This window comes from Pristis pectinata, chromosome 18, assembly GCF_009764475.1.
Source record: "Pristis pectinata isolate sPriPec2 chromosome 18, sPriPec2.1.pri, whole genome shotgun sequence".
In the NCBI taxonomy this organism is placed as follows: domain Eukaryota; kingdom Metazoa; phylum Chordata; class Chondrichthyes; order Rhinopristiformes; family Pristidae; genus Pristis; species Pristis pectinata.
Genome location: NC_067422.1, coordinates 7,277,279 through 7,520,862, shown reverse-complemented (window position 1 = coordinate 7,520,862; position 243,584 = coordinate 7,277,279). Strand labels below are relative to the sequence as shown.

General features: G+C 40.7%; 1 protein-coding gene across 2 annotated transcripts; it reads left to right on the top strand.

Moving 5' to 3' along the window:
• Window positions 1–48,244: 48,244 nt before the first annotated feature.
• aspscr1 (ASPSCR1 tether for SLC2A4, UBX domain containing) lies at window positions 48,245–241,715 on the top strand. Of its 2 annotated transcripts, XM_052033268.1 has the most exons (17): window positions 48,245–48,423; window positions 51,362–51,417; window positions 54,323–54,437; window positions 93,600–93,700; window positions 116,553–116,610; window positions 125,214–125,287; window positions 132,867–133,455; window positions 164,114–164,182; window positions 166,757–166,905; window positions 173,213–173,294; window positions 175,341–175,407; window positions 182,575–182,637; window positions 185,273–185,325; window positions 229,270–229,321; window positions 234,071–234,140; window positions 237,876–238,054; window positions 241,509–241,715. In XM_052033268.1, the coding sequence occupies exons 1-17, from the start codon at window positions 48,331–48,333 to the stop codon at window positions 241,517–241,519; spliced, it is 1,881 nt and encodes a 626-aa protein (XP_051889228.1). In that variant the 5' UTR covers window positions 48,245–48,330; the 3' UTR covers window positions 241,520–241,715. The 2 variants fall into 2 exon arrangements, with proteins under 2 accessions (XP_051889228.1, XP_051889229.1); XM_052033269.1 differs by lacking the exon at window positions 182,575–182,637 and having other exon boundaries at window positions 48,276–48,423.
• Window positions 241,716–243,584: the final 1,869 nt, after the last annotated feature.

Genomic DNA, 243,584 nt, shown 5'->3' with positions numbered 1-243,584 from the left:
TCAATTGTAACATTTAAGAGGAGTTTGGATAGCTACATGAATGAGAGAGGTATAGAGGGCTATGGCCTGGGTGCAGGTAGATGGGACTAGGCAGAAAATCAGGCCGGCGTAGACTAGATGGGCCGAAGGGCCTGTTTCTGTGCTGCAGAGCTCTATGACTCTCTGAGTTTCACCATCTTCAGCACTGCATGCAAAATCTTCTAACTATTCCATCTTAAAACTTCTTCGTACATGTTTCAATGATGCCACTGTCAGCTGCAAAATTAATGCAGGACTACTAATACTTAAATCTTATAAGTAGTGAGCACAGCTGTAATACATAAGGCTTGTGTAACACAAGAATCTTCTGCAAGCATGTCAAGTGTTCACCATACAGTCAGGCTGCAGCCATTGGATGTCTGAGTCACATGATACTATATGCAATATGTTTTATGGCCAGTCTGCCAAGACTAGAGGGTAACATACACCAGGCATTCCCTCTTGATGTTGGTTGGCAAAATTACAATGTTACGGCACCAAAGCATTTCTTGCAAGTCTTTGCACTGTAAAAGAACTGGGTGCAATTTGACAGCCATGGTTTGGTCACCCCTGTCATTAATTACCAAAGTAAAAACCATTTGATGTGCATACGTTCTGTTTTGGTTTTGTTTGGTTGGAAAAACTCTTCTCTCTGAGTCAGAAGGTTGAGAGTTCAAACCCTATTACAAGATCCAAGTTCATAATCAGGACTCGCGCACTAGTATTAGGCAGGGTTACTCTAGTGTTAAGAGAATGTTGCATTCAGTTGAAATATAAATTGAGGTCCTGTCTGCTTGATTAGTTGGATGTAAAAACAAAATCACACAGCACTCTTTGAAGATGAATGGAATTTTCCTGGAATTTGGATTTCTTCCTGAAACAATGGATAGCATATGGGAAAAATGGACCAGGCATGACTTGCATTGTGGAAGTTGATCTGTAAATCATGACTGTTTGGAGATCAGTTGCTAGGTGTAACTTGAAATTAACATTCTAATGTTTTATACTTCACTGTCAAGGAGCAATTCAGTCGATCCTTATCTTCTCAGTTTACTTGCAGCAGGATAAGCATGTCTCCTTTGGCAGCCGGATAAAGCAGAACTTTAGTTGAAGCAATGATTCTGTGGACCTACTGGCCAAAGTCTAAAGAATAGTGATTAATATCGGGGGAAACATGATTCATTGTGCATTTTAAACCAGACATTTCAATTAATGCAGCTAAATAAGTTATGAGAGGTTAAAATGAACTTACTTTTACTTGTCATTGGGTCATTAACTGGAGGAGACAAAATCGGGATTAGGACCAAGTTAACACAGTATTGGCTAATTGTTTCCACACAGGGAAACGTTAGGCCATGAAATTCCCTCCCACAAGCACAATCAACAATAGCTGTTAAATGAGATATTTGATTTAAAAAAACATTAAATTTAATAGAGAGTTGGAATGTAGATAGTTTTTTTATTGAAATGCACTTACATGAGTTGTCAAATGGATTCCTGCTGTGTCTTTGTCCATATGATCCACAAAAGTTGCCTGTGCCAAATACAATGTGATAGATCCAAACCAGAATTACTCCTTCACTTTCTCCAACTCATTATACACATGGCAGACATGCATCTGCCTATTGAGGAACTGAAAACTGGTCGATTAATTTGTAGCACTTTCAAATATTCTACTTTTATCTGAATCTTCAAGGCATCTCAATGATTCTGATGTGATAAGTGCTATTCAATTATGTGGCCTGAGAAACTTCAATGGAAATGTGGGGCTCACTTGAACCATGGGATATGGTAATGTGTCATCCACACTTCTATTAAATCAGTAAAAATCCCAAAGTCGTTTCCTAACCTGTATAAAATAATCACCTCTGAGTGAATGTGAACTTCACAAACAACACACCAATGTGACTTCCTCAGTCTTATTTAAGTCAAGTGGTTGGTGACTTCCTGTGGCGCATTCTGTGAATTTCTACATTCATGTGCAATGCTATTTGGTGTCCCAGTAACACTATTTTTATAGTACAAAAGCTCCAATGTCATCGTAAATTAGATCAATGACAAATCATTGTATAAATCATTGGTATATATCATAAGCTGCACCTTCTACATAGAGTGAAGTATGCATTGTGCTTTGAGTATATCTGCTTTGTTCAGTTTTATATATTTAGATCGATTTTTTTTATTTGTTGCTAATTTGAATGATCATTAATTCAGAAGGAGTAAACTGGCTTAGGTCAAAGTTTGTGATGATGCTGGACCTGTGGGAAATCCCAGCAGAGATAATCCATAGCTTTGTTGAGGAGTAAGTGTTGGTTTTTCAGTACTTTTACATCGATAGGTTATACTCTCAGAACTCTTGGTTAAAGACAGCATGTTATAAACAAAACCAGAAAATGCTGGCAAAACTCAGTAAATTAGGCTTTTCTCAGCATTTTTTAGTTCAGATTTCCAGCATCTACAGTTTTTTTGTTTGATTTTCATGTTATTTTCCAGTTTTTTTCACTGTATCCCAGAAGGTGAAAGCTCTGTGCTTGTCTAGGCAACCATCAAGTCCCTCATCCCAATGACAATTCCTTATTCAATGGCAATAGTATTAATGTGTTCTGTTCGGAAATAAAGATCATTGACCTGAAATGTTAACTCTGTTTCTTTCTCCACAGATACTGTCTGACCTGCTGAACATCCCCAGTAACTTTTATTTTTAACCTCAGCCATTCATTAAACTTGTCCCTGGAAATTTTCCATGAAGGTCACACTCAGTCAGTTTTCATCCATGTCTGTGCAAGAGGACAGGGGAATTGATAGGCCTTGTGCCCACTTTTTGAGAGTTGAAGAAGCAGGATACATGCACTCAGATTCAAGAGTGTACCCATCGAGGCACAGCAGATATTCAGCAATAAAGCCTTTTACTTTTTTCCCTTCCATCCTCCTACCACCCTTGAACATTTTTCCATTCTCCCATCTCAACTATTCAATAATGTCCTACTGCCCTTCCTCTGTCCTCTCTGACTGCGACCTACCGCATATTTGATATTTTCAACTCATATCTAACCTTATTCTCCATGCTATTTCTGACAACATCTCTAGAATCTGAAACCTCCACTAACCAGGTCAAGGGTAGCGTGCAGACGAGTACACCACTGCCTGCAAGTCAAGCACATTTCTGATTTGCAGATCACTGGGTAAAATGCATGATCTTCATCTCTAACAGCATCGTTGGGGCACCTTCACCCCATAGGCTGCAGAGGTTCCAGAAGGCAGCTCACTGCCATCCCCAAGGACAATTGGGGATTGGCAGTAAATGTTGGCCTTGTTCGTAGCACCTACTTACATGAACATGACAAATCCCCCATCTATGAGGCTTAGGACAGGAGTGTGATTGAACAGTCTCCACTTGCCTGGAGGAGGGCAGCTTCAACAACATTCAAGGAGCTCAACACCAAGCAGGACATAGCAGCCCGCCATTCACTCACTCCACCACTGACGCACCGTAGCAGCAGTTTGTACCATCTACAGGATGCACTGCAGCAACTCACCGGGCCTCCTTAAACAGCACCTTCCAAACCCACCACCTCTACCAGCTAGAAGGGCAAGGGCAGCAAAAACATGGAGACACCACTCCAAGCCGCACATCATTCTGACTTGGAAATATATCATTGTTCCTTCACCATCACTGGGTCAAAATCCTGGAACTTTCTCTCTAATAGCTCTGGGGGTGTGCCCCACCCCTCAAGGACTGCAGCGGTTCAGGAAAGCAGCTCACTACCGCCTTCTCAAGGGCAACTAGGGACGGGCAATTAAATGCTGGCTTAGCCTGCGAAGCCCACATCCCTGAATGAATATATATATAAAAAAAAGAGCCAGCTGAATGAATGGGTTCATTTCGGTGACAAGAAGTCCAGGCATTCTTCAAACGTTGGATGTGTGGCTGTAAAGGGCATGGGAAGGAATCAGTCAGATCTGTTGATTGTGGCTAAACCACTTCAGAAGTTAATAAACTAAGGAAATGAAGGGACATGGGGTTAGTACAGGAAAGTGATGCTGAGGCTAAAGATCTGCCATTGAATGCTGGACCCACTATGAGGGGCTGAATGGCCTACTCTTGCTTCTGTTTCTTATGTCCTTATGTTAGGTTAACAAATATTGAAAAAAAAAGGTCTCATTACTAGAGAAACAAAGGACTGCAGATGCTGGAATCTGGATGAAAAACACTTTGATGCTGGAGGAACTCAGCAGGCCAAGCAGCATCCGTGGAGAAAAGCAGCCGGTCAACGTTTCAGGTCAGGACCCTTCCTCACCTGACCTGAACTGTTCAGGTCCTGAACTGAAACGTTGACTGCCTGCTTTTCTCCACGGATGCTGCCTGGCCTGCTGAGTTCCTCCAGCGTCGTAGTGTTTTTCATCTAGGTCTCACTACTGCTGGGCTGCAAGAGCGGGAAGCAAATAGTGCACATCTTGGAGACACAAGAGACTGCAGATGTTGGGATCTGGAGCAAAAACAAAGCAAACTGCTAGAGGAATTCATTGGGTCAGGCAGCATCTGTGGAGGTGGAGGGATAGGTCGATGTTTTGGGTCAGGACTCTGCATCGGACTGAGGGTGTAGAGGGGAGGTAGACAGTATAAAGAGGTGAGAGGGAGGGGTGAGGCAGGGGCTGGCAAGTGATAGGTGGACCCAGGATGATCAGATGGAGCCAGGTGGGAGAAGGAAGGGTTGGGGTAGCGACAGGGAATGGGAGGTAATTGTGGAGGCAACAAGGGGCTGCACATTGTAGAATCTGATAGGAAAGGAAGGTGGTGAGTGCAACCAGATAAGGGATACCTTGGCTTGATTCCTTACTGGAGAAAGCATGCACATGGATATTGAGCGACTGCAGCATCAGTCTCAGTGGTAATGCCTCCTGCAGTTCAACAGCCTACCAACAATCACCTTTTGTGATGAAGACACAAGAGACCGCGGACGCTGCAATCTGGAGCAACACACAAGACACCGGAGGAACTCAACAGGTCAGGCAGGATCTGTGGACGGGAATGGAAATCCAAGAGAAATTCTTGCTCTACCCCTTCGCTCCACCATCTTATATTGGCTACCTCCCCTCTATCTTTCGGTCCAGGTGAAGGGTCCCGATCCGCAATGTCGGCTGTCCGTTTCCTTCCACAGATGCTGCCCGACCCGCTGAGTTCCTCCTGCGCTTTGTGCATTACCGTTTGTGCTGACACTTGAGCAAGGTGCAGAGGATTTGCCCGGTCACATCATCTGAGCCAGTGACATCAGCAGAGCGTCAGAGGAAACTGGAAGAAGGACAAATTAGATATCACCAATGTCTGTTTAGCAAGCTGTATGATTTAGCAATCAGGTCAGCAGGCAAGAGAAAAAAGTTGGTGGGTTACAAAAACCACAAAAGGGAGTCTATCCCCAGCTTTAACCCTTGCCCTGAAACTGTAGCCTTTGGTTTGTTTGAATTTAATCCAGCACTGTAATTAAACAAATATGGAGCTCAGTCTCCAGGCTACAGTTAATAACTTCTAGCCTTGAGGAGATCACAGGAGACACCTGGAGGGCACACAGCTGACCTTAACCTTTGACTTCAGGCCTTATATTGCATTTTCTGTCGTTTCTGTGATCCCAGGGCAACAGCTTACAGCTACGGTCTTCAAAACCAGCGCAGTGCCTATATATCAACTGTCAGGTGTACCTTGCAACTCAGAGCTGTTCAGCACATTTGCAGGAACAGGATAATGTGTAAGTGTGGGGTGAAGGCCCCTGGCTAGCATACACAAAGGTTGCGGGAAGGAGCGGGTGAATGTGGACCTAACCCATCCAGCGGGAAACGTGACAGTTACATTGAGAAGGGGTGGGTGATGGGACAGGTGCTTGACCAAATCTGAACAGATTCTCACCAAGAAGTTGGCGTTAAAGTGATCCACAGTTTACTAATTCATTCACAACTGTTGTCATATATACTAACGCACAGGTAGTCTGCTAGGCTGGCCAGTGGGATATTGAGTTATATAGACCTGGGAGGTTATAATTCGATTACACGTTGGCTGATCCCAGTTTGCAGCAGTGATGTTGATGCACAGTTGACTTCTGTGCTTTTGAGAGTGAGCCTGGATCCACTTAAAGGCCGAGGCTCTGAGTTTTGTAGTGGGACACAGCTGGCAGCTGGAGCCCTTGATACAAACCATCCCTGACGGCCAGCAGTCTGAGGCGGGGAGGAGATTTCCCCCCCCCCCCCATCCTCGAACCATGACCACTGCAGCCACAATTTGCTCACTGATGCGGGGTCTTGACCCAAAGCATAAGCCATCCCTCTGCCTCCACAGCTGCTGCCTGACCCACTGAATTCCTCCAGCAGTTTGAAACAGCCACTGTTTTCCAAAGCCCTGGCATTCATTTTGTTGCAAGGAACACCACCTCGCCCTTTAACTCTCCACAGTTCACCACACAACACAACGAAAGTGTGCTTACCCGCACTTCACTAACCGGACCGCTCCGGTAACCGGCACTTCGTGCAGGGGAGCTCCCAAGGCAATATTGGGTTAACCGGCACATTTCATTAAACTGGACTGATTCAGGTCCGACAGGTGGTATTGGTATTGGTTTATTATTGTCACTTGTACCGAGGTACAGTGAAAAACTTGTCTTGCATACCGATCGTACAGGTCAATTCATTACACAGTGCAGTTACATTTAGTACGGAGTGCATTGAGGTAGTACAGGGTAAAAACAATAACAGAATACAGAGTAAAGTGTCACAGCTACAGGAAAGTGCATTGCAGGTAGACAATAAGGTGCAAGGTCAAACAAGGTCAAGAGTCCATCTCATCGTATAAGGGAACCGTTCAATAGTCTTATCACAGTGGGGTAGAAGCTGTCCTTAAGCCTGGTGGTACATGCCCTAAGGCTCATATATCTTCTCTCAGGCTCCTGTGCCTGAGGACCACGAATTTGCTGTAAACTGGGCAATAAACTGGAAACTCAAGAGTCTGCAGATGCTGGAATCCGGAGCAACAAATAACTCGCTGGAGGAATTCAGTGGGTCGGGCAGCATCTGTGGAGGGAAATGGACAGTCGAAGTTTTGGGTCAGGACCCTTCATTTGGACTGGCCACAGTGCAGTACACGCCAGCATTAACCACCTTTAGCAGATCATTAGGTATTCCCAATCAATCCTCTGACCAGGGAGCATACAAAATTGTGGAACCTCCGATTTTTAGCCTGTGAATTGTTTTAGAACATTTTAAACATGTTAGAACTTAAATACAGAGTTTTATTTTGCTTTTGTTTGCTCTTTCCTTCATTCTTTTCCTCTTTTTTTGCATCTTATCGAACCACCTGTTCCTCCTTTCCTGCTCTTCCTCTGTTTACTTTTCAAGTCTTTTTTCAATTTAGTTAACGAGTTACTCTGGGATAACACTGGAATGCTCAGTGGGGCAGGCAGCATCTGTGGAGAGAAACCGTTCTTTGATGATGTCCGGGACAGGGGAAAGAGGAACCAATAGGGGTAATGTACTTGGTCCTGAAGGTGTTCAGTAAAGTACCACAGAAAAGGTTTCTGTTGGAAGGATCCAATACCCCTACTACTTTTCAATGGTTCTCTCAAACTATATCATGCTTAAACTTGGAAAAAATTAGGAGTGGTACTGTTGATCCTTCGCTTAAATTTGAGGAAGTTTGGAGTCCATTTATTCAATATTTTCACATGATATAGATCCCCTTATAATAACCTTTCAATTTAGAGGAACAGAGTTGACAACATAATATTGCTCTGTTTCTATTGAGAAATTTTAGTCCAGCTTTTTTAAAATTTTTTTTCTCTTTAACTTAGTTTGGTTTGATGTATTGTTTATAATTTTTCTTATTGTTTTGGGGATTTTTTTTCTTTCTTTTATATGTTATAATAAATCTTTTTCTTTTATATTATATTCATTCACTAACAGATCATTGGATCTACAGTTTTTTTTTATACTTTATTGTTCTTTATGATTATCCCTGTCATGATTGTTCTCCTGATCTCTTTGTATTACATGTATAAACATTAATATTTTCATCTGTATTAATTTGACAACTAATAAAAAGATTGAAAAAGAAAGAAAAGGTTTCTGCAGGAGAGTGCACAGAGACGGTGTAATTTATTGGCAGGGACAGGAGAGTGGCTACCCAGCAGATAACACAGAGTAAGAATAAATGGGTCATTCTGTAACCAGTGGAAGCCACAGGGATGGATGCAGGGGACTCAATGTTTTACGATCTATATTAATGACTGGGTTGAAGGGACTGAGTCCACTAGAGACAAATTTGCTGTGCCCCCTTTGACACTCACTAACTTTTATCAATGCACCATAGAAAGCATCCTATCTGGATGCATCACAGCTTGGTATGGCAACTGCTCTGCCCAGGACCACAAGAAACTGCAGAGAGTTGTGGACACAGCCCAGCACGTCACGGAAACCAGCCTCCCCTCCATGGACTCTGTCTATACCTCTTGCTGCCTTGGTGAAGCAGCCAGCATAATCAAAGACCCCACCCTCCGGGGTCATTCTCTCTTCTCTCCTCTCCCATCAGGCAGGAGATACAGGAGCCTGAGGGCACATACTACCAGGCTCAAGGAAAGCCTCTATCCCACTGTGATAAGGCTATTGAATGGTTCCCTTACACGTTGAGGTGGACTCTTGACCTCACAATCTACCTTATTGTGACCTTGCACCTTATTGTCTGCCTACAATGCACTTCCCTGTAGCTGTGACACTTTACTCTGTACTCTGTTATTGTTCTTTTACCTGTATGACCTCAATGCACTCTGTACTAACTCAATGTATCTGCACTGTGTAAGGAATTGATCTGTACAAATGGTATGCAAGACAAGTTTTTTACTGTACCTCAGTACGAGTGACAATAATAAACCAATACCAATATCACATCCTTTATGATGGATTCCAGCACTTTCCTAACTACCAATGTTCGGCTAACAGGTTGTTAGTTCACTGTTTTCTCTCTCCCCTCTTTTCTACCTTCCAATCTGCAGGAACAATTCCAGAATCTAGTGAATTTTGGAAGATGATAACCAGATTTATTACTATCTCTACAGCCACCTCTTTCAAAACTCTGGCATGTAGATCAGTTGGGACCTAATCAGTTTTCAGACTCATTAACTTCTCTGGTAATATGTTTTACCACTGAGTTTTAGGAGTTGGGACATTATGTTGCAGTTGTATAAGTCGTTGGTGAGGCCGCACTTGGAGTACTGTGTACAGTTTTGGTCACCTTATTATGGGAAAGACATGATTAAGCTGGAAAGAGTGCAGAAGAGATTTATGAGGATGTTGCCTGAATTATAGGGAGAGGTTGGCCAGGCTAGGTCTTTATTCCTTGGGATGTAGGAGAATGAGGGGCTATCCTATAGAAATGTTTAAAATTATGAGAAGCATAGATGAGGTGGATGGTAACAGTCTTTTCCCCAGGGTAGGGGAGTCCAAAACTAGGGGGCATAGATTTAGGGTGAGAGGGCAAAGATTTAAAATGGACCTGACGGGCAATTTTTTCACGCAGAGGGTGCTGAGTGTATGGAACAAGCTGCCAGAGGAAGTGGGTGAGGCAGGTACAACTATCATTTAAGAAGCACTTGGATAGGTACATGGAGGGGCAGGGCTTAGAGGGATAGGGGCTGAGCGCAGGAAATTGGGACCAGCTGGGCGGGCACCGTGGTCGGCATGGACTGGTTGGGCCGAAGGGCCCCTATGACCAATATTAATTTCTTTTACTTTGTCATTTGCACTGGACCCTTGGTTTTACAATATTTCTAGGATTTTTTTTTTGTATCTTCTTTGAAAACAGATAAAAAGCATTTGTTTAAATCTTCTCCCCTTTCCTTATTCCCTTTATAAATTCACCCATTGCTGTCGGTAAGTGACCCATATTTGCCTTACAGAACTCATTATACCTCTTCAGTCTGCTTTTATGTTTCTTGATAGTTTATTCTCATTTTGCATTTTCTCACTCAATCAGATTCCCAGTCATGGAGAATTCAAAACACATGTCACTCCTCCGGTCTATTGTTTTCTCTGGCATTTTTCAAGCCTTTTTCCTCAGAATTACTGCTATCTTTAATTTCTCCTGTATTCCCTGCCTGAACCACTATTCGAGTCGTGTCTTAAAGAAATGTATATTTGTTGCAAATCATGTATCATTCCTTTACATGCTTGCGATACTCTTCAATATACTTTCTTAATCTAGTGCAGCCAACCTGCCCCTCCTTCCTTTATGGTTCTCCTTGCTTGGATTGAAAACCCTGGTTTCAGATTGAACTACGTCACTTTCAAATGTAATGTTATATTCTATCATATGATGCCCGCTCTCTACTAGGGACCCCTTTAAAACAAGATTATTAATTAACCGTGGAAACATAAGAGACCAGATGCTGGAATCTGGAGCAAAGAATAAACTGCTGGAAGAATGCAGCGGGTCAAGCAGAGTGTAGCCAATGTATGGAAGTGAAAGGGAGGGTGAGATAGGGGCTGGGAGGTGATAGGTGGAACAAGATGGGGGGGGGGGTGATAGGCAGATGGATCCAGGTGGGGGAGGGGACGGGAAGGTAGAGACAAAGGCTGGTAGTTGATAGGTGGAATCAGATAAGGGAGGTTGATGGATAAATGGAACCGGGTGGGGAAGGGGTTAGGAAAGGTGAACCAAGGGAGAGGAAAGGGTGATGAGTCTTGATAGTGAAGGGAAGGATGGTTGGAAAAGCTGAACAAAGGGAGAGAGTATCTGGGTGAATTATGGGAACGGGAAAAGAACATGAGAGTGGGTTACCTAAAACTGGAAAATTCAACGTTCATACCACTGGGCTGGAGGCTACCCAAGTGGAATATGAGGCGTTGTTCATCTAGTTTGTGTTCGGCATTGGAGAAGGCAAAAAACAGGCAGGTTGGTGTGGGAATGGGAAGGGGAGTTGAAAAGAATTGCAACTGGGAGCTCAAGATGGCTTTATCTTCCCCCATCTGATTCCACTACCGTGCTGTCCCCATCTCCTTTTCTTTTTTCCTACCTTCCCTAAATGTGGAATACCCTGGAATATTTAGTTCCCAGATTTGGTCACTCTGCAGCCACATGGAAATGAGATCCTATCCATTTCCAACAATGTGTGCTGTTAATAAATCCATCTTGTTGCAGATAAAGTGTCTTTAAATGTGGCCTTCTAACATTTTTCTGCACTCTGACCCTATTTACTGCTTGTATTTGTTTCTGCCAGCAACATATTTTGCTTACTACATTTCTAATTCCCACTTCCAGTTTAGTTTCTCTCCCTCCTGACTCATCGCTCACGTTGCCACCACTCTGCTGAGTTAGTTTCCTTAAATATTCCACTCCATCCACTTTAGAGACCAATTCAATGGCATCTGAAAGAAATAACACCCTTTGACAGTGCAGCAACCCCTCTGAACACTGCTTTAATCACAGTGCATCAATAATGCTCCCAGCATTGGAGGATTGACCACAAGCCTTTGGGATGGGGGAGGAAACCCACAGGTTTTTGGAACGAGCTCTAATCTTGCAACTTTCTGACTCAGTGGTAAGAGTGGTATATTTGAGAGAATGCATAGCCAAAAGTTTTGGAATAAATTGCTTCTTGAAATATAGGAAAATATGCAATTCCCTTAAGCAATTTGGGGTAAACTCTAACAAGAATAAGAATTTGGCTGAAGGAATGGAAACGTTAGTACCACTATGTCAGAGTGTAAGGGAATATGGGGACTTAGTGCTGGGACAGTTCCTTCAACTAATTTACATAAGTCTTCTTCCTCTGTGTAGCCAGGCCAATTCTATAAATTGACATTTGGGTTCATAAGCCCCAATGTATGGTCTTTCTGAAAGCAAAGTTTACCTCACTGCCCATTGAATGTGAGATGTACTGATAAGGACCATTGTTGGATCTGGTTTACCACATTCACAGAAAATGGAGGGCTTAATCTGCCACTTGTGCATTAAATGGCCTCACTTCTTGTCTCCCCTCCGATCCTGTTTAGAACCTTCCATATCCTTCAACCCAAGGAGCCTTGTTATTCATGTGCAGGATGCCAGCTTTAATGCAGCCTTCTCCCACCATCCCCCCATGAGTAGAATGCCACAACCAAAGTCATCATATCTGTGACTGAATGTCAAGGCATCAAGTCAAAGTCAAAGCCGAGTTTACTGTCACAAGCACAAGTACATGTGTGCACAGGTACAATGAAAAGCTTACTTGCAGCAGCATCACAGGCACATAGCATCAAGTAAGCAGCATTCACAAGAAAAGCATAAATTAAACATAAATTATACACAATTTTTACGAGAAATAACACAAATAGAAAAAACAACAAGGTCCATTTTAGTGCAAAGTGATCAGAGTGGTCATGGTGTTGCTAAACTGTAATGATTAGGGTTTTGCCCATTGGTTCAAGAACCGAATGGTTGAAGGGAAGAAGCTGTTCTTGAACCTGGTGGTGTGGGACTTCAGGCTTCTGTACCTCCTGCCCGATGGCAGCTGCGAGAAGATGGCATGGCCCAGATGGTGGGGATCTTTGATGATGGATGTTGCCTTCTTGAGGCAGCGCCTCCTGTAGATATTTCCGATGGTGGCGAGGGATGTGCCTGTGCTGTATTGGGCAGAGTCCACTACTAATAGTTTATAATTCCTGTGCTAACATAAAATACATCGCATCATGTCACCTCCCTGTAGAGCAAATAGACAGACTTACAACAGTCTTATAAATAGGAATCCAGGAAAAAGAGAAGACTGTTTCACCCCACGAACCTGTTTGTTTAGCTTATGACTGACATGTATCCTAAATGTTCATTCTCTCCATCATCAGCATACAGCAACAGCACCATGTACCACATACAAAACGCATTACAGTAAGCACCCAGGCTATTCTGACAGTACCTCCGTCCTCAGCCACCAAGAAGGACAAGGGCAGCTGGTGCATGGCGACACCACCGCTTTCAGGTTCCACTTCCAAATCACACACAGACTTGGCAATATATCGCTGTTCTTTCACCACCACCGGGTCTAAATCCTGCTAAACCTACCTCGATGGCACAGTGGGAGCACCTTCACCAGAGGGAATGCAATGGGTCAAGAAGGCAGCTCAACACCACCTTCTCAAGGGCAATTAGGGATAGACAACAAATATGGCCTTGCCAGTGGAATCAAGTCCCATAGATGAATATAAAAGAAACTATAATTAGCTGGGCAACTATTAGAGACCAATCAGAAATTCAGTAATTACTACATTCAAAAAGTGTTGTTAATAAAACAAATATTTGAACGAATCAAAAGAACCTTACTGTTGGCTCTGAATGACTTGTCCAAATCCTGATCTATGGCTTTAAAAGAACTGACAAATTATTATAACTTGAGAGGGAGATTTAAGTTGTATCAGTAAAATTGAATCTTAATCTCTTATTTATTTTGGTGCAATTAATCATGCTTTGTAAGCTATCTCTTAAATTAAATTACCTAAATGTTGTCAGAACCAATATAAAGAGCTACTCTAATCCCTGGAAGATTGTGGTTTATGGATTTGTTTTAATATTTCCAATTTTAGTGTCACACATTGTGGAAAGATATCTTCAGCAGTGTATTTATCATGGATTAACTGGGACTGTCAGTGAATGGTCCGGATGGAAAGGCTGTCACAGGCAACCCTGGGGATTTAGCAGTGTAAATGATGACTGGGAGGGTGTCTAGTCGTAGTTAACTGGAAAGATATATTTTGTTTACATATTGATGACTTGCTGGAAATACTTTGGAAATGTTTCAGATAGTTCTCTGGATACATGGCACATTTGAACCAGTTTTGAAGGATGATATCTGTCTGCAGCCGAGGATGTTTTTTATATCTGGTCAGGAAGTTGATATATTTGGATCTCTTGTAGTAACTTCTCTAAGTACTCGGGTTATTGTTTGATCTCGCGGCAAATTATTGCTTAATGTCATAAGGGCAGTGATTTAAGCATCATTCCTATGCCTCATTCTGGATTTCATTCAGTGAGCTTCACAGCTTAGCAACTTTGACAAAGCAATAAAACGTCTTGTGACCAACACTAAGCTACTAGGTTAAACTTCCTTCTTAAAGACAGATTCTGATTAACCAGCTAACTTGAAAACTAACTCCACAATTAATTTTAATATCCTTTTGCTTTTCTCAGCTCACATTTGGAATACTTCAGAGATTTTCAATTGACTTGGAGCAAAGGAGGTTGAGAGGAGATTTGATAAAGGTGCAGCAGATCGTGACAGATGTACAGAGAGTAGAAAGGGGAAGCTGTGCAATTAGTGGATGGTTTAAGGGCTGTGGACTGGGGTCATGAACTTAAAATTTTGAGCAAAAGATACAGGGCTAATGTGAGAAAAATCTTTTGTTTTATGCAGAGAGTGATTACGAACTGTAGTTGACTGCTTGTAAATGTAGCAGAAACTGTACCACTCAGTGCCTTCAAAGTAGATTGGAAAAGCACTTCCCATTGGTCGATAGGAAAAGAATGGGTGAAAAGCTGTTACAAGTTTGATGAAATGAATGGCCTCTTCCTATGCAGTTACATTTCTGTGATCATTCACACTGCATTGCACAAATCAGGACATTTCCCCCTTAAATGATGGGAGGTAGAGGAGTATGATTTTTCAAACCATAGAACCATAGAATCATAGAACAATACAGCACAATACAGGCCCTTCAGCCCACCATGTCGTGCCACCCTTCAAACCACACCTAAGACTATCTAACCCCTTCCTCCCACATATCCCTCTATCTTAAATTCCTCCATATGCTTATCTAACAATCTCTTGAACTTGACCAATGTATCAACCTCCACCACCACCCCAGGCAGCGCATTCCATGCACCAACCACTTTCTGGGTGAAAAACCTCCCTCTGACATGTCCCTTGAACTTCCCACCCATTATCTTAAAGCCACGTCCTCTCGTTTTGAGCATTGGTGCCCTGGGACCATAAGAAGGTAAGAAATTTAAGCAGGATCAGGCCATTCAGCCCCAACGTTCAAGACTGATTTTTTTGCCTCAGCACCATTTAACTGATTTATACTATGCCCTGCAGTACCATTACTGTTTGGGGGCCTGTAGCAAATCCCACCAATGTTTTCTGGCCCCTTGCTCGTTCTTGTCTCCACCCAAACTGATTCTGCTTCTTGTTTTTCAGAACTAAGATCCTTTCCTTTCACTGCCTTCTCCCCATCCTTTATCATCAAGGCCAGCCCAGACGTCCAGACTCAAGGACAGCTTCTTCTCCACTCCTATCAGACTCCTGAACTGAGCACATCCCCTTCCCGGTGCTGCTGCCACATACTTGGACTCTTAACTCTCTCCCCCTCTCTCTCTCTCTCACTCTCGGTTATTCCATTACTGTCATCTTAGCATTTCTTTTTGTACTACTTCAGATTGCACTATAATATTTGCATCATTCCGCCGTTAGGTACTCGTCATTATATTTATTGTTGTATTTGTATTGATTATTACCAAGTATACTGTTTACTCTGTGATCTTCATGTAAACAAGGAATTTCATTGCACCTTGATGTATTTGACAATAAACTAATTATTTTCCATTATGTCTATCTGGAATAGTTGTAAAAGTAGTATCTTGGAATGTTTAATTCCCAAACTTGGTCCCCTGTCAACCATATCTCTATAATGGCCATTCAATCTTACCAATTTATTTCTATTTGTGCCATTAATATACCCATTTTGTTATGAATGCTGTGTGCATTCAGGTAAAGAACTTTCAGTTTTGTCTATTTACCCTATTTGACTTGAATTGGAAGTATGTGTTTATGCTAGAAATGCACTACCTCTTCTTGACACATTCGTTTATCAACACTCATTTTGCTACCCTGCATTACCACTTGGTCCTTTCGCCATAACTTTCTTAATTTCCGCTCAACTGAGTCCTTGCCTGCTGCCCTCCCCCACTTGACCATTAAAGCCCTGGAAGTCTGTACAAGTCAGACATATTGTAGGGCTCCATCATCAAAAGAAAATGATTTGCAGTAAGTAAACTTGTCAGGAGAAAATCTTCACAACGGTGTCCAGAAAATCCTGAGATTTACCCGATAAACTGTAACAAGTTAAATACAGTCTGAATAATGTGATAGGTTAAAAGTTATGCTTCCAGCTGAGTGTCTGGGGTTTCGATCCAAACCACATTGCAGGATGGAATTGTTCTACCCCTTCTGAATGTGGATTGCAGGAGCCAGAGTGAGAGGTGGAGCCATCAGTCTTCAAGGTTGGCAATTACTCAACATCTACAAGACCAAGGTGCTCCACCAAGTTGCCCCTACTGAACCAGACTGCCCTCTGACAATAGAGATTCGCATTCAGCTGCTAGAAAACATGGACCACTTCCCAAATCACAGGAACCATCTCTTGACGAAGGCAAACATCAATAATGAAACTCATCACCACCTATAATGTACCAGCACAGCCTTTAGTCAATTGAGGAGAAGGTTCTTTGAAGATCCAGACCTCAGACCTTGACACAAAACTCATGGTGTATTGGGCAGCAGTGATCCCTGCCCTCTGAGACCTGGAGCACCTACAGAAGTCACCTCAGAGAAGTGAACCAACGTTCCTTCCCAGGCAAGCATCGCCAGTATTGAGGCCCAGTTACAAGTCAAGTCAAGTCAGGTTAAGTTTATTGTCATATGCACAAGTACAGTGAGGTACAGGTACAATGAGAAACCTGCTTGCAGCAGCATTGCAGGCACATAGGTACAGACAACACACAGCTGGCTACACTGAGCAGGCCAAGTTATTCACATGCCAAACCGTAGACTCCTGAAACAGACACTCTGTTCCAAGTTCTGTCATGGGAAGAGATTACCAAAGTGGACAAAGGAAGAGATTCAAGGATGTGCTCAAAGCCTCCTTGAAGTAATACAATATCTCCACTGACTTCTGGGAATTTCTAGCACAAGACTGTGCAAAGTGGAGACGGAGCGTGTGGGATGGTACTGAGAACCTCAAGTCCGTGCATTGGGAGCACACAGAACCCCTGCATAAGCAGCGGAAGGAATGGAACACCTCACAATCATTCAGCTCTCAGCCTTGTCAGGACCACCTGCCCCATCCGTGGAAGAGTCTGCCATTCCCACCTTGGACTCATTTGCCACCCCAGGACCTACAAAACCAAGGTGAAGTAAGTCATCCTCAATTCCAAAATACTGCCCAAGAAGGGTGGCTTTGGTATATTGCTCCCATTTGTCCTCTAGGAGTCTCTGTCACCCATCCTCAGCTTCACTCTATACTCTATACTCCACTCTATACTTCCCAAGTTCCCTCCTACATTGGTCTAATCTCAGCCTCAATCTCCACTCCAGCCCTGGCTGTAAGAGTACAACATGAAATTAATGTCATGATCCAGTTACTAGTGAGTGTTTATATTCTGTAAAAAATGGCCACCTTTTGAACAATATAGAGTTAAAATGAGTGCAATAGCTAGTAATGGTAGTAATGTTTTAGTTTGGTATTGCGCCACACAAACCAAAGGATTTAATATATTTGACCACTCCATCTATGTCCAGTGGCTCTGCATTGTTGTTCAGCTCAGTGGATCCTATTTTTTAAACTGTCTGATCATTGCCAGAGTGTCACAAGCTATGGCTAAGTTACTTCTGGTGGCTTCAATGATCAGTCCTTGCCCCTTCATGTTTAGATCACTGGCAGCATTGACCAAAGCCTCAGCAACATTTTCCAAATGGTGACATCACCCAGCTTTGAGTCACCCCCAACTCTCTTCAGCCCTGCCATCTATCTCTTACCTGCCACAGAGTATTGGATAAGCAGAAGTTTCCGCCATCTAAATATTGGGTAGTCCAACACCATTGTCTTTGATCCCCACCACAGACTCTGCTCCCCAAAATCAATTCCATTCCTCTCCCTGGCAATTCACTGAGACTGATACAGACTGCTCACAACCTTTGGATCATATTTGACTCCAAGCTGAGTTTCCAGGCAAGCACTAAAGACAACCTCAATAACATTGTCCAGCCCTTTTCCTGCCTTAGCACATCCACTTCTGAGACCTTAATCCATTTGTTAACATTACACTCGACTATTCCAGTGCACTCCATGCCTATCTCCGTTGTTATACGCTTCATAAATTTAAGTTCATGCAAAACCCTGCTGCCTGCATCTTAACACATATCAAGTCCTGTTCACCAATCCCCTCCGTACTTGTTTCCCAATACCAGCTCCCAGACAAATAATGGAGGAATTCAGTGGGTCAGGGAGCATCTATGGGGGGGGTGGGGGGAGGATGGACAGTCGATGTTTCGGGTCGAGACATTCAGATGAAGGGTCTCAACCCAAAACGTCAACTGTCCATTTCCCTCCACAGATGCTGCTGAGTTCCTCCAGGGTTTTGTGTGTTGCTCCAGATTCCAGCATCTGCAGTCTCTTGTATCCCCAGACAAGTGATGGCTCAGTTATAAAATTTGTACCCTTGTTTTCAAATTCCTCACGGTTTTGCCCCTATTTTTACTACATCCTCCAGCCTATTGTAGTTAAGATGTTGTTGCTTCTTTAACTTTGGTCTCTGAATTCAATCATTGGCGGCTCGTGCGGCAGCTGCAAAGCCCTATACCTCTCTCCCTCTACACCTCTGACAACATTGATGTGAAGCACCTATTGCTACATTAACAGTGCTATAGAAATGGTAGTTGTGGTTAGTCAGAGACTAATAATGTGGGTGGTACAATTGACCATTGTGCAAAGGCAGTGTTACAATTGGCCTGTGTTTTCACACTCAATCACCTCTGGCAATCCAGCTTGCTGGGAAGTGTGGAGAGCAGTGAGAATATGATTAGGGTGAGCTATGATATAGTGCACTGTTGAAAAGTGAGCTGTTCCATGTTGTCTAAGTTCACATATGAAATATAGCCCCCGGCGCTGGCATGAAAGGTATTGACTTCATAAAAGGAAGGGAAAGTTTGAAGAAACATGCTGCACAATTGTGTCTTTTTTAATCTTGTTGGCTTCTCTTTTCCCAGTGTAAACATCATTAAGTAGTCCTATTTAAGGACTAATATTGCAGCATTGAAGAATCCAAATTAAAACTGGTAGCTATGTACGACAGGTCAGTTCGGGGATTAGACAGAAGGTTTCAAGAACGTAAAGCACAGCTGTTGGAAAATACTATTAGACTACAATAGCCACTTCAAAAGCCATCCGACAGAGCCTGTCTTCAACACAACTGACCTCAAAGTGGTACAGTAGAGCTCTGATAAGACCAACTCCGTTTTTTCATGGGAACGTTTATTTAACATGTATTTGATCTTGTCAGAGCACATCTTAAATGGGATCTGTTATATTAGATCAAAGTGGTCCAACTATAAGCAGGATTTAAACAGAATAATCCAAAGATTCATCAGATAAATATGCTTGATATTTTAAATGGGTACAATGCACCCCTTCCCTAAAATGGTTTACCTAGTGCTAGTCAGGATATTTACGGACTTTCAATAAGTTGTGAAGACCTCAGTGTTTTTGGATGCAAATGTGAAATCCTTTTACGAAAGATTACTTAACCGGCTGCAGATTCTGTTTTAAGGAATACATTCACTTCTTTACAACCATAATTTTGAAGTACTGATGTTACAGGAAATTAACAATGACTCATTGGTAGGCCCACGAAAGTGAGGTATACATTACAGATAGATTCTTAAAAGTGGCTGCAACCACATATTGTGGGACAGGTAACACCATTAATATAGCATTACAGTCCCAGTCAGAAATGATTTTGATCTGAAATTATGAAGATGGTGATTGTTCTAACTGGAAACTTTGGAAAGTGATATGAAGTGGCTTGGCATGTCATGTTATTAATTGGAAACTTCAAACAGATGTTTAAATGGGTTTGGACATGTGGTAACCCCAGGAGCCGAGACCTGTCACTCATTTATTACAGTCTCCTCCAGTTCTGCTTCTGTTTCATCACACACAAGAATCCATCCCGAAGTACTCTGGCTAAATCATTCACAGATGGAAACAAAATGGAATCACTGACAGCGTGACACACATGGCCAATCCTGGAAAGCAGCACCGTTGCCTTACTCAGGAGCAAGCTGTTCCTTGGATGCTTTGTTGATGCAGATAAGCATTGCCTCCAGTTAGTTGTCCAAACCAAGGAAGAATGATAAGACTTTCGTCTCTCTGGTGTCTTTCACCTCCACAGGAACCCCCAAGGTACTAAGTAACCAACAATGTGCTTGTGTGATGTCGTAGTTACAATTCAAATATAGAAAATACCATTAGCCAATTTGCACATGGCAAAATCCCTCAAAAAACAATGAAACAATATTTTAGCAATAGACAATCTGCTGGAGGAACTATGTGGGTCAAGCAGCATCTGTTGGGGGGGGGAGGGGGGGAAGAATTGTCAACATTTCAGGTCGAAACCCTGCATCAGGACCCATTCCTATTTTAGCAATGCTGGTTAAGGGAAATATATTGCCCAGGAAACACTTATCTTTAAGCTAGTGCTGTAGGATCTTTTACATCCAGGTAAGAAGTTACATGGCTGTTTGGGAGTAGGTTTGAAAGATGGGACCACCAGTTGTGCAATGCTCTCTCTGCACTGGCACTGAGGTTATGTGCTTAGGTCTCCAGAGAGAGCCCTGAACTCACAACCTTCCTCCTCTGAGGTGAGAACTGGCCACAGAATTAGTGTGGCTACAAGTGTAGAAAAGAGTATCCTGTGGTGAGTGACTCACCTCCCAACTTCCCAAACGCTTTTCACGATGCGCAAGGCACAAGTGTGGGATTTGGTGGAAAAATCTCTATTTGCCTGGCTCAACACCACTCAGGACACAGCAACCCACTTGTTTGGCATCCTACTGACCTCTCTAAACAGCCATTCCCTGCATACACTGTGCACTGCAGTTTCTCCTTAGAAGTACTTTGATAGCATCTTTGCACCATTTTGCAGTGTTGTTCTTGTATTTATTGCTGTAGTTATTATTACCATGTATACTATTTACTCAGTGAGCTTCATGCAAACAAGACATTTCATTGCACTCTGGTGTATATGACAATAAACTAATCTAATCTAATCTAACCTGATAACCAGATCATCTGTTTCAGTGATGGTGGTTGAGGGGTGAATATTAGAATTGTTCACCTGAAATGTTCACCAGGGCACGAATGCTCAATACAAGAGGGCATGGCTTTAAAGTAATGGGTGGGAAGTTCAAGGGAGATATCAGAGGGAAGTTTTTTACCCAGAGAGTGGTTGGGGCATGGAATGCACTGCCTGGGGTGGTGGTGGAGGCAGGTACATTGGTCAAATTCAAGAGATTGTTAGATAAGCATATAGAGGAATTTAAAATAGGGGGATATGTGGGAGGAAGGGGTTAGATAGTCTTAGGCGAGGTTTAAAGGTCGGCACAACATTGTGGGCCGAAGGGCCTGTATTGTGCGGTACTGTTCTATGGTTCTATGGTTCTAAAAGATCAAGGGCACTAGTGCACAGGAACACCGCCAATTAAAAGCTTCCCCAAGTCACACTTCATTTTGATTTGGAAACATGTTGTCATTCCTTGATTATCACTGGGTCAAAATGCAGGAAGTCCCCACCAAACAATACTGTGGGAGTACTTACACATGAAGGACTGCAACATCCCAAGATAGCAGTGCACTATTACCTTCCCAAAGGCAATTAGGGATGGGCAATAAATGCTGGCCTTGCCTTTGGCACATATATCTCATGAATGAGTAAAAAAAGGCAAAAGACTTGACCCTGCCAGAGGATCCTAATGGATGAGAACGTAAGAAAAATATTACAGATACTGCAAATCTGAAATAAAAACTGAAAATGCTGGAAAAATTCAGGAGGTCAGGCAGTGTCTGTGGAGAGGGAAACAGTCAATGCTTCCGGTCTGTGACCCTGCTAGTGGCTTCCAACTGCTTTGTTTCCAAAATTCCTCATGCACTTTCATTGAACGAACATATTAATAAATGAGCAACTGAAGCTACTATTATCTTCACATTTAATGTCAATGTATTTTTTTAAAACTCACATCTTACATTCAACTGATATTTTTCACCACCCGGGCTCATTGCAGAAATAAAAGCACAATTTCAAGATTGATTTCAATTCTTCTTGCACATCTGACAATGGGATCTGTTTAAATAAGGAAGGGAAATATGGCTGCTGACATTTAATGGGATTTCTGCCTCACGTTTTTCCCATCCTCTCCTGAGGGTGTTGAATTTTGCTTGCAATTGCTTACATCCTTCTGATATCTCATGAAATGGTAGTTCTTCATAAGTGAGACCAGACACCAAACTGCAGCTGTTGTGTCCGCAGTGGCAACAAAATGTGGTTAGAATTATTTGGGGTTTTGTGTCTGTCATTATGCTTCAGAAACTCCCCACAGAACTTTATCTACATAGCTCTCCAAGACTAATGATGCTCTTTTAGTTGTAGCTCTATAGTTGTTGGGCATCTCAGAATGCAATAGCACTGCGAAGCATCAAGAAAAGTTGCTGATGTGGCTGAGTGCAATTGCAGGTAAAGAGGGATTTGCCTTTGGATATTGCCTTTCATGGCCACAGAGCCTCCTGGTTAAGGAAGACAGCAAACTTCCCCGAAGAGCAGTGCAATAGAATCATCAAGGATGCCTGCCACCCTGGTCATTCCCTTTCCTCTCTTCTACCTTCTGGGAGAAGATACAGGAGCCTGAAAGCTCAGACATCCAGACTCAAGAACAACTTCTTCCCCACTGCTGTCAGACTTCTGAACTAATCACCTCTTTCACATCCCCTTCCCAGTGGTGTTGAAACATATTTGTACACATAATTCTACCTCTCTCGGTTATTCCATTACTGTCACTTTAGCATTTCTTTTTGCACTACTTCAGATTGCACTAGAATCTTTGCACCGTTTTGCTGTTTTGTGCTCGTTGCTGTATTTATTATTACCATGTATACTGTTTACTTTGTGAGCTTTACATGAACAAGAAATTTCATTGCACTCTGGTGTACATGACAATAATCTAATCTAATCTAATCTAATCTGATAACCAGATGATCTGTTTCTGAGATGGTGGTTGAGGGGTGAATACTAGCCAGGATTGCAGGTTGGTGGGTTAAATTGCCACTCTCAATTGCCCCTACTGGCAAAATACGGGAGGAAGTTGATGGGAATGTGGTGAGTATAGGTTACAGGGAAAATTGGTGGGGGAATGGGATTGCTCGGTGAGTCAGTGTAAACTCGATGAGTAGAAATGGTGTCATATGTGATAAGGAAATAAATGGAAAAATGCACATGCGATCAAGGAATAAATCACAATTTCCTTTTCAAAATGGTTCTGTAGGATCTCTCATGTCTACCTTAGAAAGTAATGTCTGATCAGAATGAGTCATAGAGTCATCTAGCATGGAAACAGGCCCTCTGGCACATTGAGTTTGTGCTATCAAGCATTCACTTATATTAATCCATTTTTATTTCTCCCCTCATTCCCATCAACTCCCCCCAGACTCTACCACTCACCTACACACTACAGGAACTTACAGCGGCCAATTAATCTATGAACCCGCCTGTCCTTGAGATGTGGGAGGAAACTGGAGAACCTGGAGGAAACCCATGCAGTCACAGGGAGAATGTGTAAACACTGCAAAGGCAGTACTGGAGGTCAAGATTGAACCCAGGTCACTGGAGCAGGGCGGCAGCAGCTCTACAAGCTGTGCCACTGTGCTGCTGGAGGAGGGAGCTCCCAACAAGGCAGAACGTCCTACCCCCCCCCCCCCCCCGCACTTGAGCAAATGCGTACCTCACAGATTGTCTCTGGTGATCTGTGAACCCACAAAAACTCATGTTGGTTCATCACAATGTACTAAATCCTGAATAACAAGATATCTCGTGATAATTTAAGCTCTTTGCCATTTTCTATTCTGCTGTCTCTCTGCACTGTCTTCAGCAAACTGTATTGATAAGGAATTTGTGACATGCTTGTTCAGATATCACAAAAATCCCGGTCCAGCAAGATCACTACAACCCGTAGGCAAAACAAAAACTCAATAGTTAGTGAAACTGAACTGATGCTCAAAGATTAATTGTGGTAAATCACAATATGAATAATAGTCAGGAATGAAGATCAGTGTCAATAATATTCCAACTCTCAGGCAGATTGGAAACTATTTATTCTCCTTATTCTTTTTAAACTGTGTTCCACATATTTCTATTATATAGGATTGTGACCAATGCACGGTGCTGAATGGTAATCATTTTCTACGCTTCACTCTTTCAGCACTTCCATTGTTGTGGTTTAAATCTGCTCATTACTGTACATATTTTGCATATGCAATTGCAAATGCGACCTTTCTCCTTCCAGCAACCTCCTTCTCCGGTTATTTTTGATTTGCACGTGCTTCAAATGTGGTTTTATAAGCCTCAAATCCCATAATATGGAAACGTGGAGATCAGGTTACATCAAAGAGAATAGGCAAGAAATGCAGTCATTAGACGCAGACGGGCTCATCATCAGAAACAGGTGCAGGGTGCCACTGGCTAGCTTCCAAACCCAATGCACAAAGGGAAACAATGCAGCTTTAATACCATAGACTGGAGTGAATAGGCACTTGATTTACAAAAACTCACTGACCAGACGGAAGCTATCGTATAGGATACAAAATGTGGTGTCACTGATATGACAGTGTTTTAGATTGATCTCTGCCCTGACTGAACTGGTAAAACTGTGAAAACAAAATGATACGGAAGGCACGAGTTTTCATTCTCTCTCTCTTATCCCACTGTAACCTCAAGGTTACATCATTAATTGTTCAGATATGGAATGCCTGACTGGAAATATTATTGGCAGCAGGGTTTGCAATTGATTCATAGGAGGTGATTGGCAAAGAGCTGGAAAAGAAAGCATTGTAATCTTAAATGGCAATGGGAGTGCGTAGGTAGCTCCTTTTGAGGCTATGGACAGAGGCAGTGGGTGAATGCCCTCCACCGGTGCTGTACAATTTCATGAATCAATGGCTCCTGTAGGATTTGCTGTGAAATGTGATATTTCAAAATGACGGGCAAAAAAAAGTTCAGCTGGTCCAACAAACCTACTTCCAAACAGCTATGATGCTTAAATCATGATTGGACACCCCAAGCCACCAGAGGTTATATCATCTTATGGGGGAAAAACACAAAAATCCTTTGGGCTGCATCAATAATATTTGGTTTATTCTGTCATTTCACCAACCTTTTATATATTGCTGTGAGTGCAGTTAAAGGGTTAACTCACTGGTGAGGAAGCTGAACAATTCTGACTTCAGGACTGGATTTCCTCAGTGACCTTGTGGTGTGGCCATCCTTCCTAAACATACCTGCATAATGAATGCCAGCAGGCTAATTGACTCTCAAGAACATCGTTGCCAAGCCAGAACTTGACCTAAACTGAAGTCCATACCTGTTATACTTTTCAGTATTTGGATGACAATTAAGCTTGGTAATTTTAGTGGATGCACACATCATCTATTTTCATATTATATTTCCTCAAAACATAGGAGGCCATTTGGCCCATCAATTCTCTGCCAGCTCTCAGAGCAATCCCATTCTCCCATTTACTTTGCTGCAACCTATTCTCTCACACACGTCCATTTATACCCCCGGATCCTTCCACCAACCAGCTCCACTTCAGTTAATTTACAGCGGCCAATTAGCTTAACAACTAGCACGTCCTTGGGATGTGGGAGGAAACCGGAACATCCGGAGGAAACACATGCAATTACGGGGAGAACATGCAAACTCCACACAAACAGCACCACAGGTCAGAATTGAACGCAGGCAACTGGTGCTATGAAAATGTTGCACAAATGGTGGCACCACTGCTGCTGCTCTAGATCAGTGGTCTCCAGTTAGTTGTGGCACACTTACTTTTATCCCGGCTGGGACTAATTAACTCAACAAAGAATCAGGGTCAAAGCTGTAATTGTCTTGGCTTGTATAATCAGTTTCAATGTTTGCATGAGATGATTTAAAGTACTTTACTCCTGATTACTTTGTAGTTTTCACTAATCTTAATCTCCATGTTTAGTACCATCTCTGATTTATCTACTGGACAAATCCATAGCTCTGCATGGGGATACGTGAGACTGCAGATGCTGTAATCTGGAGCAAAAAACAAACTGCTGGAGAAACTCAGTGGGTCGATCAGAATGTGTGGAGGTGCAAGGAATTATTCTGATGCAGGGTCTTGACCTGAAACATCGACAACTCCTTTCATCTCCACAGATGCTGCTCAACCCGCTGACTTCATCAGCAGTTTACTTTTTGCTCCATAGCTATGAGTATTCTTCATACACTTAGCCTTTGGAAATTAAATATTTTGCAATTGAAACTATTATGTAATTGAATCTCTTTTGGTTATTGATCATTCTTTTTGACATCCTTTGAATTATGACATATATACCACATATTTAAAATGTTACTTCTATTTAATCTTCAATCTTCTGTGCACATGTAATTCTCTAAGCTGCTCCTTATTTAACGCATTTTACAAATGTTTGCAGGGAGGATTATGTTAATTGGGGATATCAGAAATAAATTCCAGCTATTGAAGGAACCCTGCTGCCTCAGTGAGTAAATGCACCATAGAACATTACAGCACAGTAAAGGCCCTTCGGCCCACGATGTTGTGCCGACATTTTATCCTGCTCTAAGATCTATCTAACCCTTCCCTCCCACATAGCCCTCCATTTTTCCATCATTCATGTGACTATCTAAGAGTCTCTTAAATGTCCCTAATGTAGCTGCCCCCACAACCTCTGCCGGCAGTGCGTTCCACACACCCACCACTCTCTGTGTAAAAAAGTTACCTCTGACATCCCCCTTATACCTTCCTCCAATCACCTTAAAATTATGCCCCGTCATGTTAGCCACCATGTACCAGAAGATTGAGCTGAGTGGCCAAGGATCTGTCCAGACATGAATGGTGAATTTGGTTAAACTCACTGGGAGAGGTGATACTGGCGGCACATGCCTCTACTTCCTCAGAAGGCTAAGGAAATTCGACATGTCCCGGATAACCCTTACCAATTTTTATAGATGCACCATAGAAAGCATCCTATCCGGATGTGTCACGGCTTAGTATGGTAACCACTCTGCCAAGGACCATGAGAAACTGCAGAGAGTTGTGAACATAGCCCAGTACATCAGGCAAACCAGCCTCCCTTCCATTGACTCTGTCTATACTTCCCGCTGCCTTGGGAGAGCAGACAACATAATCAAGGACCCCTCCCACCCTGACCATTCTCTCCTCTCCCCTTTCCCATTGGGCAGAAGATACAAAAGCTTGAGAGCACGTACCACCAGATTCAAGGAGAACTTCTATCCCACTGTAATCAGACCTCTCATATGCTAAAAGATGAACTCTTGATCTCCCAATCTACCTCATCATGGACCTTGCATTTTATTTGTTTACCTGCACTGCACTTTCTCTGTAACTGCAACACTATATTCTGCATTTTGTTTTCTTTTTACGACCTCAATGTACTTATGTACGGCATGATCTGTCTGGATGGTATGCAAGACAAAAGCTTTGAACTGTATCTCGGAACGTGACAATAATAAACCAATACCAGTTTTTTTTTCATGAAGAGGAAGAATTGCTCAGAATTCTCACTACTGACCATTAGTAATTTGAGGCAAGGACACATAATGTGACAAAGTACACGTCAAGACCTGTTGAGTTCTTTCAGCAGTTTATTTTTTGTTCTATCCCTTTGCCTTCACGGATGCTGCCTGACCTGCTGAGTTCTTCCAGCAGTTTGTTTGGTGTTCAAGTCTCTAAGTGCACAGAACAAGCTGAACGTAGAACATAGAACAGTACAGCTCAGGAAAAGGACTTTTGGCCCACGATGTCCGTGTCGACTATGATGCCAATTAAAACTAAACATGGTCCATATCCCTCCATTCCCTGGCTGTTCATGTGCTTGTCTAAATGCCTCTTAAACATTGCTATAAATGTTCCAAATTGTTTGAGAAACTGTTGTATTGTTTGAGAAGCACATACACCACAAGAGTCTGCTGTCCAATAGGATCACAAAAATAGACACACACATCGACATGAAGCAAATGACAAATTCCATCCCCTACACACTTTATGTGCAGCAATCTGAAACCTATTGCATCTTATTGGTTACCAAACTGTTCCTGCTACCCTGGTCCTTCACATCACCAATATCAACTGCCAGTCTTGTAACCACGTCTGCCCATGCTTCAACTCATCTGCTACTGAAGCCCTTATCCACCCCTTTGTCACCACCAGTGAAACTACTTGACCTTCATCTTAATGTACTTTAGCTCAACTAAAATTCTATTGCCCACATCTGATTCCACAAATCCCACTTGACCATCCGCAAGTCTCTCAGTGATCTGAATTAGCTCCCAGTCTTCTCCACGGGTGCTGCCTGGCCTGCTGAGTTCCTCCAGCATCATAGTGTTTTTCATCTAGATTCCAGAATCTGCAGTCCTTTGTTTCTCTTCACAGTATCCATTTGCCGTCAACCTCTCAGAACATGTCTGGCAGCTGCACCCTCACTCATCCAAGTCCTATACTCTGAGATTCTCTTCTAAACCCTTCCATTTTGTCACTTCTTTTGACTCCTTTATGATCCACCCTGACATCCATGTCTTGAGCTTGCCTGCAATTATATCTCTAATATGTACCTTGCACCTTTTTGTTCCAAACTAAGTGCATTACATAAAGACAACTGCAACTTTCTGATAGGTATTGACGTTCATCTGTAATGTATATTGAAACAGGATGCTGATCAGTAATGACTAATTTTACATGAATTAAAGCTAAATTTCTTAGATAAACTATATTTCCTGGTTTGACTTCATATAAGAAGTGCAGTTAATCAATGAATATAGAAATCATCAAAAGCCAAAATATGACAACAGCAATTAGTTTGGAAGGCATGGTTTGCATGGTTAATTTGGATATCTAATCATGTCTTTCACTTTCTGTTCATTGCCTTGACACCTTGAGGTGTAATATACATTTTAATAGATACTTGTTTATGTCACTTGGTTTGTTCCTGCAATCCGACAAAGCCTTCTTAGATTATTGGCCAGTTTATCAGTGTACTTTCCAATTGATTGAGAACTCATGCAATGTATTTAATGTGCTAACAATGAACGTTTGTATTTCCTGTACTTAATTTGATTGCTTTACTTGTCATCAAACAGACCATAAAAATACTGATAAGAGCTGTTTTGCCTTGAACAAACAATAAAGTAGCTTCATACTACAAACACTGAAGTTTGCTGATATCTTTGAAGTCCTTGTCCCCAGTAACACTGCCACTCTCCACTTCTTTGGCCATTGCCTCTAGATTACAACAGTGACCACGCTTCAAAAGAATTCATTGACTGCAAAGTGCTTTAGGACATCCGATCCAGCGTCCGTTCTGTGGCGTAGGATGATACGTGTTCACACTACTTCTTCCGAAAAGTTCACAGGGGGAGGTCTGTGATGCACATCTTTGAGGAAGAGAATGGCTCAGTAACATCCTCAGAACGGGACATATTGAGGATCTGCAAATCCTTCTGTGTCGGTCTGTGTGACAGAAAGGCCACAGACAGCACAGCCTCTCAGAACTGCCTGTCGTCTATCACGGAGGTTTTAGATGACAGTGAGCAGGAGAGTCTGAGAGAGCTACTGACCCTGGAGGAGCTGACAAATTCCATCCATTCCCTTGAGATGAATGAACTTGAGGAAGTGACAGCTTACTGGCCAAGGTGTACTTGGGCTCTGTGGGACTGGGTGGGCCCAGACCTGCTGGAAGTGTACAGCACTATGCTTCTGGCTGGCAGCAGGTCATAATCCATAAGGAAGGGCATCATCATCATTCTCAGGCAGAAGGCCAAGAGGGAGGACATCAGGAATTGGCAACCCATTTTCTGATGAATGAGGATTACAAGATTCTGCCCAAGGTCATCATCATCTATTGAGACACAGGAGTCTGCAGATGCTGGAATCTGGAGCAACAAACGATCCGCTGGAGGAACTCATCGGGTCGAGTAGCATCTGTGGGAGGAAAGGAATTGTCGACGTTTCAGGTCAACGATCCCTTTTCCCCCACAGATGCTGCTCGGTAGTGTAGCGGTTAGTGTAACACTTTACAGCGCCAGCGACCTGGGTTCAATTCTGGCCACTGTCTGTAAGGAGTTTGTACATCCTCCCTGTGTCTGTGTGGGTTTCCTCCGGGTCCTCTGTTCTCCTCCCACATTCCAAAGACGTACAGGTTAGGAAGTTGTGGGCGTGCTATGTTGGCGCCGGATGCATGGTGACACTTGTGGGCTGCCCCCAGAACACTACACAAAAGATGCATTTCACAGTGTGTTTCGACGTACATGTGACTAATAAAGATATCTGATCTTATCTTATCTTATCGACCCGCTGAGTTCCTCCTGCAGATTGTTTGTTGCTCATCACCTATTGAGTCAAGTCTGGACTGGTTCAGATGATCCACCTATACCATACCTACACCACACCCGGCAGGAAGTCTCTGACAGCATTGTGCTGCTCAGGGATACCGTCACCTACACACGGTACAAGGGGGGTGGATACACGTCTGACCAGCTTGGACCAGGTGAAGGACTTTGACAGGATATTGCACATGTACCTGATGGATGTGCTCTCTAAAATGGGCTTTAAGGAGGGAAGCAGTAATTGGATACAATTACTCTACACAGACATCAATAGTGCAGTCCAGATTAATGGGTGGGAAACAGGCACTCAGACCAAAGCTTCGATGTACAGGGATGGCTTTACAATCTTTTGCTTGGACCCATGGTTGGTTTGTAGATTGATCAGGAGCTGCGAGCAGTTTGAACTGGCCACAGAGGCTGGAGTCAATCACAGCAAAGGTGAGGCCAAGTCCTTTGTCAACTGGTCCAAGTGATACTCTGTTCCCTTCACTACCATGTCCAACTACCTGAAGATGCTGGGAATTTGGTTCAAAGGAGCTGGGGGATGCAGCAAGAATTGGCTGGAGTAGATAGCCAAGGTAAAGCAAAAACTGCGAATGTGGGAGTGGCACTGCTGATAGATGGCAGGCAAGAACCCAGTCATCAGGTGTGAGGTGTTCCTGGTGTTGCTGTACATAATGCATTGTGGCAGTCACCTGAGCCATCTTCTGTTTAATCTGGAGATTCAGAATGGATCGGGTTTGTAAGGTCATGACGTACTGGTCTCCAGAAAAAGAGGGGAAAGATGTACCCAATGTTGCCCTCATCCCAATGGTCACCTTTGTGTGTGGCTGCATTAAGCTGTGCATAGAGCTCAACTATGCAGACATCAAGTGTGACAATGTGCCAAGCTTCTACCTGTCCCCGGTTTTGGAAAGGATGGGTCTGGCCTTGTTGCCACACAATGTTCCACTCAGTTGTATCTTGCTGCACTACCGAGAAGGGTTCTGCAGAAAAACACCACAAGTCCATCAGGCAGTGGTCAGGACCCTGCAGGAGGAGAGGATGGATCCTGTGGGATGGTTTCCAGAGGAGACTGTCAAGGTCATTTGGCAGAATACCTCATCACCAAAGCTCACCATCAAGCACCAAGACCTCACTTGGCTGGCAGAGAAAGGGGTCCATGCCATTAGATCCTCCCTGCTGAGCCAGAGTCTCACTTCCACCACCTACTGTCCTCAAAATGGCTGCAGTGTGGATGAGATGATCATCCACCTTCTTGTGGAGTGTGCATTTGCCAAGAACATCTGGAAAGCAATGCAATGTCCCTTTTGTCGAGGTCCATAACAAAGGACTCAGTGCTTCACAGGTTGTTCCCAGAGATGCATATTGAGAAAAACATCAAATGCCGCTTGAAGATCATCAACTAGGTAAAAGATACAGTTTGGTCTGTCCAAAACTTGTTGGTCTTCCAATGTAAGAATGGATAGCCAGGATTTTTGCATGCTGCCACAGCAAGATGACAGAGGTTAGGTGCACTGATACCACACAACTATGTCTCTCTAACACTTCTCTCCAGACTCATCTCCAATAGACCCTGAATGAGCTGTAGTTCCCACCAGCTAAGACTGAAGTTACAAACTTGATTTCCCATTCCACTCCTCTTCCCAGCTACATTCTTGGGTTCAACCTGACAACACTCAAACCTGATGCTCTATTTGATCCAGATCGGAACTTCCTGTCAAAAAGAGTGACTGCTGCCTCTTTGTTGGGACTGCTCGAACCTGCTTGCATTTCTGTCACTTCCCATATTGCAGCCACCACTCATTCCTCTGCTCCAAGATGTTTTGCTCTTCCATCACCCCTTGGCTCGCTAACCTACATTTGTGATTGACCTCACAATCTACCTCGTTATGACCTTGCACCTTACTATCTGCCTGCACTGCACTTTCTCTGTAACTGTAACACTTTATTTGCATTCTGTTATTGTTTTCCCTTGTACTACCTCAAGGCACTGTTGTAATAAAATGATCTGTATGGATGGCATACAAAACAAAGTTTTTCACTGAACCTTGGTACATGTGACAATAATAAACCAATTTACTTTAATTTAATCTATCTCCTGGTCTCCCAATATCTCCCTATTAAATTCCCATAACCTTTTTCAGGACACCCCATGAACTTTTCTCTCTCTACCCCTATAACCTTTAGCCCTACAAATCTCCAATATTTCTTATGGATCTCCTATAACTTCATTTCACAAACTGGAATTCCACATTCCTTGATACTCTGGAATTCCCTCCTTATACCTTGGGACTCTCCACATCCTTTCATTAAAACTATTCTTTAATCCCACGGTTGAGTGAGTAGCAATTACAATATAGAACAGTACAGCGTAGGAACAGGCTCTTCAGCCCATGATGTCTGTGCTGACCATGATGCAAATCTAAACCAATCCCACCTGCCTACACATGGTCCATATCCATTCATTCACTGCCTGATCATATGCCTGTCTAATTCAACACATCATTGGCGTCATTGTACAATGAATCCCTCTTAGACATTGCTATTGCACCTGCCCTGGCAGCACATTCTAGGCACCCAGCACTCTCTGTTTAAAAAAACTTGCCTTGTAAATCTCCTCCAAACTTTCCCCCTCTCACTTTAAACCCTTGGCTTGTAGTATTTGATATTTTCACGCCGTGAAAAAGATTCTGACCATTTATGCTGTCTTTTCCTCTCATAATTTTATATACTTTTATCAGGTCGTCCCTCAGCCTCTGATGCTCCAGAGAAAACAATCAAGTCTCTCCTTATAGCTAATACTCTCTAATCCAGGCAACATCCTGGTGTACCTCTTCTGCACCCTCTCCAAAGCCTCCATATCCTTCCCGTAATGTGTCTACCAGAACTGCACGCAGTACTCCAAATGTGGACTAACCAAAGTCTGATACAATTACAAACCATAGACTCACAGAGAGATACAACACAGAAACAAGCCCTTCAGCCTATCGAGTCTGCACTGACTATCAATCATCCACATGCACTAATCCTATATTAATACCATTTTTTATTGCCCCTACGTTCTCATTAATCCCCTTCAGATTCTACCACTCACGTACACACTAGTGGCAATTTACAATGTCCAATTAACCTACCGACCTGCACGTCTCTAGAGGAATCGGAGCACATTGAGGAAACCCAAGCGGTCACAGGGAGAACATGAAAACTCCACACAGACAGCGTTAAGATCAAGACTGAATCAGTTCTCTGGAGCTGTGAGGTGGCACCTCGCCTAGCTGTACCACTGTGCCATCCGAATGGTGCCCTGTGGTAGTGAGTTCCACATTCTCAGTATTCTTTGGGAAAAAGTTTTGTAATTCCTTGACACAGCAAATTCTGCAGATGCTGGAATCTGGAGCAATACACAAAAAGTGCTGGAGGAACTCAGCAGGTCAGGCAGCATCCATGGAGGGGAATAAATGGTCAATGTTTCAGGTTGAGACCCTTCATCTGGACTGGAAAAGAAGAGGGCAGAAGCCAGAATAAGAAGGTGGGGGGAGGGGGATGAGCACACGCAGGCAGGGGAGAGATGAGTTCAGGTGAGGGGGGAAGGGAGGTTGGTGGGGGAGGGCGAGAAGATGTAATAAATTGAGAGGTGATAGGTAGGAGATGCAAAGGGCTGAAGAAGAAGGAATCCGGTAGGAGAGGGCCGTAGACCATGGAATAAACGATGGAGGAGGGGAGGAGAGGAGATGGGTTGGTCATCGAGGCAGGGGAAGGGAGCCATAGGAATAAAGGAAGACAGAGGAGTTGGGGGGGGGGGAAGAAAAAGAAAGGGAGGAGTTACCAGAAGTTGGACAAATCGATGTTGAGGCCATCAGGTTGGAGACCTCCAACCTGCGTCTGGCCTCAACGTGGCAGTAGAGGAGGCCGTGGATGGACACGTCAGTATGGGAGTGGGATGTGGAATTGAAGTGGGTAGCCACAGTCCTGGCTGTCGTGGTGGACGGAGAGAAGGTGCTCGGTTTGTAGGAAAACGTTTTAAATTGATGGCCTCTAGTTATGCTCTTCCTCACAATTTGAAACATTCTCTGTGTTTTCAATCTATCAAAATCTTACATCCTTTTACAGATCTGTCTTAACTCACCCCTCAGCCTTCTTTTCTCAACAGAAAGGTGACCAGGTCTGTTCATCCTTTCCTCATTTATGTAGCCTGACATTTGTGGCATCATCAATGCAAATCTTCTCTGTACTCACTCCAATACTGCTTGCCTCCTTTTTATAATATGGCAAACAGAACTGTACTCAGTACTTTTAACTGTGGTCTAACCAATGTTTGATACATGTCGGCATGACTTCCCTACTTTTCAGTTTTATCCCTCTGGAAGTAAAGAAGCTTTACTAGTCTAAACCTTTCGCTAACTTTGATGTCTTCTCCAGAGTTTGGTATCTATTACATCTCCATTAAATATTCTGGGACACTTTCTATGTAGTGGTGGCACAGCAGTTAAGTTATTGGAGTACAGTGGTAATCCAGAGGTCTGGACTAATGATCCATGACAGTTGTGGAATTTAAATTTACTTGATAATTTGGATTTTGTAAAAAATTAGTAATTAGTAATAATGAAACTAACAGATTGTGGTAAAATCCCAGGTGTCTCATTAATGTCCTTCAAGGGAGGAAATCTGCCATCTTTACCCTGTCTGTCTGTATGTGCTTCCAGATCCAGCAATGTCGATAACTCTGAAATGCCCAAAGAGATGACCTTGCAAACCATTCAGTTCAATGGAAATTGGTGATGAGCAACAAATGCTGGTCTTACCAGTGATGCCCAGATCCTGAAAAAATAAGTAAATGAAGAGAAGCTCAAGATGCTTTAAAAAGTTGTTTTACATTATGTAAGTTTGTAACAATAAGTTTACAAGTTTCCTAGGCTCCAAAGTGCTTTGAGGTTATGAAAGGCATTAAACAAGCTCTTCATAAACAACCCGCCCACCAGCCCTGTCAGCCACTTCCTGCTCCCAATTGCGAAAGAATCTATGGTTCCAACATTGACCTCATCAGGCGCCCTAGAACCCACAGAAGTGAAAACCTCATCCTCATTTCTGAGGGATTACCTCAGAAGAATGAAGATATAAATGCACAACTGCTTTTCCAAACATAATACATTTCTAATTTCAAATTAATGACTTGTGTTGAATAAAGCCACATTATTGGTAGGAATAGTTAAATTTGACAGCCAACTCTTTTATAAATTGAGTGACGTGGACACTAATTAGTCTATGAACTTTGAGTGTAATTGCTTCTTATAATATCCATTTAATCAGATCTTAAAGGAACAGAAACTGTCACCTATTGAGATTCCTGTTAGTGATAACAACCATGAGTAATCATGTCTGCCACCTTCGGCTCATTATGTTAATGTCTTGAGATGCAATGTGGATTTCAATACATAATTGTTTGCTGAAACACTCTTAGGAATCTCACAAAGCTTTCTTCAGATCACCTTTTTTCCCTATTCACTCATGCAATACATTTAATATAGGGCGGTGTGGTGTGGTGAACTTGACAAATGGAGTTTAATGTAGGAAAGTATAAGGCCACATACTTCAGAAGGAGAAATCTAACGGCAGGCTATTATCTAAATGGAGAAAGACTACAGATGACCCAAGAACAAAAGGATATTGGTTTTCATGTGCGCAGATCACGAAAGGTTAGCAGGTAGGTGCAGCAAGTGTTCAGGAAGGCAAATAGCATATTGGCCTTAAACAAAATGCTGGAGAAACTCTGTTTGATCCGCTGAGTTTCTCCTGCAGTTTGTTTTTTTGCTCCAGATTCCAGCATCTCTTTTATCAGCATATTGGCTTCTATTGCAAGAGGGGTGGAGTTCAAAAATAGGGAAGTATTCTTGAAATTGTACAGGATACTGGTGAGGCCGCACCTAGAGTACTCTGTGGAGACACAGGAGACTGCAGATGCTGGAAATCTGGAGCAACACACAAAGGAACTGGAGAAACTCAGCGGGTCAGGCATCATCTGTGGAGGGAAATGGACAGTTGACATTTCAGGTCAAGACCCTTCATCAACCCACACAATCAATGTGCAAACTCAATGCAGACAGCAGTTGAAGTTGGGATTGAACCAAGGTCTCTGGAGCTGTGAGGCAGCACGTCTACAAACTGTGCCCTTTGACACCCTTGTCCCCTGCAAGCACTCCTACTCTCTGTTGTTAGTACAGCCCTCCTGTTGAAAGAATGCTGCCACAAACAGATTTAATGCAAATGTATTTTACTCACCCATTGTTAGATATGGCTGAATAACATTAATTTGCTCCTTCTATCTTCCACCAAAATTTCTGCAGGATCCTCCTGGAATACCATGGGCTTCTGATCCCAACTAACAATTGTTTCCTGAACAGCTTGTTCCCTGCTCTTGCCACATTCATATCCAACAACAACTGGGAGGAGCTTATGGCCAATTCTGTCACTGTGATGCAGCCTCTGCCAGCTCCCTCACCTTCCCCCAGGCCAGACGTTCTCAACAAGCTGCCCTCAGGCAAATTTTGCAAAGAGGCACATTCCCTTGTATTTGACTACATGCTGAGGGATGCACTGGAGCTTGGATACAGGGAAGCAAGTGGGGAATGGGACTGATGGGAATGCTCTGAGAACTGGCATAGACTCAATGGGCCAAATGGCCACCATCTGTGTCATTATAAAATTTAGTGCAGCCTCTGCAAGGATTCAGTGGGGAAGGGCCACTGTTTTGTGCTGTATGGTTCTATGGTTTGGTTTCAGATCCTCCCGCCAGCCTCTGTATTAAAAACCTCTCAAACTAAAAAACAATTGAGTGTTTGTGAAAGAAAATTTGATATAATGTTAAAAAATGCAAATGCGGTAAACAAATGCAATGATTTACTAGGCCTGGTAAGTGACAACAAGTGAATGTTGCTTTGTGTATTATCGTAAATTTTATAAATAAGGTATATTTTTGGGTATAAACTAATATCCTGACAGCTGTGATCTCATGTCTTTATCAATTCTATTTATCTCTGTGCTCTCACTTTGTCCATGAGTCCCACCTCCTGTTCCCTCTAACCTAATTTCACTAAACTGCTGATCACCAATCTCTTCCCTACCATTGTAATTGGTTTCTACATATCAGGTACTGTTCTGGCTTCCTTTTAAAATTCTCTTCATCATCCCAACTTCCTCCACCCCACACGCTCTGAAAAAGCATTCCTTGCCCAATCTGACTCTGCCCAATGCAAATCCATTTTCTCACCCAAGTCCATGCTTGAATTTCTTCTTTGTCTAGTCGATTTCCTCAGAGACACAGAAAGGTTTCAGATCAGAAACCTCTTCATAAATGTTCTCTCCTTGTAAACTTTTCCAGCCCTATAAACCCCTGTGTTTTTCTCTATCTCTGGCCTTTTACACATCTCCCAGCTTTCTGAGTCTAAAGAGTCAGCCGCTATCTCCTTCCTTCACTGATCTAAAACTTTGATGCCTGCGTCCCAACTTGTACCAATCATCGCTATGCTCACTGTCAGCAATCAGTCCCGCAATTCCTTAACTTTAGAATTCTTGATCCAATGTTTGAAGTCTTTGAAGTATTCCTGCCATTATAATATTCCAATTTTTATATCTTGTTCACCTCCAAATTTATTATTGGGAACAATGGCTTCAGACACCTTGGCCCTGAGGTCTGTAATTCCAACTCAAAGCACTTTCATCTCTCTCTCTCACTTTTTCTCTCTCTTTTCTGTTCTCCTTAATATCTAGCTCCACAACTAAGCTTTTGTTCACCTCTCCTAATTTCTCCATGTATTGGCTCAGAGTCAAGTTTTGGTTATTGCACCAATGTTTTGTTATGCTAAAGGTGCCATGTGATTGAAAGTTGTATTGTTCAATGATTGCATTGATTTGATACGTTTGATTAATTGCAGTGATTGCCTTATTGGTTACGTAGATTTGATTGGCTGCACTCAGTTTATCACCTGGATTGGTTGTCCCAATTCTCTTGCTTTGATTGGTTATGCTGGGTTGGTCATCTTGTTTAATTGTGCTTGGCCCATTGTTATTTGGCCGTGCTCTGGTAATGGACTGACCGTTGCCTAATCCATACTGTCACTTCCGTCAGTCTAGCCCCAAACAACAGAAACACTGCTGCAAGAAAATCAATATCAAGTGTCTCAAAGACCCTGTAAAGGAAGCTCTTCTCAAGTCAGCGGCTCTCAAACAAGCTGACAATTCCCAGCCAAAAGGAGGTGAAGAATGTTTATAGTGCCTGGTCCACCATAATGAGCTCCTGTGGAGAGACTGAATGTCTGTACCAGGTCTGCTTTGACAAGAACAATAGGAGATCCAGGACTAATTAACCACAAACGCGATGTTCTTTTATTGCAAACCACATTGCACCTCAAGTGAAAAACCAGCTCCATAGCCACCTGAAGAACAAAGTCTAAAAAAACAATCTTGTGGCTTCATGAACAGATGGTGAGTGGGAAAGAGCAGAGAACCATGAATAGGATTTTGAAGGACTCCTCAGCCATCTTTGATGCTAGTGTCCTTGACTCCATCCAACAACTCAGTATCTAGTCCTACATCACCACTATCTCTGCCCATGAGGCTGAAAAAGCCAGATGCCAACTGCAAAACAACAAGGCCCCTACTGCAGAAATTATCCCTGTCAAACTTACTGAAGTGAAATTTCTGGCACAAATTCACAGCTTCATCTCCCTCATCTGGGAAGGAAAATCTATAACAGTGGATCTTAGTGACATTGTAATTGTGACCATCTTCAAGAAGGACAAGTCAGATTGCTATCATTACAGATGTTTCTTCACAATGTTTGCTGCAGGGAAAGTCGTTACAAAAATCCACCTCAGTGCCTCCTCCCAGTGGCTGAGAAGCTAATCCCTGAGGTACAGTGCAAATTCCATCCATCAAGAGTTACAGTGGACATTATCTTTAGCATGCAACAACTCCAGAAAGACCACAGAGACAGCATCAACCACTATACAAGGCCTTCTTTGACCTCACAAAAGCTGTTAACTCTGTCAACAAAGAGGGTTTGTGGGGCATCTGTCCCAAATTTGGCTGCCCTCAGAAATTCATCTTGATTCTATTCCTGCTTTATGATGACATGCAAGTCACAATTTTAACCAATGGGTCCACAACTGAGCTAATCCTAGAGTCAAGTGAGGAAATATTACTATTCCAAACATCTTTTTAATCTTCCTTATGGCAACATTGGATTTATCCTCTCACAGGATCCCACCAGAGTAGATCCAACCTACAGGATGAATGGGAAACTATTCAACCTTCAACACCTTAATTCCAGAGTCAGGGTCTCTGCAATCCCAGTAGTCAAGCTGCAGGACACAGACAATATTTGTACATATGCATATTTGGAGGCTGAACTATGAATTATTTTTGATTCCTTATGTTACGGACTCAGTGAAAGTCCCTTTAAGATAGAGAGTGTGTGTGTATGTGTGTGTGGGGCGTGCTTACGTCAATAGAAGATAAAGGACGTAATGACGTTGTTGAAGAAGTTAGAAGAAGAAGGAGAGAGAGAGAGAAGGGAGAGAGACACCAGCCTGCTTGTTTTCTCTATCGATGGATGAGAAACAATAACTGTGTTTGCCACTGAAATCCATGTATGGAAGTTGGAAGTAATCCGGTGGAGTTCACTTTGTTGCTGACCTGTAGAAGGAAACAGGTATTTGTGTGTGGACGACCACGGTTCGGATGCTTTTCGGGGTGAGGAAGTCACTACTGAGTAAACACTGAAGTGTCGTTTGGGTTCCATCGTGGAACATTTGAATTTCGTATGTACTCTCTCTATGTTTTTCTACATCTACATCTTATCTTCAGACAACGGTGGTTGTTGAAGAAGCCCTTGCTCATGTTTCACCTTATGGCTTGTGGAACTGAACTTTAAGAACCATTCAGGAACTGGGAGTTTTGGACTTTGTCACACACACACACACGAAGAGTTTAGTTTTGGGGTTAACGTTCAAGGTTTCACATTTTTGAATTCTAACATACTAACATTTTTTTTAAACTTTTATTTTACGTATTATCATAAGTAGTGATTAATAAAATAGTTTTTAACACTGAATCATGCTCAGTGTGTTTCTTTTGTTGCTGGTTCATGACAAAATTGGGGGCTCGTCCGGGATTAGTTCCCAAGGTTAACGAGATTCGTCCGGGATAGTTCCCAAGGTTAACGAGTGTCGTCTGGGATTGTACCCCAGATTGACGAGATTTGTTCGGGATTCAATCCAAAGATTTTTGAGGGAGGTCTGATAAATTCTTTTTAATTGGCTTGTGTGTGTGGAAACCAGCAGCAATGGATATTAAGGCATTTTTGGAGTCACCAACCCAAAAGGGATTGGAGGTGGCGAAAAAGGATGATTTGATAAAGATTGCTACAAGGCTAAACCTTACAGAAGTAAAGCAGTCTATGAGAAAGGCAGATATTCAGAGACTGATAGCTGGCCATTATGTGGAAAAGAAGGTGTTTGAGAAGGAAGTGTTAAAACAGTTTCCTGGCAGTGAAATAGCAATTTCTGAGGCACAGGTGCAGCTGGCAAAGATAGAGGCTGAACGAGAGCAAAATAAATTAGAAGCTGAACGAGAACAAAAGAGATTAGAGGCTGAACGAGAGCAAACTCAGTTAAAGATAGAGGCTGAACGAGAACAAACCCAGTTAAAGATAGAGGCTGAACGAGAACAAAAGAAATTAGAAGCTGAACGAGAGCGAGAGAAATTAGAGGCCGAACAAAAGCTAACTCAGATGAAGATAGAGGCTGATCTAGCAATGAAGCAGATGGAATTGAAGAGGATGGAGCTGGATAGTGAGGAAAAGGAGAAACAGAGGCAGCATGAGTTACAAATGAAGCGTAGGAGTTCGGAATCTGATTCTGATGATGGTTTTTCAGCCAGTAGGGAGGTTCGATTAGTCCCTCCGTTTGAAGAAGATCAGGTTGATCAGTATTTCCAACATTTTGAAAAGGTTGCTGTGAGTTCAAACTGGCCAAGGAAAGGATGGGCTCTTATGGTACAGAGTGTGATTAAAGGTAAAGCTCAAAAAGCTTATTCTGCTTTGTTTGCTGAGGATGCAGCTGATTATACCAAGGTAAAACAAGCTATTTTGAAGGCCTATGAATTGGTCCCTGAGGCTTATAGACAAAAATTCAGAGACTTGAGGAAATCTGCAGATCAGACTTATATGGAATTTGCCAATGGAAAGAGAATATGTTTTGAACGATGGTGCCTGGCTAAAAATGTAGATGGGGATTATGATAAATTGACAGAATTGATACTAGTGGAAGACTTTAAAAGATGTGTTCCAGCTGAATTAACAACATATTTAAATGAAAAGGCAGTGGAAACTTTACAAGAAACTGCTAGGTTGGCAGATGATTATGCTTTAACCCATAAATCCAAATGGGGACAACCTAAAACCTTTCAAAAGAGTTACAAAGACAATCCAGGTAAACCAGAGATTAAATTGGGAGGTAATCAAAAAGGAAAAGATGAAAAGAAGCCAGGGCTGGAGAAACCTGTTGAGCGTACTTGTTATTACTGTAGGAAACCTGCCACGTGATATCTAATTGTGCCCTTTTGAAGAAAAAGAAGGAAGCTGGGCCCAATGCTTGCTTTCAGGCAATTAAAAATCAAAAAGGTTTAGGAGATGCTGTTAAAGATCAGTCCTTGAAAGAGGGAAAAGCGGAAAAGTTGGAGGAGGTGAGAAAAGAATTCCGTTCGTATGTATCAGAGGGTTTTGTTTCACTGAATGATGAGTCACCCCAGGTGCCAGTGAAAATTCTTAGAGATACTGGGGCTAGTCAATCTCTCTTGCTGGACAGTGTTTTAAATTTTGGTGAAGAAAGTGACACTGGTGAGGTAAATCTAGTATGAGGCGTTACAGGTGAGACCATGTCTGTCCCTTTTCACAGGGTGATTTTAAAGTCAAAGTTCGTAGAAGGACAAGTCGAGATAGGGATAAGACCTAGTTTGCCAGTGGAAGGAGTTTCTTTGTTATTGGGAAATGACCTTGCAGATGGAGAAAGTGATCCTGTGGTACGGTTAACAACCAAACCAAGGATTGATGAGTCTGAGAATGATCCAGATGTTTACCCATCATGTGCGGTGACTCGAGCTAGAGCTAAAGAATTAGCCAAGACAGAGAGTCCGATGCAGTCTGATGTGGTTCCTTGTGACAGTCCTAAACAGGAAGAAAATTATGATGCCTTATCTGAGACTTTTCTGTTTTCACTGGAGGATCAACATCCTTATGGTGAGCCTGAATTTAAAGATTTGTCTTTGTCGAGGAAGGATTTTATGGTGGAACAGACAAGGGACCCTGAATTGACAGAATTGAAAGAAAAAGCTCTCTCATGTGAGGAGATTGAAAAAGTGCCAACTGGATACTATGTCAAAAATGGAGTGTTAATGAGGAAATGGAGACCTCCTCATGTTCCTGTTAATGAGGAATGGGAAGTTATTCATCAGGTTGTTGTTCCAAAAGTTTATAGGGATGAGATTTTAAACCTGGCCCATAGTATGCCTTTGGGTGGTCATTTTGGGGTGAATAAAACTGTAGGGAAGATCTTGAAACAATTCTATTGGCCTGGTTTGAGAAAAGATGTGGTGATGTTTTGTCGAACCTGCCACACATGTCAGATGGTAGGTAAACCAAATCAAAAACCCCCTGTGGCTCCTTTGAAGCCAATTCCTGCTTTTGGTGAACCCTTTTCGAAGGTGATTGTGGACTGTGTTGGCCCCTTACCAAAGTCTAAGACTGGAAATCAGTATTTGTTAACCATCATGTGTGCCACTTCTAGATTTCCAGAGGCAATACCCCTTAGAAATATTAAGGCCAAGACGGTGTCAAAGGCTCTTGTAAAATTTTTTACCTTGTTTGGTTTGCCAAAAGAAATCCAATCTGATCAAGGTAGTAATTTTATGTCAAAAATTTTTCAACAAATAGTCTATGAGCTGGGAGCAAAGCAGATTGTATCATCTGCATATCACCCAGAATCTCAAGGAGCTCTGGAGAGATATCATTCTACTCTCAAAAATATGCTGAAGACTTATTGCTTTGAAAACACCAAGGATTGGGACGAAGGTATCCATTTACTTTTGTTTGCCGTTAGAGAATCGATCCAGGAGTCAATAGGATTTGGTCCGTTTGAGCTTGTGTTTGGACATAGGGTGAGAGGACCTTTGGAGTTGTTAAGAGAGCAATGGGTTAATGAGGAAGTGCACTTGAGTCTGTTGGACTATGTCCAAAAATTTAAAACTCAGTTGGAGAGAGTCTACCAGCTAGCGAGAGAGAATTTGAAAACAAGCCAGATAAGAATGAAGACATATTTTGATAGACGTGCTCGGCCTAGGACATTCGCAGTGGGGCAAAAGGTGTTGGTATTTTTCCCTAGCCAAAATAATCCCTTGCAATCTCGTTTTTCTGGACCCTATGTTATTGAATCTCGAGTGACTGATCTAACATATATAATCAAAACACCAGATAGACGCAAGAAAACACAACTCTGTCATGTAAACATGCTAAAACCTTATTATGAGAGGGATTCAGTTGTGGCCTTGGTGGATGGTGTAAAGGTTGTTTCTAGAATGCCTGATGTTGATGTTGAGGAAGGCCAATTTAGACCAAATATTGTTCCATCGAAACTAAAAAACCAAGATATCATGGAGAACCTTGAAACGAAGTTGGACCATTTACAAGTTTCACAAAAACAACAGATGAGAGAATTAATTTTAAAATTTAAAAATTTGTTCCCAGATGTTCCAAACAGAACATCGATTATTACCCATGATGTTGATGTTGGGGATGCAAAACCAATCAAACAACACCCATATCGAATGAATGTAGAAAAAAGTAAACTTGTTGATCAGGAAATAAAGTACATGTTGGAAAATGATATTATTAGACATTCAACTTCAAATTGGAGTTCGCCCTGTGTTATTGTACCTAAACCTGATGGAACTGTTAGATTTTGCACAGATTACAGGAAAGTGAATGCTGTAACAAAGTCAGATGCTTACCCTATTCCTAGGGTGGATGATTGCATAGACAGAGTGGGAAAGGCAAAATTTCTTACAAAGATTGACCTATTAAAAGGGTACTGGTGTGTTCCATTAACAGATAGAGGAAGGGAGATTTCAGCCTTCGTAACCCCTTCTGGATTGTATGAATACAATGTTTTGCCATTTGGAATGAAAAATGCTCCGGCAACATTTCAAAGAATGATTAATTCAGTGATTCATGGGTTAAAACATACAGATGCCTACATTGATGACTTAGTGACTGGGAATGATACATGGGAGGATCACATCTCTGCGTTAGAAAGGTTGTTTGAAAGACTTTCCAAGGCTAACCTTACAGTTAACTTGGCTAAAAGTGAATTTGGCCGTGCCACTGTGACGTATCTTGGTTATGTTGTAGGTCAAGGCAAGCAAGCTCCTGTTCAGGCAAAAGTTCAAGCAATATCTGAGTTCCCTATTCCCACAGGTACGAGGACTGTTAGAAGATTTTTGGGAATGGTTGGATATTATCGAAAATTTTGTAAAAACTTTGCTGATATTGCTCTTCCCCTAACTAATCTTCTGAAGAAGGGAGTAAAGTTTGTTTGGACAGATTCTTGTCAAGAAGCATTTGAGAAGCTGAAAGCCATTTTATGCTACCATCCTGTGCTCAAAACACCTGACTTTGAAAAGCCATTTTCATTAGCAGTAGATGCCAGTGATGAAGCTGCAGGAGCTGTGTTGTTGCAGAAGGGTGACCTTGATGATATTGACCATCCTGTAGCTTACTTTTCAAAGAAATTTAATGAGCATCAAAAGAATTATTCCACCATAGAGAAAGAATTACTGTCGCTTGTTTTAGCCTTGCAACATTTCAGTGTATATGTTTGCACCGCTCAGAAACCATTGACTGTGTATACAGATCATAACCCATTGGTGTTTCTGAGCTGAGTCAAAAACAAGAACAGAAGGCTGTTAAACTGGAGTTTAATTTTGCAAGAGTTTGATCTCATGATAACTCACATTAAAGGCAAAGATAATGTGATTGCTGATTGTCTTTCTCGATGTTAAATGGGAAACATGTATCTGTACTAATCTGATAGTCTGTAGTTGTGTAGCATGATAATTATTAACATTACTAACTGTATGCGCGGTTAAAATTTTCTTGGGAAAATTTTTTTTTTAGGTGGGAGGTGTTACGGACTCAGTGAAAGTCCCTTTAAGATAGAGAGTGTGTGTGTATGTGTGTGTGGGGCGTGCTTACGTCAATAGAAGATAAAGGACGTAATGACGTTGTTGAAGAAGTTAGAAGAAGAAGGAGAGAGAGAGAGAAGGGAGAGAGACACCAGCCTGCTTGTTTTCTCTATCGATGGATGAGAAACAATAACTGTGTTTGCCACTGAAATCCATGTATGGAAGTTGGAAGTAATCCGGTGGAGTTCACTTTGTTGCTGACCTGTAGAAGGAAACAGGTATTTGTGTGTGGACGACCACGGTTCGGATGCTTTTCGGGGTGAGGAAGTCACTACCGAGTAAACACTGAAGTGTCGTTTGGGTTCCATCGTGGAACATTTGGATTTCGTATGTACTCTCTCTATGTTTTTCTACATCTACATCTTATCTTCAGACAACAGTGGTTGTTGAAGAAGCCCTTGCTCATGTTTCACCTTATGGCTTGCGGAACTGAACTTTAAGAACCATTCAGGAACTGGGAGTTTTGGACTTTGTCACACACACACACACACGAAGAGTTTAGTTTTGGGGTTAACGTTCAAGGTTTAACATTTTTGAATTCTAACATACTAACTTTTTTTTTAACTTTTATTTTACGTATTATCATAAGTAGTGATTAATAAAATAGTTTTTAACACTGAATCATGCTCAGTGTGTTTCTTTTGTTGCTGGTTCATGACACTTAACCAAAGTTTATGAGAATGGACCTCCTAAGAAACATAAGACAAATGTTCTCTACCAATCAATCTCTGGTGCATAACACCACTTCCCTGATAATAAAGCTCCACGATCCCAGAAAACATGGATCACTGTGCACATCACAGGAGCCACCTCACAGTGAAGGCAGACATTGATGATGATATTCACTAGTGCCTCCAGTATGCCAGCACAACCTTTGACTGTCTGAGTATATGAGTGTTTGAAGATCAAGACCTCAGACCCCAGGTTAAGTTCATGGTCTACCAGGCAGCTGAGAATCCGAGTCCTCCTCTGTGCTTCAGAGTCTTGAAACATCTCCCATAGTCACTCGAAAGCACTGGAAATGTACCACTATTTTTCAAAAATTTTATCTACAGTGTGGTTACAGGCTATGTTACTCTATGTCCTCAAATTTCTCAAATACATTGGCAGGGTAAGAAAACTGATCTCAGTGTGCTCCCCCAACCAACATTCCCAGCATATATGCTTCCCAGCTTGATGTATGGGTCAGATTGTCCATCAGATTCTCTAAATGTACAGTCTACTCTGAGCTCATGGCATGAGATTGCTGGAAGGACAGAAAAAGTGCTCTAAGGATGTTCTCAAAATCTCTCAGTATAATTTGACATCCTCATTGACATGCGAGTTCCTGGTCTGTGACCATTCAAAATGGAAAAGGAACATCCAGGAAGGCACTGAACACACAAAAAAAAGGAGCACAGATAGGCATAGTCTTCAGCCTCCTCCAATGCCAGGAGAATCCCAAGTGCAAACTGGAGGAACAGCACCTCATTTTCCATCTTGGAACCTTGGAGCCTAACGGCATTAACATTGAATTCTCCCACTTTAAGTAACCCCCACCCACCATGCCTCTTCTTTTCTTCCCGTGACTAGCCTCTCTTTTTTCTTCCCTTTTTTCCTCTGACCCATCCCCCGGTGGATCTGCTCTCCCCCGCACCTGCCTATCACTATCTCTTACCTGCATCTACCTATCACCACCTTATGCCCACCCCGCCTCCCCTCTTTTGTCCACCTATCACTGCTCTGCTTTTTCCTCCCACATATTGGGCTTCCCCTTTTCCTATCTTCAGTCCTGAACCGAAACGTTGACCGCCTGCTTTTCTCCATGGATGCTGCCTGGCCTGCTGAGTTCCTCCAGCATCACAGTGTTATTTAGCACAAGTAGGCAACTTGGCCCCTCAAGCCTGCACTACACTCGGTATCATCATGGTTGATCTATGCTGGCCTCAACTCTTATTCTGTGCCAGTTCCCCATGAGCCTTAATTTCTCGAACAAGACACTTCAATGGGGGACCAAGTTCAAACCATGGAGGGAGCAGAGCATCACACTCACCTACCCCTAACAAGCTCTTCCTGCCCCACTGTTGCAAAGTCTGGACCCTGCATAGGCCCCACAGATGGAGCAGAAGCAAGTCATCCTCAATCCCCAAGGACTAAGTAGGAAGAGAAACAGTTGATTGGCTTTGCTGGGTTGGTTCCTTCTAGATTCAGGTATGCATAAATTAATGTTATTATGCATAAATAAAATATATAATACATTGACTTGCTGTGACAGTTGTTTTGTGTCTCATAGTTGCTTTGATTGGCTGGATTGAGTCTGCTGCATTGATTGGTTGCCCTGGAGTTATTGCATTGATCGCCTATTGATTTGATTGGCTGCGCTTCTGTGATTGGAGGGTTGGACTGCAGCGCGTGCGCAGTTGTTGCTGCGCCGGCCCCCCCCACCCCTCCCCACCCACCGCGCCTGCGCACATCGGCTCGCCACGGCGCCCTGCCATTTGCCGGGCGAATAAAGTTGGTTGCGTTTGAACGCGCCGAGGTGCGTCACTGCGATGGCGGCGAGCGGGGTGACCACGGTGACGGTGCTGGCCCCGAATGGGAGGCGGCAGCAGGTGAGGGTGGCGGCCGGCACCCCGCTGCTACAGGTGAGCGATGAGGAGAAGGTCCAGCCTCTGCCCCTGACACCCGTGAATTGTGCGGCCGCCTCCACTGAAGCCGGGCCCGCCAGCTGGAGCTGATTCAACTGAGGCAGTGCCCCTCACACATGGGGGCAGCACTGTCAGTGCGGGGACGCTTCACTTTGCCACTAACTCTTCCCTATTTGTCATTAGAGTGCACATCTTGTTCCAGGTGTGCGTGTCCTTGGCAAAAATACAATGATATAAACCTTCTGACTGAATAAACCCAGGCAGCTGCGCCTCAATATTACAGTAAATGGGGTTTCCAGCTGCGTTATTTGGATTGTCACCCCTTGTCAAGTACAACTAATCTGCACAGAGATCGCCGCAGACAGGATTGATCAATTAAATCTCTTGGAATTACCAGAGGACGAAATATTGCTTCATTCACTGAGCACTCCCTGATACGTTTCCTGTCAAACTATTCATCAAACAAATAGAAACAGTAGGCCCATGCAGCCCCTTAAACCTACTCTACCAGTCATGGAGGACATGGTTAATTTCTTTATCAATTCCACCTTTCCACTCCATTCCCATATTGTGTGATTCCTTAAGAAGCCAAGCATCTGTTGGCATAGATAGGGTAGATGTTAGGGTAAATCTTTTTCCCATGGTAAAGGTATCAGGTAAGAGGGCATGGTTTTAAGGTTGGACATAGGAGATTTTAACAGTAAGTTTTTTTACTCTGAGAATGATTAACAACTGGAATGAGCTGCCAGAGGAACTGGTGGAATCAGATACAACGACATTTAGGAGGCATTTAGACAAACACTTAAATAGGCAAGGCTTAGAAAGATGTGCTTCTAATATGGGCAAATGGGTTTAGTGTAGGTGGGCAAAAAGATTGGCCTGTTTCTGTGCTGTACAACTCAATGATCCTCAAGACTTTTCTGCCATTTAATTGGTATATTATCACGGGATATAATTGGTATATAATCTATATCTTGACTTAACCTACCTGTTTTTGTTCTATAACTCTCAACCCTTTGCCAACCATTTATCAATCAGTTTTGACATTTACAATTAATTGGGTGTCAGTGGTATTTTAGGGAAGAATGCTCATACTTGCATTACCTATTGTGAAGAAATGCTTTCTGACTTCAAACCCAAATAATGTCTGCTTTTTGTTTGATCTTCTTCCACCTGAGGGTGTAGTTTCTTTCTGAATACTTTATCAAGTCAAGCATTTCAGTTAGATGGCCCCTTAATTTCTGTAATGAAAGTTGTGTGGGCTGGAGCTTGAATCCATGTCACTTGGTTCATGAGAGGTGAGAGTGCTACTATTGCTTGAAGCAGACATGTTTAAGAATCTATTTATTATGGTTAGTACTGCTGTGCCCAGTCTTGCAGTTTGTCATACGTTAGATCATTCTATCTGTTGGATCAAATGTTCCAATGTGTCCTCAAATCCACCGCTGCAGTTGGAGATTGACAGATTTTGTTCTCTGTTGGCTCTTATCTAGTTGTTAAGACTGAAATAATGACTTGCTCTCATACAGCACTTCTCATAACCACCTCATGTCCATAAATTCCCTGCAGCCAATTAAGTACTTTTGTAGTGTAGTCACTGTATAGAACCTGCTACAATTGAAGAAAATTACGATAACTAACTCGCATCTAAGTAGCTTGATCTGCCAGTTTATAGTTAGGTTTCCTGGATAAGCTTCTCAGAAAACAAGACTACCTAGTACAAAATTACTGCTTGACTAAAAATGTGTAAAGGTTCACAGTCCCATGATTACTAAACATATTACTACTTGGTATTAGTCATAGATTTATATAGCATAGAAACAGGCCCTCCAGTCCAACTGGTCCATGTGGACCAAGATTCCCAACTAAGCTAGTCCCATTTGCCCATGTTTGGCCCATATCCCTCTAAACCTTTCCTATCCATGTACCTGTCCAAGTACCTTTTAAATGTTTTTAATGTACCTGCCTCAGCCACTTCCTTTGGCAGCTCATTCCATATACTGACTACCTTCTGGGTGAAAAAGTTCCTCCTCAGGTTCCTATTTAATCTCCCCTCTCACCCTAAACCTATGTCCTCTAGTTCTTGATTCCTAATCCTGGGAAAAAGACAGTATGCATTTACCATATCCATGCCCCTCATGATTTTATACACCTCTGTAATATCACCCCATTCTCCTATGCTCCAGTGAATAAAGTTCCAACCTGCTCAACCTCTCTCCATAACTCAGTCCCTTGAGTCCCAGCAACATTGTCTTAAATCTCCTCTGCAGTCTTTCCAGCTTAATGGCATCTTTCCTGTGGCAGGGTGACCATTTTGTCAGTTATTTGGATCAGGTTGAAACAAGTGCTGCTAAAGGTATGCTTTAAATTTTCTCATAAAGAGAAACAATATTTCCGGAATAATAATCCTTTGGGCTGCTGTTACTGTATTGAATATTTTAAAGCAGTTTTATTAAGTACTTCTCTAATTTCAGGGGGTGGCGGGGGGGGGGGGGAAGAAATTCCCTTCATAAAGCAAGACAATGTAAACTTCCCAAAGGAAAGGGAAAAAAAGCAATTTAGAATGTACAGAAGTAGAAATAATTCTGTAAACGTAAGAAATAAAAATTGGATACGGCATTGTTGAATCATTATGGTTGTTGTATCTGTTGTATTGAGCCTAGCGTGGCAAAAATCCATGGAATTTTTGTTGCAATCCTGAGAGTTGTGATTTGGCTAAGTTTAAACAATGTTGGCTATTTAGCACCTCTTGTATATTAATGCTATTCATTATCGTAATCTGATTCCTCAGTTAAAATAAATGACTAAAAAGGGAATTTTTCCTAGTTTTTCATCATAGCGGTTGATGAGGTTTCTTAATTTTATTTAATAGCCAGATGGTTTATCTCTCCAAGGTTAAATGTAATTTATTTGTCATTTTGTTTCTGTGTTTTAGGTTTTAGAAGAGGTGTGTAGAAAGCAAAATTTGGATCCTGAAGAATATGCTCTCAAGTAAGAATTTTTTTTAAAATAGTCTATGTTTTTGTTTTAAGTCCTTTCACTTCATTGTAGAGTAGGCAGTAATCTTTTATATTTCTACGTGGTCATACATTTGCTTTGTAATACTTTATGTTAAAATATTTAAACTCATGAGATTCCCAGAGTTTCTAGGTCCGGGTCAATATTGTGTAGCAAGAATTAAATTAATTAACCTCAGGATCAAGCTCATTTTCAGTGATATTTAATCCTTTAGTATAAATTATCTTTTCACATGAAATTTTTTATTTTTGGATGTCCGTTAAATGTCAGTGTACTGTCAGAAATTTTACATGTAGGGCTACATCTGTTTCAGTGTAATGTTTTGGAATAGTTGGGAGCTGTGCTAGAGGTTCTGCAAGTATGATGTTAAAAATCGTACATCTGTGTGTCCAGACCTTGCTTTTCATTGCAGATGCGAAGCAATCTTTTAATAATTTACAGCACAGACCAATATGGTCAAATAATGTATTTCAATGAGCTCCATTCAACATAGTTTCTTTATAGGTACTTGGAGCTGTGACTTGGATTTGCTGAACATGTGCTAAACTCAACAATTGCTAATCAAATGCAGTTTAATTCTCCCTCACTTGAGGCCTTTATTACTTGATGATTAGATCTTTTGGTCTTAGAGGCTCTGATTATGTTAAGCAGAGAATTCCCTTTGTGCTGGAATATTTTGTTTTACTTGGTACTCTGTTGTCTTCAAACATTATTATCCTTTGTAAATCCTCACAAGATATGCTGTGTCTGTTCAGTATATGCATTTGTTTGCATGCTTAAGTCAATTTTCCATCCCTTGTTTCATTACTGAGGTATTCTGATACATTCAATAATACAGAATTACAGTACGGAAATAAGATATTCAGTCCAATTCATCCAAGTTGTTGCTCATGCTCACATGAGACTCCTTTTATTTATATGCTGGTTTTATTACATAGTTCTCCCTTGTACTGTATTTATCCAGCTTCACTTTGAATGTCCCTCAGCTCTTCAACTGCTGCTTGTGGTAGAGATTTTCACATTCTTATAAAACGTTCTTTTGAATTCCCTGACGGATCTGGTAATTACCTTGTGCATCTTAAAGCTTTGGGTGTGATCGCTGTGCTCTGAATTCATACTCCTTGTATCTGTCCCTGTTTTACATGTTTGCCTTTGTCCAACCACCTTCATCAACCCTATTTTACAGTTTGAATTCTCTGCATTTCTGATTCTGAGGGGTTAGCTCTTTGGTTATCCTTTTGGTGTTCTTTATCACATTTTCGTTAGTGAAGCACAGGTGGCATAAACATTTAAATTGTCATAAATCAAAAGAAAAAGAACTGCAAATGCTGGAAATCTGAAATAAAAACACAAAATGCTGCAAATATTCAATGTGTCAGTGTGAAAGAGATAGTGCTTCCGATCAATGATCAGAACTAGGATATTCATCACCAACTGCTGAAATGACATTGGCCATTTTGATTTTAATCCTGCCCTTGCTCACTCTAAACCTGCTCTCTCTTACCCCCCTTCCCATTCACAAACTCTGCTCAGCTTGACCAGCCTCAACCTCCACATTGTCATCAAACCTCCTGGCAAGGGCGGTGCTTTTGTTGTGTGGTGAACTGACCTCCACAAGAGTTCGCCAGCTGTCTGATGTCTCCTCATATTTTCCTTTGGACCATGACTCCATCACTGAACATCAGGCATTTGTCTCCCAGACAGACAGTCGCATTCCTTCACAATCTCCCGCCATGTAGTTTGCCATCCACTCGTAGTACACTTTTACTTCCTCCCCAAGTTTCACAAGCAGGTCAATGGTACACCCATTGTTGCAACCTGTCATGTTCCCAAGTTGTAATGAAATGTTATCACCCTGAAACATTATCTCTGTTTCTCCCCCCACCCCCTCCCCATACATGGCACTTGATGTGCTGAATAAATTCAGCATTCTGTTTCTTTTGAATTGTCATAAAGTCCATTAGAATCCAAGTTTTCACTGGCTGAACTTGGGATAAAATAAGTTTTATTTGTGCCATTGTGGTGATCTTGCTCTCGGCTATTTGGGTTTGATAGTAAGTTTTATTTTAGTGTACAAGATTTTTAAAAAAAGAAACATTATTAAAATAGATCTTTTCTCTGGTTTTGCATGTATTGATTATGGTTTAATGAAATCCTTCTTTCAGATTGACATGATTCACTGATGGACTTTTTTCATTAATCATTGCTTTGTGAATAAAAACCATTCAAAGAGCATTGTATCTGTGGACTAAACCTGGCAAGCAGAGGCAGCAGCTGTATTTTTCAAGACTCTTTCGCCCTGTCTCTCACAATAATGATGCATCTGCTACATGCAATACGAATATATTTTTACTCTTCATGAAATTATCCTTCCACCCTTCTGGGAAATCTTTTCCCACTGCTCAAGTTATTTGGAATTGTATAGACATTAGGGTGGTACATTTTTCCATTTCTCCATAACATTGAAATTCAAAATTAGACAATTTTATATCTCCTAAAAAAAACCCTTTGATAGATCACTTGATATTAAGGTTTTTCCAAATTTAAAAATAAGATGCCAGTAAATAATGAGGGCTATGGATTGTTAGGATAAATATTGCATTCCCTGTGACCATGAATCCGGGAACTATTCTCCTGAATTATGTGGGGCTTGAAAAAATTGAAAGATATTTACTGAAATGTGCCAGAAGTAGAATGTTTGTAAGCAGAAAATGATGGAAATACTGAACATATCCTTTTGTGGAGGATCATCTGAGGAAAGGCGATTGATATGAAATGTCAACTCTGTTTCACATGACCTGTTAACTAACCTGCATATTTCCAGTGTTCACTATATTTTGCTTTTGAAGAACATTGAAGATTGATTGTTCGATTTTAGGTTCCAAAGAACAGTTTTGGATTTGTCACAGCAGTGGAGATTTGCCAATGTACCTAACAATGCTAAATTGGAGATGGTTGCAGCTACACGTCAACGTGTTGGAACAGAGAGCAAGGTAGGGTTCGTAATTTTGGTTACTGAATCAAAAAACAAATTTCATGCTCGGACTTTCACAAATGGCAGTTTTAACTGTAGTTAGGTTATTTTTGTTTCTTGGAAGTCAATAAAAGCTACAGATGCCAGAAATCTGAAATAAAAACAGAAAAATTATGGATATTCCCAGTATGTCAGGATATATCTGTGGCCAGTGGAAGTGATGTTTCTTTTGATAACCTTTCATCACAACCTTTCTGATAAAAAGTTATTGAGCCTAAACATAACTCTGCTTCTTTCTTCATGGATGCTGCCTGACCAACTGAGTACTTTCACCATTTTCTGTTTTTAGTTTTTGTTTCTTTTAGCTGTTGAAATATTTGCTATTGCTCCATTGAACTTTGTTGGCCTTGGGCCTGACTTGCTCAATTTTATAAATTTAATCCTTACGTTAAATGGATAATTTAAGAAACTACTTTGGTGAAGTAATGCTCTCATTAAGATGTTGATGCCAAGGAACAACCATAAGTTCTCAGATACACAATTCTTTGATAGAAAGTGAAACTGTGTCACTCTCTTGACAAGTGTCTTAATACCAGCTTCACCAAATTCTGGTGTGGTACCCTCTTGTGTATCCTTGGTCATCTCCTGTTGGTTGGTGCTTAATTGCCGTACTTTTTTTGTCTTTAACATTTAACAACAGCAGACTAAAGCCACTATTGATAGATCCTCATATTATCAGGAATTGAACTTGGAAGACAAGATCTATGATATACTTTTTAGAAAAAGTCAGTTTTAGAATCTTATGCATAAATATTATCCTTCACATGTCTTGTGTGGTAAGATGTACTTCAGGAGCAATTGTTTCTACGATGCATTATTTTTCCCAGTATTTGTACTTTTATAATAAGTATCAGAACAATATCTTGGCATATATGGACTTGCAGGCAAGTCAAGCTAGTTTCTGAATGTGCAGTACGTAAGTCATGGTTACATGTCCTCAGAAACATGTTAATTTATTTAAGATGAAATTTCAATGCTGCCTTGAGAGAATTTTTTAGTGTCTCAAATATAGACAATATCTTGAATGGTACTTTTTTTCAGATACTGCTTTTTTCAGATACTTTTCTTCAGGAGCTGCTTAGTCACCATTTAAGCAGGAGTAAATTTCAATTGCTTGCATTGCAAGCTATACTTGAATGTTGCCTTTGTATTTGTGACTGATGTGTTAAAGCTGCAGAACTTTTTTCAGGTTGTGGGAGGGTAGTTGTTGTTGTGCTAGTTCTCAACTAATAGGAACAGGACCATTTAAACCATCAAACCAGTTTCATTAGCTTTTGTTTCATATCTCTTGATACTTTGAACTAGTAAAAATCTTCTCAATCTTGTTTTGATTGATGCAGAGTTGATAGCTCTTTGGATAGACAGAATTCCAGATTTCCATTACAGTTCAAGTAGAGAATGTGCTTCCTGATTTCACTACTAAATGGTGGGTTATCGCATTATGGTTATGCTTTTGGGATTTCCTGTTTCTATCCTATTATCCTATTAGTTCCCTTTATCATTTTAAACACTAATAATCTGGCATTGCAGCACCTTGGGGACAAGTAGATGTTGGTCCTTGTTTTATGATATGGTGATTAACTTTCAATAGTAATTGAGGCCTGATGTAGATTGACCCACAAAACACCTATGAACCTAATATAACTTGAATGCATTTGATGAGTTCCTGTCCCACAGACATAGAGCAGTGAGTAACTCCAATTGTTGTTTAGAGTTGCCTCTTCTAGGTTTTCACTATTGTATATGACGAATTTTACATGTATAGAATCATAGTCTTACAGCATGGAAACTTACAGTATACTTTAACAATTCACAGGAAACTGCGACTCATGCATTGAATTAATGAATTATCATTGCATCTCAATTGGAGGAGGTTTAAAAGGTGGAATATCTATCTGAGGCTGCAAGAAGTCAACTTGCGTAGAAGCCTGTGAACACAGTGGGCCATATTAAATGGCCTGAAGTTTGCTCACAAAATATGTTGAAAGCAGGTGGTGTACAAATATAGTTTCCCAGTACTTGTTTGTGAGATTGAGAGGTTCAAAGGGAGGATGGACAAGTTTGTAAAGAATGAGGTTTCACTGCCATGGAAGGATTAGAGAGAAATGCTGGGGATTTAATTTTTCACAGCTCTTTTTGTACAGTGAAAATTAACCACAGAAATAGAGGAAAGGAAAATTGTGGTTACTACCACATCAGTGCTGGTGTAGAGATGCTAGATATTGGACATGCTCCAAAACCAGATGAATTCCACAACTGAAGTGCATTGCTTGATGACACATCCCTGAGTAAACCTTTGTTTCATGTACAAAACCAAAAAAGATGGTTGCATCCAATGGCTGGAAACTGTGGTGGGGCTGTTTTGTTGTGTCATATTCCTTTCTTGGAAGGTATGTTTCCAGGAAAAAACAATTTTTGCCAAAACACTTAAATCAGGACATTTAACTGTGGTAGTTTCAAGGAGTTTAACAAATATTGCTTGCAAGAAAAAACAGCAGCTTGGTTCCAATTACTATCAAGACATCAGTTGTGATCTGCTTATACTAATGTCGAATTGATGTAAGAGTGCCAGTTGATATCTGCCATGTGTATTATTAGATAGATCAAGCCCAGTTGAATGTTTTATCAGTTGTTGGGTTTTTCTTAGGGGGTCTCCATTACCGATGTTCATACCTTGATGCACATTGGTATTTCCGGCTTGAGAACTTTGGTCACAACTGATCATTTTCAAAACTCCCACTGTCCGCTAAGTTTGTTCAGGGTAGCTAGACCCAGCCTTTCTAAAATGTTAAATAGATAGAACCTGACACGTAACAATATTGACATTGTGTGCAGCTTCTGAAGCAGTTTATAAGAAATGGCCATCAGGATCAACACTGCTTTGGGGGTTCTCTTTTTCCCTAACCTAACCAGCCATATTTGGAATATATTGTGTCCTTTGAACACACTTAGTCCTGGATTGCTGAACACAAAGATAAAATCTTTATTAGTCACATGTACATCGAAACACACAGTGAAATGCATCTTTTTGTGTTGAGTGTTCTGGGGGCAGCCCCCAAGTGTTGCCACGCTTCCGGTGCCAACATAGCATGCCCACAACTTCCTAACCCATACATCTTTCGAATGTGGGAGGAGACCGGAGCACCCGGAGGAAACCCATGCAGACACGGAGAACATACAAACTCCTTACAGACAGTGGCCAGAATTGAACCCGGGTTGCTGGCGCTGTGAAATGTTACGCTAACCGCTACACTACTGTACTGCTACACAATTGTGGCAGTTTTGTTATGGGGATTTGAACCTCTTGGAGTAAAACGATGAGCATCTAATACCCAGTCATCAGGTTCTTTCCAGTTATGGAAATCCTTTAATCAGCTTTTGTTTGGGTTTGGCACTTGTTCCTCCCAACTTTGGAGTAGGCCTGGGGCATTTGAACCAGGTCCATAGTATCTTCAAGTAATTGGACTTGATAGTGAAGGGGACAAAGGCTCAAATGTTCTAATTAAGAGAAGCTATTCAGGTTCACTGTGCAGGCCATTTATAAGTGGTCATGAGCATCTGGATCTCGTTAGAGCCAAGTATGTTTCAGTGTTCAGTGAGTCCTTAACCTGAGTTCTTCTGCTGTCTGGAATTGTCACCCCCTGATTTGGGTGGAAATGGCAAATGGCTGATTATTGAGACCAATGATTTTATTATTATAGAATCAAAAAGCTTATCTCATAAATATAAACCAACTAGATGAATGAGAGGTGATAATATTTAAAATGAAAATTTTCTCAATCTCTTCTCATAAGACAATTCCATCATATATTAAATACAAGCTACTGAAAAAGAGGGACACCCATGTACTTCTGCAGAATGAGAGAGAAGGGCACTAAATACACCCAGGAATCTAAGGAAAGAACAATGGTAAATGGGTGCAGTGTCTGTGCAGTAAAATATTTGAGCAGTAGAAGTGAACAGCACTATAATTTACAAGCGCTGTTGCCTCCCCCCCGCCCCCCCGCCCGGCAGGTTTGAACTGCAACTGTGTTCTAAAGCAATTGTAGGAGAGAAGCTGGAACCCTAGCTGGTGTTCCAGAATCTTTTATGGGTGGGCAATTCAAAATGCAACCAATCAGATTTTCCAACTATGACACCATTTCCTTGACTAGCCAATCCAAATGGGTTGGTGACTTTTTCAAGCAGAGTGGACCATGAATATTTTTCTATGGCGGGATATTTTGTGCTAAATGTGGCTTGTAAAACTTGATTTTGGTCAGTCCACTGGATATTAAAAGGCAGCATTTCCAACCTGGAAATTGTTCAAGTCTGCAGCCAGAATTGAGTAAAGCACTTGCAAGCAGAGTTCAAAGGATTGTAGTGCCTTTGTTTCATCCAGCAGTTCTTGGAAGGTGGAAACGGTAATCAACCACAATTGCTGATTTGATGCCAGGTAAAATCTGATAGTTAGATCAGGATTTTGCAGTCAGCAGTGAAAAAACAGCATTCTCCCTTGACCTCAGATAAAGATGACCATAAAGATCTAGCAAGCTCTGTGCCAGGCTTTTTAATGATGCCTGATGCTGTCAGTCATCAGGTGTAAAGGGTAAAAGATGTCTGGCATCAGTGATTGTTATCAAACTGGCTTAGCACTTTGAAGAGTTCTTACAGACTACAAAGAGGAAAGTTAAAAAGCACAGTTTTAAAATAAAATTTTAAACATTTTACAGAGCAGAAAATAATGATCGGAGCATAGAGCAAAGATCACTATAGAGGCTGAAATATCCTCAAAAAGAACCAAATATTTTGTTTTAATGTTAGTTATATTTTGAAATAATTGGGAGGAAATTGCAATCTACATACATAAAGTTAGTTTTTAAGAGCCAGAGAGTTTGCTGAGATGGAATTACTTCATTTGAAAAGAGAATGAAGGAAAAAACCTTCAGGGTTTTCCAGAAGAACTAATGCCATTTAAATATAGTTGCATTTGTACTATTGGAAATGTGACAGAGAATGTACACAGCAAGCTCATGTAAACAGCAATATGATAAAGTGAAGGTGATCTATTTTAGTGATGTTTATCGAGGGATAAGTATTGGCCAGGCACCCAGGGTGGGTACCCTCTGACTGTGTTATGGTATCATTTTCACCCATCTGGAAGTAGCTAGGGCCTTGTTTAATGTTTTACCTGAGAGGTGGCATCTCCTACAATGCAGTACTTCAGTATTGTACTGTGTTAGCTTGGAGTTTTGGCATCAATGTATCAGTTGTGGGTCTTGAATCTACAACCTTTTGACTCAGGCACATTTTGCCTCAACACATTTCTCAATTTTTTTTCTGGCCACATTATTTGCATCCCACCTGGAAAAAGCTTTTTACTGGAGTGGAGCTAACGTACAGGACAAATGGGAAACTGTTCAATCTATGTTGCCACTACTGCAGAACCATGGTCATGCCATCCTCAATCATTGAGTCAGAATATGCAAACCATGCTTGCATATGCTCATGCTTGGAAGCTGAGCTCCAAGTCATTGACTTGTTTGTTAAAGCATATAAAAGGATTGACCTTCGACTAACTGTCCCCAAAACAATGTTCCTCTATCATCCTGTCCCTGCTGCCCAATATCTTTGGGGCCACATCTCATCAAAGGCTGATATCAGTGACAAATTTCACCATAGTATCTGGCTATCTGAGGAATAGACTGTCTGAAGATAAAGAAAACATCACAAGATCACAAGACAAGGGAGCAGAAGCAGGCCATTCGGCCCATCGAGTCTGCTCCAAGGAAAAGGGAAAAAGAAATGGGGTGGGGGAAAAAAAACTATTCTAATCCCATTTTCCAGCCTTATCCCCATATCCCTTGATACCCTGACTATTGAGATATCTGTCTATCTCCTCCTTGAACACCCCCACTGATCTGGCCTCCACTGCTGTGCGTGGCAAGGAGTTCCACAATTTCACCACCCTCTGGGTAAAGAAATTTCTCCTCATCTCTGTCTTGAAACTGTACCCTCTAATTCTAAGATTGTGCCCTCTGGTCCTGGACTCGCCCACCAAGGGAAACAGCCTAGCCACATCTACTCTATCCTTACCTGTCAACATTTTAAATGTCGCTACGAGGTCCCCTCTCATCCTTCTGTACTCCAGTGAGTACAGTCCAAGAGCCGACAAACGCTCATCATACTTAAGCCCTTTCATTCCCGGAATCATTCTCGTAAATCTCCTCTGAACCCTCTCCAACGTCAGCACATCCTTCCTAAGATGTGGGGCCCAAAACTGCGCACAGTATTCCAAATGAGGCCTCACTAGTGCCCCGTAGAGCCTCATCAACACTTCCTTACTTTTATACACTATACCTCTCGAGATGAATGCCAACATAGCATTCACTTTCTTAACCACCGATCCAACCTGGTGGTTAACTTTTAAGGTATCCTGTACGAGTACCCCCAAGTCCCTTTGTACTACCGTACTATCAATCTTCTCTCCTTCTAGATAATAATCTACCCGCTTATTTCTGCTTCCAAAGTGTACAACTGCACATTTCTCAACATTGAATCTCATCTGCCATTTCCTTGCCCATTCTCCTAAACTATCTAGGTCCCTCTGCATCCTTTCTATTTCCTCCATGCTCCCTACTCCTCCACTTATCTTGGTGTCATCCGCAAACTTAGCCACACAACCATTTATTCCATCATCCAAATCATTGATGTACAAGGTAAAAAGGAGCGGCCCCAACACCGACCCCTGCGGCACACCACTAGTAACCGGTAACCAACCAGAACGAGATCCTTTTATTTCCACCCTTTGCTTCCTGCCAACCAGCCAATGCTCCACCCATTTTGCTACCCTACCCATAATTCCATGACCTCTCATCTTATTAATCAGTCTCTTGTGAGGCACCTTATCGAAGGCCTTTTGAAAGTCTAAATACACAACGTCTACCGCCTCTCCCTTATCCACCCTACCTGTGATTTCTTCAAAAAACTCCAATAGGTTGGTCAGACAGGACCTCCCCTTCACAAAACCATGTTGACTAGGTCCAATCTTGCCTTGCGCCTCTAGGTATTCGGTAACCTCCTCCTTGAGGATAGATTCCAATAATTTTCCCGCCACTGACGTCAGACTAATAGGTCTGTAATTGCCTTTGTGCTGCCTCCCACCTTTCTTATACAATGGAACTACATTCGCTACCCTCCAGTCCTCCGGAACCATGCCAGTTATGGTCTACTGGGCAGCAAAGATTCTCGCTCTCTAGTATGTTGTTTAGACCTGGACTACATATAGCAGGCACCTCAGGATTCAATGATATTTCTGCAATCCACTGGCAGGAAAAGCTTGCCAACATCTGTATCTTCTCAGAGTCCAACATCCCAAGGATCAATACACTAATTATGCTCGGCTAGCTCCATTGGGCTTGCCCCATTGAGATGCCTAACACCTTAATTCCAAAGCAGGCAATCTAGTCTGAGCACTGTCATAGGAAGAGTAGATGGACAGAAGAAGCAAATGAAGGATGTTCTGAAATCTTCTTTGGAAGATGTGTAACAATCACTGATTTGTGAGAATCTGCGGCTCATGAGAAATAAAGAAGGAGCACTCAGTATGGCACTGAAAACCTTGGGATCTTTCAGGAGCATGCGGAAGCCAAGCAAAAATGGCAGAAGACACACACTACCTCCCATACCAGTCCAGATGAAAGATCTTGACTCGAAACATTGACTGTCCATTTCTCTCCACAGATGCAGTCTGACCCGCTGAGTTCCTCCAGCAGCTCATTTTTTACTCCAGATTCCCACATCTGCAGTCTCTTGTGTCTCCCATACAACATACCTGCTGTTGCATTAAGCACCTTCTGCCCCACTGTCTCATTTGCAGCAAAGTCTGCTGTTTACATATTGGCCTTACAAGCCACAAAACTGGAGCAAAAGCAGTTCATCATTGACTCTGAGGAATTATGCTACAGCTTAGAACAGAAAGAATTAAATAGTAGCCTCTTGGTACCAAGAACAAACAGAAATATTAATGTAAAATACTTTATCTCTTATATTCATAAATAAGATGCCCATTTTCCAGTTTTCATTGGATTTGCCACGTTTATGTTATAGATTTTATAAGCATCATTGAGCTATAAAATTAGCATTGAATTAGGTTATTTTAGTTGAATAATGTGTATTGGTTGTAACAATAAGTGAAATCTTTCACTGAAGTATAGTGATTAAATATAGCATTTCTTAGAGTGTTCCACTGAAGTTTCTGCAAAGGATTTTAGACTCATAATTCAATTCCTGGAATAGTTTTCTGTATGCTCTTTGAAATTTAAAATTTTTTCATTGGGATTCGTGAATTGAAAGGAAATAAAACAGAATAAACTGAAAGGTTATCACGCTTTAAATGAGGTAATCGAGGTGTAAAATTCCAAGGCAGCTTAAAAGCAAATGAAGTGCACTCCTGCGATTAAATCTTCTTGTGCACGCAGCATGTGTGAATGACTTAACAGCATGATTTATCACATGTACATATTCAACACTCAGATCTTGGTTCAAATGTACCCAAAACCAATGAGATGAAAGTCTCTCTGTAGTCATTTTTATATGTTCTTTAATTTGAATTCCAGGAGTCTGGAAACCTCCTTTGCATTTATGTTGTTAAGTCTAGCTTTCATGGATCTGTGGAGCTGCCAGTAGTATAGACAGAATGAAGTAAGCAGCATAAATATCCTGGGCGATAGTCTACAGATTCCTGGATCTTGATGTTTGCTGGGGAAATGCAGGAGGTTCCAAAAATGGCCAAAGAGCTTGGCAAGGTCAGAGTTGTGGAAGTCCTGTGGAACTTACTGGCAGGACCTCGTTAACATTCCCTTTGTAACAACAGATGCAAGGAATTACAGGTGGCATGAAGCTACAGCTGGGGCCTGTAGGGAAGTCGCTGGCAACTGGGGGATCAGAGGGATCTAAAATTGTGGGTGTGAGTATAGCTTAAGAACCAGTGCAGCAACACTTGATTTTAAATTAGGTTTCCAATTGCACTGTGAACCCAGGTTAACTGGTTTGCCTTTGTTGGGGGTCATATTTCTCATATTTTAATTTATTCTTCTGCTAAGTCTTCACGACCTGTTATGGGAAGTAAGTGTGCAAGAATGGGTTAATAATCAGATTCTAGAATCTGACCTTAAAAACTGTTTTCTAACCAGTGTGCTTGGCTACTGACTGCATCCTATATCCTTGATACTGCTTGTCAACAATATTATATCTTTTATAACAATATTTAGTGAGGGATAATTGAGTTAATTTAGAGAAATGGTACAGTGCTGTACATAGTTACCTTGGAACTAAAGTATGTTGGGAGACACAGCAGCAACATAGAATAAGTTTGAAATTGGATGCAGTTCAGTATCTACCTGCTTAGTGTCAAAAAAGTTCATTTTTAAGTGCAGGCAATGCCAAAATGTAGGTCATAATCCAGGGATGTAGACTTTGAAGTTTATAATTTCTGTGTATCAATGCCAACTACGTATAAAAACCTTATTGGATTGGACACTTTTGCTTAAAAGAAAACAAGTTGCTTTTAATGTTTGGAAGTCGCTACATTCTGTTCTTTTATTTTCTTGGTGGTGGGCAGCAGTGCTGTTAATGGGAATGCAAGAATATGGACAGGGACTGAACTACATTGAAATTTTGTTAATTTAATCCCATGTTATTTATAGGTGGCAAAATATGGATGTTGAACATTGATGTAATTTTGATCTTTTTGTATGTAAAGTTTTAATGGTGTTTCTTGAGAATATGAAGTTTTACCAGATTTGAGCTTATTCCAAATTATAAAAAATGTATGGTAATTCAATACTGTACAACACAATAGGGATACACAGGTAATTAAAGTGAGAGACAACAACATTCTTCAAATCCTGTCTGAAGTACACCTTTAGAAGAATGTGAAGCAATAGAGAAACATTCAGCTGCAAAAATCATCGGTCAAACTTCTTAAAATTTTACTTTTGATGTGGGCATCTCCAGCAAGTTCAGTTGGGACTCAGTAGTGCTTTCATGTAAGACAGAAGGTTATGGGTGCAAGTACCATTTCAGAGACTTGAACACACAAATTCAGCTTGACACTCCTGTATAGTTTTAATGTTGCATTGTTAGAGGTCCTATTCTTTATTTTTTAGTTGAGATGTTAAGTCAAGGGTTCATTTCTTTCTCTGCATGGTGAGATCCCATGGTTCTATTTTGAGGAAGGCTAGGGAGTTCTTCCCAATACATGGATAGCATACAGGAGTGAGATGGGTCAGCTGGTTGAGTAGTGTCATAACAACAACCTTGCACTCAATATCAGCAAGAGCAAGAAACTGATCGTGGATTTTAGTAAGGGGAAGTCAGGTGAACATGCACCAATCCCCATTGAAGGGTCTGGGGTGAGCAGCTTCAAGTTCCTGGGAGTCAACAACTTAGAAGAACTATTCTGGGCCCAGCACATAATTGTAACCATGAAGAAGGCACACCAGTGTCTCTACTTTCTTCGAAGTTTAAAGAGATTTGGCATATCATTGAAGACTCTGACAAACTTCTACAGATGTACAGTGGAAAGCATTCTGACTGGTTACATCATGGCCTGGGATGGGAACTCCATTGCACAGGAACGCAAGAGACTACAGAGAGTGGTGGACTCGGCCAGTTCCATCACGGGTACAGCTCTCCCCACCATCGAGGACATCAACAAGAGGCAATGTCTCAGGAAGGCGACATCCATCATCAGGGACCCCCACCATCCAGGCTGTGCCCTCTTCTTGATGCTGCCATCAGGCAAGAGGTACAGGAGCCTGAAGATCCACACCTCAAGGTTCAACAACAGCTTCTTCACCATTGCCACCAGGTTCTTGAACCCACCTGAAAGACCTTAACACTACCTCAGACTATATTTTTTGTTCTTTCACTATTCTCACTTGCAGTAGTGTCATTATGTTTATTTTGCACGTTATGTATAATTTATGTTAACTTCTTGTCTTCATCTTGTAATGTACTGTGCTGTTGCTGCAAAAAACTAATTTTCATGGCATTTATGCCCTGTGTATGTATGCCTATGACAACAATAAACTTGAACTTGAACAATGTGCTGACCAGTGATTTATCCTTCAATTAACGTTACTAAGACAGATTGTGGGAACTTGCTGTGGAGAAATTGGCCATCACATTTCCTACATTACAGTCATCAAAAGCACTAAATTGGCTAAAATGCATTTTGGAATGTCATGAGATCATCCAAGACCAGGTATGAATGAAAATATTTCTTTTAAGGCATTTTGTGCAGAATGCATTTAAAATCACCTACAAATTTTGTGATTAGAACTTCATATATACCTGGCTGGGTGGGAGTGTTAGGCTCCTTTCTCTGAAGAGCGTCAAGGAGCCAGTTAATTTTTCATAACATTCCAGCAGCTTTTGTGGCCAACTCCTGTTGTTAGACCATGAAATACCAGCATTTAATATCTTCCACAGTTGATAATGTGATCCAAATGCGTAGAGATTTGTCCCGAAAGAAGCCCTAGTATCATTTCCTGTGTTAAGATCTTGGGCAATGGGCACACCTTCTTCACCCACAGCTTCTCATTTCCATTTTTATGATCAAAACTGCCATTATCAGCCTTTTGCACTTAAATTACAGCATCCAGCTAAGCTGGTGCCATTGTTGGCAGAAGGGAATAATTACAGCATTATAAATTTACATATGGGCACAGGGTTTTATGACTTTATCATTATTCCTGTATGTGAAATGGGAAATTTAAAGTGGGAACTGACTTGTATCTGTGTGCTTTGACCCAATATTTTCTGTACTGTCATTCTACTTTATCTAAAGGTTAACCTGATCTTTGATTGTAGATGGGCTTGTACAGAAGTAGTAACAATTATTTCAGCAATAAACTTATTTGAGTGAGAGGAAAAGAATAGTGCTGTAACAAGATAAATACACTAATATTCTACATTCTTTGAGAATTACTTTTTATGTTTTTCCCTGTTCCCATGTCCCAACACTGTATTTGGTAATAGCATCTACATAGAAAAGAAACATCTGTAAGGTTAGTATTTTAGAGGTGCGAGAAGTTCTGCAGATGCTGGAATCTGGAGCAATACACAAAAAGTGCTGGAAGAACTCAGCATCCATGGAGGGAAGTAAACAGTTGACATTTTGGGCTGAGACCTTTCATCAGGACTGAAAAGGAAGAGGGCAGAAGCCAGAATAAGAAGGTGGGGGGAGGGGGAGGAACACACGCAGGCATTTTAGTATTTTAGTTCTCCACGTGGAAATTTAGCACTCTGAAGATTGTCACAGCCAAAGAACCACAGTCTTACCAAGTCTAATTATGAAAGGTAGTGGACTATTAAACAGCTAATGGGAGGATTCTCCAAAAATAACCCCATCCTCAACGACGGTGAGGTCCAGCACGTGAGTGCTCAAGACAAGGCTGAAGCATTCATAGTCCTGTTCATTCAGAAGCATAGAATGGATAATCCAATCGCTTCTTTCTGAGATATCCACTATCACAGGAGACAGTTTTCAGCCAATTTGATTGAATCCACGTGATATCAAAGAATTACTGGTGCCGTGGATACCACAAAGACTACAGATCAGACAACAACCTAGCTGTAGTGTAGAAGACCTGTGCTTTAGAATTACCTATGTCTCTAGCCAAGCTGTTGCAATGGTTACAACACTGATATCCATTCATCAGTGAGGAAAGTTGCCCAAGTACGTCCTGATCACAAAAAGTGGCACAAATCCAAACTGGCAATTTAACAGTCAGTCTGCTCTCAATATCAGCAAAGTGATGGAAAATATCATTGCCAGTGCTATCAAGCAGCACTTACTTACTCATCAATGACCTACTTACCGATGCCCACTGAGTTTTGCCAGCACCACTCGGTTCCAGGGCTCATTACAGTCTTGCTCTAAATATGTGCCAAAAAGCTGAACTCCAGAGGTAAGGTGAAAGTCTTTGGTCTTATATCAAGACAGTAGTTGACCATTTGACATCAAAGTTAAACTGAAGTCGATGGGAAGTCATTCCAGTGGTTCCACAAAGGAGGATGTTTGTCATTGTCAAAGGTCAATCATCTCAGCCCCAGAAAAATGCTGCAGAAGTTTCTCAGGGCAGTGTCGTAGTCCCAACTATTTTCAACTCCTTCACCAATAACCACTATTTCCATCAAGTGGTCAGAAGTGGGATGTTTGCTGATGATAACACAATGCTCAATTGCATTTGCAACCCTTCTGCAAATCAAGCAGTCCATGCCTGCATGCAGTAAGACCGAGACAACATTCAGGCATGGGCTGATAAGTGGCCAGCAATATTTACACCACAAAAGTGCCAGACAGTGACCTTGTTTAAAGAGACTGTCTAACCATCTACCATTGAAATCCAATGACATTACTGTTGTTAGCATCAATACCATGGCTACAAAAGCTTGGTACCTTGTAGTGAGTGCCTCTTGGGTCTTGACATCCCAAAGCCTTTCCACAGTCCACAAAGAATAAGTCAGAAGTGTGTTGGAGTAGTCTGCTATTGCCTGGCTAAATACAGCTCCAGCAATACTCAAGAAGCTCAATAGTATAAAGGATAAAGCAGCCCCCTTGCTTGCGACTTCATCCATCACCCTAAACATTCATTCCCTCCACCATCAGCACCTGATGGCTTCATTCTGTACCATCTACAAAATGCATTGCAGTTACTTGCCCGGGGCTACTTTGACAGCACCTCCCAAATCCACAAACTCCGCCACCAAGGACAAGGGCAGCAGGTGCATGACACCACCCACTTGCAGGTTCCTTCCAAGTTGGCACACAATTCTAATTTGAAAATGGATCACTGGTTTATCATTGCTGCTGGATCAAATTCCTGAAACTCTTTGCCCAATAGCACTGAAAGATAGCAGTGTTCAAGAAAGCAGTTCATCACTACCTTCTCAAGGGCAGTTATGTCGGGGAAACAATTACCAACAAAGTCCAGATCCCAGAAGATGAAAACATAAAAAAAATGAATCAAAAACACTATAAAGTCATCTTGTAAAATGAGAATTGACCATGCGGCAGCACCAAGATCACACAGTACTACTTAATTTTGTGAGAATTTATATTTAAAATGTTTTTTGATAGATGTGTCTGGCAGTAGTTATGAAGGATCCTGCAGTTTTCCTGCTGTTATTATTTTGTGAAGGAGACGCTGTGGGATTGGTTAGTCAATCGCTGTTGGTTTTCTGAGTTTGCGTGTAGTCCATGATGTTTGTTGTCCCATTGTTTCCATTATTTCATTATGTCTGTTGTATTGTAGTTTCCAAATATATAATTTAATTTTCTTTTAAAACATGAGGTTATAAATAGCTGACAACAACAGACAATGTCATCCTTGCTATACAGCTTGGCAAAGGTTTCAATAGTAAGAATCAGATTTATTATCACTGACATATGATGTGAAATTTGTTGTTTTGCGGCAGCAGTACAGTACAAAGACACAAAATCTATAAGTTACAAAAATAAATATATAGTGCAAAAAAAAAGGAATAATGAGGTAGTATTCATTGGATCATTCAGAAATCTGATGGTGGAGGGGAAGAAGCTGTTCCTGCATCGTTAAGTTTGGGTCTTCAGGCTCCTGTACCTCCTCCCTGATGGTAGTAATGAGAAGATGGCATGTCCCGGATGGTGAGGGTCCTTAATGAAAGATGCTGCCTTCTTGAGGCACCATCTCTTGAAGATGTCATTGATGGTGGGGAGGGTTGTGTCCATGATGGTGCTGGCTGAGTCGATAACCCTCTGCAGCCACTTGCAATCCTGTACATTATAGGCTCCATACTAGGCTGTGATGCAACCAGTTAGTCAGGATGCTCTCCACTGTACATCTATAGAAATTTGCAAGAGTCTTTGGTGACATAACAAATCTCCTCAAATTCCTAATGAAGTAGAGCAACTGGCGTGCCTTCTTCATGATTGCCTTCCTTGTCATTGTCTTTAATGAGGGTTTGGGTATAACTAATGAGTGAATTGCTCATCTTTGGAGATCGGGCTGAAATCAAAATGTCACAACACAAACATTAAGAATCACTTAGGACTTCTGTTGTACCTAAACTGGGAATTCCCTACAAGTGCCTTTGAGCTGAGGAATGAATGGAATATTGCCCCAGACTTCAGGGGTCGGTGTAGAACAGGTGGCTATTACACTTAATGCATAACTAGTTCCTACAGAATTTCATAAGAATACAAGGCATATAAGCAATAATAGGCCATTTGGCCCCTCATGCTTACTCCACCATTCATTAACATCATGCTGATTTTAAGGACACCTTTCCTTCACCATAACCTTTGATTTCTAACTTTTTCCTAATTCTGATAGAAGGTCATCGACCTGAAACATGAACTTTTTACGTCTAATCTAATTAGTATCTTTGGCATTTTCTGTTTTTTTTTGTTGTTGTTTTAATTTCTTATCAGTTCAAATGTTTGGAAGCTCTAGAAGCTCAGTATCTTCAAAGCAGAGAATGATAGGTTTTTAGCTCTTAAGGGAATCAAGGAAATAGTGTTTAGTGCACGAAAGCAGCGTTCAGTTAAAAGAGGAGCTATGATCTTATCGAATTCCAGATCAGGAATAGGGGCTGAATAGCCTAATCCTATTTCTGTTTATGTTATTATAACTTATATATTTTTTTAAAGTTTGTTGCGCTAAATTGTTTGGGTAGAATATTGCAGCAAGGAGTGCCGGCCTAGATTATGCAGAAATGGTGGCACGATTGGTATTCATTAGAATGTTAATGGACTAGAACATGGCATCCACGTTTGTCCAGTTCAATTCTGAAATCAAGAGGTTGCTGTCATATTTTCTCTGTTCTTCCACAAGCTTCACTCCACTGGTAGCTCACTAAATGGCCTAAAATTATTCATAAGAAATAGGAGCAGGAGCAGGCCATTCTGCCCTTCAAGCCTGCTCTGCCATCATCAAAATCATAACTGATCTTTTATCTCAACACCATCCTAATATCCCTTGATTCCCTGACTGTTCAGAAATCTACTGGTCTGTGTTTTGAACAAATGAAATGGCTGAGCCTCCTCAGCTCTCTTGGGTAGGGAATTCCAAACGTTCACCACCCTCTGAGTGAAGAAATTTCTTCTCATCTCAATGCTAAATGGCCTAACGTTCTGGGACTTAGACATCCCAGCCAGAAAGAAATATTTCTTTGCACCAAGCCTGTAAAGCCCTGTAAAATCTCCTCTAAGACCCTGTATGATCCTCCTACACGCCAGAGAATACAGTTCCAGTTGACTCTCTTATATGGCAAACTCACCATCTGTGGAACCATTGTAATGAATCTGCACGGCATTCCCTCCACGACAAATATGTCCCTTCTTGGGTAAGGAGACCAAAGCTGTATGCAGTAAACCACATGCAGTCTCATTAAGGCTCTTTGCAATTGCAGTAAGACCTCTTGCAATATGCTTATTAGCTAGAATCTTCCAAACTAGAAAAAGATTAGGATTGAGATTTCTTCATTTAAGTCTAAATGAATTTTGAAATAGTGTGTTAATTTGAAAGCGTTTCCAACATTATATATATTCCATTATAATCTGTAAACTCCTGACCTGACATTTACTCACTCCAGAATTGCGAACCTTGATTCAATGAATATAGAAGAGCACACCAGGAATGAGCCATTCCTGATGTATGTCCTGATGTAGGGTCTTGACTTGAAACATCAACACATTCCATTTATCTCCAAAGATGCTGCTTGACCCACTAAGTTCTTCCAGCAGTTTATTTTTTGCTCCAGATTCCAGCATCTGCAGTCTCTTGTGTCTCCATATGTAAAAGTAAGTTGTTAATTTGGTGAAGCTATAACAGAGGTCTACATCCATTCTAAATGACAGAGACACCATGCTGAAGAAAGAGCTAAGTAATAACACAATCAGCAGATTATATTACAAAGCTAGTTATAGTCATAAGAAATTTAAGAGTCACCATGCTAAAACTACACCCCTTCATCTATCTGCACTTTTTTTTGCTTTTTGATGAAATGAATATTGGCTATTTACAGAGCAGTCCTACTGTATATCCTAAAAATCTTGCGTTTTGCTGCAAAGGGTCCAAGTTAATTTTCAATGGTTTACTAAATCATATTTTGCTAAGCAGTAAGCCGTAATTATCTGAGCTTAATAAGAAAAAATAAGTATTATTAATTCATCAGATAAACATTTGAAGAGTTTTAAAATATAGATTCTAATGTTTAAGGTTTTGTCTTCTACCTTAATCAGTTGTTATTTTCCAGTCATTGTTTAGTACTATGTAATATCTGAAGTTAATTAAAATGAATTTCTGCTTCATGGTTTTTCGAACATGAGAATTCTTTTAAGGCTGCTCAGCTAGCTAGCTGGTATTAGTTAATGTACAATACTGTAGATGCTGTAGATCTGAAATCAAAATATACAATACTGGAAATGCTTAGCAGGTCTGGCAGCATCTGTTGACAGATGAATAATTAAAGTTTCGGGTTGGAAATTGAGAAAAGTTGGGGAGAAACACATTTTAGGATCCGGAGAATGGGGGAAAGGAAGGAAGAAAAAGAAATCTCTGAGATAGCATGAAAGTCAGGAAAAGGTTAATGGTAACAAAAGTCTTTTTGAGTTGTAAATGCAGGATCACCAAGGATATATGGAAGTGTAGCGGTTGCTACCGCGGAATAAAACAAGACTCTACTCGGAGGATTGCCAAACAGAACTGGTTTATTTTCCCGCCTTGTGCGGGCCCTTTAAGGGAGAAAAACTCCCGCCCAAAAAACCGGCAATGACGTAAGTCCTACGTCATCAGGACTTACCCGCGCGCGGGTTCTCCCCGTCGCTCGGAAAGACGAGGCCCGCCGCCATCTTGGGCCTCGTCGCTCCAACGCCGCGCGACCCGACTGCCAAGCCGGTTTGCCCGACTAGACGGTGAGTCGCCACACAACCCCCCCCCCAGAACCGGCGAGACAGTCCCCAAGGTCCGTGGGCTGTGCCAGCTGCCGCTTAGGGGGGCGGCCTCTGCGTCGTGGCGTGGCAACCTCGACAGGCTGTTGCAGATCCAAATGGGCCGGTTTGAGGCAGTCCGCCGTGAAAACCTGTTCCCTGCCTCCAATGTCCAAAATAAAAGTGGATCCGTTATTCCGTATGACTCGGAACGGTCCCTCATATGGTCGTTGCAATGGCGCCCGAGGTGTGCCCTTGCGAACGAAAACAAACTTACAGTCCCGTAGTTCCTTGGGCTGGCAGGATGGGGCTTGACCGTGCCATGAGGTGGGAATCGGGGCCAAGGCGCCGAGCTTCTCGCGCAGTCTTCGTAGAACTGCTGGGGGTTGTTCCCCTTGGTCCTGAAGGGCAGGTATAAAATCCCCGGGGACAACTAGTGGCGCCCCGTATACAAGCTCAGCTGACGAAGTGCGGAGGTCGTCTTTGGGGGCAGTGCATATGCCGAGCAGGACCCAAGGCAGCTCGTCAACCCAGTTAGGACCCTTCAGGCGGGCCATCAAGGCCGATTTTAGATGGCGGTGAAAACGTTCCACCAACCCGTTTGATTGAGGATGGTAGGCCGTGGTGGTGTGCAGCTGCGTCCCTAGCAGGTTCGCTAATGCAGCCCAGAGACTGGAAGTGAATTGGGTGCCTCTGTCTGAAGTGATGTGGGCCGGAACGCCAAAACGTGAGACCCAAGTTGTGAGCAGCGCTCGGGCGCAGGAATCAGTTGTGATGTCAGTCAGGAGGGTTGCCTCAGGCCACCTCGTGAACCGGTCCACGATGGTAAGGAGGTACCGGGCTCCTCTTGAAACCGGCAGAGGGCCCACGAGGTCGACGTGTATGTGGTCGAACCTCCTACGGGTAGGCTCGAACTGCTGTGGTGGGACCTTGGTGTGTCGCTGGATTTTTGACGTCTGGCAGTGCAGACAAGTCCTGGCCCACTCACTGACCTGTTTGCGCAGGCCATGCCAGACAAACTTGCTGGCGACCAGTCGGACAGTAGATCTGATGGATGGGTGCGCCAACCCATGTACCGAGTCAAAAACGCGTCTCTGCCAGGCTGCAGGGACAATAGGGCGGGGCTGACCAGTCGCAACGTCGCAAAGTAGGGTCCGCTGACCTGGACCAACCAAGAAATCTCGGAGCTGCAGACCCGAGACTGCGGTTCTGTAGCTGGGCAGTTCGTCGTCGGCTTGCTGTGCGTCAGCCAGGGCCGTGTAGTCGACACCCAAGGATAGGTTGTGGATGGTTGGTCTGGAAAGTGCATCAGCAACGACATTATCCTTTCCGGAGACATGTTGGATGTCAGTTGTGAACTCGGAAATGTAGGATAAATGTCTCTGCTGACGAGCTGACCAGGGATCGGAGACTTTGGAGAAGGCAAAGGACAGAGGCTTATGATCGGTGAAAGCGGTGAAAGGCCTGCCTTCTAGAAAGTATCGGAAATGCCGGACCGCCAGATACAGCGCTAGAAGTTCCCGATCAAAAGCGCTGTACTTCAGTTCGGGCGGTCTAAGGTGTTTGCTGAAAAATGCCAAGGGTTGCCAGCGGCCTTCGAGTAGCTGTTCCAGTACCCCACCCACCGCGGTGTTGGACGCGTCTACCGTGAGGGCAGTCGGGACGTCAGTCCTAGGGTGTACCAGCATCGTGGCGTCTGCCAGGGCGTCTTTGGCCTTAACGAAAGCAGCCGCAGCCTCGTCAGTCCAGGTGATGTCCTTGCCCTTACCAGCCAGCAGCGAGAACAGAGGGCGCATGATACGGGCTGCTGCAGGGATGAAACGATGGTAAAAGTTGACCATCCCAAGGAATTCCTGTAGGCCTTTGACTGTGTCGGGGCGGGCAAAATGGCGGATAGCATCCACCTTGGCGGGTAGGGGTGTTGCCCCGTCGCTGGTGATTTTGTGGCCGAGGAAATCGATAGAGTCAAGTCCGAATTGGCACTTGGACGGGTTAATCGTGAGGCCGAAATCGCGGAGGCGGGAATACAGTTGGCGGAGGTGGGAAAGGTGTTCCTGGCGGTTACGGCTGGCGATCAGTATGTCGTCCAAGTAAATGAACACGAAGTCCAGGTCTCGGCCTACCGCGTCCATCAGCCGCTGGAAGGTCTGCGCGGCGTTCTTAAGGCCGAACGGCATCCGAAGGAATTCGAACAGGCCGAATGGGGTGATAATCGCAGTTTTGGGGACGTCATCCGGATGGACCGGGATTTGGTGGTATCCCCTAACGAGGTCCACTTTGGAAAAGATGCGGGCCCCGTGTAAGTTCGCTGCGAAGTTCTGGATGTGAGGGATGGGATAGTGGTCCGGGGTGGTGGCGTCATTCAGCCTGCGGTAGTCGCCGCAGGGCCTCCACCCTCCGGTGGCTTTGGGGACCATGTGCAGGGGGGAGGCCCAGAGGCTGTCTGACCTGTGAACAATCCCCAGCTCCTCCATGTGATGGAACTCTTCCTTTGCCAGGCGGAGCTTGTCTGGAGGTAATCGTCGTGCTCGGGCATGAAGGGGTGGCCCTGTGGTAATGATGTGGTGTCGTACCCCATGTGCGGGCCGAGAATTTGTAAACGAAGGTGCCAAAATCGATGGGAATTCGGCTAGGAGCTTGGCGAAATCGTCGCCAGAAAGGGTAATGGAGTCCAGGCGCGGGGCTGGTGGGCTGATTTCTCCCAGGGGATAGGTCCGGAGAGTGCTAGAGTGGACTAACCGCTTCCTTCGCAGGTCGACTAACAGGTTGTGGGCCCGAAGGAAATCGGCGCCTAGGAGTGGTCGGGCGACGGTGGCAAGGGTAAAGGTTCAGGTAAAACGGCTGCCGCCAAAGTGTAATTGAAGCGTACGGGTGCCGAAAGACCGTATCGTTGTACCGTTGGCGGCATTGAGTAGAGGACCTGGTGGCCTGTCACGAGTGTCGCGGCCTGTCGGGGGCAAAATACTGACCTCCGCTCCAGTATCAACGAGGAAATGCCGTCCAGATTTCTTGTCCTGAACGAAGAGGAGGCTCTGTCGGCGGCCAGCCGCCGTAGCCATCAGCGGCGGCTGGCCCTGGCGTTTCCCTGAAACTTGCAGGGTGGGCGGCATCGACGGGCCTCCGCACCCCACCTCTGATGGTAGAAGCACAGCTGGTCACCCGTGTCGTCGTCTGCGTTCCTGGGGCGTGGCTGCTCGGTTGCTGGGGCCGGGCGAGGCAGGCGTTGGGCTCGCGGCCTGGTGATTTGACTGACGGACGAACCGCTCTCGCGCTTGGCCTTCCACAGGACATCTGCCCGGGCGGCCACCTCACGGGGGTTGCTGAAGTCGGCATCAGCTAACAACAAGTGGATGTCATCGGGGAGCTGTTCGAGGAAGGCCTGTTCGAACATCAGGCATGGCTTGTGTCCCTCGGCCAATGCCAGCATCTCATTCATTAGGGCGGATGGGGATCTGTCCCCCAGGCCATCCAGATGAAGCAGGCGGGCGGCGCGCTCACGACGGGAGAGGCCGAAGGTCCGGATCAAAAGATCTTTGAAAGCCGGGTACTTATCTTCCTCCGGAGGCGACTGGATGAAGTCTCCAACCTGGGCGGCTGTCTCCTGGTCCAGAGAGCTAACCACATGGTAGTACTTCGTGGAGTCGGAGGTGATCTGCCGAAGGTGGAATTGCGCTTCAGCCTGGTCAAACCAGACGCTGAGCCGAAGTGTCCAAAAGGTGGGCAGCTTGAGGGCCACTGCGTTGGCTGCTGCGCTGTCGTCCATTTCGCGGGTCCAAAAGCCGTTTGGACCGTCGGGGTCACCAATGTAGCGGTTGCTACCGCGGAATAAAACAAGACTCTACTCGGAGGATTGCCAAACAGAACTGGTTTATTTTCCCGCCTTGTGCGGGCCCTTTAAGGGAGAAAAACTCCCGCCCAAAAAACCGGCAATGACGTAAGTCCTACGTCATCAGGACTTTCCCGCGCGCGGGTTCTCCCCGTCGCTCAGAAAGACGAGGCCCGCCGCCATCTTGGGCCTCGTCGCTCCGACGCCGCGCGACCCGACTGCCAAGCCGGTTCGCCCGACTAGACGGTGAGTCGCCACAGAAGGAACAATTAAATAAAAATGCTGGTTTTGTTAAAAATGCCAAATTTTTAACTCCTGAGTCCAATAGGGACACTGAGTCTAGTAATGTGCCTTGTTGGACAATGTGTTCTGGGAACATTCTTGGAATGGTAAATGAAGCTCAGGATAGAGAATGGAGTGGGAGAGAGAGAGAGAATTAAAGAGGCAACTGGAAGCCAAGGGTCACGGTTGCAGAGTGAGTAGAGATGTGCTACTAAACAATTACCTGATCCGTCAGCAGTCAGTCACCACTGTGTACAATTCTGAGACCTCATTCGATTCTGGAACCATTCTGTGCATTGACCTCACCACTGAAAATCGTCATCATTTCCTAGTTGGTCTCTACCTCACTTCCTTTGGAAACTTTCCTTCCCTTCTTCACATGGTCCATTTCTGACTCTTGTTTTCCTTAATTTTTCTTTCTCTCCATTTCAGAGGATAAACCAGTGTCCACTGCAAGCTTACTGACTTCTGCCTTGATTACAGTTCCTCTAACCCTGCTTTCTGTAAGGACTCATTGCATTCTCTCTGTTTCTCCATCTCTGTTGGTTTTGCTCTGATGATGATACCTACCATTCCACTGTTTCCAATATGTTTTCCTTCTTTCTCTGCCATTGATTCCCCTTAGTGGTTGAAAATGAGATGAAATTAAGCTTTTGTTTTTGAATATTTGGTTTAATGCAGACAAAATAAATTGTTCTAGTCAGAATTGTCTGTTGAAAGGTGGTTGCTGATGTTTCATTTAGGTCTTTCCACTTCCTGTATGTATAGTTCTTCTGGAAGGATTGTCCTAATGCCCTTATGAAGATCTTCTTAGTATGTCTTGTTTGTGTTCATTGTTAGATGATGATTGAGAGGGTACTTGAAGTTTAACAGTCAAGCAAATGCTTGGAAATTTGTTTAATTTCACTAAAATTGACTTCTTGATAGCCTAACATTGAATGTGTTAAAAAAATATTAGGTTTTTCTAGAACCTAAATATAATTTACTGGCTGTTTCTATTGTGGGCACTTAGTTTCAAAGCGTGGAGAAACAGGTAATTCCTATTCACTTTGCAAATACTATTGAATATTGTAGAGCACATTTTGGTTAGACTTTTTCATATTTACATCTGTTTAACCACAACCTCCCACTTGTCGATATTAAATGTAACCATTGACAATTGTTTTATGGTGTAAAACCTCACTTCCATATGGTTTTCATATTATGAAATAAAAAGAATCTGTAAATGCTGTTACGCCTGGATTATGTCAAAAAGTGCATCTAATATACATTTTGTGAGAGAATATTAATGCAAGACATCTGCCCAACACTGTTTCAAGAATGGGATAAGATTGTTTTCAGATGAGATCCCTGCAAATTAGGTTGAACAACATAGACTATGAATGTAAAATCTTGAGTAGGAAGTAGGCCATTGAATCCGTACCATATTACTCTTACTTTCTTTTTTCATTTGGTTTACATGGCAATGTAGTGTGGGATCACTGAATAATACTGCATGGTTTGATTTATGTCACATCTTCTGGCAACTCAGTATGTGTTTTACAAGTTTATCAGACTCTGTTTCCCTTTTTTCCACCACAATCACTGAGGGAAGACAGTATTCCAAGTTGTACTCATTTTACTTATCAGCACATTTAGTGAGAACAGTTTGCTTTCTGTTATTTTAGCTGTGAGTTGAAGGTAAGGGAAGGCATTTTTTTTATAAAGCGTGATGCATTTGACTTGTCCACACTGTAACTTAATGATCTTAAAGAACTTACTTCTTTAAATTCTAACCTATTTGAATGATCTCACCTGTATGGTTCAGGCACATGTGAGGATCCAGAGACTCCGTTATTAAGTAGGGATTAGCATTTGGAGAAGGATTCAGTGCTGAGTAATTCTTGTACACATGGTCTGTGCTGTTGTATATTGGTGTGTTTTATCACCTGGAGGAATTTGGAATTAGTAGTTGGAAAGCTCCTGAGTTTCTGTGAAACTGAAAAAACTTGTGTTGCATTAAGATTTCTTACTGGACTCTTGTCCTGGACCATTAGGACTATATTTAAATAAATGACTGATTTGTTCAGTAACTGTTAATAAACCAACTACCACTTAATTTTCTGAGATGTACTGTATATCTGTGTATGCATGTTTGAGGCAAAGCTTTAAACTGACTACTCAATGGCCCCCTCTCATTTTTGGGCTGGAACTTACTGGGAAAGTGGCAGTTCTGCACGAAACAATGTTTTCCTGACTTCATTGGAGTATTGCTGACCGCACTTTGATGTTAGACTTGTGCATTAGGCACATGCATTTAGCCTTCACCAAATGAATTCTTTTTGCAATTGTTGTGTTCACTTGATCAACCTTTTTATACTGTCCAGCAAGGAACAACTTTCTTCCTTGCTATAGATCATATTGCAAATTTTTGCACCATCTGCATATTTCTTAATTACTTAAATTCCAATCGTGTAAATCATTTTATTTCAAATTATATATCACCAGGGTATCTAGGCTGAGCTCTGTGGAACCCCACTGTCGTCATGGAGTTAATCTTTAATGTGGTTTGTCATTTTCCAGCGAACAAGACTTTGTCAAACACCTTGTTCAAATTCACACAGGCAACATCAAATGCATTACCCTGTAGCGGCTGCTACCATGATGTAAAACAAGACACTAGTCGAAGGGTTTCAGAACAAGAACTGTTTATTTTCCCGCCTTGCGCGGGCCTTTTAAGAGACTCAGTTCCCGCCCACTCAAGACGGCAATGACGTATACGCCACGTCATCAAACCTTTCCTGCGCGTGGGTTCTCCCTGTCGTTTGGGGAAAACAAAGGCCCACCGCCATCTTGGGCCTTGCCGCTCCAGCGACGCGCGACCCGACCGCCGAGCCGGTTCGCTTGCTCGGACGGTGAGTCGCTACACAACCCCGCCCCCAGAATCAGCGATACGGTCCCTAAGGTCCGTGGGCTGTGTTAGCCGCCGCTTAGGAGGTCGGCCTCTGTGTCGCGGTGCTGGAACCTCGACTGGTTGTTGTAGATCTAGATGGGCCGGTTTGAGGCGGTCCGTCGTGAAGACCTGCTTCTTGCCCCCAATGTTCAAAATAAAGGTGGATCCATTATTCCTGATGACTCGGAACGGCCCCTAATATGGTTGTTGCAACGGTGCCCGGGGTGTGCCCCTGCGAACGAAAACAAACTTACAGTCTTGTAGTTCTTTGGGCTGACAGGATGGGGCTTGACCATGCTGCAAAGTGGGAATCGGGGCCAAGTTGCCGAGCCTCTCGCGCAGTCTTTGCAGGACTGCCGTGGGTTGTTCCCCTTGGTCCCAAAGGGCGGGTATGAAATCCCCTGGGACGACCAGTGGCGCACCGTACACAAGTTCAGCTGACGAAGCATGGAGGTCTTCCTTGGGGGCAGTGATTATGCCAAGCAGGACCCAAGGCAGTTTGTCGACCCAGTTAGGACCCTTCAGTTGGGCCATCAAGGCTGATTTTAGATGGCGGTGGAAACGTTCCACTAATCCGTTTGATTGAGGGTGGTAGGCCGTGGTGGTGTGCAGCTGCGTCCCCAGCATGGTCGCTAATGCAGACCAGAGGCTGGAGGTAAATTGGGTGCCTCTGTCTGAAGTGATGTGGGCTGGAACACCAAAATGTGAGATCCAAGTTGTGAGCAGCGCCCGGGCGCAGGAATCAGTCGTGATGTCAGATAGGGGGGTTGCCTCTGGCCACCTTGTGAACCGGTCCACGATGGTAAGGAGGTACCGGGCTCCTCTTGAAACTGGCAGAGGACCAATGAGGTCGACGTGGATGTGGTTGAACCTTCTACGGGTAGGCCCGAACCGCTGTGGTGGGACCTTGGTGTGTTGTTGGATTTTCGATGTCTGGCAGTGCAGACAAGTCCTGGCCCACTCACTGACCTGTTTGCGCAGGCCATGCCAGACGAACTTGCTGGCGACCAGTCGGACAGTTGATCTGATGGACGGGTGCGCCAACCCATGTATCGAGTCAAAAACGCGTTTCCGCCAGGCTGCGGGAACTATAGGGTGGGGTTGACCTGTTGCGATGTCACAAAGGAGGGTTTGCCGACCTGGACCGACCAAGAAATCTTGGAGCTGCAGGCCCGAGACTGCAGTTCTGTAGCTGAGCAGCTCGTCGTCGGTTTGCTGTGCATCAGCCAGGGCCGTGTAGTCGACACCCAGGGACAGGTTGTGAATGGTCGGTCTGGAAAGTGCGTCAGCAACGACATTGTGCTTTCCGGAGACATGTTGGACATCCGTTGTGAATTCGGAGATGTAGGACAAATGTCCCTGTCGATGAGCTGACCAGGGATCGGAGACTTTGGAGAAGGCGAAGGACAAAGGCTTATGGTCAGTGAAAGCGGTGAAAGGTCTGCCTTCTAGAAAATACCAGAAATGCCGGACCGCCAGATACAGCGCTAGATGTTTCCGATCAAAAGCACTGTATTTCAGTTCGGGTGGTCTAAGGTGCTTGCTGAAAAATGCCAAGGGTTGCCAACGGCCTTTGATTAGTTGTTCCAGTACCCCACCAACTGCGGTGTTGGATGCGTCCACCGTGAGGGCGGTTGGGACGTCTGTCCTAGGGTGTACAAGCATCGTGGTGTCTGCCAGGGCGTCCTTGGCCCTAACGAAGGCAGCCGCAGCCTCGTCGTTCCAGGTGATGTCCTTGCCCTTACCAGCCATCAGCGAGAACAAAGGGCGCATGATACGGGCTACTGCCGGGATGAACCGATGGTAAAAGTTGACCATCCCCAGGAATTCCTGTAGGCCTTTGACCGTGTCGGGGCGGGTAAAATGGCGGATAGCGTCTACCTTGGCAGGTAGGAGTGTTGCCCCGTCGCTGGTGATTTTGTGGCCGAGGAAATCGATAGAGTCAAGTCCGAATTGGCACTTGGCCGGGTTGATCATGAGGCTGAAATCACGGAGACGGGAATACAGTTGGCGGAGGTGGGAAAGGTGTTCTTGGCGGTCACAGCTGGCGATTAGGATGTCATCTAAGTAAATGAACACAAAGTCCAGGTCTCGGCCTGCCATGTCCATCAGCTGCTGGAAAGTCTGCGCGGCGTCCTTAAGGCCAAACAGCATTCGAAGAGGCCGAATGGGGTGATAATCGCAGTTTTGGGGACGTCATCCGGATGGACCGGGATTTAGTGGTATCCCTGAATGAGGTCAACTTTGGAGAAGATGCGGGCCCCATTGTAGGTTCGCTGCGAAGTCCTGGATGTGAGGGATGGGGTAGCGGTCTGGGGTGGTGGCGTCATTCAGCCTGCGGTAGTCGCTGCAGGGCCTCCACCCGCCGGTGGCTTTGAGGACCATGTGCAGGGGGGAGGCCCAGAGGCTGTCTGACCTGTGAACGATCCCCAGCTCCTCCATGCGACGGAACTCTTCCTTTGCCAGGCGGAGCTTGTCTGGAGGTAGTCGCCGTGCTCGGGCATGAAGGGGTGGCCCTGTGGTAATGATGTGGTGTCGCACCCCGTGTTTGGGCCTAGAATTTGTAAACTGAGGTGCCAAAACTGATGGGAATTCGGCTAGGAGCTTGGTGAACTCATTGCCAGGCAGGGAAATGGAGTCCAGGCGTTGTGCCGTTTGCGGCATTGAGTACAGGACCTTGTTGCCTGTTATGAGTGTCGCAGCTGGTCGGGGGCAAAATACTGACCTCTGCTCCAGTATCGATGAGGAAACGCCGTCCAGACTGCTTGTCCTGAACGAATAGGAGGCTTTGTCGGCGGCCAGCCGCCGTAGCCATCAGCGGCGGCTGGCCCTGGCGTTTGCCTGAAACTTGCAGGGTGGGCGGCATCGACGGGCCTCCGTGCCCCACCTCTGATGGTAGAAACACATAGCTGGTCGCCAGTGTCGTCGTCTGTGTTTCTGGGGTGTGGCCGTTCAGTTGCTGGGACTGGTTTAGGCAGGCGTTGGGCTCGCGGCCTGGCGATTTGGCCGACGGACGAACCGCTCTCGCGTTTGGCCTTCCACAGGACATCTGCCCAGGCAGCTACCTCCCATGGGTTGCTGAAGTCGGCGTCGGCCAACAGCAGGTGAATGTCATCGGGAAGTTGTTCGAGGAAGGCCTGTTCGAACATTAGGCAGGGCTTGTGTCCCTCGGCCAATGCCAGCATCTCATTCATTAGGGCGGATGGGGATCTGTCCCCTAGGCCGTCGAGATGAAGCAGGCGGGTGGCGCGCTCACGACGGGAGAGGCCGAAGGTCCGAATCAGAAGGTCTTTGAAAGCTGGGTACTTATCCTCCTCCGGAGGAGACTGGATGAAGTTTCCAACCTGGGCAGCTGTCTCCTGGTCCAGAGAGCTGACCACATGGTAGTACTTTGTGGAGTCGGAGGTGATCTGCCGAAGGTGGAATTGTGCTTTGGCCTGGTCGAACCAGACGCTGGGACGAAGCGTCCAAAAGGTGGGCAGCTTGAGTGCCACTGCGTTGGCTGCTGCGTTGTCATCCATTATGCGGGTCCAAGATCCGTTTGGACTGTCGGGGTCATCAATGTAGCGGCTGCTACCGCGATGTAAAACAAGACACTAGTCGAAGGGTTTCAGAACAAGAACTGTTTATTTTCCCGCCTTGTGCGGGCCTTTTAAGAGACTCAGTTCCCGCCCACTCAAAACGGCAATGACGTATACGCCACGTCATCAAACCTTTCCCACACGTGGGTTCCCCCTGTCGTTTGGGGAAGACGAAGGCCCACTGCCATCTTGGGCCTCGCCACTCCAATGACGTGCGACCCGACCGCCGAGCCGGTTCGCTTGCTCGGACGGTGAGTCGCTACAACCCTCAATATTTTAATTTTTAATAATTTTATAATTGTTTTAATTGTTTCATTGAATTTTAATATTTTAGACTATCAAGATATTGAGAAGAATTCAAACGCATAGGAAGCTTTGATTATTGGCTAAATCTTGGGTATGCTTTTGTGAGCTCTCAGGTATTTTTTCAGCTATTTCTTGGACAGATTTTGTTCATATTTACCTGTGTAGTGGTGTTACTACACTAATGTAGTGGTAGTAGTAATATAAGCCTCTGTCAGCATGTGGCCCTTGTCATTTAGGTTTGGGAAGGCTTTGGGCAGCATTTGACGCAGGTGAATCTGGAGTATGGAAGCCTGAATGCTTAATGTCGGTTGTGGTGAGATGGAGCCACTCACCACTGGCACCAAGTTCTGGCCCATTATTTATGTATGATGCAGAAAGGCAGTTGTGGGGTGGTGCAGAGGAGAGTGGGGGAAGGAGTTGAGAATTATTTTGCTTTCAACTTTGTCAGAAACAATTGGATGCTCCTTTGCTGTAAAATGCAAATAAATACAAGCATCTCATTTCTGAAATTGCAAGAAGTTTATACTTGTTGAGTCAGAGAGTAATATAGCATGGCAACAGGCCATTGGGCCCATCACATCCACGCTGACCATTAGGCACCTATTCGTGTTAATCCTATCTTCCAGCACTTGGCCCATTACTATCCATGCCTCGGTAATTTAAGTGCTTGTCTAGACATTTCTTAACTGCTGTCAGCTGACTCTGCTTCCACCACTCTCTCAGGCAGTCTATTTCAGGTACACCCCACTCTGTGGGTGGAAAAAGGCCCCCGTCAGATCCCCTCTACATCTCTTGCCTCTTATCCTAACTCTATGTCCTCCAGTTTTATCTACCTCTGATATAGGGAAAAGTTTCTTCCAGTCTCCCATGTCTATACCCCTTGTAATTTTATATAGCTCGATCATCTCTCCTGTTAACCTCCTCTGCTCCAGGGAAATCTGACCCGGCCTCTCCAGTCTCTCATCGTGACTGAAATGCTCCAACTCAGGCAACATCCTGGTTAATATCCTCTGCACCCTCTCCAGCACCATCACGTTTTTTTCTATAGTGTGATGAGCAGAACTGCATGCAGTCTCAAGCTGAGGTCTCACCAATGTTTCATAAAGTTGGAACATAACTTCCCTGCTCTTGTATTCAGTGTCCTGACTGATGAAGGTCAGTATCCCATATGCCGCCTTAAGCATGTTATCTCCCTGCACTACCACCTTCAAGGACCTATGGACTTGCACACCAAAGTCCCTCTGTTTTTCAGTGCTCCCTAGGACCTTGCCATTCATGGTGTATGTCCTAGCTTCATTGTTACTCCCAAAATGCATAATCTCACATTTATCAGGATTAAACTTCATCTAACCTTTTTCAGCCCACTTCTCCAACAGATTGTTGTGTTTCTAGATATTTTAATGGGTCTCTGGTATGTATTATCTTGCTAATTAAGTTTCAAATCCTTATTTACCTGGCATCCAAGTTATAAAATATGTAGTTCTAACAGGCCAAGAGTGACAATTTTTCTTCAAAAAATTCAAGGTTTAATGTGAAGTTTAAATAAAAGGAGACAGAGGAGTCTGATAAAGTAACATCAAGTAAAACATGTAAAAAAAATTACATTGCAGTGACTGTGTGGCATAATTGAATTGAGAATTGCAAGTTATCTACAGTTGCTGGTTTTGCAAGGATTTGAATTGTGCTTTATGATCGGATGGTACATCGCTGCAGAAGTAAAATAGGGTGTCAGGGTTGGATTTAGGGCTTCATATGTGCCTTCAAATCTTAAACCTGTCTAGTGTGAGCTAAGCTCTGGAGCATTGTTACAACCACATGAAAGAACTCCCAAGCCTAATGGTCTTTGATATATTAGGGGTATTTTGTGGGAGACTGGTGACTGGTTAAGAACATCCTTTATTGTTGTTGCATGAATCATTCTTTTCCATAAATACTGTTTTTTTCAAAAACAACTTGGTATTAATAGCCCAGGACAAACTGTAATTTCTGGTTTCCGTAAACATACATTTTTCCCCCCACATCTGTTTGTAGTAGACCATCTGCAGTGTTCAGGGTATGTTGTAGATACCCATGGTAGGAAATGTAATCGTGAGACAGCAAGCTTCTAAGAACAAGCGGTATTTGTTTCAAAATAGTTCTCATCAAATTTAATTCAAATATGGTTTAATAGTTTTAATTAGGAATAGTTGGCTTCACTGCCCTTAACTTATCATTGGGAAGTTGTTTGGATAAAGGTTCTATTTTAACAAATAGATAAAATATCTGTTTTTAAAGCTGAACTTTACAAATAACTGTATTTAGTTTTTGGAATGTGGGTGTCAATGGCAAGGCTAATATTATTTGCTTATTTCAATAAATTACATGCTTAACCTGCTGAAGTCTTGCTGAAGGTAATAGGATTTAGACCCAATGATGGTGAAAGAATGGTGATATTTTCCAGGTCAGGATGACTTGAAGGGGGACTGGCACATAATATTCTTAGTGGTAGAGGATGAACAAATGCTGTTGAATATTTTGTTGTGCTGTATCTTTTTTATCTGTTAGCATCAATGTTATAACAAACAACATTGATTTCCAAGCATCATGTGCTTAAAGTCATGTGTATTTGTCATCGTGAGCAATTGTTCCCAGCTCTGGAACTTCAGGTTTTGTTGTTCCAAATGCTTATTCCGGAAACTTCCTGACTGACTGTACAGAAATTAAAATTGTGTTGTTCAGGACATTGATGTATCCAGCACAGAAACAGGCCCTTCGGCCCACTGAATCTGCCCCTCCCATCAAGCAGCAATTTATGCCATTCCTACACTAATCCCAAGGTATTCTTCCCACATTCCCATCAACTCCAACCCTCTCCCCAACCTAATAGGAGCAACTCGTAGTGGCCAATTAATCTACCAACCACACAACTTTGGGATGTGTGTGGAAGCTGGAGCACACAAAGGACCCATGCAGTCACAAAATGTGTAAACTCCACATGGACAACGTTGGAGGTGAGGATTGAATGAGGGTCACTGGGGTAGTGAGGCAGCAGCTCTGCTAGCTGTGTCACTATGCTGACTGAGCATGACACAACAGAGTCCTGAAAAGCTAATAGAATGTAAAGAGAAGTCGTGTGGAAGTATTTTCCCCTTATTGCATTCTGCTGTGTGACGTCTCTAGTGATTACATTAGTGCTGACGCGTTGATATGCTGTGACCTACAATATATGTTCTCGCATACAATGCATGTTTACATTTGCCATTTTCCCCATTTAATAGCTTCCAAGATTACAGCCAGGCAAAATAATCATTAACATGAGTCTATGAAGTACTTTTGAAGTGTAATCATTAAAACAAAATATGGAAATGGCCAGATGAATTTGGTTTGTTGGTGTTGGCTGAGTGATAAATACCAGCCAGAATATCGGGAGCACTGCACGATTTTTCCTAAATATTGCCACAGATAAATTTACAGGAGACTGAGGTTGTAGATGGAGCACTCCCTTAGAACTTTATCTCAGTGTCAGTTCAAATTTTGGGAGGTTGCTGGATTGGGCTTCAATTGGGTCCAAGCGGGAGACCGCAAGGCTATCAATAGGACCTATGACACAAGAGATACCCATACCTATTGAACTGACCGTGCCTAATAAGCTCTGTTTTTACTATCAGCCTGGCCCTAAAACAATGGCAATAAAAATGAAGCTGTTAGAAAATAAATATTAAAGGTCTGTTCCATGCAAGATAGCTCTTCTCAGATGTAGCTGCACAGACAAGTTGTTGAATCCAACCAATTGGAGTTTTGGAGTGTCCATAGTGTCTAGACTCCACATAATTACAATTTACCTACTTCTCTACCAGGTAACATCAGGACAAGTTTGATGAAAGTAATCAGTAAACCTGGGAGAAAATTAACAGATAACACAAGGTTTAGATTGGAAACTCCATGTCTCAGAAAGGGGAGGGGGAAAAGGAAGCTCTACCAGGACTGGAAGGCTGAGACACAAGATACTGGAATCTGGAGCAACAAACAATCTGTTGGAGGAACTCAGTGGGTTGAGCAGCATCTGTGTGGTGGCGGGGGTGCGGGTGGTGGGGGCGGGGAAGGAATTTCTTCTCTGTCCTTAATGAACTCTCCTCCATTCTTGATCCACAATGGAGTGGGCCTTTGTGTTTAGATCATAGATAACCTTGACTGCATTAAGAAAGCTAGGCTCATTATAGTTATCAATGAGGCTGGGTCTGCTGCTCTCCTTCTACTGCCCTTCTTAAGATCATGGGTTTTCAGCTGGATCTCAGCCCTCAGCAGCAACAAAGAATCTGCTGGAGGAGCTCAGAGGGTCAAACAGCATCTGTGGTGGGGGAAGGAATTGTTGCCATTTCGATTCGAGTCCATGCATCAAGACATTTGGCTGCGATGTTATTTCTCCTACTAGGTGGCATGCAAGCCAAGATGTTCACCAACCCAACCTCAATGCAGATTGGTGTCAAGTGAGGTTGCATCTTTGTCCCAACTCTCTGATCTTTCATTTGGCAATGGTACATCTCTTCTCCTACAACCTGTCTGTTGGAGTGGAGCTAATCTGCAGAACAAATGTCCAACTTTGCAGCCTATATTGTCTCCAATCCAGAACCAAAGTCATTGCAACCCCAGCACTATACAAATAATTTTTTCTTGTGTGCATATTTGGAGGCTAAGCACCATATCATCAACTCCTTCACTCTATGAACATCTGCAACACAAAGTTTCTCTGCCAGCCTATCCCTACTGCACATCACCGCCCCTGACAGTGGAGGTCCACGATGAGACCCTGGAAAACATGGACCACTTCCCACAACTTGGATGACACAAGATCACAAGACAAGGGAACAGAAGCAGGCCATTCGGCCCATCGAGTATGCTCCAAGGAAAAGGGAAAAAGAATTGGGGAATGGGGGAAAAAAACCTATTCTAATCCCAATTTCCGGCCTTATCCCCATATCCCTTGATACCCTGACTATTTAGATATCTATCTATCTCTTCCTTGAACGCCCCCACTGATCTGGCCTCCACTGCTGTACGTGGCAAGGAGTTCCACAAATTCACCACCCTCTGGCTAAAGAAATTTCTCCACATCTCTGTTTTGAAACTGTACCCTCTAATTCTAAGATTGTGCCTTCTGGTCCTGGACTCACTCACCAAGGGAAACAGCCTAGCCACATCTACTCTGTCCTTTCCTATCAACATTTTAAATGTCGCTATGAGGTCCCCTCTCATTCTTCTGTACTCCAGCGAGTACAGTCCAAGAGCCGACAAATGCTCATCATACGTAAGCCCTTTCATTCCTGGAATCATCTTCATAAATCTCCTCTGAACCCTCTCCAACGTCAGCACATCCTTCCTAAGATGTGGGACCCAAAACTGCGCACAATATTCCAAATGAGGCCTCACTAGTGCCCCGTAGAGCCTCATCAACACTTCCTTACTTTTATATACTATACCTCTCGAAATGAATGCCAACATAGCATTCGCTTTCTTTACCACCGATCCGACCTGGTGGTTAACCTTTAAGGTATCCTGCACAAGTACCCCCAAGTCCCTTTGTACTTCCGTACTTTGAATTTTCTCTCCTAGATAATAATCTGCCCGCTTATTTCTGCTTCCAAAGTGTACAACTGCACATTTCTCAACATTGAATCTCATCTGCCATTTCCTTGCCCATTCTCCTAAACTGTCTAGGTCCCTCTGCAACCTTCCTATCTCCTTAATACTCCCTACTCCTCCATCTATCTTGGTGTCATCTGCAAACTTAGCCACGAAACCATTTATTCCATTATCCAAATCATTGACGTACAAGGTAAGAAGGAGCGGTCCCAACACCAACCCCTGCGGCACACCACTAGTAGCCGGTAACCAACCAGAACGAGATCCTTTTATTTCCACTCTTTGCTTCCTGCCAACCAGCCAATGCTCCACCCATTCTGCTATCCTACCCGTAATTCCATGACCTCTCATCTTATTAATCAGTCTCTTGTGAGGCACCTTATCGAAGGACTTTTGAAAGTCTAAATACACAACATCTACCGCCTCTCCCTTATCCACCCTACCTGTGATTTCTTCAAAAAACTCCAATAGGTTGGTCAGGCAGGATCTTCCCTTCACAAAACCATGTTGGCTAGGACCTATCTTGCCTTGCGCCTCTAGGTATTCCGTAACCCCATCCTTGAGGATAGATTCCAATAATTTTCCCACCACTGACGTCAGACTAATAAGTCTGTAATTTCCTTTATGCTGCCTCCTACCTTTCTTATACAACGGAACTACATTTGCGACCCTCCAGTCCTCCGGAACCATGCCGGAATCTATCGATTCCTGGAAAATTATCGCCAATGCCTCTGCTATCTCTAAAGCCACCTCCTTCAGAACCCGGGGATGCATCTCATCCAGTCTGGGAGATTTATCAGTCTTTAGCCCATTTAGTTTTCCTAGCACCTTCTCCCTAGTAATCTTAACTGAACTCAGTTCCATTTCGTGAGACTCCTGACTAACTGGCACATTGCTGATGTCCTCCACGGTGAAGACCGATGCAAAATATTCATTCAATTCCTCTGCCATCTCTCTGTCGTCCATTACAATACCTCCTGCACCGTTATCAATTGGTCCTATATCAACCCGTGTCTCTCTTTTACTCCTTATGTATTTAAAAAAACTCTTAGTATCCTTTCGAATGTTATCCACCAATTTCCTTTAATAATTCATCTTTTCTTTCCTAATGACCTTCTTAGTTTCTCTCTGCAGGTTTTTAAAAGCTTCCCAGTCTTTTGTTTTCCCACTAATTTTTGCTTCTTTGTACGCCGCCCCTTTGGCTTTTATTTTAGCCTTCACCTCTCTCGTTATCCACATTTGTGCCTTTTTTCCATTCAAAACCTTTTTTCTTGGAATATATCTATCCTGCATTTTCCTTATTTCCTGTAGAAATTCCTTCCATTTCTCCTCCGCCGTCCCTCCAGCTAGCTTACTCTTCCAATCAATTTGGGCCAACTCTTCTCTCATACCATTGTAATTTCCTTTGTTCCACTGAAATATCGATACACCAGTTATCAGCTTTTCCTTCTCAAACTTGAAACTGAACTCAATCATATTGTGATCACTGGTTCCCAGTGGTTCCTTTACCTTTAGTTCCCTAATCACCTCCGGTTCATTACACAGCACCCAATCCAAAACAGCCGATCCCCTGGCGGGCTCTTCAACAAGTTGCTCCAGAAAAACGTCCCTTAGACATTCCGCAAACTCACTCTCCTGAGTTCTACTGCCTTGCTGGATTTCCCAGTCCACCTTCATGTTAAAATCCCCCATAATTATCTTCACATTGTCAATCTGGCATGCTTTTTCTATCTCAAACTGCAACTTATCGTCCACTTCCTGACCGCTTTTAGGGGGCCTATATATGACTGCTACTATTGTCCTTTTACCCTTGCTATTTCTTAGCTCCACCCATAAGGATTCCGCCTCCTCTGACCCAATGTCTTTCCTTTCTATTGATTTTATATCACTACTAACCATCATGGCCACACCTCCCCCTCTGCCTACCCGCCTATCCTTCCTATACTCTGTGTACCCCTGGACATTCAGTTCCCAATCACATCCATCATAAAGCCATGACTCGGTGATTGCCACAATGTCGTATTTATTAACCTGTAGTTGTGCCACTAGGTCATCTACTTTATTCCTAGTGCTATGGGCATTTAAATATAGTATGTTTAGTCCGGTATCTGCTGTTGATTTTATTGTACTTCTATTGTTCAGCAGATTATCCTGACTTTCCACCTGTCTATCCTTCTTACCATCTTCACTACATACTATACCTCATCCCTTATCCTAACATTCTGTATCCTAACATCCTGATTTGTTGTACTTCTATTATTCAGCAAATTATCCTGACTTTTCACCTGCCTGTCCTTCTTGCCATCCTCATTGGACTTGTTTCTATAAACTTCCTCCCTTACCTTAGCATCTTGTAACCTAACATCCTGGTTTCCATCCCCCTGCCAGATCAGTTTAAACCCTCCCCTACAACTAAATTAAACATTCCCGCCAGGATATTGGACCCTTTGGAGTTTAGGTGCAACCCATCCTTAGCGAATAGGTCATGCCTCCCCCAAAAAAGGTCCCAATTATCCAAAAATCTGAAGCCCTGCCCCCTGCACCAGTCATTCAGCTACGCATTCATCTGCCAGAGCTTTCTATTCTTCCTATCATTGACACGTGGCACAGGTAGTAATCCTGAGATTATTACCCTTGAGGTCCTACTTCTCATCCTTCTCCCTAATGCCTTGTATTCCTCCTTCAGGACCTCTTCTCTTTTTCTACCTATGTCATTGGTACCTACATGTACCAAGACTTCTGGTTGCTCTCCCTCTCCCCTCAGAATATTCTGGACCCGGTCCGTGATATCCCGTACCCTGGCACCAGGGAGGCAACACACCATCCGAGACTCATTGTCGGTATTGCAGAATCTGCTATCTGTACCCCTTACTATAGAATCCCCAATAACCACTGCATTTCGCTTCCTCCACTGGACCACAGTACCAGGCATGGTGCCAAGGTCCCGGTTGCTGAGGTCTTCCTCTATCAGGTCATCCTCTCCAACCGAATCTAAAATGAGATATCGGTTTTTGAGGGGGACCGCCACTGAGGTGCTGTCTACAAACTCTTTATAACTCCTGTCTATCTCCTGCTCGCTCTCCCTAACCAACCGAAGGTCATTGAGCTGCAGTTCCAGACTCTCAATCCGTTCCTTGAGGAGCTGCATCTCGGTGCACTTTGCGCAGATGTAGTTATCGGGGAGTCTGGTAGTTTCCCAGGGTCCCCACATCTGACACTCCAAATATCTGACACCTTGGTGCAGGCAGATCTTTAGTGCTCCAGCACAACCTTTGGCCATCTGAGGAAAATGGAGTTTGAAGGAGAAGACCTGAAACCCAGCACAGAACTCTTGGTTTCATATTTTCTTGTTCATATTGTCAGTGATCACTCCTCCTACTCACTTCTGGGACGAGGACTATGTACAGCAGGATTCTCAAAACACTGGAGAGGCACGATCAGTGCTGTATCTGCTACACCATCAAATTCACTGGAAGGCTAAACAAACTGAGGTCAGTGTCATCTCCTCGGCCAAAGCCCCCAGCATTAAAGTTCTAGTGACTCTCAGTTGGCTCCAGTGAGTCACCTGTGTTGTCACATGACTCCCCAAACAGATGATCTGTTCCATGCTCAATCATGGCAAGAGATTACCAGGTGGACCAAGGAAAAGATTCAAGGATATTTTCACAGTCAGTTTGGGGGGAAAAAAGTGTAACATCCCCACTCACATGGGAATCTCTGCCTCATTACTACTCAAAGTGGACTGAGAAGATCATTTGGGTTGGCACTGATAATCTTCACTTCCTTTGTCAGGAACACAAAGAAGCCCAGCATAAAAGATGGAATGAGTGCACTACTTACCAAGCTACCTACCCAAACAACCACTGCCTTCACCCCTCCCACCCTCCTACCACCCCCCACCCCCGCACGACCCTACGACCCGACAGAGTGTTTAGGAATAAAAGGGTATGGACCCAGGACCTTCTGCAATAAGCACCGATACCTCACATCTTTTCAATAATTTGGTCTATACCTTTTCATCTTGTCCAAACAATGATACTACATTAGTAGCCTTGTTGTCCTGCAGCATATTCTCTGTAGCCATTCTCTCAATAGCCTGGAACACACTTGATCTAAGCCTGGCAACTAATCTGCTTTCAAAGATATCATCCCTCTTATTCCTTTGAAGTAACTTGGCATATATGATGTTGGAACTGTGGCAAAAGATTTCACAAATAGCAATGAGAAGAGCAGTTGATCTGTTCTAAGTTGTTGGTTTGGGGAGAAATGTTGGCTGGAGCATAGGAAGAGTTGCCTTTTGTTTTAATGGTGACCTGTAAATTTTTTACAATGTAGCTGCACAAATTGACAAAGTCTTTACCTAATAGCTCCACACTGTGTAACCCTTTTTCATCACTGCACTGTAGTATTTGCTCATGTGCTCATAGGTGAATTCTCTACCAATTGAACCAAACATTTTATATATGTAAATTTTTAACAGAATTGAGAAAGGAGAAAAAAATGTCCCCCATATTCTATAATTCTCAATATAATGTTTTAATCAAAATCATAATAAACTTATTTGTATGTTCTGATCTAATTTAGTATTTGACATTTTTGTTACTGATTTTTCTTAGGTTCGTATTGCTTTGCAGCTGGAAGATGGATCCAGACTTCAACATCTCTTTCCATCTAGTTTGACGCTGTGGGATCTTCTTCATCACTTTCCTCCGACCAGGTGAATCCTGTTTATTTTACCCACGTTCAACTTGGAGCAGAACAGTTTTCCTGTTCCTTTACATTTGCTGTAAAAGTTTAATAGTTTTTATTTTGATTTGTGATTCATTCCTTCCTCATTCCAGGGTTCCTTGTCATAATTGAGAAAATAATTTGTTGTTTCAAGTCATTGTGCACATGATTAAAAACGTATTCCTGTATTTGAACTACTCAATTCTTTCATAGGACAATAAACATAATGGTGAAAATACAAATTTTTGTTCAGAATTCGAAGCTGAATTTCAAACTTGGCAAATATTAATTTCCTTGCCACATTATCTTTCAATGTTTTACTGACCATTAGTCTTTAAGTATCTTGGAGAGTTTCTTTTAGAGACAGAATGTAATTGTATAGATGATAATTATGTAGTTCAAATGGAGTCGTATCCACCAAACAGTAGGATTAGTATGCGTTTTTGACCTCTCCTGCAAGCTGCTTCACTTGTAAGCAACAGTTAACAAGTTTCTTGCAAGTAACTTAGAAGTTTCCTCACTTGTAAGCAATAGTTTTCTGTTTGACTTGGATGCTACCATTTTGTTTTTTCCTCTTTGATGATGCAAAGTGGGATGGCCGTGTGTGCTGTGAGAAGCATGCAGAGAAGCTTCAGGGAGATGTACATAGCTTCAGTGAGTGGGCAAAGGCATTGCAGATGGAATATAATTTGGAAAAATATGAGGTCATCCACTTTGGTAGAAAAAAATAGAAAGACAAAGTACTTTTTAAATGATGGGAGATTGAAAGGTGTTGGTGTTCTGAAGGACTCAAGTATCGTAAATGAATCACTGAAAGTTAACATGTTGGTGAAGCAAGCAATTGGGAAGGCAAACTCATGCTAATTAATCTTTATTAGCATGCAGATTGCACTATTATTATTTTTGCCTTGGATCGTGCATCGAGAAAGTTCATGCAACCTGGACTGATCAGTTTTTTAAAATTTCTCAACACAAACATTGAAAAAGTTTTTATCTTTTAAAAAAAAATTAAAAGCACAAGGTAATTTTGTCTTCCTTTACACAGTGGGTGCCTGACCCGAATGCTTCTAGCATTTACCGTTTTTATTTTAGAACAACAGTATGTTGCCCTTCGTTGCAAGAGGATTTGAGTAGTTTAATTGTGTTGCTTAAATATGTCAGACCTTAGCAAGGCTACCCCTGGAATATTGTATAGAGATCTGGTCTTCCGCTCTAAGGAAGGATATATGTCATGGAGAGAGTTTCACAAATAATTCCTAGGATGGAGGAATTAGTGTATGAGGAGAGATTAAGCAGACTGGGGCTAAATTCTAATGTAAATGAAGGAGAGGTGACCTCATTGAAACACACAAAATTCTTACAGGGCAGAATGCAGGGATGATGTTTCCCTTGTCTGTGGTGTCTAGTACCAGGAATCACTTTAATGAGTCAGTGATTCATGTCAGAGATGAGAAAAAATTCTTCACGCAGAGGGTGGTGAATCTTTGGAATTCTTCCCCTAAGAGGCACGTGGTGATTCAGTTGTTGAGTTTATTCAGGAAAGAGAACGAGAGATTTACAGATAGTAAACAAATTGAGGAGTTTGGGTTTAGTGCAGGAAAGTGGTGCTGAAGTCAAAGATCAGCCACTATTTATCGGATGGCTGAGGAGGCACACAGCTGAATGACCAGCTCCTGCATCAGTTTCTTATGTTTTTATGCTGTGTTGATCAGTTCAAATTTGGCATCATTTTTCAAAACTGCTTTTATCTGCAAAAGTGAAAGCAGAAAGTGCTGTAAGTGCTCAGATGAGGACGTTAACTTAAACTCTGTTTCTCTCTCTGTTGGTGCTGCCCGACCTGAGTATTTCCAGCAATTCTTGTTATTCCAGAGTTCCAGCGTCTTTGTTGTTAATCCACAAAAGTCTTTTGCAGTTTAAAAATTAACCCCCTGTGTTATTCATTTGAAATGTTCTGGTATAAAATGCTCCAATATTGCCGATTTTTCTTCCATCTTAGACTCTGCTTCCCTACCCCCTCCCCTCCCCTCCCAAAAGCATGTTCCATCATTTCATCCAAATCGGTGGTGTTTTTTATTTAGCCTTGAGAATGAATTGCGTCATTGTGTTTAAATTTGGGGGCCATCATAATTGAAGTGCGCACTGAAGTATTTCCCTCAGTTGGAAGGATAAAACCTGACCAATTTTATCTCTGGTTAATCCCAGAAGTGGTGAAGCCAATTCCAACCACAGTGGCTGACATTGCTGAACGTAGACTGGTGATTAAACATTGGAATGTTTTGGTCTGTAAGGCTCAACTTATCATTGCATAAATCAGATGAAACATTGGAAAACTAAATTTTAAAAATACTATTGTTAATTTTTTAGAAATCTGATATCTGCGATTCTAAATTTTTAAAACTTTTCCAGTGCTTGATTTGCAAAATTAAAAAAAGAACAGTTCAAACTGCATGAACTTTTTCTTGATGTATAATCTAAGATAAGAAAGAATAGTACAGCCTATCTTAAAGTTAATCAGAATGAGTGTCATGTTTTTCTAAATGTTTTATCCTCTCAGTGTTGAAAAATCAAATTGATTTGCCCTCACATATTATGTAAATATAGCTTGAGGTTGGCACAAAATGATTTTACTGTGATTTGTCAATGTCCTGGATTGGAATTCCTGGTATTGAGAACCATAAGTTTCCATTCCAAGGATGAGCATGCTTTAGGTAGGAACTCTGATGCTTTGTTTTTGTGACTGAAGTTTTCTCTTTTCTGGTTTCCTACCAATGTTAGAGGGATATGGGCCAAATGCGGGTAAAGGGCACTCACTTGGATGGGCGTCTTGGTTGGCGTGGACAAGTTGGGCCAAAGGGTCTGTTTCCATGCTGTATTATTCTATGACTCTATAACAGTGTTTGAATATTGGGACGAGTGCTTACTTTAGCAATGCATGCATCTAGTATTCTAATTCTGGATAACTGAGGGACTTCTATATTATTGCCAAGGTACCTATGTTATTCCACTTTATATTTATATTTTTATATTGGATATTGATTTTCTAGAAGTCAGTTTTGAGCAGTGTCTTGCTGCAGCTCAGTTGACCCTGTAATGGATTTTTATGGAGGCCTGCCACTCACAGCCCCGTCACTGTATTAACGAGCTGGGTTGTTCAATATCACCAGTGTCATTGACATTTTAGTCCCTATATCATGCAGATACCTTTGCTAAAATCTTGGAATCCTTTCTTCCTTTGCTTGGAAATCATAAACTTTGTGCAGATATTGATACAGATACATATGAGTTGATGTACCGCCACTTTTGCTTGGTTGTGGGTGCTTTGTAGCAAATTTGGCATATGAGATGAAAAAAGTAGTCTTGGAAGATCTTCGGAATATGATAGAGAAGCTGCAAAAGTGGAATGTCGAGTAATCTTCTATATGACTTAAAAAAATTGGGATGCAGAATAATTAATTGTACTTTTCAGAGGAGAAAGTTAGATCATACACTTAAAAGTAGGAGTTGCAGGAAGTATTCAAGGCCTAAAAGGCTGATTAGAAATTATTGAAAAGGAAGTCTTCAAAACCTTTTGGTACTTAACCACATCCTTATCATTAACTTCAAGGGGGCTTAGTGTGGTTAAGGAGTGATGAAAGATTTGCAGCAAAAAAATCCATACCTTGTCCTTTATCTGCTAGGGCAGGTAGAAGACTGTTCATTGAAAACATTAAATAGAAAACAGGTGCAAACTAACATTTTTGACATGTATCTTCCTTTACTAAATGAAAAAATAGACAAAGTGCACCTATAGTACACACTAATACTTTTCTGTTTTCAGCAATACTTTGTGAAGTAGATGTTATTGTGTGTGTGCATGTGTGTATCTACCTTCACCTAGTGGTTCAGCCGATGAAACTTACCATACAATGGTTCTACAGAGCTTTTGGTGGAAGTTATTTTAACTGCTTTGTTAGCAGAAGCATAAATATTAAAGTGTGGTTATAATAGGTCCAAATTACTTGTATTTTCATTTTTCTGTTTGGAGGGAAAAAAGCTTAAATTTTCAATGCAAAGATTTCAATTTTTTGTTCTTTAGACTGAATTATATTGTTAACTCAATTTGCTTGGGTGTGCCACTAAAATAACTTGTGCAGTTAAATGGAAACTTGTCTGGATCCTGAAAAGATTCCCTTTCTCATGTAGAAATTAATGAATACTATTGGAGTTAAGAGTAGAAAGCATTTTTTTTCAGCGTATTCTATGCCAAAGGCTTTTTCTGCATTCAGGATCAGTATAAAGTGTTTCATTTCCTTATGCTGCCATCTGATCTTGGCAAGTTTCATCATCTCAAATGAACAAGAGAAGTACAGAATTGTGCAGAGAGAAGGAAAAAAAGTACTATTTTATAGATTCTATTTTGGGTTTTATATGAAAAGTGTAATTTGAATTTGATGATGGTGGCGTGGCTTTTGACGGAGGTTACTGTTGATTAATTGTAGCTGTGAGCCTGCAGTTTAAGAATATGCTTGTTATGGATGTATGCAGCATTGTGACTTAGGGTAACTTTCTTGCTTTGCGATGGCCAGAGGCACATTTATCATGTTTATTCAGGACATTGGATTTTGGAGGATCGAGTGGGCCAAGAAGATGGCAAGCATGCTTAAAAATTATATTCCAACCACAGGAAAGCTGCAGATTAAAGAAATCAATGGAGCTAAGTTTCTTGTTAATATTATATTTACTATAGGTGTATTGCGCCTATTTTTCCATTCAGTAAAGGAAGATATATGTCAAAAATGTTAGTTTGCACCTGTTTTCTATTTAATGCTTTATGAACAGGGTTTCAAGAATGCAGTAATATGGCATTGCCAGCTGTCTAATTCTTTCTGGGTTTGGATATCCTTTTAAAATTCCTTTATTTTGAATCAAAATAATGAACTGTGTACAGTATTAAAGATTTAAGAATCCATGCACTCCATGAAGTTCTTCTATAGAAGGCATAATGAAAAGGCAGATGATTTTTATAACCAGTGGAACTAAGCTAGTAAAATGCTGTACATTTTTGTCTTTAATCATTGACTAGGTTCACTTGCATTAGATTACTACCGCTGTGGGTAGACTGCTAGATAACTGAACTCTGATCTGATTTGCTAATTTTCTTTGGAACCCAATATGCAACAGCATGCAGAAGAACTCTGAAAATTATATTTTTATGTGAATGGCAAGAACCATTTCAATGTACATCATGGTGTTGATATGATATTGACACTGGTCTTGAATAGCATTCATTTTAAAATGTCAACAGCTTGGTGTCTTTGTGTTGCACAATGGAGCAAAATACCATCCTGAAAATAACACTATGCTTGGCGGCTTAAATTTAAAACTGCAAAAGAATTGCAAAAGTAAGCATAAACCTACTAAAAGCAAAAAGACTGCCTTAGTTGTCTACACCTGTACAGATGAAGAAATTATGTGGTGTCAAAATGAGCACAGGTGTACCTTTAACTTGAGTTTCTACAAAAAGCATATTGGTAATGTAGACTGTCTTGGGTTTGCTTTCTGGTCCAAGATGAGTTAGTTGCAATGGTGTTTGTGTTGTTAGACTTTCCTGCTTGTGATTTAGAAAGGCCTGTTGGAAATCGTGTGGTAGCTTGTGTGAAGCAACTACTCCATGTTAAAAGAATTCACTCACAGCCATTTTCCACTCCCGAGAACTGAGATGGGAGCAAGTCATCCTTGATCCTGAGTAACTGCCAAGGAAGAAGATGTATACCTTACAGCTATGGATAAGATCTGATTCTGCTGTTTTGTAGGGTGCCAAGCACCCTGCTAATACTTGGTATTAAGATTCTAAAAGTAAAAAATAGCTATGGAGAGTTCAATGTGTTGGTGGTGCTGCATAACAACAAGGAGTAAAAACTTCTGAAAGCAAAGGATAAAAAGTTTAGTAAAAAGAAAATAAATGGTGCAATTGGTTCAGGAAGAGACCAGTGCGAGTATCAAATGGGTCTTATTTTTGGAGCAAGTATTGATGTATCCAGTATTTGCATCAGAAGCAGCCATTGGGTACATTGCAATGAACTAGAAATAGAGGACGAGAAGTGTCTGAAATCAAGGATTTGGTGGATTGTATGTATGGTCTGAAGGCCAATGTTGAAGAAGTACAGTATTGAAGCATAGCGGTTAGCATATAATGCTATTACAGCTCCAGCGATCGGGGTTCAATTCCTGCCGCTGCCTGTAAGGAGTTTGCATGTTCTCCCCGTGACTGCGTGGTTTCCTCTGGGTGCTCTAGTTTCCTCTCGCATTCCAAAGATGTATGGGTTATTAGGTTAACGTGTGTGTAATTTGGGTGGCACGGGCTCGTTGGGCTGGGAGGGCCTGTTACTCTGCTGCATAAATAAAGTTTTGAAGTCTTAAACAGCACTCTTCTAATTTTCTTTTTTATCCAATTGTGTCTAGAAAATCATCAGAAATAGTTTTGCTTTCCATGTCTGGACAGTTACCTCTGTTTCCCAAGGATCTAACCTTGCCTCCTTGAATTCCCCACTTACATGCTATTCATCTGAAAGCAATTCATAAGTTTCCACAGACAAGCCTATCTCTATCTTGCCACCTTCCTCAACCCTTCCACTATCTGTAAATTTTGACACCGCTCGTTTGACACCCAATATTGGTTGAGTAGAATTTTTTAATTAAGTATTACAAAGACCGAAGCCTTTGTCTCCTGGTCCCAACACAGAGATGTTTCCCCAGGCATCAACTTCTGTTTTCCTGGAAGTGATCTGAAGGTGACCTGGACTGCTGGCAACCTTGTGTCCTTGTTGACCTTAAAGCCAATGTGTGACCATGTAAGCTATTTAAACAATGCAATAGAAAGCAAAGTATCCAAGTTTGCCTCCGATGCAGAAAGGAATTACTAAGTGCAGTTCATGTGAAAGCTTTAAATTACATGGAGAAAATTCATGAAAAGGGCAAAACAGCACCAAATGTACTATGTATGCAAATGTGGTATCAGCCACTTTGGATCTAAAAAGGATAAAGTGTATTACTGGATCAAAATCTAGAAACAGTGGAGGTCCAGAATTTCTGATTCAAGTATTTGATCATTTGAATGTCTTAGCTGGCCTCTTTATATCCAGAGGAAAACAAAGCGGTCAGTGTACCTCAAACAGTTTTGGTCACCAAGCATTGGAAAAGATGTAATGGCCAGGCAGGTAGTACATCATGTCATTTAGCAAAACAAAATCTGGACACAAAATATGGGAGAGGGTTGCACAAACTAGGGTTGTATTTCTGGGAATTCAATTTCTGTCTACCCTATTTCTGCTGGTTGGTCATCTATGTAGCATGGAAATTGTGTGGTATAAATCTATGGCCCCGTGTATTCCCACACATGGAGTGTGCACCACTCCTCATGGCGAGAGACAGGTTAGTAAATCGAAGACACCCTTCTCAGGGACACTAAATCCAACATTTGTAGAGTCCGAGTCCAGTCACCCAAAAGATATAGGAGCAGAATTAGACCATTTAGCCCATCGAGTCTGCTTCGCCATTCAATCATGGCTGAATTTTTTTTTCTCCCAATCCGATTTTCCTGCCTTCTCCCCGTAAGCCTTAACCCCCTTACCAATCAAGAATTTATCAATCTCTGCCTTAAATAAGCCAAATAACTTGGCTTCCACAGCCCTCTGTGGCAACACATTCCAGAGATTCCTCCTCATCTCAATTTTAAAGGGATGTCCCTTTATTCTGAGGCTGTGCCCTTGGATCCCAGACTGTCCTACGACTGGAAACATCCTCACCACGTCCACTTTATCCAGGACTTATTAAATGGTGGGGCAGGCTTGAGAGGCTGAGTGGCCTGCTTCTGCTCCTATTTTATGTTCTGATGAATGCAGTGTTACACGTTCAGAGAGGGGTAAGTCAGAGTGGGTAGAAAGAATAGAGAAAAAAAATTTCATGAACGGTTCATGATGGAAAGATCTTGGGATGGTAAGAGAGCAGAGGTAGGGATCCAGATAAACTGAGACTTCTGGAGGCAGGAAACGGATCCAATGCACAAGGTGACTTCCAGCAAAAGCAGTGGTCTTGGAAATGAAGAGTGCAGAAGAAGGCCTCATTGTCATGTTGAGCTCAAAATTCGGTTGGAACTTGGTGGAATGAAACTGTGGCCCCTTCTGAGTGATTGCACATACTCAATGAGGAGAAGATCAGAATGAAAAGTGAAAATATGGCAAAATATTAGAATTGGTTTATTATTGTCACTTGTACTGAAGTACAGTGAAAAACTCGTCTTGCATACCATTCATACAGATCAATTCATTACACAGTGCACCGAGGTAGTACAAAGTAAAACAATACAGAATGCAGAATAAAGTATCACAGCTACAGAGAAAGTGCAGTGCAGGTAGACAGTAAGGTGCAAGGTCATAACAAGGTAGATTGTGAGGTCAAGGATCTATCTTATCATATTAGGGAACCATTCAATAGTCTTATTGCAGTGGGATAGAAGCTGTCCTTGAACCTGGTGGTATGTGCTTTAGGGCTTTTGTATCTTCTGCCCGATGGGAGAGAGAAGAGAGAATGCTTGGGGCTGGGTGGGGTCTTTGATTATGTTGGTAGTTTTTCTGAGACAGCAAGATGTGTAAGCAGAATCCATGGGGAGGAGGCTGGTTTTCGTGATGTGCTGAGTTGTGTCCACAACTCTCTGTAGTGTCTTGTGGTCCTGGGCAGAGCAGTTGCTATACCAAGCCGTGATGCATCCAGATAGGATGCTTTCTATGGTGCATCAATTTAAAAATTGGTGAGTGTCAAAGGGGACGTGACAAATTTCTTTAGTCCTTAGAGGCGCTGGTGAGCTTTCTTGGCTGCGGTGTCAACGTGGTTGGACTAGGACAGGCTATTGGTAATGTTCACTCCTAGGAACTTGAAGCTCTCAATGCTCTCGACCTCAGCACCATTAATGTAGACAGAAGCATGTGCACTGTCCCACTTCTTGAAGTCAATGACCAGCTCTTTTGTTTTGCTGACATTGAGGGAAAGGTTATTGTCATGACACCATGCCACTAAGCTCTCTATCTTCTTCCTGTACTCTGACTCGTCGTTATTTGAGATATGGCCCATTATGGTGGTATCATCTGCAAACTTGTAGATGGAGTTGGAGCAGAGTCGGGCCACGAAGTCATGAGTGTACAGGGAACAGAGTAAGGGGCTGAGGACGCAGCCTTGTGGGGCACCAGTGTAGAGAATAATTGTGCCGGAGGTATTGCTGCCTATCCTCACTGATTGCAGTCTGTTGGTCAGGAAGTCAAGGATCCAGTTGCAAAGGGAGGTGTTGAGTCCCAGGTCTCGGAGTTTGGTGATGAGTTTGCTTGGAATTATAGTATTGAAGGCGGAGCTGTGGTCAATAAACAATAGTTTAATGTAGGTATCTTTACTGTCCAGATGCTCCAGAGAAGAGTGTAGGGCCAGGGAGATGGTGTCTGCTATAGACCCGTTTTGGCAGTAGGCAAATTGCACTGGGTCAAGGTTTTCTGGGAGGCTGGAGTTAATGTGTGCCATGACCAGCCTCTCAAAGCGCTTTATGATGGTGGATGTCAGAGCCACTGGGGCAGTAGTCATTAAGGCACGTTACCTTGTTTTTCTTAGGTACCTGGATGATAGTGGTCTTCTTGAAGCAGGGAGAGGTTAAAAATGTCTGCAAATACCCCTGCCAGCTGATCTGCACAGGATCTAAAGACACAGCTAGGGACACCATCCGGGCCAGATGCTTTCCGCAGGTTCACGCTCCGGAAGACTGATCATATGTCCTCGATGGTGACTATAAGTTCAGGTGCATTGGAGGCTGTTGGGGTGGGTGGTGCCATACCAATTCCCTTCTGTTCAAAACATGCATAGAATGCATTAAGCTCATTGGGAAAGAATGCGCTGTTGTCCATGATGCTGCCCGACTTCATTTTGTAGTCCATGTAAGCCCTGCCACAACTGATGGCTTGTCTGGGACTCGATTTTGGACCGGTATTGTCTCTTGGCATCTCTGATAGCTTTACAGAGGTTGTATCTCGATTTCTTGTGAAGGACAGGGTCACCTGATATGAATGCTATAGTCCCAGACTTCACGAAGGAGTGGATCTTCTGGTTCATCCATAGTTTCCGGTTTGGGAATACCTGCATCGACCTAACACACTTGCTGATAAAGTCTGTGATGGTGGTGACATACTCACTTAGGCTGGTAAGTGAGTCTTTGAACGTGGACCAGTCTACATGGACCAATATAAGATTGGAAGAGAAAATGGTCTCTGAGATCAGGGAACCAGGCAGTTGAGATGAGAGAGAGTACTTTAGAAATCAATAGCGACTTCTGCTTTCTGTTGTCTTGTTGTCCAGAGAAGTGGTAGCCTGTTAACATGGAATTTGCTGGAGAAGATCTAGTGTCAATTGTACAAGAGATTTGATGTGTAATGCAAAAAATCCCTATGTTAGTCTTCCAAAACATCCCAGCAGCTTGCCCAGTTTTCTTTCCTGGGGTATAGAGGAGGAACAATTTTATTGCTTGTTTTTTTCTCTACTTTGTTCCTTCTGTGAATTTTCACTAAATTGTTGCTCCTTTGGGATGTTGATTTCATTTTAGTTTTGGACATTATCTTGATAGAAATGAAAATGATAAAGAAATAATAAAGAAAAATATGCAAACTTGTTTTTTCTAAATTTCTCAATTTAGTATAACAGTTTAATATCTCTTTTTGTTGTATTATGGTATCAAACAACAGGATTTCAACATCTTTAATAGTGTTGGTGCGATGTGAATATTCAGTGTTAATCCCCATTGTTATGGAGAATCCTTATAGACATTCCACTTTTAAATTGTTTTTTGATTTTTATCTATGCACCTTCTCTTTATTGAGAAGGGGTCAGTTTAATAACCATAAGCAACACTGTGGAATTGAGGCTTAAGTTGCTTTTTTGACGCATTGATTTTTAAAAATTTGTCTTAATGTAATATGCAAGAAAAATATCAGTTGTGTTGTTTCTTGGTTAAAAAAGCCTTTGTGGGAAATGTGTAATGCAGATAATTAATATCCACTGCCATTTTATGATTCTTTACTTACCAGTTTTTTCCATAACATTGATGTTTACTCCATTTCCTTCAGATACCTGATACTCTACTCTTCTGAAAGATTAAGCAGTATCTGCTTTTAATTATACTCAATTTGTAAAGAGTGAGAGCAGATGAAATGGTGGCTCTTTCACCCAAGAGTATCTTCTTGTCTGTCCTTCAAAATGTGGTTTAAAGTATTCAAGAAGTGCAACATAGCCAAGACAGAATTAATCATTGAATTCTCTTTAATAAAGCTGAGAGCCAGCGAACATCACACGATAGTCTGAAAATGAAAAGAAATACAGATGCTGGATTCTGACGAGGAATCACAGACTCAATGTTGTCTGTTTCTCTTTCCACAGATGCTGCTTGACTTGCTGAGGTTTTCTAAATTTTCTGTTTTTGAAGCACAATAGTCTGTTCTTTCAAAAATCTTTTCAAGATTGAGTGAGATCTGCTATTCTGTAGCTAGAGTGTATCTGTACTTAAAAATATGTTGTGTAACAATTAAAGATGTGCAGTTACTTCAGTTCTTGATTGCCAGTATATTTTGCTCAATCTGGAATATCAGAGACAAACATAGTAGGAAATGTGCATTGTTACAATGTGTTAATTTTTTTCTCTATCAAGAGGCAATGTATTGATTTTAATTTGATTAATCAATATTCACATTTTTGTTTAAATTTAGATTTCTTTGAGTTCAATAAAAAGAATACCACAGGAAGTTTAATGTAGTATTTTGGAGCATTTTCAAATTCAGGTATAGAATTTTAATCTTCTCACACATTTCCAAACAATTTCACATAAAATTTTGGTTATGCTGCACTTGGAGTATTGTATGTAATTCTGGTCACCCCATTACGGGAAGGAGGTGGAGGCTTTGGAAAGGGTACAGAAGAGGTTTACCAGGATGCTGCCAAGATTAGAGGGTATGAGCCATAAGGAGAGGTTGGACAAACTTGGGTTGTTTTCTCTGGAGTGCTGGAGGCTGATAAAGCTTTATAAAATTATGAGAGGCATAGATATGGTAGACGACCAGAATCTTTCTCCCAGGGTAGGAATGTCAAGGATTAGAGAATGTGCATTTAAGGTGAGAGGGGAAAAGTTTAAAGGAGATGTATGGGGCAAGTTTTTTTTACATAGAAAACCATAGGTGCTTAGAACAGGCTGCTGGGGGTGGTGGTGGAAGCAGATATGATAGAGGCGTTTAAGAAGCTGTTAGATGGTCACATGAATATGCAGGGAATGAAGGGATATGGATCATGCACAGGCGGAATAGATTTAGTTTAATTCAGCATTGTGTTCGGTGCAGAAATCATGGGCCGAAGGGCCTATTCGTGTACAGTGATGTTCTATGTTCATTAAAGCCTGCAATTCACGAGCTTAAATTCTTCTTTGTATGTCAAGTAGAAATGACTTGAGAATTTAAATGGACTGGATGTACACTATAGTCGACAATGTTGTTGTGACTGTCAGTTTTATTGTATTTGGGGTGCACTTGGCAACAAAAATAACTATATTCTCCCTTGTACTACATTGGTGAAACACCAGATGTTGGACAGTTCATTTTATTCCATTCAGTCAATGCACTCTGGGCTTTTAAATGTGATTTTTTTTTAAAAAGAAAACTTGTTTTCTAAATCAGGCTTATTGTCCTGGTATTATTCTAGAACATGCAAAATGAAACCGATCGCCTGCTGAAAACTTAGTAACAAGTTGTTAATTTGTTTTTTGGACCCTGCAAATTGACTCCTTCCATTATATTATCAGTGTTTTAGTCAAAATGGTTTCTGGTATAACAACTGATATAGTGTATTTGACATTGTAAATCATCCCAAGGCAGTCAAGGTTTGTCACCAAGGTGCATGTGATGTTGATCCTTGCGGTTAAAGGCACCGCCACCCATGATGAAAGGATGCCTGTCAAAAATGCACATTTGGGCCAGGATTTGGTGATCTAGGGCCGAAGGAGCTTGAAGAGATGGGGTGAGGCTGTACAAGGATTTGAGCTCAACAAGTGTTATTGGACTGGAGCCAGTGTTGGCTAGGCAAGCACTATGGTGAAGAATGTGAGGAACTAAGTGTGAGCGTATTCGCTTAAGTTTACAGAGAGGGTAAAGCAAGAGGACAACTGGGAGACTATGGGAGTGGTTGATTCTGTGGGTAATAAAAGAATTTAAGCAACAGTTGGAATGAGATAGGGTGAGGTGGGTATATGTTAGCCATCCTGCTGTTCAGGAAGTAAAGTTGGAAGCTCAGCTTAAATCTTCATCAAATTGTGGTTTGGTTTGAACCAGCCTGGGAAGAGGGATTGAGTTGACAGCTAAGGAACTGTATTAGCTTTTGTAGATTTGTGCAACAGTTAGAAAATGCTTTTTGCGTTACTTTATCACAGCTATGTTACAGGTTCTGTTGTCCCTTAAATTTGCTTTAGTGATAGCACTTAAGTGGTACCAGATAATTTTCGTTGTCAGAATTTGAGGTCTGCTTTTTTTTGCAAAATGAATAATGAGCTGCAGCCAAGTTGTCACCAAAAATCTTCTGCTGAGTTTCCTTAAAGGCAACCAAATTTCATTCTTGGATATTTAAGTTTTTAGAATTAAATAATGTTACGCACTTTGTAAATGTGTGGACAGTGCATCTCTGCCTGGAAACTAATCATGTTTGTTCACTACCTCAATTGAAACTGTGGCTACAGTTTTAGCAAACCAAATGCCATGTTCTTATTAAATTATTCCAAAAAACATAACCTGGAACTGGTAGGGATTTGCATAAATATTTCAATATACTAGTTCTGCAAGTTAAAGTTAGTACTGAACTAGTTATCTACAAAATTAGAGGTGTGAAAAGCAAGATTAAAATTAAAGTGGGACTGTGGTAAGTAAACTCAAATTATTACTGGGAAATGGTGAAGTGGCATGGGACAGGCTTCAAAGCCAGATTATTTTAGTATCGGAGCCAGGTGGAAGAAATTAAACTTTGAAGCTTTATTTCTTCAAAGAAATATGGCATTGCTACACCCCTAGGTAAAGCATTAGCATTGAATCGGAAGAACCTTTACTTTGTGGACCTCTAATTAAGCAGATCGCCGGTAGGGAAATCCGGTGCCTTTAGTATTTATTCTCTAAAGTACTGTGGATTAGAATTATTCAAGTATATTTGCCAAAATGTGAATTTTGGATCTAGTCAAGCAATTTGTCTTTCTTGGATCTTTGGTCTGAATAAGATAACCTTTGGCCTTGTCTCTATAATTGGCTACCCAGATGTTCAGAAGGACAGGCCTGCCTTTCTCTAGTTAATACAACAACCAGCCCTAAAAAACAGAAATGTACTTGTTTCCAGTTTCAAAAACTTCCACATCTTGTGCAGAGGATTCATTTGAAAGAAAAACACCTATTCTGTAATAATGTTTGTTTTATTCTTGAGTCTTTAAATTTATTGAACATATTGTTGATATGAACAAGGAATGGGGAAGAAATATAAAGGGAACTGGATTCCTGATGCAAACAAACATTGGTTTAGCCCTGGAAATGGATAGGGTTTGAGAGTACATATTAAACAATAATTCTTGAGATGGCTACTTTCATTCTTAGTTTTGTCGTTACATGGACCCTCTAGCAGTCAATGGGTAGATGAACCTTGGGTCTAAAGTAAAACTGATAGAAAGGTGTTGAATGCAATACCCCTTCACTTTTTTAAAAAAATTGAAGATTTCCTGTTCTTCATTAACTCCTTACGCTTACCTGTTTTGTATAAAGAAACCTCCTTTCCTGTGTTTGATGTCAGAAGAAAAGTTTCCATATGTTAGTAGACACTACATTTTTTTCCTATTCATTTTGCATAAATCGGTGACCAATCTATTCCTCGGAAAGAAAATGTCAGTGACAATTCAGGAGAACTGAGGAGAAAATTCTCTAATGGTTGGAGTTGTATGTACCATAAAGGAAATAAGTTATGGTTGTTGCAGGTCATTCAGCTCAACTTCAGGAATTTCTGAGGACATTGTCATCTGCCTCTTCAACAACCTTCCCTGCATAGTGAGGCTAGAATTGGGTACATTTGTTCATGATTGCACAATGTTTATTCCATTTGAAACTTCTGAGATAATGAAGCAGCCCATATTTGCATACAGTGAAACCTGTACAGTATTCATGCATAGGAAAGCACGGCAAGTAACATTTGGCCTCATAGTGCCAAAAAAATAGCCACCTCCTCTGACATTCAAGAGAATTAGATTCACTGAGTATCATTGTTTGCAATTCTAATAGCCCCATTGCAGGAAGGATGGGGAGGCTTTGGAAAGGGTGCAGAAGAGGCTTACCAGGATGTTGCCTGGATTAGAGGGTATGAGCTATAAGGAGAGGTTGGACAAATTTGGGGTGTCAGTGGCTGGGTGCCTTGCCTCCTGACTCACCAAAGATTGAAAGATTTTGGTGTTCAGAGGGACTTGGGTATCCTTATACACGTATTACTGGGAATTAACATGTAGGTTCAGAAGGTAATTAACAAGGCAAACAGTATGTTGTTTTCTATTGCAAATAGATGTGAGTACAAGAATAGAGACATCTTGCTCTGAATGTATAGAGCCCTAGTGATGCTGTGTACAGGATTAGTTGCTTTACCAAAGCAAGCATATACTTGCAATAGAGAGAGTGCATTGAAGGTTCATCAGATTGACTTCTGGGGTAGTGGGTTTGTTGGATGAGGAGTTATTAAGCACACTAGGCCTGCCATCTTTGTAGAATAAAAAGTGATCCCATTGAAACAAACAAAATACTTACAGGACATAAAATGCTGGGATGATATTTCCCCAGGCTCAGGTGTCCAGAGGCAGGGGCTTCGGATCAAAGGCTACTTTCACAGAACCTCCAAAATCTGGGTACTTCAGTGTCTCATCTCCTGATTTCCCCAAAGCCTTTCTACCGTCTGCAGGCACAAGTCCAGAGTGTGATGGAATACTCTCCAGCTGCAGCTCCAACAACTCTCAAGAAGTTTTCAACCAGTCACAACAATCCACTACCCCAACCAGAAGCCCTGGATGAACCAGGAGATTCATAATCTGCTGAGGGCTGGATCTGTGACGTTTAGGGCTGGCGACCCAGAGTTATGTGTGAAGTCCGGGTATGACCCCTGGAAGGCCATTGTGAGTGCAAAGAGGCAATTTTGGACTAAGCTGGAATCACGAATGGACGCTTGACAGCTGTGGCAGGGCTTGCACAATATTACTTCTTCCAAGGTGACATCAGGTAGCATAAGTGGCGACGACCCATCACTCCCAGATGAGCTCAATGCCTTTTATGCACACTTTGATCGGGAGAACTATGACACACCCACACAAGCCCCCACATCTCCGGATGACCCTATAATCTCAGTCTCTGAGGCTGACATCTGGGCATCCTTCAAGAAGGTGAACCCACGAAAGCCATCTGGTCCAGACGGTGTACCTGGCTGAGTACTAAAGATTTGTGCAAACCAACTGGCTGGATTGTTTATAGACATATTCAACCTCTCACTTCCACAGTCTGTGGTTCCCACCTGCTTCAAAAAGGCAGCTATTGTACCAGTGCTCAAGAAGAGCATGGTGAGCTGCCTCAATGACTACCGTCCAGTAGCACTCACATCAATAGTAATGAAGTGCTTTGAGAGGTTGGTTTTGGCATGACTCAACTCCTGTCTCAGAGATGACCTGGATCCACTTCAGTTTGCCTACTGCCACAACAAGTCAATAGCAGATGTGAATTCTCTGGCTCTTCACTCTGCTCTGGACCATCTGGACAACAGGAACACATATGTCATTGGCTGCAGCTCGGCATTCAACACAGTCATCCCATCCAAACTTACCGTCAAGCTTCAGGACTCTGTACCTCCCTCTGCAACTGGATCCTCGCCTTCTTCATTGGCAGACCTTAGTGAGGATTAGTAACAACTCCCCCTTGCTGACCATCAACACAAGTGCACCTCAAGGCTTTGTGCTTAGCCCCCTGCTCTACTCACTATGCACACATGACTGTGTGGCTAAGCACAGCTCCAATGCCATATACAAATTTGCTGACGACACCACTGTTGTTGAACAAATCACAGATGGTGATGAGTCAACGTATAGGAGTGAGATAGGACACCTAGCCGTGTAATGCTGCAACAACAACCTCTCACTCAACGTCAGTAAAATTAAAGAACTGATTGTTAAGGGGAAGGAGGGCGAACATGCACCAGTCTACATTGGTGGATCAGAGGTGGAGAGGGTCAGCAGCTTTAAATTCCTGGGCATCAATATATCAGATGACCTGTCCTGGGCCCAGCGCATATATGTAATCACAAGGAAGGCGCGCCAGCATCTTTACTCTTTTAAAAGGTCAAGAGGGTTCGGCATGTCACTGAAAATAACAAACTTCTACAGATGTATTGTTGAAAGTATCCTGACTGGTTGCATAATGGTCTGGGACGGCAATTCGAATGCGCAAAAACAAAAGAAGCTGCAGAAAGTAGTGGACTCAGCCTAATACATCACGGGCACATCCCTCCCCACCATCAGTAGTATCCACATGAGGAGCTGCCTCAAGAAGGCAGCACCTATCATCAAAGATCCCCACCATCCAGGCCGTGCCATCTTCTTGCAGCTACAATCGAGCAGGAGGTACAGAAACCTGAAGTCCCATACCACCAGGTTCAGGAACAGTTACTTTCCTTCAACCATTCGGTTCTTGAACCAACCTGAACGGCTCTAATCACTACCTCGTTATAGCAACACTATGACTTTTTTGTTCTAATTGTGTTCTTTCTTGTATTATTTTGTATAATTTGTTTAATTTATATCTTTCTTGTGAATGTTGTGTCTGTATTTTGTGCCTGTGATGCTGCTGCAAGTAGTTTTCATTGCACATGTGCATACATGTACTTGTGCATATGACAGTAAACTCAACGTTGACTTTAAACATTCACCACCAGCATACAATAGCTGCAGTATGTACCAGTTACAAAATACACTCCAGATTACTCCAACAATGCCTCCCAAATTCACAAATGGTAAGCAGGAACTGAGGGATATGGGATGAGTGCAAGAAATTAATATTAGTAGATGACATTACACAATCTCATTTTAGTTGCTCTGAAAGTATTTTAGTTTTTAATTTTACATGGAGGAATAATGTAGAAGTATTTACTCCCACTTTCAACTTTTATATTTCTGTGTATTTTGTCATTTGTGTACCTTTTTTTGCATAAGTTGGCCTGTCGATGCTGTCTTGTAGGTGCCTGTCTGTTTCTTCAGCAGCCAGAGATACCTTGTCACTTTTGCTTTGCTTTCTTTTCAAGTACGAAAGCTCGTGCCTCCATTCTTTCCCTTTGGGCGAATATGGGAACTGAGAGCACACGCACCAAATGCCAACCAGGACTTTGGTTGTGTGGCACGAATTTCTGACGTTCTCATGCATTGTGCTAGAGTATTGCTTCCCTTCCATAACAGAAGGCGTATGAATGTCCCTCCATTTGACGAGAATTTACCATTATTGTAGCTCATGAATATTCAGTGAATAAACCTGCAAAATATCAGTCTGAGTAATCAATTAAAATGTAGATTTGTAAATGGCAAATAGTATGTTGATGTTTCAAAATTGTTGAGGTCCACATTATAAATAATGTGCTTTCTTTGTTACACAAATGTATTCAAAAGTTAGTTAGACATTTGTAAAATTCTATCCTTTGCCCACAATTTTCCTGTTATGCAGAAACTTGTGGGGATTCCAATATTTATACAGGTGAAATTAATGTTTTTCAAATTAACTCTAAGAAATGGTACTATTTATATAATTTAGTATTGACACATTATATTGTGGTCTTGCAGAATGTGTCATGTTTCAGGTTTTTGATCTTGCGTGTGTGTGTTGGTTATTAAGATTCCTGTAGCACTGTGTGATACCACTTTTTGTGGCTTGCTCAAAGGTTTAGCAGTCATTTTTCACCATATGCTGAATGTTTCGTCTTATTGATGTGATGAAACTCTTTGGAAACAATGTGTTCACAGACGTACAGGGCTGTCCACTTGAAGGTGTGGTACTGTTTATCTAATTGAACTTATATAATAGGCACTCTTTTGAAGTGTGGGCAATTTAAATGGATTTAATTTTACATAATATTGCTTTTTTTAAAAAAAAATACAAAAATAGAACTCCATTAATTGCATCTAGTGCTGTGCTGATTTACAAGTGTCTGGGGATGAGTCCTGCATGCTAACAAGTCAACATGTTGAGCATTGACCCTTGCTTTACCAAAGGAGCTGGGCCAGGTTACAGTAAAGCAAGTATTCATGAAGCATTCTTGGTGGTAGAAGGCCAAGATAGACAGCCTGACAAAGGAGGAATGTCCCCATGTGCTGTTCCTCAGTCTTTGGAAAAGAAAGCATCTGATGTACCTTTTGGAGTAGATTTGTGTGCATTTTATTTCCATTAAGTTTTATTTCTCAAGGTGATGGATTGTTTAAGTCCTTAATGAGGGAGGCAAATGTTTACACCTTAGTCTATTATATAAGCAGCTTTTAAATTTACTATTTTTGACTAGCAAGAATCAGATGTCAAAAATTCTCGGGTTAAAACTTCGTAATAGTTTTCTCTTCCTATCCTCCTATCTATTATGATGCATAGGGCTGATACAGCATGTTCCCTTGTTCTTGTTTCAGCTACTTTTACCAGGATGAGAAAATCTGCATTATATCTAAATGTGACAAATATTTTCTCTAAGTGTAACTTACTCATGAGTTTTTTTTCAGCAGACAATTCTCATGCTTATTGCATGCAAAGCAATTCTGATTATCTAAAATGACCTCTTCACTTAGTACAAAATGGTCCTCACAAGTTGTTTTCAGTGAAATGTGTTGATCAGCTGGAACTCATGAAAACCTGCTGACTGGAAAAATGCTAATTAATACGCATTAAAATTACTCAGGAACAAGAAACCAATGATATTCCTCAAGTGTTTTTTATAAAATAGGTTTAGTTAGTTTCCCTTGTCTTATCCATGTGTGTAACCTGTACTCAAAAGTTGCCTATGCCCGTAGCTATATAGTTCGCATTTTAGAAAGGCCTATTTCAAATGCATTTATCCTTTTATGATCTTGTTTTTGACTTTTTTTTTCCACTACAATCAAGGCAAATTCACCGGTTATGCATCTTTAGAGAAAGGAGCTTGCAGTCCATTTTAATTATTTTAAATTAAATTATTTTAAATGGGAAAAATTGTGGAGTTTCCTTCATAAGGTAATGTGTTGTCTACTTTTCTAGAACATTATTATGAAAGATTCTCAGTTGCTTTTTTAGATTCTATTATCCAGGTTTTTTTGGACTGTAGTTTTGGAATCCGTCTGTTTTCTGTTTGTCTTTTTGGTACTTTGATAATGTTTCAGCTGCTGGAAATTTAAAATCAGTGGTGGGGATCATGCCATGCACTCATTTTTGGCAAAAGTAATGAAAGGCATTGACATTGAATAATTTTTAATCAAATGTTGAAGAGGCATTGTCTTGACAGAAACCATGAGCAAAGTTTATTTAAGTGTTTACACAAATAGTCACCACATTTTATGCTCGTATCCTTTGATGTACTTGATATGCAACCAAATAGAATTTGTACATCAAGCAAGCTTTCAGGAAGAATTTTACTCAGTTTTTGTCTCCAACTCTGGAGAGGAGTTGCATGTATTAATTCTAGCATTTTGCACACCCCTGCAGCATAGTGGGGTGGGATGAATGTGTCTTTCTGAAGGTGTCTATGAACACTGTGTCTAGTAGGTGGCCTTCTAAGTAAACTTGATAAATAGGGACTTAGACCATAACCATAAGACACAGGAGCAGAATTAGGCCATTTGGCCCATCGGGTCTGCTCCGCCATTCGATCATGGCTGATTTATTTCTCCCTCTCAAGCCCTTTCTCCTGCGTTCTCCCCATAACCATTGACACCCTTACTAATCAAGAACCTATCAACCTCCGCTTTAAATATACCCAATGACTTGGCCTCCACAGACATCTGTGGCAATGAATTCCACAGATTAACCACCCTCTGGCTAAAGAAATTCCTCCACATTTCAGTTCTAAATGGATGTCCTTTTATTCTGAGGCTGTGCCCTCTGGTCCTATACTCTCCCTCTACAGGAAACATCCTCTCTACGTCCACTCTATCCAAGCCTTTCAATATTCAGTTGGTTTCAATGAGATTCCCCTCATCCTTCTAAACTTCAGTGAGTACAGGCCCAGAGCCATCAAACACACCTCATACATTAACCCTTTCACCCTCGAGATCTTTCTCGTAAACCTCCTCTGGACCCTCTCCAATGCCAGCACATCCTTTCTTGGATATGGGACCCAAAACTGTTCACAAGACTCCAAATGTGGTCTGACCAATGCCTTATAAAGCCTCAGCATTACATCCTTGCTTTTATATTCTAGTCCTCTCAAAAAAAATGTTAACATTGCATTTGTCTTCCTTACTACCAACTCAACCTGCAAGTTAACCTTTAGGGAATCCTGCACTTAGGACTTCCAAGTCCCTTTGCACCTCCTATTTCTGAATTTGCTTCCCGTTTAGAAAATAGTCTACGCCTTTATTCCTTCTACCAAAGTGCATGACCATACACTTCCATATGCTGTTTTCTATCTCCCACTTGTTTGCCCATTCTCCCAACCGGTCCAAGTTCTTCTGCAGACTCCCTGCTTCCTCAACACTACCTGCCCCTCCACCTATCTTTGTATCATCAGCAAACTTGGCCACAATGCCATCAATTCTGTCATCCAGAGTTGGACTGTGAGTACTGCAGAATCAGTAGACTAGTTATTCCCAGGTGAAATGTATAGGTTGTGTTGGGTATACAATGTTTGATAGGTTAATGTGTGTTACAACTTTTGAAATGATGCCATCAGAAAGTACAAAAATCGTGTATTGTTTATATTTCACCTCTTATCTCATTTTGTTCTTGTGATCTTCAGTTTTTCTGTTGTGTTGCCTGTTACTTTGTTTTGAGTAAGTGCATCATCTGTATACTTTGGAAAGTTAGCATATTTCCTTATTATTCAAAGCCTTCAATATACATTTGGTCTACCAGATTTGGAGAAAATGTGCTGTTGCCAAGTAATCATGTACCGTTAATAAATTAAGAATTTTTTAAAAGGTTTGGTATGCTGCTTTGATAGGCATTTACAGCCTCCTTGATTTTCTTACAGTTAACAGAGATGCAGATGAAAGTGAAAACCACTGAATAGCCCAGTCTTTAAAAGCTTGTTGGATTTGCATAGCACTTAATTAAAAATCAGTGTTGTCAACAATTTTCAACCAGATTCTTTGGCCACAGATGGTGCTAAAATGATCAAACAGAGCACCTTATTCAAAGCCAGGTGAGGTTCGATTCACTTTCATGTTGGCACTGAGAGTGACACCACAGAGTGCTACAGCCTCCATCTATGCTATGTTTACTGTCAACACCTTTTAGCTTGTGGCAGATGGATAAGCATCTGGAGTGTGCCTTGAGTGTGGAGATGTTGACAGCTGTTTATAGTTACATGTTAGCAGTTGCAACTGGATTACCCAAGGTATTCCTTCGTGGATCAAATTAAAATCTGTGTGGTATTGACCTCTGCAAAAAGCAGTCAAAGGACTTAAGGGTTCATGATATTTTTATTGCCCTTGCTTCACATTTTGATCATGAGTGCTCCCTGCACCTAGGTGATAAATATTTTTGCTCTGTACAAGATCAAATGTTGACAGTTTTTTCCTGTTTTGTTAGGGTTACTGAACAGCAGCTGTTGGAAGCTATTCCAGTCTGTGTTTATATGAGAGATGAGGTAAGTAAAGAGAAGGAAATCCTACTCCTTAATAATCAGCTACTGTCTACAAATTATCATCATATCATCAAATTATTGTGACATTTTTGTCCAGCTTGACCTTGCCCTACCTTTACAACTGGTCCATTTGCCTTAGACTTTTTCTGATTCAATATTTGCTGTTACAATTTTTCTGATGGAAGGAGCAAGGAATATGATGCAGTCACTTGTATTGTCATGAAATCATACAGCACAGAAATGGGCTCTTCAGACCTCCATGTCCGTGCTGACTGTCGAGTACATGTCTAACTTCATCTCATTTAACTGCACTTCTGTGCCTTTGTGATTCAAGTGCTCAAATAGATAGTTAATAAATGTTGAGAGTCTGTGCCCCACCACCCCTTGGGCAACTTGAATTTGTTCCATAATATTTTAGGACTCAAGGTACTCCAAGGTCTTTAGCTTTTGCACCAACGGCCATTTGAATGAGTTCTGAAAATCCAGGCAAGCTAATGTGAAGAAACATGAGCATTCCACCAAAATGTTCTAGTCTTGGTATCTTTGTTAAGAATGTGGAGTTGGACTGAAGATTCTAGGCATGCTTGATCCAACCCTTGGAAATTTTTTTATTAAAAGACTGTCCGTGCATTATAAATAGACATATGAAAATGTATTGAAATTGTTATTCAAGTGACTGTAATCTGCTCTTTTCCAGAGCGATAGAAGAATGTTGCTATAGCTCTTGAATGTTCAAAGCATGGAAAGTACTTCGATAGATGTGATTTTTTTTTGCTGCAAAAATGTTAGAATAAAATTAGTGCAAAAACATTTCATATGTGTTTTAAAGCAGTTTGAGTTGATCTGTACCAAGTTATACCTTACAGGTGCAGAGGGATCAACCCGAGTGCCACTCGATGAGTCATATATTTCCTACCATCTTCCCGGTGGTGATTTGCATCTGCAGTGTGCATTGAGCTGTTAAAGTTTGTTTTAAGAGCAAATTATTGCTGGATAATTAGACGTGTAAAGGAGTTTTGCCAGCCTCAAGCTGTCACTTTCAGTTCTGATGAAGGATCCCAGACCTGAAAAGTTATCGAAACTAAAAACAGAAATTGCTGGAAATATTCAGCAGGCTGGGATGCATCAGGGGGAAGAGAAACAGAATTCACATTTCAGGTCGAAGACCCGTTGACCTCTGATGACCTGCTGAACATTTCCAGCAATTTCTGTTTTTATTTTAGATTTCTAGCATCTGCAGATTTTTTGATTTTTACTGCAAAGTTAACTGCTTCTCTTTCCACAGATGCTGCCTGACCTGCTGAGTTTTTCCAGCATTTTGTTTTTCTTCAGATTTCCAATATCTGCATATTTATTTTTGATTTTCAAGCTGTCACTATCTTTATCTCAAAATATTTCATTAAAAAGAACAAAAGTTCAAACAATGTGACAGTGAAGAAAGAAAATGTAGGTAAACCTACCTTCACTCAGACGTAAGTATTCACTTTGCAACAATGACAGGTTCATTTTTGGTATGTCATGTGTCAAGGAAAACTTTTATGTAGTGTATGATTAGAAACTGGAATATATTGCCTGCAGATATGGTGGAGCTTTATTAATTTAAAGTCACAGTCAGACAGCACCGAAACAGGCCCTTCTGCCTAACTGGTCCATGCCGACCAAGATTCCCATCTAATCTAGTCCCATTTGCCAGCATTTGGCCTATATTCCTCTAAACTCTTCCTATCCATGTACCTGTCCAAGTACCTTTTAAATGTTGTTAATGTACCTACCCCAACCACTTCCTCTAGCAGCTCGTTCCATATACTGACCACCCTCTGGGTGAAAAAGTTGTCCCTCAGGTTCCTATTAAATCTCTCGTCTCTCACCTTAAACCTATGCTCTCTACTTCTTGCTTCCCCAACCCTGGGAAACAGACTGTGTGCATTCACCCTATCTATGCCCCTCATGATCTTATACACATCTATGAGATCACCCCTCATTGTCCTGCGCTCCAATGAAAATGTCCCAACCTGCTCAACCTCTCTCCGTAACTCAGTCCCTAAAGTCCCGGCAATATCTTCGTAAATCTCCTCTGCACTTTTTCCAGTTTAATGGCATCTGTACTCGCAATGCTGGGGACCCGGCTCATCGCCGTCCTGCTCCACGGAATCATAGTCCTCACACAGCCTAGAGCGAGCGCCTTACTCAGATCCAAAATGTCCATTGATCAATTGATTTTGAAGCAATTTATGGAACTGAACAAACTAGTCATTGGTAGAACAGTGAAATTGGTCCCAGAATATGGTGGAATATAGATCTGTGAGAAGGGAGAACCTCAGCTTAGAACACAAAATACTTAAAACGCTGGGACATCCTAGTGTTGAACTGTAGCTAGCATGGAAGATGCTGCCCCAGCTTTGAAGTTCCTGCTTCATATCTTGCAATGGTTCTGAGGGAGAAAGACTTGCGTTTGTATTTGCCTTTCATGTTCTGTCCTAAGGCATTTCGGAGTCAGTGAACTTGTTGATTTTCAGCCAAATGGAGAAAACAGTTTGAAGACAGCAAAATCCCAAATAATGCAAATAAGATAAAAGATTAAAGATTTTTTGGTTGTGTTGCTTGAGGGATGAATTTTGGCTGGGTTTGATTGTTACAGAATCTGTTCTTCCTTCATCCCTCTTGAGCTCAAATTAAAAAGGTTCAAGGCCAAACAACTCAAAGGTTTCAGCCAATGTAAACAATTCTCTGTCTGGAGCTGTTCTACACAGCTCCTGTGGCTCATTCAATAGACCTGTATTAGGTGCAATTCTGGCACCTCAAAGCATCTGTCCAGGATTTAAACCCTATTCTTCCAACAAAGAAATATTACTCTGGAGTTCTATTCCATGTGCAGAATCTGCTTATCTGTCTTGTCTGTCAGTTGAATATTGAACTCACCATTAATGCTGTATGCTAAGGCAGGAATCTAATGGCCAATGCCGAGGCAACCGAAAGATTTCAAAGGATTTCCTTTCAGCCAAGGTGGACATGACTCTTCCATTATCAATGAACAGATGTAAACCTGTTATGTTGAAGTGAATGTTTAAGTCTGAGTGAAGGTAGGCTTACCCATCTTTCTTCACTGTCACATTGTTTGAACTTTTGTTTCTTCTTAATTTATTCTGTTGTAGCATTGCTGCCAAGGCCAGTATTTTTTGCTCTTCCAGTATTTTGGGCAGATGAGATTTACTAAAGTGATTCCATGGATGAAGGACTTGAGTTATGTGGATAATGGAAAAGCAGGAGTTGTTTTCCTTGGAACAGAGGTGATTGTGAGGGGAGCTGATGGAAGTGTCCATGTGTCCCATTTCTCCGCCAGATTAGTTTAAACCCTCCCCAACAACACCTCCCCTCAAGGATGTTGAAATGGAATAGGTAATTGTGGGGAGGTTTGCTGGAGCTGTTGGGGAAGGTTTAAATTGGTTTGGCAGGGGTCTGAGACACAGTAGATGCACAGTTGGTGGGAGGGACTTCAGTGAAATATAGAAGGAAAACTAAGTCAGTCCAGTAAGCAGAGCAGACACAGGCGTGATAAGGCACATGGGAGTAAAGGAAAGCTAAATTATATTTAATGCAAGTTGTAAGGCAGATAAACTTGAACATTGATTAGCACTTGGGAATGTGATATTGGGAATGTGATATATCACAGAGACATGGTTGACAAAGAGTCTGGATTGAAAACTCAACATTCTGGGGTACAAAATCTTCAGGTGTGATGGGGAGGGTGTTTGTGGGTATAAAAGAAGAGGTGGCATTGCAATATTGATTAAGGAGTCCATTACTGCAAGAATGGAGGCTATCCTAGAAGAATCTTTAAATGAGGCCATATGGGTAGAGTTTGGGAGTAAGAGGGTGATCACTTTGTTGTGGATATAATACAGGCCTCCTAACAATCAGCAGGGGATAGAGGAGTAGAAATGTAGACAAATCCTAGAGAAATGTTAGAGTTATAGTAGTACGGGATTTCAACTTTCCCAGTATTAACTGGTATCATCTTAGTGTGAAAGGTGTAGAGGAGGTGGAATTTTTAAAGTTGTCCAGGAGAACTTTTTGAGGCAGTATCTAGATAGACCTACTACGGAAGGGGTAATGTTGGAACTTTTCATGGGGAATGTAGTTGGGTAAGTGACTGGAGTACCGGTGGGAGAGCATTTTGGACATAGTAACTGCAACTCTTAAGTTTCAGGATAGTTGTGGAAAAGGATAAGGATGGTCCAGACATTTGGGCAGCCCAGTGGGCACAGTTAAATGAGCTGCTGCTTCATAGTGCCAGAGACTGGGTTCAATCCTGACTTTGGGTGCCATCTGTGTGGAACTTGCTCATCCTCCCTGTGACTGTGTGGGCTTCCTCCAGGTTATCCGGTTTTCTCCCACATCCCAACGACATAGGTTGGTAGATTGGAGATACAAGAGAGACTGCAGATGCTGGAAATCTGGAGCAACACACAAAATGCTGGAGGAACTCAGCGGGTCAGGCAGCATCTATAGAGGGAAATGGACAGTCGACATCCTTCATCAGGACTAGAAAGAAAGAGGGGAGGTAGCTGTATAAAAAGATGGAGGGAAGGGCTGGAGCAAGAGCTGGCGGGTGATAGATGGATCCAGGTGAGGGAGGGGGAAGGGAGGAATTCCCATACATAAGAATGAAACGTAAGGACAGCAAGTCCAAGGAACAATGGATGTTAAGTGATATTGAGTGTTGGATTAAAAAAAGGAAACATATATGTCAGGTATAGAGAACTGAGAGCTGGCAAGGCATTTCAGGAGTATAGAAAGTGCAGGGGTTACTTAGGTGGGTAAAAAGGGGGCACAAAGTATCACTGATGGATAAGACTAAGGACAATCCCAATGTATTGTATATTATGGGGAAGAGCTTAATCAGGGAAGGAGAAGGGACCAAAGGGGTAAACTATATGTGGAGTCAGACGATGTAGGTGAGGTCTTCAGTGAATTCTTCTCATCTGTATTGTCATCCTAGAAAGGCATTGTAGTTGGAGAATTCAGGGAGGGGGATGATGAAATTCTGGAACTTGTTATCTGATTGATAAGGAGGAGGTATTAGATGTCTTAGTGGGCTTAAAAGTGGATAAATTCCCAGGCCTGATGCTGCATATCCCAGGCTGCTGGGGGATGCAAGGGAGGAGATGAGTAAAGCAATGCAAATGAAGCTGAAAGCTAATAAGTGTGAGATATTGCCCTTTGGGAGAATTAATACGGGAAGGATCTACACAGTGAATGATAGGGTCCTAGATAGTATTAAGGAACAGAGGGACTTTGGTATACGTGTCCAAGGATCCAGGAAGGTGGTAGCACAGGTGGTTAAGGTGATGAAGAAGGCATACTGGATATTTGCCTTCATTAGCTGGGAGGTTATGGTACAAATTTATATTGCACTGGTTAGGGCACATTGGATTATTCATCTGGCTTGGAGCATTTGAGTTATGAGGAGAGGCTGGATGGACTGGGTTTGTTTTCCTCGGAGTGAAAGAGGAAAAGGAGGGACCTGACTGAACTATGTAAAGTTATGAGGAGCAGAGGTGAAGTGCAGATTAGAAGACGGCTGCAGGTGGTGCTGCTTTCATGCACCCAGTTCTGTTTTCCTTCAGGGTTATTGACATTGAGGGTTTGGAGGGTGCTTCTAGGAAGCCTTAGCAAACTGCTGCAGTGCATTTTGTAGATGGTGTGAACTGTCAGTATGGTGTTCTGGTGCTGAAAGAAATGAATGTTCAGGCTATCAGATTGGGTGCCAGTCAAATGAGCTGCTTTGTCTTGGCTGGTGATGAACTTCTTAGTGCTGTGAAACTACTTGCCCATACGCATGCCAAGTATTAACCACCCCTGGTAGATGGTGGAAGACTATGGGGAGTATGAAGGTGAATCATTTACTGCCAGAGTGTCTAATCTTTGACCTGCTTTTGTCGCCACAGTATTTTTGAGGCAGGTCATCCTTGTTCAACTCATTCCTACTCATCTACACTGCAAATATTTTTTTGCCCGTTTCAAGTTCTGATTAAAAGTTCAAGGAACAGTTTTTGGCAAGGCAATAGCTAATATAGGCAAGTTCGGAAAAAGTCCACTTGCCAAGTAAAATATTTTTCTAGCACTGGTTTAATTCTAAAATTTTTGCTGCTCTTGACACATCTTTTTAAAATTGCTTCCTATTAACCAATGCTTTGAACTACTTGAGAAGTGTTTTGTTTTGAATTGGATACGTCAGCTTGAGTAATTTTGTAAGCAAATACTGCATGAGAAATGCTTAAATAATTTACACATGGAAGAACAAGCAATCAAGTCTACAGGTACAAGCAAATTAATATTTTGACATTACTTTACAGTTCAATAACATTACTCTGACTGTGTTGGTGGTACTTTCTCAAATACACAAACAGTTTCACCGAGTCTTTAGGCAGTTTGTGGCTGCTACTTGCAATCCCTGGATGTTCCAACACCTTAACCTGTTGCTATTAGTGTAGCAGAAGTGATCCAATTGATCTACAAAGTAAAGATAATGGAAATAATGATCAACATAACATTAAATTCCTGTCAAAGTGTACTTAGAAGTAATAACTCGAGCCATAAGGAAATGATTTACAGGAAAGAAATATTTCATGCTACATTTCTAAGCTTGGGTTTGCAGGCTTTATAATTGGATTCTTTCTAGGACCTCTGAGACATGGCTGTTAAAATTATAGGTGGTCAAGGTGATGGTGTGTTGATTCATCAAATGGTGCTGAACCTTTGCTTATATATGACTGTTAAACATTATATGTTTGACACAACAGCATAGAAAGAAAAATTCCTTTCCTATGAAGCTGGATGGAATCAATTCCATTTCCATTCTTGGCCATTGAGCCTAAATGTGCAGCCTCCCATTCTGACTCAGACTCTGGCTCTGACCGGAATTTTACTATAATGTTGATTGTTATTTCTGTTACAATTAACTTGCTCATTAGTTGGATCAGATCTGCTTCAGTTTTACTCTGTAAGAAGTTCATCATTCAGCCCTTCAAGTCTGTTGTGCTCTTGATGTTATTCTATTAGACCATGACTCAACTGTATCTCAATTTAATTTGCCTGTTTCAGTTCCACAATAACCTTTCCCTACGAAAAAATAATCTGTTGGCCCTATGTAGGCTACCATTTTGAGAGTCAAGTCCCAGATTTCCCCTATCCTGTCTTGGAAAAGTACTTAAAGTCAAAATGCTGTGTAAATCTGAAATATAAAGAGAAAATGTTGGAAACACTCATGGAAACAGCATCCACGAAAAGAGAAACAGCGTTAATGTTTTCAGTCCAAAGGTCCAGCATTTTCTGTTTTTATTTAGGAAAAGTACTTCTTGATTTCACCTATACACAGTTCACATTGTAAGATCATGCTTTCTCGTTCTGGATTCCCTTTACCAAAGGAAATAATTTTTCTGTATCAAAGCTTTTAAGTCAATTATCAATGAATGTCTTTATTAGATTGCCCTATTATCTAAATGCAAGTCCTATAATTGGGCAAGGCTAATTTTAATGGCATTAGACAGGAACTTGCAAAGAACAGAAGAGGCTATTCGTAGGTAAAGGGATGTCTGGCAAGTGGAAGGCCTTTAAAAGTGAAATGGGGAGAGTTCAGGGCTACTGTGTTCCTGTTAGAGTGGAGGGCAAGGCTGGCAGGATTAGGGAACCCCAGCTGATGAGAGATATTGAAGGTCTGCTCAGGAAAATGAAGGAGCCATTTGTCAGGTATAGGCAGCTGGGATAAAGCAAATCCCTTGAGGAGTGTTGAGGATGTAGGAGGATACTTAAGAAGGAAATGAGGAGGGTAAAAGGGGAACATGAGATATCCTTGGCAGTTAAGGTAAAGGAGAATCCTAGGAGATTCTATGTATATTAAGAGGAAAAGGGTAATTACGGCGAAAATAAGGATCAATGTGGTCATCTATGTGTGGAGCCACAGGGGATGGGCAAGGTCTTAAATGAATACTTCTTGTCTGTATTTACCATGGAGAGGTCATGGAAGCTAGGGAATTCAGGGAAGAGAATAACGTTGTCCTAAAACAGGTTGATATTATGAAAAAGGAGGTGTTGGCAGTCTTGAGTCACATAAACATGGACAAATCCCTGAGGCATGACCAAGGACATTGTGGGAAGAAATTACTGGGGCCCTGGCAGAGATATTTGTATCATCATCAGACACAGGTGAGGTACCAGAAGATCTGGGGAGCAGATTGGCATATGTAAATGGAGTTGTCATTCCAGACCATTCCCCAGTGATAATCAGTCAAATTTGCACCTGAATGTCTGGGTTTGGCTGTGCAGGCCTTGTATTTCAATAACCTGCCACCACATCCTCAAGCAGAGTGGAGAATAAGGAACAGTGTTTTCAATCAGTGTTCCGGGTATGCTAGCTGATGGCTAATGCCTGTAGGAGAGATGGTATGCAAGGAATGAGGAGAGAGAATGGTGGCCTTCAGCTTAAACTTTATGCAAAGTCTGTAACAGTTTTATAGAAGTTATGTTGAATGGGACAGTTAATATCAGAAATAAATAATTTTTACATTTTTTTGAGTATATATCCTTTCATTCTGTGTCTGTTTCAGATAGCTGGAGAATCTGCACTAAAGAAAACCACCCTAAAATCAATTGGACTCACTGGCGGTAGTGCCATAATTAGGTAAGACAAGTGTACTTGAACAATTACATTTTAGCGAATGTAGTATTAAATCTGCGATCTTTAGGTTTGTGATTAAGAGAAAATAGCCAAGACACTATTTATAACTAAAATGCAAAGGTCAGGGTGTTTTCTGTTGACTACAAGAACCTTAAAACCCATGGGGAGGAATGTGCTTGGGGCAGGGAAGGAGCACAAGTATTAAGAACATATAGAACAATACAGCACAGGAATAGGCCCATGCCGACCATGATGCCAATTTAAACTTCATATCTACCTGCATGCAGTCCATGTCTCTCAAGCCTGATGACCCATACTCAACATATCAGGACAGCTTGTTCCCCTACGCCATCAAATTTCTGAACGGCCCATCAACCCTCTTCATTATTCCTCTTTTGCATGACTTATTTATTTTTGTAACTTATAGTAATTTTTATGTCTTTGTCTTGCACTGTCCTGCTGCCACAAAACAACAAATTTCATGACATACGTCAGTGATAATAAACCTGATTCTGAAGTTAAATGAGAAAATCCTGCAAATACCCAGCAGACTTGCTTGAAATGAGAACAGATAATGTTTCAGGTGGAGATACTTAAATGGCATCATTCTGATTTGGGTCTCCCGTTATTTATTTCTCCTTTCAGGCAGATGTACATGTTCCCAACAGTTTCTTTCATTAGAAAGCCTATTTGCCAGGTGGTGGTCAATGGGCTGAATTGGTGAATTTTGAAACTGTACACCTTAATGCTGGAACAATTTTCTAACTAGTATTAAAATGCTTCATTTAACACTGTACATAAGGCTTATTTTTGAGAAGCTACTGGGAAAAATTGTACTATGTAAGTAAAGTTGTCAAGACAGTTGGTTTTAAAAACTTGGGTAAATCTTAAATTCTTGAAATGAAATGACCCAAATTACCTTTTAACAGAACATGTTATGAGCAGTTTGGTTTTTGTGCAACCAAGGGCAACTGTGTTAATCGCCTGCAATAAAGGATAAAATAATGCAAAACCATTTTTGATTACTGAAGGGTGTTGTGTAACTGGAAGTAAAGCATGTTTATAAGTGAAATAGCATACATCTAACAGAAGACTAGTGCTGTCTCAATCAATAAGGTGTGAGGAAGCAGGACTTGCTTTTAAATGAAACTTGCTCTCATGATGTGCTTTCAAGTAAACTAATCTGTTTTGAAAAGTAGTAATTGTCTACATATGTTTTTGTGTAATCCTCATTTTACTGTTTCATATCTTCATATGGTATGTATTAAAGGAAAATCCTGATACTTGACAGTCTTGGAATGGATTATATACTTCAAATGGCAGGTGGAATGCAATTAACGTTCAGTACAAATTCTTGAAAGCATCGTATTTTACTTTGTGCTATAATTTCATAGTTGAATGTAATTTCTGAACTAGTAATAATTTTTTAAGTTCTAACACAGACCAAATCAAATATTGTAAAAAATTTAATTTGTTCTCATGATGTGAGGTAGCTGGAATGGGTGCATTTACTCTGCTGGTTGTGCCAGAAAGTGGTGATAAGCCACCTTATTAGACTGAACGTTTCATGGCACTTTTGTTTTAAGAATTGAGTAGCTTGCAAAGTCACTTCAGATCAACAGATGCAGTGTGAACTAGTGATGAATGCGGCAGGCTAGCTCGATTTATTTAGATTTATTCAGGCAGCTTATTTTTTTCCAAGCAATAGACTTTGAATTACTAGATTAATTGAATTCATTTGTATGAATTGCAAAGTTAGCATTTGATCACTGGGTTGTGTAACCAGTAATCAAACCCTGAAATGTAACCACTACTCAGTGGACATTCATAATTGATGTGTAGCAACAAAATCAAATTTTGTAGTTGTGGCTTAAAAAAAGCTTTGCAGCAATGAATTCAGCAGATCGTCTGGTCCTTCAGTGTAAGAGATCGTATTGAATTGATGGTGCAATGAATGTAGAAAAAGACGTCCTGATTATTATGAATATTATGAATAAAATATATTTTTGAAATATAAAAATATGGATTGTTTGGTCCTTCATGTGATTTCTAATAAATATAAGCTTTTTCAAAAAAGTTGAATTATATATCTTGGACAGAAATCAAACTCCTAGTTTGCTGCAGGGTGTTGACAATTCTACCTTGCGCTCCACAGGAATGATTCGTTACTCTTTGCAAGGTTTCCTTTTCCTTCTCGTCCACGCTCAATCTGTTGACCACCTTTTTTCATTCAGCCAAGAATTTAATTTCTCTGTATTTTTATATTATTCAGTTGTTTCTTGCAGTTGGGTGTGGATATCTATTTATTTGTTTCATTTCTTCCCAGATGAAGATTTGAACTCCTTTTGTAAATGTAATATTGCATGAAGCAAGGACTTCAGTATTTAAATTGTTTCTTCAGAACTCTGTTTGTCCAGTGCAGCCTGAATTGTGTTTCTTGCCTTGTAATAAAATATCACTTGCTTGCTTTGATCAACTTGGTTCTGCAATTTGCTGGGTTGTTTCTTGCTTTTCATTGGTTAGATATGTTTTCAGTCATTTCTGATGAAAACTGCTTCATCTTCAAGTATTAATAAACTTGAGCCATTGCAGATTGATCTTGTTTTTTATTTCATAGTCATTCAGACGGTTGTGGTTCATGAATATTGTCACTGAATGTGACATCCTAATTTACATTTGAGGCTTAATTCTTATAAAGTGATTGAGATGAGCATTCTGAAATTTTGATCTCTTTTGCTATTTTATTTACTTTTTTCTCTTGTGCTTACAAAATGGATGATACCTTTGTATTATAATTCCTTGGGTAGTTCATATGCTTTTGGGTTGGAAACCATGTGCACGCAAGCACCACAGCTGGAACAGAAATTTCAAACAAGGGCACTGAAGATCTGCATTTTTCACATTTATCTTCATGGACTCTTCATATTTTGTCCTCTCGGGTAGACTGCTTTACCCAGGGAGTTACCTGGGCGCTGTGTCTCAGGAGGCAGTCACACCCATTAGATTAACTACTTCAAATTTGGTCTGTGGGCAGGGACTGGAGGGTGTGACTGTGAGTGAGGCAGGTAGGGGTATCCAAGAGAGAGTGCTGGAGGAGTCTCAGTGCTTGAGCTTGTCCAACATCTCTGAGATTCTTGCTCCCTTTACCGATTAGAGTGAGGGCTGTAGGAAGGATGAGCAACCGAACCGTGGCACTGTAGTTCAGGGAGCCATTCAAGAGGGGGTAGAGAAGAGAAATGTGGTTGTGATAGAGGATAGTATAGTCAGGGGAATGGACACAATTCTCAGTCGCAGGGATCGAGAGACCCGAAGGTTGTGTTGCCTGCCTGATGCCTGGGTTCGGGACATCTCATCTGACCTGCAGAGGAATTTGGAATGGGAGGAGAAAGATCCAGTTGTTGTTGCCCTATGAGTACCAATGATGTTGGTGGAACAAGGAAAGAGTTTCTGCTGAGGGAATTTGAGCAGCTAGGGACTAAATTAAAAAGCAGAACCAAGAAGGTAATAATCTCTGGATTGTTACCTGAGCCACGTGTAAATTGGCACGGGGTCAATAAGATCAGAGAGTTAAATGTGTGGCTTAAAGATTGGTGTGGGAGAAGTGGGTTTGAGTTCCTGGGACATTGGCACCAGTATTGGGGAAGGAGGGAGCTGTTCTGATGGGACGGGCTCCACCTGAACCATGCTGGGATCAGGGTCCTGGCGACTCACATAACTACGGCTGTAGATAGGGCTTTAAACTAAATAGTAGGGGGTAGGTTCAACAGATTGGAAAAGTATGGATAAAGTTAAAGGGAAGGAGAGTGCAGGAGAGGTTACTGAAGTCTCCAGAATAAAGAATAAGACAGAAAGTTTAGAAAGGGATAAGAATCTAACTTCAGGCAACATGGAGACAAATTTGAGAAGCAGGGTGGTGAATATAGGACTGAAGATGTTGTATTTGAATGCACACAGTATATGAAATAAGGTAGATGAGCTCAAAGCTCAGTTAGAAATTTGGCAGGTATGACGTTGTGGGCATCAGAGTCGTGGTTGAAAGAAGATCGCAGCTGGGAGCTAAACATCCAAGGATACACATCCTATTGAAAAGACAGGCAGGTGGGCAGAGGGGGTGGGGTGGCTCTGTTGGTAAAAATTGAAATCAAATCCTTAGCAAGAAATGACATAGGATCAGAAGATGTAGAATCGTTGTGGTAGAGTTAAGAAACAGCAAGGGTAAAAAGTCCCTGATGGGAATTATATACAGGCCTCCAAATAATAGCCAGGATGTGGGGTACAAATTTCAACAGGAGATTTCTATGCATTTAAAAACGGCAATGTTATGGTGGTCATGGGGGATTTCAAAATGCAGGTAGATTGAGAAAATCAGGTTGATACTGGATCCCAAGGGAAGGAATTTGTAGAATGCCTACGAAATAGCTTTTCAGAGCAGCTTGAAATATAAAACCAGGAAAATATTTCTGTTACTCGATATGGAACTTGTGAGATCACACTTAAAGTACTGCAAACAGTTGGGGGTCCCCTATTTAAGGAAAGATATTATTTCATTTGAGGTAGTTCAGAGAAAGTTCACTGGGATGATCCCAGGCATGCATGGATTGTCCTACAAGGAGAGATTAACCAATGGGTCTCTACTTATTAGTGATTATAGTCACAGAGCAAGGAAAGAGGTCCTTGAGCCCACCAAGTCTGCATCAACCATCATGCACCCATTTACAATTATCCCACACTAATCAATCCCCTTTTTATTCTCTCCACATTCCCATCAACTTCCCCCAGATTCTGCCACCCTACCAACTGCACATCTTTGGAGTATGGGAGGCAACTGGAATGCCCAGAGGAACTCTGTTGTCACATAGAAAACATGCAAACGCCAGACTCTGCATTGAAGGTCAGGATTGAACCCGGGTTGCGAGAGCTTTTTGGCAGGAACTCTACTAGCTATGCCAATGAGAGGCAATGTTATTGAAATATAATTCTTATGTTGCTATACAGGGTAAATGCTGGAAGATGTTTCCTCTCATGGATGAATCCAGAACCAGAGGGCTTGGTCTGAGAATAGTGGTGGTTGTAGGGGACCCATTTAAGGTTGAGACAAGGAAGAATTTTTTCTCGGAGGCAAAAATCTATTGGAGGATCTCAGCGGGTCAAGCAACATCTGTGGGGTGGAAGGAATTGTCAAGTCTTTGGGTCGAAATCCTACATCATCCCAGAACATCAACAATCCCCCCCCCCCCCACCACCACCCCAGATGCTGCTTGACCCACTGAGTTCCTCCAGCAGATTGTTTGTTGCTCCAGATTCCAGCACCTGCAGTCTTTTTTGTATTCACCTCAGTCATGTGTAATAATTGGGGATAAGCACTGTAAATAAATTTATTTTGTAAGCACTGTTTGCACTATTTAGTTAATTTACAAAAGGAAATTTGTGCAACATTGTGAATGAAAATCAACATCAGATGCTGGAAATCTGAAATAAAAACAGAAAATACTGGAAACACTCTGCAGGTCAGTCAGCATCTGTGGAAGATGAAATAGATAATATTTCAGGTCCAGGATCCTTTCAGTAGGAGAGAAAGTGGAGGAAGGGTAGGTAGAACAAAGAGAATATCTCTAATAGACTGAATCCAAATGAGTTCATGGGGACAGTTAGAAGTACATTGGGTTGCTTTGTCTGTGTACAGGGTTGTTAATAGTGAGGCTGTGGAACATACCTAGCAGAGCAGACTAGATGAATGGAATTGAGCTGAGATGATACCAGGCAGAAGGAAAGATCAAGTTACTTAAACTTGGGGAATTCTATATTGAGCCCAGAAGGCTGCAACTTGCCCAGATGGAAGATGAAGTTTTTCCCGTGAAGCATGCATTGGGACTTATCCTACTATCCAGGGACCCAAACAGTCCTTTCAGCTTGGTGCTCAGTAACTGGGCCCATTAACCTATTTGGACTCGCATGATTAGAGATATTCCCTTTGTCCTCCCCCATCTCTTCTACTGAAAACTAACTTGCTTTTCTCTCTTTTCCATTTCTCTTGAAGGATCCTGAACTGGAAACGTTAACTGTTTCTCTTTTCGCTGATGCTGCCTGACATGCTCAATTTGTCCAGGATTTCCTGTTTTTATTAGTACAACACCGTGCTTCTTTTTTATAGTGATTTGTGTTCAACATATTGTTTTCTTTTTCTAGCATATAATCTACATTCAAGTTTTGAGAAGCCCCTTGCCCTGTGTTCAGAGGTGCAAAGTACTGCCTGCTGGGCTTGAGGAATTCTTGGCAAGAAAGTAGTATGTGATTTACAGGCCAGCAGTTTCGACCACAGGAAAATAAATATTCTTTCACAATGTCCATCTAACGTCCTGGAGGATGCTTGGTGGAGCTCATTTGGGCTTGTTATAATGAGCCCAATTGTGCTCAAGCCAGATTCATTGTTTGAGCATTATTGAACTGTGGATGTTGATAAACGTTTTCAGTGGTCTGTTGAAGCAGTTGCAGAAGACTTCTGGGATGGCCAACATCAGCAATGCCTTCCAGAAAAAACATCATAAATAGTCAGTACAGCCAGCGGTTTAGACTCTTGTTCCTGAAAACCATTTGTTGTTACCATGCTTGACTTTTCTGAGGTGGACGTTCTTTAACAAGCAATGTCTGCTAAACCTGGACTCAAAAGAAATGCCTACACTTTTTGAGAGCTTTCTAACATCTTTTGATGTATTTATTCATTGCCTGAGCAATTGTCTTTTTTCTGACACTCATTTGAGGTCATTGGAAAAGTTGTGTCAATGGTATGAAGAAAAGGACAATAGGCATTCTTTTTAGAAATTTATCAACTACTTTGAAATGGTGACTGTTATTCTGGAGAAGCATGGCTACAATTTTAAACACAGGAAGATGCCACAAATAGCAGTGTACTGAATGGCCTGTTCATCTATTTTTCACAATGTTGGTTACGGCAAGAATGCTGGCCAGTATGTTGAGAGAACTTGCTGCTCATTGAGCAGTGCCTGGAGGAGTTTAAAACCCAAGTTTAACATTTCATCCAGAACTTCTGGCTGCATGTCACTCTATCAGAATTACACTGAAGATTCACTTTAGATCATGTGCTGAGTGATTATGCGTGAGTTTTTCATCCCACAGACTTTTGATTTGGGGGCTCCAATTGCATTGAGCCACTTGGTGGCTGCTTGAGCTTGATGGAAGAAATTCTGTGCTGGAAAGGTGTTCTGTTTGAGGAATTCTTTAAATAAAATAAATAAATGCTTTTAAAAAGCATGATTGCCTTTGGACTTTTGATTTTGGTCTCCAGTTACTGCCTCACTTTTATTAGCAAAGGTTAATTATCCTGTTTATGTTTATTAATGGGAAATAGTGTTGTTTTAATGTAGCATTGGTATCTTTAATAAATAGCTTTCTCGGCTGAGCAGAACTGCTTCAAATGCCTTAATGTCCAGCTTTTTGAAAAATGTTTCTCTTTTCCCTGCAACATTAGTTAATTCAGAGCATATATCATGAAATAAGCAGTTCATATGATTACCAGTGCTATATATGTGATTGGATTTTAAGTCTATGTTATCCTTTCATGAAGGTATGTTTTGAAGAAATTCAGTGTGGATGGACAAAATGAACTTACGGATTTGGCAGCAGTACCTGACGAGCAGCCAGTGAATAAATCCAACACCGTGTTGATTGAGGTTGTTGATGGATCTCTAGCTGAGTCAGACTCCACTCATTCTATGGATGACTCTGGCCCCAATGGGTTGATCACAGAGATTAACTCAAATGGAACTGTGGCAGTATTTGCAGAACAAAAAGAACCAAGTAAGGAGGTTGAAGAAACTCTGCAAAGGAAAGAAGGGGGAAAGGAATTGCCAGCTGAAGAGATCAGATCAGAGCCATCAGAAAAGCCAAGTCATGGTAGAGAAGAGCCTGCTGATTCTGAGCCAGCTCCCCCACCAAAGTGCCCTGAAGAGTCAGACTCCAGTGTCTTGTCCAAAGAACAAAGTCAAGGTGCTGTCCTTACTGCAACTCCACTGGCTGGTCTGCAGCTGGGCCAACCAGAAATATATAGACATCAGTTTACCTCCGATGAACCATCAAAGGCGGCAACACCCTTTTCTAGTTTGGCTGGTCCACCACATCCAAAGAAATCGAAAACTATTCAGTCATCCCCAAAGGTAGGAAATCAGATATTTTATTTGAAAACTTCTGTCCACAGCAGGTGTAACAATGCCCAGTTTCTTCTGGTTCCTTAATTTGGAGTAACAAGCCAAGTTGTAAAACTCAAATGTACTTCAATTATACCAGAGCCTTTGATTCTTGCAGTTAGTATATAAGTCCAAACATCTTCAGTTCCAACAGAAATCTTTTTCTTTGCAGATATCATCTTTTTCTAACAAGTGTGGTGTGATAGTTATGTTTGTTTTTGGCATCTCCAGCTTTTCCTTCCTCTTTGAACCTCGGGCTTTTTAAACTAGTGTTTAGTTTCAGTCATTTCCTTTCTACTTGCCTTGTCTCTGAAATCGTCCTAATGCCGAATTCTGATTAAATGTTTTTGCATCAGTGTTTATTCCAAATGTTGGTTTGCTGTCCAGCTAACCCTGCTTTAAGGAATCAAGCTGTCTTCAGTTACAATCATGAACTGCTTCCATTTATGTAGTACCTTTAACCTAACACAACATCCCAACATGCTTTCCAGGAGCAATATTAAATAATAGCGCTGGGAAGAAAACCTGGATTTCAGATGCCTCAGCAAAAAAGTAAGCTTTTAGGAAGGTCATATTTAGGCCAAGGAGAATAAAAAAGATCACAATATTTCAATGGATTCTAGGGCACATAAGGAAATTTTAGGGCAGCTGGCAAAAAGTTCGGTCTAAGAGGTAAGCTAAAGAAGGAAATAAATTAAGCAAAGAGATTTATGGAGAAAATTCCAGAGCAAAGGACATTAGCACCTGAAGGTACAGATACTATTCATGGACTGATTGACACCAGGGATGCTTAAGGCTGTACTTTGGAGGAGTGCAGTTATGTTGCAGTCATACAGCAGGGAAGCAGGCCTTACGGCCCATCGTGTCTGTGCTGGCCACCAGGGGACCATCACATCTTATGCTATATACTAATGTCATTTTCTACCACTTGCTCCATAACCTTCTGCGCCGTGATATCTCGATACTCGTCTAAAATATTCCTTAAATGTTGTGAGAGTCTCTGCCTTCACAGCGTCTTCAGGCAATATGTTCCAGCTTTCAACCACCCTCTGACTGAAAAAGGTTCTTCCTCAAATCCCTTTTGAATCTCAGACCACTTACCTATAAACATTGCCCTCTGTTTATTGACACCTCTGCTATGAGGAAATGTTTTCTATATGTACCCAATCTTTACCTCTTATAATCGTGTCCCCCTTCAGCCTTCTCTACTCCAAGGAAAACAAACCCAGCCTATCCAGTCTCTCCTCTTAGCTGATATGCTCCATCTCAGGCAACATCCAGATGAAACTTCTCTGCACCCACTCCAGTGATTCACATCCGATAGTGTGGTGACCAGAACTGTTACAGAGTGTTCCAGCTGTGGACTAACTAATGATTTATGGAATAGTAGCATAAATGAAGACAAGTATTTAAGTATCTTATGCCTGCTTAACCACCACCTCTGCCTTATCTTGGAGGATATTAGGGCTGGAGAAAATTACAGCGATGTGGAGGGGAAGGAACATTATGAAGGGATTGAAAATAAGGCCAAGAATTTTAAAATTGGCTCAGCTGAGTATCATGGTAGGTCAGCAAGGACAGGTGATGGATAAACAGGACTTGTTCTGAGTTATGATGTAGGTGGTAGAGTTTTTGAATAAGTTCATTGGGAGTAGAACAAGTGAAGCCAGCCAGGAGTACAAGTCTAGGAATAACAAGGGAAAGGTTTGAGATTTAGAAACAGCAGATGGGCAGAGGTCTGGCATAACATTCAGTTCCTTGACATGTTAATCGTGTCTTTACTACATGTGGCAAACAAATGATGGTGACGGGTAGAAGCTTATAATAGCACTGCAGTTAAATGAAAAAACAAGATGCTGGAGGAACTCAGCAGGTCCTGCTTCCATACCCTTGACCCTAATGGATCTGCTCTCCCCTCCTCCCCTGCATCTGCCTATTACTATCTCTTACCTGCATCTACCTATCACCACCTTGTGCCCACCCCTCCTCCCCTCTTTTGTCCATCTATCACTGCTCTGTTTCCCCTCTATATATTGGTCTTCCCCTTTTCCTATACTCAGTCCTGAAGAAGGGTCCTGACCCAAAATGTTGACAGTCTGTTTTCCTCCACAGATGCTGCCTGGCTTGCTGAGTTCCTCCAGCATCTTGTTTTTTCATCTAGATTCCAGCATCTGTAGTCCTTTGTTTCTCTGGCATTGCAATTAAGTTGTATGATTAGTACCCAGAAGCTTGGCTGCTTGAACTGGTGATATGAATTTGAATCATGGCATCTGGGGAATTTAAATTTGAGTAATTAAATTAAATATTCATCAAGAAGCTAGTAGTGGATGGTCACTTAGAAATTCCACTGGTTCACAAATGTACTTCATGGAGGAAATCTGTCATTGTTACATGGTTGGGCCTATATGTGACTCCAGGCCATGTGTGACTGACTTAAGTGCCCTCTGAAATGGCCAGCAGGCTGCTCATTCAAGGATATCTGTTGACCATTGACATTAGTTTGACCATTAGAGGATTATTATACCTGCTTAACAAGCTCCAAAACAGACATTTTGCTTCTAGGCAATATACTCCAGGGGGATGGGAACATCAGACTTGACGAGGATCACCTTTTTTATGTTCAAATTGCTCTTCAAAATGGCATTTAATAGCAGTTAATACAAAATCAGGATTGAATGAGCATGCTTGTAGTTGCTGATGTTATAGTGAGATCTCCACAGAGAATTATCTGTGCTACTTTTAACATCCAAATTAATTCAAAATACTTCTGCAGAAAGCCAGGAGGAGCCCTTCATGCCCAACTGTTACCGCCATTGGGGCATGCTTTCTTGAAATATGGTTTCTAGAACATGCCTTCAGTTTCAGAAAATCTCTGACTGGATTGTACAATCTTTGGTAATTAATAAGCGAATGGGCCTAAACTTAGACCATGGAAATAGAAGTGGTGCATTGGGGTAATATTCTGAGGTTGGAGGCAGAGTTAGGAATTTTACTATCTGATGAACAAGAAAGAAAGGTGTTTATTCTAATGCTATGACTGAATGGGAATTATTCCATTTCCCAGCACAGTTTTCTTTTAAGAAAACAGACTTGCCTGTTTGTTTTTTTACTGGCACATTTGTCTATCTCTTTTTGTGTAAAGGGGATGAAAGCCTATTATTCGTCTGAATTATTTTTTTCTGCATCTGCAGATGACAATTAGAAGCAGCTATCCAGATGTCAGTCAGTCTTAACCATTCCCTTGGAGATATGAGAACACCCTTAATCCAACATCTTGCATTTTTTGTTTACCAGTCTTCCTGTGGGCATCTCCCAGAATCTTTGATGGTGGTGGGGGGGAAGGGAATGGGTGGGCAGTCAGAAACTGAGCCAGGATCTTATGGTAGGGCATGTGGTTGGGTATCTTCAGATTAAAAATAGTAAAACTGGATAAATTCTACCAGAACTATATAAAGTGAGTTGAGTTTTCTTAAAATGCATAAGCAAACACCTTGCGCACTTCAGTTAGCATTTAGAGGCACCAATATATTTTAGAAGATAGTAAATGAAATGTGGTGACACAAGAGACTGCAGATGCTGGAATCTGGAGCAGAAAATATATTGTTGGAAGAACTCAGTGGATCAAACAGCATCTGTGGAGGCAAAGGGATGGTTGAGATTTCTGGTTAAGATGCTGCATCAGACTGAGAGTGTAGAGGGAAGAAAGCCAGAACATAGAAGTGAGAGGGATGGGTGTGACAGAGGCTGGTAGGTGACGGGTAGAACCAGATGAGGGAGAGGAAATGATGGGCAGATGGAGCTAGACGGCAGAGATACGAAAGGTGAACCAAGGGAGAGGAAACCCAAGGATAGGTATGTGGGTGATGGGCAGATGAAACCAGGTGGGAGAGAGTGAAGGGTCTAGGTAGCAAGGAGGCTGGAAATGGTGAACAAAGGAGGAGAGGCCCTGGTGGAACTGGAAAATTGATCACAAGAATAGGGAGGTTGTGTATGCATGAGTTACGTAAGGCAGAGCTGAGACCACATCTGGAGTGCTGTGTACCGTATTGGTTGTCTAAATAAGAACAAATACAAATATGTTGGAAGTAGTTCAGAGAGGTTATGAGACTAATACCTGGAATGGCTTGGTTGTTTAAAGAGGAATGGTTGGACAGGCTAGGTTTGTATCTGCTGGAGTTTAGATGAGCGAGGGAAGATTTGATTGAAGCATTCACAATCCTGAGGAGTTATGATCAGATGGATAATGAGAGGGTTTCCTCCTGTGGGAGAATCTCAGAAACTAGGGTTATTGTTCATAAATAGGTGGTCGGAAATGTATTTCAGACATGAGGTGAAATTTAGTCTGAGGGTCATGAATCCTTAGAACTCTGCTTCCACTGCCTTTGAGGAAGAAAGTCATTGAATCTTTTTAAGGCAGAGGTAGATAACCTCTTAATATGTAAAAGGACTAAGAAGTTATCAGCATAGGCAGCAATGTGAAATTGAGGTTATTATCTGATGAGCCATAGCCATCTTGAAGGGTTGAGCAGGCTCAGGGTTGTGTGTCCTTCTCCTGCTCCTAATCCTTATGTTTGTATATTACTGGTAATGAATCACTTTACAGTGCATTAAGTGTGAGGAAAACCTTTGGGTTCCTTTAATTAAATAGCAAATTTTTTAGCTATCAATCTTCCTGTTGATCTTCTAAGAATGTAAGATTTGTGCTTTATATTTTTCACAGTCGCATTGTTTTTACTTTAATAATTTAACTTGTCTTGTCATTGTTACTACAGCACCTACAGCTTTGCTTAGACTACAGCAACATAATGGCTCTGTTACTAGACTGGTAATTCAGAGGCCTGAATGAAAGGTCCAGAGACACAAGTTCAAATTCTACCACAGCTGGAGAACTTAAATTCAGTTAATTAAATAAATCTGGAATAAAAAGCTGGTATCAGTAATAAGGATCTTAAAACAGCCAGATTATCATTGAAAACCCACCTGGTGTTAAAGAATTCAGGGAGGGATATCTGCTGTCTATTCCCGGGTTGGACTGTAGATGATTCCAGGCTTAAAGTAATGTGATTGCCTCTTTACTGCTTTCTAAAATGGGTTAGCAAGCTGCTCAGTTTAAGGAAATATGGGTGGGCAGTAAATGCTGTCACTGCCACTCATGTACAAATCCCATTAAAGAATGTTGAAAACTAGCAGATTTCCAGAATTCTGAAGCAAGTAACCTCGAATCCTAACGTTGCAAATGAACATTTTTCAAATGTGCAATAAGCACTGGTGATGTTCATGGATTTAATTTGTCTTTTAGATATACGGCTCAACTACTTAAAATGATGAGTCACTCATTTTCAGTGTTTGATCTTGGTCTCCTGATTTGCAGGATTCCAGCTGGGGAAAGCAGAAAGGATGTCATACTTGACTTTGGCAGTTGAGTTGTTGGAGGGACATGCTGCTTCTGATTGGTGTGCAGTGACCCCTGCTGAATAGCGCATGTCTGTACAAAGGGCGAGAGAAAGGTCGGGCTTGCCTGTGGTGCCCTCTGCAGTCATTCACAGACAATCCTTGCTTGAGGCTCATACACTCACAGTATCTGTGTGAGCAACTGGACAGTGGCTGTCACCTCTGCTACAGAGACCTACTGTGGCCTTTGATGGAGAGGGAGGAAAAGAAGGGAAAATAGCTACAAAATTTAACAAAGAGAGTCTGGGTTGCAAAGCATTCATTTTTAGAGTTGTCCATTAAGCTTGCAACTAATGTGAAGAGAAAATTAACAACAGTTTTTCAATGCTTTACTTGTGTGTGCCAACAGGGGAAACGATTACACTGGAGATTTGAAAATGAGGTCATGTGCAGCACCTTTTGCAGGGTACACATAGCCTAGGACATTATGGGAAGCCAGGGAAGAAATTGCTGTAGCCCGGGCAGAGATATTTGTGTCACCATTAGCCATGGGAACTACTAAGGACAAGCCAGGGAACTACAGACCAGTGAGCTAACAACAGTGGTGGGACAGTTTCTGCATTGGATTCTGAGAGTCAGGATCTATCTGTATTTGGAGGGGCAAGGACTGATTAGGGGCTAATCAGCATGGCTTTTGGCGTGGGAAATAGCCTCATGCATTTGACTGAGTTTTTTGAAGAGGCGATTAAGAGTGTTGACGAAGGTAGGGCAGTAAATGTTCTCTATGTGGACTTTAGCATGGCTTTTGATAAGGTCCTGCATGGTAGGCTGGTCTGGAAAGTTAGATCACATGGGATCCAGGGTGAGCTAGCCAGTTGGATACAAAATTGATTTGGTGGGAGGAGTCAGATGGTGGTAATGGAAGGTTGTTTATCAGATTGGAGGCTGGTGACCAGTGGTGTGCCACAGGGATCAGTGCTAAGTCCACTGTTGTTTGTCATCTGTATTAACAATTTGGTTGAGAACATAATTGGTATAGTTAGTAAGTTTGTGGATGAACCAACATTGGTGGTGTAGTGGACAGTGAAGAAGATTATTTAAGATTATGACATGATCTAGATTAATAGAGAAAATGGGCCAAGGAATGTAGCATGGACAAGTGTGAAGTATTGTATTTTGGGAAGTTAACCCAGGTCAGAACTTGCACAGTAAATAGCAGGGCAAAATTTAGAGGACAAAATGAGCCAAATGCGGGCAAATGGGAGTAGCTGAGGTAGACAACTTGGTCAGCATGTATGAGTTGGGCCAAAGTGCCTATTTCCGTGCTGTATAACTCTATGACTAATGAAGGCAAGTGGATGTGAATAAGTAGGCATGATAGTCACCATGGGCCGAAGGGTCTGTTTCTATATTGTACTACTCTTCTCCCCGCTCTTTAAGGACTTATTTTTCACTGCACAGTATCATATAAGTTACTATATGAATGCTGAGTCCAGGCCTCATTGAGTATTTTGTAGAGTATCATTTAGTCTGCTTGGGATTGACAGCAAGTAGAATGCAAGTCCATCCAGGTTTGTAAGATGAACTGTGGTCCTGATCTAGCTATCAAGGGACTGAGCACAGCCACTTTTTTCATCATAACATCAGCTTAAACAGCTGGAGAGAAGATGGCCACCTGCAGTGAGAAAGCAAGAGCTTTCTCTTGATCACACAATGTGGATCACCAGGCATTTAAAAAAAAGAGGATTAATGCATTATCACTTGTTCCTTTTGCATCAACATTTTGTGCTAAAGTGAAAGCTGAGGGTTGGTTGGGATGGTGCAATGCGTGATATGAGTGGTTTGGAATTTTTGCATGGATTTACATAGAATTTTTTGGCACAGTAAAAAGCTATTTGTCTCGATGTTTATCTTTGTATCATATCCTTGTCTTGTGTGTTGTCCAACTCTTATCTACTTCCATGTTCCTTTATTTCCTTGTGCTTCAACTACCATTTTGACCCTTTAAGTTTTGACTGTGAGCGTAATGACCCATAGTTTTTGCCCAATGTGGCACTTGGACTTTGCTAAGGGCAAGTATCCATGTGAGGTACCAAGAGATCAGACCAGTAATCATCACTGTTGAATAATTGGGCTGTCTGGTTAATACAAGTTCCAGTTGGAGTGGCTCATGTTTATGCAGACAAGGCTCACTGCCACTTCCTCAAGGACAGTTTGGAAAGGGCATTAAATTCTGGTCTCACAGCAACGTCATGTCTTAGGTGCTGCCTTTAATTGATTCACAGATGAATCTTCTGCTCTATTGTTCCATTTTCTGAAATTGAATCATCACATCTACACTCTGGAATTCTTGGTGGTTTTTTGTATTTTATTTCAGATTTCCAGTTTCTGTAGTTGTCTGATTTTTGGATGCAGGGGTCATGTTTCCTTGGCTGGGGTGTTGGACAGGAATGATGAGAAATTTGTTCACCCAGAAGGTGGGGGATCTTTGGAATTCACTATGCAAAAGGGCAGTGGAAGCACAGTCCTTGAGAATATTCAAGACAGGAATGGATAGACAAAGATATTAAGGGAATCCAGGAGTATTGAGTTAGTGTAAGAAGTGGTGCTGATGTAAATGATCAGCCATGATCTGATTGAATGGTGGAGCAGCCACAGGAGGTTGAAAGGTGCACTCATGCTTCTGTTTGTATTTCTTATTTTGGGTCAATCTGTGCCTTTTCTGTTGTGTGTGGCTCGATTTTATTTCAGAGCTAACAAGGAACTCAGTTCATTCCGGCAGATGGGTTTTAACATTTAGGTCATTTTATTCTTTCTCAAATGAAATTTTAGTTGTGAAATTGTCATGAAATTTTGTCTTCATGAATCCCTTTTACCTGTATTGGAAATTAAATTTAGAATTACATGGAATGCTCATCCCTCATTACTCTTTTAGCAACTAGAAATTCTTTAGTTTAATACCAATATTTATCCAGTTTTTCTCATTTTGAGCCCTTTGAATCTCAGGCTTATGTATTATGGTTCTTTTCATTGTGAAGTGTTCAATTGAATTTGCAGTCATTTATGCATCATCTTTTTCCAGACATTGCCAGAGGCACAGAATTAATCCTCTTCTTTCAATCGAAACACCATCTTCCGCTTGCAAACACTAATGCTTTCACTGTGAATTCACTTCAATGGCATTCTGTTGACTTCGGTCCTCAACCAACCAGATTTTGACTCATCAAGTTATAACTGTGATGTTTATTTGATAGTTCCTGAGTTGAAATATTGCTGTTATAAATTTGATAGCTGAGTTATCAAAGGCAAAATATTGCAGATGTTGGATATATAAAATTAAAAACTGAAAATATAGAAAGCATGCAGCAGAACGGGCTGCTTCAATGGAGGGAGAAAAGGTAAATGTTTAATAACATTAATAACCTTTTACCTGAACTCTTTCACTTATTGGTTGTGCTTAACCTGGAATTGGAACCAAGAACACGTAGGATAGTGATGACTGAATTTCTTCTGTCGAGAAATTTTGGTTTCTAAATCTGAAAACAAAATGTGAATTCTATAAAAGATGTGAAGAGTTTTTGTTTTATGTAGAAAGTGTGAAAAATGGCAGAAAATCTATTCCATTAGCTTTATAAGTAAATGTTATAGTCAAAGAGGTACCAAAATATGACTCATTGGTTTGTAGGAATTATTATATATGATTAGCAGAGTGCGATATTTGTAACATGGAAGAGGACTGAAAAGTGAACATTATGGCATTTGGCTGGTGGCATTCTGAAGTGTTACTGAAGACGGGATCCTCTGAATTTTATTTTGTGATATTATTTGCATGGCATTGAATTCATTTTGTTTTCTGGATACTGCATTGTCTTTTGCATTTTTGCTAAAGCTATCACGAGTGTGAATCGTGTATTTAGAATCATGAGCAGTTGTATTGAAACCACAATTGAAGTGTTCTCTAAATCCTGGTTTGGCTCGCCAATTGCCAAATTTACAGCTTTTGATCCAGAATTAATTACAGGTTTCAAAACATCATGATAAAGACCTAATTTTTTTTTGCTGGAATCTTTTATGTATAATGCTCCTGAGATGTTTTAACAAATTATATTTTTTTCAGAGCTATTAGAAAGCAGAAATTTTTATGTTGTGGCATACTGGAAGATACCTGGTAGTCTGAAGGGATGTCAGTGTCAAATAGAAGTAGATCACCTTACAGTGCAGAATACTCAACAAGGTGGGTCAGGTCACCTAGACTTGGACTGTTGTACTGGAAGGAGATGGTGTAAGGGAAGATGCTGAAATCTAATAAACCCAATAATACTTAACTGTAGCCGAATGAGACTAACCATCCACTCAGTCCTTAAAGGAAGTTTCTGTTTATTGAGTTTTGAAAAGTGGATGTTATCTAACATTAGAAGAATTGCAAAACAGCTTTTTGTTAAAAGCAGTACAAATTGAGATGTTCAATTTACATTGGAGCGGTAATCTACAAACATATATAGGATCATCAGTATTATGAATCTTTGCCACATAGCAATATGTTCCAGAGTTCAGATAACATTAATCCTGAGATGGAAGAATGAGTTATTCATAGATGTTCTTTTTCTGTATTCCAAAGCAGTCATTTTCTTGTGGCATGCCATCTTCTATCTTTCGGTGTTGTGATTTTGTTGCAAGAATTTCTTGGTTTTGCAACCAGCAAAACTAGACAGCCAATGAAACTGTAATAAGCATATAAAAATTGGAGTATTCGTAGACTCCACTAATGCTTCCATCTTTCCCTGGGGCATTTTGTCCCCTCTTTGTTTGTCTTCGCTCCATCTCGCCCTCGATCATTAATTATGTACTGCTCAATCCTCCTTGTGCCTCCTCTCTCCTGCATTGGGATTGGCTTCTGTTGCAACATTATAGTTACCATCAGCCAGTGGTCGGTTTGGGGTATGGAGGAAAAATGTTAGATCTTTCCACTCTGAAAAGCAGAGTGGCAAAAATAATATATTAAAAGTTGCCAGTGTACAAGGCAATGCATAGACTGTAGTTGTGACTGCGATCAATGAACAAACACTGCATTTTCACATTCACTGCATCCTTAGTCATATATTCAAGACATGTTGATACAAAAATGGATTAAAGAAAGTAACCTCCCTCCCTCCCCACTACAAATGTGCCAACTGGAGTTGGTTTATACATAATGTGAATTCAAGTATTCTGGAATAATTTGAACAAATTGACATTGAATTAACATTGCTGGATTACAATGGGTTGATTTTAGTGGGACTTTTTGGAGGAAATTGAAATGCAGTTTTGCAAAGGTAGTTAGGAGGCTTTTCAAAGGATTCGTTGTGTGCCAGTGATAACTGCCTAGAACTATTGCATGTGAATCACAACAAAAAGCTAGAGTATCCTGCTGATGGCTGTACCATGTGTAATGGCCACAAGCTCTGATCAGTTGATATTTTGATTCATAAGGTTAGTTGGTTTGTGATTAGGATGTTCTATGAATTTAGAAATGGCACTTGAAAATCTGGAGTGGCTGGCCAAATCTGCTGAGCTTATGATATGGTGTCGCAGCTAAGATATATTTAACTGTGTGATAATTGTCAGAGAAAGCAAAGAATTTATTTGGAATGGAATTTAAGTTTTCTAGAAACATCTGAATCTTTAGTCCTTTGATTTCAATCCTGTTTGGACCACTTTTCTGAAGAATTTCCAAAATCTTTTCCTGTGAGCAACCTCCCCACAGGGGTATTTTGTGAGTGCTACTTTTCTAATTACTAATTGAGAGTGTATACATTTTGAAGGTTACAAAGGGCACTGAGCACCCAATGGAATTAGATCTTCTTAAAGTTACCAAATTAATTTTCAGTTTTGTTGTTTTCCTTCCTAAGTGTTCTCAAGTGGTTGCTTGACAGATTGCAACTCCTTCTAATTGAAGTTCAAGAGGAGCTGACCTCATGCAATACCTGTGCTGGTAACTTATATGGGGTTAATATATTAACAGCAACTTTCAGCATGATGGATCATTTGCAAAAAATACTTCTGAAAATTGACTGCAAATTGCAGACAAGGCAAAAGTCTGCGGGTCTATTTAAAACTTTAATACTAAAGTCCTAATTGACTGATTTGAAATTACTGCTAAATCATTAGGGCATCATAGTTTAATGCAATCCTATTGCAATTGGCTGCAGGAGGGCGGTTTTCCGCAAGCACGTCCCCCTCTAGCTTCAGGCACAGCACTTGATTATCAGTTAGATTTAGAAAAGTCCGAAAGAAATTTATGCTGTCAAGCACTGATTGTTACTGTGATTCTTGTCTTGAACTTTTGATGTTTTCTCTAGAGAGCAGTAATTCTGTTGCTCTTAATCCTTCCACTGCTTTTTATGTACCAAAATAAGAATTTTTCAATAGTCAAACCATCATATAGCTGTGACTCAAAGTTTCAATTGTTAGCTGTGCTTCCTGTGGCACTGCAGAGTTGGGAATATAAAATAAATACCATTGGCTGTTTATGTGTTAATGAGTAAACCAAATGAGGCTGTAAGCCTGCTTCTCGACTGTGTACGTATTACCAAGGTGTGTTGGGAGCAACCCCAGGCAGTGAGTTGTTCATTGACCCATACTACAAAGACCTTGTTACCTTGCAAGCTGAGATGCTTGAAGTGCTGCAGCAGAGATTGCACATAATGTCACCCTCTCATTTGGCCTGAGAATAATCTGGGCAAAAATCAAAACACTGAAGAGCAGCCACAAGATGTGATGAAGTGTAACTAATGGACAGCAATGAAGTAGTCAAACTAATTCAGCTGTAACCTGCAATATTTGGGAAGCGGTGAGGTAGAAATTAAGAGGAATGTTAATGAGTACATGAAATAGTTTGACAGGTGCATCCAGTACTCAACATTACAACAGCAGTAAAAATATGTTCCTGCAATTTCCCCAAACAGCTATACCTTTTAGAGATCTTGTCAGTGGCATACAGGAAACAGAATGCATTCAATCAGTTCTGAATATGCCAGATACTTTCCATGGGTGAATTCTACCTAGAGTGTCTCAGTCAGCACAAAGGCCTGTTGCAAAACAGCATGTTGGTCAGTAACTGAAATGGTCAGCGTTGGTAGACTTTGATCCTTTGGATACATTTTGCCTTAGCTGATCACATTAGAGCCCGCGGGCCCACTTTGAGACTGGAGCTGACTTTGGTATAGACTACGGTCGACCTGGAAATGCACGGCTGTGGCTAACCTTAAATGTCTTAGTCTTGATAATGTGCTCAGGAAAGGATCACCTGGTGGCATCTAGCAGGAACCACTACCAGGGCCAATGGTTTAGCGAAGGAAAGAGCACTTGAATAAAGGAATTGCTTGGTTCTCAGATGATACAACAATAATAGGTGTTAATCATAGCAATCAGTTTCTGTCAGCTAGTTTACAACAGACTGAGACATGAGTGAAGGAAAAGAGTCATAAAATATTAGAATACTGTGCTGGTACTTGAAGAAAACTATCCAATTAATCCCACTCCGGCAATCTATCCAATAACCCTGTTACTTTCCCTATCAAGGCCACTGGTTATACAATCACCTTTTGAGAGTTGCAACTTACTCTGCATCCACCCTGTCAAGCAAAGCATTCCAGATGATAACGTCTCTGTCTTTAATTTATGCATTTTTTTGGGATATGGGCATTGCTGGCAAGTCCAGCATTTATTGCCCATCTCTGCTTGCTCTTGAGAGGGTGGTGATGAGACCTCCTTGAACTGCTGCAGTCCTTCTGGTCTAAGTGTTCCCATGATGCAGTCCCAAGATTTAGACCCAATGTCGATTAAGGAACAGCAATATTTCCAAGTCCAAATGGTATACAAATTGGAAGAGAACCTGCAGGTGAATGTTCTCTATGTACCCCATGTATCCATAGTTAAATTTCATGGACCCATCCATATCAGCAACGGCTCTAAGGTTTGGTTCTATGCTTTGACTTTAAATTTGCTTGCTTTAAAACAGTGTAAGTGATTCTGAAAATGTGCATTCTGGTGTTTTTCCTTTTATTAATCTTAAGACACAAAAACACAGCATATATTTTGTGTGAAGAAATGTATTTGAAGATTCTTTAACATACAGTAGTACTCTGATAGTCTGGCACCCTCAGGACTTCGGGACCAGATTGGCAGATTTTCCAGACTATTGGATGTTACTCATTTTAATACCCCAGTAGTGTAGTAATTTTTTCAGTGAACATGACGAGATAAAAGCCAGCGCAGGAAACAAAACCCGGGGAGTTCAAAAAGAGTGCTGGAAATATGGGCCCAGTGAGTTTAAAGGAAGGGTGAAAATGGACCCTGATGTGTTTAAAATGAGAGTGGGAAACAAATCACGCTGAGTTTAAAAGGGGGTGCCGGAAACAGGGCCCTGATGAGTTTATAAGGTGTGGGAGCAGGGCCCCAGTGAATTTATAAGGAGCAGGCGAGGAAGCCCCTTAAATATTGTAGGATTGGGGTATCACCCCAGGGAGCCATACGAGGGGCTTTTATAAAAAAGTGTTTTTTATAAAAAGTAGTACTAATGATTGATCTGTATTAGAATGTAAAGGCTTGCACTGTTTTATTATTGTATATAGTTTGTCTTTTATTATGAATAAAGTCTATTTTGCTTAAAAAAAAACAGAGCCCTAGTGAGTTTAAAAGGAGCGTGGAAACGGTGATTTTAACAGGAGTGTTGGAAACAAGATGACCTTTTTATTAAAATATTTGGTTCTTAACTCCTGAAACTCATCTGTTGGAGTCTCAATTAGTCTCTTAGTCTCATTGTACCATGCATCATTCACTGTTGTGTCATTGGATGGTAAGTTATCAAATTTTTAAGCTCTTGGTTGAATTAAATGTTCAGGACTATTTTATACAAACCTAGCACTGGCAGCTTCAAGTCTTACTACTTTTATCACTTGCCCAATTGCAATCTGCCATCGTCTTAACCCTGCTATAACAAGCCTTACATTGATTGTGATTTCTCACATTATAATCATTAGCTCTGATTAGGTGGATTCATATTGGTTTGAAGAAGGCATAATACCACTCTGAATGTTTCTAAACCCATTTGTGTTTGATAGCTTCAAGTTACCAGGATAATGGCAACTAGATTCTTATGTTTTACAAAAATTATAAAATGATGGTTGATTGCCTGCTTGCTGGTTGTCACAGGTGACTAGGTGGCCAAATACAGCACACCTATGAACTGATATGTCATGTAGATTTGTTTACAATAAGCATAGTCTTTTAATATTTTTGGTGGATTGGACCTTGAACTGAGTGGATTGTGAGGCAGTTCTTTGGTAACAGCATTGCTTTCAGTCTGTCGTCACATAAGCACCAGACTGGTGAATAATGATATATTTTCCTTCCAGAAGAACATGAGCAAAGTAGATGCATTTTTATTTCAATCCAGTTGTTTCATAACAACTGGAAATAGGTCTACGGCAGACGCCATCTCCCTGACCCTACAGTCATCTCTGGAGCATCTGGACAGTATTTTTGCAATAATTTCAATAACTGAAAGGAAGATTTTACAATTATGCTAATATTAACATAAAAATAATAGAACTAGCAATAGAAGTTGGCTATACAGCCTCTCAAGTCTGCTCTGTCGTTCAATACAATCATCTAATCATTGGCTTAGCTCTACTTTCTTGCCAGATCCCTATTACCATTAGTTTCATAAAAACTCATCTATCTCAGCATTGAACATAATGATTCAACATCCACTGCTCTACAACATAGAGAACTCCAAAGGTTTGCATCGCTTAGAGAAATTACCGCTCTCGGGTTCTCCACTTGCTACTTCAGCATTATAACAGGATATTAACATGAAGATGTCTTGAAGGGTACTTTATCTTAAAATTCATTTTAAGTATGCAGTTATCAAATAATTACATAATATACATCCATTGTTGATCCATTCTTGACTGAAGCAGTTGCAATGCTTTAAAAATCTTTTCCTTCCTTTTAGATTTCTGAATAGCAAACAGTTGAAAAGCCTTTCAATTGTAGATAATGCTTTTGATTAATCATTGTGAAAAGGGGTACCTGAATAACTTGTTCAATTCTGGAGCACACATTTGAAAAAGTAGTATTCACAATGATGTAACTTGAGCCAATTGTTTAGCAAGCTATAAATCAGAATGCTGCCCTTTAACCCTCCAGGTTCTGAATTTAATTAGAGCAGCATTATGATAGATGTGCATGTACAGAGCAAAACAAAACGACTTGAAGCTGCTCAGAGGGAGTGGTTGTGCATGGGAAGGAGAAAATTAGGACTATATTTTCGGATATTCATGCATGGCTTAATAAAAATATGGCTGACCTTGAGTCTCCAGTAATTTTGTGAACTTTTTACGTTATATGCTAAATTTTCAGTTTTTAAACTGTACTGAAAGTGTTGAAAAGATTTCTTCAAACATACTTCCTCATATTTTACCCAAACTCATCCAGTCATCCATTGGGAAGTTCATTATTCTGCCTCAACAAATCTTAATTATATTTTTCCCTTTTTCTTAATGTTTTCTTGGCATACAGTTGCTCCCTTTCTACATGGCTCTTGTTGATTCAGTTTGACTAGAAGCTCATAATTTTTAGAGAATGACTCGTGCCATAATCGTTGGCATGATTTTCTATACGGAGTGGTGCACCACACAGATATATCAACCCATAGGTCCGCTAAACAATTATGGCTTTCGTTTTAATGTAATGAGATCTAATTGCTTGAACTTGGATTGCAGACTTGTAATCTTTGCTCATGAACGTTTGTAGCTGATGTTGAAGATCAGTTAATACGAACCCAGCTGGCAGCTTGGAAAATGTAAGCATGTGCTTACGTTTGCACCAGCTTTTTTTTCCTCCCATTTTTGCTACTTGTGCTAGAACAGGATTTTGTACTTCAAAGGTATACTTGATTAATAATTAAAAAAAAGAAAACCAGTACATTTTTCACTCAGTTTTGATAGAGTGTGATTTGCAATCAAAAATTGAACAGGATAAAATATGTACTCTGCTTTCTTCTGCCATGGATGTTTAGCAGACCGAACCAACAAGCCTTTGATGTCTAACTTTAATTATTCTAAGGTAGTTTCACTGGGCTTGCTGCAGATCAGAGCTGAAATTTCCTTGATTATAGTGTTTGTAGTCCAGAGTTACAGCAACTGTGAGGAGCACCTCACTTTGAAGTTTGCATTGGTTGCTTTGCTGCTTTGTCCCAGGCCAAAGCAGTGATCCAGAACAGAACTGATTACTTCCTGTAAAGCACTAGATAACTGTAAATACAGCACTTTGATATTAGCCATGATTCCATGGGGCTTGAGCTGCGGTTGGTGGAGGCAAGGAGGCAGCTATGATAGAACACTGAGATGATACAAGTTTAAGAGCAAAGACAGAAAGTCTGTCTGTTGTGCACTCTGGTCCTCTAAAGCCATGTTGTTGCAGTTTGAAATTGTTTGCTCCTTCAACTTAAAACAGTTTATGGGAATAGCTTGTGTTCTTTGTGACCTGACATCTAACTTGTTTAGCATTTGCTCTTGCTTTGTGCCTAAAACAAATACCTTAATAGTTTGAATAAGCAGAGATGTAACACACACAGGCTGGACAATTGGCAGCACTTTCTAAACAAAAATTGGAAAATAAGTTGTGAACCAAAGCAATATTAGCGTACATGACTGTTATAGGACAATTTCTCACAGGGCCTTGTGAGCCTTGAAACTGATGCCTGAAAATGGTGACTGTTAATAAACCAATCTCCTCAATACAGGTCCTCCCCAGCTTACAAACACCTGACTTGAGTACAGCCCATACATACGATCAAGTGTTTGGGAGACTGGTGGGATGGATTTGCTGTCTGCTGTAGGCATCTTCTGCCCTGTGGGAACTCCGACTTGTGAACTGTTCAGATTATGAACACTTTACAGGAATGAAATCATATCATAACCAAGGCCTTATCCCTTGGATAGGGAAGTTCAAATGAATTTTTTTTATTTCAGTTGGAAGATGTTTTCTGGATTATTGTTTACAAAATTGAGATTATTTATATTAAAAAAGATGAACTTTAGGTTTCTATAACAAATTGGAATTAATTTGCTTGTGATAAATAATACCTGAACATTTAAAGTCAACTTTTCTGCCCACATTTATGTGATTCGGCTTGTTTGCCACTGACTAGTGTATTCTATTATGTCTCCACAAACAAATGGAAATGGTTATTAGCCAGCATGTCAATATAGTCTCAATATATTGCATATATTGAGAGGAGCATATTATACAGAGAAAAAAAACAATGAGTTATCAAATTGACTCTCCTTGAGATCCTTTCAAGGCGTAAAGTAAAGCAGCTTTCAGTTGTTAGCCCATGGTTATGATGGAATTAAAGGAGTGCTCATTGTCAGTACCATACTAAACTGATGATAACCTTATGATGTCTGTTCATTGTGGAATTCTGTAGATTTTCCGATCCTATATAGCTTCACCAGACACTGCTGTGGTCTTCAGATACACGGTTTGTTATGAATCTCAATTTTTTAGGCACTATTCTTGCTGTAAAAAATATTGTTGAATGAGATATAACTGAGCTTTTAACAATAATAGGTCAGAAATGCTGCTGAACAACGTCCGTGACACTGGAAATCTTAATTTTATAAATATAGAATGTCATTCCCTGAATAACATTTGAAAATTCCATGTTTTTTGAAGTGAAAAGGCTTAAGCACATTGAAATCTCATCTATGTTAATTATTTTGTTCATTCTTGTCTTTATTTCACCTTATGAAAAATGATTAAAACTTGTTGTGTAATCCATGCCTTTTACTTGCTGATTTGCTATGTGCATAAATTCTTCAGTTTGATTGGCTGCTCAGTCTGCCTGATTGCCTACACTGCCCCTAGGCACCACACATTGCTTGGTATATAGGAAGTCGACACCCTCATACCACTGTCTTTGTGGGCACTTTGTGTTCTGCTGTGACTTGCTATTGGCGTTGAAATACAGACTATTATGAAATGAAACTATAGTAAAGAAATACTTCATATCTCCATTCTGCAGCGGTTTTAACAGATAGACACTTTTAGGTCAGAAATGTTACACAATAATGAAACTTATACCTAACATTCAAAGTATAAGTCCTAGTTTATGGACACCTTAGCCCAATAAACAATTTAGAAATGAAACACAAGTCCTACAAAATGAACCATTGAACATATTATTTTACTTGTCTTTTATGTGGCTTTTTAAAAATTCTGCTATTTGGGATATGCTGCCAGTAGCCTAGGAGGGAAGATCTGAGCATGGCTCTGGAAAAACCATAATAGTTGAATTCACCCAGAATAAATGTCTTCTTTCTAGCCTTCTCTTAGTTCATGCATCAGTCTGTGATGTATGAACAAAAGGATTAAAACAAAATTGAAAACTGCGGTCCCATCTTTGGGAGTCATAGATGAAACTTTTTTTTCTTTTGATTATCTCGCTGTTAAACCCATTCTAGCATTCAGTTGTAAAGATGTTCTGGACCAAGCCTTGTGTTGCACTAAGGTCATGGATGTGCCGTTGATGCAAATCAAATAACAAGCATGTGTACCTCCAAATGGGAAGCTGATGCTGCTACAAAGTTGTGGGCCTGTTAATGGGCAGGTCCATCCCTCTGTGTGGCTCAGATAATATGAGAAAATGAGAAAGATGTTCACAGGCCTTGGATGAAGGTCTTGGGACAAGTCTTCTGCTCTGGTTGGCTTGGCCAAATATTTCCTTGCCTTTAACTTGAGAGGAGAGTAGAGTAACAGGGCCCAGAAAAATAATCAGTTACTGTATAGTTCCATTATGTGTAGAATTAATCCACATTGTATATTTATCTAAAAAAACGAAATTAATCCTGAAAATATAAGTGATTATTAGTAGTTGGGGAATCAACAATTTGAGCTACCCAATATTGATGTATCTGAATTTTCGAGGATAGTCATCTGGAAGAGAAGCCATGTAACTTAGCCCCTCCTAGACTAATGTTAAAAAATAACCAGTTCAGTGCAACTTTTGCCTTGTATGGCTTTATCCTGTATGATCAATAATGACGTTTTGCAGTCCTGCGTTAAACTGGTTTCAAACAGTATTACTGTTTAATTCAAACAAAATGAAGCAATTACCACAACCTTAAAAATATTCACAGGCAGATGGGAACAATCCTCTTGCTGAGTGGGCACGTCAGTTGCACATTATATGACAATCATTCACTAATAGCAGTGGAAGGGTTTACCATTTGTGAATGCATAACAGTGGTCATTTGCCTGATTAAATTGCTCAGATTGCATCATGTGGCCATACTATAATTTGTTTTTCCTGAGAGGCAAACTACTCAAAACGGGAAGCAAACTTTTTTGAGGAGGAGGTTAGAAGAGAAAAGGTCTTGGATGATCTGCAGTGAACCCTTTGTATATCTTTCTTTATTAAAATGTTACTTTGATTGTAATATAACTGTTGGCTGCATTCCAGTTCTTCCTTTGATCTTCCTGTAGAAATGCCATAATTGAGTTTATGATGTAAAAGAGCTTTACTGAAACCAAAACAAAAGGAGCAGTTTTTTTTTGGAAAAAGATGGTAACCGGAAGTTTTTTTAAAATAACAATGGATATGCAGTGTGTTCATTTTTAATTAGTAACAAATGTTATTGCTGTTTTTTCCCTTTTCCATTCTGCCCAGATTGTTGCATTAAGCAATGCTGGATGTGCAGTGAGGCGTCATTCCTCTGCACTCAATAATTCCAAATTCAGAAGAGAACACATGCAAGCACATTTTTGCTTCCCACACCAACCTTGTTTGCCCTAAATGGAGTTGCTAGAGTCTAGGCAGTTTTCTCTATGCATACGTGACTAAACTGGTGATATAGATATGTACAGTTCAAAGCACTACTGATACCTTGTGTTTAGAGGTAGTTGCTTAGTTCTCATTCCATTGGGAACCTAATCTCAGTTACGATACAGATTCCTCCTTGCTGGGGGAGCTGGGTGGGGAAGAAGAAATGATGACAAAGAATTTCTGGTCCTCTCATGTGCTACCTAGAGGTTACCTTGTTTTTTTGTTTGCAGAATTTGCTTACACAGCATCATTGCTGTTGGTATTCGGTCAGGGAAGAAAGGACTGAGAGGAGTTACAGTAATTAATAAACCTCCACAGTGATTTATTTTTCTTTCTCTTCCAGTTTATGCTCTGCATTCCAATAAAGTGGTAGTACATTACAAAACCTCTTTAATGGCATAAATACTTCATATGTTTAATAAGCTGCATTTCGTTCACCAACAGCTGGTAAAAATATAACATGAGGTCTGTTACATATCATCATTTCCTAAAGTTGGGTTTGGTCTATAGCCTGTGATCCGAATCACATTATCACATAGAACAACAAATGTTAGAAATACGCAGCAGGTCAGCTTGCATCTGTGGAGAGAGAAACAGAATTAATGTTTCAGGTTGATATCCTTTCATCTGGTCAGTCATAAACCTGAAATGTTAACTCTGATCTCTCCCCACTGATGCTGTTGGGCCTGAGTAATTCCAGCATTTGCTGCTTTTTATATCAGATTTCTAGAATTTGCAGGTTTTTGATTTTCAATTTATTACCTATCTGGTGCCCAGTACCTCATTTTTTTAATAAGATAATGTTTGTAAGTGAACCTAACTTTATCAATTTGTAAATTGACACATTCTCCTCTTCACTACCTCCCTCCCCCCTCCCCCTTCCCCATCTATGAACTAGCTCTAGACTACCTGGCTATACCGTTAATATGATGGAAGAGAAGATTATCACACTACACTTTGTAAAACAGAGAGGGAAATGTGGGTAACCAACCATAGAAGGAACCAATACAGATTACATTAATTGACTCTGCGTTGAGAGTAAAGAGGAGTGTGCTCCACACTCTTCAATTAATAGGAGTGGTAATAAACATTTGATTTCTATCTTTTTTAGTTCTGATGAAAGATTTTCAACCTGTAGTATTAATTCTATTTCTCCACAGATGCTGCCTGACTTGCTGAGTATTTCCAGCATCTTTTGTTATTATTTCAGATTTTGAGCACCTGCAGTTTTTGCTTTTCTATTTGCAAGAGTGTTATCTTACAAAGGGTAAGGTGGAAATATTTGGTTCCAAAAGGGGAAAATACCCAGCAAATGTCCTAAGAAAGAAGAGTTGAGGTTTTACAGAATAACTTTGTGATTTGGAAGATCCAAGTCGACAGGAGTGAGATTATTTAATCAAAGATGTAAAATTGATGAATAAGGTATTGAACCCATTGGTTTAAGATCAGTTCCCAACCAACTAAGAAGACCAAGGAAAAAAGTAACTATTGGGTTTGGTATTGATCACTAGTTCAAAATGAATAGAATAAAACACTTACAAAATAATTAGGAAGTGAGGTACAATCAGAAAGATCACATTGAGCAATTTTAACCAATTTAATGTAAACTATGGAGTTCAAGCAGATGCTCACCCTAGCTAGCAACAGTAAAACATGCTGAATTTCTGCCACTGTTTTAGGGTCCCAACAGATATTATGGATATGATTCAGATGAGATTTACGTCACCCTAGAATGACAGCATCTGTAACATTATTAACTTCTATGTTCCATGGATGAGCAACACCAACATATATTTTTAACTGAGCCAATTTTGGATGAACAAAAGAAAAGCTTAAAGAACTTGACTGGGACTTGAGACGTGATGGTAGGTATCTGCCATAGACCAACAATGCAGACTAAATAAATAATCTCCTGATTAAGTTAACAATAGAGTACAATGCACAGAGTACAATAAACGGAACAAATTCTGCCCTGCTTTTTTGGATAAAACAGAAAAAGATGTCTCAGAAGAATATAGCACGTCCATAAATATATTTAAAAAATGCCGTTAGAAGGCAATCAGGGAATGGAAGCAAGATACTATCCACACTTTTTTAAAAGGAAAGTCTTGCATCTGCCAGCACTTTCTGGCAACATTACATATTCCTGTATCTGCAATTAAAGTGGAAGTGATATATGTAACCTGTCATATTATTTACACCTCCCTCCAGTGTAAAAGCCACAAGATCACCATTTACAAAATACTAATTATGTAAACTGCTTCTATTGTAAATGCATCTATATGAATTTATAATAGCTATATAAAGGAAAGGGCAATGAATGGTCTTAAAATTGAAATTAAGTTATGTCTGTGCCCAGAACCAAATAGCGCTGGAAACTTTGCCTTTGTCCTTGTCTGAAGTCCACAGATGATCTTGATCCCATTCATCATGTGACAGGTGCTAAACTGCTAGCACTTTTTTTTTAACAGGTTATAAGTAGATCTTTAAGGGATTTAAGGCACTGCTTATCTTGATAATACATACATTACAATTTGCTGAAAGACAGGATACAGTTAATAGCAGGAAGGAGAGTTGGCCTGTGGAGATGTTCTCTTTGGAGAGTCCTGTGGACATGTGTTGGGACACCGAATACTTTCCATCTATCAGAATATCTTCTGCTTCATTTGGTAAATTTTGAAACGTTAAATTAGGTGGACAATGGTGTGATGTAACAGCCAAAGGATCAGAGAGAAATTAAACAAAATTTGCAAGTGGGCAAAATGTGACTGGTCAAATTCAGCAGTGGTATGTGTTGCCCATTGCAAGGCTGTTTGAAAATTCGTGAAATGAGAGGCTGAAAGTGATTCAACACCAGGTGTGTGCAGAGAATCAATTTATTGAGTAAACAGCATTGTATATTGTTGAAATGTAGACACAAGAGACTGCAGATGCTGGAAATTCTGAGCAACACGCAAAATGCTAGAGGAACTCAGCAGGTCAGGCAACATCTACAGAGGGAGTCGACGTTTCGGGTCAAGACCCTTTATCAAGACTGAATATATTGTCCTTCATCAGGACATGACATGTATATTGTCAAAATGATATAAAAATATATTTTTCAAAATTTATTTTTAATCAGTGCAGGTGTTACTTGTTCACATGCTACTTAAGAGAGGTGCATGTATTCACATAAGCTGAATAGTGCTTTTTTTTGGATGAAGGTGAGAGTTAAGGAGTAGGAACCATTATGCATACTTACTGACTTCAGAACTTCAAAGCCACATGTTCAGAGACCACAAACATTGCCCATGATAAATGAAACTATGGCTTCTTGTAACAATTAAGCATCAGCCCCTGTAAAGCATGTTTGACCCTTTGATATTTCTTGTCTTTATCAGTGACTGGGTGAATGTAATTGGAAGCAATTGCTTTGTTATTTATAGCATCATCTTTTGAGTATTAAACTCCTCGCCTTAAAGGCAATAACCTACTGCTGCAGACAAACGCATATTGGCAGTAGGTGAATAAATGGGCTGGCATTTTATTTATTGAGAAGACTATGCCCACTGATCTCTTTCCTGCAAGGGTGACTTTTCTAGCTTGAAGCAGTCATCATTTTGTTAGTGCCAGTTTATGTTTCTGCATAAAACATTCTGTGTTTTAACATTCCTCCAGGTCAAGAGGGGCAGTGTCACACAATGATTAATTATTATTGGTTTATTATTGTCACATGTACTGAGGTACAGTGAAAAACTTTGTTTTGCCTGTCATCCATACAGATCATTTCAACACCTCAGTACATCAAGGTAGTACAAGGGGAGAGCAATAACAGAATTCAGAATATATAGTGTTACAGAGAAAGTGTAGTGCAAGGCCAAGACAAGGTAGATTGTGAGGTCAAGAGTCCATCTTATCATATAAGAGGTCAGTTAAAAGTGATGCAATGTGGTAATTTCTATTTGAGCTGGATATTCTGGTATTGAAGCGATGCATTCAGGCATTTCTGTTCTTCTAAAAATAAAATCGGAATATTTAAAATTTGACTCATTAAGTCTATGTGTGTGACTTTGGTGTCCCTCATGCACATGACCAAAAATAAACATACTTCATTTGCTTTGCAAAGTATGGGAGCACCAGAATCTGTTAACTGTGCCAAATACATATGGTATAAATGTAAGGAGAACAATCTGAGATGACTGTTAAGCGTTTGTACACAAGTAAGTGTAATTTCAAGGCCAGGATATTCATGGTAGTCCCACACATCCATGGCTATGTTTAGCCACTGTGGTTTTAGTGCAGGTATGTGGGTGTTTCCCATTGGTATGCTTTAAATGTGTTCAGCTCATTATTAGTTTGTTAGAAGTTGGTGATTTATTGCAAATTTCCTTTATCGTAAGTGGATGGGAAGAATGCAGTTGAAAGATTCTACCTTCTTAGTTTTTCCGTGTTGAAGTAAAGGTCTAATGTAATTTTGACCAGTATATATTCATTATGCTTATAATCTGTCATCAACATGAAACCTAGATATTGACTTTTAAAAATTAAATATATTGACTCATTAATATCTTCCTGTAACCTGGTTGCACTCTAATTCCAAAACTGCTTAGATTCAACAATTCCCTTTTTGAGGTGAGTCATTTATTAGAATTAACATTTTCCCTATGTTTATTTTAATAATTAAACAAATTTTGATGCTCAGTTTCAGCACATTTTATCTTTATAAATTATTTCTGTTTTTTGGAAGCTAGCAGTAGCTTCTTTGATAAATTCAGAATTTGGCAAATGTTGGGACTTTGGATACTGCTTGTATTGGATGTGCTTTACATGTCTGACATTTTCTGTACTTCTGTCATCCCTTTTATCTAGTTTCCCAATTTTTTGATATATTGATTGGGTCAATGAAGACAGGTTGCAGCTGAAGAACTCTCTTCTTGTGGTGCATTGAGGCAATGTCTTTAACTTGTATTGGATTCTGAACTAGACATGCGATCTCTTTTATGATGGAAGCCTAAATGCCTAAAAGTGTAGTTTTGCTTGAGGGTGTCAAGCAAAATAGTTTACTTATTAATCTGGTGAAGTTTTGTGTTCCTAAATATTATTTTTGAACTACCAAAATGCTACTAAAACTCATAATATAACTATACATTCAGTCCATCTTTGTTTATCAGGAAAAGCCCTAACATTTCTCCAATACCCACATCCATTGTTTATTAAATAACTCTGGTTTTCACCTCCATTCCTCTAGCTGAGGAGTTTAGGGACTTTGTCTCCCCAGTGCTATAGAATCCAGTCCTCTGGGAACTTTGTCAGATTTGGGACAGGTGAAGCTTCCCTTCATTCCAAATGTGATCCTTTGGCATTTTGGGATCTTTGGAAGGGGATGCTCATATCAGGAATTGCCTCATTTTGACTTTCCAGGTACTGAAGGTTGTCAGGATGAGTTGGGCATACATGTCTACTTAACTGCAGCTGGATTCCATCTTGGTGTCCTGTCCTGAACTTCTGTTTAAAAAAAATGCATTCATGTAGGATCTTTATAAGTAGATAAATATATTTAAGTGCTTCAGAGCAGTAGGGATTTGACTCTGAGCTGTATGGACACACCCTAAAATTATTAATTAGATTACTGCAAAATAGTGCTATCTTTGAAATAAGCTGGTTCTCGTAACTTCCTTCTAAAGCCCACATGAGCTCTTTTATATGTCTGCAGGGGTGTGAAGTTTAAAATGAAATGAACCCATTCTTGCATCAAATAGTCCCAAAGTTAGGAGTAGAGTTGAAAAAAACTATGATACTGGAGGAACTCAGCAGGCCAGGCAGCATCTGTGGAGAAAAGCAGGCGGTCAATGTTTCAGGTCAGGACCCTTCTTCAGGACTGAAGAGGGGAAGCCCAATATATAGGAGGGAAAAGCAGAGCAGTGATAGGTGGACAAAAGAGGGGAGGCAGGGTGGGCACAAGGTGGTGATAGGTAGATGAAGGTAAGAGGTAGTGATAAGCAGGTGCGGGGGAGGAAGGGAGAGCAGATCCACTGGGGGATGGGTCAAAAGGTAAGGAGGAAAATAGGGGGCTAGGGAAGGGAAGAAAAGAAGAGGCATGGTGGGTGTGGAGGGGGTGGGGGTTACTTAAAGTGGGAGAATTCAATGTTCATGCTGTTAGGCTGCAAGGTTCCAAGATGGAAAATGAGGTGCTGTTCCTCCAGTTTGCGCTTGGAATTCTCCTGTCAGTGGAGGAGGCTGAAGACTGATATGATTCTGAACAGCACCTCATTTTCCGTCAGATATGTCAGTCCTCAGCCTCCTCCACTGCCGGGAGAATTGTAAGCGCAAACTGGAGGAACAGCACCACATTTTCCGTCTTGGAACGTTGCAGCCTAACAGCATGAACATTGAATTCTCCCACTTTAGCTAACCCCCTCCACACCCACTAAATAGTGAGCGAATTCAGAAGTCGGAGGTGCAGAGAGATTTGGGAGACCTAGTGCAGGATTCCCTGAAAGTTAACTTGCAGGTTGAGTTAGTATTAAGGAAGGCAAATGCAATGTTAGCATTCATTTCGACTGGACTAGAATATAAAAGCAAGAATGTAATGCTGAGGCTTTATAAGGCGTACCTTTAGACAGAAATGGGGAAGAATTTCTTTAGCCAGAGGGTGGTGAATCTGTGGAATTCATTGCCACAGACGGCAGTGGAGGCCAAGTCATTGGGTATATTTAAAGCGGAGGTTGATAGGTTCTTGATTAGTAAGGGCGTCAAAGGTTACAGGGAGAAGGCAGAAGAATGGGGTTGAGAGGGAAAAATAAATCAGCCATGATTGAATGGCGGAGCAGACTCGATGGGCCAAATGGCCTAATTCTGCTCCTGTGTTTTATGGCCTTAATGTCATTGTAGAGCTTTCTGCAGTATTCATCAAAATTCATAATTTTCCTGCAGTGCTGCGACTCTGTTGGATTGTCCTTGCTTTGTTCCACTCTTTCCCATCAGTACACAGCTTCTCCAGCAATGATTTCCCTTCCCAGTTTGGACATTCTCAAAGAGTCCATGCCCTTTTTACTTCCTATATGTATGCTGCCTGCTGACAACGTTATCCGCAGGCATGCGGTCAGCTTCCAAATCTATGTTGGTAACTTTCGGGCTCCACCTCTGAACCTTCCACCCAGAGCTACCAGATTGCTGGTCTGATATCCAGTCTTATATAAACTGCACCTTAACGTTGTGAAGTATTGACTCTAGCCCCCTCCCTCGAGAGTTTAGGTTAACGATGGCTTCATTTTATGTTTGGTATTCTAAACTGTGCTCCTACCCTTCCTCACAAGATTTGAAGCTGATTTATAAATAGTGTACCAGCTTTACCACACTAGAGCTACATTTTCATCTAATTGTAGAGAAAAGTGAATTGGACATGGTTTCTAAGCATTCCAAGTTTATGCTCTTAATTTATTTCATGGATTGAATTTGGAAGATAAATATATGTATATATAGGCTCCACCATGATCAGAATTCAGTGAGGTTTACTTAATTAGTAAGTTGAGCTCTGTCCTTTTATTATAGAAACCAACCCAAAGTAATCAGATGAAAGTTCCCTTTATTATTGTGAAAGTGAAATATATTTGTACAATCTGGTCGCTATACCACAGCAAGGCATTGGAATCAGTGTGGGAGAGGGCTACTGAACTGGATCCTAGATTAAGCTCTCCAAGCCAGGAGGCACTGGGACTTGTAGACCAAAAAGTATTTAAGAGTTAAAGTCTCTAAGGGGAAATGATCGACTCCAAAAATATTTGAGATTCCTGCAGAAAATTTAGCGTTGGGATCATTGATTTCAGCTTGGCAGACAGAAGTTGCATTAACTCGGAGAAGATTCACACATGCAGAATAGGCTTTTCAGGGCAGACTGAGGATGCAGATGGCATGGAAGATTTAAAGGGAATTTGAGAAGAGATGAAGAGTGTTGGTGATTGAGAGGTATTAATTTTGTGATGAGCCAACATGTTTTAGTCCTGTACTTCTCTGTATAAGTGAGGAGTAAATGCATAACATAATCAAACTCTTGTCTGTTAATTGTGGCTTTTTTGTAGTTCAGAGAATGGAATTGCATCAAAACTGGTAGCTTTATAAATGAATTTGGGAATGACAATATCCAGGCAAGATAACAAAGCAAGTAACATATCGAATAGTATGCCATGATGTATAGCCAAAGCAGCATAATAAGATAAGATAAGATCTTTATTAGTCACATGTATATCGAAACACACGGTGAAATGCATCTTTTGTGTAGAGTGTTCTGGGGCAGCCCACAAGTGTCGCCACGCTTCCGGCCCCAACATAGCTTGCCCACAACTTCCTAACCCATACGTCTTTGGAATGTGGGAGGAAACCGGAGTACCCTGAGGAAACCCACACAGACACGGGGAGAACGTACAAACTCCTTACAGACAGCAGCCGGAATTGAACCCGGGTCTCTGGCGCTGTAAAGCGTTATGCTAACCGCTATGCCAGTCCACTGCTAAGACTTGTCACTAAACTGGTCAAATCACATTTAGAGGGCTATGTTCAGTTTTAGTCATCATGTCACAAAGAGGTAAAGGTGGTAACAGATGAAGATAGACATGTTGGAATTGTATTACTTAAAGTGTGAGCAAGAGAATAGTTGCTTTGTGGATTCCATGTAGGTTATGTTTATTCTTGTACTGACACAAAAGACTGCAGATGCTGGTATCTGGAGCAATGAACATTCTACTAGTGGAACTCAACAGGTCGGACAGCATTTGTGGGGGGGAAAGGAATTGGACCCTTAGCCCTGATGCAGGGTTTTATCTTCCTGTAACCGATTCTCTCTCACATGGCCATCAATTCCCCTCCTCCTTCCCCTACTACCCTACCACACTGCCCTTACCCCATCCAGGTTCTCCTGCCACCAACCTACGCTGGGACCCATTTACAGTTGCCAATTTACCTAGCAGCATATCTTTGAGATGTAGGAGGGAACCAGAGCATTATGGGGAAACCCACACAGTCACAGGGAGAATATAAAAATTCAGACAGCACCTGAGGTCAGAATTAAACATGGGTTGCTGGAGCTTTGTGGCAGCAGGACTAACCACGACACCACTGTGCTGTGCACCTACAGGCTCTCCTCCAAGTTACACACCCTCCAGACTTAGAAATATATTGCCATTCTTTCATTAATGGTTGATCTCAATCCTGAAGCTCCACAGCTGACAGCACTGCCAGTGTACGTTCATCAAAAAGGCTGCAGTGGTTTAAAATGTTGGTTCACCACCACCTTTTCAAGGGCAGTTAAGAATTAGCAATGAGTTCTAACCTTGCTAGCAACAAATGACTATAGTTCTCAACTGTTGCTTTTCTCTGCTGTGGGTAACAATATTTCCTTCACTGAGATTTGATTTATTGAGATTTTTCTTCCGTTCCTTGTGGATGTTTGGAAACCTTTTTTAAAGCCTGGGTATGTAATGCATTGACCTCAAGCCCCTTGTGTGCACCATCTTTTATTTTAAAGCAGGCCACCTTTTACTTTAAAAAGCACTAAATCACTGTGATCCAAATTCAGTTTTAAAAAAAAGATAAAAATAGCTGGAATTTTGTGAAATATGAAAGTGTCCTTAAAGTTTTGGAACATTCTAATGTAATCTTCAATTAGTACATTTTAGATTATATCATTTTGGCAGATTTGTGTTATTCATTTTCAAGAATATAACACATTTATTTAAAGTTTCCTGGCAGTTAGGTTTTTCATGAGGGAAAGGTGGGTTTGTGGCTGCATGAGATTTATGAATGGGGCTTGCTGGAATTGTACCACAGACTCTGCACCAAGTTCATATAACATCCATACATTTGTGCAAATGTCATCCCTGGCCCAACCCATCCCTCAAGACCTTCATTAATGTCTGAAAGAAATGATGCACTTTTAAAGTCTTGTGACTCTTTAGCTTCAGCTCCATTGTCCTCCCCTGAAGAGTTCATTCAAGATCTTGTTACTAGTAACCGGGCTCATTCAGTTGTGGTTTCTGAGCACCAGTAATTATTTTTTGTCTATAAAAAGAATTATATTGATGGTCCTAGTTATGATGGCTCTTCTAAATATACTACAAGGAAGACACTGGCTTGTTTTGAGGAGGCACAAGAATTATGGGACTGGTATGTTTAGGAGAGCTGTTGAATGCAGACACACCTTACTCATTTAAAAAAAACTATAATTAAGCTGATTTTAACCCACTGTACTATAATCTACTGTGCTAAATTTCCCCTTAGAGATGCACCACCCTAGCTTGTTTATCTTTTCAAATTTAACTTCTAACACATGTCCAAATAATGAATGCAGGTAATGCTGATTATTCTGTAATCTCTTCTTTCATTTTTTTATAGAGCCCAGATGATATTCGGCCACTGAAGTTGGAGGGCTCTGGTGCATGCACAACAAGAGAATACTTAAAGGTAGATACTGCTTGGTTTGCATGGTATGCAGCATCTTCAAGTTCAGTTTATAGCATTGTGGTATGGTAGTCCAAATATCAGACAAAAGAGCATGAGATACAGCAGTAGGCCCATCTGTCCTTTGAGCCTGCTCTGCCATTCAGTAGGAGCATGGTTGGTCCAGTATTGACCTCAACACCACTTTTCCATTCTCTGTCCCCATATCCCTTTACTACCGAATGGTTTTAATATCTGACTCCACCAAATTTTATAATTAGTCTTCACTAAAGATTCATAAACCTTTTAGAGAAGGAATTCCTCCTCATCTCTGAATGAAATGGGTGGCTGCATATTCTGAAACTTTGCTCCCAGTTTCTAGATGGCCCTACTAGAGGAGCATCTTCTCAGCTTCCACCTTATCCATCCCCCTCAAAACTAATTAGGGTATATTGAGGGGATTAATTCCAAATCAGGATCCAGTTTTGATTAAGTTTTATTTGGTATGTGTCAAGCTCAATTCTGTTTAGATTTGAGATTTGGCTCAATGAAGTGGAGAGTTTATTTATCTATGAATTTACTAATTGATTTAAATTCTTTGAATTTGCCCCTCTAATTCAAAAATATAACCTTGCATCTCTTGAAAGTGCTGGACTTGTGATGTGCTTCAAAACAGGCTGCCCTTGGTGTAATTGCAGAAGGCTTGACAAGTTGCAATAATAACTGGGCAACCAACATACTTGACACTCTTCAATCATACCATTGATTCTATTTGTTTTTAATAGCTATATTTAGAACAGTGCAAGGAAAAATCATTCTGATCATTTGTCAGGTGAGACCTAGTCAGACTATCTGTGATGAGGCCATGTTGATAGAATTTTACCTGCGCATGCTGAGACAGATTAATGCATCTGCTTTAAAACGATAATTAAAATATGCCTATCCACTAATTGATATATGATATTTTTAAGTATTCATAAAAGCTGTGACAATTTTTGATTGTGCTTGAGACATTACATCGAACATTACTTGACAACTGGAAATGTGAACTTAGATGGCCAGACAAGTTTGTTAGTGGAACTTTCCCTGTGCCTTTTTGAAAGTAAATTTAATGAGTAATATCATCTTCTTGTGAAAATATGTTATTTATTCCATTGAATTCCAACAAACAAAGCAGTCTGTAACTTAAATAGTGAAAATTGTGTAAAAATAATGGAAATATGAAATAAAAACAGAAAATAATGGGAGTGCTCAGCAGCAACATACAAAGTGCTGGAGGAACTCAGTGGGTCAGGCAGCATCTATGGAGAGAAATGGGCAGTTAATGTCTTGAGTCGAATCCCTTCATCTGGACTGGAAAGAAAGAGGGGAGGTAGCCAGTATAAAAAGGTGAAGGGGTGGAGCAAGAACAGGCAGGTGACAGGTGGATCCGGGTGAGAGGGGCGATAGGCAGATACTTAGGGGTAGGGGTACTCAGCAGGTCAGGCAGCATCTCTGAGGAGAGAAAGAATTAAAATTTCATGTTGAAGACCCTTCCTCAGTATTGGTGTATTTACTTCAGCATTCTAAGTAACAAATCCAAAAACGAGTTTTGTGAACTACGTGGTTAATAATGCAGTGTATGTAGGTTGGCGTGACATTATTACCCTGGGTGTTTGATTTTTCTTTTATTATGTTATTGCTCTTGCAACATTTAATTAGAATACCACAAAGTTGAAAGAGTTGAATGCTAACGCTTAATATAGTTATTTTGAAGTATTCTGACATCACTCCTTTATTTTAGTAATTTCAGTGTGAATTTTCAAATTACATTTGCTGACTGAAGGATTCTTTTTCCTATTTGGAAATGTAAACGTTGCTTTGCAAGTGAAAGAAAAGTAGGTATAACTTCAGATGCTGGAAATTTGAAACAAAAGCAATAGTTGTTTTAAAGTTGGAAGGAACGTCAAGTAGTGTAAAAGAAATCAAGGGTGAACATTTGAAGTGTATCAACATTTGATTGTTTTCTTACCAAATGCACTTGGATTTACTTAGCATCTTTTATAATCTTAATGGTCAAAGCACATCAGAACCCATGAATAAATATTGAAGAAAAATCACTTGTAACATGGGAAATAGTGTAGTATGGACACAGCATGTAATCCTACTTCTGGTGGTGTTGTATGTGGAACAAATATTGGATAAGATTAGGAGAATTCTACTCCTCATCACCCACCTTGGCACAGACAATACTTGGGTTTAATATCTCTTGGGAAATGGATTGACTCCCCTCTCCCTCAATATTGCACTGAAATATCGACCCAGATCATGTGCCCAGCTTTCTGGAGTTCGAGTTGGGCTTGGGTTTGTGACTCTGAGAGTGCTATCTTTGATCTAAAGGTGATACATTGGTTAAGTCGCAGTTCTTTGACTGCAAGTAGTTTTTTAAAAAAGCGAAGTCATGGCAGCCAGTCCAATTCTTATGTAAATTAATAACATCTATACCTATTTCCTCTGCTGAGCCTGTGGGCAGATATCATTTCCCTTCCACCATTGTAGCTAGGATTTCACCCAATAAAGCTGTTGATGTGCCAACAACTTATTTCTTTTCCTTTCAAGCCTGTTGACAGAGAGGCACTTGTTTATCATTTGGATATGAAAAGCCACCATACACAAGAGGGACCTGATTTTGAAGAACTACCTGATGAATTCTTTCAAGTTACGGTCGATGATGTTAGAAAACGGTTTGCTCAACTAAAAAGTGAAAGGTAATCTTTTCTTTGCTTACCTAATATTTTATCACTGTTGTGTAGGCAAAGCAACTGTACCTTGTGTAAAAAATAAAAACCCCTTCAGATCATGTCCCTCAGATGTTCACCCAATGAGGAAGAAATCACAATAGTGAACCTATGAAAGTTCCACCTTCTATGCTTAATTCATTTCTGGTGTCAAAAGGACAATATCTTCATTGGAAAACAAAAATGAGATCAACCCACACTTCGCAACAGTGACTGCGGTTTTATTATATAAGTAATATTATCATGCTTGCCTTCAGAAGGGTGTTTGCCCTCAACTTGTGATGACTGCCAGTAAATAATACAAACAATGTCTGCTGCTGGATTTTAGTCTCAGTTGTTATTATGAGGTTAATTTTGCAAATTCCCCGAGGTTGGAAAATATCCCAGCCAGCCTGAAGTTGTAAACAGAACTTTACATTAATTACATGTAAGGGAATCTCATGAATATCTGCATTCTGTTGTGCTATGTAAATGGGGAAGATTAAACAGGAAGAGAACCACAAGAGAGTTAGTGAATAGTACTTGTTACAGGGCAGTGATTTTTAAGAATGTTTATTGAGTTTAATATATAAGAAACAGAAGCAGAAGTAGACCAAAAATCCCCTTTAGCCTTCTGTGTTCCCTTATTCTCCAAAAGTTCATCAACCTTAGCCTTGAATATACTCAATTGCTGAGCACCCACTGTATTTTGAGACAGAGAATTCCAAAGATTTACAATCCTAAATGGCTGACTTCTTACCATGAGCCCTTGTTTGTGGACTATTCAGGCTGAGGAGACAGTAAATTGACTTCAGTCCCATAAATCCCTTTTAGAATGTTCTATGTCTCAGTGACATTACTCCTCATTCCTCTAAATTCCTGTGAGTATAGTCAATCTTTTTCTGTCTGCTCTCGAAGGACAATCTTCTCCTCCTCTGAATCAATTTGCTAGTTATACCCAAGGGAACGTCTAAACATCTGATGAACAAAAGTTGCTAATTTATTGTATTCATTTTTACTATTGTGATTCCAAATATAAATACTGTATGATTTGGAAGGTAATATTTTGATGGAAGAGGAGTGAGCAACCATTTTTAATATCTATTCCCAAATTTTCTTTAGTCCATTCTTTTAACCATCTTTGAATTGTAGATGATGGAAATCCACTATGTTTTTGAGTGAAAAGATTGTTTTCTTAGCTACCTATAATTTCCATCCTCATTGCTGTCCCTGTGGTGCACAATCTTGGGTCAAATTCACTTCATTGTACAGAGTTTTCGGATTGAAATATGTAAGAGTTGGGGGAGGCTGAGGTTTCAGGATATTCTAAACCCTGGAGTTTCATGTTGCTTTATGGATCCCTTCAAAAAGCATCTCTTGAAGGAAAATTCAAAGGATTAACGTGCATAAATGTAGTTTACAACATCTATCAACTATAAGTTATTACAATTACAAAATCTCACACCCCGCATAATTTTTCTGATAAAAGGTCATTGACCTGAAATGTTAACTCTGTTTCTCTCACCACAGATGCTGCCTGATCTGTTGAGTATTACAGCTTTTTCTGTTTTTGCTGTTGTTATTTTTCTTCCAATGCAGCAGGCCGTTGTGTTTGATTTTTCTTAATTTCAGAGAGTGTAGCGGTTGCTACCGCGAAATAAAACAAGACGCTAGTCGAAGGATTGTCAAACAAGAACTGGTTTATTTTCCTGCCTTGCGCGGGCCTTTGAAGGGAGACTGTTCCCGCCCAATGCAACCGGCAATGACGTAAGTACTACGTCATCAAGTCTTTCCCGCGTGCGGGTTCTCCCTGTCGCTCGGGAAAGACAAGGCCCGCCACCATCTTGGGCCTCATCGCTCTGACGCTGCTCGACCCGACTGCCGAGCCGGTTTGCCTGACCGGACGGTGAGTCACTACAAGAGCGTATTTTTATTTTATCCCCATACACTGCCCTTGTACTTTTTCATGTTTTCCCTCCAATTTGGGGAACAGAATACACGTCATTCACTGTTTTAGAATGGCTCAAAGTGCTTCAGAGCCATTTGAGTACTTCTGAAGTTCGGTCATTGCTGAACATGGTGAAAGCATCAGCTAGTTAGTGCATAGCTGGTCCACTGTTGTGATTAATGACCAGTTAATGGGCCAGATCACACAAGTCTCTTGCAGGACACCCACAGTTGCACAGAACATATGTGGTCAGGTGGCTCTCAGTGAGTCATAGAGTTATACCGCATGGAAATAGGGTCTTCAGCCTAACTTGTCCATGCCCACCAAGCTGTCTTCCTCAGCTCATCCCATTTGCCTGCATTTAGTCTATATCCCTCTAAACTGTTCTTAGCCATTAACCTATCCAAATGTCTTTTAAACGTTGTAATTGTACCCACCTCTACCACTTCCTTTGGCAGCTCGTTCCATATACTTACCTCTCTCTATGTGGAAAAAGTTGCCTCCCAGATTCCCTTTAAATCTTTCCTCCCTCGCCTTAAACCTATACCTTTTAGTTTTAGACTCCTCTGCCCTGGGGAAGAAAAGATCTGTGACAATCTATCTTATCTATACCCCGCTTGATTTTATAAACCTCTATAAAGTCACCCCTTGGCCTCCTTCGCTCAAGGGAAAATAGTCCCACCTATCCACTCTCTCTTCGTAACTCAAGCCCTGCAATCCCAGCAACGTCCTTGAGAACTTTTTCTGCACCAGCATAATCGCATCCTCCCTATAGTATGGTGACTGAAAACAACACACAATATTCCAAGTGTGGTATGACCAAAATCTTGTACAGCTGTAACATGACATCCCAACTCTTGTACTCAGTGCCTGTCTGATGAAGGCAAGCGTATTGTACACCACCTTCACTACCATGTCTACCTGTGTCACCACTTCCAGGGAACTATGTATCTTTATCCCTTGGTCTCTCTGTTCTATAACACTCTCCAGGGTCCTGTCAATCACTTTGTATGTTCTTCCCTGGCTTAACTTCCCAAAATGCTTCACTTTGCACTTTTCCTAGTTAAATTCTATCTGCTATTCTTTGACCCACTTTCCTAGTTGATCTAGATCCCATTGTAGCCTAAGACAATCTTCTTCACTATCCAGCACCACCAATTTTGGTGTCATCTGCAAACTTTCTAATCGTGCCACCAATGTTCTCAAACGACAGTGGACCCAGCACCAATCTCTGCGGCACATCACTAGTCACAGGTCTCCAATCTGAAAAACAACCATCCACTACCACCCTCTGTCTCCTTCCATCAAGCCAATTTTGTGTCCAGTTGGCTAGCTCACTCTGGATCCCATGCGATCTAACCTTCTAAACAAGCCGGCCATGTGGGATCTTGTCAAAAGTCTTGCTAAAGGCCATGTAGACAACGTTTACTGCCCTGCTCTTGTCAGTCCTCTTGGTCATCTCTTCAAAAATCTCATTCAAATTCGTGAGACATGTATTTCCCATGCATAAAGCCATCCTGATTCTCCCTAATCAGTCCTTGCCTTTCCAAGTGCTGATAGATCCTATTTTAAATTAAATTAAATTTTATTTACAGCGTGGTAACAGGCCCTTCCGGCCCAACGAGTCTGCGCCGCCCATTTTAAACCCAAATTAACCTACCCGTACATCTTTGCAATGTGGGAGGAAACCGGAGTACCCGGAGGAAACCCACGCAGACACGGGAGAACGTACAAACTCCTTACAGACAGCGACGGGAATCGAACCCCGATCGCTGGCGTTGTAATAGCATCGTGCTAACCTATTCCCAGAATCCCTCCAGTAGCTTTCCCACCACTGAAGATAGGCTCAATGGCCTGCAATTCCCTAGCTTATCCTTGTAGTCTTTCTTAAATAAAGGCACAGCATTAGCCATCCTCCGGTCTTCCAGTACCAAAATCTCTGCCAGGGCCCCTGCAATTTCATCCCTACCTTCCCACACATCCTGGATACACTTGGTCAGGCCCAGGGGATTTTTCTGCCTTCATGCACCTCAACAACACCAACATGATTTTGTAATGTCGATATGTTTCAGGACATCACTGTTTTCTTTCCCAAATTCCCTTGCTCCCATGACCTGCTGGCATCACAACTGGAGCTATTGAGAGAGGTGGAGCAAACTGCAGGGGGTGGAAGTTAGGGCTCCACCCGTAGATGGCCTTCTTACAGCTTGTGCTAAATATCTCTGATCTGAGACATATAAAACAAGTTATAAAATGTAATTAAACTTTGAAAAGTTCACTTAAAGACATTCAACTTTGTATGAGTTAATTCAAAACATTAATTTTAATTAAAGATAAATGAATGTGGTTGTGCTAGTTGTTCCATCTATGTGCTAATTCCAGGCATGGAGTGAGAAGTCAGATGCGCCAGCATCTTACCTCCAATACACTCCATACTCAGCGCTGTAGTATGCATATATGGAAATGTGTAAGATATAGACAAATGTCCTGCAGCTAACTATTGGTTTTCTCCAGAACCATTGGCTAATTGTCAGTGTGATCCAACCCACTGAGTTTTAACAATCTTGTGTGAAGGATGAACATTTCTGTCACCAAGTACTGCCAAGCACCAAGATTATGGATTGTACATATGGTTTCCAATCAGAATTGGACAGGGTAGCAAGGAGGCAGATGATGTGAGATTGACTGAAGCAGCTCACAGAGAAGGCAGGAGCAAGCAATTCCTGTCCCAGCTGTAATTGATGTAAAACCGGACAGCAGAAAATACAGAACTCCAAACAATGTGAGGACCCCAAACACCATTCCCTCTCCTTGCCCACCAAACACATACAGCTCATTACCAGTGGAAACAATCCTTCAGACAATACTGACCAATCTTTACATCTACAAGTCTCCATGAATTGTAGTCTGTCACGCTCCAGCACAAATCTGAATTATTCGTGTTAGTCTTGACTGAGTTGTGGTGTAGCACTCTTGCTTCTGAATTAGGTGGTTTAGTGGGTTCAAATCCCACTCCGGAAATGCCTCCTTGTTGCACTGTCAGTGATCACTGTCAGACGAGGGGTTGTCTGCCCTCTGAGGTGGCACCATTTAGAAGAGGAGTACTGACAGTTTCCCTGGTATCCTGGCAATCGTTTATCTTTCAAAAGAAGCAAAATTTCCAGTAATTTTCCTATGGTTCCCAGCAGTTCAGTTAGATACTCACCTGTGTAGTATGCCAAGGTTTGCTTTTATAATTTGAACCTTTTGATTAGTTCCAAATAATAACTCATTCTGAGTATCAGTGATTGATATGTAAATGTCCTGAACTTCTCAGTTATATCTGTAATTCACTCCAAGGAATCTCTGGTTCTATTATATGCCTTGCTTTAAAGTGCTGTAATATTTAGAGCAGTTCTAAATTGTGTCAAAGATTAGATGTGAAAAGGAACTCAGCTTTGATGATTATGATTGATTGCGTGCTCCACTGAAAAGATTATGTCTGGCATCCCAATATTTGAACAGCATGACATTATCTTAATGACCTATAAAGAGAAATTTATTTTTGACACGAGGTGGTATTACTTAGAGGAATGCTTCAAGTTAACTTTACAATTGTATTCATCAATGGTACAAAGACTGATCTTGGGGCTCAATCAGACAGTTTTACAATTTGAATGAGTGCTTTTGTGTTGTTTAAATGTTGAAAAAATTGTATCTGTACCATTTTAATCTTGCTTTCTGTCAGCATTTGGATGGAAGACAAGCCACAAATACTGAGTTTATGCACTCCAGACTTAGATCTGAAAAAATCTGTCCCATTGTATAAATTGCAGTCATGCATTAGGTCCTTCCTCATAAACCCATGTAGTTCGATGCTAAATAGGACAGAGAAGAAGCCCAGGTCTGAACTGTTCATTCAGTTTTGATAACCTCAGTAGATGAAAGGAGAGATCAAATGCATTACTTTCAGTAGTCATATCCAGAATCTATTGTTTCATCATTGCAATATTTTCAACACATAACAGAGATTAAAGCCACTTCTTAGCTTGAGATGCTGGTCCCAGACTATTGATTGAGGTAGATGTATGATCTCTGAATGAGCATATGATATCTTTTATTTATATGAATACATTCAAGTTGACGTTACTATTTTGAATTAATTTTCTGCTGTGTGCATAGCTGTATCTCAAAAACAGAAATTCCTTTTGTTTCTCCAACTGCTTATTTATAAAAGATACATAGATGGAACCAGACTGGCCTGTTTAAATCACCTTTTTATGCCACCCGAACCTAGCAAGGGACATTAGAGAGTGATAAGTAAAAATGTGGTACTTTTTAATAAGACTTTCATTGTTTCCACTTGCTTAGGCAGTTATATGAAGAGACTCCATTGATGACAAAATCTATGAGAGAATCTCAAATGAAGGAAAAGATGGAACACTATCCTAAGGTTGGTGAATGTCCTGTTTCCTGAAGGATAGTAGTATCTCATATCAGTAAATAACTACCATTAATTGAGAGTCAGTTTTTAAAAGGGAGTTAATGTTGATTTTGTCAGCTGCAGCCACACCCCATAAATGAATGAAAAACTTTGTAGAATATCATTAGAATGAAGCAATCCATATTCTAATTACCTTTCAGTGTAAAATCATATTACAGCCATTCTTTCATTCTTCTAGTGGTAATCTACACTCCTTGCAGTTGCTATTTACCAGTAGAAATAAAATTTCATTCCTTTCTCTCCCAGTGGAATACTTGTTTTCATGCTAGTAACTTGAATTCCTGATGGCAGATCCCAAAGGAGAATATTTTGCATTTAATTGCGGCACAATAACCTCCCTAGCACAATCTAAAGAGCTTTTCAACCAATGGACAGTTTTGTGAAACTGCACTTCCTCCTCGTCCCATGTTATTCTATTAGGAAACCTTACCAAGTATGTTGCAATATATACTTCTTGACACCTTTTAGTCCAGATTACATAACCAGATGCAGAATACATAAGGAAATATTTGCAGCAATGCCCATTCTACCTCACTTTATCTTGTCTTACAGTTAGATTTTCTTCTCTGTCGAAGTTGAAGAAAATATTTATGAAGTGCCTTTGCTATTTCTTTCAAGTACAGTATGACCCCTTCAACTTTTAAGTAATCCCATCTTTTTTGGACTATCTCATTAGTTTTGCCCTTAACAAAAGCTTTCGTTTCTCTCAGCCACTTTGCTTTATCAGTATTTAAGATCCTGGAAGAAACAAATAACATGGACTTATCCAAGTTCAATATAAGTATTTAAATGGTAATAATGACAATTTTATCCTGTTACCAAATAGATGAATGGAGTATATTCTGTCAAAGGTAATTATATAATGAAGTTTAAAATGCACTAAACCAAACATCTGGTTAAAAATGGAGTTGTTGGTTCTATGTTTAAGCATGGCCATACACGATCCAGTCTGTTTGATATTATGGGGAATGTTCACTGTGGAATGCTTTAGGCCAGATTGAAATGGTATCGGTTGTAATGTTCCATTGATACTCCAGATCCTTTGCTAAATTACTTTGAAGTTTTCTGCTGAAGGTTGTGGATAAGCCACTGCGACTAATCATATTTGGAAAACATGTTTAATCCTTAACAAAAAAAAATGACAGTAGTTAAATAATTTGATAAAATTAAATAATTTCAGGAAAAGAATTTATGTAAAGTTGCAAATGGTCATGAGTGTAGATGATGTTTCAAACATTGCATGCAAACCAAAATTGATTTTTGTTAAAAGTTTAAAGATTGGCAATATTAGAGTATCGTTACACCAGGAGTCACCCACGTTTGTGTGTGGATAAAAGACGTCAAATCGTGAATCGTTAATGTATGGAGAAAGGGAGAAGGTTATCTTTCTGCAAAGTGCATGTTTAAGCAAACTTATTACAACAGTATTTTCTTACACTCTTTGCTGTTTCTCAATCACTAAATACACAAAAAATACCTACAGTATATGTGTTCCTCTTTGTAATTTCCTTATTTTTTTAAGGATCACTGTCTTACAACATATATTTCCTTAATATTTTCCCTCACTACTCTGTTCTAGTCTGTGTGACTTTGAAGGCACACATTGGCCATCATATAGGGTTAGAAAAGTAAGCAGGAGTTGCATTGTCTTTGTCCTGTCTGTTTGACATGAAGTGGTGTACAACTTTGAAATGTTTCCTTTGTCAGCCTAGTTCAGAACACTGCTCTCAATCAGGTTGGGGTTCTTCCCCGATTGAAAGCAGGACCACACTTTGATCATTGCTTTGAATAAAATGACAAATCTGAATTGCATTCGCTCATTCACATATAAAGGATTTCAGGGGAGTACCTCAAATACTTGAAAATATAAAGATAGTGATTTGGATCAAAAGCTTACAGAAATATGCCACAGTATTGCTCAAATATTTTTTCTTTCATGTGGCTTAATAAATCATTTTTACTTTGATTTCATTTTTTTAATCTTTGAATTAATAGGTTGTTCTGAGAGTGCAGTTCCCTGACAGACACGTCTTACAAGGTTTCTTCAGACCTCTCGAAACAGGTGAATTATTTATTATGCTTTGTTCTAGTTTGGTTAAGATGCATACCCATTTTGGTCAATTCTGCATGTGGAAAAGGAAGTTTAATCTGCCATCTTCTGTTTCACATCACAAGGCACAGACATGTGCTAGGTCCATGAATGGAAAAATTTGTGCCACATTCAAGACACTTCATTCCTTGGCCTTTCAGCTTCAGATCCACATCAAATCTGGTTCCTCACTTCATATCCAGAGTTCTGTTTGTTTGTTTATTCATTCATAGGATATGGACATCGCTGACAGTGTTAATTGTCCATCCCCATTTGCCTCTGAACTAAGTACAGTGAACAATTCTCCTATAAACCTGTACATCTTTGGGATATGGGATGAAACCGGAGCACCCAGAGAGAACCTGCAAACTCCATGCAGAGAGCCACCTGAGGTTTGGATTACAGCGCCAGCGATCGGGGTTCATTTCCCGTCACTGTCTGTAAGGAGTTTGTACGTTCTCCCGTGTCTGCGTGGGTTTCCTCCGGGCGCTCTGGTTTCCTCCCACGTTGCAAAGACGTACGGGTAGGTTAATTTGGGTTTAAAATGGGCAGCATGGACTCATTGGGCCGGAAGGGCCTGTTACCACGCTGCAAATAAAATTTAAAAAAAACAATTCTACTAGCCACACCATTGCACATTGCATTTCCTCAGTCTTTACCTTTATCTGCCTGGTAATCTCTTCCCATGACAACTTGGAATAGAGTATTTGTTTCAGGATTCTGATGTCTGGCATGAAAAACAATGTGGTTTGTCTAGCGTAACTAACTGTAACTAAGGCCTCAATGCTGGGGATGTTGGCCTGTAAGAGGACACTGATTGTCAGGACACTGGAACGCAGGAGAATGAGGGGAGATCTTATAGAGGTATACAAAATTATGAGGGGTATAGATAGGGTGAATATATGCAGGCTTTTCCCCCCCAAGGTTGGGAGAGACTGGAACTAGAGAACATAAGTTTAGGGCAAAAGGTGAAATATTTAAGGGGAATCTGAGGGGAAACTTCTTCACTCAGAGGGTGGTGCGAATGTGGAACAAGCTGCCAGCGGAAGTGGTAGATGTGGGTTCAATTGTAACATTTAAAAGAAGTTTGGATAGGTACATGGATGGGAGGGGTTTGAAGGGATATGGTCTGGGTGCAGGTAGATGGGACTAGGCAGCAGATCAGGCAACATGGATTAGATGGGCCGAAGATCAGGCAACATGGATTAGATGGGCCGAAGGGCCTGTTTCTGTGCTGTAGTACTCTATGACTCTGTAATGTTGGTTCACTTATTCTTCCATTGAATTTGGAAAGTTTTGCAGAGACAACATTGGTGGCATCTTCAAGTGAGTTGAGATGCCACTTGTATGTCTCAGAAGCATAAAGGAGGACATGGAACACTGCTGCCCAGCAGACCATGAGCTTTGTGCCTGCTCTGAGAACTTAATCGTCAAATACCATTTTCCTCAATTGTTGAAAGTCTCTGCTGGCACATTAAAGATGACAGTGAATTTCATCACTCATGTCTGCCTTCACTGAGAGTTGTTTCCCAAGATGTGGGAAGTGGTCTACATTTTCCAGGGTCTCTCCAAGAACCATGCAACTGTTACTGAGGCCAGTTTTTACTTAAATTCCAGACTTCATTAACTGTTTGAATTTTAATTTCCCCATCTGTCACAAGGGAATTCAATCTCCTGTTTCTGGAACAGTGTCTAGAACTCTGTTTGCTTGTCCAATTCTCTTAAGCATTTTGCTGTCGTACCCCTGATTCTGCACTTCAAGTAATGGGCCCAAGCCCCTGACACTCAGGACTTTCACGAAGATCTTTGGCTCAGGATCACCTGAACAGTTAGAACCAGATTGCCCCATTGCTCAACGTTGCTCTTTTAGCCACTTGCAACTTGGGGGAAAATCCTGAATTGGGCCTTTGTCGACATTCAGGCAAGGTGAACTGACCCACCCCAAATGCAAGTAAGATAGCAAATAAAATTGAAACATTATCTTGATTAAAGCTTCTCACATTAAGGTGGAGGAATATCCAAAATCCTTAGTACTTTTTAATGAAGTAGTGATGCAGTGAACCCAAGCTGCTTTCTTTTAAAGTATAAGCGAGAGTGGTGGAAGTACTCAGCAGGTTAAGTAAGATCCGTGGAGAGAAAAACAGTGTTAATTCATCAGGTCCATGATCTTTTGCCAGAATTCATCAACAATATTTCTCTCTCCACAGCTCCTACCTGATCTGGCGAGTACTTTGTGCTTCTATGTCGGACTTCTAAACCTGCAGTATATTGCTTTGTATTACTAATCTGTAAACAACGCTAAGGCTGCTTTTCTTTGCTTTGTGCCAACCAGTTTTTGCTGATTTGAAAACCATACTTATATCTGTGTTACAAATATAAAACCTCAGCCATTCATAGAGATGTCATCACTCTGATACGAATCCTTAACTCAGTCCAAAGACTGAAAATGCTGTTCATCTGTGCTTATCCTCTTGTGCTTTGTCTCTTGAAACTGGTAAAAAAAAACAGCATTTCTAAAACTGCTCTGTTCTGCCAACTTTAAAAATATGGCTATAACAAGAAGTTTTAAAAGTAACATTGATCATTTAAAATATGTGATTTGAAGCATGGCTTTATCATAAATGCAAGGAATTGGCAACATTTGAACTATTCATCCACAGAATGTCTCCATGATGGACAAATGCCACCTGTATACCTAAGTAATATTATTTTCACATCTGTGAATTTATAGATTCCTTAAAGGGTCATAACCTGAATCTTGGGGCTCTTTGAAATCATTTGGATGCATATATCAAACTGAAGGGATCTTGTGGAGATGTTAAGCTAAAAGCTGCAAATCCATCTTTTATTTTTACGTGGATATATCCATCCTGGAATCGAGTTTGTATAATTTTATCAGGTCCTTTTTTAAAAATTTCTCTCCTTTTCAATTTCCTCCATTATCTTCAGTCTTAAAAAGGCATTTGTTTAAATATAGTTTGGGGGCACTTTCACAAAGTCTTTCAAATATAATCAAAAGAGGGAATCACAAAATAATTACAACTTAGATTAATTGATCTCTCCCTAAAGATACTATGGTCCTCCAGCTCACCAATTCAGCCTCTGGATGATTACAGAATTTTTGCCTCTGACTCTGTGTCCATTCCAATTACTGTGTGTAAAAGAACTTCCCAATCTGATATTTTTAAATATAGCTTTCACAGTCTTCAGTTATGATCGCTTGCCTCATTCTTGCTCTTCATTGTAAAGTAATTTACAACATTTACATCTTCCGTTCCATAACTCTCTTGTGCACTTCCATAAGATAGAATGTGGATCTTGCTACCACAGGGTTTAGTTAAAACAAATAGCTGTAGTTAAAGAAGCTAGATAAGAACATGAAAGGTCAGTTAATGTTGGATGAGTTAGGGTGGGTAGCTAATGCAAGATATGGACTTCTTGGGCCAAATGGCCTTTTTGCTGTAAATGTTATCAAGATTGCACTGAAGGCTCTTTCATGTGTTCAGTTGGATTTTTGGGAGAAATTTAATTTTTGTTGAACAGTGAAGGAATGAGAGTCAGAGAGGTGAGTTGACAAAATTGTTTTCAGATCAGAGCTGAGCTGTTTAAATGGACTAAGTATGACAAACAGACTTCACTGAGCAATATACATATTTTTAACCAAGGCTACATTTTTGTGGAAGTATTTTCTTATTTTAAAAGTGCAGTTTAAATCACTTGGATACTATCCAAATTGCAACTTTGCATGTTCAGAAGAGACTTTAGTCCAATTGTGATTCCTGCCTGCCATAAAATGAGCTAAACACCGACAGCATCGTTTTCATGTTGGGCAGGAATTTTTTTTTGTCAACAATGTCTAATTAGGTTTTGTTTTGATATGGAAATTTGAATGAAATATTTCATTTATACAACTTGTATGTACTTGTTGAGCTCTCTGAAGTTGCTACAAGAACAGCTTTTCTGTGTGCTGATGCCTGCAGTTGTGTTTAAGGAAGAATGACAGGAATTTCTCCCTTTAAAGAAGAGTAAATACTGTACCAAAACGGTGCTTTTGTCAATGAACAGCCAGGCATTGTAGCAGTGATGGCAAAGAACCTCTTAACCCTTTGGACACAGGATATACTTAAATTTAATTTTTGATGTTTTTCCAAAAATATATATTATGAATTAAGCTTTTTGTTGCAGAGTTGCCAACATAAGTTTACATGTCATCATATAATGTGAAAAAAATGTGTAAACTATGGAAGTTGTTTAGCATTTAAATGGTTAAATAAAGGGTCAGACATTTGGTGAACTTCCACTTGCCTTTGAAGTTTATCCCTCTCTTGTTGTATTGGATGGATTTTATTAGAGACTTCCAGTAATGGTTGTTAAAAATTCCTTAGATGTTTCTCTTCTCCAGTTGCATTTTTAATGCTGAATTGGATCATTATATACCACCAATTTGTTGGAAAAATAGTGAGAAAAATACAGCATTATATGTTGTTGAAACATAGATATCTTGAAGCAACTGTGCTTAAATTCATTTTTCAAACATTGTTTTAAAATAGAATTTATTGATGTTAACATTGAACCATAGAGCACTACAGCACAGAAAACAGGCCATTCGGCCCTTCTAGTCTGTGCCGAAACTTTATTCCGCTAGTCCCATTAACCTGCACCCAGTCCATAACCCTCCAGACCTCTCCCATCCATGTATCCATCCAATTTATTCTTAAAACTTAAGAGTGAGCCCGCATTTACCATGTCAGATGGCAGCTCGTTCCACACTCCCATCACCCTCTGAGTGAAGAAGTTCCAACTCACGTTCCCCCTAAACCTTTCCCCTTTCACCCTAAAGCCATGTGCTCTTGTACTTATCTCTCCTAATCTAGGTGGAAAGAGCCTACTCGTATTAACTCTGTCTATACCCCTCATAATTTTGCAAACCTCTATCAAATCTCCCCTCGTTCTTCTACACTCCAAGGAATAACATGCATCATGAAGGGAAAATAATTTCAATGGAGCATAGACTTGCATTGTACTTTTACACCTGGAGATGCTCTAAAGCACCCCATAGCCAGTGTTTGGATGTGCACTCATTTATAATGAAAGGAATGTGCTAATCATTCTGCACACAACAAAATCCAACTAACAGTAGTTGGATAAGTAGACAGATGACCTGTATGGTGGAGTAGGTTGAAGGATACACATTGGCCAGGAAACCAGTAGGGCACTCTTTGCATTGGGCCACATCTGCCTGTGATGTCCCAGTCCCTCAGCTGTCTGTTGGAACCAAAAGGCAATGCCTCTCCCAATGTACTGCTGCTGCTGCTTATGCCCAGCCATCAAAGGCCTGAATCCTTTTGTTGCTGGCACAATGGTATCACTTTGCTACTTCGAAACTCTGACTAAATTTTTGAGCAGATTTCTGATGGCCACCTGACCGTGTCTTAATTTTATGTCTCATGAAATAGGTGACTGGTTTGCAGAATGCTTCAGAGTATCAGTGTAAACTATGTGCCTATGGTCAGAGTGCAGCTTGAACCCCAACTTTCCAACGCAGCCTATAAAGCTGTCACTGAGTTATGCTGATGTTTACTCATCTCATGCCTCAGAATACTTGTACTTAAACTTATGTCATACTTTGATTGATTTTTGCCGTAAGCAGATGGCGCACTCTGCAGTAGGTTAATGCTTCAGTTAGAGGAGGAGGTTTTTGAAGATAATCAATCCAAACTTCCCACAACATTAATACCAAGATTATTAATTGGAAAATTTTGTTCATTGAGGTGAGTGCTGGAGAATGGGCATTTTTTTTCAGTTATGAGGATTCCAGGAACAAATGACCTGGTTGAAAATTTGCTTTACATTGCAATAATAATTTGCCTAAACCTGCAAAGAAAATCTCCTATTACAGCAATGTAACTTGATCAGTCTCCATGTCAATTATCCCCATATTTTCTGAATGAGCTTGCTCGTGAAGTTCAGACTTAACACAGGTCATCAGCAGCTGAATAACCTCCTCTCACATTGAAACCTTTGCACCCAACCAAGACAACAGATGGTGCTGTATTTAAAGTGTAAGGTTGATGAACTGACCCAGTATGACAGCTGGCCATACAGTTAATTTTACGTTTAAATATTTACACACAAGCTGATATTCCAGGTAATTGGCAGCCACAAGAAGTGGATGGTAATTTTGTTTTCTGCTGGTCTTGCCTGCAGCTTGATAAGGAATGTCAAGGTGCAATTGTAGTCGGTCTGTATGTAACTTATTCCCACATGGCTGTTATTCTGAGAGAGAACAAAAAGTCCTTGTCTCCAGTCTCATTTGAGGCTTGAGCACAGCCTCTGTTTGTGTAATCATAATTCTTAATTATGTTATAGTTTCAGTTTAAATTTTTAAAATAATAGACTGATTTTCATGCTCACACCAAAGTAACTGATGGTTGTACTATTATAGTAAATTCTAGTTAGGCTTTTCTCAAGTCCACCAAAGAACAGAATATTAAAATAGAGATTATGCCAGAAACTTGTAAATCATTGATTGAGCTTTAACTAGAGTATTGTGAATTATTCTGGGTACCACATTTAAGGCAAAATATAAAAGGCCTTAGAAGAGGTATAGGGAGGATTTCCCAGAGTTCTGAGGGATTTTAGTAATGAGAAGAGTTTGGATAAGTTAGGACTTTTCTTCTTGGAACAGAAAATGTTAAGAAGTCTCCAAACAGGTTTTTCAAATTGAGAAGCTTTGATAGAGACAGCGAAATTCCCACAGTTGAGTGGCCTAGTTGTAAAACTATTGGTTAAAAATGTAGGAGAGAGATCAGGAAATCTTTTAGAGTTGTTAGTTTTTGGAATGCTCTCCCTAAAAAAAAGGTGAAAGCAAACCCCATGAAAAAAGGGTGTTCAATGGAAATTGGGGGATGAAGAATCTAGCTGTGTAGTCAAGAAGTGGAACTGTGGGACTGAGCTTCACTGCTTGTCAAAGGGCCAAAGCAGGTGAGCCAGCTGTGAACTTGTTCCATGCTGTATATTTCTGCAGTTCTATGGAAGTCATTCTCAGAGACTCATTGATAATGTTATTAGTGTTAACTGTAAAATCAAGCTTCTCCTGAGACCATCCTTGGTAAAACCACTGAATTTTTTCTCCAACAGTTGGGAAACTGATAGAATTTGTCAAGATGCATCTGAAAGACCCAGACGTTTCATTTTATTTATGTAAGTAAAATGATCACAGCTGAATAGATGTGGTCTTTGCACAGTTTAAAACCTAGGACAATTTTATTTAGGAGGATGGACAATCGTCATAGATTTCAGTTTCTTGATTGCAACCAAACTGATTAACTTATTCTCCAAAGAAAATTCTTCCAAATCATATCAAAGTATGAGATTTTTGGTGGTGGATCTTAAAGGATGACACAGAAATAAATCTTTCTCAAGTAGAGATCACTGATTGGACTGGAGGAAATGTTTGTAGAATAAAACTAAAGTCTTGCTCTTAAAATTATTTTACAGTAAAAATGAGACTGCAGTATCCCTTTTAAAGTGCATAAAGTGCCCCATTTAAATAGAAATATCTTATTTTGTTATCAAGTTAAGCTGTTGTGTTGAGAGTTAAGAAGGGTTATAGAAGGATATTATTTATTTACTAACAAAATCTTATTCCAATTTGTTCTACAGTTATTTGTCTTCTATCCATAGGTAATTTGCATAAAGTTAAGCTATATACCATTTTAAAGCAGTAGCTTAAATTTTCTGAATGTCACCCCATCTTGGCTCTGTACACTGTGCTGAAGCTGACTTTCATAATCGTTTCCATTTATTTGGTCAGAATGTTTCACCAGTTAGAATTGAGTGGGTTTCAAGACTAACCTCATTTTGGTTACTCACAGTGTTAATGTGGTTTAAAAACAGGTCATAGGAAGAACACCAAGGATTAACGGTTTCTTTTCTACAATGAGCCAGTTGCATGTTTTTCTACTTGTAGTCTAAAGCTGAAAGAGATCAAATGTGGTGACCTAACCTAATGGTGCACAACTTTCTTGTAGGCAGGCCAAATTTATAATCCAAGCCTCTTCCAAGAACCACTCACCAGAAAAGCATTTTGTTTGACTGATACGTGACCAAATACTGATATTTTCAGTCATGTTTGAAGACACACATGCCATAGTTTTGCTGCTCCCTTGCACCCCTCCCTGCCTCTACCTTTTCCAGACCTGCACACGCCAGTACGATGCTTGAGTGTTTTACAGAGCCAGTATTGTCCCTGTTTTATAGTGGCAATCCCGTGTGTACCAGTGCAGTGCACCTGAATTTAAAGCTGGATAACAACTTGGACCTAGACTTCACTCCAGAAAATCAGTTGTGGATTGACATGTCTATAGGTCTCTGCTCCTCGAGTATCTCGTCCCAAATCCTGTGGCCCAGCATCAGGAAGGTCCCTGCATATGGCATCAAGTGCATCCCAGGGAAAGAACAGACTGTAGCGGTAGTCAAGTTCTACATTTGCTTCAGCCACAGCCTCTGAAATGTATGTGCCTCTCACATTGATGTTATGGGCTTCTCCTTTCGAAGCATCAGGGCTGCCCTGGGGATTGCTGGCAAGGCTACAACAGGGCCAGCTAGCCTGGCAAGCAGCCATACAGGATAGAAGCAGAGCTGCAGTGATGGTGAGTGCAGAACATTTGCGGCCTGTGTTGTGTCCCGCTGATTTAGCAACAATAAATACCTTCACCACTAAAAGCACTGAACAGACCAAGCGAAGCTATCATTAAAAAAAAGTGCAACATGTAAAGACTTTCTCATTGATTATTTTGAAATGAGGCCGTCTTGAGTATTTGCAGTAGAAAATAAATGATTGCTAATTATTTGACATGAGTAATTTATTCAGCTGTGGTTCTGAATTCAACTCCTTGGGGAAAACAAGTATTGAATTATCACAGTGTAGAAGATTTTTCAGATCATAATACCAAAAATCACAGTGGAGTTGCTTTCATATGGGTGACATGCTGCCAGCTGATCTACCAAAAAGATGCTAGGTGTTTAACAATGTTTGTAAAGAATACTCTGACAGTCCTTCATTATTACAGATTCATAATTGCATTGAGTACTGTTCACTAGCCTGGATGAGTGTAGCTCCAACAGCACTTAAAAGGTTCAGCACTTAAAAGGTTCAGCACTATGAGGACAAAAGAGCTTGCTTGCTTAACACCCCATCTACCACCTTAAATGTTCACTCCCTCTACCAACACTAGCCGCAGTGTGTACCATCTACCAAAGTATGCTGCTGTAATGTTTACCAGGTGCACTGCGGTATCTCTAAAAAGGTTCTTTGATGGCTCCTTGCAAACTTTAGAATCCTGCCATATAGGACAAGGGGAATAGATGCCTGGGAATATCACACCCATTAGTTTCCCTCCAACATGAGCACCAACCCACCATACATAGGTGTCCCTTCATCATAATAGGGTCACATTTCTGAAACTCCATTCCTAATGGCCATAGAAGTACCTCATCACAGCTTGAAAGCAATAGGGGTAGCTAATAAATGTGGGGCTCGCCAATGAAGTTCATGTCACATGCAAGAATAAAATAAATGACAACATCTACAATGTCTTTAGAGAGTAATCCATGTGTTACAACTCACTTTTTCGGTTGCTCTGAAGTAAAAAGCTCCTCTTAAATTTACTAACAATTTTAGAATTGTAACAAATTTATTTGCGAATAGGTTTGGAATTGATAGTGGTGAAAGGTTATTGGATGCCTTGAGAACAAAATCCATATGACAGTATTAATTAATCCAGTCAATTTATTGAGGTTTTGCTTTATTCTCAAAGATTTCTATTTTTTCCAGTTAATACACCACCTAAAGTACTTCTCAGTGACCCAACAGCCACATTGTTCCAGGTAAGTCCATTGACACGTTACACCTGTTCATTACCTGTAGCTTTTAACATTGAATTGAATGAAAGTCAACTGTGAAAGTTTTCATAAAGTAATTTTCATATGTTTTATCGCATATTAAAATGCTTTTTCACTTTTTCTCACTTTGTGTTATGCTAATGAACTATGATCAAAAGCAATTTTGATACATAACTTTGGGGGAAGATCTTGTGCTTGAAGCTTGTGGACTGTGAATAGCATTGGAGGTCACCTTTTTATCTTGGAATGGAGGTGTAGTGGTAGAAGAATATTTAAGGGACAATATTTAACTGCTATGTATTAAACGTTATGATGAACTAAGCTTGTTTGAGAGAACAGTTTCACTGCCCACTGCCATTTAAATCCATAAAACATTTAATTTTCCATCTTATTACAAAAACCATGTATGTTGATATTCAATACTTTGATTTTAGCAGAAAATTGAAACATGAATGATGTGTTTGGAAGCTTTTTTTATTAATTTTCTGGAAAACAGCTGGAGGACTTAATAATGATGAACAATCTTATTGTGTTGACATTGCTTCAAAGAAACTTAAGTTCCTTTTTAATGGTTGTATTGTATAAAAGATTATGCATAATTAATAACAGAAATCTAATTAGAGATTTGTAATGAAAGTGGTTAAACCCTAAATACTTGTGTTTTCAATTTGGAAGATGATTCAGAATGTCTTAATTAGCTCAAGATATAGAAGGGTGGGTATAATATCTGTGGATGCCAACTGTTCTTTAATATTACTATTCTGTTCTTCAACTCTCAGACTAGATGTCTGAAGGGTTGCTGTATTCCAGGTTTTCACTAATTTTCAATCATGTCTTGTTTTTCATCCTCACAACACATCTGATCTTTTGTTTGGTCATTGCCCTGTACTGGCTTTGAAGTATATAACTCAGACGAGTTTGATTAGTAAGGCTATGTGCATAGTTGTTTTTGTAATTATTGGCATCTACTTGTGATGAGCATAGAAGCCTTTCAAGGCTACCAGCAGCTACACAATTGTGTGACACAAGTGTCCATACAAGTAAAAAGTCAAAAGGTAGTAATAATTATAATGAATACATTTGTTCCTGCGCAAATTGCTCAGTTGAAATAAGCCTGTATTAACTGTTTCCAATAATGATGCCATTCAACTGCAATATATTTTGGTGTATTGGCAACACATTACAAATTGTTTTTCAGTGTTTCTTGGTGTGTAATCATACCACCTGGTGTATTACTTCATTTACTGCATTTTGTAGGTACTGGATTCAGTTCCCAGTCTGGCCTGAGTTAACTGCCCTAACTGAAGTGGTTATAATTAATCACACTGGGAGCACCAGATTATGTCATGCTTCTTGTCATGTAGTTTTGTCATATTGGTCCTCAAGGTTTGCTCACATATAATCAGTACTGAGATTCATGAAATTGTATGCTGTATTTGTCACCATCTTTGAAAGAGAATGGCAAAAAGACAGACATAAATGCAGTTAATTATCATGTTTTCGTCAGATTGATTAAAGATGTCATTTTGGGCAGACTATTGTTTTTAAATCCCCAGGGTAGGTTTCATGCACTTGGTTATATGCGCTGGTACACATTCAGTTAGTTCGGAGGTTCCCCAACCATTCTACAGCTGTCCTCTGCTAATTTTGACAAAGTAAGAGAAGCAAATTGAATAGGTGGGACAGTAATAGATTGGTACTTATTACATTTTATAATTAATTCCCTTGGAGCGACATAGCACCGAGGTAGCAGAAAAATGGATGAATCTGTTGCAGTCCCTTATTTGAAAGAGTGAGCGTAAAATGAAACATCTGTTTTTGGAGGACATGACTTTAGTTGAGTTTTTGCGTAAATTACCTACTGTTGGAAATTTTGCCAAATACCCTGGTGAAATATCCAGGACAATCGCACAGAGTTAGCAGAAAGTTTCTGTTTAGCTTTGTCGAAAAAGAACCCATCTAACTTAGACCATATGGGTGCAAAATGTACTTGTTCCAAGTACCATTGTGTTATTGTTCAACACTTGAAGTCTTCAACAATCGGAAACTTTTATATCCAGTGAAGCGCTTGAGGACTTGGAATACTTTAAGTCAATTTTGGGAATAATTGGTACGTCTTTGACAAGCAAATGAGTCTCTTTCTGGCATCAATAAATATGGGATCCTGTGTTTTGAAATTTGTTTGCAGAAAGTCTGGCAAAATTGGATAAGGTTTGGCATAAAATTACTTTTCATTTCTAACAGCCAATTGGAGGATCAACTTCAACTTTCTAAGATGTATTTAAGGACTAACTATCTTTTGCAGTGATCTGTAATTACGGGTTTCTATAATTATATGTAATATTTCATGCATTAGCACAATCGGAAGGATACTTGAGTGCCTTTGAAACATCAGGCAAGCCACACTTGTCAACAAAGTTATCCCCTGTAATAAACCATCATGTTGCTGAACTTTCCAGCAGCTTCAGGGTAAAATGGGTATTTCAGAATATATCTGAAACATTGAATAGTACGAGTTTACAATGTGAACTGTCAAAATAATCTACTGACAGTACATTGTGTCTTTATATATTTGTGACACATAAAGCTGCCTAAATAATGCAATGACAAAGAGTGGTTTCACTGCATGTTTGATACCCAAGTTGGGTTAGGTAGACTACTCATCTTGGCTGTTTCCTGACTTTTTCCTTTTGGGTGGGTTACTGACAAATATACACAACAATATTCCACTTTGCGACAAGCTTTATTATATTATTAAACTCATAATGTAATAAGTGGTTGTTGGGGGAAGGGAGCCATCTTGGTTGCAGAAATAATGATGTTATGTACTCTGAAATCTTTAGTAGGACAATTTTAAAGCGGTGTATTTAACCGAACATAAAACTCTTCCCACCACACTGAATATTTTAATCAGCATGTCTTACAGGGCCTATTTTATTTTCTCTTTCCAAGCAGCCAAGTGAATATATCACTTCACACTCCATTGATATATTTAAGTTGCTGTGACTTATATAAAATAAAACTGCATCAGCACAAGTGTTCCTCATGTTCAACAGTTCAGCTCTTTAGGCTACGTACAAATATCAGCCTACAAGAACTTTAACATTGGCTGGCAAACAAATGCAGTTTTTTATCTGAGAGTACTCCTTTTCTTCTTGGCATGAAGGTTTAATTATCCATTGATGTTATAAACAAAAATGAGGTAAAGGAGATACGTCATTCAAGGGTTACATTTTTGAGTGGTTTGGAACTTTAAAGAATGGCTCACCATTCCATAAAAGCAGCATTGGGATTTATTTTGAAGATTTTTTTTTACAGATGGCCCAGATAATAATGGTGTAGTGTTTACAACAAAGTATAGGTTCTACATATTCCAAAGGTGTGTATTAATTACCATGGACTTTTAGATCCACCCTGTATCGTCTGTCATGTATTAGAATTTAAGAATCTGCCTCCACCCATTTACTGTTTAAGGCTGCCCACATGAATAGAATCATGATGTCAGCCACCATGATGTGGGTAGAGTTTCAGATACCTTGCATCCTTTCAGTTGTAAGAGTCACAGAAGACCTCATTGTATTTTATATATTAGGGGCATTTTATTTCGTTTCGATAACTATAAAGCACACAGGTTTACAGTGAGCTGTTCAAAAGTTGTATGCAACAAGCACAAAGATTCCTCAACAGATTTTGCCTTTTAATTTACAAATAGTTACAGTAATTATGTTGTATCCTTTTTAAAAACATACTAGGATTTATGTGGAGTATTTGATGACCCTCGGGAATTCCCAAAGTGTTTTGATAAGGTACTGAATGATAGACTCATGATTACAATCAGAAGATGTGGGAGAAGGAGCAGAATAGATAGCAAGCTGGCAGAACAGAATGTAGCCGGTCAACATTAGTTACTCAGGGTGCAAAAGTTGTGAAGCGATGAGGGTCTGCACTGAGAATATGATTCTACATCTTTTGGTCTCTAGAATTAGAAATATAGTTTTAAAGTTTGTACTGTGACACAACATAGACAATCATAAACTTTCAAATTCAGTGTACAATTAGCAAATAAGTTAATATATGTAAGTATAAGAGGGTGCACATTAATAATGGGAAGGAGAAAGCAATGTATTCCTTTGTAACATTTGTTCAAATGGAGTTGAAGCACAGGGATCTGGGAGGCCAGATGCACAAATCACTAAAAGCAATAATGCAGGTTAATAAGGCCATGTTATTTTTTTAAAAAAACATCAAACAGTGGGAATTAATTCCAGAGGGAAGGAATTGAAAATCAGGGGATTATATCAAATAAAAACAGAATGCTGGTAATACTCAGCAGTTCAGGGAATATCTACAGAGAGAGAAACCGATTTAAGGTTTTAAGTCAATAACAATTCAGGTGAATTTCTTCAGAAATGTTAACTGTTTCTCTCTCCATGGATGCTGCTTTATCTGCTGAATATTTATAGCATGTTTTGTTTTCAGCTTTTCATAGTCCTTTTCTTTTGCAGTTATGTGAAAATGTTATTGAACCTTGGCTGGACCTTGAATATCTGAGCAGTCTTGCTCTCCTGAATAAAAAGAATAAGGCCAATTGGGAAAAATTAATATAACAAAAATACCAACATGTTAACCTGAACTGAGAGGTTATTTTTTTTCGGAGATAGCAAACACGTTGAGGCTCTTTTCTCAAGAAGAGGAAACAGTGAGGTGACTTGATAGAGGTTTTAATGATCATTGAAAGTGTTTTGGGTATATAGAGTGGTTTCTACACAGTTGAGACAAGAGCTAAAGCCATAAGTATCAGCCATTCAGGGACACATTTAACAGGGAGTCCAGGAGAAACTTTAACCAGAGAGTAGAAAGAATGTGGAATTCCCTAACAAAGAAAATAATTGTGGCAAAGAGCATGGATGCATTGAAGGCAAAATGGCTTGGGGCTTTAAACCTAGTTTGTAATCATTCCCTAGAAGCATCACATGGTTTTGGATGAAATGGGGAGTGTGTGTATTGTGATATAAATTGTTAGGACCAGGCTGGATGGATCAGAGGGTCTTTACCAAATTGTTCAAACTATATTAGTGTATGAAAAAAAATGAATCATTTAATCATTTAAGCCATGCAGTGAAAACAAATTACACAGTGGGATCTTCTTTCTACCTGACAGCTATGCTGGTAGTCTGGAGAACCTCCTTTGAAATGTTATTTAATGAGAGGCCAACATCAATTCTCTGCTTCCTGCCTCTGATGTTGGTGTAATTTATAAATATAGCAGATTGTCCTTTCTGTCCAGCTGCAATCAGTATTTTTTTTAGAAAAAAGGTTTAACATCACAAGCTAGTTTTATCTCATACGCATGTTTTGGTGTCTGAACCTTCTTTGTAGATGGTCACTTGACACACGGAAACACTTAAGACAGAATGAGTGATCAAAACAGACATGAGCAATCATGATAAATACTAAACTTGTACTCACAAATTACAACAGTCTCGGAGAGAAAGGTATTCTTTAGGCATTTGAACATGTAAATACTAGTTTTTTGATCTTGATCTGTACCAGAGAGTGCAGAAGCAAAATGCATGTTAACCATTTACCACATTAGAAATTGATTCAGTTACTTATTCCATTGCAGCATTAGTGAGTTTGTGACTGCACGGTCCCCCCATTTGCTGATCATCATTTTTAAGGCATTGTTATACACAGTTAAATTATTTAAAGAAACCTTTAAAAAAGACACCTTTCGTACAAGATTAGTGGTTGGCTTACCCTGCATATTAAGAAGCCACTATTTAATTACATATTCATTAAAATAACAAGACAGATAACGACTGAATATCACTCCTTGAATCTGCAGTGAATAATTCTGGGTCTGTGCATTCTTGTGCTCCAGGGATGAGGGACAGAATAGCTGCTGGCATCTATCGTGCTAGCTGCTGTCATTAAAAAGAAATGACTCAACCTACTTATGAACTTGGTGTACATTAAAAAAGACAGCCTGGGGGAATTTTGAGACTTATTTCTATTCCTGAGATTACTACTTAATGTTGTTTGCATTCATAGTGTCATCTGAACTTCTGGATGAGATAAGATAAGATCTTTATTAGTCACATGTACATTGAAACACAGTGAAATACATCTTTTTGCGTAGTGATTTTGGGGGGGCAGCCTGCAAGTGTCGCCACGCTTCCAGCGCCAACATAGCATGACCATAACTTCCTAACCTGTACGTCTTTGGAATGTGGGAGGAAACCGGAGCACCCGGAGGAAACCCACCCAGACACGGGGAGAATGTACAAACTCCTTACAGCCAGTGGCCGGATTTGAACCTGGGTCGCTGGCGCTGTAAAGCATTATGCTAACCACTATGCTACCGTGCCTGCCCTCCCTTAGGTTACTCCCTTAGGGTTATCCCAAGCTATCCATAATTCCTTGAATACTTTTTATACATTTGAACCGTTACATTAATTGGGCTGTCACAGAACCAGCTGTTTTGTGAATGGTTGCAGTATTGTACACATCTGATTTAACCAGCCACTCAGATCTTGGAATGCCAATTCTAATCAGGTCAAACCTGGACTGATTGCATTATGAGACCATGTGTATATTGATGAGAAAATGTGCTTCATTTTACAGAGTTATACACCTTAATAACAGAATAGGTGAACAGGATTGTTGGCCAGCCCATAATGTAAGCTACGTACTTGCCCTATCTTTTAAAATATGATAGCTGCACCACCGCTTGCTAACCCCTGTTCCCTTGCCCCACTGCCCCGTCCCTTCGCCTTGCCCCCTCTACAGTCCCTCTGTCCATCTTGCCAACAACCTCAACAGCTCCCATAGTCAGAATCCTGAACAAACACAGGTCAGGCAACATTTGTGAAATCAGAAGCAGTGTTAGTGTTTCAAGTCAGTGCCTTTTATCAGGACATATCCAGAGTTTTCAATCTTAATTTAGTTTTCTAGTGTCTATAGTATTTTGATTTTCAACATCTCCCACTTGAGCCATTTATTGATGATGGAAAAGGGCTTTGGTTTGAATGCCTCAATTCAGAAGTTATCACGAATGCCATTCAGAAAAGTTAGATTAAAGCTAAATATCTTTGTTTATACACCTACCTTTGGCAATTGTTTCCTACTATCCTAAGTCAGGAAGCTGCATGTTGCTGTTCAGTGGTGTACAGCCTCCATAATCATGGTATTTTGCATCATCTGCATTAACTGTGAGTCCCTAAAAGTCACATTTACACATCTGTCTCTAACGAGTAAATTCTGGGAGTGAGGTAATGGCAGGGATGGTAACTCATAATTTGACACCACCGTGTTCCGGTACAGCTCTTAAAAAGAGCCCTTTGAAATTACAGTTAATGCTTGCAAGAAACATCTGCCCACCAGTACTATACCCCAGTGTGATTGCCCATTGCCGAATGTTAGAGTCATAGAGTAATATAGCACGAAAACTGGTCCTTCGGCCCAACTGCTCCATGCTGACCACAGCATCCTTCCTGCTAATCCCAGTTGCCCACATTCGGCCCATAACCCTCCAAGCCCCTCCCCTCCATATACCTATCCAAGTGCCTCCTAAATGTTGCAATTGTACCTGCCTCAGCCACTTCCTCTGGCAGCTCATTCCAGGTACTCACCACCCTCTGTGTAAAGAAGTTACCTCTCAGGTCTCTTTTAAATCTCTCCCCTCTTATCTTGTATCTGTGCCCTCTAGTTATGGACTTCCCAACCCTGGGGAAAAGGCTGACTGTGTACCTTATCCATATGCTTCATGATTTTATAAACTTCTATGGGGTCACACCTCATTCTCCTACGCTTCAAGGAATAAAGATCCAGTGAGGCCAACCTCTCCCTATAACTCAGGCCCTCTACTCCAGGCAGCATACTCGTAAATCTCTTCTGCACCCTCTCCAGCTTGACAATGTCTTTCCTATGATAGGGTGACCAAAACCATTCAGTTCCCTGGTTCTAGGCCCAGCATTGGGTAAGAACTGGGGACCAAGGTGGACAGCAGTGTTGGAGAGGTTGTGGGTGTCTGATCTCTGCCTTCCACAGTATCCCTCTTGATCACAAGAACATAAAAAATAACAGGATCAAATCATTTGGCCCCTTGTGCCTGCTTTGTCATTCAAAAAGAACTTTGCTGGTCTGGTGATAAACCTGTTTCCTGCACTAACCCCATATCCTTTGGTTCATCACATGCTTCTGCCTAATGTCACAGGCCACTGCTGTTATGAAGTAGGGGCTGTCCTGGAAATTCCCAGAAAATGTTGGCAACTTTGCAACCAGGGTAGTCAGCTTGGCAAGCAGCCAGACAGAACAGAAATGGAGCTGTGGGAGTATCAGGTGCTGAGTTTGCACTATGGGGTTCGTGACCTATCTGGATTCCATTGATCAGGGTCAGGAATTGTAGATAGCTCCTTGAAGAGCTCTATGTAGCTCTGAAGCACAGCTTGTTGATTCCATGTCTATGAAAACCTGAAAGCGCTGGCCCACGTTCCCTAACTCCACTTAACATTCACTTGTATAACTTCTTCAGTACCTTTCTCTCCACCATAGTTAGTTTGTTATAGAACACAAAATTTAAAACACTTGGAAAGTAATTGTTCTTTTACCTTGAATTTACCTTGAATTACTTAGCTCTATTATTTTGCCCTTCTTAATGAAGCTGTCCTATTTTGAGACTTCTCATTTACCTTTTTTTTATTGTTTAGCCCATCTAACAGTGAATCATACATAATATTCATTTAATGTACAGTATCTCAAGTATTTTGGCCATTTCCAAACCCAGAAATTGGTTTGGTCTCAGTGATGTAATATGGAGCTTTAACCTAATTTCTGTAGGTTGCTACAGTCTCCAAGTAAAACACATAGTTCTCCCCATTCACGGGCACTGCTCTCTTTTCTCTCTTGCATGCCTTGACCCCATTCAAAGGTCTATTATTTCATCAGCAGCAGCAAATGCTAAATTGGAGAATATTCCCAACCACAGGGTTTCTTATGGTTCCTGACATGATTTGGAAATCACAGACCATCCCTACCTCCCCTGCAGGACATAAGAACATTTTAGGTCATGTCTGTGTTGGTAAAAGGTTCTTTCTTGTACTCTTGGCTTTTTTTTTCCTAGTTATAAAAGCAATGTGTTTCTGCTCTAAGTGGACTTCTACCTAATGGAGGATGTGAGTCCTTTGAGGCTGATTAACGGCTTGTTCTTCTAAGCTTGTGGCATCGACATTTTTTTTATTCACAATGCACATCAAGCATGTCTTTGCAGTGTTTCTTCAAACCACCATGTGACTTCTGCCTGTGAGTGTACTGGGAGTAACTGCTCCATTGGTTTTGGCTCATGAGGATCTTTGCCTCAACACTGACGTTTGCTTCCTACTTGACACAAAGCATCATCTTGAGGTGTCATTTTGGTATCTTTCCTATTGATTAAGAGAGACACAGGAGACTGCAGGTGCTGGAATCTGGAGCAACAAACAATCAGCTGGAGGAACTCAGCAGGTCAAGCAGTGATTTATCGATTAATCGATTCTAGGTAGGGCACCCAAATTTGGCATAAATAACATAGGAATGCCAAACACATTGTAGACCTGGACCCTAATGTACTTCTGTGGGTCATGATTCACTGAAAACCAGTTGGAGCATTTTCGCAAAGGAAACACATGCATACCGGATCCTTTACAGAAACTTACTGTTAGCATTAAGCACTTTGTAAGAGGTGGCTACCGAGGTAACAGAAGTGCTCAACTATCACGAAGGTCTGTCCTTTGACGATGATGTTGTGAGTTGTGGGCAAAGCATGAGGCAGGCTGATCGAGCTCTTTAGTCATCTTACTGTTAATTGAGAATCCTTGGCAACAGTACATTAATGCAGAAAAGTCTGGTGTGGGTAAGAAAGGCATAGTCGCCAGCGTACTGTTGACATACTGGAATGAATGTTATGCTTATTCCATTCTTTCTGTGGGGACAATGAAGATTAAAGAGTCTTCCATCCACTCTGCATTGGATATCAATTCTAGTGGGGGCAAGAATGACACTAGAGCAACTTTGCTTAACTTCAGATTGGATAATGAATGGGTGTGCCTTTCAGCCAGCACAGAGACTGGTGGCCAGTATGCAATCATGAAGAAGCCTTAGGGTCTTAAATACGTTTTGGAGGGCAGCTAAATCTGTCCAGCACCTTCCACAGAGCATCGCAATTGAAGGTGTCAGAGATCTTCAAACACTTGTATAGATCCTGATTTTGTTCCTGATAATTTTCCTGAATTTGCTGGGCAAAGAAAATCTTGTTAATCATCTTGCAGAGTGGTCTCAAAGCTCAGTAAGGTACTGACAGGATTTCCTTAGCAATGTACCAATGTTGGTATTTCTCAGATCCACTGGAATCTTGTCATTATCGCACATTTGGAGAAAAGGTTGGTGGTGCTGCAGCCCATTTCTTTTTTTACCTTGGATCTTGTAGACTTCAGCTGGTATTGGGTACCCTTGTGAAGGCCTGCAGGTAAATTAGATATGTACCATCCACTGAGCTACCCTTGCTTACCCTGTCTGTAAACTCCTCATATCCTTTAAGTTTAGAAGTGGCTTACTATTTAATTAATGACCAAAATCCTTGTAATTAAATTTATTGTGTTTTGATTTGTTCTCATTCAGATGCTTGATTCACATGTGAAACAAATGTACAAAACTGTTCTAGGTTTGTGTTTAACAGCCGCAAATAATTTCAAATTATCAAATTATGTTTAACTTGTGGTATGGAGTTTGCTGTGCATTCCATCATTACAGGATAAAATGAACAGCAGCATCTGGTGTCTGCAGGCACATTTAAGTGTGGAAATCTGCAGGTTTCTATCAGTGATAACCCTGCATAAGCTGTACTGTTGTAACCTTTGTATATGCAGTCTGCACAGAAGTCACAGCAATGATGTAAATCGGGCTGATAACCCACTATTCTTGTTCTAAACACACATCACAGAATCATCAACAGATGTACAGCACAGCAAGGAAGGAAACCACTCGATCTGTTCTGTGTAGGAGTAATCTAGCTAGTTGCCCTGCTGGCTTCTCCCCATAGACCTGCAAACTCTTCGCTTTTTGGTTGCATATAGAGTCCTTTTGAGTGCTGTAACTGAAATCACTTCCACTACTCCTCCTGACAGTACATTCCAGACCCTAACCACTCAGTATATAACTTGCATCATGTCATTTTTGGTTCTTTTGCCAGTCACCTTCATTCTGTCTGTCCCAGCCTTGACCCCTCTTCTAATGCCCTTCATGATTTTAAATACTTTTACCAATCGTTTTGCAATCTCTCTGTTCCAAGCAGAACAACCACAGCTTCTCCAACTTATCCACATAACTTAGGTCCTTTGTCCCTTGAATTATTTTGAACAATCTATTCTGCAACCCCACCCCAGCCCCAACAAAGTTTCCACATTTTTCCTAAACTATAGCACCCAGTACGGGGCACAGTACTCCACTTATGGCTAAATGAATGTTTGTAATGGTTCACTGTGACTACCTTGCTCCTGTATATTCTCCATTTATAAAGCTGAGCGTCCTGTATGCTATCAGTACTTTCTCACCCTCCCCAACAACAAACTCTGCACGTTTCCCCTAATCTGTGTACTTTTACCACTTTTAGAACTGTTTCTTCCGGTTCATATTGCTTCCTCTCATTCTTCCTACCAAAAACTAACACTTCACGTGTGTCAGCATAAGTTTGTTCAGCCACCCATCTGCCATTCCGCCAGCCTGTTTATTTCTCACATTTCACTAAGTTTTGTGTAATTTTCAAATTTTAAAATTCTGTCCTGTACATCCAAGTCAAAATCATTAATATATGTTATAGAAAGCAGTGGTCCTTGTACCAATTCCTGGGGAGCTCCACTGGGCACTTCCCACCAGTCTGAAAACCAAGATTTCACTTTTACTGTTTCTTCGTTAATTTTCCATCCTGCTTCTAAAGCCCATTTTATTCCATGGCCTTCAACCTGGATGACATGTCTGTTACGTGACATCTTATCAATTGACTATTGACCCATATAGTCCATATATACTACATCAACTACATATCCCTTATTGACTGTCTCTGTCAAAAAAGTCTATCAAGTTAATAAGATACAGTTTGCCTTAAACAAACCTTTGTGGGCTTTCTCTAATCAGTCGTCCGGGTATTTGCTAATACCATCTCTGATTACTGTTCCTAGAACTTGACAAAACCACTGAGCTTCAACATAACTGGTCTGTAGTTAATGAATTTATCCCTATGCCTTTCTTTTGAACCAGGTTGTAATAGTTCCTATTTTCCAGTGTTCAGGTGCCACCTCTGACTTACAGCATGTTTGTAAATTTATGGCCAGGTCCTCTGCAATTTTCTGCGTTGCATCCCATCTAGTCTAGGTGACTTATCTACCTAGATGCAGTGCGTTTTTCTGCTACCACTTGATCAAGTTTTATTCCATAGAGAATTTAAATTATGTATTATTTTGTGGTGAAGACTGATGGAAAGTCCTTTAATACCTCAGTCGTGTCCTCTAACTCCATGGGGAAATTTCCTTTTTGATTTCTGAATGACCAAATATCTTCTCTTACAATCCTTTTCCTGTTCACGTGCCTTGGCAATATTTTTGGATTCCCTTTTATGTTTGCCGTCAGATTTTTATCTTGGTCTATCTTTGCCTTCATTTCCTTTTTTTTGGCCTTCCCCTATGAACTTTCTGTAATCAGCATGGTTCTCACTTGCTTCAGTGACCTAGATTTGTGATGTGCTTTTTTTTCTGTTTTATTTCACTCTGTATCTTTTTGATCATCAATAAAGCTCAAGGAAGTTCTCCTGAACACGCATCAAAAACTTGGTCCCTTTATTGCCCCTTATTAGTATCCCGGTCTATGTTTGGATAGTTAACATCACTCATTATTACGTCCTTATCGCTTTTGCGCACCTTTGCAATTTCCCTGCAAACCTGCCCATCAGGATCTTTTACACTAGGAACTTATATAATAAGTTGGGATTTTATAGTCTGAAGGAATAACACTTTTAATTACGTGCGTAAGTGATGTTGAACAAACTGAAGAATTAATTTCTCAAGTCTGGAGCCTCGTTTTCTTCAAGCAAATTAATTTTGCATGTTACTAATATAAATATAACTTTTCCAGCTTTTTCCTCTTGTCTCTCTTAATCCAACTTCTATGTCCATATCTTTACTTTATGGGGTATGTTGATGAAAAAAAATTTTCATCAGCATACCCCATTGATGTTTTCTGGCCCAGTCTGACAATCTGCTGCCTTGATGTAAAATAAATGTTGATGAGAATTAAAAAAATAGGATTAATATAAATGGGTGCCTGATGGTTAGCACAGGGTCAAGGGCCCAAAAGGCCTGTTTCCATGCTGTATGAGTGTAGGTCAATTTCTTGCTTTTACTTCCTCCTCTGTAGTCTGTCATCTCTGAGGATTCTTCACTCTGGTTGAAGATTCTCCATGCTGCTGCTGCTCCCGCTCACAAAAGCTTCAGATCTTCTACAAAGAGCTTCATATTGGATTAGTAGAAATCTGCTGATAAGCCCATGAGAAGCCTCTGGGCAGTAGTATGCATGGTGAATGTTAAAACCATTTCATCATCACTCTCAACAATGTATGGGCCATTGAATTCTGTCAAAAGGCCCAAAAGCAAAATTGCAGTAATACTTTGCAAATCCTAGTCTCATACTGATGTTGTCACCTTGTTTTAAATGTTTTATTCATTAAATAAGCAGAACTACAACAGATTTGTTGAAGTTTTGAAATGCAATGATACATTAGATGCCAACAATGTAAATTGCACACTGAATTAGAATGGATAGGGCACAGTGGCACATAGCACTTACCATGTGGATGCATGTGTATAACTTTGATTCTGACCTGTAATATTGTGCAGGCCAGCTGTGTCATTTTTATTTCCATTCCTTGCCAAAAGGCCACCTTCTGAATGAGGCCAGTAGTTTCTAGCTATTTACTTGCAGTGGGACACTTGCAATGTGATGGGAACAATCAGTGTTTGATTCCAATAAGTAGTGGTTCCAAATGCAATGATTTTTGTGGTGCTGTTGAACTTCATTCTCTTTATGGTTGATCCAAAAGTTTAATGATATTTTCATCATGCTCCTTTTTTTCAAGAAAAGAACAATAGAATTTTTTTAAAGGGAGTTGATACCAATTCCACTTTGAGGATCTATGAGGTTTCATCTGTGTTTGATTTTCTGAACTAGAAAGCCAAGGAGAATTGGCAAACTGAGTGATATGCAGTGCTTTGATCACTCCTGCCAATAATAGACTTGTTTATCTGATGGTAGCTTGATGTTTTCTGGCCCAGTCTGACAATCTGCTGCCTTGATGTAAAAAAGAAATTAATGGCTTCAGGTTAGGAGGAAGAAAGCTAGAGCTTTTAATGGGACAGGAATAGGAAGCTGACAGATGTGAGTGATGGACATCAGAGTAGCTCTTTATTCTGTTATCTTTGACATCCAGCTGCCCTTGGGCTCTTTGGTGTTGATGCTCACTTCCAAATGTCACATTCTTATCAATATACAGCTAAACGTGGATCAGTGTGTTTAGCAACCCTTAGATTAAGTCAACATTGATTTGTATATTTAAATTTGGAGGTCCTCTGCACCAAAGTAGTCAGCAATTCTAATTTGTAGTCTACTTAATGTATTACAGAATATACATTGTAAGTCTATAGCTGGGATGTGTAAGCACACACACAGACTTGAGAAGAAGTAAAAATTTGTTTTTATCGGTTAGGGTTAATTTTTGGTGGGTTTTATTTTTGGTACACACATGCAATTATATAAAAGACTTCAAATCAGTTTGCTTATTTGGCTGAAGAGCAAAAATCTCCATTGATGTACGGCAATACCAAAAGTATGTTTGCTCTGGGCAAACAAGATGATAGTAATTTCAAATGCTGATTTAATCCATCAGATTACTTGAGAAGGAACAAAAATAAACTTACAAACACATGTGGCTGCACTGTTTGTAAAAGGCATAGATTATTGTTCAAGCATGAGAGCAGTATGCGTCCATTCATGAATTACAAGGCAGTGCTTTGGCTAAAATTAGTAAAGTGCTGTTCAAGTACTTGTTTTTTTAACGAAAGGAAGAACTCTTCTAAACTCCAAGCCTCAGATAGTGTCTGTTTATCATTACCCACTATTGGGTATGCGGACTCTCGACAAAATTTCTTCCTTCAGTCAGAATTGCTGTCGATATGAAAACAAATGATTCACAGCTTTTTTTGGAACACCAGTGATGTATTCTAATAGTGGTTTTAACTTCCAAGTAAAAATACATCGAAATAGCTAGTAATATTTTCGAGAGCAATTTGGCATCGATCAGACTAAACGTGGCAGACGACTCTTCCACAATCCGAGTGTTCTCCCTTATTTTTGTGTTTTCCTCACTTTGTCCCATTGTTGATTCCACGTTCATCACTGCATCATTTAGCTAGTAGGGCGATTGAACAGACCTCAGGCTGTCTGCTTTACACTGCTAATGCCATTCCCTGTTTAACTTCTGCCTTTCTCATCCTAAGTTTATGTTTCAATAGCACCAGGCCTTCCACTGGTAGAGTAGGAATATGAATCTCTTTTTCAGGTATAGTTGCAAGGTTTGAGTATTGGCCATTGGTACGACGAGAACATGGATTGGAATTTCTTTATGCTCATTGGCTTGCTCTATGCACATTCAGTTTTTAGTTTTATATGTAACACTCATTGCCCATTCTGTGTGTTCAATAATTTCATGATTCAAGAACTACTAGGAAGGTAGATGCAGAAAGACTTGAGGTATGATGCCTTTTACAAAAAGTCACGTTTATAAAGTTTTGATTTAAACATACACTTTTTACCAGTGGCTTGAAGGAAACCTCAAGTATTTTCACAAATATCAGAAATAACAAAATTGTGTGTGTAAAAGTGTCTCCTCTTTTGCTGGTGCTTGCCTGTCACATCTTTCCTACCCCAAATTCCCTCTGTCTTTATCCTAACCTTTATGCACTATTTTAATAGCTTTTCTTTCATTCCACTTGGCAACGTGTATTTCCAAACTTACAGCAAAGATTTTTTTCGGTATAAAGCGATTTAGGATGTGCTCAGATAGTGAAAGGTGCTTTGAAAATGCAAGTCTTTTTCATTATTTTATTCAAGACTAGTCCCTGACTGTATTAGGGAATGTGTTCAAGGTAACAATAAGTAAATAACATTGGGATCAAGACCACTATGGACATTTACCAGTTCTCAACTGTTGACCTAGTATATGTTGTCTTGATGAGGCATCTGATGTTTATTGAAAGGAACCACTGTGCAACAGCAGTTGAAGATGATCCTGTTAGTCAATGTAAAATATGCAAGCTTTGCCCCATTTTCCCACTATGTAGGTAGCAAAACTTTGGGTACTGAAGTACAGCCTTAAAATGTTCATTCTTTTCATTCATCCCACTTGATGTTACACCCAGTAGCTCAGCTAAAATTACCCATTTAGGAGAAGCTCATCGACCGGTGTCAGTTGAGGCTGGGATTTCAAGCTGTACCATCCAGAGTGAGATGCATCACACTACCAAACTGAGCGTCAGCTCAGGCCAGTTGTACCATTCTCATTTGAGATAGAAGGTTATGATCAAGCTGCCATCTTCAGTCTTAAGCACATAATCTGTTGTCTCCTTTATCTTTCCTCATTCCTGTGGCCCCCTCCCCCCTTCTCTTTCCTCTTCCCCTGCCCTCATGACCTGCCTATCTATTCCCTACCTCCTTCCCTTTATTCCATGGTCCACTGCCCTCTCCAACTGGATTCCTTCTTCTTCAGCCCTTTGCCTCTCCTACCCATCACCTCTCAGCTTCTTACTTCTTCCCCCATCCCCCATCACCTACCTTCCCCCTCTCGCCTGAACTCACCTATCACCTGCCTGTATGTATGCTGCCCTCTCCCCTGACCTTCTTATTCCATCTTCTGCCCTCTTCCTTTCCAGTCCTGATGAAGGGTCTCGATTGGAAACGTTGACTGTTTATTTCTCCCCATTGATGCTGCCTGACCTGCTGAGTTCCTCCAGCATTTTGTGTGTGTTTTGTCAGAATTCATTCATGGCTTTGGTGGTGTGCTGCATTGTCAGTAATCTGCCAGTAATCTGAATTTTGTTTAGGCAAGACAAACTGAAGACCCCCCCCCCCCCCCCAAACCCCGTAATCACATCGGCCAGCATCTCTAGATTGCAACACTGTGCACTTGCCCCTTTTTACCCAAAATTAGATGATTGCCTTTTGTTTTAAAAAAAGGAAAGCTTTTTTTTTAGCCAAGCTTAGAGTTTTTTTATGATGTCACCTGTTTTGTTTTGGGGCTCTGTTGATGGTGTGTTGGGTAGCATCTCAAGAAGCACAATAGAGAAACAGGCTTCAGACATTCCACTGAAGAACCCACTTCCCATTAGATTATCCATTAAATTCATAACAGACCTGTGGTGCCTTAATCATTTTGAATCATGAGATGGAAGGAATTTTCCCATCCTAACAGCTTTAATTTCTGCCTTCAAATGGAAAAATTTGATTGGAATGCTCTTTGTGCCATTCAGTGCATTGAGCAGTCAACTAATGTCTGTGTATAGTCTGCCAATAAAGTGACCCAACTGTGTACAATTTTCTCTGTGAATGAATGTATTCGCCAATGCAGGAGCCTTTTGAAGTGTTCGGTTGCAATCGTTAATTTTGTCTATATAGGGCAACTGTTATTCTCAGAGCTTCCTTCTGTGGGAGTCCGAGGTTCTGCCATGAATTTTCTCTGACCCCTCCAGGCTGTCCCCAAGCCTTTGATGTGCTTGCCCAGATGGTGATTGACAACTTTCAGTGGCGGCATTAGGAGAATGAAAAAGTGAAGGACTTTGAACTGAAATCTGTTAAGAACTCAGTGCTGTGTTCTTGATTATCTTTCAGAATGTTAATTATTCTGCTTGATAATTGGAAGAGGATAACTTGGTATTCATCAACATTCTTATAAGCCATTAAAAGGTGTATTGTGATGATTGTTGTGCATAAGAATTTAAACCTGGAGAAGATTTAAAATTTCATTTTCCTTATGACGTATGCATTAAGATTATAACCTTTGCCACTGCTTTAAAATATTTCTTTAAATGAGACCCTTGCCAATGGCATTGCATTGTAAACATTTGGAGAATTTATGCTGCAGTTGTCATCCATATTATGTAATGGCTTCTCAAGGCATTTAGGAAAATGTCATACAACAGTTTACTGAAATTTAGATTTGAACCTGGCACGCAAAAACAAAACATGCTTGGTGCTCAGCACTTAGTTTGTTTCCTGCTTAAAAACATCTGGGTGTTGGGAAGAGAAGAGGTTGAGGGGAAACAAACACAATTTTATGCAGTGGCTGAGATAGCTGGAGCAGTAAACTAATGTAGAGGGATGCCACAGTTTCACTGGGCTGTTTTCAACTGCTGACATGCACTACAAGCATATTTCACTTCATTTTCCAGCAAGCATGCCAACAATAGAATCCTCAAGTACAGGTGATCATTAATGTCTTTACAAGTTACACTTAGTCAGGCTTGCATAATCCTTAATCACAAATCTTCATGAAAAATAAAATTTCTACGGGCTTCTGTTGCAGTTTGTAGTAAAAGATGAACTATCCATTTTTGAGTTTTCTCCATGTAAATAAATGTTTTTAAACTTGCACCACATGAATGACTGTGTTGTAGACTCAGTTGTTTCAGCTTCATTTTGGGATTTGTGGTTAGAGCCCATGTTTTAAGACTTGTTTTCACTGTTGCCCATGAGGTGACTTTACCGTGGGACTTTGGCAGCAGAAAGATGTTAAGGACATTGGGATGTGGGTTATAGTCCAGCCTAGAAGCAGGGTTAACATAGGAGAATGGAAACAGTTGTTCAGACATCCAAACCCATTCTACTATTTATTCTATACCTAGCTCCATCCCACTAACTCAATTTGGTCCAGTCCCTGGGTTCAAACATATCTTTGTCAAAACTTTAACCTCTGGTTAGCACAAGCCTATCAATCTCAGAATTAAAATTAACGATTGACGTAGCATCATATTGAACTTGATCTTCTATGATTGCTTTAGTTTAAGCATCATTAGATATTGCTCATTACTAATTATTAGTGTTTACATTACCAGGGCCCTTGTTGCTTCTAGTAGAAATGACCAGGGCATAACACTGCTATTGAAGCCAGGCCCCCCACCTTCCCATTCCCTGTGTTGTGGGTGCTGGAGGTAGGGAGGGACATGTTACAGGGACTGATCACTCATTCAATTTATGTTCTGTCTGCAAGTCACTTTTTCTTCCCAGAGTTGTCTGGTGGAAAGCTGTGAGGGCCCAGGATAATGAGACACTGAAGACTTCAAAGCTTTTGATAAAAGGAGGGGTTCTCATAGTGACCTCTTATTCCACCAGTTTGGCAGAATAAAGATGGCATTTAACACTTTCGGTGTGAGGGATGGGCAGTAAACTCATCAGCAGCCAATGTTCCTGAATGGAAGTTTTGAGAATCACACTGGTAGACCACCCTGCAGCAACAGTGAAACTTGAACCAGATATGGGAGGAAATAAAGCTGGTGGGATGGATAAGATCCCACCTTGCCACTACCCAACCTCAAAAATGAGTGAATTTCTCTAAAAATTTGAAGAAGAGTTTGGTCTGAACATTAATTAGTATCTATAATTTGATAACAGACTTCCAAAGACTGATTTTGCAGTCATTCAGCAGACTAATGTTGTTCATGCTGCAAAGCAAACAATTAACTAGACTGAGCCATTAAAAAAAGCAATGGTCAATTCTTCCTTGGCATTGAATGTAATAAAATAGTAAACTTTGTTCTTTTATATATTTTGTTTTTAACTTTACTTCTATGTCCATACTTGGGAAATCTCCTTCCATCTATATTATCAAGAGGTTTCACTCACCTCCCCAAATAATGTTCTATTTATCACCTTAAACCTGAATTTAGGTCAAAGATTCTGACGCTTCAGTATCTCTCTTCCTTCTGAGTGAACTATTCAAAGTTTTGTTTTAAAGACTAGTAACTCCTGACATCCTCGCCACGAAGAATCTGTTTGCATTGCTAAATGTTTGCAGAAGAGAATCATTCCTTTGTAAAGATATTGCAGAACACAAAGAGGAAAAGATATCGTTCATACTAGTCAGTATTTTCTCTTCACTGATTTTAATGAATATTGTAAATGTGAATATGTAAATATGCAAGATGTCAGGTTTAATACCCAAAGTTGTTCTAGTGTAATATAACTACTACATTCAGGAAGTTGCTTGATTTTCAAAGTAGTCAGCACATTTCACTTTCTGAAACAAATTATGTCTTCTCACACACTGAGGGAAGATGTTAGCTGGCAAGTTTATATCTAATCCGTATGCCAAGACACTTGCCTCCTGATTGCAGTTAAATGTTGCTAATTTCATTCAGAGAGAAAAAAACACTGAAAGCAGTTTAACTATTTTATCCCTATTTTACGATTTCGCATTCTCCCTTTTACCAGTAAAGAAGTCATGCTGCCGCTATATAAAACTTTAATCAGACCACATTTGGAGTATTGTGTGCAGTTCTGGTCACCCCATTATAGGAAGGATGTGGAGACTGCGAAAAGGGTGCAGAAGAGGTTTACCAGGATGCTGCCTGGATTCGAGGGTATGAGCTACAAGGAAAGGTTGGACAAACTTGGGTTGCTCTCCATAGAGTGTCAGAGGCTGAGGGGAGACCTGATAGAGATTTCTAAAATTGTGCAAGGCGTAGATAGGGTAGACAGTCAGAATCTTTTCCCCATGATAAAAATGTCAAACATCAGAGGACATGCTTTTAAAGTTAGAGGGGGGACATTTAAAGGTGACGTGAGAGGCAAGTTTTTTACGTAGAGAAGTGGTAGGTTCCTGGAATAGGTTAATGGGTAGTAGTGGAAGCAGGCAGTTTGGTGGAGTTTAAGAGGCTTTTAGATAGACACATGAATATGAAGGGAGTGGAGGGATATGGATGATACACACAGGAGGAGAACATTTAGTATAAATTGGCATCAAGATTGGCACAACATCGTGGGCCGAATGGCCTGCCCAGTGCTGTACTGTTCTATGTTGTATGGAGAAAGGAAAATAAAGTTTTAGACAATTGAAATTGGAAACAAAAATTTAACCCTGCGAGAAATAAGCAAGCGTGGTAGCTATGTAAAGAAATAGATGGGGGGGTGGGGTGGGGTGCAGGGAGTTAATGTTTCTGGTTGAGTTATAATGAAAATTACATTTGAAATGTTTTAACCTCTTTTTTTAGGAATGCTGCATATTTTCACCCCCATGATTTGTAATGAAACTAAATTTCTGAGTGTATCTTTCTGCCTGTTTATTTTTTTGCCAACCAGCTATCGTTAGTCGCATTTTCTAAGTCAAAAGACTATTCCAAGCATCACATTATTTTGGCAAATGCTGTTGTACATTCATCAGGAGTCAACAGTGTGATTGATTTTAGCTTTTAAGTCACAAACGTAATGTACACGAAACACAGAGCTATCTGGGCAGAACAAATTAAGGTTTGATTTTATCTTTTGATTGTGTGATTAAGTAGGTTTTAATGTTTTATAGAAGTTATTTGTGGCAAATATTTTAAAAAAACTAGCAGTTCATTTAATCTACTTATCAAACTTGTTCAGCGTATATTAAAATACTGTAAATTTCATGACATTGTGCGTTGTCAGTACAGTCACATAACTGAATGCAGATTGGTAGACCATGCTGAAGGTTCTAAGTGTGCCATCCACAGAAGTAGTTTGCAGATTAGTATTCTTGCAGTATGTTGAGCTGACGGTTTACTTGGGTTACATGGTCAGCATTGCATTGTCCCTTAATTTGGCATCAATAGAGGAAATATACATGTCGACCTGTTGGCATAAAAACATAAGAAAGAAGGAGCTGAAGTAGGATGCTCATCCCCTTGAGCCTGTCGTGCTGTTCAGAAAGACCATGGCTGATCTTCTATCTTACCACCATTTTCCTATCCCCATATTCCTCTAATATCCCAAAATTTATTGATCTCAGTTTTGAATGGAATAAATGACTGGGCTGTCCACAGCCCTTCAGCATGGAAAATTCCAAAGATTGACACCTCTTTGAATGAAGAAATTTCTTTCCATTTCAGTTTGAAATGACCCACACCTTCCTTTGCAATGGTGATATTTTGTTCTAGAGTTCTAAGTTAGGGAAAGTATCCTCACAGCATCCTACCCTCTTGAGCCCCCTTAAGAATATTGTATGTTCTGCCATTGTTGAGGGCACACTAGTGTCTTTGAGGATTGTCTGAGCCAGGAGGAATAACGTTCAGGTTTCAAATCTGCTGTTTATCCCAGAACATTAAAACCGCAATAATCTGGCCTTTGATTGTTCAGAAATCCTGATAGTTCAGCATCTGGCTCATTCACTAGTTTGGAGTACAAGTGGTGTCTGTGTCCAGAGCCAGGGGTTCAAAGTGTGGCTGAGACCGGGTTCCACACAGCGGGCCATGTGTGCGGCTGGACTCGGAATGGGGTCCAGAATTCCAGGAGTCAATAATGTGGGTACGTTTGCAGCTGGAACTGGGGTCTGGAGTGCCTGTGTATTTCCAGCCCCCTTTAAACTCGCCAGGTTTACTGGAAAATTTATTATACTATGTAATGTGAAAAAATTGAAATAAGTGTTTTGGAATATTATTCAGAGTAACATCCAATAGTCCGGATAGTCCAGAGCCACCAAAGTCCCCTGAATTATCAAAGTTTCATTGTAATAATTCTGAATATAAATTGATGTGTTGGCATTAAAGTTTGAATAAATATTTAAATACCCAATAATCAACTGGCTATTCATTTAAAATGAAGTAATTACAAAATGATTCCATGTAAAATGTGCTGGTCTCATTATTAAGCTTGAATTGGCATACTTGTTAATGGTAAGTCTAACATCTTCATCCTGGTCTTCAGCTGTGTTTATTCCAAGTACATATACTGTGTATCTGTAACATCTGTCAGCATTTATCACTAACACAGGAGTTGTTTCTATCTTGTATCCTTCAGAGAAGAGTAAACTCACTGTCATCTCGCAAAACAAATAGCAGTGAATCAAAGGGCTAGTATGCCTTGATGTTTCAACTTGGTTATTGACATAAAACTCAAGACGAAATCCTGTAAATTATTCCAAGACCTTTGTTTAATCCTTCAGTGAATAATAGTCTGCATATTTTCTACAGCAAAAAATCTAGCTATGAATCTTTGTCAAGTACTAAAGGTACAAAATTAGAAAAAATGAGCAAACATATAATTATTTGTTTCCTTTCTGGCTTTTAGATTCCCAAAGCCTTTTTACATTCAACAAAGTAATTTTGAAGCATAGTCAATTCACCTTAGTTAAAACGTCAAAGCATTTTCGATTACTGCCATTTGTAGTTTTGAATTTTATGTATTCAACTCTTTTTTGAGTGATACAATATAGGAAAGATAGTGGCCAATTAATGCAAAGCAGGGTTCCATAAAAAGCCCTGAGATGAGGTCCAGAAGCAGAAGGGCATCATTCCATTCAAAAGTGCAATACTCCCTCTCCATCAACCTGGATTACATGCCCAAGTCTCTGGAGTAGGGTTCCAACCCCAAACTTTCTGACTCTTGGATGAGAGTGCTCCCATTGTGTCAAGGATAATACCTGGCACTGCTTCCAATGAAATAAAGAGGAGAGCCCTTCCAGTTTTGGCAGTTTGGTGTCATCTACCACATGAAGCGGAGCCAGGCAATTATAGAATCTTACAACACAGAAACAGGCCTTCAGCTGGTCATCTATGCTAATCCCATTTACCTGCATTTGGTCTGCAGCCTACTATACCTTGGTGATTCAAATACTTGTCCAGATGCTTATTAAACGTTGTAAGTATATCTGTTTCCTTTTCAGGCAGTTTGTTCCAGATTGCAAACACACTCTGGGTGAAAAAAAATTATTCCTCAGACCGCTAAACCTTCTACTCCTTAACTTCAACCTTTGCCCTCTAGTTTTAGCCTTCTCTGCCATGGGGAAAAAATTCTTAATATCTACCCTATCTATGCCCCTCATGATTTTGTATGCCTCTATCAGGACCCCCTCAGCCTCCTCTGCTCCACGATAAACAAACTTAGCCTATCTAGTCTCCCTCATGACTGAAATAATCCATCCCAGGCAACATCTTGGCAAATCTCCTCTGCACCCTCTCCAGTTCAAACATGTTCTTCCTAAACTGTGGTGACTAGAGCTGCACACAATATTCCAGCTGTGGCCTAACCAATGTTTTATAAAGTTGCACCAAGACCTTCCTGCTCCTATACTCTGTTCCCTGGCTAATGAAGGCAAGCATCGCTTATGCCTTCATCAAATTGGTATGTTTTAACCAAAATAATATCTTGTTAGTCTAAACCTTTCACATTTGTGTTTCTATTTTCTCTTTGCTCGTTATTGAAATCTTAATTTTCATTAAGCTGGTAACATTTGATATTCCACAACCTTTCTGAATCCATTCTCAAATTAAACAGCTCCTTTAACTTCTCTCACAAGTTCAAGATTATTGTCACGGGCATGCATACCCAGGGTATAAATTTTCGCAGCAGCAGCAGCACAGTACAGTACAAACATGACAAACATAAATTAACATAAACTTAAATTAACATAAATTGGAGCTGAGTGCTTCATGGGTTCTCCTCTAACTTATCACACTATAAAACATTATGATTTTCTGAATGATTTTAAACTGTATACCAGAGTTCTCACAGTAAAGAAAATGGTGATAAAATGCAAGTATTCATGTACAGTCATAAACACCAATAAACCACCTTTCTGATCTTTAAATAAAAAGTTCTTGTGGTGGGGTGTGGTGAATTCCTTCTGAAATATTCATAAATGGAGCTACATGTAAAGGTGTGACAAAATCAATTGTTCAAGATGAAGTTATTTTGTTGGACTTTAACATAACTAAAAGAGGTTTTCTCTCATGAACATGGGCTTTGTGAATTTAGAGAGTTTTCCATCATATTTGAAGGCACGTTTGTGTCTTTTTGGACAGCTGAACTCGGAAGGTATTTCCATTGGAAAACTTTTCACCAAATTAACTTCAAGATAAGTCACAGAGATCACAGCCACCTTTATCTGTGCCGTTTTCACATCTGGACATTCAGCTAGAACAGTGTTACAGATGAATTTTCTCAGTGTTTTATGTGCAGCTACAATGAATAGCAATATAATACTTTTAAACATGAAGTCGATAATAATTGTTAATGTCTGATCCATTATAACAAGATTAATTTCTTACTATCTTCCTCTTAGACATTCTCTTGTTATTGAGGGTGACTTGCTTCCCCTCTTATTTTGTGGGTTATAAGGTATCTAATGAAGCCAATGTGAGAACTGCAGACTCTTATACAGACAGGGTCAGGAAATGCCTGACGAGCAGGTGTATGAGTAGTTTGAGGGTGATGCACTCCTCCCACCTCATGCGCAGAGTCTCTGTGTACCCAGTGTATGGACTCAAGGTTCTCAATTCTACCCAGCTCCTCTACTTAGAGAATGGGCCAGAGATTTCCAGGAGTTGGTGGAGATGTTGCCTTTCTTCAAGGAGACTTTGAGCATATCCTTGAATCTTTTCTTCTAATAGTCTCTTCCCAAGTTTGGAATATTTCAGGAACCTGCACATGTGAGCAATGTGCAACAAAGGTTTCAATACTGGGGAATGTTGGCTTGGGAGAACCATGAAACATTTACTCCTCCAGTGAGCTTAGAGGGCTTTGCTCAGATAGATTTGATATAATTTTTCCAGTACTCTGAGGTGCCTGCTATTGACGGTCCAGGTATCAGAGCATATAGGAAGGCAAAGGTCACTGCTGCCAGGTAGACCACGTGTTTTGTGCCAAGTCTGAAACCTTGATCTTCAAATACTTTTTCTTCAATTGATCAAAGGTTTTGCCAACATATTGGAGGTGCTGATGAATTTTATCATCGATTTCTGCCTTTGCCGAGAGGTGGTTCCCAAGATATGGGAGGTGGTCCATGTTTTCCAGAGTCGTGAACTTCTATTGTTGGAGGAAAGTGTGGTGCAGTGGAGGCAGGTTGGTTGAGGATCTTTATCTTGGCAATATTGGGTGTAAGGCCCATCTTCTCAAACACTCCGGTGAATGAGTTGACAATGGCTTGGAGCTTGGTCTGTTCCCACATTGCAGCTCAGTAGTTTCATAGTATACCCCCACAGTGGCCATTGTAAATGTAGTGTGTTCATTTGCTATAGAAAGCTGTCTCTATTAATTATTGCTATATTGCAAAAAAAGGCAGATCAGATACTGTTAATAATCCCTTAACAAGCTTCAATGTGAAAGAAATCTTAAGACATTAATATTTTCAGAAGCTGAAATCCCAAATGCATTGCATTTCTAGTGTAATATTAACACTGTAGAAATACCTCAGTACTATAAAATTATCACAAAATTACATCAAGTTGCAGTAAATTGTTAGTTGCATTTTACGATCCCCCAAAATAACCAGAAAACTTGTAGGAATGGTTTAAACCTCCATGTTTTATTTTAGTGATGTTTAAGAGGACAAGTTAAATTAAGTAGTATCTCAAGGAATCTTGAACCCATAACCTGAATTATCTCTTTACAGATACTGACAGATATGCATATCACAGCATTTTTATTTTGTACTCATGTAGCAAAATTAAATATATTAACACTATCTGGTCTAATCATCTTAAAAGCTTTTGGAAAGCAGAAGGCTCCTTGGAGGACATACCAGTAGAGCATGGTTAGTTATTGAGTTGAGACTGTTCCCTTGCAATCACTCAGTGAAACAAATCCTGATTTCTGCTTCAAAGTGGTTTTTAATTCAGCCAACTAATTTTCCATTGAATCTTAAAAACATGGTATTATTTCAAACTTAATGTGGAACCCTGTCAAATTCCTGTTGAAAATTGAAGCCATTTTTATCCACAGAAAGATTTGATGTTTTGTTGAAAAGAATTCCGATAGGTCTTCTCGGTGGGTCTGGTAAATACTTGAACATGCAATTCTTGTTCAACTCTTCTATAAACCCACGACTCCCACAGCTACCCCAACTACACTTTCGCTCACAGCCACCCGACTACTCCTCCCCCCACTGCTACCCCTACACCTCCCCTCGCCACCCCAACTAAACCTCCCCCCACCCTGTCTCCTGTAAGGATGCCGTCCCTTGTTCTCTGTCTTCTCCACATCTGTTCTCAAGATGAGAAATTCTGCTCTGGAGCTCCCGAAATGTCCTTCTTCTGGAAGTGTGGCATCCCCTTTCTCTCAGTTGATGGAGCCCTCATATGTATTTCCTCCATTTCTTGCATGTTTGCTCTGACCCACCCTCCCCAGGCAGAACAGCAATAAAGTTCCCTTAGTCCTCACCTTTCACCCCACCAGCCTCTGCATCCACCATGTCATCCTTTGCCCTTTCTAGTAGCTCCAACATGGTTCCTCCACCAGTCATATCATCCCCTCTGCCCCCCTTTCTGCTTTCCACAAAGACTGCTATCTTCAGGACTCTCTGGTCGGCTCATCCCTCTCCACCCACAGCTCTCTGTCCCCTGGTACTGTCTCCTGCAACTGAAGGAGGTATAACACTTGTCCTTTCACCTACCCCTCACCGCCCACCACCATCCAGGGACCTAGTCAGCCCTTCCAGGTGAGGCAGGGATTCACCTGTGGTTCTTTCAACCTGGTCTATTGTATTAACTGCTTGTGATGTGGCCTGTCCTACACTGATCAAACCAAACATAAGTCAGGCTACCATTTTGCAGAGCACCTGTGCTCTGTCTGCAACGCCATCTCGAGCTTCTGGTTGCATGTCATTTTAACTCTCCTTCACACTCCCAGACCGACCTGTCCATCCTCGGCATTTTCCATTGCTATGGGGAGGACAAACACAAATTGGAAGAACAACATTTCATATTCCGCTTGGGCAGCTTACAATCTGACGATATGAATATTGAATTTTTTTTTAATTTCAGGTGCCCCACAACACCAGTGCTCTTCTCTCACAAATTTCTCCCACACACACTCCCCTGTCCACAGTTCTTTTTTTTCCTTTCATTCATCCCTCCCATTCCCCTTCCCCAACCTGGTTCCATCTGTCCACCATCCCCTCCCCATCTGGCTCCACCTATCATTTACTAGCATCTGTCCCACCTCCCCTCCCTCCATCTGCCCATCATCCCTTCTCCATCTGGTTCCACCCGTTACCCATCAGTCCTGATGCAGGTGCTCAGCCTGAAATATCAGCTTTTGCCTCCACAGACGCTGCTTGCCCCACTGAATTCTCTCAGCGTTCTGTTTTTGTTCCAGCATCAGCAGTATCTTTGGTCTTCCCTGATGTTCAACTTGTTTATCTTGAACTTCAAGTTAACAAGTAATCACTAATGTTCAGTCCTTGGGAAGTCTGTTGTTGCATTGAAGTAGAAGAGATTTCCTCAAAAAAATCATTAAAGGGTGCTGTGTAGAATAAGGTTTTGCCTTTTCCTTAAGACAACAACACCAAATGACCCATTTCTTGAAAGACTGAGTAGAGATATTGTGCTGGAAGTTCTGAAAGATACTTAGTCCTGATTTTAACACAATTGCAAAGAAAATATTGAGGTTTTAAATTCCTTCAAATACTATCTAATTTAACTTTTAGGTTGTTTTCACCACCACTAAAATAAAATTTAATGATGTTTAAATCATTCCTATAAGTTTTCTGGCTTTTTGGGGAGAATAGTTAAAAGCCATATAGAAATCCTAATTTGAATTAATTATGCAAATGCACAATTTTGAGGAAGATTTGCTTTAGTTTTAATGTAGCAGGGCTATAAATAGGAATGTGCTCCTTGTAGTAACTGGCTGAGAGTATTGGCCTCTGGTCAGCAAGAGTTTAATCTGTTCGGGTTTGTCATCAGTTTTCTGAATTATATTGATAAGTAGTGAGCTGAACCCCTGCCAGAGTTCACAGTTTGGTAGGTACATTGGGGAAAAGGAAGCAAATGCAGGAAGGCCCATTATTAATGTGGCTGTTGGCCAGGCAAGCTTGTCCACTTGGAACTAAACTCTGGCACCCATACAGAAACAGTTGTCACTTTCTTTCTTTTGATCATCTTTTAGCCAAACAAAGTTCTTCACAAAATCTACCTACAGTTGTGTGTTGACAGAATTTTCTGGAATTTGAGGCTCCACTGCAGAGTATCTTAGGATGAGGCCTAGCAGTTTGTGTATAAAGGCACATAAATTAACCTTAATATCCGGGTGTGAGCTGAGACAGGGGGATGATTTGTTGGCCAGCAGGTACATGAACATCTTTTAAGTATGTTAAAGGTGCATTGGATATGTAATGGTGCCCCTCCAGAAGTGCTCGAATTTAAATTCCTTTGTATGCCCCCCACCCCCCCCTTAGGTCCCCTTTTGTATTGATCATAAGGAGGTTCAAATATTTTCCACTTATTAGAATACCGTACAATTTTTATAAACCTTACATACTTGTAGATTGTCAGGTAAACACACACAGGTCCTCCCCAGGTTATGAATGCCCGACCTATGTACAGCATTTGGGAGACCAGCCGGGTGGATGAGGGTGGAATTGCCCATTGCTGTGGGGCTGCAAGCATCTTCTGCTGGGTGGGAATGGGGCATTCCACATGTCTTCTCTCCTGAGCTGCAATGATCAGGGGTTGGGTGGAGCTGAGCAGAGCCGGGAGCACTGCTGCCAGGTAGACCACATGTTTTGTGCCAAGTCTGAGACCTTGCTCTGAGAGCTCGCTCACTGAGTTAGTGAGGTCGGCTGATGGCTGCTCTTCTCATGCCTGTGTATATTTGAATGTGAATCTAATAATATATCTTTAATATTTATTTGAAATTGAATACCTAGGAAGGGACTCAATTGTTTCCTTTTGATTAGCTTTGTTTCTTTTTCTAAATAGTAACTTTACTGTAACCAATGCTATGGTTCCTTCTTTAGCCAAACAGGACATCGAATGTCCTGTCCCCAGTTCACCAGAATAACCCTAAATAAACTGTCCTGAGACTGATGCTCTGGAGTTAAATAAAAATGTTTAACTGCCTTATATTAAGCAGAGCCCCTCACTAAAACCACCGTAGCCTCTATGTTCATTGTTTCTGAATGAATGTGAGATTTCCAAGAGGGAGTCTGAGTATTAGGATTGTTCTGTAAAGTGTTCATGACCCCAGTAAACTTGTAAAGCCTTAGTTTTAAACTAGACTTAACATAGAGCTTACTGTAGTTTCCCTGAGAGCTGCATACTATAAAGCACAAATTTGCCTTGTGCAACGTTCAATTTATATTTGATTGACTGACTTTGTAGGGTTAATCAAAAATCAGTGGAGTTCCAATAACATTTTACTGGGATATTAAGAAAATGTTGACGTGAGGGATAGGGCACACACTTCCTGCAGAAAACAAAACATGTAGATATAACTATGGCCATCTCTATTGTACCTAATATATCACAAAACATAAATCTGCTCTATACTATTTTAAAAGCATTAACATATATTAATAAACAAATTAAAATATTTAAATACATAAAAAGGAAATGATATTAGCTAACAAACTAATTCCATTGAAACCTGCAAGCAGTGATCAGTTTTGAGATCACAGGATACAACTGTGTAAACAAAGATGCTCTCCATTAGAACAGCACACAGCAGGGAGCCACTTGACACAAGTGATCTGGAAACTTACCGCTGTATTTACATAATGATTGGTTTCTCAATGTGTACATGTATATAGAAAAAATTTGAGGTGATATCTGGGGCCAACCTCACGAGTATGCGGATCTACAGTTAGCAAATCAGGTAATGAGGACTGACTGTATGTGCGTGGATGTGCAAAGCAAAAGAAGGTGCTTATACTGTACATGCCATATCATACACCATATATGAAGGAGAAGATAAGATCTTTATTAGTCACATGTACATCGAAACGCACAGTGAAATGCATCTTTTTGCGTAGAGTGTTTTGGGGGCAGCCCGCAAGTGTCGCCACGCTTTCAGCGCCAACATAGCATGCCCACAACTTCCTAACCCGTATGTCTTTGGAATGTGGGAGGAAACCAGAGCACCCGGAGGAAACCCACGCAGACACGGGGAGAACGTACAAACTCCTTACAGACAGCGGCAGGAATTGAACCTGGGTCGCTGGCGCTGTAAAGCATTATGCTAACCGCTACACGACCGTGCCTGCCCATAAAAAAAGGAACCGCCGGGGCGGCAGCAAACTAATCATTGTTTCTCAAACAAAAATTAGTTACTATGTAGGCTGCCAATTTTCTGCTAGCTCAAACGAATGGTTAGACATGACATGATATGATTTTTTTTTAACATAATAGTTTAACCATCCTGCATGGAGATCAATAAAATTACAGTGGAAATATTTAATGGGATCTTGCTAGTTCACAGTGCAGGTGTGAAATAAAATTCACTGGGACATGAAGATAACTCGTTCACACCTTCTGGACTTTCAAGAAGATAGCTTACAGATGTGCTTATTTTTGGTCAAGCCATTCTGCGAAGCTTCACTTCATATATACTTGTGATCCTACTGCTGAGATTGCATTTATTACATTGGGTCTTAGTAGAGGTTAGTGCTGAGGATGTTACTGGTGGAACTCTACATGACATGAAAAGCCATGGGCCGAGTGCTGGAAAATGGAAATAGACACATGATGGCCAACATGGTAGACCAAGGAGTCTCATCATTTGGGTGAGCATAGAACCTGATCAACCTATACTGCACAAATTGAGAGAGGGGAGCTTTCTCGATTGTTCTGGCAGCCTACATTAGCAAAAGCAGTCGGACTAACCATTCATTTTGTTTGTTTGTTTGTGACTGTCATGTTGGTCTATGTAACAAGTCATCAACTCTATTTTAATTCTCAGTGGATGGGCTTGCCAGGACATCATACGGAGTTCTGCAGACGGAGAACAAAGCCCCTATTGGCAACTGATCTTTTGCCAAAATAAGCCATACCGGAAAACTACTAGGAAGCCATCAGCAGGAATGATGAGCAAGCACTTGCATACCAACAAAAAAATCCAGGCTGAAGTGCAACAAGTTGATCAGGGTATAGAGATTAGTATTTTTTTCTCCCCATGCTCTGCTCCCCTGATGCTTGGAACTCAGTACCAACCCTAGGTGCAGACAGTACAATGGTAACTCAGTAAATCCTGCTTAATATGAAAAAGAAAGATACCCACATGGAGTGCCTTTCACAAACGTGGGATATTCCAAAGCACTTTACAATCCACTAGTCACCGTTCCAGGAAATATTTTCATCAAAATTTCATCAACTTCAATATTTTACAATCTCTCACTTTTTTTTTCAACCAGACTGGATAACTTCACACTTACACATCTGTACTTTATTTGCCAGTTTGTTGCCCTCTGCCTTAGTTTGTCTATGTCCTCTGGAAGTTGCTTTGCATCCTCATCAGTAGTCACATTTAATTTTGTGTCAACATAGAAATGTTATATTTGGTTCCCCCAGCCAAATTCCATTGATTAACCAATTCTCAATCCAGACGTATATTACCTCCAATTCCATGTGCTCTAAACTTGTTCACTAATCTGTGTAGGATCATTTGAAAGCCTTCTGAAAATCCAAATGCATCACATGCGCTGGTTCCCCCTCAACTATTCTCCTAGATTTATCCTCAAAGTTTAATAGATTAGTCAAACATGATTTCCCTTTCTTAAAACAAAGTTGACTCTGCTCAATCATTTTTCTTTCCCAATTGCCTTGATATCATTTCCTTTATTATAGATTCCAGGCACAGTAGTGTAGCGGTTAGCGTAACGCTATTCAGCACCAGCGACCCGGGTTCAATTCCGCTGCTGTCTGTAAGGAGTTTGTACATTCTCCCTGTGTCTGCATGGGTTTCCTCCGGGTGCTCCAGTTTCCTCCCACATTCCAAAGACGTACAGGTTTGGAGCTGTGGGATACTATGTTGGCGCTGGAAGCGTGGCGACACTTGCAGGCTGCCCACAGCACATTCTCAGTAATGCAGAAAGACGCATTTCAGGTGTGTTTCAATGTACACGTAACTAATAAATAAATATCTATTGATGTCAGACTAGCAGATCAGTAGTTCCCTGTTTTCTCTCACCCTCCTTAAACAATGGAATCACATTTGCTACACTCACATCCACAGGAACTATTCCAGAATCTATAGAATTTTGAAAGATTCACAATCTGTACATCCACCTTTTTCAAAATTCGGGATGTACAGCATTGGGTCCTTTGGATTTTTCAAGTTATTACTGATTTATTTTTTTTTCATTTGCACTTGACCGTTGGTTGTCCAGTATTTCCGGGAAGTTTTTGTGTATTCTGTGAAGATAGACACTGTATTTAATTCCTCTGCCACTTCCTTATTCCCTGTTATAATTTCTCCTACCTCCATATGAAGGGGACCCACATTTGCCTTTGCTAGCTCTCAATCTGTTTTTGTTTCTAGTTAGGTACCTTTTGTGAATTCTAAAATGCTTCCCATCCTCGGGCTTTAAACTTTTTTCCTTCGATTTAATTCTATATCTGCTGCAATCCATAATTAGACCATGGTTCCCATTGTACCTTAAGGGAATGTATAGTTGTTCCCAAATAGGCATTATTTCTTTAAATACTTGCCATTGCCTATCCATTCTCGTACCCTTTAATGGAGTTTCCCTAGCTATCCCCGCCATCCTGCATCATCCCCCACACCTTCATTGTTTTGATTGAAAATCTAAAGTACACATCTTTGAGCTCACCTCAGCAATGGGCAGCTGCTTCCTGTCACCTCACCCTCATCTCTCCAAAGTGAACTGTATCCTCGTCTGATGATTAAATTCCTTGAGTGCTTAATACTTGTCTGTTTTGAATGAAAAAGTAAATGATTGACTAATAGATTTAATTGATCCAAGTTTAATTCAGGGTAGTCAAAGGAAACGGCACCCACATTATGTAAAATGCCTCTTTTTCAGAAGCTGTTTTATATAAGAATTTTCCTTATAGAAATAATTAGAGCCCTCATTTATGTGCTTGAACTGCCAAATTCAATGTTCGGACATTATAACTTTCCTCCACCAACAAACTCGATTCTGTTTTTATTTAAAGTAAATTGCTTAACATGCACCATAACCTTCCCTGAATTATGAAATCCATAGAGCCCATTAGGAACATATTCTAACTCTCCAGTTGCCATGTTGTCCACATTGTGCAAAATAGATGCTTTAAGCTGCGTGTGTGTGTGTGTGTGTGTGTGTGTGTGTGTGTGTGTGTGTGTGTGTGTGTGTGTGTGTGTGTGTGTGTGGTAAATTGGGCAAAGATGACTGACTGCAGTGAAAAGGTTTGTTGTTTCTCTTTATGCATTTTTTATTTGTCACAATTTCCCTTGGTGTAGTTAATTGCTGGTCCTTACCCAAAGATAATGCAAAAGAAAAATTCATCGCACTAACTTTGTTGAGTTTTAAGCAGCTGAAACTTGCTGTTTCTTTTAAGAATGCCAGGGTGTTATAATTTCAGTTTGCAGAAAATCACTGTGGTACATGTTAGATCTGAATGACCTTTGGATGGACGTATTTAACTTTAACTCTGAGTTAAATTTAAACTCCTGGTAAACAAGGGAGGCAACTAAATTGGATACTAAATTTGGACCATCAAAAGCAAAATGGATGCTGTGAAACCATGTAAACAGTTTTTTTTATGGTGAGGCTTGAGACTAATGTAGTGATGTTTTTCATTGTTTTAACTGAATAAATTTTAAAAATGCACGCAATATTTTGTAAGGAAAATGCCTGTGGTTTGTTTTGTCTGTTAACTTGTTTAGTTAAGTGGTAGCACTCTTCCTCATGACTAGTAAGTCCTGGATTCATTGTCCATTCCACACTAACATTTCCATGCCATACTGAAATACTGCTGTCGGAGGTGCTGTAATTTGGACATGTTGAAGTCCTGACTGTTTATCTCTCAATTGTTTCTCTCTCAATTGTTGTCATTAACAAATAATCTGAGCATGCTTGCAGCTATGTTAGTACTTCTAACAAGTACATAGTTAGCTGTAACAATATTTCTGGAGGTTTCAGATGCCCTGCTGGCTCTCTAAACTCCACCTCAATTTAAACATTTGCTGTTCAATCACCATATTTGTCTATTTGGTAATCTGTGAAATCTTGGAAATTATGTTGTCTTCTATTCGTACTGTTGCAGACTGAGAATATTTTAAGTAGGACTGTATTGTGAGATGATATCATTCAGTCTTATGAATTTTATTTACTATTAGATTGAATGCATAGTCAAAAAAAAATTCAGAGCTATCAAATAGAGTAGATTATATGATTTCAAGACCGACTAAATCTCTTTTATGGCATTTCATTTTATAGGTAAAGCTTTTAAAAAGAGAGGGTATTGTGAAATTCTTCCTGGCTGCTCTGGATGATTTAGTAAAACTCCAATATTTCACCTTACCTAGCTTTGAATATAATTTTAAATGCTTGTGGTACCAGAATCTGGCGCTGCAGACATCTATGATGATGTTCATTCTCATAATCACTCCCATTCTTGACCACTTAGTCAGTTAAAAGCTATGTTAGGTTTAATGATTTCTCCCTGTTCCTAAAAATTCTGGCATATTATACAATTCCTTTTTAAATGAGTTCACTGAAACCAGAAAAATGATGCCTGCGGTTGTATTATGCTGTCCTTTGCTGTTTGGGATGAGGACTGTGCTATTACAGCACAATAAAAACACATTTCCAGTGTGGCAATAAGTAGAGGAGACCATTCTTGCCTGTACCAACACTTTGCTAGAAATATCCAATTAATTCCACTTCCCTGCTCTCTCCCCATTGCTCTGCATTTTTTTTCATATTCACTTCCCTTCTTGAGAGTAATAGTAATATCTGCTCTCACTGTGCTTTTACTCCAATGTAGTCAAGTAAGGAAACATTTTCTGGCTTTTCTCCTGGTTCTTTTGCTTTAAATCTGTGACTTTTCTACTATTAAGAACAACTTATTTTATCAGGACATATCAGATACCTCTACTCTACCGATGTGAAAACAATCCCAGCTTTTCTGACCTCTCTGTGTAAGTAAAGTTCCTCATCCCTGTCATTGTAGTAAATTTCTTTTTTTATCTTCTCTAAGACTTTGATGTCTGTCCTTGTGTGTGGTGCTTAGAATTGAACAGGTTCCTTTGAGACCTGGCCAGTGTTTTATGAAATTTTGGTGCTACTTCCTTACTTAGTTTGCTATCTTCAAAGATCTGCATACATACATCCTGAAAGGTCACTCTCTTCCTACACCTCCTTGAAAGCACACTGTTTGGTTCATATTGCATCTCTATTTTCCTACCAAACTCCTTTAGTTCTCTACATTTAACTTCAGCTGCCATGTGTCTAACCCATTTCATCTGTTTAAGTGTGTTACGTATCCTCCCATTGTTTACGATATTCTTGAGTTGCGTGTTATCTGCAGATTTTTAAATTACACTCAGTACTGTCAAGTCTTGGAGTTACAGTGTTTCATAGGTGGTCAGGCCTCAGGTTCCTGTTTCATTTTGGAATACAGGTTAATAAACTGCTGACAGGAGGCTGAGCCCTGTGTTCAGGAAAGCAGAGAAGATGCTGCCCATATCCTGATTGCAAGGTTACCTTATATTAAGTTCATCAAATCTGAGCTAGAAACTGAGATGGGTACTGGTTGATAAAGGATAAAGATAATAAGACATATAATACGGAAGGCAGATTCAAATTTTCTGCTCCTTGCTCTTGCTTTTCTGACTGGCAAATGAAGCATCAAATGCTGCTTGATTATTTTGTACAATTATAAACAGGGTTCCTAATCAGAAGACTAGAATACAGTGTCTTCTCTACTTAACTTCAGAAATGTTGCTAAAGCATTCCTTTGCAGATGTTGTTTGATGGAAAACATATGCGTGGTTTGAGAACTGCGAAAGATGTCCACTGCTTACCGTGTCAATGAAATGCACATACTTTAGGTGTGGGTGAGAACATCAAGGGTTTGACTTTGCCCTGCAGTTATTTATATATTAAAACAAAACTTGCGATCCTGACTAAATTATTTGGTACGGAAGGATGCACAGTGGAGGGTGCCATTATATTTGTTGTACTAATTTAAAATACAATCAATGGGTCTTATTCATGCTGGAAATATTCTTTACCATTACATGTTTTTTTAAACCTAGTGTCTAGCGATTGCTGCTTTGTTTGATCTTTGAGCCATGCAAAGAGCAAAGATAGCACGGGCAAGTGGTTTTAATTACAAACAGCCCAAATCTATAAGCATCAAATGGAGAAGAAAGAAAGAAATCTTTCACCACATTCGGAGCACTACCTACTCAGGAGGATTTACTAGATATTTGGGAACTGGATTGATTAAATAAATTACAATAACACTGGACAGTAGCATTTTAATGCACGGGCTTAACCTTTTCAGTAGCACATTCACAATATTGAACCAAAGTAAAATCAGATTACAACATTCCTTTAGCAGTATCATTTTCTATTTCCTTTTAATTCTACTCAATTACTATTGTTAAAGACTGGCAAAATTTTGTGGTTTTGAATTCTATTAGCAGCTTACAAACACAGGAAAAGGTAAATTGGGAAGAAATTACAGGGAGACACAGTTGGAAGGTCTCAGGGTTACCTTATAGAAAGGTAATGTAGCTTTTAGTTCTGTCATGATTATTTTTATAAAGTATTTAGCTTCCTTTGTTCTTCAAGCAGATGGAGATCTTTTGACAGGCCATAAGATCGAGTCTGACAAAGTGGACATTATAATTTGTAGAATAATTTATTTTCATAATGACTTTAAAGATCTCTTTGTGCAAAACATTGTATTAGGTACAATTCATCTCATAGTAGTTGCTGGTCACTTAGCTCACGTTGAGCAATATCACCACTTTCCAGTTTCGATATTGTCCAGAAGATGGGGGATAATTCCCATGCTCTTCAGAATAGTGGCTTGGAATCTTGTATGTTTACCTGAGAACATATGCGGCCTTGAATTAACATTTCATTTGAAAAGATAGAAATGTCTTCTGGGACTGTGCAGAAAGAATGTGGCATTGTACAGAGTTACATCTCCACCTGGTATTCCTCCTGTGTTTCCAGATATCAACCAGCAGCAGATTTTGCTTTTCCACTTATCTTTATTTCAGATGCAAATCTCATCCAAATTCAGCAAATTACTCCTTAATAACATACTTTTAGGCATCCATTGTCCTTTAGGTCAGAACCTTTCTGAAAATCGAGATCTCAGTTGAATTTTTTAAGAACTGCATTGGATTGGAGCGTCTGCTCTCATCTTACGATGACATGTATTTACTGTTTGAAACTGTTCTCAATTTGTACGGTTACTTCCTGTCAACATCAAAAGCCCCTGGGCTGCTCAGTTACTGGCTGATACCCAATCTCTGTAAATTGTCTTTTGGGTGTGTGGGATTTTAGTAACCTGTCCACATGGGAAATCCCAGCCCTGCTGCTTCATGCAATCATGTGCTGCCCTTTAGACAGATAGTTAAATTAATGCCTTGTCTGCTTATTGTGGGGTTTTGAAATCATATGACTTTTTTTTCGAAGAGGAGATTCTCCTGGTGTTTTGGCATTAGTTGTACCACGACCACCAGCACTACAAGTATTTGTATATCCTCGTCAGTACAAAGTATGCCTGTCAATGGAGCACTTTTAAAGATAGCTGAGAAATCTAGTAAGGTATATACAGTCAAAAATGAAAATCAAAGTAACTGCAGATGCTGGAAATCTAAAATAAAAACAGAAATGCTGGAAATACTCAGCAAGTCAGGCTGCATATCTGGAAAGAGAGTTAACATGTCAGGTCGAAAACCTGTTCATCGGGACAATTTTTTTTTCCAGCATTTTCTATTTTTAAGGTATGTACAATCAGTAGTCTGCCTGTCATCCACTCCCTCCCAGCTCTGAGCATCACCAAGAATGAAGAATAAGTCTCCCTCTTGATTTCATGTCAGATTATGCTAAGAAAATCATTATATTATCTACTAGTCAAACTAAACATGTTCAAAGGGAAGGAAGGGTTCCTGCTTGATTTTAGTCTGATATACATAGCATCTAATAAAGAGTAGACGGTACTTAATTGTGGCAATCAGACCAAGCAGAGTTCACTGCTAAGCAAAATAATTTCTTTAGATATATTTAGTATCAATTTTTTCCCCATGGGATTTATATAAGCAGGTATCAATGTGATATCAATTTATAAAATAATTATGGAAAAGTTGTTGCTTTCTTGAAGGAAAGGCAAAGTTTATTACATGGATTGATCTAGAAACCAACACCTCCTGGAGATGATTTTGTTCTCGAGAAAGCTGTGAATCTAATTGGAATGGCTGGAGATGGGACAGTGGTCCTGTGACAAGGGTGTCACTCCGACCATGGCAACACATGGAGGCAGTTTCCCACTGTACAGCAATAGCTCCCGTCCTAAAAAACAACAGAAATAGCAACATTCTACAGCTGAATAATTATAAATTCATACATGTGGAAATGTGATTTATATTTTCATAATCCTGTAACCATATCTGTCTTGTAAGACAAATTATGTCATTATTTGCTAAGCAACAGAAAGTGACCTGCTGTGTGACACTGTCAAACTGCAACAATGAGTTTGGATGAAAGAGTTTACTATAATATGCTCCTTCTTCTGCTTTGTTCCTGTTATAATTTATGAAAGGTTCCAGTCTGCCTAGAATTGTAGAGCTAACCATCTGGATGTGTTTGATCATTTGAATTTTTAATGCAATATATTCCCACTTTACCTTTTTGAGAGCTTTAGGGATGTTTATGCACATTAATAAAAGATTCCCTTAAATTCTTCCCACACCACACTCTTCTCTCCTGCCTCCTCCTCCACCACCCCCACAACCACCACCTCCGCCCCCCCCCCAAGAAAAGTGAATTAGGGTGATCAAGTGTCTTTACTGCACTTCAAAGTGATTTTTCATCCTGCATCTCCCATTCTCCATTTTAATTATTAACATTGAATTAAAAACTACTTATTGATATAATCGTGCTTTTGCCTCCCTCTAATCAGTATGACTGGGGCCTGAGCTCCCAGTTTCTTTCAACTGTTGAGTTCATCTGGACTCAACAATTTACCCCCTTATATAACACTTCCAGATCACTATCCATAACCTCAAGCTCCTGATCTCAGTTCAACAGAAAACAAAACACCAAAGAATTGGATAGCCGTTTGGTTTCATTTTACATTGTATACTGTTATGTGGGGGAAAAATTTGTTTGTAATGGATGTTCAGACTAACCAACTAGGATTCAATAAATGTTGTATTCATCTTCCACTGTGACTCAAGAGAAACACATAAAAAATTCTTCTGTTTGAGGCTTTACAACTTAATGTCTCTTAGAGTAGGAATTAGCACAGATTTTTAGTAATGCTGAGGGCCACATTTTGGGTTGACCTATTACATTAAGCTGCCTCTCAAGGGGTTAAAATTTAACAGGCTGGCAGTATTGGGAGATGATTTTAGATTTCAATTTCAGGTGGGGCTTCTGGACCAGGCTGCTGGAAGGCAGTTTAAGATTCTCGCAATGACATCATTCATCATTCACAATGACACAGTGATTAGCACCCTTGCCCTTTAAGTCAGCTCCCACAAAAATCCACACTCCACTGCATTATTGAGGGGGTATTGCTTTTTTGGAGGTGCCACATTTTGAATGTAAGTGTAAACCATAGCCCTACTTACCTTTAAAGTGTATGGAAGCATTCCCATGGCACTGTTTTCATGAGAAGGGTATTTATCCCGAGCGTGCTCAACACTATTTTACTCCAAATCAATGTTATCAAAATCCATTATCTGGTGATTGCTGTAGGTGAGAGCTTGTTATGCACAAAGTGGCTACGAGATTTTCTCTGTAACAGCAGTGAATATACTTAGAAAGTACTTTGTTAAACTGTGAAGTTCTTTGGGATGCTCTAACACGGATACAAAAACCTTATATAAATACAGGTACCTTTTTAATTCTACAGTGGAGCCAAATTTATAATAATAAGTGAGGTAAGAAATTCTAGGGCCCTGGGGCTACAAGTGGGAGATGTTGCAATGGATGTCACTCAGGAAGGCACTTGCTTCCTTGACTGTTCTGGACACTTCAAAGCACTTCTCTCGGCTTTTGGTCTTCCAGTCTCTCACTCACTGGTGAGATTTCAATTGATTGTGCATTGTAGGTTAAAATCTCATTTGTGGCTCTCTGGGAACGGAAGTGATTATGGATGATCTTGTGTATTAGTTGCAAAATGGGTAAGTTACTTTACTCTTTTGTCCTTGTGCTCTTTATGCCTGACAACCCTGTCCGGAGTACCATCATCACTTCACTAAACATTTCTTCCTGGTTTAAATTTTTAACAAAGATGCAGTTGTCTTGCAAATGTAGAGTTTTCTTTTGCTGCGTACAAGCTAGATTATTCGCTGACAGCACCACAGAGAGGGTTTGTGAGTTGCATTATTTTAAAACCAAATGTTACAAGAGCCAGGTTGGAGTAAAACTAAATTCATATCTTTGAGAATCACAAGATTTAGTGTGACAGGAGCAGTGCCAAGTTGCGTCTGGCGGCTGACTCCAAACAATGCAATGTTTTTGCTTATGACGGGAGCTGATGTGCCAAAATTGTGGTGTTTTTAGTGCCTCATGCTGCACTGCTTTACTCTGCCAAATGGGCAGAAAACAAATGCGTGGGAACTAATTGACAGGAAATGCCCTTTAATGAGGGGGTAAGCAATAGAGATCTTGATTGCTACCTGTTGGTTTGTTGTTGCACTTATCTAAGGACATTTAGTATTCAAAAATAATTCAGACATTGCCAAAGTCTTCTGATTTCATATCAAGTTTAATTGCTATAATTTAAGTTGTAGAATAGAGGAGTTGGAGGGCTGCCAGACCTAGAATTAGACTACATAAGATAAATGTTTATTAAAAACGCAATATTAAGATATAGTTTAATTTATTATTATTCACAACTTGGCTCATGGAGAAACAGAAACGCAGCATTTTTCTCCTGCCAATCACCACGGTCATCCCCCTCCACCACCGCCCCCCCCCCCCCACTCCATCCAGTCATTAATTCCAGCATTCCAAAGATTCACATGGTGAAAATAACGGACATATAATAACCTAAACATGCAGTCCATGAGGAAGTTAAATGATTTGTTGTACTGAAGAAAGGGGAAGTTGGTGACACTAAGCTGACACTGTTGATTCATTTGTATGTGATTCAAAGGCAAGGATGCTGTGGAATGTTCCCCATAAGATTATCATCAGCCTGATATAACCTATCACATGAAAGATTCAGAACTTTTTTTTAACCAAAAGAATGTGAAGCTTGGAGTTGAAAAGCATAGAGCGACCCCTGCGTGTCATTTTTAGTTACAGCTAACAGGAGCCCAACTGACTTTTGGATCATCCGGAAGGTTCATGTTGTAATTCCCCCCCACCGCCTTTCACCAAGATAATTTTGCCCACGATTTATTCTTAGTCCCTCCTTTGTTCACACAAATCAATCAGTAGTACTTTGAACAGAGTAACTTGTGACTAGATGTTCTAGTGGGACCTTGCATTCAATTTCACAGAAAATAAATGCAAACCAGTGCAACGTATCCATGTGCATGGATGCTAGGGATAAGGTCAGTGGACCAGATGTGAGCAGCCAACACAGTCTTTGATCGTTTTTGCTCAGTGTCTCTGGGTTATATCATCCATAAAGTAATGTAGATAGAGGTTGGAATTGCTCTTCCTGAATTCTAGATCTCAGCCCAAGGCAGACCTGGAAAAGAAGCCTTAGACATGCCTGCAAAGTGGGGGTGGGGCAGGGAGTCCTGAATAAATAATACTTCCATTTATGTCACATTAAAGTGCCCGAGTGATTTGAACTGCAGATACTGAACAGCACTGACTTCAGTCAGCACACCTTGCCAACAACTTTGCAGCAGTAACCTGTCTCAGACAACTTATGATGAATGAACAGTTGATCATCTTTTCATGAAATTGCTTGTTAATGTGACTTTACATTTTAATTGCTCCACCATCTTAAAAACATATCATTAGAGTGCTTTGCTCTTTCACCCATGATTTATACTTGTGACCATGCTAGTGGTTTGTCCGCCCTGTCGGACGCCACCTGCCCCAATTGTGAAAGGGTCTGCCTTTTCCACACTGGCATCATCGGCTGCTTCAGAATCCATCAAACCAGAGTGGAAATAAGTTGTCCTTGATCCTGAGGGACTGCCTAAGAACTATCTTGCATGTAATTCTGGCTGTAATGTCGAAGGTAAGAACTATTTGCCTGCTCAACTAGACAGAAAGCATTTGATAAAGAGCAGAGATTTCTACCATAGTTCAACCAGTGTCACAAAAGATGTAACATTTTTCAGTCGTTTGCTATGAGAACAATGGTTTGTAGGAACAATGGTTGCCATGATTGCACTTGGTTGCAAAGTATTTTAGAATGTTCTAACAATTCTATTTAAGGGCGTTACTTTTCCCAAATTTGATGAGGTACAAATGATTTTTTTTCTTTGCACGGTATATTTTTCCATGCTCATTTCTGGCTTAATTTAGTAGGTGGTAGCTCAGCATCTGTGGACAGCATTAGCACTGATCTGCAAATGTTCTGGCAGGTTTTGGTAAAGAGAGAAAATCTGTTTAGTATCCACTTCTGCTGCTTCATGACTGGTGCTTTGGGTTGTTGGGTTTCGGTTAACTTAAGAGTGAAGACATAATGACAGCCATCTGTAGAGATACATCACTATTCTTTGTTCTTTTTGCTTCAGGCAAACTTATTTCCTGCAGCTCTTGTCCACTTTGGCTCTGAAGTTAGAATGGGTGAGTAACACAACCTTACTTATTTTGATTTCCTTGAGTTAATGTTTCAGTGATTTTGTTCTATAAGTCTTCCTGCCCCTGGATATGTTGTATAATTTCTTCTGGACTTGGCTTAATTATTCTTCCACCTGTTACCTTTTTGGTGTTTGTAAAGGGTCCACATATAAAATAATCCATTTCTTATTTCTGTTCCTCCCACCCACAATCTTAACTAATTGATGTTCAACTTGGATTAACAGCTACATAGGAAATAAGATCCATTGCCTTAAAGAACAGTTGATTGACTTGCATAGTTTAATTCAAATGTTCAAGCTCGGTTAAGTTAAGTTATGATTAGTCTATCATTCTTTCAATGTACTTTGGCAGCTCTCTGAGGGAGTTGCATCTTGTACTGCTTTTAATGCACCTGAGACCATTGCAAGAATTGCCAATACTGCTCAGCCAGTGACAACTCACTCCTAAACTTGACAGATTCATTAAGGTCAGCAATCAAGAAAATCCACTCTAAAAATAACCAGCTTTCCAGCTGCTACCCTTAGCTATGTCAAGCACATTTATTTTCAGGATGTAAGTGGCTTTGCTGGACAAGGTAGTGTAGGGCCTGGTATCACGTATATAAGAGCAACCTCTGATACACTGTACATGATGGTGTGGGTTGTGGTAGGTATGAACCCTGATGTAACATATTTGCTTCTGCCCGCATTTTGTAATTATGTCCCTTCTTCATAGTAAAATGTAATAAGCCTCTAAACCAGAGATTGTTACAACTTTATTATGTACCTCTAGACATTTTTACATACATAATTAAGCTAAATTATAGTTCAATTTAATGGATGGGATGGCTGGTTCAAAGATTCATGAGTCTGAAATATTTAGCTATTTATTCATTAGCTTCTCGCTGACCAGTGCAGCAATTCTCAGAAACAGTTTGTGATTTTTTTCTTTCTTTTCGCTTATTCTTTTTCTTGGTCCTTTCTGCCTTCTGTTAACTTGGCCCCCCAATTCACCCTGTGGAGGGGATGGCTGTTCTGTAGTTCATGGTTCAAGAATGTGGCACACTCAGAATGGCTTTCATTCCATTGTAGTTACATCCTTGCTTTTCTGGCACCTAACATGGCTATGAAACGTGCCACCACATGATGTCGTCAAAAAGCAACAAAATTGAGCGGTGGATATTCTGTTTCTTACTGAATAAAGTGACAAGCGTCAATTTATTGGCAATTTCCTTGAAACCAGCAAAATGAAGGAGATGGTTATCACAGGAGTACCAATCTAACAAAAGTTGACTTCAGCTGCTAAGTACAGTCAAGCTACATTGCAGAAAATTACTGTCAAACTGCCGTTTTCAGCTGCCATTGCCTGCCACCTGCTTAAGCCAAGGAATGCAGAACATAATGGAAAAGTTTTGTAATGAATTGCTGTCACTCACAAAGGGCAGGAATTTGCGGCAGTGGTGAGTCTCGTGGTAAGCACAGGCTCGCCATTGGGCACTTGGATCTCAAATTACTGGCAAGGTAATAACGCAGCAGTGTCAATATTGCACCTTGAACTTCTGAATATCTTGAATATTGCACTGTGCTTAAAGGCTTATCTCTTCACTCAGAGAAAGTATCGAACAAATGACGGAAGGATATAGGATGAATTAGGATATAGTTAGAAATGAAAAGAGAGGAGGGAGCAAGAGATGTAAAGAAAGAAAAAATTTACAAGAACAGACAGGTGAAAGCCATGCTTGGGAATTGTATTGGTACTTGACCTGCTTGCAAGTGAATGGCAGGGTAGGTGTGTGAAATGTACCATGGATAGGAAAGCAGAGACCCAGCAGTCAAACGATACATTGGTTATTGTGTTTCGTGCATGTAAATGTGTTTAACAAGAATAACCTTTCATAAAATTTGTGGTGGGGGCACTTTCCTTTATTTCTAGATACCTTCTGTCTTTGTGAGCATAAAATGTCCTTGGTACTAGATTGTCAGTACATCTCCAAGTCTATGGCACCTTGTTCCTGTTGCAAACCTTCTACCCCATTCTACAAAAATAAAAGCTGGATTTTAGCGGTTAATTTGTTCTGTTGACTCTGTGTATTAAGCAAACCAGACGCTACACTTTCAGCCCCTAATCGGAGTTGGCTGATCTTTTCCAAAAGTAAGACATGAGGGGTCACCTTTCAGCTTGGCACGTGGATGCCCACTAATCAGTCAGGATTCCCTGTCCTGATTGCTGTCTATGGAATACCTTAGAACTGAATTATCCAACTACTAACCCAGAGTCCTGGATTAACAATCCAGAGATCAGAGTTCAAGTCCCACTTGTAGAATATAAATTCAGTTCATAATCTGGAATTTAAAAAAGAACAGCTAGTCATTAGTAATGATGACCACAGAACTATCAGATTTTTGTAAAAACCCACCTGGATCACTAATGTCCATCAGGGGAGGGAATCTGCCAACCATACCTGATCTGGCCTATCTGTCACTCCAGACCTACAGCAGTGTGGCTCTTAAACATCCCCTGCAGTGGCCTAGGAAGTGACTTTATTCAGAATAATTAGGGGTGGACAATAAATCCTGGCTTTTGCCCTCATCCTGAAAAAAATGAATAACTAAAAGAAGGTAGAATAGCTGGCAACAGAATGGAGGAAATGGTATATAGTCTGGTGTGGTGTTTTTAATGCTGAGCTGGTGGAAAAGAAACCCAAAAATGAAACAAGCTGTCATGAGACACCACGCTGTGTCAAATTATTGTCATTCTTATGTCTGCTAAAGCATCTTGCCAGCCCGCAGACATTATTCTTGTATCTTTGTATCACGCTAGAAGCTACAGTGTAGACAAACAAAAAAACACACATAAGGTCCATGAGTCCAGCAAGATGAGCTCCAGCATGGAAAAGGACAAGTTCTGCATCTTTCATGATTGTGAAATATGCCATAGAAATAAAAAAAAAATCTGTTTGGTTCCGACGAAAGGTCTTCGACCTGAAACATTGACCCTGTTTCTCTTCCACAGTATTTCCAGCATTTTCTATTTTCACAATAGAAATAAAATATATTTCCTACTATTTAATGAGCAGTTATGAGTGAAAGTGGGACAAAATGTCTTCTAGCATGTAATACCCCACCTACTTTATACAGTATAAATCCTTCTATTTGTCTGGGAACTGTCAATATAAAGCTAGTGATACCCTTGGTTGACTGATCATCTTGTTTCTTAATGACAAGATTGTTGGTTCAAGCCCTAGTCCAGGTACTCACATATGATGTAAGCTGACATTTCAGTGCTGTACTCAAGGAGCATTGACTGCTGGAGATGCCATAAAATGAATGAAGCAATAAAGTAAACCAATGGATCAGTAATAACATCTCCTCACTGACAATCAACACGGCGCACCTCAAGGATGAGTGTTTAGCCCACTGCTGTACTCCCTCAACACTCATGACTGTGTACCTAAGCACAGCTCAACCACCATCTATAAATTTGCGGATGACACCACTGTTGGTAGAATCTCAGATGGCGACGAGGAGGTGTACAGGAATGAGATAGATCGGCTGGTTGAGTGGTGTCGCAACATCAACAAGACCAAGGAACTGATTGTGGACTTCAGGAAGGGGAAGTCGGGAGAACACACACCAGTCCTCATTGAGAGGTCAGCGGTGGAAAGGGTGAGCAGCTTCAAGTTTCTAGGTGTCAACATCTCAGAGGATCTATCCTGGGCCCAACACATTGATGCAATCATGAAGAAGGCACGCCAGCGGCTCTACTTCATTAGGAGTTTGAGGAGATTTGGTATGTCACCAAAGACCCTTACAAATTTCTATAGATGTACGGTGGAGAGCATCCTGACTGGTTGCATCACCGCCTGGTATGGAGGCTCCAATGCACAGGATCGCAAGAGGCTGCAGAGGGTCGTAGACTCAGCCAGCTCCATCACGGGCACAACCCTCCCTGCCATCGAGGACATCAGTACCTCAAGAAGGCAGGATCCTCGCCATCTGGGACATGCCCTCTTCTCGTTACTACCATCAGAGAGGAGGTACGGGAGCCTGAAGACCCACACTCAACGATTGAGGAACAGCCTCTTCCCCTCCACCATCAGATCTCTGAACGGTCCATGAACACTACCTTGTTATTCTTTTTTTCCGCTCTATCTATCTACCTATCTACCTACCTACCTACCTACCTACCACACTGTACTACTGTTGCTGCACAACAACAAATTTCACGTCATGTAAGTCAGTGATAATAAACTTGATTCTGATTCTGTCTCTCCAGTTATATTATTCAAGGAACAGAGAGTTTTCAATGTGTCATTTGCAATGCTTATCTCTTGGCCAAGCCACCACCTCATTGCCATTACCTCATTGATGTTTATGGGAATTTGTTGTTTGCGGATTGGCTGTTGCAATTGCCTACACATCATTCCTAGATTGGTAGGGGCCTGGATCTCACTGCCCTTAAGGATGGTGGAGGCATCATCACATTTAGAAAGTGCTTATATGTGCACTTGAAGAGCTGTGGCCTATAAGGCCGTAACTTTGTGCTGGAAGATGGGATTACTTTGTGTAGCTCTTTTTTTCAGCATGAGCATGACTTGCTGTACACTGCCTCCTTGTAAATTTTCTCCAACTTCATGAAAGAAAACACAAATAAATAACTAGTTAAATCTCTCTTTTCATGGGTTGCATCCATTTCTGATCACAAGCTGGTCTTCTGAAGTATATGTAATGTTCTCTTTATTTCTCCCCCACTTAGATTGCTACTTATGTGAAGAGTTTGTGAAGTTGCCCTCCTCTGTTTCCCAGGCAGACCTCGCTGTAAACAGGTTTGTACCTTCAGTGCAGCGAAATTTGGATATAGTCTTTTCCTAGCTCTCAGGTAATTGAAGGATGATTTGTGGAAGCAGATTTCTATAATTAAAATCTCACAGCTTTGGATTGTTCCATGACCTTTGCATCATATCATGTGCTTTTGATACAAACCACCCTAGTTTGTTGATGAATTATTCTATAGAATAGATGGACTAAGAGCTACACCAGAGACTGGCAAGAGTGATTTAATATGCACCTGGTCACAATTTTCTTGGAAACATTCTTTTCTTTTCACGTGCACTCTCTTTAACACTTGGACAATAATTACTCCGTGCACTCTCTCATTCACTTTCACTGCCTATTGAAGGAAAAAAGTAAATTGAAAATCACACACCTATTTTTGAATACCATTTAATGCCTTCTAATCAGAGCAAGGAGCTGTGTATTGTGCAGGGAGGTTGATAGTTTAAAAGTTGGCACAGTAAATGGACACAGTAAGTGAACAATCTTATGGAAATTGAATATTTAAAGGGTAGGGGACATTTTTCATAGTTGCTACTCTTAAAAGATAATAAAAGACAAAGTGGCTTGCTCAAATACCTAATGTGTTATTGAATTAAGAGGAGTAGTTCTTTGTGTCAAAATGAATGACTCAGCAACTGATGAAGTGGCCCATGTTCATGTGGTAACATATTGAGATGTACGTTGCAAAATTATTAGTTACTAGATGTGTCAGTGGGGACGAATCCATCAAATCCTGTTTCTTTGCATTCTCCAAAAATGTGTTGTAAAATGTACAGTTTATAGATTGCATCCACAGCAGGTAAAGTCAAAGTCTGTCTGCACATTTCATTGGCTGTCATTTCACCTCAAAGTCTTCCAGTTGCAATCCCACAGATTTGAGTATGTGGTGATGAGCAGTTGGAAGTGAATGGATGTTTTATTGTTCCTAGCACTATTGAAACCACTTTTGATTTTATTATTCAAGCACACAGTAAACTGCTGATACTGTTGTTAGCATATAAATGTTCTTTTGTTTTACTAACTGGGCACTGCTGTACACCCTGGCTGGGATTTATAACCCTCACAAGCTGAAACTGATTATCTGCAATGGTGATATTTCACCGTAAAAGGTGTTGCATGAATATTTTTACAAGACATTTCGGGTTTTCTTTAAACATTGTGACTTAGTTGTGAAGGTATTCAGTTGTTTGAGTGCAAGAGCACAGGTAATTTTTTACAGCTGGTTGATTTTTCTGGCACACACTATTGATAAACACAGGTGCCTTTATCAACAGTTTGCCTTTTCCATGGTTACTAATTCATCTGAAATAATAAGGAGATAACAACACTAAGGAAATGTAATTTAGATTTTGAAATCACGGACCAAAAAGGGTGGAAAAGGAATTGACCTGCAAAATAAATTGTATGATTAAAAATATTCTCTGTTTGTGCCTGGAATACCTGACCCACAGTTGCGTCCTCAAATGTGAAAAGGCATTTCGGAAAAGCAGCAATGAAAGACCTCCTTTAGGTGCAGTAGTAGGGAATGCATTCTATAATTTATCTTTCAAAGACATTTTTCCTCTTCTAGTGTTTAGCCAATTCCCATTTAAAAGTTATTAAATCTATTTCCATTTTTCGATAATGCATGCATTCAGATTATAACTGGCCTGCTGAATGTTATTTTCCCCTCATTAATCTTCTGGTTCTTTTTCAATTGCTTCGAATCTGCATCCTCTCGTTACTGACACTTCTGCCTTTGGAAGAACTTAAACACAAAGTCTAGTCCCCACCTACCGCGCTGTGTACCAGTCCAACCACTGTCTTGTAAGAAGAATGGTCAAGGAGAGGCTGTTGCAGATTTACTGGAGCTGAAGCAAACAGATTGCTGGAAGAACTCAGCAGGCCAGGCATACCTACAGAGGCAAAGAGATGGTCGCCATTTTGGGTCGAGACCCTGCATCAGGACTGGAGTTGAACCTGCATTTAGGGACTTAATTTTTGTAGACAAGCTATAGAAGCTGGGTTGATGATTCTTTAAAGAGGATTGAGGGGAAATGTAAAAATTTGTTTTTGCCGCAGGACAGTTAGTAACCAGAGGAACAGGGTCTGAGGTGGTTATCAAGGTATGAATGCTTTTTTAAATGGAAAGTTATAATGATTTGCAATGTGCTGCCTTGAAATGCTTTGGAAGCAGATGTAGCAACTTTTGAAACACAAACATCATGCTACTTTTTTAAAAAATTGCAGCCATTCCTTGGTGTTATTGTGGGTACATTAGATAAGATTACATTACCATTTTCTGTCTTACTGTAGCCTTATTGTCTACAGGATTGACTGAGACCATACAATATTTCACTGGTTGGTGGGGAGGGCGGTAAAGGTGGGGAAGGTTGAGCTGATCTTCTACATATAACTACCTCCTTGCCTCTAGTCAGTTTGACTAAATAAATGGTTGGCTACTTTCTTGGAGAGATATAGTATAAAATAGTAGAGAACAAATTCTTGACATGCAGAATAGATTTCTGTTATTTCTTTGGTGAATGCATTTTCAGTGTTTCTTGCTGTGATCTTGATAAATCTGCTCTTAAAATAACTTAGTGGGCAGTGCTATAGTTCACCTCAGCACCCATTGCTCTTTATGGTTGTCCTTCCAGTAATGTACTGGTGCAGAGCACAGATTATAGGTCCGTATTCTGGGTTGCAGACGTCCTGTCTGTAAGTGGCCCAGAGTGGAGCCGGAATGATTTTTCACGCGTGCATAAAATTAAAGAGAGTTGTCCCCCAGCAAATGATCTGAGGTGCACTGCCGGAGGCCAGGAGCCAGCTCATCACTCATTCCCTCAGCTAGGGATGATGAAAGGCCAGAAAAAAAGAGTTGTTTCTCATCTCAAGAAATCAAATTGCTTTTTCTTGTATATCTCTTTTAAATTCTGCACTCATCATTTGGCTGCCAGTGGCTTCAACTGGGATTAGAAGAGTTCACAATAGATCATATCTTCCAGGACTTTGAAATTTGCGCTGCCCTGCTTCACAGCGGCAGTCTAATCTGTCTGTAACCAGAGACAAGTGAGTGAGAATCTTGTCCCTTCTTTCTCAACAGACCACTTAATTTGGCCACTGCCATTTCACTGAACCCACATTCTACAGCAAGCCAGTCTTGGAAGCACAGTCATGAAAGTGGAGTATAGAAATCAGCTTCTTCCTGCTTTGCTATTGACACCTTTTGTTAAAGGTTTTTCATTGAGGCACCAGGGAAAACAACTGCATCAAAAACATAAGAATGGGTGCATCAAAGGTTATTTTTGTTTATTCACAATACTCAACCACAGCAAGTATGTTAGCACAGGTCACACTGGGAGCAGTCCTTAGTCTGCTCAACAGGACATCTTGCTTATATTCCTCAGGAAGTCTTTTAACAGAGGACCATCACATACCCTCAACAGTCAGGTGACAAGCACATGTGGTGTTAAGACAGGTCAGATAGAGAAACCAGGGCAGCTGAAGCAACGAAAGCAAGCAGGAAGCAGTGTGTGATTAGCGTACTGGCTTTTGTCTGTTTGATTTAACCCCTGTCGCGTTGAGACTCTCTGATCAGCTAATTACCTCCTGGGTCACAAAATCCCCTTTGTTCATGGTGGTTGGGTTCTGCTAAAGCCCAGCATGGGTCTGAAAGCACTCTTAAGCTTGAAAGTGGTGTCCAAGTTGTGTGCAGCTCCTAAAGGTTCATTCTCTATCCTCTTCAGCTGTATTCCCAGGTATGCAACTCCTTCAACTAGTTCACTGACTTCCGAAGCAGCACTTCAACCCCTTGCTAGGAGCAGGGAAGATGATGAGATGAGAAGAGAGGCTACGACAACTGCAGCTAGTTCTAAGCCAGTTCCCACCAACCCGAATAAAGTTCCCAAGTGGCTCAAGCTGCCAGGTAAATGGGGCTCCTCTTACTGTAATATTTTAATGTCAAACCTTTTCTTTACATAATGCAAAAGGACAGGAAGCATTTTGAAAGAACTCCCTTGCTGTGTGTCTCTGACTTGCACTACTGATTGCATTGTGTGGCTGTGACTCTTCCAGCCACTGCATTCATTTGATATATTTATATGGTTAATTGTTTGCTAACGAGTTCTTCACTGTTCCCTCTTCCCTACAAATTGTTCGCAGTGAGGGGGAATGTGTGAGACCAGAAATCTTATCCATCTGACAAACCAGTTGCTGTGTAGTAGGAGGTGTACGCGAGTGGCTGGCAGAAACTGCCATCTTCCTTCACCGTCTGTGGTGGACAGACTGACCAATCACATGAAGCTCTCACTTGCCTACGCCCATCTGATTGGATGGTGTGTCCATGATTCTTCTTCCTACCACTCCCTCTTATAAAGGTAGCCTGAAGAAAAGGGCCCACTAAATTTGGACTTCTGCCTTGTTGTCAATTCCTAATATGACTGCCAGTATATGTTATCCTTCGAAGGGTTCAGAAGCTTAAGTTTATTGAATTTACATTAACATCAGTAGAGAAGTATTCAAATGAGTACTGTTAAATAACTGTCACCCAATTCAAAAAAAAAGCCTCTAAATACAGGTTGGGGACCACATTTAGCTCCATTAAAATTAATGATGGGTTAATCTGGAAATGGGACAAAGTACATTGGATGTCAACGACAAACTGTCTTGTGGCCTCTTCCTGGATCAAAGGAGAGTAGGAAAGAAGTTGTATCTCTGTAGTGCCGTTCATGCCTCTTTCACATTGTTCCAAAGCTCATTGCAGCCAAGGAAATACTTTTGTAGGTGGAGTCGCTGTTTTAATGCAGAAAAATGGCACTTTAGAGGCTGTAGCTCTTAGTGAAAATGGTTAGGTTAGTAATCTGTCCTGTAAATGTCTTGAATGCAGTTGCTCAATGATTTAATGTATAATGCCTATCAGATATAATGTACATAAGTCAGGTTTCAGAAAGAATTGGATAAGTTCTTGCAGGGCTACAGAGAAAGAGCTTGGGTTCAGAACCAGTTGGCTTGCTCTTGCAAAAAGGTAGTATGGTTTCGATGGGCTGATGGGCCACTCTCTGCAGCAATTATTCAATGAAATAAAAGTAGAAAACGCTGGAGATGCTCAACAGGTTAGACAGCATCTTTGGAGAGAGAAACTGAGATTGAAGGTCATTGGCTTGAAACATTAACTCTGTTTTCTTTCTCCAATGATGCTGCCTGACCTGCTAAGTATTTCTAGCACATTCTGTTTTTATTTCAGATTTCCAACATTTGCAGGTTTTTTGTTTGCTTTTCAATTAATATTCTGTGAAATTGTTTGTGTTGCTTATGAGTGACAACCTAAAGTAAATTGCAATACATAACAATCCAACAAAAGTCACCATTGGATTTACACATTATTATGGTAACATCTTCATGTGTTTGAGGAGCCCATGGAAGTGATTGTTTAGTTCTTTATATTGGTTTGGAGTGTAAACTCAGACTGCAGGTCTAATTGCTTCTAGATTTGAACAGTTGGCTAAAATGAAGCCAAAAGTGAAGATTTGAGGTTTGGAATTGGCTCCATCGAACTTGGCCATTCACCAGCCTTGAGGATTTTGTTGAGCTAGAGGAGTTTCAGCTGTTTGGGTTTGTTAGAAGATTGCTGGCTCATCCTAGCTCTGACTAATGCAGAGTACTTTGGAAAGAGCTGGGTGCCAGTTGGTACGACGTTTGATAATTGTAGCCTTTTCCACAAACCGGTGGCATGCCAGAGTCTAGAACATGTGCTTTAGGCAAAACCCAATGGTGATTTCTATATGATGATGGTGAGCAGTCTCATTCACAGACTAAAACAGCAATGGTCACGTTAACTTTGACTGAAGTTAGGGCAAGTGTTTACTACAGTTTGAATTGACTGAATTTTCGATCTTTCCAGATCCGTACGAATTTACGCAGCTATGAAGGGCATTTATGGTGTATTTTGCATATAATTATACTAAAATAATAAATGTGTTGATGATTGTATGTACAGGACTGATTAAAAACATTTTAATTCTATTTGGCTGGTTTCAAGGATTCAAAAAAAAGACATTATCTGCACATTTTCACTTTAAGACTGTCCAGACCTGTTTAAGCTTGCACTGTGCATCTCTAGCCCCTCAGTCCTTGTTGCATTCATCCATTTTATGAAGCAGTTAAATTTAAAATCTTTCATCACCTCTTTATCAAGTTCAGTCCCTTGCAAACTATGTGTGAACTCTTTATTATGCTGCAGTTTATTTATTCGCCCTAGAATTTTGGCCATCTTTTTCCCTAAACTCTCTTTTCTCAAGGGTTCCCAGAGTCACCCCAGACCCTAAAGTCTTTCAGGTTCCAGAGCCCCACTTAGCATTTTACTAATCTCCACACATCGGGTGTGTGTAACAGGGAGGTTCAGGCTCCAGTTGCAGATTATCTCCTTTACTGGTTGACTTCTACAATGAGATAACTGAATTTGACACAGCTTGGAAAATGATACGGTACCAAAAATAGAGATTTCACACTATGCTGCATTCTTGATGAGTGGTAATAATTTTCATTCCTTTTAAACCAAGGAAGCATTTGGTGACCAGAGAACCACATAGCTTTGATCCTCAGCTCTGTTAAAGTAGTTGGGATGGCAGGAGTTGCCAAACTTCTTGTTTCTGACTACAGTGTTCTGATTTACACGTGTATGTGGGTCAGGTGAGTGAAGGACAAGCTTGAATCCAACCCCTGTTGAGCGCCTGCAGCCTTCCAGCTCTGCCTGCCCAGGTTCACGCACACAAAACGTCCCCTTGGCTGCAGCTTCTGCTGCTAAATGCGCAAGACCAAAAATACCCAGCCGAGGTGGCGGGGGAGAAGTAAAATCCACCAGGCTTGGGGACGTGGGTGCGGTGTGTCTGCTGCAGAAAAGCTAGTGCGGATCTCACTCGCTGCACTTTAATCAGCTTCAGGTTCAAAACAGGAAAATTGTGTCCATACTGCAAGTACAGAATGTTTTGGAAGTTGATGCACTTAGTGGTGATGTTGAGAACTTGGTGTTCCCTTCCCATGGTGTTTGGATTATCCCAGACCAGCGAGGTGTCTGGTCAAAATATTTGATGTTTTGAAGAAATTGGCTGTTAGTAGGAATATCCAGCTTCCAGGAACGTTAGCAGGAATATCCAGCTTCCAGACACATTGTTGAATAAGAATTTTTCCAATTACACACGCCTGTTTCAATTTATGATTTGTATTAAGCTTTTAAAAAATGCAGCTTTAAAGTGCAAGCTTTCCACAACTTGGTTTACAGATTGGGAATACCGAGTTTGAATAAAGTAGATCATGAACTTTCCAGGCAATCTTTGGAGGGAGTGTGGGGCTCTTGATTTCACTCTTGTTTGTTCCTTTTGCAGGGAAACATTAGGAAGAGAGGAGGAGGCACTTCGGGAGCCACAGATTAACTTCAAAGCGTGCAAGGCAAATAACATTGATTGCTTCCCTGTGAAGGCACATTTTTCTTGCTTGTTTTCTGAAGAATTTAATGATCTGAATTTATTAATCGTGTAAAAGGTTTGTTCCTAGATTAGCAGGGCTTTTACAATAAAACAAATGGAAATTCAGCGCGAATGGGGCTGGTTGTGAAGTGCTTCTGTTATTTCGTTTGAATACTTGCATAAAATAAAAAAAACTCATGCCAGAAAATAATACTTAAGTATTAGTCAAGATCAACATGTTCCATTAAAAAGGGAAAACTTTGATGTTGCTGCTTTTCAAGTATTTTGTTTCAAAGTGGAATGGAAGTTCTTAAATACATGTTCCTGGGATTATCTGGAACTTTTCCATTCCCGAGTTCCAACAAGGGGAAAACAGTGAGAGGTGGAGGTGATGTGGTAGGTACCCCAGTAGGTATGAAAGGAGTGTATGTCTGTGAACAAGGCCTGGTTGTGCTGTGGTATCTGATAACTGCACAGCAGATCCTGTGGCGTGAATTCATTCCATATGCTGCAGAGAACTGAAGGACAACGGTTTTCACGTTTTTCTTCACCTGTTGGTGCTGGAGAGCCAGCGAGAGCCAAGTTCTGCAGCTTGTATCTTTGTGAGCATGTTTTATTCTGCTTTTTTTTAAAAAAAGGCATTCAAGTATCAGCAGCAAATGACTCTGTGAAGATTTTGGTTCTTGAGGTAAAAGATTTATTTTCTGGTGGGGATCCAGCCTACGCAACCTCGCTGGTGATAAACCTTTCACCAGACTTGCCCAGGTGATAAATCATAAAATACTCGCAAATGATAAAATTAGGTAAAATATTAAATTATTGGTTACCCTAAATAATGTCATATTTGGCACCAAATTTGGGCAGTATTTATTTTTTCCAGAGGTTTATTCATCATCTTTTCATGGTATTAATTGCCCTCTGCCCCACTCTACCACCACAGACTGTCCTGTTACGTGCTGTGTTTTAGAAGTGATAGTTTAGCACAGAGAGGAAATGAAGTAGTAGCAGGATGGGCAATGATGACTGGAGGAGGTCACTTCTCATCTAATAGTTGTGCTTGTTTGAAATGAGATGCTTCATTGGCCCGGACAATAATATGAGCATTTTATATGCCGTGGACCATGTATTTTCTGGCCAGGCTTAGCCAGTTTAGATGTGTCTAAAAATTCCTGCAGCAACAGAGAGCAATTTTACAGAATAGCTATTCAGTTTTTTTCATTAGCGGAACAGTTTGATTTATTGTTAGCAGACACTGTTGCAGTTTACAGCTGAGCTATCTCGGGTGTTTTTCAAGGATTCACCAGAAGTTCACTATCCTATTGTTACAGAATTCCCAACACGCAAGATCCAAAAACACTCATCCATATGTGAACTCACTTTAAACTTCTTGCAGCAGTAAGTAATAAAGACCTAGCTAAGGGCAATTATTTTACAATTGGACAAAGGCAGGCAGAGCAAAGTTGACCCCTCACTTTTAACAGTAGGCCCATATTTCATCTGTTCAAACACACAAGTAAGAAATAAGGGTTCCTTTTTCATCGTGCACATGAACATCACAGGTTAGTTGCTTATGGTCTAACTTGACGGTCATGCGTATAAGCGCACCCGATGTGTTTTATCTATCTGCTCGAATCCAGTTCTTTACTCAGAATGCTGTTTTACTTGACGTTTTATTAACTCTGCTCTCTAAATCCTGCCTAGAATGTAAAAGGGGAAGGGGTACTAGCAAGCCAGCTCTCTGTTGCTCTATAACTAGTCTTTTGGGAGTGCACATGGAGGGTGCATGGACATTCCCAGTGATGGGAACCACCCTGCTGTGGATTAATGGAACTATCTGCTTTATAAAATGTGCAAGAATGAAAAGAAATCTCCAGAATGAAAAGTTTTGCATTTATAAAGGACCTTTCAGGATCTTGGGTCAACTCAAACCACGTTACAACAAATTGTGTGTGTCTACGTTAGTTCCTGAAGCCGCAGATCGCAGATTGTGGCTGA

Bases quoted from the DNA above. Each gene is read 5' to 3' on its own strand.
- aspscr1 (XM_052033268.1), top strand. From the start codon at position 48,331: ATGGCGGCGAGCGGGGTGACCACGGTGACGGTGCTGGCCCCGAATGGG. The intron at 48,424-51,361 runs GTGAGCGATGAG...TCTGTGTTTTAG, and splicing joins CCGGCACCCCGCTGCTACAG to GTTTTAGAAGAGGTGTGTAG. The intron at 229,322-234,070 runs GTGAGTAACACA...TCCCCCACTTAG, and splicing joins TGGCTCTGAAGTTAGAATGG to ATTGCTACTTATGTGAAGAG.